This window comes from Mustela lutreola, chromosome 12 (genome assembly GCF_030435805.1).
Source record: "Mustela lutreola isolate mMusLut2 chromosome 12, mMusLut2.pri, whole genome shotgun sequence".
Classification (NCBI taxonomy): domain Eukaryota; kingdom Metazoa; phylum Chordata; class Mammalia; order Carnivora; family Mustelidae; genus Mustela; species Mustela lutreola.
The window spans coordinates 25,162,018-25,450,375 of NC_081301.1; the positions used below are offsets into that span (position 1 = coordinate 25,162,018).

General features: G+C 42.5%; 1 protein-coding gene and 1 long non-coding RNA gene across 10 annotated transcripts; one reads left to right on the plus strand and one right to left on the minus strand.

Moving 5' to 3' along the window:
* Positions 1-53,969: 53,969 nt before the first annotated feature.
* On the minus strand, positions 53,970-192,500 carry ZNF462 (zinc finger protein 462). 9 transcript variants are annotated; one of them, XR_009346628.1, is made up of 14 exons: positions 189,289-190,587; positions 136,645-136,894; positions 130,479-136,096; positions 129,493-129,657; positions 127,592-127,878; positions 124,270-124,388; positions 120,016-120,207; positions 88,429-88,696; positions 86,434-86,570; positions 77,080-77,303; positions 62,386-62,518; positions 58,049-58,172; positions 55,801-56,821; positions 53,970-54,727 (listed from the first exon to the last, which is right to left on the minus strand). XR_009346628.1 is itself a non-coding variant. In XM_059143326.1 (14 exons), the coding sequence occupies exons 3-14, from the start codon at positions 136,862-136,864 to the stop codon at positions 56,614-56,616; spliced, it is 7,695 nt and encodes a 2,564-aa protein (XP_058999309.1). In that variant the 5' UTR covers positions 136,865-136,894; positions 188,586-188,629; positions 189,289-190,593; the 3' UTR covers positions 53,970-56,613. The 9 variants fall into 9 exon arrangements, 7 of the variants coding, with proteins under 7 accessions (XP_058999309.1, XP_058999310.1, XP_058999311.1 ...); XM_059143326.1 differs by adding an exon at positions 188,586-188,629 and having other exon boundaries at positions 53,970-56,821; positions 189,289-190,593; XR_009346629.1 differs by lacking the exon at positions 53,970-54,727 and adding an exon at positions 57,504-57,649 and having other exon boundaries at positions 56,689-56,821; positions 189,289-191,253.
* LOC131813141 (uncharacterized) lies at positions 56,778-66,334 on the plus strand. The gene is made up of 4 exons (XR_009346630.1): positions 56,778-56,848; positions 61,384-63,052; positions 64,267-64,358; positions 66,211-66,334. It is a non-coding gene; the product is annotated as an uncharacterized LOC131813141 (long non-coding RNA).
* Positions 192,501-288,358: the final 95,858 nt, after the last annotated feature.

Here is a 288,358-nt window from a genome sequence, read left to right on the forward strand (position 1 = left end):
GGAGAGTGTGTTGTTAACCTTTAATGTGTTCTTACATACCCCTGAATTTAAGATGATCTAATCCCAAAAGCATTAACACTGAACTCTGAGCGATGTTGTTCTCTCTCCATGTCTCACTGATAGAGGAGGAAAAAGGCATGGATGCCAGTGCAGTTCACCAAGATAACATAAACAGACACACACACACAGACACATACACACACACATATACACACACACACACAGCACAGCATGGCTTGGAGAGACTTGGCAGAGGGAGATAGGTAACTTTTAGACCCGCTCAAAGAATATGCCAGTAGAAGTTCTAAGTGAAAATGCCCCTAGGAATTGGATCTTTGGTTTTAAGGTTGAGGAATGAAGTCTGTGTTGGTAACTTACATTTTGAACTCATCAGATTATATACAGTAGTTCCAGCTCTGGGATTATATTCGATGAACCAGGAAGATGGTATAAAGTGACCATCAAAAAGGGACTGAGGACAGAATATTGACAGCTAAGAACAGGCAAAGAGAAGATTCAGGATGTCCAAGAGCTTCCTGGAAGAGGGTATACCCCAGTCTTCTGGGCAGGCAGTATACTTTGTGAAGGGGTGTACACTCTCTCGGGCCAGGCAAGACTGCAGAAGCTCTAGATAGGACACTTGTGGGGAGAAATTCCACCAGCAGTCCTCTGACCAGTTCCAGCTAACTGCTCTGAAACCTTTCTTCCAACACAAACCTCTCCTGAACTTCAGATCTGTGTTTTCCAGCATCTCCTTAATGCCCAGAGGCCTCGTCCTTCCTTGAAAAATATTTAAAAAGTACAATACCAGGGGTCTGGGACTGATGACGCAAAGAAGTAAAGAAGAGGAAGTTGCCCAAAGGAAGATTTTAATACCCCCCTTTTTTTTTTAATTAAAGTACATTTGACATGTAGCATCCTTTGAAAAAAAATATTTAAAAGATAGAAAAGCTGTATTTAAAAAAAAGAAACATACTGGATATTCCTGGTATTGACTATCTCTAGCTCCTAAGGACTTGAGCTCTTGAAGTTGGGAATGTATTATTTCCGTGTCCCGGTGCTTAGAGTAACGTCTGGCACAGATGAGAGCTATAAACAAATGTTGTAGCATTGATTTGAATGCACTTTCAAATGGGACCAGTGAGACCTTCCCATGAGGGCTTACCACAAACATCCCCAAGGGGCTCTCGTCACCTTTGCTTAGGCAATAATTTCATCAGTCGAATGAGGGAATTGGGTCACATTCTGGGACAAGCAGCAGAAAACACTTCTCAGTTGCACCAGACTAGCTTACCTTCCTCTAGTGGCGACTTTATCACCAGACTATTATTTTACTTCTAATCACTGTATGTGTGTGTACACAAATGTATATGTGTGTGTATTACAACATTATAAATCACTGTATTATGTATGTTCTATATAATCAACACCTTGGGTTAAAGCAACTCAAGGATCATGCATTCGTAATCGATTCCGTGTTTAATAGCACCATCAGCAGGGAGGGGAATGGCAGGTTGTTGAATGGGTTCGGAGTTTTAGTTTTATAAAACGAAGAGTTCTGAATGTTGATGGTGGTGATGGCTGCACAGACACGCGAACGTTCCTAAATGCCCCTGAATTGGACAGTTAGGAATGGTGGAGAGGGTAAATTTGTATGTTATATATATTTTTCGCCACATTAAAGATACATTAAAGATAATAATGTAAAAAATGAAAATTCCATTTTTAAAAAAGGAATCGTCGTTTCCTCTTCAAAGGTTTTGGTTTTCGTGTCGTCTCTGGGCGGGAAAGTGGAGAGTGGGAGACTGAAGCTCATTCACAGGACCACGGACAATGATACATGTCATTCTCGGTGAATAGTAAGCTGTGCAAAGGGGCGAGGGGTTGGATGCTGTGGTGAGTTGAATTGTGTCCCCCCAAAAGTACGCTCGAGACCCCCAGGAATTGTGAATGTGAGCTTACTTGGAAGACGGGTTTGTGCAGATGTGGAAGATGGGTTTGCGCCGAAGTAATCAAGTTGAGATGGTTGGGTCCAATTTGGTGTGACAGGTGTGCTTATAAAAGAAAAGAGACACAGAGGCAGGAGACACGCCGGGAGAGCACCATGCCAGGGTCAAGGGTAGGACTGATGCAGTTATGAGCCAACGAACAGTAAGGATTGCTTGTAACCACCTGAAGTTAGAAAGACGAAAGGAAGGACTCCCCTCCAGCCTTCAGAGAGATTATGTAGACACCTTGATTTTGGACTTTTGGTCTCTGAACTGTGAGAGAACAAATTTCTATTGTTACAGGTCACCCAGTGCATAGTATTATTTACAGCAGCCATACAAACTATACAATTGCCAAGGAGAAGGGGATCCCTGCCAGCCCTCTCTGGATTACAAATGTATTGGCTTAGCTAGGGGGATGGGCAGCTGTAGGCAGTCTTTACTGGGCTTTCTTACCATGTGCTGGCCTCACAGTAGGGGGTGGGACGGTAGGGGTCTTGCTCTTATGACTCATAGTCTTTCTTTAATGGGTGACAGAAGACAGATTTAAGGGTCACCTATAAGTTAAAGAGAAGTTACAGTACCGGTGGAATGTTTCCTATTCGGGGAGACATACTCCTGCCATGTGGCTGAGATGCTCCTCTTAAGGAAAGAAGCAATCTGAAGCTGTGGAAAGAATGTAGTTTGGGAACCAGATGAATGAGACTTTGTTCCAGACTTTAGGAAGCCTATAGTCTTGAAAGGGTAAAATACAAGTAATTACATCTATTATAAGGCAAAATGTGTCATTGTCCATCTGAGAGATAGAAAACACTTGAGTGAATGTGTGATTATAGGTCTACAGGAAGATTTCCAGAAAAGGAGGGCACTGCAATGAATTTCTAGAGCATTGGCAGGGTGGGGGACAGAGAGGAAAGTTTAGTCTAGGGGAAGGGAGGAGACACAGGGAAGGAGGAACATCTAGGATCCATTCAGAGCCTCATGAAGTTTGAGGAGACCATTCATTCTGTGAAGACGAGAAGCGTCAAGGCCATGCTAAAATCCCAGGTTGGATTTTTCCAGGTGTTGGGGAGACTTCATGGGTATCTGAGCAGGAAGGCATTACGATAAGATCTGGGTTTAGGTAGGATATCATGATGGCTGTGTTTAGTATGACTTGGAAGAGGAACAGTGTGGAAGCAGAGAGAACAAATGGAAATGCATTGTTCAATCAATCGTATTTTCTAGAGTGGTAACTTGCCAATCATCCTTCTTGTCTTCGGAGATTTAATTACACGTGAAGTTCGGAATCCATAAAGAAAGTTCACAGAGCAAGAGTCTTCAGATACAGAGTTAAAACAAAGACACAAGTTCCTGCCAGCTGCTCCCCTTTACCCCTCTTCCTATCACCCTAAAGAAGAACAGATGTATTACTATTACGTTACAGTTAATGAATTGTAGGAGGCACAATTGTTCCAGGGGATTTAGTTAGGAGCCCCTGATTTGTACAGAGTTACTGTAGACTAATTGAGATGTATTGGCTGCATACCACCTCCAAGTCCACTCTGATAAGCCTTAGTCATTTATCTCCGAAAAGAGAGAGCAACCTTTTTATTTTTGCACCAGGACCAACTGAGGGGGGAAAAAAAGGTATGCACAGGTTTTCTGTCAGTCAGAATGAGAAAAAAAGTAGTTTTAATGATTCCTGTGGAGAAATGTATATTTTTAACCACTCAAGCTAGCTGCTTATTAAATAGAAAAATGCCAATGAAAAATTTGGCACTGCCTTCTAGTCACTAGGATGTTAATTTCTGTGCATATTGGAGAAATTGCAACAAGGAAGCAGCTTTTTAGTTTCTAACTTCATGCTTTAATTAGATCAAGGATGATATTGCTTATCATAAATTAACACACAAATTAGATCATATGTGTAACTAGGTGGGCCACATATATTCTTCAGACCAAGGATCGCTCACTACTGATTTAGGCAAAACTCTTTATTGGACAACTTGGAAAATGAGTCCTGGAGATGATTTGCTTGTGGTCATATGCCTACCAAATTACTGAATTCTACCAAAGATCATTCATTTGGGATCACATATATTTACGGTCTTGCTATTATTTGTCTGTCTGTTCAAAAAATACTTGTTGAGCACCTACTAAATACCAAGCACCTTTCAAGTGCCGGAAATACAATGGTAAAAAAGATAAAGTCCCTTTCTTATGTTGTAGTGAGAGAGAGAAAAACGAATCAGATAATAAATAATAAAAACAGTAGCCATTTGTAATAGAAATGCTATGAGAAATAGTCTGAAACAAAGTCAGTTCAGGTAAAGGTAGAGGCTGCTTTTTATTCTCTTATTAATTTTTTTAAAAGATTTTATTTATTTGACAGAGAGAGAGAGAGAGCGCGTGAGAGGGAACACAAGCAGGGGGAGTGGGAGAGGGAGAAGCAGACTTCCCGCTGAGCAGGGAGCCCGATGCGGGGCTCGATCCCACCACCCCCAGGGATCATGCCCTGGGCTGAAGGCAGATGCCTAACGACGGAGTCACCCAGGTGCCTCTAGAGGCAGCTTTCTAAAAAATTAGAATTTATGTTTAGAGCGGTGTTACGTTCACAGCAAAAGTGAGCAGAAAATACAAAGATTTTTCATACAGGTGCATGGCCACTATCCCTATCCCACACCAGGGTGGTGTATTTAATGGACCTATACTGACAATGTCATTCCCACTCAGAGTCCATGATTTGGACTGCAGTTCACTCTCTGTGATATACATTCTAGGATTTCAACAAATTTATAATGATATACTTTTTTTTTTTTAATCTCTAACACTTTCACTATAAAATAGATCCTCCTCTTGAGTTACCTGGGAAGGAGTTTGGGGTCAATACTCCGCCATTCATTTTCGAGAAAGCAGAACACCATTTCCAACTTTTCGACTCATTTTTAAGCTCACAGATCTGAGGGGTTGGGATGGCTACTTGTATGGATTTTGTGAGAACATAACCAGGACATTAGCTCTCTGTCCTCTTCTCTGAATTCCTCTATAGAATTCACACGCCCAGCAGCATGTGTGAGCAGTCCGCTCCTTGTGTAACGAACAAAGGGGGTTGGCACATACATGAAGCAGCATTCCGCCTGGAACCCCAAGTTCAGACATCTCCCCTGCCTTCGCTTCTCTTTCTATTGCCCACCTACAAGGGGTCCTTCTTTCCTCTCTTTTGGTATCAAGGGAAATGTAGCCACCCTCTACCTTCCCACAGTTTAGCTCCGCCCCAGATGCTCTCTCTAAAGTACCCCCCCCCCCACCGCCACCCCGCCCCGGTTCCGTGAAAGAGAAGGCTGGCCAGGTAGTGGAGCTGCCACCTTCTAAGGCGAGTCATGACTCTTCCCTGACACCGGAGCACGGCTTCTGGGCGCTTGCTCCCATATACATGGCTTTTGCCCATAGATTATAGAAATGCTCTGTGGAGAAGAATTTCTATGTCCTTCTCATTATTGGGTGATATGGGAGGGACAGCGAAGCACCTCATACACAATGAATGAAAACGTGCAAATGTGCCTAAGGAGTAGGAAGAATGGGCAGAGTCTCGGACTGTGCTTCTGTGTACGCTTCTAGGCTCGAAGTGGATTGTTTAATTAAAACCATCTGGCCCGTTCAGCGGTAGCTAGCACAAGGAAATACTACAAGGACTTGTTTTCTGATATTAAATATGACTTTTCAAACCCAAATGGTTCTTATTGTTAGGTCTAGAATCAGAGGACTGAATTAGCTTTAGAAGTAGAACTGTAAATAGAAGAAGCGTTCATGAACGAGCCCATCACCCTTCCTTGTAGATCGGCTTACACATCATGTATCTCTTCATGATGATGGAAAAATATAATGTATTTGGGTAAAATATTAGCCCAACACGATCAAGGGAATATGCCTGATATAAGTGTAATCTATACACATAGACATTTATATATGAAAAAACTTCTTTTTAGAACAGTTACATTTCTCCATCTCTCTTATTATTTCGAAGCCTATGGCTCTGATATTTTTTCTAAGATTTTTTCACCATGAGACCTTCAAAAAAATTTCCTGAAGGATCCCTTAGTAAATTAATACTGCTATATTAAGACTCTTAAATCCTTTAATAATTCTTTGGATAATTCCTAAATTACTCTAAGAACTGTATCCTTGGAAATAAATCCCAAGAACAAAATGAACATGGTTTTGTTGGAAGCACCCGCTAAAGAAAATAGGCATCTTAACATGCAGTAGAAAAGTGGCAAAAGCTTTTTAGACAACCATTAGCTATCCTCATGGAGGAATAGATTAAAATGTCTAAAAGAAACAGAAATGTTAAATGCTCTAATTTCCCATCGAGTATGTAATTTCTTTTTTGTTTTGTTTTATATCCAACCAGTTGGAACCTGCAAAATAATACAGCACAGATTTCTTTTTGTTGGTCCTATAATACTTCCCTCAGAACAATTATGCATGCGATTTGGGGACTGTCACCGCCAAACTGATGTCTTCCCTTGAGACCACGGGGAACAATTGCCCTTCCCCGTGGGGTGGCTCTAAAAGCTGAGTCTAAAAGCCAAGCCCGTTTGATGAATGGCAGTCGCTCCCCGGAGTGTGCCACCCTTTGTGGGTGAGGCAGGGAGGCTGCACAGTGGGGCCAGAATACTTTCTCCCAAACGGTCAACTGCAAATTGTCTGTGATTGCCGCAGAGCCCTTAACAACCAGAGAGCAGAAACCACGACCATTTTTTTAAATGAGCGGAAAACGTGTTTGGGGGTTTTTTGCATCCCCTAAGGGGCTTATTTTTTGTTTATTTTTAAATTGTCCCAGTCTGTTTCAATCCTTTTCTAGGCTTTTATGTCATTAACCGAACGAGGCACGGACATTTGATTGGCAAACAAGTAACACATAATATATTTTTATGTCCCGAGCCTCATGCGATATAACTCCAGATCCAGAACATGTCTGAAAAATAAATATTTCATTAATTTAATTATTCCCTACATAGCCATTTCCCCCCCTCCCTTCTCATTGCTCTCCCACCTCCCCCCTTTCTCTCTCTCTCATCTTCATTGGTTTCAAAACTTCTGGAAAATGGACCTATTGAGTGTGCTGTGTGGTGGACGAGGGTGGGGGGTGGGTGCGGGGAGGAGTGTGGGCTTTGGAGGCAGTGATTAAAATCCCTGCTTGGGTCCTGGCTAACGCTGTGCTTTTTGGACAAATTACTTAACCTCTCTGAGACTCAACTTCTTCTCTGTGGAATGGGGTTAGTAAAGCTCTAGGATACCTGGAAAGACTCTAGGATAGAGGTGAAATAGAGTGCTTCCAGGGTCTGGGTCGTGTAGCAGTAGGGGTATGAGAGCCACGAGCCAGGGGTTGACTCCCCAATGGACCCCTCACTATCTGCGTCAGATTCCTTCATTTCTCAGTGTCTCCCTTTTCTTATTATAAAGTAGGAACAAAAAGAGTACTTACCTTGTCTGATGGTTGGGAGGTGCCAATGATGTCATCCTACATGCTAAGACAATGCCTACCCCATACTAAGCACTCGACACAGGCTTGTGGTCATTGTAAAGCCACAGAACTGCCCTGCTCTCCATCTGCCTTCTCATCTTCAGGCTGTGTCAGAGGTGTGTCCACTCCCTCCATTCCAAACTCAGGGCCACTTGGGCGAACCTGGCCAGCTCCAAAGTTTAGCTTTTTTCCTATACCAGGAGTTAATGCAGCGGCCCTCAGAGTGAATGTGTGCCCTGTGGTGTGGCTGGAGGTGTCCTCAGGCAGTGACTAGATTTTTGTCTTGCAAGGTCTACAAACAGATTGGGTGTTGGCGACATTCATTCAGGGGGAAAAAACATTGCCAAGCTGGATGACAGCTACACTCCCAGAACGGCCCGTCCTGCCCTGGCCAGTCTGTGGGACCATGGTCAGTGCCTTCGTCAACCAGAGTTCTTGGTTCACGTTAGGATCCCAAACTAAGGCAACCAGGGGACCTAGTGCTGCTGCCGAGTCTGGGGTAATGCAGAAAGTGCAAAAGAGCTGACTACCAAGGGCCACTCCCTAACTCAGATGAGAGAGACTCAGACCCTTGCATGTTTTCAAAGCACAGGAGATGAGACCAGGGAGAGTCACGATGATGCCATGAAATATTGGATCGTTCAGAGATCTGGTTAGGAGAACTGCCCCCACAGAGCCCAACACAGTTGTATCTGCCAGTCAGAAGCCACAATCTCCACTTTGGGGGTTTTCTCAGACTTCTGTACTTCCTCTCGTTGACAGCTTTCTCCCAGCAAGTGGCATTCAGAATTTCCCTTCATTGGATGCGTTCTGGTTCAAACTCATACACCGAAAACAATCTCCCTCCTGTAATCAGGGTGACAGCGGACGGTGGGCTCAGCCTGACATAGTGGGCACAGTGATTATCATCACCCACATATTTCCTATATGTTGGCTTCTGGCTTCTACCAGCCAGTGGACACATAAGCAGGAGGATGTGCAGTCCAGTACAGGTTCCCTTTCTGAGTCACCCACTACACAGATTCCCCAAACTTATGATGGATTGCCCATCTTAAGGCCAGGAGTTCCAATTTGTGGGTTGGGGACCTGCTCTCTCATTTATAGAGGCCTTGGATAGCGAGAGTTGTAGACTTCTCTCTTCATTTTTACCCTACTATCCTGGAAATACAAGTGCTTTCAGGCCCTCAAAGCTGACCTCTGGGTATAAAATAAGGACTTAGCAGACTCTTGTGAAGGCAAAATTCCAATACCTGGTCACAGGTCTCCCTTCCCCAATTCTCAAAAGGGTTGAGAGATGGGTGACAGTGGTGTGCGTGGGATGTCTGGGTTATCTTTACCCCTGGAGCTTCCTTTTCCTCTTAGGATAGTACCCTAGTCTTAACCGGATAACCTCAAAATAGGTCACTAAGTGGTTTAGCAATCCAGAAATAATCCTTTACGAATGTCCTATAATACCTCTAGCTTCCAGAGCCCTGTGATTCTGAGAAAGACTTGCCAACTAAAAGTAACCTGTCAGACAAGGTCTTCTCCTTAAAGATGCACAGAAGGAATCTTGCTGCAGCACAAAATAAATAAATGCTCTGCAGGTCACCAAGCAGCCAAGGGTTGAGTGGGATAATCTGCTATAGTCAGAACATTTTACCCAGATTCCATTTAATTCAAATTCTTAATCACATTTCCCCACCAGGATACCCATTTAAAAGTTTGATATTAGATGTGAAAATAGGAGGGTCTGGGACTATAAGATCCTTAAGAGATCTAGCAACTTATTGTTATAGTTCATCTAAAATATTTGACCATCAGAATCTTGGATAGGTTATTCTGGGAAAATTATAGACACTTCTCATGATGGTTTTCTTAAGATAATATGAAATTTTTGAAGTTGGCCAATTTCAAGTTATTTAATACATATTGGCCACATTTCTAAAGTCCAATTCTGAACAGAACTCACAAAAGAGCTTTTGAGCTCTTCAGAGAACATTGGTCAAGCCTGACCTCTGTCCTTCCTTGGTGATGTAATCTGCAGAGGATCTTTGCAGAACACTAAGCAAGCCACTTTACCTGAATCAAATGAGGGGGGGAAGGGAGGGACTGAGGTGATAAAGACTCAGCATTTGAGTGACTAATTTGGTCTCCTTGTAGCCTGGAGCTAACAGATTGGATCTGACACCAGCACTAAAACACATTTCCTCTATAGGAAGTTGAGCATGAATGTAGAAGCAGAAAGACAATGGTAAAGTATGCTTACCAGACCTCAGCCAGTCAGTAGAGTCAGGTTCAAGGCTGCTTTCTTAGAGGGAAGTGTGTACAGAAAAGTTAATATAGGTGATACAAGTGGGTGTGGCCACCCTAGAGGCCTTTGTTAAGTTAATCATTCTGGGGGTGGCCTCACAGTGTCAAAACAGACATCCCAAAGCAGATACACATTTAACTCACAAATTGGTAATGTCCAGTAATTACCATCATCTGATTTAGCTGCTAAAACTGTGGTCATGTCTTAGACCGCCCCCCAAAGGCTTCTGACTCAGTTGCCTATCTTATCCATGGACATCACTATCTTAAGTTGGGCCAGACCCTGAAGAGGATGTCAACATCTTGCTTTCATTGTTTGAGAGTGATTTCATTAGATTTTAGCCTGTCTTTGTTTTGATGTCTGTAGACTGTGCTGGAACACAGACCTGGCCAAAGCTGTTTCCTCTCTGAGCCTGGCTTGGCTTGGCTCCTGAGTGATTTAAGACCTGTTTTGGAACTAAGTGTGGGAGTTAGGACTGATGTGAAGTCAAGGTCAGGTACATAACCATTGTCATGAAGAGATCCAGGCAGAACTGATCTGCAGATCCACAGGAAATGTTCTTCGTGGGCCTTGTCCCATAGGTAATGATCGAATTCATTCTCCTTGGGCAGAGGCAAGGGATCCCTTCCACATATTCTCCCAACCCAAGGCCCCGAGTCCATACAGGAAGATATAAGAGGTTATAGTCTTGGGACATCCTTCCAGGAATGCTTCATTGAGGAGAAGAGATGGTGTTGGGATCCATCTGAGATGCCTTGTGTTGGAGTCAGAAGGTGCTGACAGGGTTGGTGCAGTTTTGCCTGCCTAGATAAGGAGTTTTGGACATAGGGGCCCAGTCCTGTCACCTATCTTGGACCTCACCGAAGAGTCACCTCAGAGTTCCCCCGGGGTCCGCTGGAGCTGCCTCCCGGTTTGACTCTCCCTTCTCACTCACTTCCTTCCTGAGAAAACGTCTGAGCACAAACTGCTTTTCACAGTGTTTCCCAGGGACCTTGACCTTTAACTTCTTATGCTCTGGCTTCTTGTCCTCTAGGGACTATGATCAGACACTTCCGGGGGTTCCCCTCCCATCAGAAAGGCTCTGTGGAAGGCCTTGGCTCCTCCAGGATTCTTATAGAAATGCAAGTTGAGACCTTTTACTGTCGAGATGACCTCTGCAGTTCATCCCCCTGCACTTCACAATGGGAAACAAAGTTTCTTCTCCCAGGGAAACCACTCTAATGTCCCAAGTCGGAGAACGACTGGGCCAGTAACACCCCAAAATGACTCTAGAAAAACAAATCATACTTCCTAAAGCTTAACTCTCTATAAATCCACACACAGAAGGAGGGGGGGCTGGATAAGGCTTATTTTTCATAAGTCTTGCCCCAACTGAGTTTCACAATTTGATCATGCCTCAGCCAGAAGCTTAACTTCTGACGTCTTCAGATGTGCAGCGGAGAGGCCACAGCTTCCTTCTGTTGCTCAGGTTCAGCATACCACAAAGAGGCAGAGAAATATAATGAAAAGGAAAAGAGATAAATGATTAGTTATAATTCTGTGAATAGCTAGATAAATATTGACTAAGAGTGCCTAAGAAAAAGAAGCGTTCGGATCTGCCTGGAAAAATGAGCTTCCCTCCCTCCCTCCCCCTACTGCTCAGCAGCTCTGCCCGGAGAATCTGGCTCCGTTATTTCTCTCAGTGGGAGCTGCCATTTTAATGACTCAGCACAGCACTTTTCCAGCAGGAGACCCTGCCTCAGGTGGCTGATCAGGCCTGGGAGAATTGAGGTCTCATTTAAACTAAGTCACAAATTTCCCAACTTGTTTTAAAGGGAAATAGATTTGTAAAAATAACAATAATAATTATTTGACAGTGCTGTTACAGCTCCCAGATCGAAATTTAACCTTTAAAGTAGAATCCATCCTTTTCTTTCCCCCAGTGAAAGTCGCTTTCTACTTCTCTGTCGGGCCTTTCCAACCTGAGCTGAGACATTCGCCGGCTCCAATAAGCCTACTGTGAGTGAGGGAAAGACAGCAGAAGGGTTTGTTTCTCTGAGTTTGGGTCTTTTTAAAAATATCCATGGTTGGGCACCTGGGTGGCTCAGTCGGTTAAGCGTCTGCCTTCAGCTCAGGTCATGATCCCAGAGTCCGGGGATCGAGTCCCACTTCGGACTCCTTGCTCGGCAGGGAGCCTGCTTCTCCCTCTCTCAGCTTGTGCTCCCTTGTGCTTGCTTGTGCTCGCTCACGCTCTCTGTGGCCATCTTTGTCTCTCTCTCTTAAATAAATAAAATCTCTAAAAACTTAAATAAACAGGAGTGCCTGGGTGGCTCAGAGGGTTAAGTCTCTGCCTTCAATTCGGGTCATGCTCTCAGGGTCTTGGGATCGAGCCCCATGTCGGGCTCTCTGCTCGGCAGGGATCCTGCTTCCCCTTCTCTCTCTGCCTGCCTCTCTGCCTACTTGTGATCTTTCTCTGTGTCCAATGAATAAATAAAATCTTTTTTAAAAAATTAAGTAAACAGATAAATAAAATATTCATTATTGTTCACCTATTAGCCAATTATATACATTTTAAAAGTAATTTTATCTTTATAGTTTATGCCTTTACCAAAATGTTATATAACACAAACCTCTTCACTTGGGAGGAAGTGGCTGATACTTTTCTATGAAATTTTACGTAATTTGAAAAACTGCCCTTGGGAGCTTTTATTCCATTTTTAAATAAATTGGCGTAATTTATATATGGTGGATTGCACTGATCATCCCACCAGGTTCATGGCCTCCCTCAGCCCAAGGTTCACCTGGGGACCTGTATTCTGCTACTACCTCCAAGTCCCAACCAGCTCAGCCCTGGCCCATTGCCAGGCCATTCTCCCCTTGGAGCTCTGTGCTAGACCTCTGTAAGAGCCTCCACAACCTCACCCGAACCCAGACCCAGGGCAGCTGCCCTGCTCCACGGCCCTCTCAAGCGAAGGCTGCTCACCCTTTCACACCTTCCACCTCAGGACCATCAGTCGCATTAGGATACCCATACCTCCCTACTCACCTGTCCAGAACATCATCTGACTCTTTTCTTCTACATCTCCTTCTTTAAGGCAATCCCACTGCTCTTTGCCTAACCCCAGGGACATTAGTTACCAATCCCAGTGCCATTTCCCTTCTCACGTGGAGTGTTTTTATACTGACTCACAGACCTCTTCTCCTCCCACGTGTCCTTCATCTTCCTCAAAGGCTTAGAATATGCAAGGATGCACTCTTGAACCAGTTCCTTTATTGAGCCCTAAGTTTGTCCCACTGTCTTTGTGGCTGTGCTTCCTGTTTCTGCTTGAAACTATCAGCATGTGGCGTCTCCCCATTGCCTTGGGCTTCTAGGACTTCAGCCTTGTGTCCAACTCGCCAGCTCATAAGTTTCCTGCAAGCAGCTTCCGAGACCTGGGACTAACATCTCATCTTCCTTACATCTTCGCCGGTTACCACTGGTTTAACCCAGATCTTCAAGTGCTGCTGCTTTCCTTCCAACACCTCAACTGTGTACCCTTTGAGCCAGATCCTCATTAATGTTCCATATGGATCTTTGCAGATCCATATCAGGGCAACTGACTAGCTCTTCATCCAATCTCTTGACTCTTGCTCCTGCTGCTGGGGCAAAACTACAGCAACGAATTGCCTTTGTTGCGATTACCTGAGGGCTATGTGACTGCTTTCTAGTCCATGGATGTGAATGGCATGAGCTATACCCTTTCAAGGCCTGGCCTGCCATGGTCTCTAATCTCTAATCCTTCATGCTACTCCCCCTTTGTAAAGTGAATGTTGATACCCAGGATGACCTTGAAAGCCACCTGATGAAGATGGCAGAGCTATTCAAGGTGGCAACCTTGAATTTCTGAAGGAAACATGATCTTTCTGTCTTAGTCACTTCAAGGCTGCTATAACTAAATACCATAGGCTGGGTGGCTTAAATAACAGAAATCTTTTTCTCATGTTTCTGGAGGCTGGGAAGTCCAAGATCAAGGTGCTGGCCAATGTGATTCCTACTGAGAGCTCACCTCCTGGAGTGCAGATAGATTCCTTCTTGTAATGTCCTCACATGGTGGAGAATCAGGTCCTCTCTCTTGTGTCTCTTGTTGGGGCACTAATCCGGTTCTTGGGGTCTCTGCTCTCATGACCTTATCACCACAGGAAATCCCATCTCCTAATGCCTTGACACTGGGGACCTATTAGGTGATACCACCCCCACTCCCTGCCCCTTGACGTGCTCCTATCATGGCAGAAAAACACACACATTGACCGTGAATAAAAAATAAGCTTTTTACAAAGTCAGGCCTCTGAAATTTTAGATTCCATTTGTTGCAGCAGTTGGTTTCATTCTGATAGAAATATGAAGGAGAAGAAATTCTACAATAGATCCTGTTCAAACTGAGTAATCAGGGTCTTAAAACCGGGTCATGGTGAAAGGGGGAAAACTTTGGGCGAGCGCATAAAGAGAATTAAACTTCTCCCTTCATTGTGAATATTTATCTGTTTCATCCTTTTGAGTTTCTCTCCAGGACACACGAATAGGTTGGACGAAGAGCTGATCAGTTGCCCTGATATGGATCTAAGAGGTTTCATGTGGAACATGACGAGAAAATCTGGCTTAAAGGGCACACAGTTGAGCGTCTAGAGTTTCATGGGACTGGAGCTTCTCCTGTGTCTCTGTAATGCCAGGTAGGGATGAGGGAATGATCTAGAAAAAGGAGGCACACAGCAGGGAAAGAGAAGAGAAGAACATTACCTCACACAGCCCAGCCCTACCCTCCTCCACCCATCCTCTGCATGGTATGCGCCCATGAGGGACCTCTGGCATCAGTTAGCAGCTAGTCAGAAATTTGGAATTCTGGAAGCTGGCCCTCTTTCCTTCTGTCACAACTGGCAATCTGAATTAGGTGGGGACGAGGGACGTGAGCTGGGCTGGAGAGAAAGGGTCAGGACTGCAGCTGAGAGGAAGGCTCAGGAGCCCTGTTTGATGTGAGCCTGGCATTTGGCCTGGGGCGGGAAGGGGTGGGCTCCTTTCTGGTGAAAGAAGCCAGGTAGGACTGAGTGTCTGGATGTGAGTCCCCGAATTGGCAAGTTGGTATTTCTTTGTGCTTGCTGTGATGGCTGGTTCCAGCCTTGATGCTGTTGAGGGAAACGACTTAAGGAGCAAGTCTTTTTCCCACTTTGTTCTGTCTAGCATTCCTGTACTCTGGCATCTTTACTTAGAAACACTCTCTCACCAGATCTCACATTTCCCGAATAGGAGGTACAGCATGGCGCCTCAGGGAGATCAAAGTGCTTTATGGATATCATCTCATTAAACCCCCCAACACCCCCCCCCCCACAGGAGTCAAGTCATCCCCTACTCCCCCAACTTCCACCAACTCACTGTCTCTGCTTCACTCAGATTGTCCATAATAAATACTGTGAATTACTGCAAGTCATCTGGAAGGAAATGTAAGTGGATCCTCAACTTTTCCATCCATCTGAAAGGCATCATTTTCATGTGCGTACAGGAGATAATGGCTATTCTGACACCCATTTACCTGGAACACCAAGGTTTACCATAATTGGGAAGGATTCCCAGGTGCCGTAAACTCCCAATGGACAAAGAAGGCCCAGGATCCTTATTCTTTCTCTGAATGTCAGTATTTCATATCTTTCCACTACCATCACTATTCCAGCAACTACAAGGCATCAGGAAATATTTGTTGCTTTATAAATGACCAATTCTCTTTGTTTTTGTTTTTTTTTTAAAAGATTTTATTTATTTATTTGACAGACAGAGATCACAAGTAGGCAGAGACGCAGGCAGAGAGAGAGAGAGAAGGAAGCAGGCTCCCCACTGAGCAGAGAGCCCGATGCAGGGCTCAATCCCAGGACTCCAGGATCATGACCTGAGCTGAAGGCAAAGGCTTTAACCCACTGAGCCACCCAGGCACCCCTCTCTTTGGGTTTTTAAAGCTTTGAATAAACCATTCCCTCTCTCAGAATGCACTCCCCTTAGGCCCTCTGCTTTGTGATCTCCAGCTCATCCTTAAGAACCAGCTCAAATCTTACCTTTGCCACCAGCCCTTTGAATTCTCCAGGATGAGTTGCTCTTTCTCAGGACTTCTACTGTATCAACTAGAAGCACTCTTGTTTGTTCCAGACTCTAGCTACATGTTGTACACATGTATTTACCTTTCAATTCACATGACACCTCTGTGAAGTTGGTAATATTGTTGTAGCTAATTTAACTGATAAGGAAAAAAGAGGCCTGAAGAGGTGAATAACTCTCCTGATGTTATATGGTCATGAGGTGGTAGAGCCAGATTTCAAATCCAGGTCAGACCCAAAGCCCGTAATCTTTTACTCCATAGGCTACCTCCAGTTGATGGGTCACTTGGTGTCTCCACTAGGCTTGAGCTTCTTGAAGCAAGAGGTTATGAATTTTTATACCTATGTTCTAGTACCTAGCATAATGTATGACATATAATAGGTGGTCAGTAAATGTTAACAGAATAAATGAATTTTGAAAAGAATCAATGTACTGCTCTGCTGCTTCAGAGAAATGTCTGTTGTATTTTTAAAAATTTTAATTTTTTTATTAACATATAATGTATTATTAGCCCCAGGGGTACAGCTCTGTGAGTCACCAGGTTTGCACACTTCACAGCACTCACCATTGCACACACCTTCCCCAATGTCCATAACCCAACCACCCTCTCCCTACCTCCCTACTCCTGGCAACCCTCAATTTGTTTTGTAAGATTAAGAGTCTCTTATGGTTAGCCTCTCTCCTGATCCCATCTTGTTTCATTTTTTCCTCTATCTGCTGTATTTTTAAGTTTGGTGGAATATTGCCAGATTTCCTTCTGAGACCACATTGGGAAAAGGGATCCCTATGGGGAGAAAAGGATTGTTTCTCCAACTGAACAAATCTAGGGATTGTTAAAATCAGGCTATCCACTAGAACGCCTGGAAGCTCTTGAAGAACTCGTCTTCCATTGAACTCTCCCAGGAGGAAATGGAATATAAAGATAGTGTCCGAATTCATTCATTCACTCATTCATTCATTCAACAGATACTGAAAGAGCATGTCCTATGTGTCAGGCATTGTACTGAACTCTTGGGGGCACAATAGCCAGCACAAAGAGTCATGGTCCTTAAAGTGAACTTCTGTTGTTTGCCCTTGTTGTTTGCCATCTCTTCTTCTGCTAACAGAACCACTCTTTTCTCGTGGGAAAACATCTTTCCCACGCTCAGACTGCGTGTTTTAGGTTGGGCCTGTTCTCATGTTTTGGCTCCAAGTTTGGGCACATGATCTGTCGTTGTAGGACATGCTCTCTAGCCCCAGTGACTGGTTTACGGATGGCCCTCTGACAACATCGGGCTGATGAGAGCCGGCAATGGCACTTCTCCTGGAACTTGCACGAAAGTGGTACTTTCTTTTTTGTTGCTTAAATAGCAACCTGGGACTAACAGTGGAGAGTGAACTCAATACAAAGGAAGACAGAGCTGGGATTTTAAGGGAACAAGAGAGAGTGGACCAATGGCTTAATTCCATGCCTTAGGTATAACCACATCTAAAGGCAGTAGACATCTTGGATTTTCTATTCAGGTGCGCTAATATATTCCTCCTTTTTGCTTAAGCCATTTAAAGTTGGGTTTCTTCCACTTGTAATGAAATGTACTAAATAATAATGACATTGACTTCTGGAAGTGGCGTTTGACACATGATAACTTAAAATGTGGGACTGGCTGAATCACAGTGGGGTGTAGAGCACCAAGAACTCCTCTGTTCTTGTCTGAAAAGTCAGAAATCCCAGTCATGTCTTCCATGGCTGTTGGGATGAACTGTTGCATGTGCTATCTTGACACTCCAACTATGTTCTATTCTGGAGATAAAAAATACGATTATATTGGAGAAGATTGGCCACTTCTTATGGCCTTCAGTAATAGCCCATAAGGCTAACAAGGGCTGAGTGGAATGGAAACAGCCTTTCTGAGGGGAGTCCACATGGTCTCCGTCAGCTGTTCAGGTTGGCTGAGAGGAGTGCTGTGAGTAGGAATAGCTAAATTCTATATTCATGCTAACCTTGGCCTAAGTGAAGTGATGGGAGGTGAAAACACAGAGGAGGGGGAAAGATGGGAACCTGGAGGTAGCATGATGTGTCAACATTTCCTAATATCTTTACAGCATAAAAAAACCATCCTCTGGGATGTGGAGAGAAGCCAAAGGTATGTTAGTGTTACCCACCCCATGCACGCACCCCTGTCCCCAACTCAGTGCATTGTTAGTACAATAGACAGGACAGGAATTGCCTGCTGCTGAGGGACAGAAACCTTCAGACAGTGGTCTAAATTCAAGGACTCCTAATTCTGACTTTGGGTTTGACTGGATACAAAGCAACCAAGAGCTTCTTAAGGTTCTAGAAAGTTGTCATGCCTGAAAAACACAAAGTCTGACACATGATAATCTGAAACTAAGTGATCAACTCCAAGGGCCATCCCAGACCCATGAACACACTAAGAGAAAGTGAGCAGCCCTAAGCAGGGAAAGCTGCCCAATGTCCCCCTTAGTTATGGCCACAGTGTCAATAGATGAGAGAGTTTCTGCCAAAAGATAGAACCAGAGGAGTCTGGCCAAGGAACGTCCTCCATCACCAGGTAAAGACATCTTGGTTATCCCCCTGTCCTCTCTGTATTATCCCCACCCATTCATGCTATTGTGTACATGCTGTACGCTAGTGATTACATTATTTTGCTTCCCTTCTCCCTTTTTTCCCAAGGAGTTTTTAATTGTTACCTTTTTCTTTCTTTACCACTGTGTATCATATGTGTTGGGGGTAAAGAAATATGTTATTTAGTCCTGAGTGTCTAGACAAAGGAAATTTATTCTGAATCATGTGGAGGGCTTATAAAAGCACAAATGGCTAAGCCTCACCCCAGACTTTCTAATTCAGTTGGTCTGATTTTGCATTTCTAACAAGTCGTTGTGGATGCTAGTTGTTCCGTTTTGTTTTGAATTCCTCATGTAATTCTAATCTGCAGCTGGGATTGAGAGTCTCAATTGTAGACTTTCTAATCTAATAAGCATTTATTGAGCAGAAACTATGTGCCAAGCACCAAGCTAGGTCCGGGGCATGATTATGCATAGATATGTGAATTCATATGCATATGTGCTTGTATATATGACTAAAAGTTTCTGCTCTTGCAGCAGACATCACCTGATAGAGGAGAAGTCATGTACACTGATAAATTTCATACAAGGTAATGTCTGATCTGATAGAGGTAGCATGAAGCCCAAAGAAGGTGGGTGGCAAACTCACCGAGGAGCTCAGCTAGAACTTCTAAAGGAGTTTGAGGCTTGAAGAATGAGGGGAACTTCAGACCCAAAACAGCAACATGTGCAAAGGCACTGTGGCATACAGCAGATGGTATGACACTGCACCATCAGGAAATTATAAGAAGCTTGCTGTGGCTGAAGTATCAGTTATGGAATCTGAATCTGGAAAGCCATCCTGAGCTACTCTCTATCTCATGAGAAAAGCCTCAAGAATTTATTTTTTTTTTTAAAGATTTTATTTATTTACTTGAGAGAGAGACAGTGAGAGAGAGCATGAACGAGGAGAAGGTCAGAGAGAGAAGCAGACTCCCCATGGAGCTGGGAGCCCGATGCGGGACTCGATCCCGGGACTCCAGGATCATGACCTGAGGCGAAGGCAGTCGTCCAACCAACTGAGCCACCCAGGCGTCCCTAGAATTTAAATCACTTAAATATTGTTTGGTCAGCCAAGCCTTTGTGCCAGGGTTGGTGAGAATCTACCCTCATCTCAGTGCCTCCTGGAGAGTGGCCACGTGTGAGGAGAATCAGGTGCAAACAAAATGCTCTGGCAGAAGAAGAACCAGGGGCTCAAGTCCCCAGGGGCTCCCTGTATGCTCCCATGGACACATTCGGGCTGAGGGGGCTAGCTCGACTTTCCCCAGGAATAAACACCCTCTGTCTAGACCCTCCCATGCTAGAAGGCTTCCTCCTCAGCCTGTGGTTCGACAGACAGATGAGGCTGGCGGAGGCCGCCCTTGTCTTGCAGCCGGGAAGCTGACGTGCCAACACACAGCTGCTGACTTTCTTCCCCCTTCACGTTAAGCTGGAACATTGTGCACTTTTCTTCTCCAGCTCCTTCAAAGCAAGTCATTTTCCTCCTCTGGAAGGTTGCCCATTGTTCATTTGACATTAAAGATAGGTCTTCACTGTTTTCTCTTAAGGCGGCAATTGGTGAAGTTAAACTGTATTATGTGGACTTGTCAGAAGGATACAACATTATACAAAGGAATGATGTGAAACAAAAATTGCTCTCTTCAACCTTCCCAACCTCTCCCGCACACAGATTTCAAGACTGTTCTGCCCTCGTGTTTTCCCGGCATAGCCTGGAATTGGGGGTAATTGAAGGGAGCGATGGGGTTTGTGGTGCTCAGCCCACAGCCAGTGCTGCTTCCAAGAAGTCACGTGGTGCTGGGAATTGTTCGGTGGACAGGCAGGAGGATAAGGACTGGGCTGTGGCAGGCAAGGGGACGGGTGAGGAAGAGCCTTCTTACCTCGCTTCTCTTAGGAATATGGGTACTTCAGGCCCTCAGAGCTGTGGGATGGCTGATTAGTTAGGTTTTTTTTTTTTTTAAAGACTTTATTTATTTATTTGACAGACAGAGATCACAAGTAGGCAGAGATGCAGGCAGAGAGAGAGAGAGAGAGGCAAGCTCCCCACTGCACAGAGAGCCCGATGCGAGGCTCAATCCAGGACTCTGGGCTCCATCCCAGGACTCTGGGATCATGACCTGAGCCGGAAGGCAGAGGCTTTAACCCACTGAGCCACCCAGGCACCCCTGACTGATCAGTTTTAAAGAGCTAATGGTCTTCTCTCTGCCATGGTGAATTCAGAGCTCATTTCCTACAGACGTACTCAAGGTTACATGGCTAACTTACTCCTGGAATGTGGTCCTGTCTAAATTCTAAGCAGAGGCTCTATCACTCTGCCTCTTGAAATCATGGTTTCCTCAGTCGGGGACTCATTCATTCACTTGGGCTCTGGGCTCTGTCTGGTCTCTACTCTGTCACTGGCCAAACATGTGACCCTGGGCAAATGCTTTAACATTCCCACACCTCGGTTTCTTCGTCTGTAAAATGAAAATAAAAAATAGGTACTGTCTAGGGTTGTTGTGCAGGTTCAGTGATATGATGAACGGGCATAGGATCGCAGTCTTGTCCTCAAGGAACGGTGCGATTCTTATTTCTATCATTACTAGTCTGCAGACATTCATTAAGACCCTCTGGTCCCGTTCTGGGCCTTGGAGATTGGAAGGGGCAGCAGATAGGATGTTGCTGGTCTGGTGAGAGGGGCAGACCAACTGTGGTAACTCAGGGTTGGTGCTAAGCCAGCAGTCAGGGAGGACTTTTGGAGGAGGTGCCTCCTTAGGGAGATGGGCAGAATGAGCATAGAGTAGGATCTAGTTTTCCAGAAGGAATAGCCTCTGTAAAGAAATCAAAACATCCCAAAGCTTTCCCAGAACTGTGCACAGGCCCAAGTGCCTGAGCATAGATCCTGCTATTTGGTGGGGAGCTGTAGATGTGGCTGGAAAGGAAAGCCCTCAGGAAGTGCTTTGGTGGTGGTGGGGGGGGGGCGTCAAAGGCTCAGGTTTTACACTGGAGGTAAGGGAAATATTTAATGGTTTTCAATAAGGAAGTGGGACAGCCCGATTGATTGGCTTCTGGCTGGAGAGTGGGTTGGGTGGCTGCGAGCCTGGTTAGGGAGACACCGGAGTCATACACCAGGGCACTGAAGAGAGGAAGCGTGGGCTGGCGGCCATGTGGATGGAGACCTGGGGTGCTTCTGAGATATTTAGAAGCTACAACCTCTAGATCTTGGTAATAACAGGATATAGGAGGAGATGGGGATGTACCTCACCTCAAACACCAACAGTTTTCTGCCTTCAGTGACCTATGAATGATCCTTCACGGAGAGGAGGCATGGGGAGGAGCAGGCGAAGGTTGTGTATTCGCTTCCAGCCCTGTCAGGGGCCTGTGGCACAGCCAGGTGGACAGTCCCGACGCTCACGGGCCTTGGTGCGCTCGGAAAGCTCTGAGCAGGTGAGGTGCTTCAGCACCACGAAGGGGGTCCCTGCCACCATGGGGTGGATGAGGTCACCCTGGGCAAGGAAGATGACTAAAGAAGGCGGCTGAGCACAGAGTTCTGGGAACAGCAAGATGAAGGGATAGAAGGAGGTAGAGAAGTAAAAAAAAAAAAAAAAAATAAATAAAAATGCTACGAAGGGGAGGCCCAGAGTGGTGGGAGGAAAACCATGAGAGGAGGGATGTTCTAGAGAAAGTTTCACAAGGAGACATGGTCCCTGGTGCTGGCTGCCTTCGTGAGGCTCATAGAGGGGAGGCCCCCAGATTCACCAGGGGACACAGGCGAGGACAGCTCTGGTTGTGAGGACAGAAGTTGGGGATGGAAGATGGACACCGACCAGATCTCGAAGTTGGAGACCTTGGCAGCAGGCAGCAATTGGGAACGTCGTGTCTGGGGCGTGTGTCACAGACACAGCCTCACGGGGGGGGGGGGGGGGGGGCTTCCCACATCTGCGGAATCAGACTCTTGGGGGTGGAGCCTGAGAACCCCGTTTGTAAAATCTCCCTCGGCGATTCTGCAGTGAGAATCCTGAAGGGCTGGCGGTGTAGCGTGAATCCGGGGCTTAGCGTCAGGAGCCAGGGGTCTACCAGCAGCAGCCGCCGCGGGAGCAGGAAGCCAGATCTAAAGATCTGCTCTAGATCTATCGCCTGTTCTCTGTGTGGTGGGCCAGGGCCTCGGTGGCGTCCATGCCAGCCCTCTCCTCTGGGAGACAGAGAGAGCAACGACCACAGCAGGGTTATCATGAGGTCCTAGTGAGGAAACGTGCGTAAAATGTTTGGCTTATTAAAAGCACTCATGGTGGCTGTTATGAATGTTGCTGTAAGCCACATGACCTTGGGCAAATTTCACCCCCTTTCTGGACTCTCATTTCCTTCTCTGTGAAACAGGAGGGGTGTCTCACTCAGCAGGTACTGGGGGACCCATGTGGTCATGCATGTAGTTGGTGCTCAGTGAGTTTTAATTTTGTGTCAAGTTAGTGCAGCACCTTGGGCTCAGAGGTGGTCGCCAGTTAGAAGGTCATCTGCAGGGGCAGCTCAAGGCTTCTCTGCTTGGTCAGATACTTGAAGAGCGTGTGACCATGCGGAGTCCTGGGATTTCTGCCATTCGCCGCCTTCCCCTAAGCAGGGCTGGTGGTTCTGGTCACAGACTGTGGAAGCAGTGGTCGGGGCTGGGGAAATCTGTGGGCCTGTCATCAGCCGTCAGCCATCTCCGCCTGGGACTCTCCGAGCTGGCTGGGGCAGCTGCTACCCCTCCCAGGATACAGGGTAGAATCCAGAGAGCCTCAGGTTTTATAGGAGTCAGATAGCTGGGGACGGGGTCCTCTGCATGTCCTCAACCCTCAGGAAGTCGGGAGGAGAAGGCTGGCAGTTGAGACGTTCACAGCAGCAGAACTGGTTAAATGCCCAAGATCTGCCTCCTGGCTCCTGTCGAGCCAGGGGCTCAGAGCTGCTCCAGAAAGTGGACAGCTTTGGGACTCTCCCTCACCTGCCCTGTCTGGAAGAGACAGGGACGGGCAGAGGGAGGGACGGACCACAGAACGGCGCAGGGGCCTGCTTCCTGCCTTCTGCTTCTCTAGCGACTTCAGCACCCAGCGGCCACACCTTGCTACATTGTGTCGTTCTCTCTCTGGCTAGAGTCAGCAGTTGGGTCCCTTGGGGATCGGAGCCAGGGATGAGAAACTACAGCGGTGAGCTGTGTTTGCTCAGCGCTTTACAGGTTGTAGGGCTGGATCATTCGATCCTTACACCTGGACCTGCAGGAGGCTCAGCAGGGGGGACATCCCCACTCTACAGATGAGGAAGCCCCAGCTTTGGAAGTGGCAGTATCGTAGCCAATGAGGTTTATCCGAGGCGCAATTATTACTAATTGGAAGACCTGCCTCAGCCTGGGTGGCAGGGTCTGGATTTACACCTCAGGACAGCTAGCTCCGCTGTCGGTGCTCTTTCTGCAAACCGAGGACTTGCTGTAAAAAGGCAGCCCCAGGCCCTGCTGGCTCAGCTGGAGGAGTGCGCGACTCCGGACCTCGGGGTCGTGAATCCCAGCTCCACTCTGAGCGCAGAGGTAACTTAGATAAAACTAAAAAATAAAAGAGTAGATGCAGAGAGCTGCCTTCTTTTCAGATGTGGCCACCATCTCGCTCTGTGGCCCGACAAGGCTCTTAACTGCTCTGGGCTTGAGTCCACCACCCTGCCAAACACAGAGCTTGGATTAGAAAACCTGGAAGATTCCTTCCAACCGGCCTAGCCGGCAGCCTTAATGCTGGGGGCGCTCTGGGTCACGACATGTTCCTGGGGTAACTTCAGAAAGGCTAGTTAGAGCCCTGGACCCTAGCCTCCACCCAGAACCGCAAGAAATATACCTGGCCAGAGAGCCCTTTCCTCCTACCCCCAAAGCAAGCCACGATGTACCAAAGGAGTCTCACTTCAGGGAAATCCACAGATGTCACTGATCACCGGCAGGGGAGTGCGGTCCTTGCCAATTCCTTGTCTCTAGACCCAACCGCTCACCTAGGCACTACTCCCTGGGCCCTCTCGGGCCCTCCTGAACCCTTCCTCCATGGAGTACAGAAGGTTTCAGATTGAATGGGTCTCCCTTATCCCTCTGATTTGCTGGGGTCTAGGGGCAGAGGGGCTCTGTGCAAGTGGGAGCCCAGCAGGGGCTCAGCGCTGTTTGTGGGATGAATCAGAAACAGAATTATTTATCTTCTTGTGGCTTTTATGTTCACCAGGGGTCTGCTGAGTGGGGTTATCACTTCCCAGAGGGACCCATTCTTTTTCTCCTGGGCATCATTTTTTTCCCCCCTGGGAGACTGACTTTGCTTTCTGCAGTTAGCAATCATAGAAAACTCAAAAGACTTTGTTTTTTTAAAGAAGAAGAAGAAAAAAAAAAAAAAAGCAAAAAAACCCCTCTCCTCTCCTAGAGGTCATCTATGTCAGCCCCTTGGCTACGTAGAAAGACAGAGGGTTTCTAACTCTCTCTGCCCTCAGGGTGAGCACATCTGAATTTCCGAGGACCGAGTGATCTGGGCCCTGGTAAGCGGAACAAAGCCTGGCCATGCCTGAGCTCCGTTCTTTGGCCTAGACACCCCTCCTTTTAGTTTCTTCCAATTCTTTTGACCTTTTGGCTCAATATGCAGATGAAGGAGAGGGGCCCAAGGAACAAAGTCTCTCCAGCTGCCCCATGGATTACTCTGGAATTAGTCTGCTGCTGTCAATTTTATTTGGTGATCCCAGCTGGATCTCCAAATTATACCTGTAATTTGGTGCACTCCATGTATTACAGTCTGTCAGAGAAATCCTATAATTATTTTTTAAGTGACAAAGTTTTAAGGAATAGCTAAATAAATGTAGCTAAAATTAGAGCACTGTCTCTTTACAATGGAATGTGGCAGGAGGTAGAGGTATGATCAGTGGCTGGTAGAAGGAGAATTTTGTTACTATCCAAAAGGTGGCAGCAAAAATTACCTCAATTAACTTAACAAGAAGCCCGTCCTCCTCTGCCAGCCCGCCCAGGAGCCCTGGCACACACCTTTTTCCTTTTCTGCCAGAATTCTGTGCCTCCCTCACCAAGCTGTCCCCAGCTCCATCTGCTGCTCCCGTCTGAGGCTGATGCCCAGGCTCCAGCCGCGTCCTGCCTTCTCCCTGAGAGCCTCCAGCTCTGCGTTCCAGAAGCGTCAGGGTCAGGAGTTCACACCTCAAAGAAATCTCAGCACAGATCGTTGCTTAAGGGGGAGGCCAGAGAAATAAGGCCAGAGCCCATTTCTGCCCTGTACAGACTCCATGGACAACGAGAGAGATTGTCTACAAACCCAAAATGTAAGATCTCTGGAGAAACTTGATGTACACTTCAACAATCTATTCATCCAAGCTTTTTGAGAATCTAGTCCATGCCGGATGTTCGTGCCTGGCTGGGACGCAGAACAGATTAACGAAATATTTGTTGGCTCTTACTGTGGGCTCCATACTCTTCTAACTTCTGCTTTTACAGCAGGGAACAAAGCAGAGGGCCCTGTTACGGGTGGCCCCCATTCTAATGGGGGTGAGGCAATAAATGGGACAAATGGAGAAAATAGATGCTTGGTTAGACGATGGTAAGGGCTAAGGAGGAATACGTGGGGTAAGGGAGACAAGGAATGACAGAGAAGGATGCCGGAGTTTTACACAGCGCGGCCAGCTGGCCTCCCGGAGAAGGCCACTCTGAACAGGGGGGGGAGGGGAGGAAGGAGCCCTGATGCATATGGGGGGGGGCACATTCCAGGCGGAGGAGTGACAAGTGAAAAGGCCCTGAGGTCGGAAATGTTAAGAGGGCCATTGGAGACACGGCAGGAGTATATGGGTCCCTGTTTGAGGGGATGAAGAGATGTTAGAGAGGAGAGACGTGGTTCAGAAAATAGTTACTATTCACGTTCCCTGTCGTTGTTTAGAACGGGGATCCGCGAGCTACCTGTTTGTGTACAGCCTGTGAGTGGTTGTTATGTTTCTAAATGGTTGGCGGGAATATCCAAAGAAGACTATTTCATGACACATGAAACCTATATGAAATTCAAAGTCTAGAGTCCATAAATTAAGTTTAATTGGCACACAGCCATGTTCATTTGTTCATTTATTTATTGCCTGTGGCTGCTTTTGCATACAATGGCGGAGCTGCGTAGTTGTGACAGGGAATGTATGGACGGTAAAGCCTGAAATATCATCTACCTGGGCCTCTCCAGAAAACAGTCACCGACTCCTGGTCTCAGCGGTAGGGGAGAGTGGATGAACCCCGGCTGTGGGGTCAGGAGCTTCTGATTCCAGGCTTGCGGCCACCACTGGTGGTTGTGTGACTTTGGGAAAGTGGTCTATCCACCTGGAAACTTGATCCTCACTTTCAAGATGGAGACAGAAACACCACATTTTAGGATAGCAGTGGGAATTAAATGAAATAAAGGACATGAAGCCCATAGCAAGGGCACGATTTTCACAGGCATTCGAATGATTGTACGTAGCAGAGCGTGAAGGTAGGATAGAAGGTTGTTGTGTTTCGCCCCAAAGTCATATGCTGAAGACCTAACCCCAATGGCATGATATTTGTAGGTGGGGCCTGTGGGATTTAGAGTTAAATGAGGCATGAGGGGCCCCTGTGACGTGATTTGTGCCCTAATAACAAGAGACACCAGAGAGCTCGCTGGCTATCTCTCCCCTCCCACCATGTGAGGAGGCAGTGACGAGGCAAACCAGGAAGAGTCCTCACTGGAACCCCACCATGCCCACACTCTGAGTTTGGGCTTCCCAGCCTCCAGAACTGTGAGGAATAAGTATCTGTGGGATCTCTGGTAGTATTTTTTCTGGCAGCCCACGCTGACGAAGATGCCTGAGGAGAATCAAGCCGACATCTTGAGCATGGGTAGAATTTTCACAGGTGGGGAAGAGGGGAAAAGGCCCTCGTGGCGGAGGAGCAACATTTGTGAAAGCAGGAGTGTGAGGAGTTCATGGGGCATGCTTGTGAAACAGAGAACACTCCTGTCGCATGAGCACACACGACACAGTGATAGATGTGGGAGAAGAGATAGGACTCGGGGGAGCTGAGGCGGGGGAGACACATTTGTGAGGGGCCTTGTGTCCCACTCTCAGAGTAGGCTGATTTGTTATGTTTTGCCTACATGATTTGCAAAGTGTCCCCCTCTGCCTCCTCGAGGTCACCTTGGCACAGGGGGTGTGCAGCCGGCTCACGGGAATACCGCCCGCTTCCTCTTCACGACCACAGGTCCATGGGTAGGTCCCTGGCTCCCCGTCCATGGCGGGAAGCCTGCTAATCCAGAGGTTAATCCGAGATGAATGAGAAAGACGCAGCCCCAATATCAGGGTAGAGAGGGTTATGAGAAATACAGAATTTTTTTTAAAGGAAGGAGAGGAAGGAATGCTCAGTGTTGACAGAAGTATCATCTGGTATAACACGGTCTCTTCAGATTTGTGCTAAGGACGTCATAAAGTTTTGGAAGAGCTTGTGCATGATGGCTCTGCCTTCCTCAGCCCAAGGGGAAGAGGCTGTCACTATAGTCCATGGAAGAAAGTGTGGTAGCTTAGGCCAAGGACATGACTGTGAAAATGCAGGAGGACCCACTGAGAAAAATGGAGTCAAAGTAGTTCACAGGGCTTGGCGCTTGGACGCAGAGCCAAGGGGAAGGTGGCCGTGTAGACCAGGAGCAGACACCTGCTTGTGCTCCCATGTGGACGACGGCTCAGCTCCCTGTATGGGGAACTGGAGAGGAGACAGGCTTCGGAGGCAGCGGGGAGAGCAGGATGTAATCAGTAGTGCAGATATTGAGTAGATGGCACCTGCGGGGTAATCCAAGTGACGGGGGTCCAGTGTCTGGACGTATGTGCCTATCTCAGTGTGAAGTTTGGGAGAGACATGGGGACTGGAGCTGGGAATCTAGAAGTCATCGCTAAGTGAGTGGTGGCGGCCACTCCTCAGTGGCTGAGATCACGCAGAGAGGGACTCTGTTTGCCCACGGGTTGCTCCCCATCTGGTGGGACCCCCACCTGGCCTTAGGATGAAATCTCATGTTAATAGGCTGCCTTTTGGAAATAAACACACATGCACGCAAACAAACAAACAAACAAACAGCTTCGGTTTCTGATGACTCAAGTGGCATGTGTCTGGCCCTGATTGTGCAGACAGTTTGATAGGAAGTTGCCAACACAATGAACCATCTGAAGCCGCTAATGAAGCAATTACAGTATGTGGAATGAACAATCAATCAACTGTTAAACTCAGTGGTGAGAATTTTATAGAGATCAAGGCTAGATAACAGGCTCACTGCGGTTATTTCCAAGAGTAACTTGATCCCTTACTGGAGATAAGGTTTACAGAACAGGGGAACCTCTCCATTCCCTCCCACAACACACACCAAGAAAAAAGTTCCTGTAAAAAGATGACTCCTTCCCCTCACCCATCGACTCTCAAAAGTGTCCTGCAATCACCAAGAAAATTGTTTCCGTTTTGGGAAGTCGTGATTAATAAAGACGTTTTACCTTGTGGGTTCTCTATAATGCATAATAAATGTATTATTTACTGCAATACATGTTAGTATTGCACTCTTCCTGTTTGGTTCTTCTTCTTCTTCTTTTTTTTTTTTTTTTAAGATTTATTTATTTGACAGACAGAGATCACAAGTAGGCAGAGAGGTGGAAGCAGGCTCCTTGCTGAGCAGAGAGCCCGACAGGGGGCAGGATCCCAGGACCCTGAGATCAGGACCTGAGCTGAAAGCAGAGGCTTAACCCACTGAACCACCCAGGGGCCCCTTCCTGTTTGGGTCGCGAATGTAAACCGGCTGTGCTAACAGAGAGGCGGGTCCGTTCCACGACAAAGTCTGTAGTATCACTCTTCACATTCCTCATTTCGAACATGTCTTACCTCTAATCCTGTAAAATAGGTCTTATTGGGATTAATTTTTAAAAGAGATTTATTTATTTATTTGAGAGAGAAAGAGAGCACAAGTGGGGGCAGGAGTCCAGGGGGAGAGGGAAGGAATCTCAAGCAGACTACTCATCAAGTGTGGAGCCTGATGCGGGGCTTGATCTCATAACCCTGAGATCATGACCTGAGCCGAAGCCAAGAGTCACTTAACCGACTGAGCCACCGAGGCACCCCTGGGCTTAATTTTTAATGAAGAGAGGCTAGAAGTTTATAATCTGTCCTGTGTTGCAGAGCTGAGATGTTCCATGTCTGACCACCAAATGCTCTCCCTTCCCCACAGCCTGTCCCCTTTCCATCTGTCCGAACACCCCAAGTTACCTCCCCTCTGTTCAAGCCTATTCTCTTCACCATGGGTGTTAGAAGATGCTCGTTTGCATCATCACCATGGTCCTAGGCTTAGCGTTAAGTGCTTGTAGGACAGACTGAAGATGTTGAAGAGGACAGCCATAGCCTCTTCATTATTCTCCCCTCTGGAGTAAACACTTCTGAGTATCTTCAGCCTTGTCCCATGTGACATGGGGTCAGGGGGCAGCTGCTGCTGGCCATCCTCCTAACAGCCATCCCCGCTCCCTTTCCCAACTTCTTTGCCGGAAGCTCACCTCCCACTGCAGAAGCTACAAGGGCCAGAAACTCACGCCCCCAGCATTGTGCACCGAGAGTGGATTTTGGAGCTAGAGAATTGGGGAATTGGAGAGGCAGAGAGGTGTGTTGGATCGGAACACCTAGATTCCTATCCTGACTTCCCCAAGCTGCAGGCAAATTATTTAAACTCTCTTGGGCCTCAGTTTCTTCACGTCTAAAATGGGAATGACCATAATTATCACAAGAGTGTTCTGAAAACAGAATTGGATCAAGCATGTAAACACCCAGCATAGAGCTGGACAGAGAAGTTACATAATAAATGGATGGTATTATTTTTATCACTATTACTGAAGATGAGGCTGCTTCTGAAATAAATAAAACTTCACTGAGTTTTATTTACTTTATGCAGTGTAAGGCACGATAGTTCACACCCAGATTAGACAAGGGGTATTTAACATCCTGATTATGGAAGTGTAGGGTGCCCCCTCCCACCAAAAAGCAAACCGAAACAACTTAGCAGTGATGTCTGTGTGTGCGGATTCATTATTCATTGACTCTCCACCTGCGACTCTCAGGCAGACGCATTAGCCCAACCACAGGTGCCAGCCTTAGTCTCAGGAAAGGAATTCCCTTCATTTAGGAAAAACAATGAAATAAATTGCTAAGCCCTTCTTTCAAGAAGCTGACAGTCCCTGAAATCTAAGGATATGTGATTAAATGTGTATAAAAGGCACCAATTCCCAGGGCCAGTGTGATGGAGGATGGGCATGAAGGTTCTAGAATATTGCTCTAATGAAGTAGCAGAGTTGGGAGATTGTTAAGATGTGAGGAGTTGGGTGTTGTCTAAAGCAGAGGTTGTCAAACTCGTGCGTGTTCAGAATCATCCAGACCGTGCTGTGAAAATGCCATTGCATCTAGCGTCTCCGCAGTCGGGAGCCACCTTTGTTCTCTCATGGGGCTGCTGTGCCCTTCCCGTTTCTGGAGCCCCAGCACTCCAACAGGTGAGAAACTGAAGCTTAGGTGTGGATTGATCTGAGCACCTTATGCAATTCCTGTGTTTGTCGGGACTCGTTGAGTTGTCTATGCAGGAAATCAAAAGCAAACTACCTTAGACAAGAGAGGATTTATTGGCCGAAGTAGCTGAAAGGGATCTTTTAGCTTATAATGCCAACAGGGACCTCTCTCCCTCTTACATCCATCCGTACATACACACCTCTCTTTCTCTCTTATTCTCCCCCCGTATGTATACACACACACATATTTATTTATAGAGATATGTATGTTGAGATGCATATGCATATACACAAATATACACATCTATATATACATGCACATTTATATATATACACACACACAGAGTCCCATATATCAGTTCTTCTGTCCTCCAGGTATTTCTGATTATCCCCCCTTTTGGGAACAAGGATGACTTACATTTCCTGCACCCCTTGTGACAGGGTGCATTAAAATAGTTCCGACCAATGAGTTGTAAGTAGAAGGGACATGTGTCACTTCTGGGCTAGAACGTTTAATTAGCGGCCCATGACACCTCGTGATCTTTTTCCCTCTGCTATAGTGACCAGCAAAACCTGAATTAAAGGCTACTGAGTCCCATGTAAGGGAACTCGAACAGAGCTTTCAGCTGACCCACAGTGAACCAGTCGTATGCACAAGACATAAACCTTTGCTATTGGCTACTAAGATTTGGAAGTTGTTACCACAGCATAGTAGTAGCCAGACCTGCCTAACACAGAAGGCCTCCAGTAGCTCCATGTTTCTATGGCCAGCTACAGGGCATGGTCTCAGTAGAGAGCAGCCCTCTCTTTCTCAGTGCCCTTATAGCCAATCTCACAGGGACCCTTTTTCCAAAGAAATTTGTTTATTTAAATTCAATTTAATTAACATATACTGTATTATTGGTCTCAGAGGTAGAATGTAGTGATTCATCAGTTGTCTTTAACACCCAGTGCTCATCACTTCAAGTGCCTCCTTAATGTCCACCCAGTTACCCCATATCCCCGTCTCTTCCCCTCCAGCAGCCCTCAGTTTGTTTCTTAAAGTTAAGAGACTCTTTATGATTTTCCTCCCTCTCCCTTGACGTCTTATTTTTTCCTTCCCTTCCCCGTGTTCATCTGTTTTGTTTCTTAACATCCAAGACAGTGAATGTCCTGGCCTTAGAAACAAGGTCATATCTTCCTCAGTGACCACAGGACTCAACACAGTGCTTGGCCCTTTCATGGAGCTCAGCAGTAGTAGGGTGAATAAAATGAAAGAAAAGGGCTATTTAAGAAAAGACAGAGCAAGAATGAGAAAGTACATTTCATTTCTTCTGCCACTGGGAGATCAAACATCAAATAGTGTGGAGTATATTGACATAAAACCTTCCAGGACAGACCGAAAAATGTTTAATTCTTGTTCTCCCCAGAAAACCCTTTAACACATGCAACCCAACACCTGGGAACAAGAGACCTGCCACCGCATCATCCATCTGATTTCAAAATGGAAACCCCAGACAGATTCCCTCGCCCGCAATTATCCAGGTGAAGCACAGACAAGTTAATATCAACAGCTCATCTTGATGCCTACACTGTCCCCAGCATCCAGAGAAAGGTATTCTTCCCTTTAGTCCTCTGTGGCAGGACAGATGGCACTTACAACCCAGCCTAGCACCTGGGAAATGTTTTTCACGCTACCAATTAAGACGCGTTTCCTCTGCTGTGTCCGTCACTTGCACCTGTAGGACAACTGGTCGCCTCGCCAGGAGCATATTCCATCTGATCGCTCCCTTGTCCTCTGGGGTACTTGGCGACAGATTCAAAGTGTTGCAAAAGAAGAAAGTGAGTGTTGCTCCTGAGCTGGAGACTTCCTGGTACATGCATGGAGGCCCCAGCAAATTAAAAAAAAATGTTTTTTCATCCTATTGACAATTACTGTAAACCTACTATATAACCATAGACAGCAGAGGGATAATAAGAGATCAGTAAGACTCTACCCGTGGGGAACTCATAGTGTAGTGGGATGACAGATATAAACAACTCACTGTGGAAATGCTTCTGGTAGAGACACTTGGAGGGATGGAGGTCACACAGAGACCAAAGGACCACTGATTTTGAGGAAGGGCCAAAGTCAAGTATCAGAGAGGTCATTTGTGTCAGGCCATATTTATATAAATACTGACTCACATTTTTACGGCGCGGTTTGGTTTTCAAAGCATTTTCACATATTTATCTCATTTTATTTACCCACTACCTATAGGCAAAAAACTCCTCTTCTTCCCTATTACTGTGTAAGGGTTATGGCTCAGATAGTCTAAGAGATTTGCACAAAATGGCCCCCAAATGGAAAAGGAGAATTCAAAGCTAGGTTTTTTAATTCAGAGTTTATTTTGAACATGTTCTGAATTGAATAGGGCTCTTAGCTGCAAAAGTTAATAAAACAACAGCAAAACAATAAACCCTAAATAGTTCTGGCATGAGGGTTGGGCACTCTCTAGGCAGAAATATCATTGCCCAAGCGGTTCTAGCGCCGGCCTGGTGAAGGCACAGGTGCAGCTTTCCCTGGATATTCGGGGCCATGGCACGCACACCTGAAACCACCAACATGCCTTGTGATGCCTCTGGGACTGCTGTCCGATGCTTCTAGAAACTCAGTAGAGTTGTCCCGCCCATTGGCAGGTAGGTTCTCAATGATTCCTACTTCTTGGGTCCTTAACTTCCGGGGGAGTCTGAAGTTAGTGCACGGATGGACAGAGTCCCCATCGGGTCTCCTAAATGCAGGGACAGCCAGGAGGGAAGTGCTGTTTATTTTGAGTTTTGTGGGAATTGAACACAGCTTCACAAGTGTGGTAATTCTCAAGCATGAGAAAGAAGTTTAGAGGCCAACTTAGCAACGCTTTATATTTCCTTCACCGTCACCTGTCAGTAGTGCTGATTTCCCTACTTTAAAAACCCAGTTTATTCTGTGCACCTCAGTTTGTGACTCCCGAAGCCCCTTTGAACCCAGCATGAGCAAACAAGACCACTCCTCACCGTCTCCTACGTTGTGCCGCGTGACCGGGGCCCCAACACAATCACTCCAGAAACAAGAGCCAGTGCCTTTCACTTCTGGCCACTGATTGGGAGAGACGGAGCCAGCGTTCTCTCTAATTCATGAAATGAAACACGTGTCCCTCTGCTCTGCTGTGGAAAGGGGCAGCATGGGAAGCAACACAGGATTTCAGATCTGTAGTTCGTTTAGGTCTGTGATTCTCAAAGCACGGTCTCCTGCATAGCAGCCGCAGAAGTACCTAGGAACTTGTTAAATGTGGAAATACTTGGGACCCACCCCGGCACCACTGGCCCAGAAATTGTGGGGGTGGAGGACAGCCACTGACGTTTTACTAGGCCTTCCAAATGATTCTGTTAAAGCTTGAGGAACCCAGTTTTCGTCCCAGGAGCTGCTTCGGACAGAGGTACCAAGATTTTGTCCCTTCACGGACTCTACTACACTTCGGCAGTCCTCATTGGATCTGGATGGGAGATGAAGCCACTTCATTTAAAGCAGAGAACCCATTCGCCATCATCCTTTTAGGTAAGTCTGCTCTGAAAAAGTGAGCCTCAAGGAAACCTATAAGGATTGGCCACTTGAACAAAGTAATCATGACTCACCCTTGCACTAGTTCATATTATCTCATTCTGCCCTTGTGACAGCCCTGGGAGGGAAGTCATTCCCAGGATGAGGAAACACTTAGGAAATTTACTCGACTTACCCAAGGTCATCTGTCTAGAGTGGGATTGCTGGTGGCCTTTAAATGAGGCCACGGCTCTGGGCATGACTGGGGGGCAATCCAGGGAAAGTTCTCCCACCACTAACCCATAATTAGTAGATCACAAGCACCTCAACTGATCCTCTCTCTCTGCTGAAGAAACGTATCTCTTTGACTTGGTGAAATTCTCAAGAATTGTTCTTTTTGAGGAGCCTCTTTTTGTAAATACAATTTCATACAAATCTCCCATTAGCTCTTTAGCTTTGCAACAAAAATGATCCAGTGCCTGAGGGTGCAGGCTCAGCAGTCCGTCCTGGGAGAGAAAGGCACAGAGTAGGAACGGGGAACCAAACAGCTTCCAGACCCAGCTTGGTCCAAAAGGGAACCACTAACCTTCCTGAGTTGTTGTGAAATAAGAGGCTTTTTTCAGGCACTTACTCTTATCCCACTCTTTCTGATCCCACCCAGACTTTTGCTCCTTTCCTAACCCAACTTGGATCCCAGGGGGCAGTATTTCAACTGCATTCAACCCCCTCGTTCTTTCCCCACCCCCACCCCAGTCACGCACATGCGCACGCACGTGGCTCTTCTGAGATACCTTTAGGATTCTCTCACCTTTGCTCCTGCATCTGAACTGTTGACTGCTCCCAAATTAAAGTGCTTAGTGATGCTCGGGGTCATTTCAAATCCATACTTTCACCTGCAAGCGGGCTCTCAGCCCTCCCTGACTCCCCCTTCCCTTGTTGCCCACTACTCTAGTCCAACACTCTGTGCCTTCCCTCTGGCCTCCATCTCCTGAGACCACTCATTGTCAACAGACGTTCTTGCGTCCTGGGTCACAGAAAAGAATGGCCACAAACAGAAACTTCTTCAACTCCCTTTCTCTCTGCTTCCCAACGGCCCGGTCTTGACCCATTGTTAGGAATGGAATGTGGGTCTCCAAGATCCGTCTGTCAAACCCCTAATGCTGAGGATGGATATATTTAGAGACAGGGGTGATGGGGAGGTGATTAGATTAAGGGAGGTCACCAGGGTGGAGCACTGATCTAATAAGAGTGTGTCCTTATCAGAAGAGACCAGAGAGACTGCTTGCGTGTTCTGTCTCTCAGCACGCACTGAGGAACGGTCACGTGAGGACACAGACATCAGCCATCCACAAGCCAGGAAGAGAGCTCTCACCAGTCTTTACCCAGTGATTTCTCTCCCCTAGGTCAGAACTGCTTTGCAGGGCAGGGACTAGGGGGATTGGGGTTGCAGTGGAAGGTTGTTGGGTGAACCAGGAATTAGCACAGAGCGAGTAAGATGAATTGATTACTTAATGGCATTAGTTAAGGCGCCTGATAAATCCACTTCATAATTCTCAAGACTTGAGGAAGCTACCGCTTCCTTGCGGTTGACTAAAGCTGCACAGCAAAGTACCACAACAATTAGCTCATGATATCGATTCATTCAGTTCTTCAAAATGGACTGGGCTCTGCTGGGCAGTTTTTCTCTTGGTCTTACTGAAGGTCACACAGGTGGCTGTAGTTGCTGGTCAGCGGGGGTTTGACTGACTGAGCTGGGAGACTGGGATGACTCGACCTCCTCTTTCCGTAGGATCTCAGGACCCCTCCTTCCATGTGGCTTTTCCATAAGTCTCCCCAGCAGCGTTGCCAGACCCCTAGCCTGGGGGGCTCAGGGCTCCGCTGATAGATCTTCAGGCTTAAGTCCACGGCTGGCACCTAATCACTTCTGCTGGCTGTGAGTTACAGCATGTCACAGGACCAGCCCAGATTCAAGGGAAGGGGCGAACCAGAGTGCTTCATTGAGGGCCACCCTTCGATAACAGGATCCTACGAACATTTTACATCCATTGACTTACACAGCAGGTAAGGGCTTTCCAACAGGAATGTCCACAACTGCTTCTCAGACTCTTTCTCTGGATACTGTTGTCACGTTTCTAACTCCATCTTCCAAGCTCTCTGTCCTATCTATATTGTGTTGTAACAGAGCCCTACCCTTCGGAATGCTGTTGTCCCTTTCAGGTGACTTCGTATATCTTTTTTGGGAGAAAATTTATTTCCAAGTTTCTGGTAGAACATCTTTTAGCTTTGACTACTGACACCTGTGATGATAGAGCTCTCTGGCTGTGTCTGGCTTCTCCTTCCATATTTGGGTTTCAGAATCAGCACAGACTTGAGCTCCAGCTGTTTTCAGTGGTGTTTAGAGGACAACAGGTATTTGGCAACTACGCTAGGATAAGACTTTTGAGTTAACCCAAGCATTTTCCATATTCCACACACACAGACCTCCGCATTTCTACTAGACCCTGGGAACCCTCTCTCCTTGCATGCCGTAGCTAGGGCCCTCTAAATTCATTGCCTCAAGGAAGGGAGGCCACAGCCAAACAAAAGAGAACAAAGGCATCAGTTCTCAATCTTGAGTTTCAAAAGAGCCTTTTCAAAGTCCTGGCAAAGAAAACAGGTTAATAGAAAGGGTTTTTGAGTTTCAAAAGCTTGGCTTTTCTTGTGCCAAAAGCCATATGCTATGCTATTTACAATAGATTTGGGGAGAATGTGTGATATGTAAAAATATAGGAACTACAAAGAAATATATAAAATTTTAAAATACAAAAATATATTAAAATATTTTTGAAGGGCATGATCTAGTTCTGTAGAATCTGTAGAGATTCCAGGGGCTGAGCTGAGAAGTGGGGGGTGGTTCTTATGGGGAATCAGAGTTTCCGTGAGTGTTTCTGACAAGGGACCTTGAACATGGCTCAGCTTAGCAAACGTTACTATTTGGGTTCTCTGGTAGACTCTGAGATGAAGTTTGGGGTGCAAAATGCTGATTAGGAATTAGCACTGTGAGAAAGGAAGGGAAAGAAAGCAGGACTGCAGAGGGAGAAGTTAAACCGAGAGACAAGCCTTTGCTGGTAGGGAACTCCGGAGCAAATATTACTCACTAAGGGGATTCTGCTGGGTGAAATGGCCAGACCTTACACCCTCCACCTTACTCAGTCTTTGGTGCAAGCCGCTCTGAGAAGGCATGACCTTGTACCTGGTGGGAAGAGGAGCTGAGAGGAGCTGAGAGCTGGAGATGTCTTCATCTGGCTTCACTCCCTGCAGCTGGTCCTTCCATAAAGAAGATCAGGGCAGCTGTCGACCATGCTATTCCTCTCCCCCCTGAGCTTAACCCCAGGCCAGGAGACAATAGAACAGCCAGAGAGGTTTGGCAGAACAGCCCACGTTCCACCCAAGAGAAGCAGTGCAGTGGACTAGAAGTAAAGAGAAAATGGTTACAGGACGCATACTGTAGCTCCTTCTGTCTTGGCCTGGCCCCAGACTGCCGTGGGGGAATGTCTGAAAAGTTGCTGTGACCCCGAGAGACTCAGGCATGGACTTCTTGGGCCAAAGGACACGGGAGTTGATGGTGGTGAAGGGGACATTTCAGCTGATAAAAGTGGGATTCACCAAAGATCACAAAATGTAAAGATTTTTTTAGTAGATTCCAGCAAAGGCGAATGACCACTGTACCCAGTTCACCCTTCCCCCACCTTTTTTTTTTTCCTGTCTGGGGCTTTTCTATAAAGCCCCTCCCCAGCCCATGATCCCAACTGATTTAGATAAATCCCAGGTCATGAACAGAAGAAGGGGTTGGAGAAAATCCAAACCGGTGGCATCTAAACTTGAGGAGACAGAGAAAACCCCCAAGTGATTGAGCTTATCTAGAATTAAATAGATTTGAGTTTTGTGCCACTAGACAATGTGGGGGTTCCAGACAGATGCTAAGTTTGATTATGAGGGGAAATATTTTAAAAGTGAAATTTTTGATCCTCTTGTGCCATAGATTGTACCTATGTAGATAGGACATGATCAAAGAGCTAATCATGGCTTCTTCTCAGTAACAGAGAAATGTGAAGCAACGAAAAAAAATACCAAGCTTGCTCTTGGCCAAGGGTGGGGTCCATCTGGGGATGGACATGATCTTAAAATCCAGACCCTCAGACAGTGCAAGAGTGGCCAATACTGGGAGGTGATTTCTGTAAGTCTGCTTGGATAGCTATACATAGAGAATCAAGGCCTTAAATTATTTGGTTTTGCAATCCTGCTTTTTAGGTATCCGGCTTTAGAAAATAACCAGATACCATTCTGACTGCCATATAAGGAACAGAAAGCGGAGACACAAGTTAGGGCTCTGTTCACACCCTACCCCTTGTGCCAAATACTGACCTCTGGCACTTGGGTAATGGCAGTGCGGATAGAAGGTACGTGGGAGATTGGGGTGTCCTTTTACAATTAAGACTTTCTAGGGACGCCTGGGTGGCTCAGTTGGTTGGACGACTGCCTTCGGCTCAGGTCATGATCCCGGAGTCCTGGGATCGAGTCCCACATCAGGCTCCCAGCTCCATGGGGAGTCTGCTTCGCTCTCTGACCTTCTCCTCGCTCATGCTCTCTCTCACTGTCTCTCTCTCAAATAAATAAAATCTTAAAAAAAAAAAAAAAGACTTTCTGATGGGCCAACTGGATGTGAAGAGTAGGTTGTCGCCGAAGTGGGAGAACGAGGTTCTTGTCTCTTGAGTGGAAGAGTGAATCTTGTGAACAAAAGAGGGTGAGTCAAGCGATAGAGTTTGATTCCTCAGGGATACAGAAAGAGCTCTCTGGAGTGAGGGGTCCTGACAGGGTTGCCACTGAGGGCTTTTAGGGTCGGTCTTTCAGTGAAAGCTAACCAGGGCACTTAAATCCTTTAAACATCTCTATCGATATCACCATTGAGCAAGAATGAGTGATTTAACACCTTTAATGGCTTACTTGCTTTTTAGAGTGGGGTCATTGTTTTGCTGGTCACAAGCTGCTGTTAAAATAAGACCCTGCCTCGGACACCTAGAACAGGATGGTCTGGTTTGTTTCCTTATCTCTGGTTTCCTTCCACCTCTGCATTTTTGCAATTTTGTGAGCCTGATACTGCGGCCCTGTGCCTCTCTCCCTATCTCGCCCTACCTGTTTTTTCCTCAGTGAGATTTCTAGCTTTTGGCTGAAGCACCCAGGCAGAGAAGGGTGGCATTTACTGATACGGAGCAGGTGAGAGGTTTACTGTGAGGGGCACCTGGGTGGCTCAATCGGTTAAGCGTCAGCCTTCAGTTCCACCATGAACCTTCAGTTCCACCATGATCCTTCAGATCCACCATGATCCCAGGGTCGTGTGATCAAACCCCACATCAGGCTCCCAGATCTGTGCAGGGGCAGGGAAGGGGGGTCTGCCTCTCCCTCTGCCTTTCTCCCCTGCTCATGCTCTCTCTCTCAAATGAATTAATAAAATCTTTTAAAAAAATTAAAAAAAAATATAAAAGAGGTTTACCGTGGCCCATCTGAACTTCTGACGCTATGAAATATCCACAAGGCTCTGTCTCTCTGACATCTAGGCCTGGAGCTGGTTGGAGTGAATGGGGCGGGAAATATTAATTTGAGAATCATGAACATAAAGATGGCATTTAAAGCCATGGGACTAATGAGACCATTTGCTGAGTGAGTTACTGAATGGAAATAGAGTGAATCGAATGGATGAGAGGACCATAAGTATATGATTATTAGAGATTTTTATTTTCTTCTTTATTGTTTCTGCATTTTCAAAGGTACTTTCAATGAAAATATATTCCTTTTATAATGAGAAAACAGGTAAAGTCCTAATAAATCTGCTGCCACCACTCAGAAACACAGCCACCCAAACTTTCTTGCTGCTTTTCTCAGCAAAAGCATTTCATCTGCGTTGGGCCTTAAAAATATTAATGCGCTTATTTAATTGGGAATCGTAGAGACAGTGTTTGCATGAAAATCAGCATCCCCACCTCTTCTGCGGTGCAAATGAGCCACTCACCCTCCGGGCTCACCCATCTGCCTCTCGCCGCTGATTGAACCTGTGCCTAATTATGTGTTGCTCCTTGAGTTCTGGAGTATGTAATAGCAATGTTTATTTGCCAAGGTTGACAGTGATGACTAAGTCATTTTCCTCTTCTTGGTTTTTTTCTTTTTTTTTTTTTTTCCTTTTTTTAAGTGAAAGAGAGAGTAAAACCTATCATGCCACCAATGCAGTGCCTTGACGGGGTTGTCTGTGGTTAGGGAGAGCCAGGTAGGAGCTCAAGCATGGGCAGGGTATTTTTCAGAAGCCCTAGTGAGAAGTGGTTTCTGTAAGTCATCCTGGGTGACTTTCAGGCCGTGGTAAAAAGGCCTCTTGGCCTGAACATTTGTTCATTCAACTGACATTGAGTAACATAACATCCTTGCAAGGCTGCTGGCCCCTGCTCTGAACAATGACAGGGATAAATACGACCCCAGGTGGGATCTCAAGCAATGTTAACTCCAGTGATCAGTTTGGGTTCCACCTGTTAGGGGTCGTGAGGAGGGAAGTGTGGGGCATTATGGAAACACATAACCTGGGGAGTGTGGTTCAGGGTCAAGTCGACCCAGAAAGGATACATGATAACTAGCATTTGTCAAACTGCCAGGGACAGATCTTCATGCCTTCTATCGATTGACTCATTTATTCCTTCCCAAAACCTGTAAAGTAGGTACCATTATTCTCATTTAATGGGACTAAAAACCCTGAATCCCCAAGTGGTTAAACCTGAGCTGAGTACGCAACGACAAGAGGACTTAGTTTGGAGGTGGAGAGAGGAGTTCCCAGCAACTGGAGCCACATGTGGGAAGTCGAGGAGCTTCCATCCATAGAGCATGAGGAGGAGCTGGGAAACTGCATGGTGTTGGTTGTGACTGGCGTTGAGGGGCAGAGGCCTGGCTGACAGAGCTAGAGGGGTTTGAGAGGTATTAAGAAAGGAAGTGACAGAGTGGGATTTGCTTCCCATTCTGGGTGCCTCCTGTGGCCTGGTTGGAGGGAACCAGAGAGGATATGGTCACAGCAGTCTTAATAAATAAGGATAGCTAAGCTATAGCACTTGGGCTCAAGTGGCAGATGGATTCAAGGGGTACTGGGCTGTGGATGACTGGGCCTGGGGACTGAAGGTGAAGACCTGGTGTGAGGGGGGAGCCAGGGCCAGTGGACAGACTTCCTCTTGGGTGGCAGGTACCCCAGGGGAGGAGCACACCTTGTGTGCACAGATGGTGCCTGGGATTTTTTCTTTGAGGTGCCTTGAGCCCGGGTCTCTGGGGAACAGAGAGAACAATGCCCAGGGAAACCAAGAGAAGACAATGCATGTATGTATAGAGACCTGAACATGAGAACAACAGGCCAACCAACAGACTCTCCCCTTCCATGGTCTCTGAACTGCCATCTGAGTTTTCAGCATCCTCCTCAAAACTTGAGGGGAAGGAGCTCTTGAAAATCTTCTTAGAAGCAAGGGATGGTAAATAGAAATTAATTGGATAGCACTTGCTATTAGTGTTTTAATATGTGTTAAATGTCACTGACATTTTGTATCTTTTTTTACTCTATTTAGAAAAAGTTAAAAATCTATATTCATAAGACTTTTCATAGGTTTGTGGCTAATGTGGTTCCTTCTTCTCCCCAATTCTCTGGGAGGTCTTTATTTCTCTAAACCACAATTCTACTCTGGCAGTTTTCAGAAGCCCATTTTTTTAGTTAGGGGAAGCAGTGCTTTATTTATTTTTATTTTTCTTATTAACATATAATGTATTATTGGTTTCAGGGATACAGGTCTGTGACTCATCAGTCTTACACACTTCACAGCACTCATCATAGCACATACCCTCCCCAATGTCCATAACCCAGCCACCCCATCCTTCCTACCCCGCTCCCCTCCAGCAATCCTCAGTTTGTTTCCTGAGATGAAGAGTCTCATATGGTTTGTCTCCCTCTCTGGTTTCATCTTGTTTCATTTTCCCCTCTCTTCCCCTATGATCTTCTGTCTTGTTTCTCAAATTCCACATATCATTGAGATCATATAATAATTGTCTTTCTCTGATTGACTTATTTCACTTAGCATAATACCTCCTCTAGCTCCATCCATGTTATTGCAAATGGCAAGATTTCATTTTTGATGGCTACATAATATTCCATTGCATATATGTGTATGTATGTATGTGTATGGACACCTGGGCTCTTTCTGTAGTTTGGCTGTTTAGCTATTGTGAATATTGCTGCTATAAACATTGGGGTGCATGTGCCCCGTTGGATCACTGCGTTTGTATCTTTGGGGTAAATACCCAATCTCTGGGTCATAGAGTAGCTCTCTTTTCAACTTTTTTTTTTTTTTTTAAAGATTTTATGTATTTATTTGACAGAGAGAAATCACAAGTAGATGGAGAGGCAGGCAGAGAGAGAGAGGGAAGCAGGCTCCCTGCTGAGCAGAGAGCCCGATGCGGGACTCGATCCCAGGACCCTGAGATCGAAGGCAGTGGCTTAACCCACTGAGCCACCCAGGCACCCCTCTTTTCAACTTTTTGAGGAACCTTCATACTGTTTTTCCAGAGTGACTGAACCAGTCTGGATTCCCACCAACACTGTAGGAAGGTGCACCTTTCTCTGCATCCTCTCTAACATCTGTCGTTTCCTGACTTGTTAATTTTAGCCATTCTGACTGGTGTGAGGTGGTATTTCATTGTGGTTTTGAATTGTATATTCCTGATGCCGAATGACGTGGAGCACTTTTTCATGTGTCTGTTGGCCATTTGGATGTCTTCTTTGCAGAAACGTCTGTTTATGTCTTCTGCCCATTTCTTGATTGGATTATGTGTCTTTGAGTGTTGAGTTTATAGGTTCTTTATGGATTTTGGATACTAGCGAATATCTTCTCCCATTCTGTCAGTTGTCTTTTGGTTTTGTTACCGTTGCCTTTGCTGTGCAAAAGCTTTTGATCTTGATAAAGTACCGATAGTTCATTTTTGCCCTTGCTTCCCTTGCCTTTGGCGATGTTTCTAGGAAGAAGTTGCAGCAGCTGAGGTCGAAGAGGTTGTTATCTGTGTTCTTCTCAACAATTTTGATGGATTCCTGTCTCACATAAAAAAGTTGATGGTATTTTGATAGAGATTGCATTAAATGTGTTGATTGCTTTAGGTAGCACAGACATGTTCACAATATTTGTTCTTCCAATCCATGAGCATGGAACGTTTTTCCATTTCTTTGTGTCTTCCTCAATTTCTTTCTTGAGTATTCTCTGGTTTTCTGAGTACAGATTCTTTGCCTCTTTGGTTAATTTTATTCTCAGTATCTTATGGTTTTGGGTGCAGTTATAAATGGGATGGAGTCCTTAATTTTTCTTTCTTCTCTCTTGTTGGTGTATGGAAATGCAACTAGTATTGATTTTATATCCTGCCACTTTACTGAATTCTTGTGTGAGTTCTAGCAGTTTGGCAGAAGAGTTTTTTGGGCTAACACATAAAGTATTCTATCATCTGCAAAGAGTGGGGGTTTGACTTCCTTGCTGATTCAGATGCCTTTTATTTCTTTTTGTTGTCTGATTGCTGAAGTTAGGAGTGCTAGTACTATGTTGAATATCAGTGGTGGTAGTGGACATCCCTGCCATGTTCCTGACCTTAGGGGAAAGTCTCTGTTTTTCCCCATTAAGAATGATATTCACTGTGGGTTTTTCATAGATGGCTTTTATGATATTGAGGTATGTACCCTCTATCCCTACATTGTGATGAGTTTTGATGAATAAAAGATGCTGTACTTTGTCAAATGCTTTTTCAGCATCTGTTGAGAGTATCATTTGGTTCTTCTTCTTTCCTTTATTAATGTGTATCTCATTGATTGACTTGCGGATGTTGAACCAAATTTGCAGCCCAGGAAAAAAATCCCACTTGATTGTGGTGAATAATCCTTCTAATGTATTGTTGGATCCTACTGGCTAGCATTTTGATGAGAATTTTTGCATCCATGTTCATCAGGGATATTGGTCTTTAATTCTCCTTTTTGATGGGGTCTTTGTCTGGTTTGGGGATCAAGGTAATGCTGGCCTCATAAAATGAGTTTGGAAGTTTTCCTTCCATTTCTATTTTTTTTTTTTTGGAACAGTTTCAGGAGAATAGGTATTACTTCTTTAAATGTTTGGTAGAAATGCCCTGGGAAGCCATCTGGCCCTGGGTTCTTGTTCATTGGGAGATTTTTGATTACTGCTTCAATTTCCTTGCTGGTTATGGTACTATTCAGGTTTTCTATTTCTTCCTGGTTCAGTTTTGGTGAACTGAACCCAAAACTGGTTTAAACATCTCTAGGAATGCATCCATTTCTTCCAGATTGTATAATTTGTTGGCATGTATTTGCTCCTAATATGTTTTTATAATTGTTTGTGTTTCTTTGGTGTTGGTTGTGAGCTCTCCTCTTTCATTCATGATTTTATTAATTTGGGTTCTTTCTCTTTTCTTTTTGATAAGTCTGACTAGGGTTCTATCAATCTTATTAATTCTTTCAAAGAACTAGTTCCTACTTTTGTTGGTCTGTTCTACTGTTCTTTTGGTTTCTATTTCATTGATTTCTGCTCTGTTCTTTATTATTACTCTTCTCCTGCTGGGCTTATACTTCATTTGCTGTTATTACTCCAGTTCCTTTAGGTATAGGGTTATGTTGTATATTTGAGACCTTTGTTGTTTCTTGAGAAAGGCTTGTATTGCTATATACTTTCCTCGTAGGACTGCCTTTGCATCATCCCAAAGATTTTGAACAGTTGTGTTTTCATTTTTATTTGTTTCCATGAATTTTAAAATTCTTTAATTTCCTGGTTGACCCACCCATTTGTTCCTTAGTAAGATTCTCTTTAGTCTCCATGTATTTGAGTTCTTTCCAACTTTCCTCTTGTGATTGAGTTCCAGTTTCAAAGCATTGTGGTCTGAAAATATGCAGAGAATGATCCCAATCTTTTGGTACCAGTTGAGACCTGATTTGTGACCCAGGATGTGATCTATTCTGGAGAATGTTCCATGTGCACTAGAGAAAAATGAGTATTCTATTGCTTTGGGATGGAATGTTCTGAACATATCTGTGAAGTCCATCTGGTCCAGTGTGTCATTTAAAGCCCTTATTTCCCTGTTGATCTTTTACATAGATGATCTGTACATTTCAGTGAGGGTAGTGTAACATCCCCTACTATTATTGTATTATTGTCAGTGTGTTTCTTTGATTTTATTAACTGTTTTATATGATTGCCCTCTCTCATGTTAGGGTCATAAATATTTAAAACTGTTAGATCTCCTTGTTGGACAGACCCTTTATGAATGATATAGTGTCCTTCCTCATCTCTTATTATAGTCTTTGGTTTAAAATCTAATTTGTCTGATACAAGGATTGCCACCCCAGCTTTCTTTTGATGTCCATTAGCATGGTAAATTGTTTTCCACCTCCTTACTTTCAATCTGAAGGTGTCTTTGGGTCTAATATGAGTCTCTTCCAGACAGCATATCGATGGGTCTTGTTTTTTTATCCATTCTGATACCCTGTGTCTTTTGATTGGGGCATTTAGACCATTTACATTCAGGTAACTATAGAAAGATAGGAATTTAATGCCATTGTATTGTCTGTAAGGTGACTGTTACTGTATATTGTCTCTGTTCCTTTCTGTTCTGTTACTTTTAGGCTCTTTCTTTGTTTAGAGGATCCCTTTCAATACTTCTTGTAGGGCTGGTTTGGTGGCCACAAATTCTTTTAGTTTTTGTTTGTCCTGGAAGCTTTTTTTCTTCTCCTATTTTCAATGACAGCTTAGCTGGATATAGTATTCTTGGATGCATATTTTTCTCGTGTAGTGCCCTGAATATATCATGCCAGTACTTTCTGGCCTTCCAGGTCTCTGTGAATAGGTCTACTGACAATCTAATATTTCTACCTTTGTAGATTATAGACCTCTTATCCTGAGCTGCTTTCAGGATTTCTCCTTCGTCTCTGAGACTTGAAAGTTTTACTATTAGATGATGGGTATAGATCTATTTTTATTGATTTTTGAGGGGGATTCTCTGTGCCTCCTGGATTTTGACACCTGTTTCCTTCCCCAGGTTAGGGAAGTTTTTGTTTTTGTTTTTTAAAGATTTTATTTATGTTTTTTGACAGAGATCATTAAGTAGGCAGAGAGGCAGGCAGAGAGAGAGAGAGAGAGAGAGAGAGAGAGAGAAGCAGGCTCCCCCCAAAGAAGAGAGCCCGATATGGGAATCTATCCCAGGACCTTGAGATCATGATGTGAGCCGAAGGCAGAGGCTTTAACCCACTGAGCTACCCAGGTGCCCCTAGGGAAGTTTTCTGATATAATTTGCTCCAATATACTTTCTGTCCCTTTCTCTCTTTCTTCCTTTTCTGGGATCCCTATTATTCTAATATTATTTCACTTTATGGTATCACTTATCTCTCAAATTCTCTCCTCATGATCCAGTAGTTGTTTATCTGTCTTTTTCTCAGCTTCTTTTTTCTCCATCATTTGGTCTTCTATATCACTAATTCTCTCTTCTGCCTCATTTATCCTAGAAGAAGTGCCTCCATTTTTTTTTTTAATTGTACCTCATTAGTAGTCTTTTTTATTTCAATTTGGTTAGATTTTATTTCTCCAGAAAGGGAGTCTCTAGTATCTTTTATGCTTTTTTCAAGCCCAGCTAGTATCTTTATAATCACCATTCTGAACTCTAGTTCTGACATCTAATGTCTGTGCTGATTAGGTCCCTGGCAGTTGGTACTCCCTCTTGCTCTTTTTCTTTGGGGAGGGGTGAGTTTTTCCACTTTGTAATTTTGTCCAGAGAAGAATAGATGCACAAGAGAACAAAATGTTAAAAGGGTAACAACGACCCTAGAAAAATATATACTAAACAAATCAGAAGATACCCAAAACCAGGGAAAGGAAAGGAGGAAAAAAAAAAAAAAAGGCATATGATCAGGCTGGTGAATAGAACAGAGCCACACATACTAGATTTGGGGGTATGTTTTGGTCTTTTAGAAGAAACTGCCTCCCAAAATTTTAAAGAAGGAAAAACATATATATACAAGAATAAGAGTAGATACAATGAAGGGATGGAATATAGGTATGAAAATGAAACTTAAATAAGATTTTAAAAAAGGAATTGATAGGATAAGAAGTTGGTTGAAAAAAGAAGAAAGAAAACTTAAAAAAAAAAGGAGGGGAGAGAATGTGATCAGGTGGGTGAATAGAACAAAGCCATACACCAGATTTAGGGTATATTTAATTTGTTAGAAGAAACTGCATCCCAAAATTTTGAAGAAAGAAAAACTTATGTATACAAAAAATAAAGTCAAATACAATAAAAGGATAGAATATGACTGTAAAATGAAAATTAAAAAAATTTTTTACAAAGGAATTGATAGGAAGTTGATTGAAAAAGGAAAGAAGAAAAATAAAAAAAGAAATAGAAAAAGAAAAATAAATTTAAAAAATTAGCTTTGAAAGACTAAAGAATCATGGGGAAAAAAAGCTATGAATTCTATGTGCTGTATTGCCCTAGCACTGGAGTTTTGCAGTTCTCATTGATGTGTAAACTTGGTCTTGGGTGGATATTCTTGCTGATCTTCTAGGGGAGGTTGTGGTGATTCTCTGCAATCTCCACAATCACTGTTGCGGTGATTCTCAAATATCTTTGCTTGAGTCGGAATTGCACTCCCCTTGCCAGGGGCCAGGCTAAGTCATCTGCTCAGGTTTGCTCTTGGTAGCTTTTGTTCCCTGAAAGCTTTCCGTACAGTTTGGAGGATGGGAATGAATATGGTGGCCTCCCGATCTCCGGCCTGGAGAAACCAAGAGCTCAGGAACCCCCTCCTCAGTGTACCCTCAGAGAAAAGTGATCAATCACTCTTGTCTCTCTGGTCTCCGGCCATTCTCTGTGCTCACCCAGCTTGTGACCGAGCATTTCTCTCTAGCACACACCCCATTCAGTGCCTCCAAACCCAGCAGATTCCTGCAGCACACTCCCGTGGCACTCCTCTGGCGGGGAGGAAGGAGAGTATCTCCGAATCTGCCGCTTGCTTCTCAAAGAGCAGTGAGCCAGCTGTGTCACAGATCACGGTCTACGGCAACCCTGAGCTGAGAGCTCACTCCTCAGCTCTGTCTTTGCAGCTGGCTTCCCCACTCTGATGCTTGGGACTCTGCCGCACTCAAACACTTGAGTCAGATACCACACACCCAAGGGTCCTGAGACCACACTGTTCCAGCAAGGGTTTCACTCCCCTCCCCCCAACTTAGCCACTGGAGCAGACTTCTAAAAGTTCCAATTTTGTGCTCCACTGCTCTATCAGTTGCCAGGAACTGGCTGACAGAGGTTCCCTCCCTTCACAGTCTATCTTCCCAAATATGACCTCAGATTCTCTTCTCTGCACATCCTACCTTCCACAAAGTGGTCGTTTTTCTGTTCATAGAGTTGGTGCTATTCTTTTCTTCGATCTGTTGAGCTGGTGGGTGTTCAGAATGGTCTGATAACTATCTAGCTGAATTCCTGGGACCAGATGAAGTTTATATCTCCTACTCTTCTACCGTCTTGCTCTAGTCCCTGCCATTGCTTTATTTATGAACACCCCATTCCATAGGTAAGGAAAACAAGACTCAGAGGTGGTGAGTGATTTTCCCATGGTTCCAATTCTAGTCAATAGTGGAACCAGCATTCTAAGACCCCTCAGAGGTTTGTATTACCAGAGGTTTGTATTATCATCTGCCCTTACCACTTCCCTGAGAAGCAAGCTGGGTAGATTGTGGGACACAGGCTTGCAGAAGAATACTTTTGTTTTCAGAAAGCTTGAAAAGAATTGCATTTAAAAATAAAAAGACTCAGGCATATACCAAAGGCTTTGAGCGTGTAGACTGCCTTGACCCAGCTGACCTACTAGTAAAATTCAGAGGTCACCTTGGGCCACACCTCCTTTCAGAAATTGGCACCGATATTCTCCTGCCTCACACCTCAGTCAGGCCATAAATTCTTATTGAGCTCCTTTCCAATGGGCCAGCTGTGCTCAGAGGTGTAGGAATACCACAGGAAGTTGAAGAGAGCCCCTGCTCTCAAGAAGCAGTATTTCTCATCGTGTGGACCTCCTCCGCTCTAGACTCTGCCTCATCCCCTTGCATTTTTCACAGTACACACTGCTTGTCTTCACTGTATCAAGACACTGAGGCACAGAAAGGCTGAAAACTTGTCAAACCTTTCAAAGCAAATAAGAAAATGACCTGACACGCAAACCCGGCTCTGTTTGACCCCAGAGCCTGTACTGTGAGCTAAAGATCTTCTGTTATGACACATTCCATCTAAAGAAACCATACCCTTTACATTTTTGTAGGGCCCAGCAGGAGAAAAATCAGTAGCTCATAGATTCAGGGGCCAAATATGTCACATTCTTTCTCACCTATGTTCATCTGAAGCCACTTGAAGGAAAAGACTTCGTTGGCATCGGCAGACAGGGAAGCAAAGATTCCAGATCATTAAGGAGTTGATCACATGACAAGGATGATGGTGGCTCATATCAATTGGGCACAGAATATGAAAAATGAGCTGTGCTAAGTGCTAGTTGTATATGAAATTATTATACTATGTATGTGACTAATTCCAAGTTTCATGCCCTTCTTCCTGCCCCAGGATGCCTCTAACATTTTGACATCTGGGTTAACAGCAGCAAGCCCATGGGGGTAGTGTTCCCTCTCTGATGCAAATCTGAAAAGGCTGTGGGTGACCATTGACCCGGACCCACAGGGTTTAGATAAGGATTTCCTCTCTTTGCCCTTTGACAACCTCCCTCCTCTTCTGGCCTCAGTGCTATTGTTTTAGCAGCATCTCCCTGTCCGAAGTGCCCAGCAGCCTTCAGGTCGGTGCCCTCGTCAGGGACAGATGGACACAGAGAGGCAGGGCTTCCCAGCTGGACAGGCCACTGGCAGCCAGGGTCCTGGGGAGCCATGGATGGGCCCAGGCTTGCAGCCACAGTCATCCAAACAACCCCCTGGAGTAGGTTCTTTCAGCTTGGGGGAAAGGTCAGAATTTCAATCTTGTGTTTTCACACATCTTAAATGGATTTCAGAGCCACTGGCACTGCCCCGATCCTCTCTCTAAACAGTGTGGTTAAGCTGCTGTAGGACTGCTAGAGGCTGCATTCCTCCCGCATTGTGATGTGGTTTTTGGAAGTCATGCATGCAGTTAGCTAAACCAAACTAAGCTGTTTCATTAATGGGAGCAAACTCAAGAGAGAAACTGAATAGAAACAAGGCAAGTTTGCTTTCCACCGGTAATTCAAAAAGCCAGATAATTAAGTAGGCGGAGAAAGGAAGTATTCCTTCTGATTCCAAGAGCTCTGGCTCTCCCTGTCTGTCCATTTCCTTTCTTTATTAGGTGGTGATGGAGGTTGTGGTGTGTATGGGGGAAGCGGGGGTGGTGGTGAGGGAAGTCCTAGAGAAAGCTCTATTACCCCAGAGCTTCGGCGTATGCCATTTCTGTCCTATGGAGAATATAGTAACTGTTCTGCTTCCCTGTCCCCTCCACTCAGTTCTACGTGGCCCTCTGTAGAAGCTCCAAATCGCCATCTCTCTGCCAACTCATCCCCCACCTGCCACTTTGGATCCCGCCTCAAAGCCTGGGTTCACCAGCATGAACCCAGTCCCCACCTGCATCTTCCACCTGTGGATGCACACGGAGAGCGCGTTCCTTTCCTCCTCCTTCCCTCCCCCCAACCCCCTAGGAGGAAAGAGTCCCTCTCCATCTGCGAAGCCCATTCCTCTCCTATGGCCAGGATCCCCGGATGAGTCCGCTTGCCAGTTACCCTGCCTTCCCTCGGGATGATAAACGTGTCCAACTGTCTCCCATTCCAAGAAAACGTCTTTCCTCAACCCTGCCTCTGGAGCTACCCTCCTCCTCCTTGAGGCTTGCCTTCACCACTCTGCATCTTCACCCAGTCTACCCCCTTGTCACTGCCACACATCTCTGCCGCCATCACTGCCAGTTCTGGCTTCTGCTCCCCCTACCCCACACCCCTGTCAGGCACCATGGATGCCTCCTCTTCAGACCAAGCGGACCTCCCCATCCCTTTCCTCTTCACATCAGAGCAAGACAGCAGGGGGATGGCCAAAGTGACCTCTTGAGAGGGATTGCTGGTGTTGTGTTCTGATGTTTTTTCAGAGAGCCTAGAGTTTCAGACAAAGACATTTTTCATCTACCAAACTGCATATTTTTACTTAGATATTTAAAAAAGCAATCTCAGGCTCTGAAAGAAAATGTAACATCGATGCCAAATCAGATGAGAAGTAACACTTGGTATCAACAGGAATATATTTGAATTTAAAAAGGCTAGCTGCATCTGACAGCAATGTGTCTCAGCTACTTAAAGTCTGAGCAGGGGGTGGGGTGGGGAGGAGAAGTCTTCAATAAGTGTTTATTAAGGCAGGGGACAGGTGATAAGTAGGGTGACGGTGGTAGAGTCGAGTCCGGGAAGGCATCACATCAGAAGTTATATTGAGGTTAGGTCTTAAAGGGCAGGTAATTTCGGGTAATAAAGAGTTCACTGAAGGCAGAGGGAACGGCATGTGCAGAGCAGGGTGTTTGGAAAAGAACTGGCATTTTCACGGAATAATGAGCACAATACCTCAAAGCATCTCAGTGTCTGTGACCGAGTGCTGTCCCCTATCACACCCCTGGCCCTGAAATAGGGAGTTACAAGGGAAGAACATGCCCTATGGTAATGTTGGTTAAACCCAGGGCTAAAGACCCTCCAAATGTGTATGGGGAACCAATTTCTCATATGCTTTTACTAAATCAAAATGTGAGCTTTTAGACAGAGAAAAGGCGTTCATAGTCAAGGCCATCTTCCCCCAGGGTTACCAGTACCCACAGAGGTAGCTAGTGGTCTCGCAAGTCCCAGACCTCCTGTGCTGCTCATTTTTCCCACGTTGTCCCTCTGGCCTCATCATTCATGAGGTGTCAGGAGAAGGTGCCGTGTTGGTCATTTGTTGTTATGCAGTGACCACCACCAAATATTTGCTCAAAAATACCGGTTAAGGGCATAGGTGATGAGACCAGTATCTTGTGTTTTAAGAATAGAGGGTTTCTGTCCCCCACTACTGTTTAAAAAGGAAACATCTATTAAGTTCCTGGGGACACGGGTAGACAAGGCTAGAACAGATGTAGCCCTTGCAGCAAGACTAGAAGTGAGGTGTGCTACTTCCTGGGCGAGGCACAGAAGTAGATCACCCAAAGCTCTCAACAATAATCCCAGGATTCATGTGTTCAGATGGCAGTATCAGATGGAGGTGTACCTCTATGGTTCCAAGGAGTTGCCTTGCTGTAGCCGCTACCATGACTAACCTATCAGAAATTCCATTTCATTTCCACAAAACAAAGTGGGAATATGGATTAGACATCAACTCAGTAAAAACACTGTTCATTAAATATTTGATGGTGACCATAAGAGCTGTTTTGCAGGGGACAAGTTTTACATTGCTTTCTTTAGAAAAACATAGAAGAAACTTCCTAACTTTTAGTTTTAGAAAAGGTTGAGTATCTCTTGAGCATTTGGTAATAAATTTACTAGAAATGTGATTCTTGATCTTTCATTCCTTTGCCTGCCAGGAAGCTCTGAACCAAATACATGGCTTATGCATGGTCTCTTGGGATGCACTTTTGCCAGTTCTCTATGTTGCTACTCAATCCTCCTTTTTCCTTTAGGTTCTGACTTATCTATTTCCCATTTTGTTTTATACGCTTAAAAATTTTCCTCTGTGGAAGAGATAAAGGGGACAAAGAATGGGTGAGGAACACATTTTTAGAAGGTGCTCTGGACAAAAGATCAATGAACCTTTCCTCTAACCCTGGTGAAGACAGACATTATAAATCAGCTGAGTTTTACAATTGGTGCTGATTTTAATTTACTCTTCCTCTAGTTTTCATGACCTATTAATTTTTCCTTTGTTTTTATAACAGGGTAACTCAAAGAATATTTTAATCATAACAATTACCAGTGCAGGATGCACAGTAAGATAGTTTGTGGCAGTGGTTTTGTCTTGCTGTTGGCTTAAAATAATTCCCCATGGGTTCAGGGTCCGCAGACAACATTTAATCACTAGTATTTCCTCTTTCTAAACCTTCACACACCATTTTGATTTACATTTTTGATGCAGAACATTCCTCTATAAAAATCCAATTGGTGATACATATCTGAGCAGAAATGTTAACTTTTAAAATCCCAGCTCACACCTCACTTTAATAGGACCTTTGTTTTCCATACCTGTATAGGCTCAATGGCTTCAATTAGCTCTCCTGTACATGCAGTGAAGGCAACACTATGTTATTATTCCTACATTTCATATCTGTAAATGATCTACAACAGATGCACATAGACGCATGTGAAAAAAATTCTTTATTAATTTCTCACATTTCATTACAAAAATGTATGTTGCAAACAACTTGAATAACCTACTTGTGTTTTTGTTGTTTTTAAAACCCTTGGCTTCAAGAACTCAGAATCTCCCTCTCTCCTATCAAGTATCGGGAAACACTGATTATTGGAGTCAACAGGTTCTCATTTTGCTATTTATCTTCTTCTCTCAAGCTCTGAAAAAAAATGTCCTCTGTATAAATTAAACAAAAAAAAAAGTTGTAAATTCTATGTCATTACAGTCAACAGAATTATAATAATGCATCCAAAATGTGCGGCCACAAAATATCAGGTATATGTTTGAAAACAAAAAAAAAATGACATTCTAGCCCTGTTAAAAGGATAATGGTCCCATATTTTTATTAACAGGTTAGCAAAACAAAATCCAATGGATTACAATATTTACATGTTATTTGAAAAATAAAGTAGTGATAAAAGCATGTCACAATTATTTTCTTTTTTTCCTTTTTCTTTCCTTTTTTCCTTTTTTTCTTTCTTTTTTTTTTTTTTTGTTTGTTGTTGGTTTTTTTTTTTTTTTTTTTTTTTTTTTTTGTTTGTTTTTTTTTTTTTTTTTGGTAACCATTACAAACACCCAATCCAGGTATGGAACTGTTTAATACATTTGAAATGAGGCCAATTAAAAACAAATATGAACATAAAATGTTATCTTTGTCTAGATCACACTTTCCCCATTTTCTGGTTTCCACATGATGGCCCCCATCCCTAAAAAAAAAAAAAATTAAATTAAAACAAACACCCTACAAATAAAATTTCTTAACAGCAAGAAAATAAAAGAAGAACATGCTTTTCAAGTAAGCACTTATTCCACAAATGCAGTATCTTTCCATGGATTTTATTTGAAGCTGTGTGGGACACTGTCATCTCAGCAATTCCCTGTCCCTTTCTCCCCCCGCCCCCCCCCCCACAACCCTTCCAAGTAAAACAAAAACAAAAACAAAACAAAACATGAAAACCAAAGGACTCACACACACGCACAAGAGCACACACGCATCAAAGCACACACACACACAGGCTTCTCTATAACCTAGGCTTCAAAAAAAGTTCTTTTCTACTTTTTTGGAATGAAACCTTTTGTTCACAATCAGAACATATTATAAATGTAGACTTAGATTTAGTCTAAGCTGCTCCCTCCTGAAAAAGCTAATATGGGGAAACAGAGCAGCTGGCAGCTAGATTAAAAAAAAAAAAAAGTAGTTCTCCAGGCTCCATGTAGGATATAAGTATTTCTTGTCCACTCTCACCAAAGAGATGGGATTCTAGCACATCCCCTTGTCCCATAAAAATAAATGAAAAACCCTCCCCCAAACACAATGCAAACAAAAACTGAACACAGATTTCAAAATCACACACAAAAGCCAGCCCATTCTAACAAATTATTTGTGTGAGACGGATAATGTGTTAATTTGACGAGCAACAAAAGGGTGAAGAGGACTTCCTCATCTGGCCCACAAGCTGCATAGCTGTGCCAAAAAGTTTGGTTCTTTAGTTAAATTAAGGGAAAAAAAAAAAAAAGCTAACCTCTTTGTTATTTCCATGTTTTAAAATAAAAACATTCCTATTCACAAAAAAAACCTAAATCTCCCTTGCCCCCAAATTAAAACAATAACACGCACACAAAAAACAATTTATGTCAAAACTGAATTGTGCTGTGTTTGTAACACTCAAATTGATAGAAAATAAACATATGGCAAACAAAACTCCACAGTCACCGTAAAATTAGCTCACATGAATCTACCAAATTCTAAATTATAGTTGAACACTAATAAACAGCTTACCTGGAATAAAGGATGACAATTCACAAACAGTTATCTAATAATTAAAGTCTGTTTCTTTTTTTTGTTTTGTTTTTTACTAAAATAATTAAAAAAATCACAGTATTTTAAGAAATAAAACCCACGTGGGGATTTTAAGCACAATTTGTGTTCCTTTCTTTAAAACTCTCTTTTTTTTTCTCCATTCACCGTCTTGCCCAGCAGTTCTCTCTACATTTAACCACGACGACGACAGGTAGTACTGACAAATGCAGAGAATTCCCTTGGTTAAGTTTGAGGTACTAGGAAACAGGTGACTGTTTTATGCAAAGCAGTTTTTTGTTCTCTGTTTTTGATTTTTTTGTGTTTTTTTTGTTTGTTTTTTCCCAAAGCGGCTGCAGTTAGGTCTTGAAAAAGCTTAAGGTATTAAAACTAGAAAAACGCACCAAAAGATGTGCGTCAAAAAGTTGTTCCCCTAAGAGAAGTCTTTTACTGTCATGGAGCTTCTGTTTCCACATCCTGTCCAAGACCGCCACAGAGCACACCGTGCACACGGGAGGTGCTTCCATATTCCACAACAAATGACACTTCCATGATGGAGATCCGGAAGAATAGGTGTAGTGATGGAAAAGGAGCCACATATTCCAACCATTTAAATAACTTTAATTTACATACTCATTCACACAGGTACCAGTGCTTTGAAAATAGATTGTTCAGTCCTAAAAAGCAGCTTTGTTCTGTCTTCTTTTCTGTCCACCCCCCTTCTCAGCCCAAGCTGGCCCTCCCACTTTCTCATCACGGTTCAAGTACGGTTTGATTAAGAATTTCACCAAACGCTTATTCATTTTTGGCCTCTGTATTCTCCAGGAGAGATTTGTCAGCAGCTACTACACAAATGGCTACTGTTTCGCTCTTTAGGGAAAAGTCTATCCCGATTGCCTCGTCATCTTCCTTTTCCTCTATAGAGGGCATCTTAATACTGTCCTCCACACTCTCTTTCAGGTGGATTTCTTCTCTGCTCACCTGCTTGGTGTCATTCAACGCCCTGGAAAAACATTGATGGGAGAGACAGGTGAGTATGCATTTTTTTTTTTTCCAATTAAACCAAAAAAGTGTCCTTATTTCCCTGCTCCTAAAAAGACCTTGGGGTTTCCTTTGCATAAATGCCACGAATGTAGGACTAAATTGCCAGTGATTTATCTTTGCTACCTGTTATGCTTAGGACATGTCTTTCTGGCCTCTTATCAAAGATGTGAATCTACAAAAGTAGCCATTATTATACTATGTTTTAATTACACCATGTGTAATGTGGACACATTAACATGATTATTTTATGTTCCCTCATCTACTGGGTTGGTCACAGGTCACAAGTGGTAGTAGTGAGAACCGTTTTTGCTCAAGCTCATCGGTGGAACTCACAAGCTTGGAGACTGGCCATATTTAATAAGACTAAATAAAAAGAGGAACTCAGGTGAAGATTTAATGGACAGGTTCAGAAACAAATCACAGAAACAAAGAACAAAAACCTGAAGATGGAACCCATGGTTTGGGAAGTTTAGTTACCTTCTCTGAAGTTTAGATGCTTGGGGTTTCCGGGGCATTTTCTACTTGAGTACTAACTAACTCCTAGGTTCTCTCTTTGTCTCGTGGGCTAAGAGTGCCTTGTCTAGAGGACGATTTTATGTTCAGGGATCTTGCAAGTGTTTTATGGGTATGCTCCCACCTACCTGGGAGGCAGGCAGAAGCTGGCTCTGTCCCCGAGGCAGAGCACTGAAGGCACCAAGAGGTGCGAGGGCATGTTCAAGGCCACTCAGGGAATGAGTCATCACAGAGGCAGGAACAGAAGCCAGATCTTTTGACCCCGGTCCACGCTCTATCAGAGAATGTCATGCTAATGAAAGCTGAAGGGACACTGGCTGAAGAATAGCACTAAACTTCCACGCGAGGACTTGGGTGGGATTTGTCATTCATAAAGATGATTTTTTTCTCATTTGACTTGTGTCTGGGTGACCGTTTAAAAAAAAAAAAAAAATCAACAAAAAAGCACAAAACCTAGTTCCTGACAGCTGCCTCTCCTCCCATGCCCAGAAGTGTGACACAGATGGAAGGCTCTATGGATTGTGAGGGGAACAACAACCACCACCGCAAAAAACCAACCCCCGCCCCCCAAACCCCACAAACAACAACAACCACAACAAAACAAAAAGAACCTGCTCTCCCTGCCAATTCTCACTTCTCTGGGCAAGTGATGGCTTGGGATGGCTCAACTTACATGCCGTGTCTCAGCACATGCCTTTCCCACTCAGAGCCCTGTGAAAATGCCCGTCCGCAAAATTCACACGGAAAACGTTTCTCGGTGTTAATAGCAGCCCCATGGTCGGAAAATCTCATCAGATCTGTGAGGAGAAAGCAGAATTGTTACCTGTGTGCTTGCTGTGGGAGGGGGCAGAAGAGTTAAGTCCACATTCATTAGGACCTGCACTTGTAAAACCATCCGTGAAGGCCATTTCCAGATGCCTTACTCTTTTTCCTCCTGGCTTCTCACCTAGAGGTGTTTCTTGGCTAGTTCTCAAGAACCACCCCTGGTTCCCAGGCCCCCAGCCTCCCCATGCCTCCTCATGGCCCCAGCTGCTCCCATCACAAATAATCTGGGGTTTTCTGGCCCAAAGAACTCCCAATAGTGTCTCAGCAGGTTTGTCTGCTGCATCTCCCCCTTCAGGGACGCTCTGTCAGTGACTCCCAGGTTAGCGACTATCCATTTCCTATCCCACACAGGTTTATGTTTGCTCGCTAAAAAGAACACAGACACACTGGACCAGCTTCCGCGTAGCAGACTTCAGAGTTTCAGCTGGTTCCAAGTAAGGCCGGGGGGCTCACAGCTTGCGCTCACCTTTCACGGATGTCCTAATCCGTACCTCACAGGGTAGCTACGGGCCCTGAATGGGAGCTGAGAGCGAAGAACCTAGCGTGAACGGGAATCCTGGCCAACAGGGAGGCTGGTGTGTGAAAACATGTCCTGAGCTGGTGAGGGACCCTGGCCGGCTGCTGGCATCTTCCCCTGTCAGTGGTACTTGTGAATATGGGGGTATAGACATTTCTGGACAGGCCTGTTGTCAACATCAAACACTGACTGTCGTTTTGTTTTCTCCATGGCGCTGGGCACATGCTAGGGGACTGAAAAACAGTGGACCGGCCAGCTAATTTTTTACAGACCACTCCCCCTGGCAAACTCAAAGATGAGAGCTCATATGGCCTTTGTGTTCTCCTGAGTCCCAAGCCCTTATGTCTTTCATTATGCCACAGAGGGCCCACCTTCCCGAGGGGAATAAATGGCAGGACCGAGACAGGCCTGCAGCCACGCTGCAAAGTGAAGGCAGGGCAGGGGAAGGGAAATGTCCATCATCTCTCCATAGCAGATCGCTCTGTGCCTGTACGTACAAGACGGTACGGGGGGGGTGTGTCTCCTGGTTGAAATACTCCATCTAATAAGATCCTCAGGATGATGATAACAGGATAGGTGTCTCTGTGCTGCCTTAATCTTTAGCACAAAAAGCTATGTGAATGGGGCCAGTTTTAACAAAAGATGAAACATTTTCTCACAAATTAAGAAGATCACCACACAAGCCATTAAAAATAATTGCACAGACTATCTTCCTTGATTCTTTTCATTGGAAATGAGACAGCACCATCTGCTCTGCGCATTAATTCCTTAGCAGGGATTATCTTGGGCAAGAAATCAACAGAATGCCTTCCTGACTCCTCCCAACTGCATAATGAGAGGGGGTGGGGAGGATTCTGCTTGGGTTAATTTTGATTTCTTCATGCCTCGCTTCTTCTCTTTTAAATTCCCTCCGAGCTGCCTAGGCAGGACCTGTGGTGTGGCCGTGGTCAGTCTCCGGTTCCCGTGCTGGAGAGAGTGCAGGGAGTGGGGGGAGCTACAAGGACATGAGCCCCCCAAACTGAGTGTGCCTGATCAAAGTCTACACTGCCAATGAGGGGCATACTCCTGGCACATTTGCTCCTTTACCCTTAGGAAACATGAAACCAGTCATCTATTCTTTCCAATGGCTCATGCTGTTTCATCCTCAAAGGAGGAGGCCAGTCATTACCTGTCACACATCAAATAGCTCTCCATCACTCCCGAGAGCTGTGCTAAAGCCACCTCCCGCTCTACTCCTAGAAGACAGACCGTCTGGCAAAAACACCCCGAGGCTACTGTGTGCCATTTCTTCTTGTTGGCAAGGATATACCTAGATGGTGGAAAATTGATTCAAAGGAGATGAGACAAAGGAGGCTGTTCTTTCAAGAATCATGAGGGGGATGGGGGGTAGGCTTGGAAAGCCCATTAGCATCAGTAGAAGTTACTCACGTAAATCCCCTACCCTCAGAGAGGAATACATGCTCCGCCACCCCAAGACTTTTTCCCTATGAGGTTAGCGCTCACGAATGTGGATACTGCACTTTCCGATGAGAAGCAACCAGACACCATGAAATTCTTTCCAGTCAAAAACTGAACTGGTCTGATGCCCCAGTACCCGTGCGAAGGGCATAGGCAAGCAAGGGAATTTGCCTGGTGCCCCCCATCCCTAACGGCCATCTATTTTTCTAATTTACAATGCTTTCACTTAGGAGGAATCACAGAGGAGGGGAGGACTAAAAGGGGTTCTTGCCTCTGCCGCGCTTATAACCTCTAAAATCGTATGTGCTCAGCTTCAGAGATTAAAAAAAGCCATAGCATCCAACGAGGAATAATTTATTTCCTGGAGAGGAACAGCAGGGCACAGAGCATCATGAAGCAAAAGGAGCCTCTGTACCCTCTGTCAAAAGCATCCTCTTCCAGAGAACTCTGGTAACAGTGCACAGACGTTAAAGAATTCATCACTAAGAACATATTTGTAAAATGTTTAAAAAAAAGAGAGAGAAAAATAGGAACCATGCTTCCTCAGATCATAGCCATTTTCCTTGCAAGAAATGGATCATTATGGACTCTCCTAATAAAAGTTGTGACTTGACAAGGGCAGTCAACCTAGAATGGTAGGCTGTGTTCTCCGTCAGTTCCTTTTTCAGGCTGACCATAGGCACAGGGGCTTTGAAGAGCTGGCAGTCCCTGCTGTTGTCTTCGGTGGGTGGGAGTGGGGGTTGAGGGGCCTAACTGGCCCCTCACATGGCAAACCTGTGGTCTCCTGCTATGATGTCATGCTAGGAATGGAGTGGGAGTGGGGCAGGTCAGGAAAAAGGACCGGGAGAATCTCTGAGGGAAATGGCCACCAACCAGGCTTTCTTAAGCCTGCAGACAGAGCAAGGAGGAAAAACAAAGATACTCTGTAGAAGTGTACCTCAGAGTTGAGGCCCAAAGGGGGTTCACGGTTAGGTCTCCTGAGATGAAGAACATTCCACTGCCCAAGGGGTTGGGGACGTGGACTGGGGATGTAGTGCAGAGATCTTGCCTTTGGAGCCAAAAGACCCAAATTCAGTCTCCAAGTTATGATATATTTTTCCTTTCCTTTGAGTGCTTAAATGTTCTGGGTCTTTATTTCCCCATTTGTAAAATGCTAGTAATACCATATACATTGCAGGGTTTATCATTTATGTGGTGGTTACTTCCAGGAACTAGGCTGGTGTCTTGTACATGATCTCATCCAAGCCTTCCACAACTCTAAGCCAGATCCCAGCGGCCAACTGCAGAACCATTTACATTATAGAAGATGACAGAAAAAGGGTTCTATAAAACCCACCAACACTGGATCTGGCACGTAAGGAAGCTCGATGCTGGTAACTAACATCATTCTTCTTGTATCTATGCTTATTTTTCACATTTGTTAACCATGTGCTTTTGATGAATCCGCAATAACCAACCTAACAGATCCCAAACCCATATTCTGATATGCACTGTCCCAGGATTTCCACAATGTGCTATGCTGAACAATAGAACACCAACTCTCGACCATATAAATGTATATCTACAGCTAAATATACTTCTGGAAAACTTTATTTTGAAAGTAATTATAGACTCAGAGGAAACTGGAAAACTAGTAGAAAAATCCCACAAAACCTTTCCCTAAAAACACGTGGTTGAATGAAAACTGTTGGCCTCTTTCTCCCTCTTCACAGGGCAAAAAGAGCAGCAAGGGGTTAAGGAACCAGGCAGAGGGACTTCTAGAAAAGCCCAGAGCTCAAGTCTTTCGCAGGCTCTCCTGCCCCCCCAGCTTCAATTTTAGCCCCAGCAGCAGTAATATTACCTAAGTGCCCAACGGAAACTTCTTTCACATTCCCCCACAGCTTTACAGTGTCCTGTCTCACTGTCTGCCTGTCCTTACTGTGAAGATTCCCTAGACACCAATTTTCCTTATTAAAAACAAATCATCCCCATGTATTTTTTACAAACATATAGCTATAGTTAGAAAATGTCTGTTTTCCTTGGAGTTCCTATAGCTGGTAATAGTTTATGAAGATGGCCCCTGACATGTTTCTTAAGTCAGTCTGTTCTGCTACTTAACTAAGAAGGATCATTCCTTCTGCCTCTCCTCCAACAACCTTCTGCCTCCCTTCTGTCTCACCATGGACGTGCTACATGCCATCTGGGCCTCCAAGGGCAGGGCTGAGACTAACCTCTGTCATCAGCCTTGCTGCTCATTTCTTCTTCCTTGTCCTCGTCCTCACTGCTGGAGCTTTCCATCTTTTCCTTCATCTGTTCCAGCTGATCCAAGTTAACCCGTCCAACCAGCTCAAAATTACGGCTCACCTGAAAAAGGTCCAAATGAATAACAGAATCATGAGCCACAGACCGAAGAGGGCTCTCCCCGGGGGAGAGATTTTTCTACCACCACTTTCTCTTGACCGTGTTTTTGGAACCAGGACCAAACAACACCAGTGCCCAAGAAGCTCTTTTCTTCTCTTGGGCTGTTCCAAGGGTGGATCTGTCCTTTACCCTCTTGTTCCAACATTTTTAAAGGAACACTGGACCTTCCTCACCATATGCAGCAAAAAACACGAGCTCCAGCTGGCAGGAAATCAAAGTATCACAAAGCCTGGGGTACAGAGTAGGTGTCCAATAATGCTCTTTTTGAGTTGAATTCAAAGGTGTAACTTTTGTAAACTACCAAATTTCAAATACCTCTGGAGGCGAAGAGGCTCTGTGAGTATCCTGAAAACTATCACGAGAGTCAGAACCTTCTTCTACATGATCTTATCAGCCTGGAGGCTGTGGGGCCCCAGCTTAAGCCAGATGACTACTATTGGACTCCCAACTCCGTATATGGAAGACAACACCGTTACTGTGAGTATTACTGTTTTTGAAGCAGGCCATAACCTGTCGATTAAGGCTGGGATTACCTGAAAAAAAAAAAAAAAATCTAGAGTAACCCCTAAAAGCCCTCTAAGTGTTAACTATGGCTGATTTTTATTTATGTAAAACGTGGTTAGAATAATGTGGGAATCCACGCTTTCTTCCAAATAATGCCCAAGGGAAATCCACACTGGGAAAACTTTATAATGAGGCTATGTTTAGGGGTCTCACATTGGCAGTAGCACAAAATTCACCTTCTTGACTAATCTATTTTCAGAACCTCTCCAGTTGTGTGTATAGAATTATTAGGAATGACAGGTTAGCATGAACTCAAGCCTACACAATGTCTCCAGCCCACAGGCAACGGTGATGGGCTTATTCCTCTGTGGAAGGTGCTGTGCTCCCCCTGTTGGGGGTCAGGAAAGGGACCCACAAAGATGAAAGAGACCCAGTCCTGGCCTCCAGAGGCTCACAGTTTAGTTGAAGTGGGAAAGCAGGCATTATTAATCAGACTCAAAGGTAGATTTCCATAGCTGCTACAATACAGATAGAACATATTGAGGACATAGGAGAGGAAAGGGAGAATTTACAAGATAATCCCAAAATACCCTCTGGGACCAGACTGGAACAAAGATTTGCTGAGCACCACCAATTCCATATGCCTGGCAGATGGGAACATCCTCATCAACTGTGACAAATGGTAGTGAAAGAGACTCCGAGTACCAGGGCCAATAAGACAGTCCTGAGAAAAGACTTAATATTGCTCCAACAACATCCTGTAGAAGGTAGGCAGCATTGAAAAAGAGGACGAAAACTCAGAATAAAAGCTCTTTTAAAATGAGAGAAACAATGGATTGATCTAACTGTAATAATGCGGTTCATGAAATCAGGTAACACTGAACTCCGAGAATAAGTCAACGTGAGGACGGAGAGATGTTTTTGCAGTCCTCAATGCTAAGCACTCAGGGAAGGCAACATCTTATTTTGGTGATTTGCAAAATTAATTAAAATTAAAAATTTGTAGACGAAGGTGCCAACAAGGAGGAAGAGTCGAGTTCAGAATCTTTATTTCTCTTTCTCGTTCCTGTTCACAGGAACAGTCTTCAAAGAGCTTTTGCTTACAGCACCTTCCTATCTGGATTTTTCTACTACGCCTCACTCCTACAGACCCATATTGACTTTTCTTTGTTTTTATGACATAAAAGCAAAAAGAGAACAAGGAGCATGGATGGGCTTTGAAGTCTGACAGATCTGAGTTCAAGTTCAGAGTCTGTCATTATTAACCACATGACTGTGGGTAAGTTGCTCAACAGCCACCCTCCGTGTCCCCATTCGTTAAAAGGGTAGGTCAGCACACTACCCGAAACACAATAGTTCCCCAAAATGCAGTTTCCTTCTCCTTTCTGGGAATGTGGCCTTTTCCAATCTTGGCTTTTGGAAACGCTTAGAACAAGCATCGTAAATGCATATTTATGAAGTTATGTTTAGCCACAAACTCTACATTTTAACCAAATAGCATTTATGACAAATATTTGAATAAAAAAGTTTTCTGGGTTGCCAGTTTTTCAGGAAAACGAGGCAAGGTTCCAATTTACCTAACTTTGAAATATGTGTGAAGTAACACATCCTTAAGTGACCAGTACATAGAAGGGAGCCTTTTCTGACCTCTTCCCTCCACTTTCCATCTCTAGCCGGGGCGTCAGCAGGTGTGTGTAAGAGGTGTGAGTGGCGACCCCTGCCAGGAAATGAAAATAACCAAACCAAGAAAGGTCAAGAAGATCCTCAAACACCTTCTGTAATCCATATGTATTCATTGGTCCACTTACTTGTTCCTTCCTTCCTTCCTTCCTTCCTTCCGCAAGGATACCTCCACCCCCTCCCTGCCCGGGCCCCACGCAAGGTATAGAAGCCCCTGCTTCTCAACGAGCTCATGGTGACAGAAGGAGATCTGTCACAAAACCAAATGTTATTTTTTTCTTTTCCCCCTTCTGGGTTTTTCATTTTCCCATTACCATCATTCCTTCATTGGGAAACATCTTGGGTTCGGCACAATTTTAAAAGAATATATGGTATTTCCGCGATATGACGTTCATCCAGGGCTAACCCAGAATTTATCTGTCCTGGAGATTTCTAAAGGCTTTGTTAGGTAATTAAAAGATTTACTACACTAAAAACTAAAAATCTTGCCACTTAATTAGAAGATTTTAAAAGAAAAACTGTTTATAGTGCTGGGCTCTTACTAAACTTTAAATCCCCAATCAGCCATCCAGTATTAGTATTAATACAAAAGGAAGACTCCTTCTGCATTCATTCATTCATTCATTCATTCACTCATTCATCTATTTTAAAAGATTTACTTGGGGTGCTTGGGTGGCTCAGTGGGTTAATGCTTCTGCCTTCAGCTCAGGCCATGATCTCAGGGTCTTGGGATCGAGCCCTGCATTGGGCTCTCTGCTCAGCGGGGAGCCTGCTTCCCCTCTCTCTCTGCCTGCGTCTTGGCCTACTTGTGATCTCTGTCAAATAAATAAATAAAATCTTAAAAAAAAAAAAGAGATTTATTTATTTGAGAGACAGCAAGTGAGTGCAGGGGTGGAGGGAGAGGGAAAGAGAAACTTGAGCAGACTCCTCACTGAGCCCTCACATGGGGCCTGGTCCCACAACCCTGAGATCATGACCTGAGCTGAAACCAAGGGTCAGATGCTTAACTCATTAAGCTACCCCAGGGGCCCCCTCCTGCATTAAAAAATTTTTTTTGAACTATTATTTGGAATTTTAATTATTTCTCAAAGATAGTAGGACTTTATCATATTCATTTAAAAAAGTGATATTAAAAATTGTGATACGGTCAACACAGAATGTACACTAGTTTTGGGCATACCATTAGTGACTGGTCTCTACAGTAAGCTCTGCTCACCACCAGTGTGGCTATTGCTGAACACTATGCATTACTATTACGGTACCATTGACTGTAGTCCCCATCCTGTTCCCCCCATCCCTGCCACTGACTCATTTCCCCAACCAGGAGCCTCTCTCCCCCTCTCCCCTTCACCCACTGTGCCCATTCCCCACCACACTCCTCCCTGGCAAGCATCAGTTCTCTATATTTATCGGTCTATTTCTTTTTCTTTTTCTTTTTGCTTGTTTTTTAGATCCCACATATAAGTGAAATCATTTGGTGCTTGTCTTCTCGGTCGCACTTGTTTCACTTGGCATCCTACTCTCTAGGTACCCCCCTTGCCGCGCCGTGGAGCCACCATCTTACCTGGAATAAGGCAAGCTCCCCGCCCCCTCCCTCCTTGCTGCTTTCCCAGCATGCCTTCTTGCCCCTTCTTGCATTGATTCTCCAGTGTGATCTGAGAGTAAAAATAAATATGTAAATCTACTCATGTCAGTTTCTGCTTGCCCTGAGGACAGGGTAAAATCTGAATTTCTCACTGTAGTTAGAAATGGCCAACTCTCTTCTCACCCTGGCTCATCTTTTACAGCCCACTGCTGCCACCCTGAACTCATGGACGTTTCCAGGATACGCCGTGCTCTTAACTATGGGCCTTTCTCTGCACATGCCCCTTCTCTCTGCCTGCAATTCTGCGGTCTCGTTCACACAGTCACTCCTGTCTTCCAGCCCTGCTTCTGTGTCACTACACCAGGGGGACCTTCCCTAAACTCCTTGTAGGTAGATTATCCTTACTCTCCGCTTCCACATGCTCTCCCCTCCCCTTTTATAGTTCATCCCATTCGGGGGTTGATTGTTTATGGCCTGCCGCCCCCAGTGAGCTGCAAGCTCCATGAGGACAGACGGACACTCTACTTCTCATTCACAGCTGGTTGGCCATGTTTGTCAGAGCGGCTGCTGCGCTCACCTCTTGCCTACTACAGGCCTTCCTTCTAACGCAGTGTATCTTTCGTTCCTATACAGGTCACATAGAATAACTGGGGAGCAGAAAAAGCTTCAAGTCTGACTACTTACACATACGACTGTCAACAAGGTATTGTACTTCCGTAATCCCGCTCTCCATGCGTAGGGTATTTAATTGCTGAAATTGTATTAAAACACACAAGTGGGTATCCTGCCTTTTTTAATGCATGGCATGGTATAAATATTCTCTGTATGAATATCATTTTTAATCACTCCATATGTATCTTATTAAGTAAATAAGATTATAGTTTACCTGACTCCTCCCATGAGTTTACCTTTGGCTATCCCTGGCTTTTTAGTGTTAGAAACCAATAATAAATCTTACTGTATATAAATTATACAATTTCTTTCACGTTTAGCTTTAATTTTATAGGCTATATTGCCAGATGTGAAATTATAGGATCAAACGGACTTTTACTCAAGTTCCAACTGATGTCTGGGTTGGCTTCTACAGGGATCATAGCAGTGAGTTACTTTCTGAACCTGGAGATTGGAGGACACACTGAGGGAAAGTCCCTTCTTTCTCTGGAGGTACACAGAAATGTATTACCTTGTATCCCAAAAGGTCCACAATAGAGGGAGAAACAGCAAAGCTAAGAGTTTGAGATTTAGAATCTGGCTCCTCGGAGCCTTTGGAAGGCAGAAGTAACCGTATGTGTGTTTGAAGGTTGGACTGTTCAAATACAAAATCCCTTGGACTATAAAACTATAGAGAGCCTTATATCCCGTGGAAGTTACTTGTGATTGCCTGCAAATCCAAAGTCCCCTGTGAAGGCCACTAAGAATGTGGGAAAAAGTGCCAACAACCAGCAAGAAGCGTTCCCCGTTAACAATGGAGAGCCGACACTGTTAGCCCTTCTGAGCTCACGCTCGGTAGTCAAGCTCCACACCTGTGTGTGTCCTTTTGCGTCTTGGTTTGTAGCCATGCAGCAGAGTGAATGCATTTCCCTAGCAGATGAACGAATTTCCATACTTGAGGCTTATTCTATGGGAGAAGCATTCCATGATTTACAAATACTACCAAGTTGAACATGCATTTTCATACTACGGCGGCAAACCCAGTCTTACAGGAAAGACTGGTGTGAACTTGCTGGCTAACGAAAGCAGGAAACCGGACACCCCTGTCCTCACATTACTTAGCCGACGTTAAATGGGGGAGACTGTGATCAAGAAGAATCCCTCCATGTTTCCAGAGCTCTCCCCACTTCTCACTTAACATCTGTACCTTCAAAGGGACATGCTGTCAGGCTGAGCACATCACCTAATACTGCCTGTTCATGTTAAAAAAGAAAGGCCAGAGGGAACATTTTTTATTTGCAGAGAAAGTGACACCAGAGAATATGGAGAAACTGCCTTGTACATCAGAAATGCCCATCTCAGGCCCACGCCGAGGACGTGTAGCACTGCAAAGATTTTTAAAGGCCTTATGGCACGGGTGGGCACACTTTCTGCAGAGGGCCAGATAAGCAAGTATTCTGGGCTTTCGGACCGTCTAGTTTCTGTCACAGTGACTCACCTGCTGCTGCAGCTTGAAAACGGCCACAGACAGTATGGGAATGGATGAGCACGGCTGTGTTCCAAGACCACCGCATTGACGGACACTGGAGTTTGAAATTCATATAATTTCACATGTTATGGAATAGTACTCTTTTGATTTTCTTCAACCATTTAAAAAATGTCAAAACCCTTCTTAACTGGTGGGCCACAGAAAAACAGGCAGGGGCCCGGATTTGGTCCATGGACCAGGGTTTGCCAACCTCTAACTTACACTATCAGGTGGTCGACCCAGCGATCTCTGCCTCTCTTGGAAAGTCAGAATGGGAATGAAATCAGGGAAAGCAAAACATCATCTCTACGATTTCTTGGAGGAAGATGGTCCAAGGTGCAGGTAAAAATCTTGAATTCTCGGATCAGAGCCTTTTGATCAGAGCTCTCATAAAAGCTTTTAGAAGGGATATTCAGCTAAGTGTATTAAAGTTCTATGGGAGATAAGCCATGACACCATATATGCTGTGCTGCTGTCTTATTTTGCAGGTACCTTTATCAAGCATTTAACATGCTGGCTTGTGGTTCTTTATTTAAGTTTGTTTCCCCTCCTTGGTTATAAATTCTTCCAAGGTGGCAACTCTTTCCTATTTAGCTTTATATGCTCAGTATAGAGTATAAGATCGATCCTCTCACTGACACACAGTAATGCTGTTTGAATTTACTGGTAACATAAAAACCACGGGAGATCATAGAGTATAAAGAACTTCGTAATGTCGTACCCAGTGATAAAAATTAGCTTGCTAATAAGACTGAACATTTTCTAAAAGATTTTCAGTTCTTACCAAATATCTATTATGTGCTAAAAGTTAATCTAGTCGTTTTCACGTGGATCACTTAACCTTTATGGCTACTCAGAGAGGTAAGTGTTTCCTTTTATATTTGTAAATAAGGGAAGCAACACACAAGAAGCTAAGTGATAAAGCCAGAATTAGAACTCACATCTTCAGAGGACAAGGCTCCAGCTTTCCCCATTATTATGCAAATCATCTGCAGAAATGCAAAATTATGTACAAAATGTGTAAAAATTACCCACGGGATACCAACTGAACACAAGAAGGCAGCAGAAAAAAGTACTGTGACTATAATGTTCCAAAATTTGATGAATAGAGGAGTAGAATCTTTTGAAAATTTTTCTTCAAAATAAAAACCTTTCTAAGAACAGTAAGAGTAGAGGTTGGAAGAGTGCCCAGGAAGGTACAGAGCACAGGAGTCAAGGGGAATATCTACTTTCTTTTGTAATTACTAAGCCAGAAGCAGAAAACACGCTTCTGCTGACCTAACTTAGCAGAAACCCAGACAAAACCAAGTCATTTTGAGCATCTCAGGATAACTGCAGTCACCAGTACTCAAGAAAGCCCAGTGAAAGGCATCATTAAGAAAGTCAAAGAACCCTGTTGCTGGCCAACAGAGCTGTTGCGAATATCCTGAACTTGAAACCCAGAGGGCAACGTGTGGCTGGTGCTGTCAGTTCTTGCTTATATGAACAAACAGGATATTTAAAATATTTGATTTGAAAAGTGATTTTGTACACTGATTTATTTAGCAAACAGCTATCAGAAACTTTACTGTATGCAGGGTACCATGACTAGATTTTGGAAGAAAAGACAGATAAATAACACGGTTTCCATTTTAAGGACGTTGCATCCAATGGCAAGATGGAGACTCGTTAAGTGTAAGTTTTAGCAGGAGCCGTTCAGTTTGGAGAGTTTAGTGGATAATTTCAAAAGTTACAGGCAAAGACCATCTTCAAATGTCTACTTAAAAAATACCATGTAAGGTTCGACCAGGCACATCCCTCGGAAAAATGGTCAGAAAAATGCTCTTTCCACATTTACTTCTTATGTCCAAAATCCATGAAAGAAACGGGGGCTGTGGTCAACAAATCAAGAAACAAGACTACTATAACGAAAAGCGGAACTGATGTGATGTAATCTTCAGGAGAAACCTCCAGCTTGGATCAATCCTCAGTCGATCAAGATAAAGCTGCTGGCACTCAGTTTCAAAATTAAACGCAGTCCCAAAACATGTGGCCAAAGGTGTGTTTTATAATTTGGAATCAAAGGAAGTTTCTTTTGTTTTCTTTCTTCTCATTTCCTTTGCTGGACACAAATGTTCTATGGGACTCTTCTGCCACTGTGGATTTTACTAGTCCAGAAAACTGAACAATTTTATTGGCATAACTGAAATGTTGGTGATGCCTCCTGAGCTTAAGGTCGTGCTGCTTCCCCCAAACCGGCAAAGAGTAAGAGTAAGAGATCCGAGTTCCTTAGTTTGGCCGCCTGAGGCTCCATTTGTATAAAAAATTAAAAACATTTCAAAGTAAATTCAATTAGTGAATGTGTATTGCCTGAATAGACTATCCTTCTAAATTTAATATAGCGAACATGACAATTTTATGAGCAAACCAAGTTAGAGATAATATATTTTTATGTTCCTTAAACTAGCAAAGAGACTCCAGAACTATAAAGAACACTAACAAGGTACCGCATACACTTAAAAACTTTCTTTAAAAAAATGAGTTTTTTAACTGTGAGAAGGGGAAGGTTTTTTTTTTTTTTTTTCTTCTTCTTCATGACTTTAAGGTCCTTAAAACTGTTGTCCTCATCTCTCACCAGCATTACTAATAAACGGTGCTACTAACGGAGGGCTTCAGAGTGTGTGTGTGTGGGTAAGCGCGTTGGGTAAGCGCGTGTGAAGAGAGGGAGGGATTGAAGGCATAGAGCAGTCTGTCTCTAGAAGAGATAGTGAGATCGAAAAGAACAGAACTGAAGGATGAAAAATAAAATTTTAAATCGCTTGTACTATTTACTTTAGATTCCAAGAGACTGCAAGTGAGTCTTTGGTCACTGGTGCAAAGATTAAGGTCTAGGAAGACAAGATGTTGCGTCATGTTCACCATGAGGGCTGCTCTCATCCCTCTTGTACTGCACCCGGGCTTCTGAGGATAAACAGGGCAGCGTGCATCCAGCACAGGCAAGGATCTGGTTCTTGACTAGAAGCGGATATTTGACTTCAAGGATCCTTCCTGAAGGACCGGGATTCTGCCTAGTCAACTTGACAGAGACATTCCTGAGGTCTCCAGGCTTTGCAGGTAGAATTCAGTTCAGCTTTGGAGATCCAATTCTGTTCAATGACATCCTTTGATGAGAGACACATCCTACGGTCTTGTAGTTTCCTCTGCAGATTCTCTCCACCACACAAATCACCTCACGGTATTAGTGGAAGAAGAGGGTGAGCGATGCTCTCAAAACAGTCTTACTGGGTGGGGGTAGGGAAAAGTAAACTTTAATTTAGAACTAATGGCTAAGTCTATTGCACTTTATTTTTGGTGGTTTACACAATAGTCTGGATCTCCAGCATCTTGTAGATTGATCTGTTCCCAGGATCAAGTTCATTTAAAAAAAAAAAAAAAAGAAAGAAAAAAGCCTGCAGGAAATTAACATTTTTGAGGATCTACTATGTGGGTCAGGTCCTGGGAAACTTGAATCTTTTAGGTATGAGGTATAATTTACTCACCATAAAAGTCATCTGTTTTAAATAAATAGTTCAGTGAGTTTTAGTAAATGTATGCATTTGTGCAACCCTCACCACAATTTCATTTAAGAATTCTTCTCTTACTTTGAGAAGTTCCCTCATAACCTCTGCAATCCCTCTCCCAACCTCCAGCCCCACACAACCTCCAACTTGCTTTATCTCCACAGTTTTGTCTTTTCTAGAAATTTCATGTATAGGGAATCATATAATATGTGATCTTTCGTGTCTAGCTCCTGTCTGATTAACATGATCTTCTTGAGATTTATCCATGTTGCTCCATGTATCAGTAGGCTCATTTATTTGTATTTTTAAAAAGATTTTATTTATTTGAGAGAGAGAGAAAGTGAGAGAGAACATGAGAGGGGAGAAGGTCAGAGGGAGCTGGGAGCCTGATTGTGGGACTCAATCCCGGGAATTGGGGATCATGTGGTCCAACCAACTGAGCCACCCAGGAGTCCCTCATTTCTTTGTACTGATTAGTTTCCCATTTTATGGATATAGCACATTTTGTTTTTCCATCCAATTTATGTGGGAGCAGACTCACTGGATCAGACAGCAAGTGGATGTTTAACTTTTAAACAAATTGCCAAAATGCTCCCAAGTGAATATGCCATTTTACATTCCAACCAACACTGTATGAGATTTCCAGTTTCTCCACATCCTTGCCAACACTTCGGCACTATCTTCTTAATTTCAGCCGTTCTTGTGGGTGGATAGTGACATCTTACTGTTGTCTTATTTTGCGTTTTCCTAGATGAATCTTACCGAGCTCACGTGATCACTTGTCATTTGTGTATCCTCACAGGTAACTTGACTATTCACATTTTTTTCTCATGCTAAACTGAGTTTTTATCTTCTCACTATTGAGTTGTAGAAGTTCTTTGTATATTTTGGTTAAAAACCTTTGCTAGATAATTACTTTGCAAATATTTGCTTCCAATCTGTTGCTTGCCTTTTTGTTTTGTTAATAGTGTTTCTGAAGAGCAGAAATTTATGTTTGATGACATCTAATTTACTCATTTTTCTTCTTTTTAATGTCTGTAGCTTTTGTATTGTATCTAAGAAAATTTCTCTTAATCCAAGGAGATTTTCTACTCTTTTTCTGGAGTTTTATGGTTTTAGTTCATAGGCTGAAGTTTATGATCCATTTTGACATAATTTTTTTTGTTAGGAGTGAATTAAGGGTCAATGATCATTACTTTGTATGTGGGTATCCAACTGTTCAAGCACTATTTGTGGAAGAACTATCCTTCCCTTATTACCTTGGTACCCTTGGTTAAAAGAAAAAAGTCAACTGACCACATGGGGGCTGACTTCCGGACTTTTTCTTCTGCATCAGTGATCCACGCATCTATCCTTATGCTAATACCACATGCTCTGGTGTAAAATAGCTTTTGAAATAAGGAAGGGTGAAGTCCTCCAATTTTATTCTTTTTCTTTAGTGTTTAGGCTATTCTAGATCCTCTGCATTTACATGGTAGGATCAGTCTGTCAACGTCTATCAAAGAAAAGAGGTCTTGACAGAGATTCCATCAGATCTATAGATCAATTTGGGGAGAATTGCCAATATTGGGTCCTCTCATCCAGGAATACAGTATATGTTGCATTAACTGAGTTCTCTTATTTTTCCTCAAAAACATCTTGTAGGGGCGCCTGGGTGGCTCAGTGGGTTAAGCCACTGCCTTCAGCTCGGGTCATGATCTCAGGGTCCTGGGATCGAGTCCCGCATCGGGCTCTCTGCTCGGCGGGGAGCCTGCTTCCTCCTCTCTCTCTGCCTGCCTCTCTGCCTACTTGTGATCTCTGTCTGTCAAATAAATAAATAAAATCTTTAAAAAAAAAAAAAAACATCTTGTAATTTTCAGTGTATAGCCTTCACAGTTCCTATGTTAAATTTATTCTTAAATATTATATTCTTTTAGATGTTACCGTAAATGAAATTAATCAAATCTTACTTTCTGATTTCCATTTCTAGTATGTAGACATGGAATTGATTTTTGCATATTGCCCTTATGTCCTACAACTTTGCTATACTAATATCCTTGCAGCTTTAAAAAAAAAAATACAGATTACTTAGATTTTTCCATGTACAAAGTCACCTTGTCTGTGAATTGTCTGTGAATGCAAGTAGTCTCATTTCTTCCAATTCTTACACCTTTAATTTTTTGTTCTTGCCTTATGGTCCTTGACATTTTTAAAAAAGATTTTATTTATTTGAGAGACAGAGAGAAAGAGAGAGCAGGAGTAGGTAAAGCAAGAGAGTGAGAAGCAGGTTCCCCACTGAGCAGGGAACCAGACTTGGGGCTCCCTCCCAGGACCCTGAGATCAAGACCTGAACCTAAAGCAGATGCTTAACCAACTGAGCCACCCAGGCATTTTGGTCCTTGACTTTTATTTGGATGATTAGCAAATGTCACTTTAGCTCATTGTACAATGATACTCCTATCCCTTTCATAAATGCTGAAATCACCAATAAATTGAATTTTTTTTTTAATTGATGGTTTTTAACCAGTGTATGTCACTGCCTACCAGTCAGAACTTCCATTTCAGCAGCACTGTTATCCTTGTTTATAGTGTCTGGGGGCACTTGGGTGGCTCAGTCAGTTAAGCGTCTGCCTTTGGCTCAGGTCATGATCCCGGAGTCCTGGGATCAAGCCCTGCATCGGGCTCTCTGCTCAGCAGGAGCCTGCTTCCATCTCTCCCTCTGCCTCTCACCTCCCATTTGTTCTCTCTCTTTCTCGCTGTATTCTCTCTCTTTCACATAAATAAATACAATCTTTAAAAAAAAAAAGTGCTTGGATAGTTATTTAAAAAATTCGACATACATTTTATTCTCATCATTTAGAAATGGAGAAATAGAAAGCAGGAGAAAGCGCTGCCGTCAGTAATAAGCAGGAGTCTCGTAAACTTAACAACAATTGAGACAATGGTGAACATCATTAGGCACGCTGGAAGTGGCAATTCTTTAGCCTGTTACGTGCTCACTGAACTTAATAAGCTGGTCAGCCACGAGAAAGAGTAAAATTAAAGAACATAACATGGCATAGTGAAAATATAACATCAAAAGTATCCAAGATGCAAGGTATAATTAGTGATTTTTAAATATATTTTAGTTCTTTGGGAACTTAACTGCCTTTCTGATAGGTACCACAGATCAATTCTGAGGAACACCTTGGGTCTCATCAAAGTGTGGGATATACCAGGACTTCATTTAATCTTGCACAACTTCTGAGGAAGATAAAATGATTCCCATTTAGAAATCAGAAAATACAGAAATTTAAGTAACTTGCTAAAGTTGTACAGTCAGCAGTGGAGACAAGATTCAAAGTCAGGTCTGTTTGGTTCCAGAAGCTCTAAATTGGGCCCCTCTCGTCTGGCACTATCCACTGCCCTGATGGATACCCTGAAGCCCCAACCTTCCATGCCCGCTCAGGAAGTCCTCAGTTCCATGCAGGTATGGTTCTAACCTTCTCACCAGTGACTCACAGTAACTGTGTAACAACGGGAGAATTTATCTTCCTGGTTTGCGCTCTCCCAAAATACCAGCCCAAAGGCTTGAACACTATAATAAAAAGATCTGAGGTGGTTACATAAATAAGATCCATGTGCAAAAATGTAGAAAGCTTGGTTTGAAATGGATGGGCGATTACCCTTTGAGTTTGGGGGCAGAGATGCCCAGGAAGTTTGACTGAGAAAGGCTATGAAAGTTTTTCAGTGAGGTAAACTCAAGCTTTTCTTCTCTGCTTTCAGTTTTGGGCAGACACATTAGAAAATGAATGCATTCCTGAGCAGAAAAGTGCCTACAAAACCATTTCATTACGGAGGGGTGGTAAAGCACAGCCTTCTCTGTCCCACACCCTGCAGAAAAATTCTAACCCTTGGACATAGAGGATTCAGGCGCAAGTCTTGATAACTCGGGGTTTGCAAAGCCAGAAAAGAGGAGGACACGGAACAGAAAAAAGAAACTATTAAAAGCCCTTCTCATTGGGCCTTAAGTAAACACTCCCTCGCTATTTTGGATTTTGGGGTCAATTAGAAAACATTTCAATCAGCTTTTTTTTTTCAAGAAACAAATACAGATTGTAGCTCCTCTACACTCTGGGCAAGCCACAAAACCAGAAGCAAGCACCTCGGTTCCCCCATGTGCCAAATAAACCCTCTGAAGCCGCCCTGTAGGACCCTGCCTTCCGATCAGCACACCTTTGGAAGACAAGTTTTCTTCACAAACCCCTTATTTTAGGTCAGACTGATCTGTTTTTTATCAATCCTCCTCCCTCAGTAAAACACATCTTTTCCAATCCTTACAGTGTTTAGACATGAACAGCAAGGCTTTGGAAAATCTCAGTAGTTAGCAAAATAGTGGAAACGACCTACATGGTTGAGGGACAAGGTGGCTGGCCATCACATCAGGGGTCAGCACCTCCGTCCAGGTCCTCTGCCTGCTGCCTACTTCTGTAAACAAGGGATCGCTGGGACACAGCCGTGCCCGTTCATTTATGTCTTGTCTGTGGCTGCTTTCTTGCTACAAAAGGCAGAGTTGCATGCTTACCACTGAGGCCATCTGGCCTGCAAAGCCTAAAATATTGACTATCTGGTTCTTTATAGAGAAAGTTCGTCAATTCCTGTGACGATACATTTAAAAATAACATGGAAAAATACTCCTGTGAGGTTGTCAAGTAAAAAAAAAACAAAACTTTTTTTTAGAAGGATGACATAGTAGTTTACATGTGGTATCACCAGAATTAGGTAAAACAAGGGGAAATGGGCAGAGAAGAGATAAAAAGGGCCAAGCAGGTGGATTTGGTGGCAGCATCCGGGGTGACTTTCCTTATGCTCATCTCTGTGTTCCAGTTTCCTAACATGACCTCTCATTTCTTTCATCATAGAAAAAAGTCGGAAACGTGCCCGCAACCTTTAGTCCCAACTCGCCCCCAGCGGGTGTGACCACCTGGAGCTCAGTGTCCCGGCCAGGCCCGATCCCCACAGGGGTGCCGTGGGGTGAGGGCAGGAAGACGGCAGGTACCTTATGCTCATCCCGAAGGTGGCTGTCCAGTTCCTCCGTGTGCTTGGTCTCATAGTAGCAGAGCTGGCATTTGTAAGGTTTTAGTTCGTTGTGCTTTTCTATGTGTTGCTGGAGGCTCTCGTCACTGGAGCAGGTGAAGGTGCACTTATCACAGCGGAAAACTACTCCCTGCAAGTATTTGGACAGTTTGGAACGGCACACTTCGATGGGGACAACTCGCTCTTCTGTGGAAACAAATTGAATGGAAAGATGGAAGTTTTTACTGATGGTCCGCACGTGCTGTTTTTGGAATAAAGGAAGGAACTCAACCGGTTTTGCTACCTTTCGTGGGTGTCCATGAACTCATGTGCACACTGCCTCTCCCTCCGTTCCCCAAACAGCATCTTCTGGTCCAGGTAAGTGTTTGTAAGACCAAAGCCTCTTGGTGTACTCCATCCCCAGAGTGATCTTTATACCGAGGAGGGAGGCTGGGAGGTGCTTGCTAATTCCTGAATGCAGGTGGCTAACGGAGGGGATGAGACTGGCTGCCACGGTTTACCCAGCGCGATGACGACTGACAGCCCGCCTGAGCACCTCCTTAGTATGTGCTATTTGAGCTGGACCCAGAGATGCCCCTAAGCAGAGAGGGAACAGATGGTTCCTAAGCACCTGTGTGCTCCAATGGTGCACCTTTACTGGCAACTCTCTTAGGCTGGAGGTATTCCTGTTTTTACAAATCAGTAAAGCAACGGACAGGACTCTTAGTAACTTTCCAAAGATCACAGACGTTGTAATTCGCCCAGCTGTGATCTCCATCCCCGCCTGTCGAAAAGCAAACCGTTTACGGCCCACTGTTTCCAGTTCCACTCCTGTTTCCCCTTCTGAGATGCTCTCAAGAAGACCGTTGTCCTTCTCCTGAAACCAAGGGAATCTCTAATAACAAATTTTAAAAACAAAGGACCTGTAGGTTTTCATTCACTAAAACTCCAGCTCTAACTCAGAGAAGCTCACAAATGAAATGGCTGCGGGAAACATTCAGGGTGTGGGGGGGGGGCCCGCTGGGGGGGGGGTGAGGGAGATAGGGAGGATTTGTGCCTTTTCAGACAATCTGTAATCTGATTGTCACAAGGGAAAAAATAAAAGAGAGAGAGGATTTGGGTGCTTTGCCCATTAACATACCAAATGCTGTAGGGCTGGAAATGCGTGTGCTTGTTTATTTTGCACTCTCTCACCCTTGTGTTTAACTGCTCAAATTAAATTTCACACCAGTCTGCCCAGAGTATCGGTGCACGCGCCAGATATCCATAACTGGGATAAAATTAAAATCTGTGCTATTTATGCAAGGATCAAATATAGCGTGTGTTTTCATGCTGTGTCTGGATTTCAGAAGACTCTGGAAGTTTACAAATGGACGCACACAACATATACTTATATTATTTAGAAATAGCAATGTATTATTAAGTCAAGAAAGCGTGATTTATTCTCAGAGTCACTGAGTAGCAACATTTCCAGACATCAGTGCTTTGTGCACTGAGGCAGCTCTCTCTGAGAGCCCTCCCGTTGTGTTGGCCGGGGTTGGCCCTTGGGGAATCCTCCCCACCCAAAGCCACGCTGTGGGCTCAGCAACCACATTCTCACTGCATGCAGGGCAGTCCCTGCCTTGGAAGTCCTTGAATACGGCGATTAACTGGCTAGCAAAAAGCTGGCCAGAGGAAGCGTGGAAGGTGGTGTCTGCTACATATTCCCCAGAGCTCTAATGCATATGTTAGTTTCCCTATACAAAGAGTCAGTCGCTTATTTAGCAATATAAATATTTTTAAACCAAAGTAGAGCAGACAGCTAAGAAACACATGATTATAATGTAATCCACACATTTTCTTAGAATAGCAAATGTTTAACAGTCTTCTAACCATTCAGTTCTATGGTTCGGTGTAATCGGAGGAAAAAAGGCTTTGGCATAAGCCAGCCGGAGTCCTGAGAAAGCCCAGGCCATGACGTTCCACTCGTGGGGCCTGGGGCTTCTCAACAGTAGCTCTCCTGACATTCTGAGGCTCGAAAAGGCTATACTCCGGGGGCTGTACTCTGCCCTGCGGGATGTTCACAAGGGTCCCTGGACTCCACTGACCTGCCCTGGCACCCTTCTTCCCCAAGGGTGACAACCAAAAATGCCTCCGGACAAAGGCACCCTGACTCCAACTGATGACCACTACTCGACACCAAGTGTCAGCATTACCTCCAGCTGCTCTGGCTAAGACACGGGTGCAAGCCGGCGCCCAAGCACGAGATGGGTACAGGCTGAACCACTGGGATGGGCCCAATGCCTCAGGGGCTCACGGGCAGTGCTCCCACGGACTTTTCTGCCGCCTTGATGCTGCAACCCCCTTTGCTCTGTGTTGGCTCCCACTCTGGGTTGTGTCATTTCTGCTGCATGCACTCTGTCTCCAGCCCTGCCGACTGCCAGGGAGATGGACCACAGCTGGTCTAACAGCCCCTGTAATGATGCCTCCAGCACCTTGGAGACAGCCGTGCGGCCAAGCCTCCAGTCTTCACTTCTCCCCATAAAGAATCGCTTCTTTCAGACTGGGGTTTTACAGGCCTCCCTTTCAACTGCTCTACCACCTTAGTTTTCTTTGCAGTTTCCCATTTCACTATGTAGATCTAAGTGAATCTTAACAAAGTCATGAGCCCTCAAAATAGCCTGGAGTTTAAATAATAATGATTCATGGAAGTGACCATGGCGATTTACCAGGAGCTCACTCTGTTTCAAGCACTGTTAAGCATTCTACCCTCATGGTTAAATTTTTATTCTCGAAAGACTCTGCAAAGTCAGTTTTATTACCTTTAGTTTATTGGTGTGGAAGCTGAGGACTGGCCTGCTGCACGCCTTCCTCAAAGTCACGCCTCTGGTTCAGAACAAAGTTGTGACCTGGGAGCACAGGTCTCCTGGCTGACCTGTGCCAGCACCCTCCTCTCCTTCACCCCCGGAAAAGAACTCTCTTGGATCATTAGATCCGCATGCCGTTCACTGATGAGCCTCTGATTCCTAACCGATTAAGAGTTCAAGAGCTACAGACATATCTAAGGCAACCATTTCTAGTTGAACTTCTTTCGAGTATCTTCTGAATCAGGTAAGAGGCAGCTTCCTGCTTGCTTCCTCACTCTGAAACATCAGACTTCTCATTTCCAAATGAAGACACCCCAACATTCCAAGTCTCTGGGTTACGTGGACTTGTACTAAGATGTTCATTTTAGGGGGAAAAAAAGTTAATTTTTCTACCTGAAAACACGACTAACACGACCAAGATAAAAAACAAGACAGACTTGGAAAGGTGGGCAAATCACTGACAGTGCCTTCTGAATGAGGTTATTCATTACTGAGGCAAGTCAAGGACATAAAGTTAGAGACTGGAATGTTTCCAGGTATGGATGGAGCCCTGTCTTGGCTACAGAAGCCCAGGGCTCAAGGCTTTTTTTTTTCTATGAAGGCAGCGACAACTGTGGGTCTTTCTTGACTTCACACCTCTCAAAATTACCTTGGGTAAGAAACCAAGGCTTGAATCACACTCATTGTGACTCAGCTTCCAGAGCTGGCTGCAAAAATATTATGACTTCACCAGTTTGACTACAAGATAGATTGTGTCTCTCATCTCTTCCTACTCAAAGGCTGCTTGGTGCTGCAGCTGGACACGAAGCCCAGGAGGAATGCCCCACGGAAGCCTGTGGGAACCCAAGCGCAACAGAGCTTAGAAGGGTGTGTTGTCAAGCTCCCGTAGGGCTCAGTGGAAGAATCGGCTGAATTCCAACTACCAAGAGGGCGGAGGGTCACTTCTGCTCAAAACAGAGAAAAACCACATCACTGTGGAGTCCAGAGTCACCAAGTAAAAATTCTTCCTGAAAGGCAGACCACAGCACACTTGGGTTTCCTCCCCACAACGTGCCAAGTCTGAACGAAGCAGGGAGAGATCTGGAAGTCATTCACGCCAACAAACTCCGTATGCAAATGATCCTGCTCCGGGGGCTGAGACCCTCTTTGGGCCAAACCAAAGCCCCACCTATTACTCTAGGCCAAGTAAGTGACAAAAGCTGAGTACTAGAAAGCCATTAGGAAAAGAACAATAGTTCCTAAAAAAACAATGGAGTCCAAAACATGACCATAAATGGACACACACAAACGTAAGGACAACGGCTCCTGGTAAGAAGTTACTAATTCTGACGTTAGCCAGGCTACCACTGTCAAATCAGAGAAAGCCAGGAACCACACCTCTCATTCTAACTGGCAAAAGTATTTGGTGGGGATGGAAGGGAATGTGTAATTTCATGGAATAAAATGAAAGACTGGCAATATCACTGTAGCTTTTTTTTTTTTCTTAAGAAAAACGATACGGATCAAGTAAATTAAGGGAGATTAGTTTTGTTCCCAAAAGGCGCCCACCTGCAGGGTACAGTTAAATTCAGTATTTGCCCATATATGGGGTTACGGGCTGGGGAGCAGAAGCTTTAAATTAATATGCCAACTGGAGACCGGCATCGGGGATTACACAGCTCCAGAAATAGAAATAAAAATATCTGGCAAAACTGTAATTCAATCTGTACCCAATTTTCCAGGTGCACCAAAGGTGTGCAAGATACATCCAGGCAAAGCTGTCTGTGCACAAGGCAGCGTGATTCCAGTGATGGTGATAAACTCAGTGGAAATGTACTCATGAAAATATTCCCTATTCATGGTCTCTCTTCCCATTAAAGTTCAAGTTCCTTCAGCGCACAGACTGCCCGACTCTTCATGGCTGTATCCCTAGGGATTAAAACAATGCTAGCATTATAGTGAATGTTCAATAAATATTTGTTGCATTGAATGAAAACCCATCAAAAGCCCTACCTCCAACCTTTTCCCTTAAACAAAATTCTTAGGGCTTAATTTTTTCCTTTTCAAGCTGTCCAATCATGGCCAATCTCACCAAATGTTGATCAGAACTAAGTTCCTGAAAGAAATGGGTCTACCGATCCTTGGCTTCAATCTTTCCTAAACTGGTATTCATCAGGTACCCTGGCTTCCCATCTGCCTACTGAATAAAGTTCAAACTCCTACATTGGTATCCAAGCTCTACCTAAGTTGGCCAGAACACACTTTACCAGTCCTGTCCCCTATATTCCCTTCAGTCTCACTCAGAACACTCAAACACCACTATGTCAACACACCTTGCTCCCACGTACCTGAGTGGTCTAAATTTTTCCTTCCCACTCATGTAGTGGGTCCAATAGTGTCCCCCAGAAGCTTATGTGCACCTAGAACCTTGATATGAGACCTTATTAGGACATAAGGTCCTTACAGATGAATGTAACTAGTCAGGATGAGGTCACAGTAGTTTGGGTGAGGCCTAAATTCAATGAGTAGCATTCTTAGAAGAAGAGGAGAGGACATACAGAAGACATGCAAAGGGAAGATGGCCATGCATGGACAGAGGCAGAGGTCAGAATGACGCAGCTATAAGGCAACGATGGTGGAAGCCACCAGAAGTGGGGGAGGGCCACAGGAAGATTCTTGTCTAGAGCCTTCAGAGGGAGCCTGGCCCTGCTGTCACCTTGGTATCAGACTTCTAGGCCCAAGAGCAGTGACAGTACACTGTTGTTTTAAGCTACCTAGGAAACTAACATGCCCTGACTTCAAACTTCTTTGCCTTCTTAAACATTATCATAGCTCAGTTTGAAAGCCACCCCTCCACACCACCTTTCTCTACTCCCAACACAAATACACCTGCCACCATGAATCTCCTAGATACCCATCACTCACTACATCACGGAGACTTACGCACATGCTTCATCTCCTTGAGGGAGGGTCCTGGGTCTTATATACCTTATCTTGCCCAAGAAGCTAGCATAGTGCTGCACATAACAAGCAAGTAATGGGGGCACCTGGGTGGCTCAGTGGGTTAAGCCTCTGCCTTTGGCTCAGGTCATGATCCCAGGGTCCTGAGATCGAGCCCTGCATCCGGCTCTCTGCTCAGCGGGGAGCCTGCTTCCTCCTCCTCCTCCTCCTCTCTCTCTCTGCCTACTTGTGATCTCTGTCTGCCAAATAAATAAATAAATAAATAAAATCTTTAAAAACAAAACAAAACAAGCAAGTAATGAATGCTTGCTGAATGCATGGACACACAGTATGCTCTTTTGCCACAGCCCACATAAAACCATGATCATTTCTCACTCAAATTTCCCATGAATAAAATGAACTCCCCTCCCTTTCCTCCCTATTTAAATATATCATCCTATTGAGATAAAAAGCTAAGGCAAGTCTTCTTGCAAGCTGTATCTCAGTCCCAGACCAGCTCAGAAGTTGTTTTCCTTCCCTTTCATCCCAAGTATTTTAATGAACCCACGCCTCAGAAAGCCCTCTTACTGCAGGCCCTAGAGACCAAAGATGCTTACTCATCCCCAGAGCAAGGAGAGCCCAGGTGCAGGAAGAGCCACCTCTTGTTACTTTGATTTCAACCCCAACTTGAAATTGCAAGGCAGACACCTAGCCCTGTCTCCTGACTCGTCAGGACCAGCTTCCCACTAAGATGCCCTTTTGGATTGAGATGGACACCAAAGCCAGGCCGCGACACAGATGGCAGACACGGTTTTTCTGAGATTCTCAGCCATCTGTGGTCCCCTGGTCCTCAACTCTGACCTCCAGCCCCACAGGTGGTTCTGCTCTCAGGCCCAGCTGCCACAGCCACGAGAATGCTCAACAGGGTGACACAGCCACCCTCCCAGGGAAGAGACAGCGATGCCTGGTGGTTATACGCATGGGCTGTGGGGGCAGACAAGCCTGGGTTTGGATCCAGCTGGGTCACTTTTTAGTCATTTGGATCTTGGGTCACACTCAGTCTCTCTGAACCTTTTACCCTTGTGATCAGCGGATTAACAGTAATACCCACACCATATAGGGCTTTGTAAGAATTCTATAAAATGACATATTGGACCCACTTAGTACAGCACCTGTCTTCGTCAACACTCAGTGACAGTAATCTGTTGTTGTTAATGTTGTCATTATTACTGTTGATCCTCAAACGCCCCTTCGTTCTAGATCGTGCACTTTCCGACCCTGATAAGGATGATATTTATAGATTTAGATGGCTCTTTTAACATAAATGACCTCTACAAAGAAACAGCAGAGACCGTAAGGAACCACCGACGGGCAGTATGACGGAAAGGTCCCGGGCTCAGAGGCCCGGAGTTGACTCACTGCCCCGTGAGCCCTCGGGAGACCCTGCTTCAACCGGCCCCCTGTCACCGTCCCTGTGCGCCTTCCCAATGTGTCCGTGGTGGGGATCATACATGCTCCACTTCGGAGAAATTCCTCTCAGGTTTTGGTGTCTAGGATTCCTGACAATCTCCTGAACACAACTTCCAGAGTCCAGCCAACACCCCAAATCCAACAGATTCCGTTTTCTTCCCCGCCGCGGGAGGCTGGGCTCTCTTGAGCGGACCTGCAGACCGCGGCCGACAGGCGCACGACACCTCACAGCGCTCAATGGACCCCAAACTGTCACTGAGCACCCTCGTACTGCCAGGGGACTTGTGACTGGTCTCTCCTCAGTCTGCATTTACCCCAACTACCCATTTGTTTTAATCCTGTCATTTTGCACAAGTATCTTTAAGAGACCTTAAATCCTTTCCGAGATGGCCACGAGTAACCACACTGAATCCAAGAAAAAGCAGTGTCTCTCAGTTTCACATTTCATGCACGTGACGCATGAATACAGGTAATAATACTAGCCCTTACGATGCTGCTGGACAGGAGTGACTTTGTGTCAAGAGTAGCACTCCAAGGGCTTTTCTCAGCTTTAGCATTTACTCTCTGTGTCCCCCCACCACACACACACACACACACACACACACACGCACACACACAACCCTTTCTAGAAACCGCCGCTCATTAGCCACTGAAGCTTGGAGCCCACCAGGCAGCAACATGGGAAGCCAGGGGAATTGACCACAGAAATGAGGATTCATCATTTCTGTCTGCTCAGCAGGAACACTACTCATGGCCTCTCCGCACCACACGTGGGCTGGGGGACCAGAAGCCAGGTAACTGACGTGGCACCCTGGGTGGGACCACTCTGGCCAAGAATTCCTGCCTCCGTGTTCCGAGGCTGCTTCTCTCATCCTGCAAGTGGACATCCCAGCCAGCAGCGACCTCATGTCTCCTCAGAGTGGCCTAGGCAGGAAGGAAATCTGAGGGCGCTAAACGGAGCCTTCCACGGGGTGTGCAACAGAGATGGGCAAAACGTCACAAAATGCAATGGCCCAAGACAGTGGTGCTGGGGACATGCTGGACACTTTGAAAATGCTCCAAAAATATCCAGCATGTCAAGGTGTGTGACATCTCAGCAGGACAGCAGAAGACACACTCACAGCTTCTGAGGCCCACGTGGCAAGCATGGAAAAGCCTCTTAAGGTTAGAGGCCAAGGAACGAAGAGGGGGATGAGGAGGGAGGAAAGGCACGAACAAAAGATGTAAGATCCGTGGACGGAAACCGCCCAAGAGACTAGCAACCAGGATTCTGGTCATCTTTTTCCATCTACCTCTGGCTTGAATCCTCTTTGGACAAAGTAGTTTTTACATAAACATATTTTTCCTTCCAATGCAGAGGAAGCCTGTTGTTTAACAGTGTTGTAATTGGCCAAGAGTAAACTCAACTGAAAGGAAAACCAAAGAGGACTTGAAAGAACCATCCCTGTTTATCAACAGGAAGCCGCACGTCCAGAACACCCAGTATGTATCCACCACGGAACGCACCAGACCCTCGGCGCATCATTTTGTAGGCTTGACTGTCCTCTCTTCTTAACAGATCAGAGAGCAGGCCAGTACAGGAGGCTTTAAAACCAGAACTTAAATCCGAAGCCTCTGGGATTTCTAACATCAGACCACTTTTATTTTTAAGACTTTTTCCTCTCTCCATTCATCTCACGGGATACTCCACGCTCTGCTTTGGAAATCATCACTTCAGGCTCCCGCCAGCGAGTCGCCTGCAACCACACAGCTCCTCACATTTTGTAATGAATCCTCACCCGTCCGTTCTGTCTCCCATTCGCTCCTTCCTCAGCAAGGCGGTGAGGGCAGAGGAATCAGAATGTAAAAACCCCTCACGCTGGGAGGCCCAGAAGTGTTCACTGCCCAACCCATCACCTTTGCCTCCCTCCACGTGGAGCAGATCCTTGTGGCAGGAAGGGGTTTTTAATCATGGGCTGTCACTCTGGTCATCCAATATGATTTCCTACCTGGAGAGAAGGGGAGGAACCAGGGACCAGGGCAAAGCGGCCACCTCGAGAGGGGCGTCCCTGAAATGCCGCCCGCAGCCCACGTCCCAAGAAAACCACATTTAGGAAGATTACCTCGGTGCAGCACGATGTGGTCAATCATGTTGCGTTTGTATTTGGTGTGATAGAGGCAGAGAGGACAGCGGAGATCTTTGGGGCCCTCCTCGGGAACCGCCGAATGCCCAGCTTCCACGTGCATAGTAAAAGCAGATCTGAGAGAGAGGTGGGGGAGGGAGACAGGTGAGGAGTGTGACAAGGGATCGTGTCACTCCCACATCCCCTGGGGGCTACCTCACTAGGCTTCTGCATGTGACTCCCCCGGCTTGAGGGCCCAAACCAGAGTCATTCATCATGTTTCCAGACCACAAGCTCCTTGGTCACTCATCCACTACCTGGACCTTGTTGTGCAGGGCTAACTTCCTTTTTGAAAATTTCTGCCACTTGGCTGGGGTCAGGGCTTACTTTGGAAAGAAATGGACTTCCCCAAACACCTTATTCTAGAAGATGAGAAGCTGCCGATGAAAAGCAAAAAGCCAAAGTCCCTAAGAGAAAGAGGTTCTCACTGTGCGTGGGAGGACAGGAGTCACGTGGACTTCGCAGCTGCCTACGTGACTCCGCACAGGTCAGGGCCGACACGGCAAGTTGGCTGGGACGTCATGGCGGCTGAAGATCCGCTAAACTAAACTCAAAACGGGTGTACCAGCCTGAAGGCGGAAGGCTACTGCTGCCTTCCCCTCTATCCTTTTCAAAACTTCACCATTTACAAAGCCTTCGGTGTCTCATAAAAATGGATGAAACCATGCGTCTAAGGGGCAAGGTCCCCTTCTTATTAACTCAAGTGCTTCTCTCTGGGGAAACATGTACGCCTGTCAGTGGGCCCTTGTTATCTGAGTCTTTAGCCTTTTCTCAATTCTAAGGTCACATACATATTTATCTGAAAAACAACTGAATTAATAGTCAGAGCTGTAACACACTTCCCATCGAATCCCATCAACTAAGGTGTTGGTGGAAAAGAACCTTGTTCTTCCGATTGCTTTTTGTTGGCCATGAAGCCTGTCTTGAAGTACTAGAGTGGCCTATGGCTCAGGTACTAACTACAGTAGGAGGAGATAATAATAGCTTTACACCTGTAATACAGCCATCTAATATTATATTATTATAATGGCTGGCTATGATATTATAATGCTTATTAGTGTTTCCTTTGCGCCAGGCACTATTCTGAGCACTTTAGATGTATTGGTTCATTTATTCCTCCTACGAGTTGTATAAGTGAGGTAGTATTACTATCTTTATTTTGTAGATAAGGACCAGGAGACACAGAGAAGCTTAGGGACTTGTCCAAAGTCATACTGCCAGCCTGCAGCAAAGTTGGGGTTCAAACCCAGGCAGCCAGGCTCCACATTCTGCACTCATAACCACTAAACTAAGCAGTATTGCACAGAATGAGATTAGATCAGAAGCGTCCAGAGCACGTGACAGGAAGCACTCTGTTCCTTGAGCTCACTGATTCTATTATACACAGGGGCAAAGGTGGCTTTGGATTATCTGTTTCTGGATCGGAAACAATGTCTCTACAGTTGTTCAGTTCTAGTCTTCACAGCGCTGGAGTCTTGATTCTCTGGGTGTCTCTCAACAATATGATCTTAAGAGATAGGAATTTTCTGTAAGGGTAGCAGGGAAATCATAATTGCTGGATGTTCTCTCTTGGCTTTGATTTTGCTTTCAGAAACACAGATTTTCCCCCTAAAGACAAATCTAAAAAGGGGAGGATAGTCCTCCACAGGAAAAAACACACATAGCTTCATGCACTGGGCCCAAGAAATCCCTTACCACACTCTGACACTTCTTGGCTGCCCATTTGCTCTAACATTTAAACTTGTTTGTTCTGATATAGCAACTGCTTCATTCCCAAAACCCCTTCCACAAGCCCCAAAGCAGTCCTCTGGAACTAGCCTCCTTTTGTGAAGACTGGACCCAATCCCTCCCCAGAAGAATGGAGGGAAGTGTGTGGTAAGGGGCGGAGCAGGCGCAGCCACCTTGTTTCTCAAGGCCGTTCTTCACGCCACTTACTTAAAGCCTGTGTAAAAGGAGCAGTCTTTGCACTTGAAGAGCTTCTTCCCACCGTGCTTGTCCCTGTAATGGCGTCTGATGCTCTGGATGTAGCCAGAGGAGAATTCACAGAATTCGCAGTGCAGAACAGCCTCGGTTTTCTGCTCGGCACCCCCGGCGGCCCCGGAGAGAGGCACGGGGCTGACGCGGCTGTTGTTCCTCGCCAGCGCGGCGGACTGATAGTGGTTCAACTGCTGCTGAACATCTGGAGGTTCGGAATAGGAGGAGTCTGTGGACAGACGGGGAAGAGGACACCGGACACAGAGAACACAGTGGAGCTTTGACCCCTGAAAACCCCCGACATTAGTCTGCAGTGTTTTTTCTTTTCTTTCTTTTCTTTTCTTTTTTTTTTTTAAAAGACGATGACTACGATCCACCTTTCATCTTCATTTACATCCTACCACACAGATCTGGGGAAAGGCAGGTAGGAAGGAAGTGTCTCTTCTTCTCGTCTGACTTTGAGGGCTCACGGCATTTAAAAATAAAACTCTGAGGTGACAGGTTTCAAAGTGAAGGAAGAAAGTCAACTGTGGTCTAAAGGAAACAGCAGCGTGGTAACGGGCTGCCGCAGAGCACCCACCCGTCCCCATAGGTGAGATAAACAAACGCACAGCAAGTACACAGGCACCGTGGTGAGAAAGGAAAGTCGATGATGTCATATGTCCTCCTCTGCAGCCCAGAATTATTCAAGCCAACCCCCCCCCCCCCACCAAAAGGTCTTTAACGGAAATGCTCGAGCACATGGCACTCGCAAATATAAAAATGTTTTATGCCTTCACAGTCAAGTGATTTAAAATTTAAAATATAAAGATCTAATAGTGTTCTCCTGGAATGGATGTTTAAAGCTTAGTCAGCATTAAGATGGAGATTTATTCATAAATCCCATTAAAATGAAATTCCAAATAAGTTTCCCTGAAAGGTATTTTCAAGTTTGCAATCCGGAGGAAAAATGTCGGAAATGACAGCCATAAATCTTAACCCTGAGAAGCTCCAGTGGAGAAATGTGGTGGAGAAATCTGATCTAGATGGGAGGTGGGAAAAATCTCGGTTTCTTAAAAACTCAAAGAGAGGAGGGAAAGGTCTTGAACCTCTTCCCAACGTGCTGCTTTGAATGTTGAGGCTACGGCTTTCGACAACATTGTCCTGTATAACCTACAGCTGCCTATGAATGACATGAACGGAGTCCTAAATACCCCTCAGATGAATTTCAGTGTAACTTTCCTTGAAAAGAAAACAAAGGGCTCTTTTTAAAAAGCCTTTCAAAAAGCAAGGGGGGGAAGGGGTTAGAAACTGTACAAGCCTCCTCCTGATTTGACGGACACTTCATTTTCCAAAGCACGATTCCCCGAGGCAGGACACGGAGGAATTCTGTAAAACCCGTATTTGATGAAAACTAGTACCATCCATCCCGTTGGCCTCTTGGAGAAGAAAAACAAAAACCAGAGCAGCCTCCCTTATTGTGAGGCCGCCTCCTGTCTTCAAAATACTAAAATACCTTCCCTTCTTGTTCTCCTCCTCCCCCTCCTCAATTCGTATTCCTCAAGATGGAGAAAAAACCCCTTTGGAAATTGTAAACAAACCTGCCACACACACAAAAATAAAACAAAAGAAAACTTGAACAATACCTCTGAGCCTCCATGGGTTCATTACCAGGTGTAAACTGAAGACAAAGGAAGAAAGGAATGACACAACCGAATTCATTTTACTCAAGTCTTTTATCTTTGGTTTCTTTATTCCTCAACCCTAGCTGATGAACCCACTCAGGATCACAATAATGCAATTGTCAACTTCTCATTCTTCCTTTCAATAGCAGGTTTGTTTACCACCGCATGGATTGTTCAAGATGTTTTCTATTTAAGCTCTCAAGACTAGTTTCTGCTTAATGCAGGCACAAGGAAGCGCACGAGGAAGCGCAAGGTGTACTCCCCCTCTCTTGTTAACACAGGCCTGAGCCATGGGCTGGGCACTGCTCTGCCAGCCTCCCCCATGAGACCCCCATCCTCCTGTTTGCTCTTTGCTCTGCAGGATTGAAATTCTGGGACCAACAAGGCAAAAGCCAGGTCTTATTGCTTGTGAGCTCTCGGCCACCCACAAATCTACCCAGAAACCAAAATGAACGTCCCAAGGAATGGTCCGTTTTTCCAAAAGTAGCTGCCAACTCTCTCCAAGACTCGATACCCAACTCAGTGAGTCCTGAAGGCTAGCATGGAGGCTGGTGGTCACCTCAGACACAGGCCTCCGACAGTTTCGATTCCTTTATTATAGAAGCGTAAAGTCCATTGTTTCGACTCAAATCATAAGCCAGGTAAATTCATCTCCCTCTACCTTCCATCCACCCCAACTTCACACCTGCACTAATCTCTTAGGGAGACTCCCTCCAAGGGAAGGGAGTCTTCTTTGATTTAACACACTTGTCTTGTCTCTAGGGTCTATTGCATTTCATTCCATCCGTCTCAAAAAACGAATTCTAAATTTTAACTTCAGTATATATATGTTACACGAAACTTGAGGAAACAGAAATGCAAGAAGTGGTGAGGGAAAGCATTCCAAGAAAGGGAGGCTCAGCGCTCTTCCTTTGTAAATGGCAATGCAAAAGGAACAGCCGTGTGTACCATGTTATGGATTCCTTTTTATTTTTTTCTGGTTAAAATCAGATGGACAGGTTTATTTACAAAGATAGGCAAATCCCACCACTTATGGTACATTTGTAATAATGCCCAGGTTACAACTTTTTGGGTCTTCCTAGAGCTTTACTTTCCTCTCCGGTGCCAAGACACACTACGTCTCTCATTCTCTCTCACTTGGGAGTTTGTGAATAATGTACAATTTTAGCACTTTGGGCACTAAAGTGACAAAGACGTGAGCGTGTATGATTCTACCGATCTTAAAAAACCCCATTTGCTAAACGACATAACATTCCAACTTGTTCACGAGACACAGCCTGAGGAACAGGAAAAGGGTCGTTTTTGTGCCCAGGTTAGAAAGGCAAGCAGATTGTTAGTAGTGAAGGGACACGTCACAGAGGTTTAAAAATCATCATGAAGACTATTTTCTTCATTCTGAGCTTACAGAAAGTGAAAAAACCCTGTTTCTGCCAGCCAGGTTTGTGGTCACTGAGATATACAGCACCGGAAGCAGAGGGAGGGAATGCAGGGGGAAACTGAACCTGAGGTGGTCACTCAGATCACATCTTTTTCAGTTAGATGGCCAATAATCCTTACAGGGGAAACCAACAACAGAGACCAGGCTGGTCCCTACATTTCTAACCCAATCCTGACATATGCCTGCCATCTAAAAGCTTAATTCTCTCGTGACTTTATTTACATGCAAAGCTTTAGAAATTACATTATCAGGTACAGCTATAGTTGTAAGATGAATCTAAGTCATGGGTAGCTATCCATTTTGTCACCAGTCTATAAAAATATATTTTGTAAAATCAAGATCAAACTCGAATTTTAGCACGGATGGTCATGGTGCTTATGGATGTAGGTTTGTAATTTATTGAAAAGCCAGCAATTAATTCTCACAACTACAGTGTGCAGTTAGGTTCTCATCCCAATTTTACCCATGAGGTAGCTGAGGCAGTTGGTTACACGGCTAGTAAGAGGCAGAGGTTGGATTTCACCAAAGATTCATCAGACTCTAAAATCTGAGTCTTGCCCATCAGGTGTCTATACCCAATGGTGACCTGGGGTCCCGTTATACAAGTCAGAAGAATGAGAAAGAACATCTGAGTGGTCCATCAACAATAAATACATAGCAGAGAGCAGGGAGAAAAGGTGACAGAAAGATTGAAAGTCATGAAAATCATTTTAGAATAGATAGAAATGAAAACGGAACAGATAGGGGATAACAGTGAATGGGATGTGAATGGGCCTTTCAGAGCATGTGGGGGGAAAAAATAAAGCAAGGTACGTGGGAAAGAAAAAGAATATCCAAAATGTTAAGATGCTTTATAAAAACAAAAACACGGCATCACATAGGCGACAAGTCCACCAGCAGGCTGCGCAGGAGAACACAGCAGATACCCAGCATCAGAAACCTGCCGGCCCAAATGTTACACTTGCACAGATGCCTGATAACCTGCCCTAAAATAATGCTGCTCTGAAATTCCTCAGGTGGGATTTGGCTGGAAAAGAAAGGTACATGGCCCGGAGACGGGTGGCTGCTTTCCGGTGGCTCTTGGACAGGCTTTTGAACCAAGGAAAGGGCTGGGTTCCAGAGGAAACCTCCCAGCCCTCTCACTGAGTCATATTCCTGAAGAAGTGGAAGACCATCTTGTTCAAGTCTATCTCCCAGAATGCCACCAAACCCAGGGGACTATCACTTCAAGGGGCTTTTTTCTTTCTTCTCTTTTCTTGAAAAATTAGCCAGCAGAGAAACAATCGTAAGAAATTTGATTTGATAAAGATGAATGACAAATACGTGAACTCTGGCAGTACAAAAAGCATGACAGAATGAAGCATTCTGGAATATTCTGAGGCTACAAACATTTAGTTAACACCCTCTTAGTGCCAGCCTATGTGCGGGCTCTAGAGTCAAAGTCCAAGAAGACACCTTCTCAGAGCTGGGCTCTAGCAGGGGGGCGAGCAGAGCTGTTGTGACAACACAGGCCTTCTCCACGTCTGGCAAACTTAACCCTACTGATGGCAAGGAGAATAAATGAAGAGTGAGTACCAGGAGAATTTAGCTGTTGCAAGATTAAGGGAGACCCAAAGAAGAGTAAGAATCAGTTGGGCAGTAAATTGTGGGTGCTGCAGAGGAGAACCCCCTTATGTACTGAGTGATCCAAAAGGGAAGCTGTACAGGAAGATCGATTCTCAATTTTCTGCAGCTCCAGAGAGGATGTGAGTGAAGGTACAAAAGTGGCAGAAGGATCTTGGTGCCAGCAACCACACTTAATTCTATCAGAGCTAAACTTTCGTGCAGACTTGGGGAGGCAGGCTCTTTTGGTCAGCGTGAACCAAGTACCAGGAGAAAATTAAAAGACAAAGGATCTTAGGCAAGCACATGAGGGGTGCCCAAGGGGGACAAATACTTCAATTATATCCATTTGTTCAGCAAATACTTACCGAGCATCTACGTCAACAGAAGACTCAGTTCTGGGCACAGGATTTCCTGCCCTCAAGCAGCTCACTGTCTCAGATGGACATGTAAAGAACTCATTATGATAAATGCAGAGAAATAAACATCTTGATAGAGGCATCCACAAAGAGCTAAGTGGAGAAGAAGCAAAATCAGTATGTGGTGACTGACAGAATGTTGGAAGAAGAGAGACGGAGGAGAATGACAAAAGAAACTTTGAGTGCCCATTAATAACTAGTACTAGTCAGTGTGTTCATTAATGAAGTAACACTAGATATGAAGATGCTGGAATGTTTGATTCACCACACTTCCACCTTAAGTCTTAAATAGAAATGAAATAACTCCATTTATACCACAATGAGAAAAAGTCACTTAATTCCGACACGGAAAAGGAATGAAGATCAGAGGATGAGTCTGAATGGAAAAATATGTATGCCAGAGAGTAGGGTAGATCGCATAAGGGAGAATTTAAAATCTTCTAAAATAGCATAGAAAGTTCAAAATAATGCCTGAATTTTAATTTTCTTGAGAAACACAGGCGAGGTGGAATCTTTTGGGTTTTCCACAAAAAGTATCGTATCATCTGCAGAGAGTGAGAGTTTGACTTCTTTGCCAATTCAGATGCCTTTTATTCCTTTTTGTTGTCTGATTGCTAAGGCTAGGACTTCTAGTACTATGTTGAATAGCAGTGGGAGTCAATCCCATTTACAAATGCACCCAAAACCATAAGAAACCTAGGAATAAATTTATTGAAAGAGGCAAGGAAATCTGTATTCAGAAAACTATACAATACTTACAAAGAAACTGAGGAAGACACAAAGAAATAGAAAAACATTCCATGCTCATGGATTGGAAGAGTAAATATTGTGAAAACGTCTATGATACCTAAAGCAATCTACACATTTAATGCAATCCCTAACAAAATACCATCGACTTTTTTCACAGAAATGGAACAAATAATCCTAAAATTTGTATGGAACCACAAAAGACCCTGAAGACCCAGGGGAGTATTGAAAAAGAAAAAGCAAAGCCGGTGGCATCACCATTCTGGGCTTCAAGTCCTATTGCAAAGCTATAATCATCAAGACAGTATGGTACTGGCACAAAACAGACACATAGATCAATGGAACAGAACAGAGAGCCCAGAAATGGACCTTCAACTTTATGGCCAACTAATCTTTGACTAAGCAGGAAAGAATGTCCAATGGAAAAAAAGACAGTCTCTTCAACAAATGGTGTTGGGAGAATTGGACAGCCACAGTGGGTTAAAGCCTCTGCCTTCAGCTCAGGTCATGATCTCAGGGTCCTGGGATCGGGCCCCGCGTTGGGTGCTCTGCTCCGCAGGGAGCCTGCTTCCTCCTCTCTCTCTCTCTCTGCCTGCCCCTCTGCCTATCAAATAAATAAATAAAAAAAATCCTAAAGAAGAAAAAAAAAAAAGAAATGGGCAGAAGACATGAACAGACATTTCGGCAAAGATATCCAAATGGCCAAAAGACACATGAAAAAGTGCTCAACATCACTCGGCATCAGGGCATCAAAACCACAATGAGACAGATACCACCTTGCACCAGTCAGAATGGCTAAAATTTACAAGTGTGGAAATGAGAGATGTTGGCCAGGATGCTGAAAAAGGGGAACCCTCCTACACTGTTGGTGGGAATGTAAGTTGGTGCAGCCACTCTGGAAAACAGTACGGAGGTTCCTCAAAAGGTTGAAAATAGAGCTACCCTATAACCACCAATCATACTACTAAGTATTTACCCCAAAGATACAAATGTATTGATCCGAAGTGGCACCTGCACTCCAGTGTTTACAGCAGCAATGTCCGTAATAGCCCAACTATGGAAAGAGCCTAGATGTCCATCAACAGATGAATGGGTAAAGAAGATGTGGTATATACACACAATGGAATACTATGCAGCATATACACAATGGAATACTATGCAGCCATCAAAAATGTAATCTTGCCTTTTGTAACAATATGAATGGAACTAGAGGGTATTACACTAAGCAAAAGAAGTCAATTAGAGAAAGACAATTATCATATGATCTTGCTGATATGTGGAATTTGAGAAATAAGGCAGAGGATCATAGGGGGAGAGAGGAAAAAATGAAATGGGACAAAACCAGAGAGACAAACCATAAGAGACTCTTAATCTCAGGAAACAAACTGAGGGTTGCCAGAGGGGAGGAGGGTGGGAGGGTGATGGGCACTGGGGAGGGTATGTGCTGTGGTGAGTGCTGTGAATTGTGTAAGACTGATGAATCACAGACCTGTACCCCTGAAACAAATAATACATTCTATGTTAATAAAAATAAATAAAAAATAAAATTAGTTACCCCTTAAAAAACTAAACAAACAGGCAATTTAGCAACTCAAGTCTGGTAGTAGAAGGAACCAGAAATAGAATATTACCTGTGAATAACTGAACTGCAACTACTGTAAATATCCAAAGTATGGGACCTCCAAAATGCTGGAAATACAGCTCACTATTTTCAGTCAAGAAATCATAGAAAACTGGAGAAGGGGACACTAATAACACCAAGAGAGCAGTTAAAGATCTACTTTAGTTAATAGCTGGGAAACTTCTGGGATGCCATGCAACTTCTATCATGCAACTGCTCATAAATGTGGGCAAAGGACAAAGAGACTCTATGTGTTTTCACATCTGTGCTACGGACCCAGGTATCTGTGGGGACGAGAAAATCCTGCTGCCATGAGAAATTGAGCAAGCTCTGAGATGACGGAGTCTTCCTCTAATGTTGAAAAAAAATTGTCAGACTCTTTACACCTGAGGTGCTGAAGGCCGATCTCCTCTTTGCCCACACTTCTCCTTTTGCCCTTTTGTTCCTTTGCCCACGTGTCTGAACGTTAGTGAATGGCTCACCACTTCGTTCTAGTTTCAGCTGTCAGATTCTTCCTCCCAGCTGTCCTTGGCAGCAGCACCTGAGCCAAGTACACTGTCCCAGAGACCTGTGTCCCACTCAGCTCCAACCACTTCCCTCTCTAAGTCTTCCCTTCCCATTGTTCATTCAGGCCCTCATATCCTGCATGGGCAGCTGGAACAGTCTCCAATCTGGTCTTCCTTCCTCAGATATCTGTTCCACTCCAACCAGCAAGCACATCACAGACATGTTATCACTCACATGGTTATGACAGGATTATGCCACCGGGCCCAAGGGCGAGGTCTTGATTCCTGAGTGCGGAATGTAGAGCTCTTCAGTCTGGCCCCAGAGCAGGTGTTCAACCTCACTTCTAGCTCATTCTCAATTCCCAGTTGCACATTCTGCCTATTTCACCATTGGGAGTCCTTGACCACGGCCACCAAGCACTCTTCCTCCTCTTTTTGCCTGACAAATACCTACCCATCCTTCAAAGTGCCGCTGAAATGTTGTCTACACTGTGATGACTTTTCCCAACAATCCAGATAGGACATTGCTCTCCTCGGTGCTCTGTCAGCACAGACACACTGGGTTTCTCGCCCTGATCTCATTACACCTCACATTACACTCACACAGTCCCTTAAGCAACCTCCACCATCACATTTGGCCAGACCAATGCCTCTGACCCTAAAACACCTTGACCCAAGAAGACCGAACGCAGCAGTGTCTGGACTAGCGCTGGGGGTTACCCTCCAGCAGGCCCATCCATCTCTGCTTCCAACAGTTGAGCTGATGTTAACAACAACCCACTGGATTAGCTCCCAGACTTTTCTATACCTGTCCTATTTGCTACCGAGCTTGTCTGACGTCATTAATATGACCTAAAATGATGAAATATGGGCACAAGGTGTCATTTCTATGAAAGCTACATTGAATGCTTTGGAAAGACTTGATAAAGTCAAGTTGCTAAAAACAATTTTTTTTATGTCAAATTATGTTTTGGCAAGACCAACTATAAAAGATTAAGGACATAAAAATCTAGAAGGATTATGCTCTAAGACTGTTTCACGAATGTCTAAATTACCACTCCACTTAAAAGGAGCGGACTCTGGAAGTGACACATGATACAACGAGGATGCCTGTCTTTTATGCCATGGAGGAAATGGGGAACTTCAACTGAAGGACTCCAATACATACGCTTGGCCCTACATCTCAATAGTGGTGAATGAATCTATTTTGTAGATGAAAATAAGACGCTTAAGACATTTTAAAAAGGATTCCCTGCATTTAGTAACTTTCAAATATAACTGAGAAGGTGGGTATTGATCACATCAAAATAAGAGTTTCTACTACATCAGTCTATATATTTGTTCCCAGTTTTCGATTAATTTAGAGAATATTTATTGAGAGGCTTCTACGTGCCAGGCACCTCAAAGCACTTGGGATACATCAGTAAGAAAAAACAAGGATCCTTGTGGAGCTTACATTTTAGATCAGCAGGAATAGTACCTTACATACTTTTATAGCCACAGAAACTCACAGTCCTTTCATAAAGAAAGGTACTTATGAGAAAAGATATGTAGGAAAATGTTGCAGGATTGAATTTGTGTACAACTTTCTTAAATGTGGGCCTGTCTGCCTATCTGTCCATTTATCACCTATCATTTGAAGTTACGAATACACTGCCAGGATGATTCACAGACTCAAAAAGTTTACTTATTTAATAACTTTTCTTAGGTTCTATCTGAATCCCTTTGAAACTCAACTCCCTCTGTTCCTCAAGATACCTGTTGTTTATTTCACACTATTAACACAGAGCAGAACCTGGCCTCCAGAAGAATACCACCAAGTACAAATCATCAATGCAACTTTCCAAGCACTTCCTTTGAAGAGTCTTAAAAATGCTCTCTGTGGGCCACTCTAAAAGAAAATCGTATTAGAAACAAAGCTATGGAACACGAGACATTTCAACTCCTTCTGGATAGTGTCTAAAGGGGAACATAAATCCCCAGAGGCAGCCACACTATTTTATTTCCTTCTTTTGATTGTGCCTTGAAAATCTCCAGGCCAAGGACCCCGGCGCCTCCCCATCTTCCTTCACCAGCGAAGCTCTCTGGCCTGGATGCACGACATTATGCTACAATGGCCAGGGGGACAATGGGCGCTGGATGACTATATATAGGAATTCTGGGCTTGGTTGTCATGGAGGCAAATGGAAAAACAAACGCCTAATCCTGAAAATAAGGCTGAGGCCAAACTTGAAGGAAACACACTTTGAAAACTTCCTGTCATTCTGATGAGTAAAAACAAAACCTTGAAATATGATCAGGGAATAGATGAAGAAAAAAAAAAAAATTAGTCTTCAAAATGACAAAAACAGAGAAAAAAAAAAGGCCACCTTCTCTTTTTGAGAGATTGTGTCCCATCCTATTGAAGTTCATTGAAAGGGTCTCACGATGGCCTGATTTTTACATGAAGGTTCATGTTTTCTCTCTCTCTCTCTGTTGGAGGATCCAGGTAAGTCTGACCTAAATCTGCTAAGACTTGCAATTTGCCAGACCCTATATTTGGGGGACAAAACCATTTGTTTCATTGGGGTTTCCTGCGAATGGCCTCACCATCCACTCAGTCAACAAAATTAGAACGAATCCTCTATTCATTTCTTTCTTTTGCTCTACGGGGTTCAATGAGTGGAAAGCCCTGTTGGTTCTACCGTCTTCTGTGATCTACTCACTACTCCACGGCCATGGTTCGGGCTCTGTGGTTGCATGCGTTACCTTCCACTGCAAAATGTTCCTAACAGGTGTTCCATTTCCAAGTTTCTTCTCCTCCTAAGATTCCTTTCTCTTCTAAAAGCAAACATGACCATCACCGTGTCTGATAGGAAAAGATCCAAACTCTGCACTGTTGGGGCTCCCACCCTCCTGCACCTTCCCAGACTTATCCCCCCCAGAGCCATACTGCTCCCACACTGCTCCCCGCCAGCCACATGGAAGGCTCCTAACATTCGCTGTGTGCTTTTCTTCCACTGCATCATTCAGTCTTGCAATGCCTTTCTTCTACTTGTCAGCCTTCTCAGCTTCTACCACCTTTCAAAACCCAACTTAGTTCAAATATGCCATCACAATAAAGGTCTGCCTTGAACTTCCTCATTACAATTATTAAAATCCCTACTTGTGCTCATGGCAAGGCACTGAGATTAATTTATTTTACCTGTGCCAAACTAGGATCTCTTTGAAAAGAGGATATTCAACCCAACTTTTGTATCAACATGGATGGGACTAGAGATTATGCTGAGTGAAATAAGTCAAGCAGAGAGTGTCAATTATCATATGGTTTCACTTACTTGTGGAGCGTAAGGAATAGCATGGAGGACAATGGGAGGAGAGGAAAAACTGAGTTGGGGGTCTCTTTTGATTATCTGGAGAATGGCTTCTGGAATATTTGAGAGTTTGGATGGCATGAAATTCACCATCCATGGCCATCCTAAGAAGCCAAAGGCATCACTTCTGCTTTTGACCCTTATCAACTATGAAGTCTAAACTTTGAAACGGATGGCATCAGGCTACCTGGGAGTACTTCCGTTGATTCCATATGCAACTCTCTCCTCTTCTTTGTACACAGTGGGTATCCAGTGGGAGGTGCAGAGGTTTGTAAAATGCACAGGTGTAACCAGCAGCACGTCTTTTAACGCACCGTGACTTCCCTACAGTCAACTTCTATGGCCATGAAAACGGAGCCCGCTGCAATCCATGAGAAGGCATTCATGGGTTCCCTGCCCACATTTATCACTACGTTTTCACCATACAGTTTTACCAATTTTTCTCAATCGGGAACACGCTCTCATCCCAGGTATTTAGCATACAGAGGAGGCACTTTGCATAGAGACAGCTGGAGGTTTGGCAAAGTGGAGATGAGAGGACCTCCGGTTCCCCAGCCAGTCCATGGAGAAACAGGAAGAGAACCTGGGGCCTCCTGTGTGCCCCAGTTTCAAAAATATGTTCCTTTTCTGCCACAGTCATTAGCAAACATCCTAGGTGTTCCTTCTGCACTAAACGTTATTTGTAACTCAAAGTGTGTATTCTTAAAAAGTCTTCGTGAAGCAGGCGGGAAACTTGTTGGGAAACGAATAAATGTATGGTAAAGGAGCCTTTTTCTAATTCTTTTTTTTTTGAGGTGGGGGAGGAAACTCTGGGTGGCATCTGCCATTGTTAATTGAGAAGCTCTTACAATACCAAATGCAAAATTCACCTGTGACTCTTTTGAATTGTGTGATGAGGAAGTAATGTTTCCTGCTGCTCGTTTAGATCCTATAGATGTCTTTACCACACTGAAAATCCAACGCAAAACTTGGAGTACAAAAGCCTCTTTATATCAGTGACTTGGCCTCCACCGCAGAAAGCTTGCTTCAACTTCACATGGAATGGAGAGCTCACGGGCTGTGGGCAAGGCCACTGAGCTTCCTCCTCAAGACCTGACTGGAGGGAAGATGCCTACTGACTTCAAGGAGTTGGTCACAATGGATGGCTTGCTATGAACAGTGCAGTCAGCCCGGGCAGGGAACAATTGTAGCGATTTCTTCAAAGATTAGATAATCAGGAGAAAAGAACACATCTGAGTATAAGCATATATATTTAGATCCGTGTAGAGCTCTAAGTGATGATATGGAAATCAGGTGAGAAAGGCAATGGTTTATCAAGAATAGAACAAGCAGCCACACTTCAAAGCATAGAGTTTTTTTCTAAAACTGTCGCCCAGCAGCAGGAGTCTCCTAACCAACAAACCCAGTGGGTTTCTTACCGTTTTTCCTTTTCTTTTTCCCTATTCCCATGCCGTGGAAGAAAATCCTGGCTTTGGGTGAAGCTACATTTTTTTAATCATCCTTAAAGCAGTAGGTTCCTCCCTTCAGATAGACAGCTCTTCTGCCTGCTCTAAACTCGCCTGCTCGGTGGGGCTGGGCTCAGGTGTCGGGCAGGAGCCTTCAAGAAGGCAAAGGGACAGGTGGTGAGATCCAGGGTCACCTTCTACTGTCTCCACCAGCTCTCTGGCTAGCATCTGTGTCAAGGGCTTCTTACAAGGCCTCTTGCTGATCTTCACCATGGGAAAAGCAAGGGAGTAACTGGAAAAGAGGCAACCTCTCATCTACCCAGAGGTGCATCGAGGTCTCGTGGGAATCCTGCGGAGACAAGTAGTTAGGCAGACCTCTGCTTCCTCACATGTAAAACAGAGACCGTGACCCTGGCAAACATCCCGGTGTGTGCGGTGCCACGCAGAGGAGGCCGGCGTGGGAAGCATAGCAACTGGTGCACAAAGCAGTACTTTAAGGGCTCTGTTCCACAGCTATTAAAGTCGGCATCCCATAATCTTGAACTGAATTATAAATCGCCTTCTAGTGGGTATGGAGGGTCTCTATCCCTGCAAGAATTGGTCTCCTAGGCGGGACTGCAGGATGGAGCGGTGCGGGTGTCTCTCCACTGATCTAAACAGATGTAGCAAACATTCGTCCCGGCTCCAGGTATGTGGCAGGAGCTCAGCAGCTAGCTTGTGACTGACTGATTCTGGGCAGAGCCAAGGGCACTGCTACGGCTGGCAACGACCCACCAGCTTATCTGGAAGGTGGAGATGGCTGCAGTGGGGAGGGGAGCAATCGCGGGGCTTGGATTCGGCTCAAAGGCAGGGCTTGACCTGAATAACACCACAGACTCCATGATTCGCCCCATTTTGTCAGATCACAATGCACACAGCATGGTCACAAATCACCTTGCTGCAAAAAGAGTTGTCAGAGCGAATTTCATTTCCAAACTTTAGACACTTTTCTGGCAAGCCTTCTGGGGTTGACTTCCTTTCAATTTTTTTTTTTTTTTCCAAGCTCACCTCAAGCTTTGAGCAAGGTCCTTCGGTACCTGATTTATAGGTGTGGCAATCAGCTTCATGATCACTGATGGTCTCTCCAACTATCCCAGCCGACGCCACAGCCCCTGGCCTGCCCTCCCTGTCCATTGTTCCCCTCTTCACAGAGCTTCTTGCCACCTGATCTATCATAGATTATCTGGTTTTCCCTACTAGCTGTGAGGGAGTTTGTCTCAAATTTCTCAGCTTGTATGGATTTTGGGGATTTAATTTCATGACTAATGAGGGCATCTAAGCTTGCTTGGGAACCTGTGGCTTGGCTGAGCCTGGAGTGTTTGGCCAGTACTCAAAAGGAGGAAACCTAAGGGCTGGTGCCAGGAAGCAGGCCTACCATCAATGGGTCTATACGTCTCAGCCTTTCGAGTGCCGTGGCCAGTGTATGGCACCATGAACACCGACACTTCTAGATTCAGGCACTCTAATCACTTGTTTGAGTGCCCACAGCATGCAAGGTCATCTGCCATACTCTGGGGACCCAAACATAAAATGATGGCCTTTGCCTTCAAGAAGCCAATGGTCTTGGTGCAAAGAGAGAGCGGAACAAAATAGATCAGTGCTGGGTCACTAAACAGAGCTCAAGGACCTAGAAGGAGCACACGGGAGGCCTCTCAGCCAGAGAGGAAGGTTTCTGGAGGAAACAAGACTCAAGTTTTCAAGGAGGAGTCGGAATTAGCCAAGTGGATGGAGTAACGAGGAGGAAGGTGAACCCAAGCAGAGGAGGGTGTTCCGAGAAGGGAGAGCAGGGCCTGCAGCGTGAGAGAGTGGGCGCCCGGGAAGGCAGGGTTCTTGGCGTGGCTGGGCATAGTACAAAGTCAGAACAAGGCACGAGGAATGACCCCACAGGGAAACGTGGGGCCCAGAAAACAACTTTCATGCTGAGCTTGCAATTTATTCTGAAGGCAAAGGAGGTGGCCCCTGGAGGGTTTTAAGCAGGAAGGAGGTGAGATAGAGGCTTCATATTTTTACCTTTTCTGTGTCTCTAAATTGCACCTATAGTCCTTGACCAATGACTTTGGACAGAGAAGGTGCCTTGGGGAAAATGCCTTCCCACTGTGGGAAAAACCAACTGATGGCACGTTTGTTTTTAACCTAAGGTAGATCAGCGGCAGCCTGTGAGTCCACAGACTTCATTCTGGTAAGTAGAAAACAACTTACTGTATCTTTTCTGCTCTGGATTTTACTAGCAGGTTGCGAGTGCTCATCTGAAATTCAGTTCCTACTATTTCTACACGTACATCTGGAGTAGATTATGGCCCTGCTGATGGGAAGGAAGGACAGAAACCCAACAGGCTACCTTGCTGGCAACCTACCAGCCCTTCATGTGGAAAAAAGTAACAAGGAGGCATGGGACACTGAGTGGTACGTCCACATTCTGGCAAAGACAAGAAACGAATTGGTGTCAGCCAAAACCCTGTGGTCTGTGTTCCCAACACAGGGCCTCTGCAACATCCAAAATGTTTCTAGATCTGTATTTTACTCCTCAGTTTTAATAGCCATGTGTCAAGCCAAGGACACAATACACATTTTCTTGCATTCATTTAGACTCAATGGTCAGAATATTATTTTGTAAAGCGACCCAATATTCTTCTGGACTTGTTAACTTTATATAAATGGTTTGTTTATTCATAACAAATAGAACTACTATATGTTGGGTCTTTGATGGATACAAGGATCATCAAATCTCTTATTTCAAGAGCTTTTGGGTTGTTAGGGGAGATTACAACAGCACATACTGCAAAAGAGTGAGCCCCCAAAGAAAAGAGCAAATGCTCAAGGGCATTTCGATTTGTTGTTACCAGAATGGCTGGAACACAACTGGGGCTTTACAGTGAGAAAAAATTTAAATCTAGGTTTGCTGCTTTTAACTATTTAATAGCTATTCTAGGATACAACTTTCATTTCACATCTATGGGACACCTAATCTCAGAAGAAAGTAACCCTATGCCAGATGTTTAGAATACAAAGACGAGCAGGAAAAAAACCTGGTCTCTAATGACCTCTTTTTCTGGTAATATTACAGAGCTGGCAGAATGGACCACACATGTCCCCAGGGGAGGCAGGCCATAGCACCAGAGGATTTCAGAGAAGACATCATGAGAAGCATCATGAAAGTGAAGGAATTTGCACATAGCTCTGAAGGACAAGTAGGGTGTGGACATGTGGGAATGGAAGCCAGGAGGGCAGCTGGGGAGGGGCATGGAGAATGCTGAGGGTAGGAATTTTTTAAAACAGGCTATGTAGAGTGGTTAAAGACTTCGGAGTAGGAGAATAATGCCACTCAACCGTGCATGGCGTGGATGAAGGGAAGAGTTGGCAGGTGGAGGGGGTGTGGGAATGGCTCCTGGGTAAGAGAATGTGTGGGAAGGAGGGGAAGGTGAGGGAAGGAGAGATTGTGAGAGGACATCAGGAGACAGGAGACAACAGGACTTTGTGGGCAGCCAAGCAGCTGACGGACTGTGGCCCAGGACCTGAAGACACAGTAGACGAGTTCGGCTGGCTACCATGAGTGCTGGTCGACAGCCAAGAAGGTAAGGCGTTCCCTTTCAGAACCTCTGAGGTGAAGGATGCATGAGATCCCCAGAGAGAGAAGGTGAGAAGCAGACAGAAAAGAAGGTCTGGAGCTGAACCCGAAAGGTGAGGGCTGGAGGCTGAGATTCTGGCAGCATCATTTAAACAATGAGTTGATTCCATGTGTTTGTGAAGGGGGACCTCTGAGGACCAGACCAAGAGGACCGGCCCAAGGTCTGTGTGTGGGCAGCGGGAGCAAGGGCAGTGACGGGAGAGTAAAGACAAGGTACTACCATGAGGGCAGAGGAGAGCCTGAAAGAGACAGCAGGTCCCCAACGATAGGAGGAGAATTCCCCTGGGAGGAAAGTCAGCAGTTTTAAATGCCACGGCCAAAAAAAGAAGGGTGAGGCAGGAGCAGCGGCCATGGACTTGTTTGTCTGGAGTCGTCGTCAACCCTTGTGCAAGCCATTCCATTATTGTGCTGGGGGCCAGAGTCACACTGCCTGGGATGCCAGACAGGGAGAGGGAGGAGAAGGAGGTGGTGGCAGGTGTGAACAAGGAAGGACTGACTCCTTCCCAGAGAAAATGTCACTGGAGTTAGCAGAGAAGAGGATTCTTCGTGAGAGTGGTTTCAACGAGAGGCTGAAGGCAGAACGTGGATTCCAGCCATTTAAGAAAAGAAGAAGTGGCGAGGGAGTGTAAGTTGGGCATACTGGTTCTTTCAAGATCTGGGGGCTAAGACAACTGCAGAATCAAAATGCTAAAGGTCATACCCAAGAATGGTTTCAATATTTAAAACACAGAGCCCTTTCCTGGGGCTCCAAGAGCTCCCCTATTTCAGACTTTCCAAGGGAAACATAATACATCTAAGAACTGAGGTTTAGGAAAATGGAGTGACATACGGGACAGGGCTTTGGAGGCAGGTGGACATGCATCCTAATCCCAAATCTGCCAGAAGTGACTCTGACTGTTCTTAAGACTTTTTTCCCTTCTGCAAACGGGAGGAAGCTAGTTATGGAAGTTCCTGTCTCGTGGGATTGCTGGGTGCATGAAATGAAATGAGATGACATTTGTAAAGTACTCACTCAATAGACATTCAGTAAATAATAGTTACCATTAATTAATGATATGTATTGATTAGGACCAGTAATAAGAATACTACTGATGTCTGACACGGCACTTATCAGTGCGTTTCACCAGCCTGTGAGGGTATCCACTGCTAAGGACTTTGTTGTATGGGTGGTTTCAATTAAGCTCCAAAGTTTAAATAAAATTAGATCACCAGGGCTCCACATTAAACACCATGTTCCAAACACTGAATTATTTTAGACTCCCAAGAAACAGCTCATGATGTGAAGAGATTTCTTTCAGCTTCTAAGGAAAAACATGAATTTTTTTTCCTGTTTTACTAAATAAATCAAACCCTCATCCATCTCTGCATGACAACTGACTATAAATTGACAAGAAATTTGCTTCTTCTATGATAATACTTTTATACTAATATTCCTACAGTAACTTAGAAAATGATAGCATTTCTATATGTTATCTCAGTTGATCCTTGAAATAATCTCACGAAGGAGGCATTATCATTATTTTACGAACAAGAAACGGAGGTTCAGAGAAGGTAAATGGTTTACCATAACACGCTCAGGAGAGAGGGAGGTGGACAGGACCTCTGTCGAAGGCTGCACAGGTGGGAGTCTCATGGGCTCTTGAGTGGATGGATTCCTTGATACAGGCCTACAGCATCTCTCAAGCCAGACCTCAAACTCAAAGGCCCAAGATTTCCCATGCAGACTGTTCAAAAGGATCTACACGGAGAACTGCTTTCCTGAGAGATATTTTGCCCCTCATCGTCCCAAGCTCCAGGTGCTTTGCTCAGTTAAAATGAACCCAGCGATACAAAGAAGAGTCACACTCAAAGTCAGAACCTAGCAGGCCTCCAAAATTCCACTGAAAATAAATGGTTACAAGCTGGGGAATGGGTTCCCTGGGACATGTGGATGCTTCCCTTGAGGGTGAGCGCCTGAGGGGAGCCACGGCCACCAGAATGCCCAGCGGACTTGGGACAGGCTCAAGGTGCCACCGAATGTCACTGACCTGTTGGTATCAGTACCCCTCACGCCCCTTCCAGACACTGGAAGCCCAGAGCTGCTCCTTTGCTCAGGGGAGGGGAGGGTCTGTGGCTCTGGGCACTTCTCAACTTTAATGTATTGAGCATGATGACTGGTATGCAAACCACCCATTCACTTAGTAGATTAGTTAACAAAACTTCTTTCTCACACCTATTTTTCTTTTCTTTCTTTTCTTTTCTTTTCTTTTTTTTTTTTTTTTTTGCTTTCTCTCAGTTTAGAAAATGGCTAATAAATAAATACATAAATAAATCAAATTTTAAGCCTGCCCTTGACTTGCCCAGAACCACCACTCCTCCGTCCTCTAGTTTTCAAACTCTTTGCTGCTCTGACAACACATGACTAGTGAACATCTATGTTCTCAACGTTCTTCCTGAGGCATAACCTGATTTAGATAATACCCCAGAAAATTAGAAGAGGAAGAAACATAGTAAAAAGGATCATAAAGCTTTTTGTTAAGCTACAGGGCTGGAGAGGCAAATACAAATAAAGCCATTGAAAAAAATAAAGAGGAAAAAAATAAATCTATCTTTCCCATAGAATTAAATTTTTTAAAGAGTGATGTTTTCCAGTCTTTCACAATGTAGGTAACATAGGCAAGACACTTAAGTACACTGTAGCTGTGTGAGCAAAAACAGTCTTATTATTGACATAACAACCTATAGGACTTACCACTTTCAGTGTGTTAGTTGGGAATTTTACTTACAATTCACTGCCTTTCAAAGGAAACATAAGCAAAAAATGAACTTTTGGGACTTCAAGATCAAAAGCTTCTGCACAAGAAAAAAAACGGTCAACAAAACAAAGAGGCAACCCGTGGAATGGGAGAAGATATTTGCAAATGACACAAGATCATAAAGAATTTCTTAAACTCAATACTCAAAAAACAGACAATCACGTCAAAAAATGGGCTGATATATAAGATCTATAAAGAACTCCTCAAACTCAACACTCAAAAACCAGATAATCACATCAAAAAAATGGGCAGAAGACATGAACAGAGACTTCTCCAAAGAAGACATACAAATGGCTAACAGACACATGAAAAAATGTTCATCATCCTTAGCCATCAGGGAGATTCAAATCAAAACCACATTGAGATACCACCCTACACCAGTTAGAATGGCCAAAATCAACAAGACAGAAAACAAGTATTGGAGAGGAAGTGGAGAAAGGGAAACCCTCTTACACTGTTGGTGGGAATGCAAGTTGGTGCAGCCACTTGGGAAAACAGTGTGGAGATTCCTTAAGAAATTAAAAATAGAGCTACCCTATGACCCTGCAATTGCACTATTGGGTATTTACCCCAAAGATACAGATGTAGTGAAAAGAAGGGCCATCTATACCCCAATGTTCATAGCAGCAATGGCCACAGTTGCCAAACTGTGGAAAGAGACAAGATGCCCTTCAACAGACCAATGGATAAAGAAGATATGGTCCATATATACAATGGAATATTACTTGGCCATTAGAATCAATGAATTCCCAACTTTTGTATCAACATGGATGTGATTAGAGGAGATTATGCTGAATGAAATAAGTCAAGCAGAGAAAGTCAATTATCATATGGTTTCACTTACTTGTGGAGTATAAGGCATAACATGGAGGACATTAGGAGAAGGAAAGGAAAAGTGAATTGGGGGAAATTGGAGGGGGAGATGAAGCATGAGAGACTGTGGACTCTGAGAAACAAAACTGAGGGTTTTGGAGGGGAGGAAGTGGGGGATTGGGTGAGCCATGTGGTGGGGTACTCCATGCACATATTGCATGGAGTACTGGGTGTGGTACATAAACAATGAATCTCAGGACACTGAAAAAAATAAAATTAAATAAAAATAAATAAATAAAAATAGACTTTAAAAATGGGGAAAAAACCCCAACAATTTACTGTCTTTGATTTAGTTATCACGATGGAGGTCTTTTCTAACAGACACCTTGGTGGCATTATTCTTGCACACAAAGTACAAGTGGATTTCCTCATCTTCTCCTGTCTGTATTCCTAATTAAAAACTTACCCACGGGCAAAATTTTTAAAAATAACTGTAAAACAGAGTACCAGTGAAATCACAACGCACAAGTACAATCCTTTGCGATTGCCATGGCTGCTAACCACAGAGTGGCTCCCGCCATTGATTCACTGTCAGCTCTGGGGCAGGCAAGACAGACTGCAGCTCCCAGCAACATCCAACAGTGCTGGGGACTCCACTCCCGGTGCTCACTGGAGAGAAACTTGGTGTACTGGCAGGGAAACTGGCATTATAAAGGGAGAAATCACAATAAGCTCAACTCTATTCTTTAAAGTAAGTCAGATTTGTGGTTAACAAAGACAACCTTGAAAACAGATCGGCAATGCTTGGGATTGGAGCCCGGACGACTGACTAAAATCAGAGAACATGGAGTGAGAGTTCTTTGGGGTTGGGGCCTGGGAAGTTAGAGACACAGGATGCTGAGGAAAGCCCCTCTGAAATGGGTAGGTAGAGAGGTCATAGAGAATCTATTTTTTTTTTTTTTAAGATTAAATTTTTTAAGATTAAAAAAAAAAAAAAAGATTTTACTTATTTATTTGAGTGAGGGAGAGGGCAAAAGCAGGGGAAGAGGCAGAAGGAGAGGGAGAAGCAGGCTCCCAGCTGAGCAAGGGGCCTGACAGAGGGCTCCATCCCAGGACCCTGGCATCATGACCTGAGCCGAAGGCAGACGCTTAACCAACCGAGCCACCCAGGCGGCCTGATCATAGAATTTGGAGCTTGGGATGCTGGAGATGAAGCAGTTAGGGTGAATTCAGGCACAGGAGAATGGTGGTTGGAGCACAGTTAGGAAGGAGGTTAAGCATCTCAACCTGAAGAGACCAATTCACTGAGTCTCGTATACTGGAGTTCTAGAGCATGATGGTCATGGTTGGAATAAAAAGGAAAGCTGTGAATCTGGCACCGAGTTCACTGAGAAAAGTGAAAGAACATTCCAGAACATCAGGAGGAGGAAATCAGCAGACAGCAGGTATTTGAGAAGGACCATTAAATGAAGGAAGCAGAAATATTCTCAAGAGGTAGCAGCGAGTAAGGCATGTGCTCCCTCTTCTTGGCCACTTGGAGGAAAGAGATGAGTCACTTTGGTTATAGAGAGTTGAAAGGGATATGGTGTTGTCACTGGGGAGAAGGCCAAAGTTAGTTAACTGGAGAAGACAGGTGTGACCAAGGAAATGTGCAACAGGATAGGATGGTACATCATGGTATTCATGCAGCCCCAATCCACTGGCTTTTCCCAAACATTACGCAGCACAGCTGAGCTCACAGTCACCGAAAGTCCCAGGCTTTTCCACATATAAACTACTGTTCTGTCAATTCTCCTTGTGTATGGTTCACTTTGTTGCCCTAATTCAAATCAACAAATATTTATTGAATGGCCTGCCAAGCACTAGGGATCTGATACAGTCCTTGACCTCAGAGAGCACACAGTTTAGCTAGGGAGACAGATATGATAAGAAATGATTTTAAGAAAATTTGGCAAGTCTAGTACTGGCAGAAAGTATGAAGGTCAGAAGCCACCCGGCATATTTTATATTTATCACCTAGCAAAATCTCCTTACAGCTCATACTCAGAACAGTCTAGACAGTCTGTAATCTTGATTTTGTCATTTAACTTATGGACAATTTGCCAATATTTCAAATGTATTAAGCCTCAAGCAGCAGGAAAAAAACTTAAATTTTTTAGGCAATAAGTGAGCCCTAAAATTAACACAATTAATGGATTTTTGATTGGTAAAAGCTCAAAGGCCTTATCTAATTCTGAGAATGCCATCCTAAACACGTATCTCCCTCACACTCACACACATATAAATGAAGCCTTTAAATGCCCGATATTTATTATATGAAGGGGAATCATTCTTATTTTTTTTAAACAAGAACCCTCAAATTTTAAAATACAGTATGAGTCAAGTAATGAATCTATCAAGTGAGAGCAAAAACATGAAAAAAAAATACTTTATATATTATGGTCCCAGTTTCGTAAAGAAAAAAAAATCAAACAGAACCTATAGAACAAACATCTAGATGACTCTACAGCAGATTGTTAATAGAGATTATTTCAGTTACTAAAACAAGAAGGCTGGCCTTAAGGATGACTCCTACATTTTAGGTTATGTACCGCCATAAAGCTGTTCTTTAATTATGAGTAGGTATTACCTTTGTAATAAAAAAGAATAAGATATGTGGGCATCTTAAAAGGGGCTAACTACCTCTCATGACTATTCTTTTTTTTTTTTTTTTTTTTTTTTTTAAGATTTTATTTATTTGACAAACAGAGATCACAAGTAGGCAGAGAGACAGGTGTTGGGGGTGGGGGGAAGCAGGCTGCCTGCTGAGCAGAGAGCCCAATGCAGGGCTCAATCCCAGGACCCTGAGATCATGACCTGAGCCAAAGGCAGAGGCTTTAACCCACTGAGCCACCCAGGTGCCCCTCTCAGGACTATTCTTAATGCAAGTTCATTCTCAAAGACTATAGATGCTAGTTTATTAGTTCAAAAGTACCCTCCTGCTTCCAAAACAGATAGAGCTCTTGCCGCTATTCAACCTGCATCTCTAAAATCTAAAGCCTTCCTGGTAACCAAGTACCACTGCAGTCTGGTTCTACCTCTGCTCAACTCACCAACTGTCTTCTCACTAATGTACGCCTTCCGCGGTAGCTAGGTTGGTCACGTATGTCCCAGGATTCCTCCTGTATATTTGCTCACTTCTGATACTCCTTCCACCCTGAATGGGCTTCCACCTATGCAAAACTCACTCATGCTTCGAGAACCAGCCTGAGCCCCACCTCCACCAAGAAGCCTTCCATGACTCTTCAATTTCTTCTCTTCTCCAAGGCTATAACTATTAAAAACCAAATGCACAATTTCTCACTTCACTCTATTCTGTTCTAACAACACTGTCTATCGATTAATCTAAGGTCTAAATATCAATCAATAATAAAAACTTGGCCCAAGTTTCCTTTGGAAAATTCCAGCATCCCCAAACATGGAAGAGGAGGTTGTCCCTTAGCCACTCCGGATCATGTATGGATGTACATTTCTGCTGTAAGAATGCCACAAGACGACACAAAGGTTAAGGGCACAAGGTTTGGATTCAGACAAGCTCCACCACACACATAGGTTTTGTGACTCTTAGACTCATCAGGCCACTCTTTGGGGTATTCGTCTCCTCTCTAGAAAAATGAGACCAATAATTTGTACCCCTGATTCATCAGACATGCTAAACCAGATGATAAACTTATGGCAATCAGCAGAATGTAAAAAATAAAAACAATGATAGTCTTATTGCTTAGGAATTAAAAAAGAGACAGAATCCTGTATAGCAAAACTAGAATGGATGACTTTCAAACTGGTCAAGGAGGAAAAAATAGCTAGCAAGGCTAAAAAGCCAAGGACTAGATTAAGGGTTCTTTAGAAGGCCCTACTGCTCAACTGGCTCTCACTGCTGCTTTGGTGGAGGGCTCACGGTACATTAAAATTAAAGATGACATAAGAAGGGTGGCTTGCATGAATCATCTAAGAATATTCTGTGTCCCTGAGGAAGCTGAAGAACCTAGCCCTGGAATGACTGCTCCGTGTACTGGTAAATAAAACCTTAGCTGGGCTCTGTACTCGCAGCCAAACACCTCCTTTGGGTCCAGCTGATGGCTCTGAAACTGCTTGCAAAGTAAAGAGCCCCTGTGGCAAAAATTCATCCCTTCCTGGGCGCAGACTGCAAAGGAGTGAATCCAACAAGATGCAAACAGACCCTACTACTTGAACTTCTTGTGTCCATTTTTATTTAACTATCACAACCAAGACTTTTCCATAGGATGTTATTTCGGAGGATGAATGAGTTAACAGGGAAATGTGTATACTATTTGGACATGACCTCCTGGTCTGTATCATCAAAACTCATATAATTTATTTCTAAAAATAAATAATAGTTGTTTCCAAAATATTATTTCTAGCATCTTCTTCCCATCTCTGCACCTTCAAACAAAAATCTTTTTCACATACTTCTTGCTTAGGACAAACCCTCTGCTGAATCCAGCAAGACTTTTCCAGGATCTCCACCTCTGAATCAGGGCTCACTCAAGTTGGTCCCCCTAAATACAATGTTCTGCCTGCATAAAACCCTCTGGAGCAGAACAACATTTGAAAGCAAGGAGAGGACCTACAGAATCATGTGTGTCAAGAAAAGGATTTTATCTCGGATATAACTGGGCTAAAATACCTAGCTCCAGTTCCAGAGCAACAAAAGCTGATGAGGACAATCCAGGAAAATTCTTTCTTCCTGAAAAGAACGGAGATGAGTCGTTTTAGTTGATTCGACCAGTAACCGAATATATTTTCTGCCAAAGAATAAAACAGATTCCTTCTTTCTTTCAGTTACTTTCCACACCATAGATTCCAGGAGACTTAAGGTAACATCTCCATCCACCAAAAGATGCCAAAATCAGACGTGGAGTTAGGAAGCAAACTCCAGTGTTGCTAGGAACTAGCTCTGGGTGAGTTCGGCAGTATATGCTTAGATTTCGGATGAACAAATGTTTTTCTTGGCATGAGAAGGGGGAGATGGGTTAGTTGACTAAGTTCCCAGGACACGGAAGGCTTACACTTGAAATGTTTTTCAATCCTTGGCACATGAAACTGTGGCTAATTCACAAAGTCACAGAAATCTCAGGCAGGTGGATTCTTTGGGAAGGGTCTGTCACGTGACACAACTTCGGGGTGGTGGTGATTATGGGGGTTTCGTGTTTGCCATGGTTGCCAAGTTCTAACAGCTTAATGACTGAAGACCGCTGGGCATACGACGGGAGATCCAGAATCACTGTATCATGGCCTCGCTGGTGTCGCAAACCTCTGAATCTTTCTGGTAGAAATGCCATTCTTTGTAATAAGCATTAAAATAAACTCTAGATCACATTTTCATGTAGAAGTTCTGAGGTCAAAAAGGGAAGGTTAGTCTTCTCTGGTCAGATAATTTCTGTGACCAGCAGAACCTATTAAAAATTACGGTCAAGCCATTAAAATGATGCCTTGTATCCCGTGTGTTAGAAACGATGGAAATCTTTGTACTTCACAATTATTCACTCTAGAGTCTCCACTTCATTATTGTCATTTTTAAAGAAACCACCTCTTCTTTTCTTCACCCCAAGAGAAATCTGATTGCAATTGGAACCTGTGTGGAGGTCTGATACCCTAGCAACTAATTGGATCCTCTTAAAGGTTGAATTTTATGTTTGACCTATTTAGAAATCTGAAAAGCTTCTCTTTGAAAAGCAGGCATCTCAGATCTTAATTTTTAAGTGTCAAGTATTGCTGCAGTCAAGGTTAAATGAGTTGATAGCTTGGCGCTAGACTCAACATAATTCTTAGAGAAGATGTTCTTTTAAGCTTAAATGTAATTCATGTGCTAATTTTTAAAAAATTCTATCCAATGCCCTACATTTCATATATGAAATAAAGAATATATTTAGGTCAAGTTACATTGCAAGTGGCATCTAGGAATAGTCTGTGTTAAATATAAAGCTTGATGATGACATTTGTTAAAGACGGGATTAATTTCATGGGTATGGCTGTAATCCCCGCCTTCTACCCCACCCATTACCTAAGGCAGAGGTCAGTGACACACTGCCCATAAGCCAAATCTGGCCTTCCCTGTTTTTGTACATAAAGTTTTATTGGAACACATCTGTGTCCATTTATCTACACAGTGCTTATGGCTACTTTCACACTACAGTGGCACAGTTGAATAGCTGTAACAGAGATGGTATGGGTCACAAAGCTGGAAATATTTTCGATCTGGCCCTTTCCAGGAAAAGTTGGCCAATCCCTGATTTGTGTAGAAATGGACCAGTATCAGTCTCATAAAAGAGTCTCTTCTAGTGAATATATTATGTTAAAATCCTGGTGGGTAAAATTCTGAGGAAGAATAGAAAATGTTATCAATCCATGAGTTCCGTTGGTCAGTTTCATCCTATAGCTTCTTTGAATTTGGATTTCATCGCCACCGAACACTAGTGAGAGATGGAGAACAAGCTCGCCCACTCTGGGGTCCATGATTGTATATATTTGGCTCTGTAAACAGGTGACCACTTGAGTATTGCGACTCCTCTCCACCTCTGCTACACTGTCTCCTCCTGAGGGTTGGAAAGGCTTCTGCTCTGTTTCAACCTGTGGTTTCCCACCCTACAGAAGATCTTGTTTTGCACAGAACAAGGGCAATGTTTAAAACACTTCGTCAAGGTAGATCTCTTCTTCTTGCAGAATGTATCAGAAAATTTCTGTTAAAGCAGTCCATGAGATTTCAACTTTAGAACGTTTGCCTTTTGAACTTGACTCTTAAATGGAAATGAAAGAAATGTGCCCTCCTAAATTTGCTTCTGTAGAGTTAGTTAGACATAAGAGACTCAATACAGTTAACTGGATTGAAAACTGTGATGTCTCCAAGAAATCCTTGGTCATTCAAAAGAAGTTAGTATTTAATATGTACCTACAGCTAACTGCTTCCATCAGAAAGTTATGGGACAGAACCAGCAGCATATCCACAAGTACAAAGAGAGCCCTGAGAAGATCACAAATAGAAGAGTTACCAGAGTAGAAGGTTGGGCCAGTAAAAGTCAGTCTTCAGAGACAGTGAAAGTCAGAGGCTCACAGAGAGAAGCAGACAGGGAGGAAATCCTTCCAAGCTTCCAGGAGAGCCTATTCAAAGGCACTGGGAGTGGAAACGCAGAAGTTAGATGCTGGGGGGTGGAGAGGGGTAGCAAGCACAGAGATAGTAGCACGCATCGGTATTATATGCTAGCAAGGCCACTCTGGAATGGGGAATGTGTGACCCAATGGTAAACTCAGCACGTAACGCCCAAGGCTTTGCTATGACAAGTGCCTACAGTTCTTTAGTGAGAGGTATCTGGCTAAAAATGTGCTTATCAAGCATTATTCTAGAGTTTAGAATAGGAAAGCCAACTGAAAAATTCTAACAGAAAAAAACAATCACAAAGCTCCTTACAACATTTTTCTTCTGATTGCTACCAGTGAAGACTTCTCCACTGGGTGGATCGTACCAAGACCTACACCATAAAGAGAGAAAGCTGTCAGGCGTTCTCCCTAGCTTATCATTAGGGCATAGACGAAACAACTATGTCATCCTCATTCACCTTATTTATTTTGTCCCTGTTCTTAGTGTCTCGTTTTTGCTTTAAACGCAGCATAGTAGCTAATTCCTAAAGCAGGCAATTCCATGCAGCATGACTGGGTAGACAGAAAAACAAAAATAATCCATTCTTTGGGGGACATTCAAGGGAGGAAAATAATGAAATGTCACCACTGGCCTGACTTTGTATGAAGGATATAGCTCAATTTCCAATGACGTGGCCACCGCCCGTGCACCATGCAGCTTCTAGACCTCACCACATCTCTTAACTCAACTAGGCTATTCTAGCTTCTTTGTTATGTTACAGAGGTGTGTGTCCATGTATTTTTCTGTCCTGAAAGCAGAGACTGGGGAAGAAAGTGTGATAAAACCCAGTCCTACATTTTCTATGGCAGGAGAAGGAACCCAGTAAACACAAACACAGCAGAGCACTTCCTTTTGTTGACAACCCTACGATCTCCCCTTAATGCATTGTTTAGAATAGCAATTACGTGTCATTTCCCATTATCCTACACACAAAACCACCGCCACACAGCCGTTGCTCTTTCTTCCAAAAAACCGATCATGGAGAATTTAGAAAGGATTCGCGTGCTGGTGAGACACGTCAAGACGGACAGCCCGGAGCCCAAGAGGTCTGTTTATATACAGAACAGGTGTGTGGCCGGGCAGCTGGGGCGAAATCGCCCCTCCACCTTCTCCCTTCTGCCTTCCCGCTCCCCTCCCTCCCTTGCAGCGGTTCCCTCTGGGCTGGGAGGGAAAGCAGCTTTGGAAGAACCTTCTTTTTCATCCCATTTCCTCCTGCCAGAGAAGACTGGCTCGCTTTCAAGACTGCAAGCATTTGACCACGGCACACAGCAGTGAGCATGTCAACCAGTTTTATTCCCATCCCTTGCTAGGGAATCGCAAAGCCAAGGACACACTGGTGATTTCCCTGGTTTTATAGCTCTCTAACTCCCCCCAGGCCTGCAACACATTTTTGGTGCTAGTGTTCACAGTGTCCTGGCATCTGCAGTGTGGGAAACCCGAACTGAGAGCCAACAGCCCCAGAGCTTCTCCCTATTAAAATGTGCAATTGGATTTCACATGCGTGTTTCAAACACCATTCAAGGCATGATTTACAGGCTACTGTCTAGCCCCACAGCTGTTTTTTCATCCCCCAGACTTAGTCGTTTCTAGGAATCCACCATTAGCTCCCTAGCGAATAGTCCTCCCAATTTCAACCTCTTCAGTCATTCCTGGGCATCCAAAGCTACACAAGATCTATGGGAAGGACTCGAGAAAATGTTGATTAAACAAAAAAACTATGATTCTTTCCACGGAATTATTCACTCATGAGAACATGTTTACCTGTTTACCTACCTTCTAATGAAGCTTTTTGTCCCCCCATCAAATTAAACCAATCACTGCTGACCCATTGATAAAGGTTATTTATATACATTAAAACCAGCGCAAGTCCAATGACCTCTGTGTGGGCCTCACTAGTTGCCACCCAGGGCTGAGTCCTTTCGATAGAAGGGAAAAGAAAACACTTCTACATATTGCAAATTATCTTCCTGTAGCTGACTAAAGACAAACCCTCTGTGTTCCACAGAGAGTCAACATCCTACTATCGTGTTTCCACGACCACCCACCCCAAGGTCCCAACGTCGTCTCACTTTCAAGACTCTGAAATCACTCCTGAAAAGCTTAGAACTCAGGCTTAAGGTTATGTTTGGTTCAAACCCAGGCTGACAGTATCTTCTCAATATTTGGTTTTAAGCTGTCAGAGGACCAGGATGGTACTGTGTTTGTATAGGATTCTTCTGGACAGAGCACTGTCCTTGGCAGAGTATGGACACAGGTGGAATGAGTGGTCCAGAGGAGTCCCCTGCCCTGTGACTGAGGCCCACCGTTCATGGGAGGAGAGCAAAGGAAAAAGAAAAAAAGGTCTGACATGGGGAGAAATGTCCCAGGAAGAGCCCTTGCTGGAAATGGCGTGCGGATGCATCGATTTCACCCAAATGGCTCTGCAGGTGTAGCTTCCCATTTCAGAAGAAAGCAATTAATTAAAAATCATATGAATAAAGATGTTATAATCCACATCAAATGACATTTTGCCTTTTGCTGCTCTATACCCATCTTTTCCAATGAACAGCATCTCAAGGTGCAAAGAGAACACCCTGTCCCCTTCTGCATAGGCTCCCTGCCCCATCCCTTCCTCCCGGCTCCGAGACTCGAAGTCTTCCCAGAAAACAACAAAGCACACCTGGCTTCCTCCCACACTTTGAACTACTACACAACAGTCGAGGAGATCCACTTTGTTACAAGCCACAGTCAAAATAACAAGTCTTTCTTGTTGAGTCAAAGTCCTTTAGGACAAGAATACCGGTAAGTAAGGAGCTCTTGTGTTTTACATAGTGTTTGACCGCTGGAAAGGCAAGGCCACCAAGTTCCCTAACTCAGTAAAGGCAGCTTTAGCCTCGGGACTCGTCTTCCCTTCTCCTCCCACAGCTGTCTCTTTGCAGACCTCATGAAGGAAGATTACTCATTTACTCTTTGGATAATCTGATAATCAGGCCATGTTGACATGCTGAGCTGTCAAATCTTCAGGTTACCTGAAGAGGCTCTCTTTTTAAACCCTTACATTAAAAATAACCCCCAATTCATACTTGTTATCAATGGCCCCCAAGGCCAAAACTGCAAAGGAGGAGAATCGCAGCAGTAAAATGACCATTTATTTATTTAATACCCATTATGTGTCAGACGTTGTGTAGGGCATTTAACACGGGTGCCTTTTCTCTTTACTCTCTCCAGATAGCTGGTGGAGATAGTATCGTCATCCAAGCCTACATGAGTGTGGAAGCCACGACTGCCCGGGAAAATACAACTGGCATCGAGAGAAGTCAGACTCAAAGCCAATCCTCTGTTGCCAAGAGCCCATGAAGTTTCCTTCCAGTCCACTAAGCTCCTCCTGAGAACAGAACAGTAGACCTCAGGAACAGTGTGTTCCCAGGCTGGGAAGAACTTGAGCTGGTAGGAGATGTCTGGTGACTGTAAGGGCAGAAAAGGGAGCAGCTCTGGGATTTTCCAGACCCCTGAGAATCTGTACGCTTCCTTCTGTCCTAAGCACCTGATTTCCGCAATCCCCAGAGGCAAGCTGAGCAGTTAAAACACTTCTGCTTCTTGGCGTGGTCAAAACAATAAGCTGTCCTTTGGCTCACTATGTCACACCTGCCACTTCCGCACAACTGGGGGACACTGCCAGCGAGGAGACCCCTCCATGGCTCTCTGCATTTCTGAAGCTCCAAATCTCAGCAGTTAAACCCTCTTCTCAGCTGCCGCTTCCTCGTCAACCTTTGGCTACCAGAAATCATGACATGACCCCTACATTGCAACAGGATCAGAGAGACTTGCCCCCCACCCCCCTTCCATCTCCTCCTCTGAATTCTGTGTGGCGTAGTATGCCCCCGCCAGACTCTTCATGCCATATGTTTTTTTGTTTTTCAGGCTTTTTTTTTTTTTTTTTTTTTTTAGAACAACACAGACTATAAATAACTAAGTAAACAAAGAAATAAACCTGCCTGGTACCCTATCTACGTTCCTGCTCACAACCACACGGGAGACTCCAACACTAGTCCATGCACACGGAGTCCTCTTTCCATGAGCGACGCCCACATGATCATGTCCAGAGAGACATTTCGGCCGCAGCACCAGACAGTCCCCAAGGGCTCCTCACCCTCCCACTCCAATGTCTATAGCGTTTCACCTTTCCACATTTCTTCCTTCACTTGAACCGTCATGGTTTTGTATTAGATTTCCCTCTGGGAAGAATGACTGGCAATGACCCCGCTCCACCCTGGGTGGTGAGCTGGCACTCGCAAGCCCCTCATTACCATTAGAGTCTTCTACTTCTTCGGCCGGGGTAGCTTTCTGGGAGGAGTGGTGCGCGTGGGAGGAGAGCAGACTGACAATTCGTGGCCTGGGGAGGGTCAGGGCTTTTCCGTGGACCTTGAGGGAGTGTTCCTTCAACTGGCTGATTGTCATGGTGGAAAATGAGCACCAAGAACACTTGTAGGCATGTTCACCTGGAAGAAGATGGCGGTAAGGGGCAGAACGGGAAAGGAGGGAAGGGGGTAAGGTGGGGTGGAAAACAAAATGGCATAGTTAATTCACACAAGAGATGAAGTACAGTTAATTCACGCAAGAGATGCGACTTCTCAAGTTTCAGGGTCTAAGAAGCCTCGCAGGCCAGCTACCCACCCCTTCCCACAACCACAGTGCTCCTCTGGGACTGAAACTCTTCCATGAGCTCCAGAATCAGGTGACCCGGTCCCTTTTCATTTCATGCTCTACTTACAGGGACAAACCCATGCATGGATTCTCCAACAGGGAGTGAAACTGAATGTCTACGATCCCTCCTTCAGAAACGGTTCGTCTCTCATTCTCTCCCTCTCTCTCTCTCCACTAGAAATGACGTCGGCTTTCATTCAAGGATGCTTTTTATCATCTGCACAATATAATATGCTTAATTCTTATTTCAAGGACCTATCAGTGGCTTTCCAAGCACAGGGTAACTAAGTGCAAACTCTATTGTGCTATTTTCATTCTCTGCGTCTTTGCTGACTAGTCACCTCCTTGATTCCACACATTCTAGTTTGTTTTTTCTGGACCAGTTCACAAACCTCAGCATAAAACTCCATGCCCCTATCTAATCAATAATGCAGAGAAATGGGTAAAAGTAAGTCATTTTTTTTTTTAAACTAAGAGATAGTTGTATATGTATAAGCATGTGTGTATCTCCAATATTCTTTGATAAACAGGACATTTCCTACTTTTATTTTAATTATTTTTATACCATGCAAACACAGTGACCAAATGAGAGTATGGTTCACCTTTGCTCAAAGTCAGCTTTTAAATTAAGTGCATTTTAAAAAGCCAAGCTGTGAAATGGACATGCTTATGTTGTGGGAAAAACACTGGTTTGATCGACTCAGAAAGCAATTTTGCTTTTCCTAACAAAAGGATGTGAATCCTCATGCTTGCAGCTCAGTATCTGCACCGCTCCAACCTGATACTAAAAAAATATCCTTTAACATACAGGGTTTCCAGTCATAAGGAAATGATTAAATAAACAAGTACCAGCTTCTTGATGAATGATAATTCATTAAAATAAATTCTTAAATAATATAAAAAAAAAAACAGAAAATAAAATAGTGATCTTCAGAAAAACAAATAGAAAGGCACGATATATTTTTGACTCACTTATAATCACAAGTGTTAAAAATAATTATAGAGGCCATGGTTGAAAGGAAGTGTTATCAAACGTGAACAACAGTGGTCTTTAGAGAATAAGATTATGGGGTGACTGACTCTTATTTCTTCTTTCATTTCCAAATTTCCCCTAACGAGCAGGGTTTTTTTGTTTTTTGTTTTTTTTTAAATTTCTTTTTAAGGCGAAATTTTAAAACCAGAGGTGGGGAAAGAGAAGGAAATAGAGGGGAAAAAAAGAGCAGAAAGGCCCTTCAGCAAGGAAAGTTTCGTGGGCCAAACTGTGAGGGTCGGGACCTCTGGACAGAGCCGCGGAGCAGGAATGAGAAGGTAAACCTCTGTGCTTGCTCTGACCCAGCTGAGATGGGTTGTTCCCCCCCAACCTTGAAAATGACTCAATGTCTTCATATGCCAGGTGAGCGCAGGAACCCAGACTCTGCACTCAGCCTCCGCGTTGCCACTGATGACTCCCAGAGCACGTACTTCCAAGAAAGCCTTGAAGAGAACCTTGAGTGACGCAACACACTACAGCCCAAGATGGAAGAGAAGTTCAAAGTCAGACGACCCGGGCCAGAACCTCAGTCAGTCCCCAGCTATTACCTAGGAGTCTAGATAATGCCTGGCTGTCAACAGTGGTAACTATTACTATAATAAATATGGATATATAGAATATAATTTCCCATATAACATAGAAATACACATGTCAATATATATAATCATTGTAAAGAATACCATGGCCCTTCTTACTCCATTTTTAAATTTTTTAATGCAAGTCTGGCTGCATGAAGCTGGTTAGGTAGTGGCAAGTAGCACAACATGAGAGAGAATTCAAATCCAGATTATTTGATTTGTCTATGTGACTTTTACCCTTTAAAATAAAATAATCCACCTAGCATGGACAAGATGACACAAGTGTTTTGGAAAACGCACTGGCTTGTTGCAAGCCAAGCTGCTCTCAAGTGGCTGAACGCCACGCCACAGACACCAAGGTTCCCAGGTGTGCAGAGAAACAAATTCTAGCATTCCCCCTCTCTTTATGGATGCTTCCTTCTCGCCAACCAGTGAGCACAGAAGGACCGTGTGCGTGGTCACCTCACTGCCCTGGAGTCTCCAGGCAGCCTCTGGTACTTTCTTAAAGTCCTTCGCACAGGGCCAGATCATTTACCCAACTCCTCTTGCTAACAGCGCTTTGGCCAAGGTGGAGATCTGTGAGAAAGACTCCCCAGGATGCTGTCCCAGCTAAAGAATTTACAATATGCACACATGCCACAAAAGAGCGGTCTGAACCCTGAAGCCTCTTACTCCATAGCTTCAGTAGACTTTTCCCCAAAGTATAAAAATATGAACAGAAGTCTAGAACCAGTCTCCCCATCCCATCCGTGCCCAGTGGGGCTAGGAACAGCTGGATGGCTTCAGGAGTTTTATTCCATGAGGCCAGTTCGACAGGACCCAACACCAGGAAAGCTGGTCAAAACCTCGGAGAGGGACCCTGACTAAGGGTGTATGTGTATGTGTATGTGCAGTATGTAAGGGTGTATGTGCAGTCTGGCTTCCGGGTGTGGCTGAGACCACCACGGAGAGGCCCCTAGACCCCTCTCCAGCACCTTCCCTGCACCACACCTCTTTCCTCTCCTGGCTGAGCTCTCCTGTGCCACCAGCAGGCATCTTCCATCAGATGCAAAAAAAAGAGAGGCCATCAGCTTCTTGTCATTGATAAGGACACAGGCTGTTCTTCTGAAGTTGAATTCTTAGTGAATGGGTTATACAGCCTTGAACAGGTCACTTAATTTTTATATCCTCCTCTGATGCTGAGGGGGACACCACCACCTACCCTTTAGGACTGCCATGAGGATTAATGAGTGGGATGGATAGAACATGCCTAGTGCAAGCCTGGCGGGTGAGGGACTGTTCCTGACAGAAGCATGAGGAGATGGAACAAAAGAGTAACAGAGACCAGCACAGCTTCTGGACACTCAGGACCTATTTCTTATCTCTTGTAAGGAAATGTATTTAAGGGTATCTCATGAGACATCTTGCATGTCTTAGGGACTCTGTCCCTTTGAACTTCCTCAAGATTATACTTTCATTTTAGTTGGGAATTATCTTCAGTAGATGCTAACAGTTCATGCATTTCCATTAGAAAGGCCAGGTAGGAGCACCTGCGTGGCTCAGTCAGTTAAACCTTCGGCTAGGGTCATGATCCCAGGGTACTGGGTTCAAGCCCTGCATCGGGCTCCCTGCTCAGCAGGGGAGTCTGTTTCTCCCTCTCTCTTTGCCCCTTCCCCCTGCTCATGCTCTCTGTCTGTCTCTCTCTCAATTAAATAAATAAAATCATAAAAAAAAAAAAAAAAAAAAGGCTAGGTAATTTAGAAATTCCTATAAGAAACCAACCAACCAAACAAAAACCAGGGGTGCCTGGGTGGCTCAGTTGTTAAGCATCTGCCTTCAGCTCAGGTCATGATCCCAGGGTCCTGGGATCAAGTCCTGCGTTGGGCTCCCCGCTCAGCAGAAAGCCTGCTTCTGCCTCTCCCACTCTCCTTGCTTGTGTTCCCTCTCTTGCTGTGTCTCTTTCTGGCAAATACATAAATAAAATCTTTAAACAACAATAACAACAACAACAACAGTAACAAAGCCTGTTAGTAGCACATCTCAACTATGACTTGGGTGACATGGGCTTGGTCACCCTTGGCTTATTTTGGCTTCAGGTTATTCTATAATTTTTCTTTATGTTTCTTCATTAGATTAAAATAGAAATAAATAACCAACCAAGTCAAGAATAACTTCTTCTCATGTGCGGGATAAGGGACTTCGACTTTCCCTCAGGGAAGACCATAGGATTTCAAAACCAGAGGACTCCTGCATCAGGAAGGCCAACTCACCAGCGTGAGCCTTGAGTATATGTGTTTTCAGCCGGCTGTTATAGGAGGACTTGAAGGAGCAGAGTTTGCACCGGAATGGTTTATGGTGTCCGTGGTGGGTTTGCATATGGCGATCCAAGCTTGATGGAGAAGAAAAATAGAGAGAGAAACAGGACAGGATTAACAATTATATACATTTTTCTCCCTGCCCTTTTCCAGCAATCCCACTTCTAAGCTGCTCAAAGTCATTTTGCTCAACAATGGTGCTTACCCAAACCAAAAACAACAATGACAAAAATGACAAGAGTGGTCATGCCTACTTGAAAGGGAGGGGCTCAAGGAAAGAAGATATCAAGAGCCTTTTTGGATTGAGATACAGGGCAGTGCGAACATTTTCCCTTCCCGGGAAGCATGTATAATCGGAAGAGGGCATTCAAAGAGAAAAGATGAAATACCAGGGAATGCAAGTTTTCTGCCAAGGTGGTGAGGAATGCCTATCAACTAGTTCCTTAACTTATTCAAAAAAAAAAAAAAAAAGAATTAGAGAAATTTTGCATTTAGAAAGGGCTTTCTTTTTAAATCTCAACTCTGCATTCACGGTGAACACTCAGGGAAGGGAAGTTCCAAGGTAGCTGAGCTCCTTGCAATGGGCTGTCACGTCTCCAACATCTTTGTAAATATGGAGGCAACTGGAAGGTAGGTTTCAAAGAAGTCTTGTGATCCAAAGGCCACTTATCCCTTCTGATAAACACTACCATGTTTGCTGTACCTCAGTCTTCCAGAGCAACTTATAAAGAAGTTATTAAATTATGGTGAACCCCCGGTATTTCATAATAATTACTAGTCTAAAAAATAATAAATCCCCCAAACAAGGTGTGGGAAGGTGTTTTAATTTGTATCGGTACCCCAGAGAACTAGATTCCATTCTAAATGACTCATCTGGGAATGGTGTTGCTTACCATTTAAACAAACAATGTTCTGAGCGCCAAAGCTGCGCTTTCAATCACTTCCTGACATCTCCCTCTGGGTGTCCTTCAGCTTTCTTAAACTCAACCAGCCCTTAAACAAAACCATCAGTAACCCCCACCACCCCCACCACCTCCAAACAGCCACTCTTTCTCCTTTCCTTGCTTCTACAAAGGACACCACCATTCTCAGTCAACCAGACGGAACACCTGGGTGTCATCTGTCCTCTACTTTGTCTCTCATCCCTCATCCCCTATATTATAGTCAATTTTTCCAAATCATTAAGATCCTACTTCTTTCAACCATTCCCAAAGTTCCATTCTAACTTCTTGGATTACCTACTATTACTGCCTCCTAATTGGTTCCTCCCAACTTTTTTTTTTGGTCAACTCAAGAGCATGAGCTATGGAGTGAGACCGCCTGGGTTCAAATCCCAGCTATTGCTTATAAACCGAATGGCCTGGGCAAGTTACATAAACCTCCTCACCTTTCTAATCCACAAAATGGAGACACAGTGGGACCGTACCTCACAGGGCTGACTTAAGAATAAAATGAGATAATACTTGAAGGCGCTTAGCGTACTGCCTGACACATAGTAGGTCTTAATAAATGTCAGCAATTATGATGACTCTACTCATTTCAGAATCTTCCTTTTGCTGGTAATGTAAATTAAAGAGTCTTAATTCTGCATTCAAAGACTCCAGATATGGTCTCTACTCAAGTCTTACTCTATCCTCCCCTATTCTTTTACATACACCTTAAAGATTAGTCAGACTAGACTACCAGCCGGGCACCCACCAGCCTCATGCTCCATTCCACGGGCTTATGCTCTCATTCCTTCCACCATGTTGTACGCCCATTCCAAACTTTACAAGTCCTGTCTTAGACTTTTTTTTTTTTTTTAAGATTTTATTTATTTATTTGACAGACAGAAATCACAAGTAGGCAGAGAAGCAGGCAGAGAGAGGGGGGGAAGCAGATCCCTGCTGAGCAGGGAGTCTGATGCAGGGCTCTACCCCAGGACCCTGGGATCATGACCTGAGTGGAAGGCAGAGGCTTAACTCACTGAGCCACCCAGGCGCCCCCTGTCTTCCGACTTTAAGACCTGACTCAAATGCTCCCTACTCCATAAAACCTTCTCAATTCTTCCACAGTAGGTGTCACATTACCCTTCTCTGAAATTTCATAGCATTTTACTGATACATTTTTGAAAGATATGTGCCTTATTTTGCCTCATTTGTGTGCTTGCTTTATTTATAAGTCCCCTAGCCCCTAAACTCCCTTAGCTCCCTGACCATGGCCTCTTCATCTTTATATGCCCCTCAAATCCCATAAGTCCCCAGCACACTGCCTAGCACAGAGGGTATCCATTTATTCAGTAGGGATCTGCCGAGCCTCTACTGGGTGTCAGAAAGCAGGACAGATGCTGGGGAATACATACTTCTTAAACTGATGAAAACTACACAAGTTTTACGTCAGTGCACAGATCTGACAACAAAGATGAGACATTAGGCTCTGTAGAATTCAGGATCTGTAACCCATCCTACCCTCTGCACAAGCATTGCCTCCTTTCGGCTTTCAACAACTATCCAGCACTTTATCTTTTTAAGAAGCAACCAACCCAACATTTACTTTCAATCATCCTAAAGATAAACAGCATGTTAGTCTTCCAATCGGTCACCTCCATCCAAGATGGTGGCACACATTACTCATCGCGTATCCCTCTCAGACAGTTCAGAAAAGGCAATAAAAGGTGGTTTCTTTTCGGAACCATCCCCCTTCCCATCACCCCCAAATGCCAGTCACAATACTCCAAATCCATGACTCCAAAGCTGTGATGGGCCTCAGGCAGCTCCTCTGCCTCAACCTCCCTTTACTTCAAAAGCACCTGTTGGCATCAGGAACCTCCTTACTTTTCAAGGTCTTTTTAAGAAACATCTCAAGCAATGGTTCTTTGGTCACAACAGGGAATGAATAGTCCTAATTTTACCTCCACAGACCCTCAATTTCCTAAATGGAACTTTACATCCTCAAATGATGACGAGGTTCTGGATGAATGTTTGACGTCTAACACCAGTAAATTCCCCTACTTTCTAGTCTTTTGTAAATCAGAGCAAGGCCTCCAAAATAGCCACTTGTGAAAAAGACCTGTATTTGCCACGTCTAATGTTAAGTAATCTGGGGCTCTTAGCCCCATTTGACAGATGGGGTGACTAAGGCTCAAGGTAACCTAAGGAGCAAGTGAAAGCCCTCAGTGGGGCTCGTGGACGCCTCCACCCACCCCCCACCTCACTACCCCCAACCCCAGCTCCAGCTCAGCTGCCTCCCGCTAGGACACCTCCCTCCTCCCCACCTGGGGGCACGCAACAGCACTTACTTGTGCCTGAAAGCAGAAACAAAGGAGCAATACTGGCAGCTGTACTTGTCCTCGCGGGTAAACATGGCCAGGGCCAGATGGCTCCTCTCATGAGAACGCAGCCCCTGCATGGACATCAGGACTCTGTCACATTGACTACAATGGTATCCCCCCGGCCGGGTTTCATCCTCCAACATTCCATCAAGCAAGCAGTGTTCACCATCCACCCGGTCCACCAGGGTGCCACTGGCATCTTTGGCGACTTCCAATCCATCCAGGAACAAGTGGGAAGGGTCTTCGGCCTCCTGCTAAGAGAACCACACACACACACATGCCCCACCAACAAAATAAATATCCATCATCATCGTCTTCAGCACTCCTCCGCTCCCTTCATTCTCCCAAAGTCATCAGCATCTCCAGGTCAAGCTTCCTCCCCTGCCTCTCCAGCTCCCCCTAGAGGGAGGGCAAACCCGCCTGCCATGCAGCGGTGGTGATGTGAAGGCAACATGTCCCGGCACAGGCTGCCACTGCCTGAGAGAGAGAGGCTCTCCCACTGTGAAGACCATTCACTCACTTTGCTCCCATCTTAGAAAGAAAATTCCAACTGCCATCCCACCTGAACTCACACAAAGCAGGGTTAGGGTTATGGCTCAGAGAAAAGAAAGGAAGGAAGAGGAAAACACAGCAGAGAGGTTTGGGCATCTAGGAGCCAGCGTGGGCCATCCTCGGGAAATGAAGGAAAGGGAAGGACCCTGCCTTTTGCCACCCATGCTCCTCCCCACCCTGCGTACGGTGACTTAACCCACTGAATGGGAGGCTGCTGTATGATCGACTGAAAAACTTAAGGAGGAGCCTGAGTTTAAGACCCGTCTTTGGAGGTGACTCCTTGGGTTATACATGAAGAACTGCTCTGTCTCCCTCGAGTGACTCCAGGAAACAAGCCTGAGACACACTGTGGAGGCACGGAAGAGGCTGACTGCCGTGCCCCCAGGGGCCACTGTTCTGCTGGGAGCCAGAGGGGCTTCTGTCTTCAGCGAAGGAAAGCAGAGACTTTATGTCCATGTTATATGGGCAAAAACAGGACACCAGATGGAGAAAGGCCAATAACGAAAACATATTTACATATCTAGAGAGAAATAGCCAAGCCCCGAACTAATTAACTTCTCTGCTCAAAAATCAGTGCTTAGCTATATCCTGGAAGGCAGGTCCCCGAAACTGTGGCTACTCTCAGGATTATGACGTCCAAAACAGGCAGCGTAATTGAAGTTGGGGCAGGGAGGGAAGACACTGGTCAGCGACATATGGGTAAAAAGAGGATAAAGGAGCCAAATTAGGGCAAGGGGTTCTTGGGGCCTACTGTGACTTGAAGGCCCATAGTTTTAGATTTCATGTGTCTCACGCTCCTCAGAGGACCCAGGGTAAGAAGTAAAAGATTCTCCTGGGCTCTCTAAACCGTCAGCAGGATGAGAACAGTAAGAAGTAAGGCAGTGGGAGGAGCAGAAGATGATGGGAACAGGACCCACTTGATTCCTCTCAAGAGCTCGGGCAACTTGGAAGAGCGTAACACCTAACGGCACTACATGCAGAACAGAAGGGCGACCCAAAGCCTCCTGTCCGGAGAGGCCCGGATCTTCCGTTTCCACCAAACTATCCGCGTGGAAGGGAACCAGATCGAAACGCGACCGGGTGGAGACACGAAAGATGAAGAGGGTCCAACCTGCAAAAAAATCAAAACAAGCCAGACCGATCCAAGCGCAGCTCAGGAATGCCCACATCCTGGGACGCCCTTTCCTGAGCTGCTTTGCGCAACTGTGGGGTGGGGGGTGGGGGGGGAGCACAGTTGGGGGTGGGGGTTAATCAGTGACTCGAGCGGCTCCCACACCTGACCGCTCATCCACACCTCCCCCCTCCCTGACTCTCACCTTCACTGCGGCGGACACGGCGGGGACGCTGCCATACTGGACGTGCTTCCGCAGGTGGTTGCAGATGGCTCGGAGCGTCGGGTGCACTTCCACACAGAATTTACACTTGTAGCCCACCACCTTCCTCTCCTTGATCTTTGGCACCTCTTCTAAGTGACCAAAAGGCTGGTAAAATACAGTGGTAGCCATCAGTACTCCGAGCCCTCCCTCGCACGCCGGCGTTTACGCTTGTCGCTTACTAGCGGACTTTATTTCAAAGTGGATTAGCAGGTTAGAAACCAAGGGAGAGATACGGCCGTGTGTTTACAGAACGAGGTCGTCAGAGCCGTGGCGCGCTGCCTGCCACGCCAAAGTCTCCGGAACCCACACATGTTACGACTTGTGAGGAGAGCAGAGTTCTGTGGAGAAGCGTCATGGTCACGGCCACCGTGTCGGGTGGTTTTCAAAGCAGTGTCAACCACGCAGGTGAAACGTTGCAAAGCTACGCCATTAGTGAACGTCTTGACCAGGGAAAAGAACCAACCCAAAAAAAAAAAAAAAAAAAAAAAAAATCCCCCAAACCGAAAACCAACCAATCAGACAAATCTACTCCTGGAGATGGCAGGTTCCTGTAGCAGACACTGCGGACCAGCACCACGGCTGACACCAAGAGACGGCCCACAGCTGCCTTAGAAAGAGAGCGAGCGGCGTCGTGTAACGGGGCCTCACGTAAGGCTACTTGGCGGAAGGAGATACAGAGAAACCACCCCGGCCCTCCCCCACGGGAGCCTTGGGAGAGTGGGAGGGAGGGGAGCGGGGCCGTGGAGAAGGGCGAGCCTAGGATGGGGGGCTAATCAAGCTCGAAACGTTTAATTGACTTATGGAGCTCTCTGGCAAAGCTAAGTCACTAGGAAGCCTGTAGCAGTTTGGCTGGCAACGAAGAAGTGCGTGTGGGCACCAGTGATGAGAGGCCTCCTGGGGGAAGGGAAATCAAAACATAGCCTTACCCTCTCTTGTTTGAAATCTGCAAAAGCACCATCTGCATATTTCTGCTTGCTCAAAAGCTGTTTCCTCCTCTCCTGACGTTTGGCACGCTTCTGGAATTCCTCATTGTGAACGTTCAAGTGTGAGGTCAGCTCCGCTGTGCTTTGCAGTTTGCTATCACAGTGCTTACACTGGTAGGCGGGGCTCTGCAGGCGGGGGCCGCCGCCCAGGATGACGAAGTCCCTCTTGAGGTCCCGGCTGTGGTGGTCGGTGTAGTGCATGCACAGCAGCTCGGCCGTGCTGAAGGACAGCTTGAAGCACCTGACGCAGCGGAACGGGAGCCACTCGGTCTCCGCAGCTTCGCTTCCCTCCACCTCGGCCTTCTCAAAGCTGCCTCTCTCCTCCTCTTCCATCAGCACCGGCTTCTCATGCTCGTCCGCGTAGACGGCCGTGAAGTAGCCACCCAGCTTGCTGGCGTGCTGCTTCTTCGGGAACACCCCCGGGTGGCGCTTCATGTAGTGGGACACGATGCCCTTCTTGCTGAAGGACTGGAAGGAGCACAGCGAGCACTTTTTCTTCTCCACGGCCCGCCGCAGCTCCTCGCTGAGTTGCGGGGAGTCGTCCTTGGGCGGGGACGGGATGATCACCTTGTTGGGCTTGTCGCTGATGGTCCGGGAGGCGGCCAGGCAGTGGGTGTAGTAGGCGTCGATGTCGTGGCGCTTCTGGTAGTGGGCCGCCAGCCCCTTGCGGATGGGGTTGGTGTAGGCGCATAGGGCGCACTTGAAGAGGTTGTTCTTGCCCTCCGGCTGGGCGCGGACGTTGTTGTGCTTGATGCGGTAGTGCCTGGCGATGCCCTTCCTCGTGGAGCAGAAGTACTTGCAGAGCTGACACCGGAACACAGTGTGGGAGACCAGGTGCGAGGCGGAGAAGTGCGACGTGGACATGGGCTCCTCTCCCATGTCCTCCTCGGCAGCGGATACCTGGGAGGGGCTCACTTCTGTGGTCATCTCGGGCTCCAGGGAGACCGGCAGCTTCGGGGGCGACGGAGAAAAGACGTCGAATTCGGGCTGATTGTGGTACTTCTCGTAGTGGATCTTGAGCTTCTCCAGGGTGCCGTGCGTGTAGGGACACAGTTTGCAACGGTAGGCGCCGTAGCCTTGCTTGAAGATTCTGCTCGTCTCCTCCACGTCGTTCTGCGCTATGTCCGCGGACTGCTCCACATCGTGCACGAAGTCCTCGGCGGTCACCTTGATGGCCGGGTGGCGCTTCTGGTAGTGTGTCAGGACGCCATGGATGCGGGTGTTGATGTAGGGGCAGTGTCTGCATTTGTAGACAGCGCCGGGGTTGATGTCGATGTCCTGGGCAAAGTCGGCTGCCTTCACCTTCATGCCGGGGTGCTTCTTCCCGTAGTGGGTGAGCAGGCCATGCAGGTTGTTGTACTCAGACTGGCAAACTGTGCACTGGTACGGGGTGGACGAGATGGCCGGGTTGGCGGAGGCCAGCTGGATGCTCTTCTCTGGGGAGAGCCTCGCATCATCTGGGCACTCTGCATCCTGCTCGGGGAGTGGAGTGGGCAAGCTGTTCTCGCAATTCACGGGACCCACCAGCTCTTCGGCGGAGGGGGGTAGGGGATTCTCGATGGCATCTTTCTCCTTGATGATATCCAGCAGCACCGATTCATCACCATTCATGGCCCAGGGATGGAATGCCTGGTAGTGATTGGTGATGTCCCAGATGGACATGGCCTCAAAGACACAGTCTCTGCATCGGTAGGTTTTGGCTTCCGTGGGCAGCGCGAGGGAGGGAGGGGACGGGTCTGGCCCAGCCCAGAGTTTGGTAGCCATGTAAGTGTAGTCAACATAATGCTCTGGATGCCTCCTCTGGTAATGCAGGAGCAGACCATTGGGCTCTGTGTGTGAATAGATACACCACTCGCAGTGGTAGCCAGCTTCTATCAAGCCATCAAGGAACGCCCACCGCATGATGGACGTGACTGTGGCCTTCAAGGCAGGGTGATCTTTCTTGATATGCTTCCTCAGTGCATAGAAGTAGGGGGAGGTATACGAGCACTGCCTACACTTGAGCGCTCGAAGTTTCGCTTTGTCCCGCTCCGCGCTGGAGGGGGCCATGAGCACACAGCTGGCAGGCTTCTTCTGGTTCCGGTCACAGAGGCTTCGGATGGTGGCCGTGTGCTGCCGGATCACATCTGCATTGGCCTTGAAGTCTCGGTGCTTCTTCTGATAGTGAATGAGGACACCCTTGACCGTCCGGTTCCCGTAATCACAGTGCTGGCAAAAGAACATCTCGTTCTCCACAGGAGGGCCATCTCGCTCAGAGCTGCTGCGGTTCAGCTGTTGCATGGGGGCGGGTGGCCGAGGGGAGCCTTGAGGCCCCTCAGACCCCCTCATCATTGCAGCTGTGGGAGGAGCCTGTCTGATATATTTGGCAGTGACCTTTATTTCTGGGTGTCTTTTCTGGTAGTGGACAAGCACTCCCACAACTGACCGATTGCTGTACGAACAGTGTTTGCAGTAGTAAAGCTCAGTACTGAGGTCTGGTGGCGGGGGTTGTGGGGGGGGTGGGGAACCCATGTTGGACATTTTGGGAGACATTGGAGCACCCACCTCAAATGATAATTGAGAAAGGGCAGAGCCCCTGTCCACAGACACCATTCGCATGGTTTTCTGGATCCTAAAGTAGGAAGCCTTTTCTTCCGGGTGTTTCTTCTGATAATGAACCAAGACAGAATGCATGTTGGGGCTTGCAAACGAGCAAACGTCACAATCGTAAACAACAACAGTGTTAACTGAGGGGTCCTTCTGATTTTCACATTCTGGAGTATAGGTCTTTGAAGGAGTGTTTTTATTAAATGTAGCCGGCAGACCGCCACCGCGAGCCACGGGAGTGGAAGTTGCCATGCTTTTGGGGGCTGAATTCAGAATCTCCCTCAGCGTCTGGGATTCCGTATTCAGCCCTTCCTGCTGCTCCACGACGTAGCTGGAAAATATCATCGCGTTGTTGATCTTGACCGTGGGATGCATTCTTTGGTAATGTGGCATCAGGCTTCGGACGTTCGGGCTCGTGTAGGAACAAAATCGACAGCGGTAGATCAGGTCCGAATGGTCGAAGTTGAGTACATTCATGGCTTCTGGGTGGTGTTCACCGTAATGCTGCTGCAGGTCTTCAAAGTTGGTGTAGTCAATGTAGCATTCCAGGCACCTGTACACGGCACTGTGGTCGTTGGGGTCCAAGATGTACCGAAAGCTGAACTTGATATAAGGGTGCATCCGTTGGTAGTGGGTGCTGACGCTCCGGGCCGATTTGTTGTTAAAGTCACAGTGTTTGCAATAATAAAGCCGTCCAGAGTCACCAAAGTCTGTGTTCTCGTTATTGTGCTCTGTCCCATAGATGGGAGTCTGGGTGTTCAGCAGAGCAGTACTGGAAACCTGGTGGTCTTTCATGTTCGCCGAGGAGCCATAGTAATCCTCTTCGTCTTCGGAAAGGGTGAGCTCAATTTCCGCCCCATTGGTGGCATTGTAGTCATGGGCGACGCTTCTGAAGCTGGGCTCCTTTTGGGGCTCGCCGGCGTCTCTCGCCCAGATCTGCTGGGCCGAGAAGGATGTGGACACCTCCATGACCGGCTCTGTGGGCTCTTCCTCCCTGTCCAACTCAACCTCTATCTCCACTTCATTGTCTTCCTCTTCCTCCTCGTCGTCCTCCACGTTGATCACCGCGTCCTCCTGCTGCTTTGTCTGGTTGATTTTGCTCTGGAGGTTGCTTGCGATCTCGTCGATCCTCGTTCTCTTCTTCACGGGCGACAGATCGAGGGGAAAGTCGTTGGCGAGCTTCCTAGAGGCCTTAGCTACAAAATTGTTCTTGGAGGACAACCCAAGAATTGAGGTCTGACTTTTCTTCACAGTGTTGCTGGAAGAGGGGTGGCTGTCTGTCTCGCTCTCCAACGGCAGGCTTGAGGGCTGCCCCTCGAATTTTGGCAAGTTGTCGCAGAACGAGTGCTTGTGCTGCTGATGGACCCGTAGCCCTTTCAGAGTCGTGGTGGAGTAATTACACATGGTGCATTTGTAAGGGTGCAGGGGTGGGCCTGGCACGGGCGGCTGGGGCGGCTGCACCGGCGGGGGCTGGGGCTGCGGCTGGGCTGGCACCTGGTGGGGCGGCTGTAGCTGCGGTGGCTGCGGCTGGGACGGCGGTGGGGGTGGCGGTGGCGGCGGGGGCGGCGGCTGTTGCTGCTGCAGGGGATCCAACAGGACCCCCGGCTTTCTGCCATTGATGCTCGAGCTCTCATAAGACACAACACCTTCGTTCAGGGAAGCAGAAAGGCTCTCGCTCTGGGAATTCACAGCATCCCAATCTGACGTTGTACCCGTGTGACACTGCTTGTGAGCCCCAAGCTTCAACGAGCTCTTGCAAGTAAACGGACATTCGTCACATTTGTAGACAGCGGTCTTTCCGGACAAATGGATGTTTTCTATGTGACGGGAGATGCTACGTCGATGCATAGTGAGGAAGGGACAGAAGGGGCACTGGAACCTATTCATGAACCTTCTAAACGGAATCCCCTTGGTCTCCAGCAACTTGTTGCCGTCCGAGCCCATCAGCTGCTCTGCAGATATGCCTGACGTCTGGTGATCCATGGCATTCAAGCCGTTCTCGCTATCTAGCTCGTTCAACTCTTCATCAGAACTGGAGTCATTCAGCATGCTGTTGGTTTCCAGGTCAGCAGAGGAATTGGTCATGTCAGCCATGCCATAACGCGATCTCTCCGCCAAGTTAACGAGGCCAGAGTTGTGAGGGGACTTCGGCTTCATCTGAGGGTAGGACACGGATGGAAACTTGGAAGCGGACGAAGAATTGGGTCTCATGATGGAGTTACTGATGGAGCCCCGGAAGTTGGAGACGTTGGCGCTGGGCATCTCCCGGCTTGCAGCATTCATGGACAGATAGGTGGAGTTGGAAGTGGGGCTGGGGGCGCTTTTGTTCTGCACATCGGGGAGGTTAGTCCCTTCTTGCTGCTGGCGGAGGCTGGAAAGGATCTTGACCATGCTGCGATGCTTCTTCATCATGTGGTCACACCAGCGCTCCCGGCGGGGGGTCTGGTAGCTGCACCACTCACAGCAAAAGTTGCCTCGAGACTTGGTCAAAGGCTTGACCATGGACTCTAAGATGCTGCGCTCCACGACCTCTGCTGGCAGTTCCTTGCAGGGGTCCTGCAGGGACACGGGTGGGACCACAGGGTCTGGTATTGGAGCAGGGGCAGGGAGGGGAGCAGTGGTCTCCTTCAAATTGTTTTTGTGATACATCTTCTGGTGCTTAATTATTCTCGCCCTCCTCGGTGACTTATATGTGCAAAACTGGCAAGAGAAGACCTTTCCAAATCCCTCATGCATCATGATATTATAATTTAAGGATCCTGGAACAGGGGGGCCCGCCGAACTCCCTTCAGCTTGAGCTCCGTGGACCTTCCTTGTGTGTTCGATGAGGAGATTTTTTGACCTGAAGTAGCGTACGCAGAACTTGCATTGAAAAAACTTGTTTGTTGGTTTGGGATTAGGGGCAATATGCTGACCGTAATATCCTGGACTGTGGCCATAGTAGCTTCCGATCCCCAATGCAGTTGCATTTTGACCTAAAAAGAAAGCATGAGGTAAGTGAGAACAGAAAAGCAAACAAAAGAGAATTAAGAAATTTCATCATGCAAATCAATTTTTCTTTTCAACTGTTCTTCATTAATAAACATCACATTCGAAAGTCCTAATAACATCTCCAGATGAGGCCCTGAAGAGTATTAATGAAGCATTAATGAACACACACATAGCGCTTCTCACAGATGAAAACGCAGCGTTCAGCTTTAGAGACGATACTCACCTCATCCCCACTAACGTGCCCTAGGGCTATAAAAAGATGCATTTCCCACACTGCGACATTCATCCCAGAATTCTGCAAGGTACTATCCTGTTCTCCAAATTGAAAGGAAACTAAGAGACATAAAGGAAGCTGAAAGGACAATAACATAGGACACTCAAGTAGAGAAACGTGACGCCCTAATTGCAAAGACGGCTCGCAGAGAGCAAGAACTCTGAAGAAGCCACATGTGCCAAAACCCATGGCTACAGGCTAAAACTAGAGGGGCGCCATGAAACAGATCAGATACGCCCAGAATCAGCAAAGATTTACCTGATAAATCCTCTGCGATCGCAAATTCGTCCTTTATCGAAGAATACTCCACCTCTGTCTGATTACTGGCATTCATGGACCCGGATCGTGGCTCATTAGCATTGTCTTCAGCAACATCAGTTGGCTGCAGAAATGCTGTGTGGACATCCTGGATGTGTGCCTTGAGATCTTCGTAGGATGGGGCTCGGAAGTCACAGCCATCACACTGTAGCACCTCCATGATCTGGGCCTACCTTCTCACATTAGGAACCTGTGACAGAATTCAGAATACAGTGTCTGAAGAACTGTACTAGCTGAATATCCCAAGTCGATGGGGCTACAAGTCCATTAACAGAAACATTTCTAGTATCAGCAGATCTTTCACTGAACTTTGCCAGTTGGAATGTCCACCAAAGAAATGCAACCAGACATAACAGGGATAGCGTCCTTGAGATCCAAATATCAAAAAAGTGTAGGGGGGGGCCCAGATAAACATTTTCCACTTTGATATAAATACGTCTTCAAATGCCATTGGTCAAGGAAACCCTTAACAGTCAAGAGTTTTAGTAGTTTCTGAATTTCTTGACTGATTTCAAATTTCTTGTCAAGTCAATATTGACTTTGATTCTGGCTTGGACCCCTTTTTTTGGGAACTAGAACCTTCTCAGAAGTAAAGAGGATGTCTGTACAGAAAAAAGGACAAATTTCAATCTTCATTAGCTGTTCTAATATTAGAACATTGATGTTTCATCCCCAAATGGTGAAACAGTATTGAATTTTGGGTGGTGGTAGAGAGAGCTTTTATTCTACCTTTTGTTATTCTAATACCTTAACTGATACTGGGGTATGCCTCTTTCCCCCTTTCCCCAGTTTAGTTGTGTGTGCGCATGCACATGTGTGTATGCGTTTCATAATCTAAATGGTTATTTTGCTGTCTACTATCTACCAATTACAACCTAACAGCTTCTCCAACTAACTAGGTCATAAATTGTTTTTTCACATGAGATTCTCCATCCACCAACTTCAGATGACAATCCAGTTTCTAGTTTAGAGTTGTACCTTGAAGCCTCGGTTTATATCAAGGTAACAAACAGTTTTGAAGAGGGGCTTCTAAGCTGAAACTCCTTTCCTATGTCTCTCCTTGACAAATGTGCAGTGTGTACTTGCCCACAAAAAGCTGCAAACCTGGGGCAGAATAAAGCAAAACTTGCCCAGCTACCTTCACTCTGTCTTCGCTGGGTGACAGAGAGACACAGATAGCTTCCCACTAACTCAACAGAGAGGCTCACCATTAAGCAATTAAAAATGTATTAGAAGGTGTAGTCTGTCCCATCGTAATACATATCTTGAGCTGAGATACCCGGTTATTATCTTAATCAGTGAGTTACTTCATGGAGCTCACGGCAAACTCTACTGAGTCACTGCAATCTAGAACCCCAGATGTCCAAGAACTAAAGCCTTCGCCAGATATTCCTAGACTTCTACTGTACTGCAACTTTCGTTACTTTTAGGGCAAAAGGTAAATTGTTTCTGCAGGAGGAACAAAGTCCAGCGATGTGTCAAATGTAGAGAAAGGAGCCATTGCGGGCGGATTTTCTATGAAAGAATGCTCCTGCTGATAGCCTGCTAAAATAACTTCTGGCAAGTCCAGCTCTGGACAGACTGAGCTTGCAGAGTGAGACACAGATATTTACCTCCTCTTCTTTCACCCAGCAATCTATCCTTTTTCAATAAACACTGAACGGTGCACCAGAGTCTTTTCAGCTAAGTCTCAACATTCGAGATACACAAGCTTTTATGCCTAAGCGCCAACCCAAATTGTGTGGAAGAGGTTGCTATCAGCTCTGGATCAAATTACAGCCGTCACTGAGGCCCCACCCCACTTCTCCTTTCGCACAGTCCATTAGACCTGAAAACAAATTTTTCCATGGTGCAGACGACTCCTGCATTTAGAACACTTCACAGAAAAAAGCAGACCATCCAGTGTGCACTCCCCATCCCCCAAGCCTAGCCCTTTCATCTCAGCCAAACAAGCCACAGCTCTGCTGAATGTGTTTATCACACTTTCAAGAGATATGAGCTCCTGCGTCACCGAAGCTCTAAGACTCACTAAGCTGCCCTAGTCCTCTGAGCTTCAGGAGCGGCCATTTTAGCTCAGAGCTTCTCTTCCGTGCACAACATGGCTTCTCTGGGATTCTGCTAGGCTGACAATCAGAAATGAGCAGTAGAAGAACAGGCTGGGCTCCTCCTATGCTCTTCTGCTCCCAACAAAGAATGAACTGTTTGCACTGCTTTCGGAAAAGCAGCACCTTTCTCCTCCTCAAATGTCATTCACCAAGATCTCCGAAGGTTCTTTTATCCCATGATTGATAAGCTTGTTCGTTAGTCCCAGCAGAGCTGACTGGTGATGGCAGGACGATCCTGGACCAGACTCTGTTCTACAGCAGGATTTGGGGGTGGGCTGGGGGGGACCTCCAGAATGCCTTGGCTTCTTGGGAGTCGTCCTTCCACACACAGAAGACATACCATCCGACTCTGCTTGCCAGATTCCAAAGTCTAATGACCTTTGTTAATCACCAGCCAGTCTGTCTGCATCAGCAGACCCTGCCAACAGACACACCCTTCAACACAAAGGCTGTAGCTATTCCTTTTAAAAGAGGTTCTCTGAAAGCTCCATTGTGTAGCCCGAGAGGAAAACAAAATCTCTTCCCTTCAAAACTTCAAGCCTTTAGAAATAACGCAACAAAAGGCTTTCTGCTGTGTGTCTTTTGGAAATTTTGAGCCCGGTTTGCACAACATCAACAAAAATGATGGTTCTGCACAAGGAAAGCAGGGCACCTTCAGCACTAAGTCATCCACCCAGACATGAAATTCATCTCGCTGTGCGGTTCTCTAATATCTTGGTGTCTTCGGAAGCTGTTATCAAGGATTCTAACTTCACTGGATGCAAACACAAACCAACAGTCTCCTTGTTCTGCTACAAAGGAGATTAAAGGGTCATGAGATCAGGGGGGAAAAAAAAACCCACTGATTTGGAAAAAGAAGAGATGATGAAAGTGATTTCCTAATGGGTTCTAGCTTTAATGTTGTTGCAGTCTCTACCTCAAAAATAGCTCAGAGCCTTAGAAGAGGTTAATCTCCAGGCTGCTGAGAACCAGCGTCAGGTACAGCTGAACGGCCTTCAATTTGATGTCTGCACCAAGCCCCGAGAGGAGGATGGAGCCTCCTTTGAAAGCCATTTTGCCTTTGTGTACACATTTGTCCTGAAGACGCTGACAGAAGAAGAAAACGGAAATTTCCAGCATGGCCTAAACAATCAAAGAAACAGAAACCCGATGTGTTTATGAGACTGAGGATGCACACACGTGCACGGAGTGAGAGCAGGAGGAGAAGAAAGGAATGGGGGAGGACGGGAGACAAAGAAAGCCGGACCCGAGGAGGACCCATCCATCAACCAGAGTATGTTTTCACAGCAGATGGTAATCCTCTGAGAAACCCACAACCAGGAAAAAGAGGAGAAACGCGCTCTGCTGCTTCTCGGACTGCTTCATCCGCCCAGAAAGAGCAGCAACCCTCAAAGACTCAGCTAGACACTGACGTGCTCCAAAATGATGATTTAAAGCTAAAAGCCTTGACCTCCTATCTACTTTACTTCATTTAAAAATACTGTCATAATGAGATTAGCAATACCCCTCTCCCCACCACTGACCCAATCAGCAAAATCAAAAGCAGAAGAGGAAGCTTCAAACTAACTAAAAAGAAATGCTATTTCAGAAGGTCATGGGCTAAGTCTACAAATCAAACAAGCACCCCCATCTCCTACTCCCACCCCCCACCCCGGGCAGTATTCCCAGGCCCCTCAAGGTCAAATAGGCATCAAGGACTGGACTCTAAACACCACCCACGAAGGGACCTGCTCTGTGAGTATGGATTCTTCTCTAATACTCCAACGCCGAACGTGATCAGTCCTCCTGACACACATGAAACCCCCAGAGCATTCGAATTATTCACTGCTCTTCAGTATCATTTATTCCCCATTGCTGGTGTGTTCCATTTCCATTTCTAGCTTGGGGATTTCCAAAGGTGGGGGTCTGGATGAGAAATCCTAACTCCAATTCTCCACATCTGACACACTCTTGAAGACATAGTTAAAGAGAACCCAGAGAGATCTCATTCAAGATCAGGAATGTACACGTGTGAATGGGGAAAGGGGGATGATGGGCACAGGCTGCTCCCTCGTCTACACCAGCTGCACCCCCACGTTTCTGTGACCAGGATCCCCGGGAGCCATCATGGCTCGGTGAAGGTGAAAGAAGGCGATCCACAGCTTCACGCCCCGTTCTTCTTCCACTCATGGCCCAGATGTACCTGGAGAGGGGGAGGCACTCTGGATGGTTCACGGTGTTCTTACCACCAGGCCACCATCAGCCCTCTCGCCCAGGGCAGCTTGGCGAACGCTGTTCCCCAGACTTGTATAAACATGGTCTTCAAGTCAAAGTCCCAACGGTCTCCAGGAAGTGCCCGAATTAAAACACACAGACCTTGCCTGGATCGAACCTGTTCTCGGCCTGAAGGCCGCAGACCAGAAATAAAGTGGTGAGGCGCCACGGCCACAGGGATTCAGCAGCAACTAATTATAACCTTCAAAGCCTTGGAGAAATAGAACCAGAAACACCATAAGGTGCTTTTCCTCTGTCCACTCTAGAAACCTAGTTTCATTTATCAGGCACTGAGCTCCCCAGTTCTCCTGAATCACAATTCTAAGAAAAGGTTTTAGTTAGCACCTGTTGTTTGTGCTTTTCTTACTTTCCAGTGAATGGAAAAACCAATTATCCAAGGACTGGCAGTGGAATGCATCAACTCTGGAATAGTTCAGCTAGAAAAACAGAAGCATCAGGAACCTGAAGATCAGCCTACAAATATATTTGGAGATTGGAAACAGCTGACAGGATGAGGTCAAAGAGCTGGGGGAGGGGGGTGTTAGGTGGTTAACATTTCTAATGGTAAGCCCTGGCACTGCCATGGTTTGTTTGGGAGGAAGGATTTCCATGCTGAGGATGAAAAATGGGGGGAAACCACTAACTCATCCACTGGTGGACATGAGCTGCTACTCTGACAACAAGGGGTGTTCTGTATCAGTACTTATCACTTGCCCTTGTCACGGTCAAAACAGGACTTCTAGTAACTTAAAAATCATTTAAAGCATCTTTCCAAGCCCGACTGCACGGAGAAGAAACTGAGGTGAAACTTCCTTACAACACCAGTAGAAGGATCAAGGTGACAGGCAAATGCAAACAAAGACTTTTCTCTCTCTCTCTGCATATGCAATAATTAATTGGACTGATTTGCTTTGACCTCAGATATGAGCATGTGCACTCCAAATTGGACAGGGACTCTATCAGAGCACAATCAGCCCCTTCCAAGTAAGTACCCATGATTTATGTATTCCTCCCATGTTTAGTTAAAAACAAAACAAAACAACAACAACAAAAAAAAACTCACACAAAACAACCTAGTAATAAAATAAGCCAGCAAAATAGACCAACAAAGAACTCTTGACAACAAGCTACCTCCATCGATCCGGCTCCACTACAGATCCCGGCTTGCCATGTGGTGTCTTCAAATGTCCTATCAAATGTTTATACCGTTTGCTACATGATCTAAGCAGTTCTGTGTACTCTTGGCAATTCACCACACTAATGAAAGGTTTAACATATCAGGGAGGATAAATAATTAAGGAATTCAGAAGGGAGACACAGCTGTTCTTCAAAACCAAATTTTCAGAAGAGAAAGGATTAATTTGCAATCACATATGTAACCCCCAATATGAGACTGAATTTAAATACTGAGCAGAGAAATACCAGGAGACCCCCAAGTCCTGCCAATGCACGTTGCCTCTGTTCTATGTGGTCAGACTGTGGACCATCTGTGGACCTTGCACGGCAGCACAAGTCTGGAGCAGGCAAGCTGCCGATAAAGAACCCACTCGCTTTCTGGCCAGCGATGGTCCTTTTCAGGTTATATCTTGTTTTAGCTTTGTTCTGCATCAAGTTTTCAAGGGTTACAGGGCACGTTGAGTACTATTTCATAACAGGTGCCTTTGGGATCATCATTAAAATGAGATGAGCATCCAGGGATGTAATCTAAGTGACTAAAAAAACGGTCAGATATGTAAATAAGGAGCAATTCTGGCTGAGTGACCTGTTATGAAAGCAGGTAGTGAGTGTCTAACACAGAAAGAGATAGTACATACCTTCTGGAGAATTCATGCATTCCTTTGCAATGATATAAGGCTAATTGAGGCCAACAGGCCAATCGGCAGCCTGCCAGCTCTCCTGTCCTTAGAAAAGGAAGCGTGTGATTTGAACAAGGAGATAAAAGAGGAGAGAAGGGACTAGAAAAGAAAGGGAGGAAGCAGGGTAGTATCTCAGCAGCTTTAGACTTCATTGTCTGGAAAGGGGAACCTGCAGTTCGCCAGATAAGTCTAATTCTGAGAAGTGTCCTGACAATATTCTCCTTGAGAAACAAAACAAACCAAGAGGCCTCGTTTCAGTAAAATGCTCAAAACGCAACTGTGACACATGAGATCCCAGCTCATCTACTTCTTTCAAATGACGGAAAGCCACTCTTGGTGCTGAATGAATTCTCTGAAATGTCATGGGCCCATCAGGAAGTTCCTTGGAAACTTTTGAGGCCATTCTCGCCCTAGCACTGAGAACAAGAGATAACTGATTTCTCTCCTGGAGGGCCAATCCGCACCCAAACAGCAGAGACAGAAAATCACGGTGTTCCTTTAGAAACTCTTCAGAATGCTGGCTGGGTTTCTACAGACACTTTTCATGCTACAAGAACTCTCATTATAAAAATTGTAAAATTAAAGGGAAGTTGCAGTGATGCTGCTGGGTCTTCATTACAGAACTGATTGAGACGCAGAGTAAGCAGAAGTTGAGGTGAAACTCATCCTTCCCACCATGAAAGACCAACCCGGGCACCAAGTGGTACCTCCTCAGTGGGTCTGAAAGCCTGACCGGCCCCTGGCATTGGTCATGTAGGTCTTCCTGGCCGTTAACAGCTCCCGGCGCTGGCCTGGCCAACCACACAAAGTCTAAATTCCACAGTTTCAGTGAATGGATCCAGAAACCATTTTAACAATTTACCTTCTTCTCTATTACCACTCCGAGAAAAACGCAACAAAACAAAACAAAAAATGATATATGGCTGTTGCCTTGTGGAGAGGATAAGGAAGTTTTGCTAGAGGAACTCTTTTATTTAAGGGAAAAGCCCACGAAAATCCCAATCTAATCTGTCAGACACTTGCACGTTGCCTTTTGTACATGGTTCGCTCAGAAGTTCAGATAAGTCACTTTCTTTAGACCAGAATCATTCCAAGTTTGCCTGTATCAGTGGCACACAAGGGCCGGATTCAAATGCTGCAATGACCTCTCCAGCCTCATTCTTACATCTGACGAAACTGACCACACAAGCCTGGCACCTCAGTCTATCTTTCTCTAAACCCTGGTTCCTGATCTAACTACCCCATCAGGACGAAAGCCCTTAGCAGACTCCTTTCTAGAAAGCTAAACAATGGCTGGGCTTGTGTGGATCATGAACACTTTGAGATCCTTTTGCTCCAGGAGACTGTGGGCTGTCTTTTGTTTGTTTGTTTTTCTTTTCTCCTCTGCCCTCCACCTATAGCAGAAATGATCAGAGGCTGTCCTTCCTCCTCATTAAATTAACCAACTGGCCCATTCCTATCCATTGGTTGTTCTGACAAATTAACAGAATCTTATAATAGGAAAAACACATTATGTGTTTATGTATTAGAACTGACAAATACCCAAGAATTAGGAATTAAAAAAAAAAAAAAAATGACAGGCAAGGAATTTCTTTTCTCTTGCAATCTCCAATCTACTTTCAGCAAGTAAATTTACTCCTAAAAATCATTGCACCCCAAGAACTTCAAAGCAGAAATTAAGACATTCGTTTGCCAACCCAAGATTAGAATTTATCACCATGTGAAAACACTAGAATGCTCCAGTACTCCGCCAAGCCCCCCATTCTGTAAACCCCTAATGGTAAGTCTCATTTTTGCCCAATTTAGTTTTCTTCAGCTTATTCACTGTTACGTTGATAGGAAGGAAGATAATGATACAGAGATGCCATGCCTATCCAGCAAGTAAAAGAATGTTTCTAGCAGGTGTGACGACTCTGCCCATCACCTTCACCTTGACCAAGTCTTTCAAAGCCTTTATTGGGTCATTTTGCAAAATGAAAAAATTAGATTATGATATTCAACCTTTTTAGAAAAAAAAGGAATGTTTTACAAGTTTTCCTTTTCATTTCTAAAAGACTTTTTTTTTTTCTGGCTTAATTTACTCCTTTCCTTTTATTATTATTCAGAGACAAATAAATGTGTAGTTTTATATGGCTGACACCTCATCAGTGAAGTCTGGGCTCAAAGGTTCTAACCTCTAAGAGGCATTCCCTGACAACTCCTCCTAACACTTTCCCACCCCCTTGACCCTCATGAAATCGAGCCCCCTCTCCACAACCCTGACCACACTCGCTTTCTCTCTACCACTTTCCACTGCTTTATTTCCTTCACTGTTGATAAGATGCCCGTTTGCAGTCTGTCTTCCTCTAAAACATAAGCACCCTGAGAGCAAGTCCATGCCTGTCTACTCACACTGGTATCTTCAGCACTGGGGACAGTCACACAGTGGGTTCAGCAAATGTGTTGAATGAACGAATGAATGAGTCAAAGCCTCTGAAGATTCCAATCAAAGATGAAAAGAGTGGTCATGAGATTGGATTCTTCTACTAAAACTATGGTTAGTACAGAGCAGTGGTGGTCCCAACCAGGAGGACTTCTGCCTACCTGCCCTTCCCAGCTGCACCACCACTACCACCACCAAAAAAACCTCAGGCTAGGGATATTTGGGAGTTTCTGAAGACATCTTTTTGGTTGAAAGACATCATAACCAGAGACTACGGTGCTACTGGCATCTAATGGGTAGAGGCCGAAGATGTGGCTGAATATTCCACAAAGCACCAGGCTGTCCCCCCCAACAAAGAATGATCTGGTCCAAAATGTCAATGGCACAGAGGTTGGAAACCTTTTCACAAGTAGTCTATCTGGGGGTTATTTTCAGTCTCTAGATAACCCACTTGCCTTATAGTCCTTGCATTGGGGTCCTGGCAAGGGGAATCTCTGAATTAGATAATTAGCACTTTTCTTCCAGCTCAAAGATTTTATGATTCTATGATTCTAAATGACCTTAGTAGTCTTCAGATTACAGATCACAAGTTTTTAGTTTTATTTTTCTGATTTGGGTATTTTATTAAAAAATTTTCAAGAAAAAAGTGTAAGATTAGGGTGAGTAATTTTCTTTAGTGATAAGGCCATTGCATTGTCGATGATCCCACGGGCTTTGAGGGTAAGGGGTCAATATCATTAAAAATGGTCAGGTTCTACACTTAACATGTGGCCTCCAACTAAAATTTTTGTGGTAAACAAGATGCGCATGTTCTCCTCTTCAATATGTAAAATTATCTTCTTTCTTTCAAAGTGATGGGGCCTCAGGGTACTCAAAATCACTCTTAAGAGGACAAGTCATGTATTCCTTTTGGTTCTCAGACCCCCAGGGCCCAGCACAGGTCTGGTCCTGATGAGAACTGTTGTATGCATGAATGTACACATGTCTCCTTTCCAGAACACGTGCCAGGGCTACTAACAGAAAGCTAAACATTTAGGGCCCTAAGCAATTCCAGAGAACCTCCGATGACCAGAAAAACAAAACTGAGTGCTATACAACACTCCTCCCCATTCCAGCTAACGAAACTCAAGAAGCCACATCATAATGATTAGCTAACTGCTGGAGTACCAGGAATTCTAAGTCTTCACTTGTCCTTGTATTTGAAGTAAGTGACCACCTTCCTCCTTTTCCTCATCATCCACAGGGAAGGTCCTCTGACTGCAAAATTCCACCCGTATATTTATAACACCGTTAAGCTTCCCTGAGCTGAAGTGACACTTGGCCTCATCACCTGGGGCTATTTCTTGAGACTATTTCCCTGTCTTCCCTCCACAAAAACCTTTTAATTCTTGTTTGCAAGGATTCTAGAAAGCCTGAGGAAAAATTCTCCCCTATAGATCAAAACCATACAAACATTTTGGCGGGGTGGGGTGGGAGGAGTATAACAAAATTCGGTAGGAGCAGAACTTTCTCTCCTCTGTGTCCCTGAAAAATACTGAAACAATATATTACTCATGCCTTCCTTAAGTCCAATGGAAGTATTCACTTAAAAGTTAATTACCTATCATTTCATAATCTCCAATACAGAGGAGATCTTAAAGACCATATAGAGCAACCCGGTCCAGTGTCTTCACCTTTCAGGTAGGGAAACTGAGGCCTCACAAAAAATACCTGCCTGGGGCTTCTAGCACAAAAAGTCTCTGAACTCGGGGGGGGGGGGGGGATCTTTTCAATTCCATAATTTGAGAAAGGAAATCAGCAGTAAAGACACTCTGTAAATGTTATCCAGCTCATTAATAGCTATTCACACTTAAAGTCCATGCCCCATATATCCTCAGTAACAAGAGCCTGGGAGGCCGACTCCAGAATCACCTCCTGTGTTTCCTCCGCTCTGAATTCTACACTCAGGAGAGTCACTGAAAAGGTGCAAAATCTATCGTCTGCAGTTTGACTGTTCAAAGACCTTCTTAGGCATGCAAACAGTGTGTTCCTACTTTGGAAACACATTCCGGAAGACTGAAAGTTGCTGACAAAGGTATACACAGAAGAACAAGAGCTATAACACTGAATTATCTTTCTTCAGAATCCAACCTCATGGAATTGGAACAAGGTTATGTAGTAGCTTTATGCCTGCCAAATCTACCCCATGAGAAACATCGTCTTGTTTCTTATGGAAAATGTGTGCTGCCAACAAAGTCACGGAAGAGGCTGGCTGAATGAGTCTTAGGGGTATCTGGAAATATCAGGGTCAGTTCTTTTAAAATGGGAAGGAGAAGAGCAGTCAGTTGGACAAATGCCTGGCAAGGAAGCAAGTCTTCTCGTGGCCCATCGAGTATGTGGCCCGGACCAATTAACTCCAGAACATTGCTGATACCAGGTTTTACTTCAAATTATACATTATGTTCTGAAACCAATCACAACCTGGACTGTTTTACCTCATGTACATATATTCTATTTACCTATATTCTTAGTAGACATCTATACTTATGTATTGGATATAAAAAAGTTAATGCATCAGAAAGGCTAGAATCACCTTTTACTTTTTAAATATCGGACGATGATCTCATGGGCTTTGAGGGCAAGGGGTCAATATCATTAATGATATTACCCATGAAATATCCTCCGATATTTTTATTTTTATTTATGTATTTTTATTTATTTATTTATTTTAAATATCCTCCGATATTTAAAAAGTTAAAGGGTTTCTTACAAAGAGTGCCTTATCGTAACCAAAGAGACCATAAGGGTCTCTTATAAAGGGTCCCTTATGGTAACCAAGAGAATGGTTTAGAAATCAAGAAGATGGTAAGATCTCTACAGTTTGTTGATGTTTTCCTCCCTATAGAATTCTTTAACCTACATTTTGAAGGTCCATGTAATCCCCATCACTTAGGACAATGATTCTCAAAGTGGGAGGGAGGGTTCCTGGACCAGCAGCCTCAGCATCATCCAAGAATTTGTTAAAAATTAGTTAGTTCTCATGTTCCTCTCCAGACTTAATGTGTCCAAAAGGGCCCAGCAACCTGTAGTTTAACAAGACCTGAGGGTGATTCTGCTACCCACTCAGGTCTTAAGATTAAGCCCAAATCCTCCTCCCTATGAAACAGTCCCGTGAAACTAGTGCTACAATGGTAAATCCCCTTCTCCAATGTGTGGGGAACCTTACTTCTAAATGCTGTTCATTGAATGACTACAATAATAGCTATGCAGTCCTCAAAGAGCCTAAGAGAGACCAATGTTCGCAAATATTTTACTTCTTATTTAGAAATTAATGAGAAAACACTAAGTTGCAGAATCCAGCATCAGAAGCTATGAAGAGCACATTCATAAAAGGCAGAGTTCCTGTCTTTGAAACAGTGAATATTGTGGACAATACAATGCTAATATTGATATTCATCTCCTTTAAAAACTTCAGAACGGTTCATGACATGGTGTCCTGGAAATTTGTAAAGTGGGATGTGGCAATCCACAAAGGAAAGAATTAGAGTATTTTATCCAGAAATTAATAAGAACTGGATAAATCCTCAAAACCCGAGATTCTAAAAAACAAACAAAACAAAACAAAAACGAGATTCTTCTATGAAAGGAGGCTTTTGTGATCGACAAAATCTTATTAGAAAACACCTCCAAACTTGGAGTGGTTATTTGATCATCACACCAAAACTAGAGTCCAGAGCTAAATCTGTGGTAAGAATCAACATCTGAAAACATAAATGTGTCTGGAAATCCCTCAAAGGAAGGATATGTGCTTTAAGCTAACCAAAGGACTCCCCCCCAAAATGGTGGCTAATTGTCTCAAACTGCAAACAAAGGCTTGGCTGAAGGCAAAGAAGGAGGTCAACATAAACAAAGGGGAAAAGAAGTGTGGCTACACCAAAGCAACAGACCAATGGGGCCCTCAAATCAAAAGCAGGACTCAGAATCACGGAGTTCAGAGATAAAATTCATCAACTGTGTCTTGCCCAGGAACCTGACCATGGGACCACGATAGACTGCTCCAAGGGCACAGAAGTTAAAGACACCCAATAAGACCCAAACTCGGGCTCTGAAAGCAGAGCTGAGCAGGACTCAAGGAGAAAATTTAAAGAGATATTATTACCCTTACTAGTTGAGGGTCAAGAGCAGGTTCTGATAGTTATGTCCCAACCACAGATAAATTAGAAAAAAAATGAACTCAGGTTAAAAAAAAAGAAGCGACAGAAGTGGTATGGAAAAAACCAATGAATAATCTATTTTGAAAGAATAGAACAGCAGAAGAAAATTACATACAACAATTAACAAAGATACTATGAAAGAAGAGATCAAAGATAAAATGATAAGACATCACAATGAGATGAAAGGGGACCTGGCAGGTGAAGAAAGAAACTGAAAACAAAAATAGTATCATTGCAGAACCAATAAATATATTAAAGTAATAAGAGACAAAATCCACAAACCAAAAACAAAGTTGATGATGTGGAAAACAGTTTTCAAAAAACTGTACAAATACAGAGGAAAAGGACAAGCAGATGAAAAGAGGTAGAGAAGATGACAGATAAGAAGGTTTGAAAACAGATCCAACATACAGATAAAAGGTATTCTAGAAGTAGACAGCAAAACAAAACAGAGCAAAACAAAATAGCTCAAATCTGTGATGGGAAATAATTTTGTTGAAATCAAAAAATACCTGATGTGCTGAGAAAATGTAACAAAGAGAATCATCAAATTTAGACACCTTGGTAAAGTTACAGAATTTCAAGAATAAACACTGAATGCCATAAAATCGAGATATTTTAAAATTAGTCAATTGTAGAGGGTGAAATTCGGGACTTTTTCCACAGGAACGCTCAGTGACAGAAAGCAGTGAACGGATGTCTACAGAGGCTTGAGAAAGAGACAGGAGCATCTCTACTATTCAATTCCCAACTTTGGAATTATTCAATTCCTAACTTTGCAGTCATGTATAAAAGTAATAAGAAAGCATTTTCCAATCAGCAGAGTCAATGGTTGCTGCACTTACTAATAATTCTCCTTCAATATCTACTCAATGATGGAAGATATCCAACCAAGAGAAGATTCAAAATCAAGATCTCAAGAATATGGAATGTAAGAGGTAAACAGAAGATGTGAGCACTGAATCCCTTCTTCTAGAACTAAGACTGAATAGTTCATAATAATTGCAAAACAAGATTATAAGCCCTTCAACATAATAATTATAATAACAATAAATTATCCCATAGAATAACAATAAAATCGCAGACTTGGGAAAAATCCCTCCGCATAATAACAGAAACAAAGAGGGAGGCATTAGAGGATAAAGGTAAGTGGGAGAAAATCCTCAACTTTCATAGTAGAACATTAAAAAAAAAAACTTGATATTGCTTCCTTCTGAAGTTAATAAATCCCCAAATAAAGGTATAAAGCACATTAAAGTAAAAAAATTAATTAGTATAAAAATAAAAACAGACAATGTAGCTTCTAATTTTTTTTTAACCAATACAGACCACATACTAAAAGGACAAAGGACATGCACAGAAATATACTAGTAATGAAATTAATTAGAATCAAGTATATATGTTATATCAATAGAGGTGATCTGGATAAAATCCTCCCGTGGAAAATATCCCCAGAGTAGATGCAAAGACAAACTCTAACTCCATTTGGTCTATAAAAGACACACATAGTAAAAAGACAAAAAAGTCTGAAAGTAGTAATAATATAAAAGATAAATCAAGGAAAGAAAAAGTAGAGAATATGATTAATATTATTCAAAGTTAAACTCACAAAGTTACCTTTAAGTTTTAAAGAAAATTAAGGATAAAAAGCAGAAAACTTTCACAATATACAGGAAAATAAATTGTAATTATAAAAGTTGAAAGAATCCTTAATGTAAAAAAGTAAATCCACAATGAAGATTTATCATGAATATTTATGTCCCCCTAATATCACCAAATAAAAGAAAAAAAAGGCAACAAATAAAAGAAGTAATAGACACAAGCACTTAGTAGATTAAATGAGGAAAGCCAACTAAGAAAAGAATTAATAGTCAGAATTCAGTTAGGGATACATTTCAAATTCTATATCCTAGATATAGAAAATACATTTTCATTTCAAAGAATTGTGGGACATTACAAAGATTTTTAAATGCCCATGGAGGTTTATAGGAGTCTATCATGTCAGAATTAGGAGATAATAAATTACAAATAGAAAAAAGGTCCATCACTTTTACTTATAATATAATAAAATGGGGGGGGGGGTGACAAAAAATTCCAAACAATTGGAAAATTCTTTTTAACATTTTCCTCAACAATTTCTGGATTAATCAGAAATGAAAATTCAGCTACATACTGTTACTTTTAAAATGTTATGTATATAAAATATGGAATTTGGGAAAAGCTGTACTTAGAGGAAATTTCATAGCTCTATAATTGCTAAATCAAGAAATAATACTTCTTATAAAAATCAAGAAATAATACTGAATAAAGAAATAATACTAAATGAATTGAGCATCCATCACAAGTAAAAAGAAAAAAGAAGAAAAATGGAAGAAAGGATTTAATTAGGATAAACATAGAAAATCGGGGCAACCCCCCCCATAAATAAATAAATAAATAACACTGACCTAGTAAGAGAAAAGGTATGCATGGGGGGAGGAGGGGCCACAAATACAGAGAATTAAGGATAAGAAGCAGAAAATATTAAAAAATGTAAATGAAAAAATAAACTATATTTAGAAATCACTACACACAACTCACGATAATATTTATTAAACATATTTATAAACCTAAAAGTAATGGATGATTGTCTAGAAATGTGCATTACCAAAATTAATCCAAGAAGAAACCTTACCAATGGAAGACTAGGAAAGAGACAAAGCCAACCCAATCACCTGAGAGCCTTCAAAGAATAGGTAAATCAGATATTTTTGAAATTGGTCCTAAATCTAAAGCACTAAGAGTTTCATCAATGTATTTCCAAAGCTAGTGTAACACAGATAGCAAAGCTTACCTCAAAACGATAACCATAATGTTAACAAAAGCAACCGACATACTTGTAAATATTGAGGCAAGAATTCAAATAAAATCCAAGTGGACATTAAAGGAATATTGCTCCATGATCAAGTGGGATGCACTGCAGGAAGGCAGTGTTTCAATACCAGAAAATCTATACTCCACTACATTAAACAATCAAAGAAGGAAAAATAATTTAATCAATACAGAACAGGCTAGACGGCATGTGATGAAATTCAGGACCCTTTTCTAATAAAAATGGTTTAGTAAGATAATATATGGATACGTACACACACAACTGGATACAATGGATACAACTCAGCATCATGTTAATGATAAGACATTAAAAGAATTCAAGTTAAAAACCAGACAAGGATTATAATTACTTAGCATTGTTGTGAAAATGCTAGCCAATGCATTCATACAAGGAAATACAGGGGCACTTGGGTGGCTCAGATGGTTAACCTTCTGCCTTCAGCTCAGGTACGATTAGGTCTGGGGATGGAGCCCCAAGTCGGGCTCTCTGCTCTGTGGGGCATCTGCTTCTCCCTCTCCCTCCGCCTTTCACCCCGCCCCCCACCTGGGCTCATACTCATTCGCTCTCAAATGAATAAATAAAATCTTTCAATTAAAAAAAAATAAAGTAAAATAAATAACACTTGAAAACGATGAGAGAGTTTCCAAAATTCATACATAAGGGGAATGACCCAGTTGTGTGCACAGGTGAACAACACTGTCATTTGCTACTTAATAATTTAGAACTTTTTCAACTTTAAGACTTTATTACTTGAAACATTTAAAACACTCATCAAATGTAAAGCACTGGAGTGATCTGGCAAGATATTGGTGTTCAATGCTTTATTACAGCTCACCTTACTAAGAACGTTAACTCTTCTGCAAACCCTGGCATTCCTTTTTCTACCCTGTTTGGAAATCTTTAATGACTCCTTAAATTAATAATCTCAGATGAGCCATATGCAGTGACTTAGGCATTTCAGTCTTGAGGTCAGGAAGATAATTCTTAATTGATTATATCCATATATAATCAATTTTCAAGAAACAAATTGCTCTACCCATGCACTGACAAATCTTTTAGTTCTGTGAGAAGAAAAGCTACACTGAGCTCGTTAAAGGAACTTAAGCAGGTGGAAGGAAGACTGTGAAAATGAACTCCTAAATCAAAGTCTGAAGCCCAACTCATTGTCTTTTCCCCATAACCACTCGGAAAAAAATCTCAACCTTGGGTCGGTCTGAATCAATGTATTCTCCCAACTTCTCTTTGACCTCAGATTGGCGTCCTGGCAAATTCTTGGTTATAATTCTACCCTGCAGTCTGGTATTTACCCGTCTTCCATTCTTTGTTGTGTCTAGTTGAGAAGTTTCCATCTTCTGACTGCTTTTCCCTTCCTTATCCCAAGGGGCACCCTTCCTTTGCCTCTTCTCTTGCCACAAGTAGAAGACATGCTCCCACTGCCCCTGATCTCAGGTTGACTCCTCAACTTGGTTTCCTGATCCAGTCCTCTCCTGTTTCAACCAAGAGCTCACCTGATCTGCATTTTCCATTTCTCTCTACTAGCCAAATCACACCCATCTGAAAACTCTCTCTCATTCAAGAGGAAAACCTGCTCGCTCTCTCTCTCACACACACACACACACACACACACACACACACATATCCACACAAGCATATCCAACCGACCCACGTTCCTGGCCCAGCTTCTTCCTAGGGAAACAATACAGGTCCAGTCCACGATGCCTGGGGTTGAATCTCAATTCCATGATTTATGAGCTTTGTGAATCCTTGACCAGTTATTTAAACTCTCCAAACCTGTACCTCTTCATCCATATAAAGAAATCCACATCTCACAGGCTTGTTGTCTGGAATAATAGCACAAAGCATTTGGCATAGTTTCCAACATACATGAAGGCTTAATTATAACTGCCATTACAACCATCAACTCCCCCTTTTCACAAACTGCTTTCCTGCTCCTTCCTTCTTCAGCCCTCTACATCTAGTACGTCTGAGTAGCATTCTGCTAAAACAAATTCCAAATGGTCAAGGGCAGCCTTCCTAGGGCCCGTGAAAGGATACTATGACTCCTTACCTAACTGAAGCATTACTTCCACACCATTCTCCACCAGAACCCGCACACTCCTGTAAGGAGCTCTCTCCCCTGGGCACCTCGGACTCTCTCCACCTTGACCCCCTTCCCCCAGTACCCTTTTGTCTCAATTCAGCCCAGGTTTTCTCAATCTTGGTACATGGACATTTAGGGCCAAATTATTGATTGTTTTAGGGTGTGGGCAGGGAGCAGAGGGCAGGGTGGACTATCCCGGGCACTGCAAAATGTTTGCCAGCATCCTGGCCTCTCCCCGCCAGGCACGTCTCCCTCCTCTGGCCCCAACCTCCCCAGTAGCGAAACCAACAGTGTTTTCCGCTGGTCTGAAAAATCACCCCCAGCTAAGAATCACTTTCTCTAGAAAGCCCTGCCTGGACCCCCACAGCTGGGTTGAGACTCTCCCTAGACATCCCTAAATCTCCCAAGCATTTTTCATATAGTATTAGGTAGTATGTGCTATACCATAATTTTCATAGAACACTAGGTAGTTATGCTTAACTGTCTGTACCCCATGGTGTACTTTGAGTTCCTTGAAAGCTATGACTCTGTGTGGTTCAATCCCAGGCTTGGCCCATGGTTGAAACCTACATACTCTTCCTTCCTTGACTTGGAAACAAACTTATTATGAGACATACTTTAATAAAGATTTGCACAGGGGGGCGGGGAACCCATGCATACTAATATAAACTTTAATTGTAACATGCATACCTTTTGAGAAATTAGAAAGGTGGAGAAGGATGTGTCTTAGTACCTAGGAATAAGGAATCAAGCCAGACTGGTGGGCTGTGTGCATTTGTGTGTAAATGTGTGGAGGGGGAGGCTGACAGAGGAGCTGGGGATCAGAAACAGAGAAAGACTTTAGCCTCCGTCCCATGTGGCCCTGATCAAGGGGCCTTGTGGCTGGAGGCCATCCTCAGGGAGATCAGCAGTACCCTTCTGGTCACCTCTTTCCCTCACTATTCTCGGGCACAAGGCATCCCCTTCCTAATCTCAATGCTGTCCTTGTCTTAAGACTTCCCCAGCTGATCTGGATTTTTTTTAACATAATGATATGTTTCTACCTCTAGCCTCCCTGTGCACATTACCATGCTCCCTATACTGTTCCTGCCTCTGGCAATGAAATTTCAGACCAAGTAGAGTGTCCTTACAAAATACCACTTGCACTCATAAAACACGACTGCATTCCAGAAGACTGGTGTATTTGCGGGGATGAGAAATGTCAGGTCTGAAAAGAACTAACTGGTCTCCAAACAACTGATTTCTTTAGAATTAACTAAAAAAAAAAAAAAAAAAAAAAAAAAAAAAGGAAAAGAAGAAGTCTTTAAAGACCCACATATGAAAGCACAATGAGGTCACTGATGGCCAAGGTTCAGCACCTGACAGGCAACGCTCTCCTCACCAAAGGTTAAGAACCCCAGGCATCCAGCATTTTGCCTGCCTGTACTTCTCCTTAAGGAATTCTTAGGAAGTATTCTTAACATTTCAGATAAATGAAAAAGTAAGTTGCAAAACAGAATGTAATAGTCTATTGCTATTCAAATGACAATGGCAATAACAACGTGCTAGTATATACATATAGGAAAAGAGAGGATATATGCCCCAAACCCTTAAAAGACGTTTTCTCTGGGGGTGGGGTTACAAAGAACTTTCACTTTCTCTGAATTCCAACTTCCATAATGTTTGTATATATTTTGGTTATTACGAGCTGGAAATTGTTAAGGTTTAAGTGTTTTCAGAAGAAATAAGTAAACAAGCTCAACAGTCTCCCTTAAAAAAAGTCCCCCAGATCCAACACGTCGGCCCACATTTAGGGAACGTGTGGGTGTGTGATCACTCCGGTGTTAAAATACTTAATATGTGTCCACACAATAATGTGGGCATGTGAACAAAAGGCATACAGCCAAGGCTGACCACAGAACACTAACTGCCGATTAGCAAACAGACCAAATGTCATAAACTTCAGACAGGAGCAGATGTGTTCTACAGAATTTGAAAAAGCAAAGTTAGGCGGGAACACCTAACTGACCACAAACTTTAATCAATAGTGGAACCGGGACTGACTAACAATCCCACCTAATGTTGAGTTTTCTTCCAAGACTCCGTATGGAGGGCAACGCTTCTGCCCTGAATCTACCCCCAAACAGATAGGAACATCTTAAGTGTCCCTCCACGAAATATTAGAAGCAATATAATCCATCACCTCCTGGAGAGAAGTGGGTCACCAGTCATGACCATCTCATCCCACGACTCAGATAAGGTGGGAAATCTGAGACTCCATGAGGTAAGGTTTGGCTTAGAAGTATCTTGTCATTGCCAAGGGCCATTTCATCACACATCTAGACTAGTGAAGAGGGAATCATTGACCTGGTGTTCTCTGCCCTCATTTAAAACAAAAATCATTTTCAGCTGAGCCAAAAAACACGTTTTTATTGATCAGCAACCATGTGGCCATTTACTGAACATCTCAATGCCTACTAAGTAGCTGGTATGGTTCTAGACATAAGAGAAAAACAAGAAACATGGGGACATCGTAGGGAACGACAAAAGACTGGGAAAAGGCATGTTTTTTCTAGCAGAAGTTAAAAAGTAGACATGACTAACATTAAAAAAAAAATTAGAAAATGAAGAATTCTAAACACTCTATAATGAAGCATGGATTGTTATGGTCCAGGTACAGTTACGGTACAGGTTCCAAATATGAAGATGGCTAGAACAACCAGGAAAGCAAAGGACACAGTGAGTCTGTGGGTTTGATAATAAACGTTCTTAAAAGCTGTTCTGGTCAGCAGAACAAGCACAAGCTTTAGCAAGGAAATACAATAGGACCTCACCCTGGTCGTCAGGATCCAGCTTGATGGCCTACCCCTTGACCTTAGGCATGAGACAGCACTGATTCCTCACCTGTATAATGGGACTAAAAATATCCATCTCCTAGAGATTAAAAATAAGGGGCTAAAAATATCCATCTCCTAGGGATTAATTAGATAACATCTAGAGGGTCTCAAATGTCAGATCCTTCCCCTCTACCTTCATTGGGACAGCAACGGGGAACTCTTATCATCCTTCAGCAGAGGAATGTGATATAATGAAAGCTGTGTCCTCTCAAGATTATTTTGGCAGCACTCTGAAGGACTCCTGAGGCTGGGAGGGGCACCCAGGAGCGTGGGGTGAGACAGAAGCTGCTTATAAAGCAGCTGCTGAGATGGTCCAGGGATGGGAGAAAGCGGGTAAGCGGGTCTGGGCTAGAAGGATGCACGGGGTGGGAGGGTGGGGGGGTGCAACCTAAACATTTAGAAGGGAGAAAGGACAGCAGCTTACTCTCTTTCTGTGAACTCTATCTAATAACCAGTTCACTGCTTTCTGACCCACCTAGAGTAAATTAAACAATGAGATGTGGTCCGAACCCAGTATTTTTTTTTTTTTAAACATCAGGAACAGTTCTTCAGTGACAGATGAAAAAATTACATTCTTAACTGTAATTTAAAAAGGACAGTGCAAGTGAAAGCATAGAATGTCACCCAAGAACTTTAAGAAGCAAAAGACTCCTTAGGTTGGAATACTTTAACCAGATGGTACTCAGAGATAGAGCATCAACCCATGATAATAGCCTTCTTAGATATTTTCTATTTAACTAGACAGCAAGGAAATTACCTAGACCAGAAAGAAATATCCTGCAAGCCATGTATGTCAGTTAAATATTTCTAGTGGCCAGAAATAGCTATAATTCATGTCAATAACATATTCTATGTAGCCTAATATATCCCAAATTATTCTTTCACATGTAATCAATACAAACACATGTTAATGAGATATTTTACACACTCTTTTTTTTTTTTTTTAAATCTACACAGTCTCAAATTTCAATATATTTTAGACTTAGAGCAAGCTCTCCATTCGGACCAGGCATTCTTCAACCGTCCAATAAGTCACCTGTGACACAGAGCTACTGTGGCGGATGGACAGATTTAGACAACCGTCAGGTACTTCTAGTACTTGAACAAAGTCCTTTATTCAATGGAGTCTGCATTGGAACTCACCTTGAGGTAGTCACTTACTGCAGCTGAACATCTGGAATGAGAGATTAAAAATGCTAATCTAGTCACATCTGCTCCCTGGCTTACAGCCCCGCAATGTCTTTACATTTTCTTTAAGATAAAGATGAACCAGTTAAGAGATCCCTTCCATTCATTCAGCAAGGAAGGTGACACATCAAGCCTTGTGGATTATTGAAATAATATCTCGGCCAGCTTATCTCTGTAATAACAGAGATGCAAAGGACTTCCGCAAATCAGATTTCTTTACCTATACTGTTAAACCGGTCGTTTGCATAACTCACCCACCCCAGAGATGATCCAGCTGAAGAACACCTTGGGCCAACAAGGGCTATTTTGAACCTGGCACACGGCCTGCGTAGCCATATCCTGCATAGCGGTGAAGAGCACAGGCTTGGAGCCCCCTTGCCTGAGTGTGAATCCAGGTTTCAAAATGGTAGTACTATTTCACAGGATTACAGTAAGGGTTAAATGAGGTGCTACATAAAAATTACTTGGGCACATAGTCTGTTGACAATAATTTTTAGCCATTACTTGCATGGACATCTCTACTCCTCCAGCAATGCCAGTATCCTGTTTCTCAACAACCTGAGAGGTCCGTAGGCAGCTGGAAAGATCACAGCTGACCTGGGCTCACATCCCTGCACGGACACCTAACTGATGAGACCACGTGCAAGTTCCTTAACCTGTCTGAGCCTCTGTTTCCTCATACTCAGAATAAGAACTACAATAAAATGGGACCCACGGCACAATAATACAGTTAAGATGCGACAATAAACATGGTAGTAATTCGGTCCTTAGCACATAGAGTGTCTGTCCCCTCTCGAGGACCATGAGTATTTCCCCTTCCCCTTCTCAAGCAGAGCCTATTGCTTTGAACAGATTCCTTTGGGGATGAGCTGAAGCACATGCTTTCTGAGTGAAGTTAAGGCGAAGGGAAACTACTGTGACAGAACTGTTTCCTGTTTCGGGGACATTTACTCTCTTATCACATCTTCACAGTGTCCTCACCCATGTCCAATCTATTCTACATAAGCCACAGCAAGTCATCTCGGCCACTGGCCCTGAGGAGGACTACGGAGAGCACGGTGACTTCCTTCCATAATGATACATCCTCACGAGGTTAAAGGATGTCTCCTGAATATCCCCAACTTCCTTTAAAAACCTACAAAGCATTTGTCATTCGTGGGTGAGTCATCCATGGTGTACTGGAAAGGGCTGGTCAGAAGACAAGATTTGGGACTTTGTCCTGGCTTTCAACCAGCCGTAGCTTTGGGGAAGTCACTTGACCTCTGTGGGTCACAGAGAGCACATCTGCTTCATGGAGTTGTTGTGGAGAACACATTTACATTACCTAGACGGAAAGCCCTTGGTCTCATTTATGAAGAGCTTTGCAAATCAACATAAGGCAGGGATTTACCCAAACCTGACTTCCACACTTTTGTGTCTTGGTAGTGTATTTTGGGAATTTGCTCTGAGATGCAGAAGAGGGCTCCTGTTTTATGTTGTTACGTGTGTTATCTCCCACCTTCTTCCCCAGTTCCAAAGTGAGGAACTGGAGATCCAGACCTCTGACTCTGAGTGCAGGAATAGGATGGGGCAGAGGAGAAGCCTGAGGCCAGGGTGACTCATGACTGTGGAACTCATTAACCGGTGGAATGCTCTCTGTATTTCCCTTCCTTGTCAAGTCTCTGGGTTAGCAAGGTACAGATGACAGACGGAAGAAATAGGCATATTTCTGTACAGACCAAATGTTATCTATATATGCATACATACCGTGCCTACGTGTATGCATGTGTGTGCCTCCAGGTATGAAAGCAAAGATCTGAGCAAATTATTCCTCTATTGGGTTGTATAAAACTGGAAACATTTATGTTTTTAAGAAAAGGTGTATTTTAGAAAGAATGGCATCTCTTCCAGTTGTCTTTTTCTCCACTGCCTTGGAGTCTGGCAAATTAAACCTCATAAATCTTTTGATATGATTAAAATTTTTAATAAAAAATGTTAAGTGGAAAGAAAGAGCACTCCTTGGATAAACTATTAAAATTCTCAAACATTATAACACTCCAAAGTTGTGGTACTACTGGTGCGGACACGGGGACATGCTGGTTGCAGAAGCTGAATGATGCCAAAATTTAAAAATTTTTTTTAATATGATCAAAGACCTAAAGCAAATAAAGCCTGTATTAGATGTTTATGTACACAGCTTCCTAATCTTTTGACCAAGTTGCACTTTTGTTAAATGGATGCCAGGATTATTCTAGAACAATAGGAAAGAACCTCAAAGGGGACGTTCCAAGTACCTTGTACTTGGATTTTTCTCACACAGCTGTAGTTATTACAACTCTATTAAACCAGCTGCTAATAATTTTCAAATGGTCCATTAGTTCTACCAATGACCTTGGGCCACCACCAATTCAGACCTCATCTTCATGTCTTAATCAACAGCCTCAAATGGAATCCCCTCTTTCAATACAGAAATGCATTTTAAAGAAAGATTGTTGATCACGAAGCTTCTTTGTCTTTAGGGAATTTGTATAATGTGGAATTTAACCTACAAACCCCAATCTTCCTAAAAGGAAAATGATTCCTCTGAGATTTCCTTCTCTAAAGCAAGGTGAAAACTAAACTTTTTCTTTTTACTAATTTTTTTCTTTGCTTAACAGAACAGAATGCATGGATGGGTCTCTCAGGGCTCTGGAAACATCTCCTGAATATGCCTGATCAACAATGGGAACTCACCCACAGCAAAAAATGCCAGGAAAATATATCTTAAGCTACTTCAGATAAATCTAAGAAAACGTCACCTTCTCTATAACCAAGGGTGTGGAAAGGAAAAGAACTTACAAAAGTGATTTCATTTTCAGATGTGACTTATTAATGGGACCGAAGATGATTCTGGGGGAAATCAACACCATGAAAACCAGAGTGCCAAGACGAAAAGGAATGTCCTTTTCTTAGGCTTGGAACCGAAAATATTTTTCTCTCTCGTGACCATCTTAACTTCAAAAGCAGAAGCAAGGAATGTCAATCCGTATGGAGCTTCGCTGGCTGCTTACCATATTTCCATTCTTTCCACAGAGAAGGGGAAAGGCAGCCCATTGTGTGTCTCCGCCAACAGAGATGAGAAAAAAAATATCACTTGTTTTTAAACTTTCAGAGGACACAGATAACTCAGGGAGAATGAAAACACAGAGATGAATACAGATTTTGGAACTAAATGTTAGATTTTGAAAATCAAGAAAGTTGGAGACTTCAAGAAATGTCAGAACTTCCAGTAACAAAAAGCATGGGTTTCATACTTTGTGTGCTAGGGAAATGCATTTTTTTTTTCCTCTCTTGGTTATTTCTGCAATACTTTTGTTCCAGGAAGAACTTTTCTTTATTACTGTAAATATAACAAACAATCTCCCATTTCCTAGAAATTGGTCATCTCCTTTTCCAGCCTATGTATTCTCTGTTCCACCTTTGACTTTTTACCAATTCTCATCAAATTAGCTAAAAATCTTGGTTTCCTGTACTAGCCACATTCTTTGTCAAAAGGAAAAAAGAAAAAAAAAAGCTTGCCTTATTCTTTACTCAATAAGAAGGGGACAGAGGAAACCATCAGATATTAAGAATGCTATTTAGTCTTCAAGAATAAAGGTGAGAAAGTGGCTTGGGGCATCTCTTTGTTCACTATGGCTGGCAAGTTTCCAGGCAGAAGTATTCAGTAATCTCCTGATAATTGGACAATACAGTCTATTATGCCCTCCCTGCAATGCAATATTGTTTGTTTCATGCCGTAGCATGATGCAAGGGACATGAACTTCGGTGTAGAGGACAAAGGCAGGGAACGACCTCTGGAATTCCATATCAAAGCATATGCTCTCTGACCTGGACACATCTGGCTAACATGGGACATGCACCCACACTAGGAAGGTAATCCTAAATGTCAGCCTCAAAAGATGTCTCATCACAAATGGCATTGTGCCCAACTGCATAATTCAACAAATGTATAGCCACGCCACGGGCACGAATAAAGAACTGCCAAAGGTAGATAAGCCAGGACATGGCCAAGTGGTTTCACGTGCTCCCTCTTTATAAGCTCCACGGACTCTACGAGTGGATGAAAGAAATGTCCTAAAGATGTTTTGGGAAAGTCTTCCAAACCAAGAGCCTAGAAGATCAGCAATGTTCCTGGAAACAGTGCCTTTGGGTGCTACTGGGCTAATGACTGGAATTTCTGAGGTACATACGTGGAAGTAATGGGGGAACATGGGCTGATCACAGATTTGAAGAGTGAGGCCACCCACAGTCGAGTCAAAGCCAGGAAAGCCATTACGTTCTCACATCCTAAGAGCTAAATGCCATCACCAGATTTCATAAATGCCTAGGCAGGATGTCATCCACTGATACACAGGTTGACAAGCGCAGAAAAAGCCAACTCTGCAAAACCTGTAAGCATCTTTGGAAGGACAGCAGATGTCATCTGAGATCAGTGTGGAATCTGGTCTGGAGCCTAATGCACTCAAATAAATGGTCAAGCCCATTAGTTGTTCTGGTTATACATAGACATCAGGGTCAGTCTCAGCTTTTTAAGGGAGTGATCCTGCATCCAGATCCCCTGAGTACCCCAACATGTCCAAAAGAATGGGTGACAAGAGAGACATCCAAACAGCTTTATTTGGGGAAGCTGATCTCTGGCAATGAGAGAGCACAGAACGCAAAAGAACTGTGTTACAATGCATCTGTGACGTATGTCCGTACCTTATGCCTGCCAGCTACTGGGGATATGAATACTAGATTATGAGCTTCTAGAAGGTAGTGAGGGCTGGGTCTTTCCTTTCCGTACCCCTCAATCTTTAACAAAGCCTGACAAGTAGCCAAAGGCTCAATAGAAGTTGGAATGAATGATTAAATGAATGCACAGAAGTGAGACAGAGGTAAGCCGGGTGTCCAGTCTCCAAAACCAGGGAAACAGGCTGTCATTTTTTCAACTAACCAAGAAGAGTCTGAGCAGAGAAAGGCTGTGCAAACACCGATGGCAGCAGCGGCAAATCAAAGAGCAGGGCAGGGGGACACACAGCCTGACAAAGAGAGTTCGCCGGCCCTGTTCCCTTTTAACCAGACTCCCCCATACCTATCCCACATGCCATCACTGCCATTACTTTCAAATCCAAGACAGCAGCAGTGACAGCAACAACCGGAGCTCGTTAGCGATCACAACAGGGGAGCAAAGAGACAGGAAAGTTTTACAAGATAAATGGAGAGGCAGCAATTTCTGAGGCCTCTCTTTTAAAAGGGGTGGGGATGGAGGGTGTGTACACAGGGAGTGGAAGTAGGAACTTGCACCTAGGTGCCCCATTAGGCCAATATTTTGCAAAACCAGGTGTGTGCAATTTGCTTATTAAAGTTCTCACCCTGGGGCAACTGACAAGACTCATCAGTCCTGGAAGACATGTGCTATGACCCCAAGGCAAGTTAAAGCACATCCGGAATATTTTAAGCAAGAAAGAGAATCTTTTTGTTAAAGTGAAAGGGGATCATTTTGCTAAAACAACTGACTGGGAGGAAAAGGAATTAAGAATGGTTTGTTCCCAGGTTTGTGTAGAACTGATACCATTATCTTCCAAAACAAAAGGCTCAAGGTTAGATGGAGGTTCCCCAAGGAGCGAGGGAAATGTTTTTATTGATGATTCTGTGGGTGGTGGCTCTTGTGAAGTGATCCAGCAGAGGCAACGGCTCCAAGGTGGGCCACCTCGCCTACTGGGTAGGAGGCCCATGGGTCGACACCCTTTTGAGCACCAAGATCCCTTCGAAATCTACATCACTTTTCTTCCGTATGGGCTACTGTGGTCGGGAGAGAGGGTAGATACGAAGTGGCCAATGGGAACCACGGGCAGTGGCACTGCGCATGCTCAAAAGTCGCTGTCTGCGGCTGAAGATGCAAGAAAGATAAGAAGACCTTCAATTCTGTTTTCCAGACCAGCCAAGAGGGGCAAACAGCTGCACTGGCATGGGAAATTGCCAGAGTCTTTTCTGTATGTTACCAATGGCATTCATCTCATATGAGCCATGGACAGATTGTTCTACCTGTGAAACACATCTCCCTCCCCACCAAACACTGATCCTCTCCAGGGCAAAGTGTTATTAGTTCATACATACGGTAAGCAGGAGGCAGTTCTGGCAGTAGGTGCTCCAAATCCCGGACATTAACAAAATCACAGTGACAGAACCATCCTCGTGTGCCTAGTACCACGCCGGACAATCTCAAGTTCACAGCGCCCTTCAGATGGCTCGGCACCTTTACACCCCTTATGCGTCCTCACACCAGCTTATCTTTGGAAGCAGAGAAGGGTTCCAAAATTATACCTTAAAGCGTATGAGCGTTCAGTGATGAGAAATGATAAGAAATTTATGACCAAAGCTTTTCCTTACATCATGTAAGGATAATCCAAAATGTCCTCTTCTAACCAGTTTCATCCTTTTAACTTTATGAAATCTATGGATTCTAGAGATCATGCCCTCTGTGAACTTTGTGATGAAAATTCATTTTTCTCATTAAAATAAAGAAAAGAGAGAAAGTATTAAAACAACAACAACACACAGGCACACCATGGGTTTGGCTTTGTTCCTCAAAACCCAGATGGGTTTTGTGCTCCTTAACAACTTATTTACCTGGGTTGAGCAAGTCCCTTAAATGTTCTTGGATTCCATTTCTCTGGCTATAAAATCAGATTAAATAAATAATCTCCAAGGTTCCTTCTAGTTTCAAAAATCACCTGTGCTGTAGCAGGTAGGAAACCTCCCAGGAAATATCTTGGAGCAGTGACTGTCACGATCAGGGTTCTAGCTCGGCTCCCTTCTACAGCCTGACTGCATTCATTAACTGTCAAGTTAATGAATTCTTTGAACCATCCACCCAAGGAAAGGATTTAGCAGATGGTCTAGGAGGTCCCACAAAGCATGTAGGCAATAAAGGCAAACTGTGGACAGCATGCAGAGCGGGCAAGAAGGTGGTAGTGGAACAGAGAGAGGAGCGACCCCTCACCAGTATCGAGGTGAGACCGTATGAACAATGCAGAAAGAGCTCTTGGGCTAGTTGATAAAAATCACCACCAACACCCAATCATTGGTTCTAACTGCTACCTAACAACTTAGTGACCTTGGATAAGTCACCTGGCTAAGCTGTTCTGCCTGAGAGTTGCCTCCTGACTGAATATCCTCTTCTTGGAAATATTTGGAAATAGGAAGACGTCATGAACACCAAGTGAGAAGGTGTTTTGGTGGAGCGTGAATCTATGATTTCAAAATACATAATTGTAAGGGACAAGAAGTATGGGGAAGTGCCACCGCCTATCATTTACCCTCTCCCGCCTACTGCAGCCCTCCCTGCTTGATCTCCACGCTCCTCTTCAACAAGCCTCGACAAGGCAGAGAATCCTCAAAGCGGAGCTCCGGGCAGTCTTCACCAATCAATCAAAACGGGCACAAGAAATACAAGCTCCTTGCCAACACTGTTCTAGTGGAGTAAGCATAGATGGCCAAGGCAGGAAACTGAAATTGCATTTCCCTAACTAACTTCTTAACGTTGTGGACTCTGACAAATCACTTTAGCCTTTCCAGAGATGCAAAATGAAGGGGCTGGGCAGGATGATTGAACAGATCCATCCCGGCTCGGGAATTCAGGTCTTTGAATAGAACCAGTAATCTTACGTCCAGGACAGATGGCAGTAGTCCTTTTGGACCCTCTCTTCTGGAGGGGGTTGTGTATGTGCATTTTGCTTTTTGGTGATTTTTTTTTTTTTTTTTTTTGAGTTGACGCTGCTGTGTACCCATGGATCAAGATTTAGAAAGTGCTCGCAGACTATGTCTGGCTCTTCAAGGCGGCACCCCAGCATTTTATTTATAAAACTGGGATTCAGTATCATTGCCAACATGCAGTGGCTTGAATCTTGAGGGCTGGATACCCTTGAGTCATTATCAACTTTTGAAATAGGCAGCACATTCACTCAGAGGAACAGAAAGACATTTTAAGCTTTAAAATAATTTTGGATTTATGTAGACACACTGGAGTCAGGAAAAGACAGAGAAAGTTTAAAGAGTGGTCTGGTGAGGTAGCAAGTTCAACGACCTGCCTACCACCCCACCCCCATTTTCCTTTTGTACTAAGTCAATCATGTTCAGTGAGTCCTTCCGTAGCTACCTCCTCTCCCAGAAGGCCAACAAACCAGCTTCGTGGGTATGGGTTACCTCCTAATTATTACTTAATAAAAATGCAATCTGTTCATCTGCTTTTTTATTCCAAATAGGCTTCACACAATTTCTAGGCCACGTTGGGCACACTCTACCTTCTCTTGGGGAAAACAAAAACCTCCATCTATCTAGATGAGGAAACATCCAAAGAGCAAATCATTAGGAAAACTCATGACTCCCTGACATCCTCCCCTTCTCTTCAAGTGGTTCATGAGAGGGTAGGGGGAAGGGGCGGAGGGAGAAACTGGCAACACTTGTGAATCAGAGCACCAAGCAACAGATGTCCACCAACTCAACCTAAGTCCCATGTGCAGGACCGCTAATTCAAGTCGTCCTTGTTCTAAAGTTTCCATGTGAGCTCTCTACCAACTGTCCACAGGCTGACTCTAATGCCGACTTCTGCTGGGGCAGCTGGGGTGGGGCAGGATCACTTGCCTCTGTGATCTGAGTCACTTATTCAACATCTCAGGGTTAACCAAATCACATGTTCAGCTGCTTGCTTAAAGCCTTGGAGGCACTTCAACCTCTTAACTTGGGTAAGCATTAGAAGCCTAGCAGGTAGTGTCCAACTCCTCAAAATAACTTTGAAAAGACAATCTTCCATTCTTGGAGCTTCTAAGCATGCCAAGGGCATGACTACAAGTTCCTAGGCCCTGATCACTGTTTTCTGTTACCAAGAGATTACTATCAAGAAGAGAAGTTTCCTTGACTCTCTTCTTTCTACCCAATTGCTCCTTCTCTTCTACTCTCCCCAAACAACATTCTTCTCACTCCTTACAAAACCTTTCAAGCTCGAAGGCGGGGAGGGAGAAAGAACAGAGAGCCTTAGCGATATCTATTCTGTACCACCCTCTTGAATGTGGTGCAGGGGTTTGTTTGTTTGTTTGTTTGTGTGTTTGTTTTTTGGTGATAGTAGCAGGGACAGTTGTTTTAGGGGACAGAAAACACCTAAAGAAATAATTGCCCTGCATTTTCTCAGGAAGCCAAAGCGTCTGGTCTGTCAAATTTTAAACAGGGTCATTTTCCTTTTTGTTGGGATGAATGCAGAAAGCATCCTTAAAAAGGTTATGTTGACCACACACATTGCTTTGAAGCAGAATCTTCTTCTTTCCAAGTCACTTCTTATCTCCTGGGGGCATTGTTTACTTAGCTGGTTCAGTCATTCATTCGTCCACTAACTGTGCCTTGAAGATCAAGTCACTATCAGGCACACTAGTAGACCCCAAATCAGGGTGATCCTGACGTCAAGGCCATCCTGATTCATAAATGGGTTATTGAACTGTGGCTCAGTACCAGAGCCAATAGCTTCAACCCAGGCCGGATGGGCAGCTTTATGGAGCAAGTCCACAGTCAACATGTGCATCTCTTTACTGTTAATAGGAGGGGAATTTAAAAAAAAACAAAAAAAAAACAAAAAACCCAGCAGGAACAGCAGTGACTGGGGTGAATCAGTAGCAATTTCTTTGTATGCACAAACCAACATAAGATAACCTTCTTGTTTCAGCCAGAGGTATGACTATGAAAAAATGCCATCCAATTTAACTGATGGAACGACAGATACTCTGCTAACACTGTCTCCATGGCAGGAGGGAGAGGACAGGGCAACGGAGGGTGGTGACGATGGTGGAGCAGAGTAAGTGGCATGCCATTAAGATGACATTTCCCAAACCCAAATCACTTTAGTATATGGTCCCTGTAAGGTGCCCTGGAGGTACTGACTTCCTGGGGAGGAAAAGACGAAAGCCTCTTCCATAGCTCAAATTATAAGCAGCTACAAATATCAAGTTCTGACAGCATCTCTTTTCCTTTTCCTACTTCCTGCATATGAGACATTAAAGCACAGTGGCTGCTTCCTCCTCCCTTGCCTGCCTAATGATACTGAATTCCCAAGACCAGTGGTTCCTAAATCAGGCTTCTAAGAATACACATTCTAGGGTCCCACCCTAGACCTGCTGAATCCCTCTCCTGTGGTGGGACCTAAAAATCTATTTTTAATAACCTCCTTTTTGTTTCCAAGTTCTCACAATGATACTGAACATCAGCCTGGTTAGGAATCATCATCCCCTACAATTAGGGGGATTTTTATTAAAAAGAAAAAAAAAAGAATTTAAAAGGAACTGTCCACCCTGTCCCACCCCCACACACTTGTGGTTCCTCAAATGTTTTCTTTCTGTGCAGTGAAGAGAACACCTTCCTCTACCACCACCCAAATATCCAGCAATCAGCAGACTAGACCCACAGATTCTTCACATTCTGAAGCTGTTAAAACAAACACCGTGTGTCTGGTGCAACGTTTGCTCAGCAGCCCCCATGACTGTGTGGACTCTCCTATCCATCTACATGAACAGCCAAGGCTGCCCATTCCAGGTAGAATGACAAGTCAGTCAAAGAAGCCTCGGTCTTCGACTCTGGACTCTATCCAAACTTCAGACAAAAAGATTTACTAATCCCTTGTTGGCAATACAAAAATAATAATACCAAAACAAAATCACCTGCCATTAGCCCAATTTTATCTAAGCTTTCCTTGCAGCAGTGATTTTACTCAGGGTACTTCAACACCTAACTGGGTCTAACAGGCGCGAGGAGCTCACAATGCAGGCTACCTAGGTACCAGGTACACTGGGAAAAGGCGACTCCTTGCAGTGCCCTAGGATGAAACAGGAGGACTCCAGTAAGAATTAGTAAACAGGACCGAGAAGAGAAAAAGTCTTTTCATTTTCCACCCGTACACTCTTCTGCCCTCACTGGGCCAGCATTAACATGGTCTCTGCTTCAGAAAGGCTTTGACTTTCCTGCTATTATCCTAGTCTTGCTTTAACACATACTTTATATTAGAATGCGTTCCAGGAAGCATATGGCAATAGAACTAGGTCAACCATTAACCAAATAACAGGAAACTGCTCTGCAGCGCACACCCTTCAAAAGCTTGCTTAATGAGCTGGCTCTTCAGAATATGTCCTTCAGTGAGGTTGGAATTAACAGGATCCGTGGGTTTCTTTAATACTGCAAGGTCACCTCATACCTAGAAGGTTTCTGCACATACTAGACTTTCAATGGTCTAAATCATTCCGCTGAAATGTTCAAGAACTAAAGTCAAAGGTTGGAGAAGCATGTTTTCTGAACCTGCTTGACCATCTTCAAAGAGCATGACTACTGTCCCAGTTCTATTGCCTCATTCTTTCAATTATGTTAAATTGACAGGAAATGCTCCATACTCATCTTTTCTTTCTCTAACATTTTTTTCCTATATTCCTTGAGGCTTCCATGCCACCCATTTACCCCATGAAAGACCTGCCACAATCCATATAGACTTATTAGGTCAAATAAAGTCTTGGAAAAAGATTTTTTTTTTTCCCATATAAAACTACGAATGAGATTCCTCCAGAACTACTGACCTTAATCTGTTGAGTATTCCTGAGTTTGACTTTTTCCTCTCCATGCGTCAGACTCAGTTCCACAAAATCGAATTTTACAGTGCCCCAAGGGGTCATTCACAATCAAACTAGTAAACCGTCATCCTCAACTTAGTATCCTTTCCCAAACCACCAATACCCAAACTCCCCTTGGCTTCTTTATCCTAGATGGCAATCTAGTTGTTCTTACTTCCAGAATGTATTTAATATGGATAGCAGAGTTGGGAGGTTTCCCTTGATTAAGAACTTACATCAACTCTCATTTTTAAATTAAAATGTCAGGGCCAAATCTCCATTTACTCAAGCTGAATGCTTTATACTAGTGATATCTAGAGTAGCAATCTTTGTTTAGAAGAAACTAAGAGATACGGTTCTGTCTTTTAAAAATCTAGGTGTATTTAAGGAACAGATACTTAAAAAAGCAAAGTGTTGGATTTGGTTTACTGACCCAATACTTACTTATTAATGCAGTACCTCTACCCCAGGCACTGTGCAAGGCACCAGTTATACAGATGAGAAGGAGAGAGCCTAAGCCTGCCTTTCTGTAGCTTCTAGTCAAGTTCTGTTCCGTAACTGATCTTGAGAAACTACTGGTTGGCCTTCCAAGTTGACTTGGCTAAATTTTAACTTTTTCCCTGAAAACAGTCAACAAGACTTCATGGAACACCAACATAAGAAATGGCACACTGGGCTAGAGGTCAGAGAAAAGAGGCTGTGAGGGTCATTGATTTATCTGTTGAGTTCTGGTCACCCAACTATCTCCCATCTGTGCTATTTTTGAGAAATATCAGATTTTTCTTTTAAAGAGGTTAGTTGTGCAACCATAATCAAAACAACAACAACAAAACAAAAATAGAACCTCATCTGAGGAATATAATAAATAATCTACTATAGAATGTTCAAGATAGTGCCAACAGAGGTTAAGGTACTTTTTTTCCTCCTTTACCAGATTTTAGAGTAATGTTTCATGAAGAAGCACAGTGGCTTTTAAAAGTCACCACACAGGGGTATCTGAATGTAGAGTCAGTTGGGAGGCTGACACTTGGTTCCAGCTCGGGTCATGATCTCAGGGTCCGGGGATCGAGCCCCACATCAGGCTCTGTGATCAGGGGAGAGTCAACTTGGGATTCTCTCTCTTTCTGCCCCTCCCCCCGTCTCTGTCTCTCTCAAATAAATAAGTAAATAAATAAATCTTTTTATTTAAAAAGTAAATAAATAAATCAAAGTTACCATATAATAAAACATATTTTCTCCAGCCTGTAAGGCCAAGATGTTAAATGAAAGCATCAGTCCCACGCCCCCTTATGGGGATTTCATGTGGGCTCAAGTGTATTCTGACTCCTAATCAGATGGTCACTGTCAGCAGTGCTCTGCCTATAATAAGTGTTTTACGAAAACTTAAGGATGGGAGAAAAAGAAATTAGTATTTTTATGTGCTAATACATCAGGCTCCACACCAGAGACTTACATTCACAATCTCATTTATTCCCCATGTGAAGCTTACAAGGCAGATTTCTTTTTTCCCCAGATAAGAAAGTTGAAGATCAAAGATGAAATCATTCACTCAGGGTCATGCAGCTCCTCATTGGCTCTGAGGTCTCGGTTCTTTCTACTATACACCATGGCCCTCACTGCCAAGGTCTTCACAGACCTCCCAATGCTGATAGCAAATAGCTCCCCTTCCATGTGGTCTCTGCACTTGAGTCAAGTGCCCCTTCCTAGTATGAGAGCACACTGCTCCCAGCACAATCTCTGGGACCCTTGAAAGATGGTCCAGTGTTTCTCAGAGTGCCCAAACACTGATGAGGGAACAAGGTCAGGCCAGTCTCTGAGATACAAAGCAAGATGAACTCAGCGGGTCCTCTTGCCAATTGCCCTCACCCTTACTCATCTGCTGGAGCGTGCCAAGGCCTGCCTGGAATGACGCAGAAAAGGGTCACCATGGGTGATCCTATACCCCCCTTCTAATTGCTACAAAACAAAAGCGCAGGACTGAGACAGCCGGCCTCCTTGAAAACCCACCAAGGCTGTTTCATAGGAATCAAAACTCTAACAGAAACTATTTGCATCCATCAACCTCAGAGCTAAACCCAGGAGTAGAAGAAGAAAGCAGGTCTAAAGGTAAAAGGACTAGGAGTCCGTGGACCCAATCTGCCTTGGAGGTCCAACTCCTTACAGTGCCCGCTGGTTGTTCCTTTTTTAACTCACACGGGAGCCAAAATGTTTTATTTGCCCTCTGCGAGGTTCTGACTACAAACATGTTTCAATTGAGAGATACAGATGAAGATCGCAGTGATCAAAGGCCCAACTGCAAGCCATTGATAAAACCACGGTCTACTTCAGCAGCCCCACAGAACCATCCCCAGAAAGGCAGGGCTACTGAGAGGCAGAGTTACTTAACATAAACAAACAGCAAGTCCCCACTTGGGTGAGGAGATGCGGCTAATTTTAGATGACTGTTCCCTATCTGAAGAAATGGAGCCTGGACTTCTCGCAGGTTGAGTGCGGCCCTCATGCCAACGTCTAACCGACTCCACCTCAAAATTTCCTCAACGATGAAAAACGGGCGGTCGGGAAGCTGAAAGAAGGAATTCATTCCTGCGCTGTGAGGTCTCCACAGACAAAAGTGTCCAGTCTGCTCCAGCCCCAGGCTGCCGAGGCACTACCATCGGTTGATGTTGAGAAGATTCCAACATTTAGGGACATCGGATGACCATCGGGCCGCCCTGTGCTGCATCTGCCGATCAGCGTCTGAGCGAAGTGTTCGTTCTGGAGAGGCTGTGGAAATCCCTCCAGAGCAGGCAGAACTGGAGAGGGCTCTTGGTTATGAAGCGCAGCTCCGCCGATCCCATTCCTAGGAAGGCTCTGGAACACTCCATGCCTTGAATGCGTACGGAATGTTGCCTCCCAGATTAGAAACGAGTTGGATACTATGTTCTACTGATACACGAATCTACTTTTCTGAGACTCGGTGAGTTGCTCGCTCTCGCTCTCTCTCTCTCTCTCTCTCTCACCTCTCTGTCTCTCACTCTCTCCCTTGAAGGCAGCTGTGACGTCCACTGAATGTCCAGCCAAGTGTACTTGTGAACATCCTCCTGTCTCATGCCAGTGAGAGGACCCGGTTCCAGACCGGTGGCTTGATGTCCTTGCTCATCAGCTTTCAGGTTGAACTGGGGAAAAACAGTCTATCCTTCAAACTGTAGAAGCTTTCTTTCCAGGGGAACTAGACGGTCCTGATGGCTCTCTCCAGTTACCCGGCAATTATGTAATTGCTAAGCTCCTGCAGAATCTCTGGGACCATTCTGCGGGCTTCCACGGACTCCAGCTGCAGCCCAGTGTTCTGGGATGATTGCAGCCTTTGAACGGACGTGAACGGACGGCCGGTCTCAAATCCGAGCACAAAGGGCTGGACAATGGGATTCCATCTCCAGCACAAAGATGCTCCTGCCTAACGAGGCCCTTTCTCCTCCTCCCAGGCTGTGCAGCTAACTCTTGCCTTCGCCCGCCCTCCATGTGTGTGGAATGTGGTTCACTCTGTTTATGCTGACAGGTTCCAAAAGAGGCAGAAAATCAGCTGAAGTTTTGCCATGGGCCCTGCACAAGGTAATCATTTAACACATAATGTGAAAGCTCCAGAAGAGGACAAGATGCAAGGGGGTGGGAAGCATCTCTCCAGGCTTCCTGCACTGGCATGAAATGAGTGCTTCCCTTCCTTCTGCCAGCTCCAATCCTTCATGTTGACATTACACATCCTGTACTGGAGATCCACCCCCATGCTGCCGCTTGCCCAGCTGAATTATCTCCTGCGTCACAGCGGTGCTAACGGAGCTGCTGGCTCGGCAGACCTGAAAAAGCACCGTTTCAACGCTTCCCGCATTCAGCAACTGGACACGGGACCAGGGCGTCGGTGCTGCCTCGTGGGCCCTCCCGGCAGCCGCGCAGGACTCGACCTAACCTTCTGCTAACCAGATGGTCTGCTGGCCTCTTGGGACCCAACCATTAAACTTTACTTTATTAAATTCTATCAAAATGTGGGGACAGTTTACAGCAGCGTGTCTGGTTCCTCTCCAACAGGGTTGCTAAGATGAAAATGACCTAAAAATATCTGGAAACTCTACTTCACACCAACAGAGAACAAGATATTTTGGAGTAAATATTTAAATGATCTGCCAGATTACGTACCCCAGCAGCACTGACTACACGGTTAGCAAATGATATTGTAAACATATACACACAAAGACTCAGAAATGCAGGCATCTAAACAAGAATCCATTTCCCACTGGCTAAAGCCACAGTTCACCAGCCCTTGACTCCAACCTATTTAAATGTGGGGAAGGACACCATCTCCATCATAATCATTTCAATTACCAAAACAAAGAGCTGAACACCACCGAGAGAGGGAAGGTCTCACAACCCCCTGGGTTCAACCACCCAGGGGGAGAAGGCACATGCCAAGGGTACTCAAAAGGTGCTCAATAAATGTTTGATGGCCAGAGAGATGGACCTGCACACGTTTCTGAAATACAAGAGCATCCATAAAACACGCTGTAGGATAGTGAAGACTCTACATTCTTTCCAACTCTACATCATCCCACAACTGCTAACTAGGCGTGCAAAGCCAGGCGGAGGACAAATGGCAAGAGCAAGCCATCTGCACGAGAGGCACTGGATGGCTACTAACTGCAAATGAACTGCAGAGGTGGCCGTCTTTTGGGTACCTGGAAGGGTGCTGGGCGCTTTACATACATTATGCCTCTTAGCCGTGTTGTCACAGACAGAATTCCATGTTAAAGATAAGCTGGAGGCTCCCAGCCAATTAAGAGCCTGACCCAAGTTAAACCAATCATTATTCTACTACTTGCTAGCCACGGAAAAGTACCGATCTTGTAACTTGTAAAGAACCCAACACGTATGACCGTGGCATTCCCCAATACACCCCTGACCAAAAAAATCTCCAGGAAGTTGGAGAAATCTTCCCCCTCCCAGCTTTTCAGGCATCCTAAGTCCTGGTTTCAGCTCCTCCTGTTTCTCCCCATACGTCTTATTTTACTGAGGGTATGCCCCACGATTAGAACCAGCTACACGGTCACCTCCTTAGTCTTGGGGTCTCCCCTGGGCGACCCAAATCTCTCACTTGAGATCAGCCTAGAGATCCGAACACAGCAAAATAAATGCATAGTCTCTTCTCTCCTAGAGAATCTCTGGACACAATTTTAAAGCGGCAACTGTAAATTCTTTATAATTAAAAAAAAAAAAAAAAGTACATTGACATCCTTGTCTCTCTGGAAGTTCTTGAAATGTAAAAATTTCCAAAGAAGATAAATAAATAAATCATCAAGGGTAACTACTTTTAAAGGGGGAAAAGTCCCTATACTGTTTTACCGAAGAACCACTCAGAGGTTCTTCATTTCTGCCCTGGCCACCACCAACCACCACGCTGTCACCATGGAGGCCATCAATAAATGTTCTTCTAACTTGGAGCAAACAAGGTTAGGTAAGTCTCATTAGGCTACCTACCCTTCTACACTCTGAAATACCATCTACCCTTATGGCACTCTAAAATTAGCCTCCTTAACCCTGAGATCTCAAAGCATCTGATATTACAGCATATTAAGAAGACCAAGTAGACATGGGCTTTCAAAATAAACACATGCACAGAGAAGACCAAAGCAATTCTAGGCAAGGCCACCAGCCTGTTCTCGAACTAGCTCAGAGCTATTCACATGAGTGGGGCTGCAAGAGAGGCATCCGTAGCTCAATTTTCATCGCAATGAACTCTGTGTTCTCGAAAAGACAAATCATGTTTTTGCCAGAATGATGCCAAGCTATAGGACAGTAATAGCATCTTGCTTCCAAAATGCTCAAGAAGTTCTTGATTAAAAATTGTCCCCCCACAACATTCCAGGGAATAGATCTCTACAAGGTTGAGAGAGGTGAGGCTTTGTCACCATGAAAATACACCACTCCGAGAGGCCAAGGGGTCATCTTCAGGTAGCTTACGAATCCCTCCTGAGCACCCACACACGAATGCGGAGCACGGCGGGGCCCACAGTCGGGCAGAGCAGAGGTTTACAATCTGGGAAATCTCCCTCTGACCACGCAACAGCGGTGGGGACCATTCATCAATTAGGGCAGACATGGCACAAACTTAATCAGGCGGGACTCAAAACACGGAGTTTAAGACCAAGGACAAAACAATTCACATCTGGCAAAGCCCTGGGAGACCTCTACCCCAGTTTCTCTATCAGTGAGGAAGGAGGAAATGATCATTTTTCAAGTGCCCATTATGAACCAGGACCCCTATACCCATAACTCGTAGTCCTTATGTCAGTTCTACAGATTCAATTATCATCTCCCTTTTATTGGGTAGGAAATCACGGGAACAGAGAGGTTAAGTGACTTACTCAAGGTCACACAGCGAGGAAGGGAAAGAGACAAATTTCATCCCGTGCTCATGCAGTCCCATGGAGTTTGCTCTATATACTATACACCACTCTCTTAATGAAGACTCCTCCACAGAGAACTGCATTTCTGCAAAATTTGCGTTCCTGATGTTTCAGCAAAAAATAAGCACCTTCTCCCAGAGATAATATACACATACATGTTTACATATTTAGATATATGTACATATGTATATGTACATGTACACACACACACCTATATATAGTAACCAAATTCCTAGTTGTTCACAGTTCAACGGCACTGAAGTTTAGCCCGTGTGCAAATTTTAAGTCCATTATTTTTTCATATAACTGAATGTCAGAAAGGGAAAGCTGCCAAGTGACAATCTGGCCCCAGTAATTCACGGTGTCACACTGACATACCCACTTCTGATACAGGTTGTTGTTTGCATTTCCTAGAAATCCCTGCCTTCACTGGGGCGATAAACAGTAAACAATGTCCACAGCAACGACAGATTCTTTTTCTACCAGAATACCCTACTGGCAAATGTCATGAATTTGGGGGATAAAAGGGTGTGGTTAATATAAAGTTAAAAATTCTCCCTCTGTTCTCAGACCCTAATGATCACATTGATAAGACAGTACCTCAAACACAGATGGACACTTTTTCACTTCAGGACTATGCCTTATAAAAGAAAGGCTCTGTTCAAATGAATCACATTAAATCTACTGAACAGATCTCAAGGGCTGGAAAAAAAAAATCTAGCCCAATTTGGATTTTTATGTTTCAGGATTCCTATTTGCTGATTTATTAATGCTTTGCTTTTTCTTTTACTCATATTTGACTCTTAAAAACTTCAGTATTTTTCTGTAGCCATCACCACTAGTGACACAATATGTACATGGTCACAGACAAAATAATGTTACCACTGATTTTTCTGCTAAAAATCCTAAAAGATGATGAGAAGGTGGCAAGTAGGGGGGAAAGGAACAGAGAAGAACACCCTGGGAACACTGGAAATTCACTCTTCAGTAGCTGCTTCAAATAAGATCGCTAACACTTACCTGTGCTGGGGTCAATTTTGATAATTGTAGTTGACGTCTAGAAACGGGGTTATGAATATAATTATCATGAAGCAGCAATTGGGCAATCACAACCTAATTAAGCCCACTGACTAGATTATCTTGTTTTTTCCCCTAATAATCACATAACATTTAACACTTGCTAATTTCAGGACCTATGGGTGATGTTCCTTCATTATTAACAAGCTACAGCCACTGGTCAGAGAAAGAATGGTTGAGGTACTCAAAACACTTGAGACGACCAAGGAGTTGGGAGGAATGTCAGGGACAGCTGACATCTGTTCTTTAAAACCACGTCACTTCTCAGTCCCCCAGCCCCCAAAATTACTAATCAGAGGCAAAACCACAGGAGAAGATGGAATGCATGATTGAGAACTTCCACTCAAGTGGAAGGAAGGATACAATTCTGCTTTCCTGAATGCATACCATTTTATGTGATCTCCACAATGTGCGTTTTCACATTACAGTGGAATCTGCCTTTGAAGAGGCTCTTTTCTTTTGTTTTCAGGATAATGGGAGATTCCACCACCAGGCCTAAATACCTAAGACGTTCTACAGTTACCTCCTTGGACATGCTCCAAGGGTCCGTCCCTCTGCCACCCTGCCTCTCACGTGGCTTGTATTCTCAAATTCAAAGTCCTAGTCCCAACTGGATGTCACTGCTCCCACAAAGATATGTTGGCTCAATTCACCTGCACTTTCTGCAAAGCTCCTGAGGGTAACTTGGGTAGCTGTCTCCTAATGGAGGAACAATAGGGAACCACGTTAAGAACGGGTCTTTATGAGACCAGCTGGTTTGAGGGAGTATCATAGAAGGCTGAGGGCTACTGATTAGGGTCCCAGTAGATGCTACCTAAGGCTTTTAAATCAGAAATTCCACCTGGAGAACCACACGCTTTGGTATATCTCAGTGTTATTCTCTTCCACTATGTATTATTTTTTCTGACCTTTTTTCCCCTCCAGTGAAGGGCCTTTATCTAAGAAAAAAATGGTTTTGATTAAGTTTGGTAGATGATAGGGATGGCAGGCTTAAAAAAAAAAAAAAATGGGTGGCCCCGCGGCTTCCTCAGGACACTTTACAGACAGGGACACATGCTTATCCTCCTACACAGATTCTGGCTGGGAACAGATCACCTGAACAGATCCATAGCAAAGTTAAGATTTTATAAAACCACGACTGGTTGTTTTGAGGTTAAAGAGTCTGCTCAGCAATTAATGCCCCAACTGCCTGTCTTACAGTAAAGCTACTGTCCTGGGTATCTTCAGGATATTTGGACCTGCTCCATCTCCCTTAGCACAGCTTGTTACTCTATTAAGGGCATTTGTGGTCATCCATGAACAGCAGCTCCCTTACTGTACTGTGATGTTTCAGGGAGAGGCAAATAAAATCCAAACATTCATCATGTCTCTGTGATCTAAATAGAGCACAGGGTGATCACTAAAAGGCGTGGGGGACATTAGCACCCATGCTTTGAAGAGTATCTGTGCTATTTTCCAAAAGTGACCATTAGTGGAACTACTTTTCAAATACGGCCATGTGGCTTTTGGAAACACGTCTCGTGCTTACAGTAAACCAGAGCCAATAGGGGACACTGAGACTTTCAACAGGAGCCCCAAGGGAAAAAAAAAAAAAGTAAGACACCTTCTTTACTTTAAAAAAAGAAAGAAAGAAAAAAGTCACACAGTGTATCTTTCTGCTGTAACAGGTAGGTGTTCCTTTTTAAATATCCGCATGTAAAACTACAATTCTGAGCTTTGCACAGTACAATTTAAAAATATTTATTCTCTAAATTTCCTCATACATGGTCTCTTGCTGTTTTTCACCATCTCCTCTATAACTCAGAAGAACAAAAACAGAGTACTCTTTAGTTAAACACATTTTGTCAAGCTATTACAATAAGTTATATCTCTCATATCAACTAATATATTACAATTAATTTTCCATTATGCTCAAATTTCCCTTCTAGAACACCAGGATATACTACTGGCGTAAGCAACTGCAAGAGATAAACCATCACGATTATAAGCTATTAGCATACTAATTAATAACAGAGGCCAGCTCCCACCAGCTGAGGGCCAGGAGTACCCCGTGTGTGAATCCTGGATCCCCATTTGCCATCTCCACAACCTTGGGTAAATGACTTTACCTCCCCAAACCTCAGTCTTCTCTACCATAAGAACAGTCCCGGGTTCAAATTAAACGTTAAGCAAATGCTCCCTAGCATTAGTAATAACTCTGAGTCTCTCCAGGAGGAGAAAGAGCATTTTGTGGAAGGTCTGTGGGATATGCCTATTATAGAAGAGTTAGCAGCATTTTTTTTTAATGAAGCCAGTATCAGAAGGGATCATATTTAGTTGACAGCAGAAGGGGGAGAAGTCCTGGCAGCTGAACTCTGACATTTAGCTCAAAATGGTCTCTTCCATGTGGCAACCCTCCCCAGGTATCAATACTCGGGACCAATTACCAGAAGACCATACAAGAAACCATTAAAGAGGAAAAGTTTCTGGGTGAGAAGTACTTGGTATTGAAATCCTTACGTACTTTCTAGCTGGCATCCATTTCTGGGCATCTTCGGGCTATAGCCCGAAGGTCCCCTAGACCAGGCCCCATCTGGGTTGAGTGACTGATACGCAATTACTGACTAATTGGTCACAACACAGAGGGATGACATGACTAGGGATTAGAATGGCTAACCATTTTGGGCCACAAAGGCCTTATTTTGGCTTTTTAGATGCCAGGATCGGATTGACAGACCAGCCTGTGACTCCTGCCTCCAGTGACTGGCTTAATCCCAAAGCGGACTCCAGGTAGCCGCCACGGTCCACTCCTTTCCCCTAGGAGAGAAGCGTGTCTTTGTTCTTCCTTCATTCCTTCTAACACCCGCAGCCTAGGTAGAGAAGCTCTACGGAGAAGTGGAGAGAGGACTATCAAGCTGCCGCCCATTAATAATGCAGCGATTTTCTGCTGTGCTAGATTCTTTACTTCGCTCATTGTCCAGACCTAGGCCTACTTAACCAGTTCCTTCAAGTATCCCTCTGTCCTCTATCAGAAAAGCCAGTCTGTAACTGGCCTGAAGTCACATAAATGGTCTTCCAAGCTCAGGTTTTTTTTTTTTTTTTCCCCTTACAGGGTAGCATTGACCAAAGACTGTGGGTCTGAGCACTGGTCTTCATTTCTCACGTGCAATAGGTTCCAAATTACCAGGGCTTTTCTCACTTACTTTATTGCTTTCTTAAAAGCACCGCCTTTCTTCTTCCTGTTGGCTCTTCCGAGTGGATAGACCTCTTCCACTTGGGACTCGCCCATCACTCCCCTGCCTCTCTTCGCTTTTCCGTCTCTCATCCCAGCCGGCTCTCCTTCCCAGCAAATTTCCACCATATAATTATGGCAATGCTTTAGCCAACTTTTCTGTTAGCTTAACAACCTCTGTCTATTTCCTACTTGTGCTGATGCTACTGTTTGCTTTTCTGCCCGGCTAATCCGTGTATCCTTTCAAGGCCTAACTTCCCCTACCATGATAGCAGCTGGAGTTCTAATTCACAGGTGCCTTCCAAAGCTTTTCATTAGCAATAGAAACGAGAGGGTTTAGAAACCCATTTCTTAATCTGCAGGTGAGTACTGGCACCTTCGTGCAGCAAACATCTTTCAAGTATCCCACATTGTGCTACCGCACAATTATTTTCTGAGTGATAAGGACAATGTTATAGGCACATTTGTAGTGTCAAAAGGGAGACTGTTCCTTCAGAGGAATCAGCTCTGCCCCCCCCCCCCCCCCCCGCTTCTGGCATTTCCCAGCTCAAGAGACAAGCAAGTACTCAACTGACATGAGCAAAACTGAATATGGCAACTCTACCTTCTTAAATCTGAACAGGGAAGAGGGAAACTCCAAAATTTGAAGGCCTTAGCTCCTGTTCTGGTTCAACTGGCCAGATGAGGGCTTAGGGAGCGAGACTAGCCTTCCCCAGCTGGGCTCTGTGGCAGATAAGCCTCTCCACAAATCCTAGGCTTAATTACTTCTGACACAGTTGTCTCGCCTGGGCCTCCAGCTCCTTTTGTGCTCCAACCAATCTGAATCCAAAGGTGTAAGTCTTTGCTTACTCATCTTGGACAAATGCTTAATTTCCTACAAAGTGATCCTTAAAACATTTGAATCAGGATCTACTGGTCCCTACTAGAACTTTCCCCATCTTTCCTGGCGTGGTCTTTGTTAAAAGTCTACTCAAAAGCCTGGCAAATCCTTCTCTGAATCAAGCTGTCTTCATCTTCAAGGATTTATTTTTTGAACAAATAAGTACCTACCAACCTTCCCTTCGTCCCCAAGAGCAGGCTGTGTTCTCTGAATGAAGTTGGGGCTAAGGTGTGGACAGGCACAGCAGAAGTATTTTATTAATATCCAGAAGCAACATGCAGGCAACTGAACAAGCAAACACATGAAAGCAAGGAAATCAATATCAAAATACCCATGACCTGGCACAAAAAGAAATCTTCCCTCCAAGAATAACTCTTGAAAAAAATGTCTCCAGCTAGGAATTAGGCAAGAACGCTTTGAAGATACCACGTAATCTGCTCAACCAGGATTAAAAGACAATGCATTTGTAGGTGACCATACTCACACCCTTTCTACCCTGCCTCTTGTCTTTCCGAGACCTGAAAAAACCAACCTGGAGTAGAAGCCACATATCCAAAGGCTAAAAAGTTTATGTATTATGCTTCAACCGATAAGGGCAGGAGCCCTTAGAAAGTAGACAAATTTAATGATATTTCTAAACAGAAAATGGAAATCCAAAGCACTTCAATTGACTTTCTATTTATCTGTGTGTGCAGTTCTCCAGAGACAAAGTTCAAGGGGACAAAAGATTCAGAAGAGCTTCCTAGTAAACTGCAAATACAATCTGAATTCATAAAAATCCATTTCCCCTCACTTAGAAACTTCTCTCCCCAGGTCTTCTAAATCCAGGTTCAATTTGGGATTATTCAATTTGGGATTATCTTTTCTCCAATGCCCCCACCCCCCAACCCCAACTTTTTTTTTCTTCCTTCAGTACTGGCATGCAAACCATGCTGTTTTAACTTCTTTCCTGTTCTCCCAGTTCTTCTGGAACATTTTATTTTCGACAGTCAACTCATTTGGAGGAGTGCCACACTGAGGTTCAACTGTTTATAGCGTTAACTGTGTTTCTGCCAGAAGTCCACATCCAGCACTACCTTCTCCAGGCTGCCTCCTGGATTAAGAATTTATGCTTTAGTTTGGAAGAAGCTTAGAAAATGTGGAAACTTCCAAACACCACTCTTCTTTTTATACAAAATGACTTTCACTTGTCCAAGAGGAATCAGAAATGGAACCCACTGCACCCTTCCCAAAGTACTGTCTCTCTAGCTCTCTCTGGTTAAATGTTTCCCATGTTGTTAAAAATTCACTTCAAGGATGACTTCATGACTTCATTGGGGAAAGGTAAATAACTAGCCATTGGTCTGCAAGAGAGAATGGGGCTCCAAGAAGATGGCACATTTTTGGATGAGTCTGGAATACTGGAAAATCACCAGCAATTGTTTTCGAATGGATTTCTATCCCTTGGCCATTCATCAGTATTACAAAATGGCATCTCTGAGAGAAGCCAATTTAAATCCATACCATGTTGCAAAACAGATCCTCTGAGTCCAATTGTGGGCACTTACTTTGGTAAGTTGCAAGAGACCCAGACAAACCTCCAAAGAAGGGCATCTGAAAAGGACTCCCAAGCCCTCCCTGAATGACAAACTATACAAGAGATTAGGCCAATCGAAAGAAAAGCACAGTCTCAAACCCACTAGCTACAACTTGACTGAAAGTCCCATGAACAAAATTGGCCTCTAGAGGGTATCACTTCTGTGAATGAAACCATGCTCAGCCCCAACATGGTAAATTCAACTAACAAAAACCAATACTCCTGCCCCACTGGTGTTTGATTACAGAGTTTCTCAGAGAGGCTTGGACTCTGGAGAGGAGAGCTGGTGTTTCACAAACCGCTACAATCAGAGGCACTGGGGTGGTGGAAAGGGCACTGGGTTGGGAGTCAGCCGACCTGAGTGCTAGGCCTGGCTTCGTTACAACTGAACCTTCTGACCTTGGGCAAGTCACTGCCTGTCTCCTTGCCAGTTTCCTCTTCAATAAAACGCCGGGGGAAGGGGAGATCTGAAGTAGATGATCTCTCCAAGGCATAAAACGACTAGCTTCCCAATCACAAGTTCTCGGAGTCACCATTTACAGTATACACATTAGTCAACTTTTTAGTGATTTTTATATTCATTTCTACTTAAGGAAGTAACATCTTTGTCCCTCACCCCAAAACTTCAGCTTAATCTGGGTGCTCCCTGGAGTTCTTCAATATTACAATAAATGCCTCTTTTCTTTTCCTTTCTTATTTTTTTTAAGCAACCTTCCCCAAACTAAGGCTTGTGCTATTAAAAGAGCTCAGAACTTCCCATTTCCTTGCTAGGGCTAAAATTAAACTGTCCATTCCTTAGGGCCCAACATAACATCTGCCAGATGTCTTGGCATATCACACAAGAGGAATTTTCTTCTAGCATTATCTACTCTCCTCTGTTTTCTCATAATCAATTAATAGGTCACCAACACCCAGCTAATGTTTCTCTCAAAGCCACTAACTTCATAACTATGTGAACCTCAAAAGGTAATTAATTGTCCAGCCCCTATCTCCCCCAACACACAGAGGCTGACTCCCCACCCCCCGCAAGTTTGCTGGATTGTAATGATAGACCCTAGAAATATTTTCCTACACTTCTTTTGAATTTCCTTCATTTCCACATACCAATCAGCCAATCATATATTCATGCCCTATCCTTTGCAATCTGAGTTCATTATTTATATATTTCTTAATTTGTGAGTGTGGCATTGCGCAATAGCACCCCTGTTCTCCAGTTTTCAACTTGAAACATTCAATACAGCTTTGTCAATGCTCTGTCCCATGAGGCCGTGAGCACTAAGTCTGATAAAGGCATACAGCACAAAGATGATGAGTAAGGTTACCTTAACTAAGAACTTGCAACGCAAGTTCTCAAGACACAAGAACTCAAGACAGACTAGACCCTATTAAAGTAAATCACACAGAAAGCGGAACTCTTCCCGAGACAATTTTACCATTCTTTTCTTTCAGGAAAACTGACCACAAATGCTCTAAAGTCCATTAGTGGAGTTGGATTTCTTTTCTCCTACTATCTTCCAGAAGACTCATTAGAAAGAAAGAATATACACACAGACACACACGTGTGTGTATACATGTGTGTACATATATATCTTTTTCTTTCTATCTTAAAAGTTGTTTCCAATTCCAAGGAGTATGGAAAAAAAAAAAAAAAACCAAGTCCTCAGGGAATGTAGTCAATAAATTAGATGGACATAAATCTCATATGAGAAATAGGGGATACAAAGATCTAACAAGAATCTTTTCTATGGCAACATGCCTCATAGCTCACATATATTTCTCTAGAATGATTTCTCTTTGTGATATATTAGAGCTAAGGAAAAAATTTGCATAACGAGCCTCATCAACCTGATGTCTTGAAAACAAAACAAAATCTCTGAGCCTTGACATCAAATGAAAATGTTCAATTTGACTGACACTCTTTGTATTTCGCTCATAGCACACTATCCAAAATACATGTCCCATTTCTAATGTGTACATTTGGAAAAATGCAAGAATCCCCATCTTTAACATTAAGTGCTTCCCATGTGGATGAAGGGCATGAGAGATGAACATCTCTTAGGTAACCAGTTAGAACATATTCTCAAACTCCAAAATGCCTCTTAGGTAACTAATTTTTTCCTTCTAGGAAAGCTCAACTCTAAGACTGTCTATAAAGACACCAAAACATTTGGTCACAAAGTAAAATATGTGGTGAGTCAAACACTGGACCAGCAACCAGTTTTGTCAGATTTTTTTTTTCCCACTGAAATAAGTAATTAACCAGTTGTCCTGGTATCAACAACAACAACAAAGATATCATGGAAGTTTGCTTCAAGATCAACCTAGAATGTATTTGTGTTTACATACATAAATATGGCTAATTAGATGCAAAATTATCTGGTAATTACTTTCCCAAATAACTCTTTTTATTCCATTGCATCTGAACTTCCGAGTTTGAACAAGTAACATCCACACATGCATTAGCAAATCTTATAAGTATTAACACTGACAACATTCCACTTCCGAGCAAAAGTAATGGTATCAAAAGATAACATTCAAAACTGAATAATAAAAGGTCTGATTCCAAGAAGTAAGATTTTTCAAGTGCTCTTGGAAAAGCCCAGGTTTTTAATAAAGAAGCAGAGATCTAAAGAGAAGTATTTTTAAATGAGCACACACATCAGCTGAAAATCTTGAAAACCATACATCTTCGTCTGCAAAAATAGGGTTTTACTTCATTGACCATGGACAATTATCAGCTAAAGAACCATGTATTTCTCCTTGCCTTTCACACTCCTCAGAAGAACAATAACCCTCAATTAATGACACAACAGTTTGGTTTGAAAAATGTGATGTTGTCATATACAGCCTTGTGCATTTACTGAATGACACTGCTACCAGCTACTCAACAGAATATAATTACATCTGGAATCTAAAACCACTTCAATATGCATAATAATATTGTAGACATAGGAATCTTACACACACACACACACACACACACACACACACACGCACATCTAACACATAATGAGAAAGCAGAGCAAGAAAAAAGCTGGTATAAGTCGCTCATCAATGTGTCCCTTATTTCTGTTGAAGCTGGTACCTTTCTATGTCTCTCCTTAGTTGAAAACAAGGTCCAGTCAGCCTCCTTACAATATATTAATTGGTTCTGAATCTCCTCCAAGTTTTCATTCCACTGTGGAGGCTTCCTCACCTATCTTATCAGTAGTCCTCCTAAAATACTTCCAACATCTTCCCTCACCCTCAAGATGGCTACCTTACCTAATGGTAAAGCAACATCTTCATGGTTGGCTTTTATAAATTCCTCAAGCATTTCAGGATTTTGTTCTTTACTTGGATCAATTACATACATTCTCTAGAACTAATCTGTGAAGAACTCCAATCAATGTGTGTGGACTGGGGTAGTACTGGGTCCTTCCTTCAAGTCATCCTCACAAAATGTCTTCCTCAGGACTACTAAATTCTTCCCAATTAAAAAGGTGAAGATACCTGGACATAAGGTTTTCTCCACAGACATAATCTTTTAAAAATTTGTTTCCATAGTGACATTGTTAAGAAGACATCTGATATTTCTGAAGACTTACAGTACTTGAGAACACAGAGAAAAAGAGCAGAATGAAAGGGAAGGGGGAAAACAAAGGAACTAAAAGAAGGCCTTATACACAAATGGAACAACCTGAAGAGAAATGTGGACTCTGGAGAAACTGGGGTCAGTCAGTCTTAGGGTTCCTCTGAGAGCTTGCAGGATTTGTTGTTGTTGTTGTTCTTATCCCTTTTTGCAGAAATCAGCCCAAACCAGACAATAAAGTCTTGCCATGCATCAAATCATGATGAAAACCAAGCCCCAGAACTCCATAATCTCAGCTTTAGGGCCACCACCATCTTCACAATGAGGAAATAACAATTCCTGGTGACTTTTCAGGAGACCTGGAGGAGCTTAAAAGTTGGGTGAAGACCTCGGTGGAAAACGTTTAAGGTTTTTGCCTTGCCTTTCCTGAAGGAGGTCAAAACCCTTCAGGTCCACTCAAAAGAAGAAAAAAAATTTCAAAAGTTTACTTTAAAATGGAAACAAATGCCTCACTAACTTATGAAAGCACTCCTTTGGTGGGAGAAAAATCTGAGCAGCCCTTACAACTCTCTCCTTTCCTTGCATAATGAATAGATGGTGAGGAACCACCACAAGATTTCACCCTGGAAAAGAAGAAGGAGTAGGCAGGCAAACCTCCTCCAGCCATCACCAACAGAGCTTCAAAATGGAGACATCCATAATTTTATAAACACTTCTCATCTCAGCTTTGTCTCCTGGAAACCCGCTCTCCTCCATTTTCTGGTGGAGTTACAACATGACACGGCTTACCTGACTCAGTTCCCAGCTCCCAACCAAACTAGTCACTTCCTCCAAAAACCTGCAAGCCACCTCCAGAAACAAAACCAAAGCAAACCAAACCACCAACACAGACACTCAGACACAACCCCCGGGGAGCTCTGGGAGAAAAGCCCCAACTGGTTGGTCTTTTCCCATCCCAGACGCGTGCTGAAAAATAAAACTTTTTTTTTCCCCCTTTGGGTAGAGGAGGAATATAAAAAGGAACTCCAGGCATCCTCCCTCCCTCTCTGTAGGTTAGAAGCTACAATGAAAAGAAAATGAGGGTTCCTTCAGGAATGGTGAAAAGCCTGGAGAATGAACGTGAGAAGGAGCTTTGTGTTTTGGAGTCTGGACTGGAACCAAAGCAGACAGCTTGCAAATGGAGGACAGGGAGATAAAGAAAGGGAAAGAGAGGGGCTGCTCCAATGGGGGGCGGCTGCGGCTTCCCCTCGTGCCTGGAAGGAGGGCAGACCCCTGGGAACTGCACCAGGAGTGAGGCGACCCCCAGGCCCCTGCCTTCTTTTCTCCCTTGCTCAGAGAGCCAAGCGTGTGTAATGGCTTCTCCTCTCCAGAAACCGTTGTCCTCCTCCACCAGACGCTTCTGAACCCCCAGCCTGGAGACAGCTCCTCAGCAGCTCCTGAACCTGCGCCCCCCCCCCACCCCCACGCGGCCCGTGCCCCCCGCTCCTCGCCTCTCTCCTCACCAGCAGCACCAGCAGCACCAGCAGCGGCAGCAGCCACCCCCACCCCCCACCCCCCCGACACATCCCGACCCCGCATCCCAACTTCGGGGAGAGAGAGGGAGAGAGAGAGAGAGAGAGAGAGAGCCAAATACCTGAGGAAGAGGGGGGTGCCAATCCGCACGGCTTTGCCATCGGGCTGGGGACAGGCAGACAGAGAGGGGGAAAGGAAGGAGAGGGACAGAGAAAGAAAGAGGTCAACCCGCTCAGGTCGGGGCGGCTCGGAGCGCTCCCTCCTCTGCCCCTCGCTCGCTCCCTCTGGCTCTCGGCTCAGGTCCCCTCGCCTCCCGCCCTCCGCCCCCCTCTCGGTCCCTACTCCTATCCCCACACTCGGAGCATCCGTCCTAGGGCTCCAGCTCTCTCCTCACTCATCTTTCATTTTCTCTTCTCTCCATAGAACTACACGAAATTAATTAAGCCACAGCGCTCCGCTCCCCCCAGAAGGAGCAGCCAGCAGGAAAAGCACAGCCACCTCCACTGCCACCACCACCACCTTCTCCTCCTCCTCTTCCTCCCTCGCTTCTCCTCCTCCTCTTCCTCCTCCCCCTCCTGCTCTCCCTCCTCCTCCTCCTCCTCCTCCTCCTCCTCCTCCTCCTCCTCCTCCTCCTCCTCCTCCTCTTCTCTCTCGCTTCTTCTCCTCTCCCAACAGCCAGTCCATGCAGGGGACTTCCTCTCCTCCCCGCTCCACCAACCCTCCTTGGCCGAATGAATGAGCGCGTTTGTGCCTCCACCGCCCCGCGCTCTCCTCCCCGGAGCACTCGGACCACCCCGAGGTGGCTGTTAATTGCAGTAACTTACAGAAGAAGCGTCCCGGCGCCGGGAGGTGTTTCGGGTTCTCCAGCCCCACCGCCTCCTTATCCTCTTTCTCTTTCTCCTCTTCCTGCTCGGGTTATTGTTGTGGAAGTTGTTTGGGAGTCTCATGTGCTTCTGCCGGGTCTCAGCAATGGAGGATCGCCATCTTCCCTGCCTTCCTCGGCTCCTCAGACTCGCTGCAGCTGCAGATGACCTGAGATATCCGTCTCTCTCTCTCTCCCTCTCCCTCTCTCTCCCTCCCTCCCTCTCCCTCTCACTCTCTCTCTCTTTCCCCTCTCTCTCTCCTCTTCTCTCTCCTCTCCTCCCTCTCCCTCGCGCGCTCTCTCTCTCTCTCCCTCCCTCTGTGTCTCTCTCTGAATAATGAGCAACCAGAGGGAGAGAGAAAGCAAGACAGAAAGAGAGAAGGAAGACAATCTTCTCCTGCCACACAAAACGCCGGAGCACCAGGGGGTGCGCGAAGCCTTTCTAATAACAACAACAACGTGCAGGAGACAGGAAGAAAAAAGAAAGAAAGAAAGAAATGAGAAAAGGGCTGGGGGAAAAAAAAGGGAGAATTATCCAAGAGCTGGAGAAGAGCAGAAGGAGAAGCTGGAGGAGATGCTGAGGCTGCGGCTGCTGTCCCCCCTCCCCCCCCCCCGCTGAACCCCAGAAGGAGGCAAGGTGGTTGCAAAGTTAAGGCTGGGACATTGTCTTTGTCACTCAGAGCAACACAGAGCCAGGCCAGTGAGATGCAAGAGGAGGAGGTGGCGGCGGCGGAGGAGGAGGTGGTGGTGGTGGAGGAGGAGGAGGAAGAGGAGGAAGAGGAGGAGAAGGAGGCAAAGGAGGAGGAGAAGGGGAAGAGGGAGATGAGATGAATAAAGACCTGCGGAGAAGGCGGTGCGAGGAGCGCGGCGGCCGGGCTGAGGCGTGCGCGCTCGCGTCCCGGAGGCGCCCGGCCGCCCTGGCCGGCAGAGGAAGCCCCCAGTGAGGACCCTGCCCGGCCGCTCATAGCTCTCCCAACATCAGCCCAGCCCGAGGCGCCGAGCCCCGGCCCCAGAGAGTCCCTCACACGCATCCATCTAGAGGCCAATCTTTGCAAAGAACATACATGGGGAACTAGAGGTTGCAAGTCTAAACCCAGATCAACCACGTGGGGCTTTTTAATCCCTTTCCAGCTTGCGGTGTGAGTATCTCCAGTGAAAAGCTCAAATTGTCCATTACTGGCACGTATTTTGAAGTCTTCTCCCCCGAAATAAAGGCTCATTGTGCATTTTATTTCTTTTCTGATATGGAAAGGGGGAATGGGGGATGGAAGGAACCCATCATTCTGAGCTTCGGAACCACCACTTTATTTTCCTAACTTGTGAAATGTTTTGACGGCGCACCAAAAGGAAAAAAAAAATCTACTTAAATAACTTTACACCCTCCAGCCCCGCGTTGTTTGCACTTTCTGGCTGATCATCTAAAGGCTCGGAAAGTAACAATCAGCGCTTCTAATGATAAGGTGTCATGGTGTTGAAGACAAGAGAACCAAGATGAGGCTTTCACACCTTGAATTTTATTTAGTGTAATTTTCCCCCAAATCGTTCTGAACTATCTCTTTTGCAAAGGAATGGGTTCCCCCTCACCCCTCACCAGGTCGAACGTCTCCTAAGGCTTTAATTTGATTTGGGAGGGGTGCCTACACTATAAAAAAAAAAAAAAAAATCAATACAGCAAGTCAGGAGCAATTGAAGTTCAAGGGCACGGGCTGGTTGTACCATTTCTATTTCTCGCATCCTCGAGTTGGACATCACCAGCAACGGGAGAGAGAAACACACAGCGCGCGGGGCAGAGACCTTAATTAAAGTTTCTTTTGTCCGCGTCTGAATTGGGGGATTTTGGATTCCTTTGCATTGGGGAGCGCGCATCCGGTGGAGAAGGCGCGGTGGTGAAGATCCTGGGCCAGATTGTCCTCTTTAATACTCCTCCTCCGCCACCCGCGCCCCCCCTCCCCGCCGCCACACACACCCCAAACAACAGTCCGGGAAGATATACCCATAAACCCATACAATAAAGGGGAGGAGGAGACGCGCGCGGAGTTGGTTCCCATCGGATAGCGGGCTTTCATAAACAGATCCGACTCCTCATTTTCCAAGATTTTTCCCAATCGTTTATTCCGGGGCAGAATGTCTCACCCAGAGGCACGATTTCACCCCCTCGCAGTCAACACTTCCTGCCCTTTTCTCCTCCCACTCACACTGAAAAGCCTGGGAGCCCTAAAAGGGTGTTGATGGCGGGGGTGATAAATAAATAAATAAATGACACTCTACGCGTGCGGTGGAAGAGAAAGGGGGGGGGGGAGGCGAGGAGAGGGAAGAGAAAAAGTAGGGAGAGGAGAACAAGGAGGAGAAAGCACAGAGGCGAAAGGGAGACGGGAGTCAAAGAAAGAGAAGAGAAAGAAGAAAGGAGAGAGGACGGTAAGGCTGCTCAGAACTGAAATGCCCCTGGCTTTGTGCAGAACTGGCAGGACTCTCCCTTCCAGGTGCCCGGAGGGACCCGGGGAAGTCCTTCTGCCCCGAGCTCCTCCCCCGGGACCCCAGGGGTGTCTGAGCGCCGGCTGCCGCTCCCCCCACAAATTCCTCGTGGCAACGAGAGGAAGCGCGCCAGGTCTCCGCCGTCCCTTCAGTGCCCCAGCTGATAATTTACCTCTTTGTCTTTAATAAAATGCTGACTTTCTCTGTCAAGCCCTGCACCGGGAAAATAACAATCGTATTTCAGGTTGAAAGCCCCTATTACCGCTGGGTTTTGGAGGCTGTGATAAAAATCTTCCTCGACGTGAAGGTACCTTCTGGGTTGGCTGGGGTCGGAAGTCCTAAGATGGGGGCCGCCCTTCCCCGGGGGCAGGGTCGCACGGAACCAGGCGGTGGGGAGGGAAAAGGAAGCGCCGAGGTCAGAGGAAACCCAAGGCTCCTGGGGCACCAAAGGGCTGCCCGCAGTCGGGGAATGAGCCCTGGGGAGGAGCCTTTTGCGAGAATGCGAGCGCGCCCCAACACGCCTCGGACCTCATAAACCCACTTGGCAAAGACCCGGGAAGCGGCTGGCCGACCGACTGCGGTGAACTCGAGAAATTAACCTGCGCTACAATTAAACGGGCTGCCGCCCTTTCAGACTCACCTCCAGCGACCGAGACAGAGAGCTCCCGAACCGGCCGCGGGGGGACCTGGCTCCTCCCTCCCGTCCCAGGAGAAGAGGACAAAAAGGGGAGATGGACTTGGAGATGGCCCCGCCCTTCAAACGCTCCAATCCTTGGAAACTAAACCTCCTCTCCAAGCCTCCACGTCTAGAAGGGACAAAGGCAGCGAGGAGCTCCACAGACCGATGGGTGGCTTTCGGGCTTCTCATGTGGGTGCACTGGGGGAAAGGTACAATGGCTAAGTTTCCATTCCAAATACAGGACAGTCTTTAGAAGACCATCTTCTGGTTTAGCAGCGAATTGACTTCCCCAAGCCGAGAAGCGAACTATTGCAGAACTCCCGCAAAGCCCTGCTTTTTGAATGTGGAAAGGCTACATTTTCAATGAATGATGCCATACACAATTTCGTCGACTTCTTTGAGGTCACAACTGCCTTAACTCTCCAACTAAAACAACAGAAGATACTCAACACGGTTGGGGATTAGGCTTTTTGTTTGCTTGTTTTTATTGGGGGCAGTTTTCATTCAAATGATAGTAAAGCAAGTGGATAGATAAAAGCTAGGTCAGTCAAGGAAAGCGCTGCGGCTGAAGGTTTTAGTGAAAACCTCGATAAAGTTGGCACTTAAGCAACTGTAATTATGCTTTGCGATTAGCGGACAATTAAGATAACAGGAGAAAGTTCGCACCTCCTGCTAGGTCATTCCTTAAGAAAATTCACAAGGATAACACAAGCCTACCTGGTAGGATATCTTCTCCACCAGGAAGGTTAATTTCTAAATTTTTCGCATTAAAAGTGGAAAAGCTTAGTTTTTGTACACAGCCAACAACGTAAGGGAAGTCTTATGGGGACATGTTGACTGCATAAAATTTGCCTTTTGTTCCTGTATCCCATGCCATTATGTCCTGGAGTCATATGGGATTTCAAGACTTTATTATAATGTTCATGAGGAAATATGAACGTGTTGGAAGTCTGGACTTTCTTCTCCCTTATCATGGGTGACTGGCATGCAGGCTCCTCATAAAGGGAAATTATGGCTCATCAAAAGAGTGACTTTATGAGCATTAACAGAATAATAAATCTTGCAATTTTAGTTCAAGAAACAGTGGAGTCCTACAATCAGAGTGACCCATGCAAATATGATCTACTTAGGTGCCCACCTCTAGAAAGATTGGGGTAGCCTATAAATTATTTTGGCTTTTTAAAGGTTTAGGAAAGAAAGGCACCCAGATCTCTCAAAGAAGTGTTTCCTGGGAGGAAAAGGGCCTCTGTCACCTGCAGGAAGGAATCATGGAAATAAGAGCTGGTCCAGAGGCCACATTAAAAAGACAGAATTTCAACTGAAACAAGAGCTATTCACTCCTGTTCGTGTTCTGTCATTGTTACAATATTTACATTATATCATATAAAAAAAGAAAAGTCCTCCTTACAAAAACTATTTAAAAAAAAAAGCCAACCCAAAATTCCAGTTTATAACCCCACTTTCTAAATTCCAGCTGGAAAACTGTTCATGCTGATGATTTTAGCAAAACAAAGAGCAAATGAATTGAGTATGGCTTTTTCAGAAGTCTCAATTATTCCATCTTTAAACATTTGACCATATTGTGACAGACCTCTTGAACTTGGTGGTATTTTCCCGCCTATGCAAAACTTCTTTTTAGCACAGTTCAATGTAGTCTTTTACTATTTGAGTTTCTGATTTTCAAAGGGTTATTCTAAATCCTCAAGATCTTCTACTGTCGTTGGAAATTACTCAGTCTTTAAAAAGGTTTTTTTTTTTTAAATTTCAAATTCAGTAATTATGGATCCACCAAATATCTACAAAGTTAAGTCACTAACACTTTCCTTCCGAGCCCTTACAGAAAAATCAATATATTCTCATAAACCCATATCCAAATATGTATAACTAGTTGACTAGTGTCCATGCCTAGGGAGGAGTGACGAAAAGAAGACAAAGGTGGATAATTTGTGATTCTGAACAGCTCTCAAAGGAAGGGAAATTGCATGACTTATATTAAATTTACTTCATATGAATCTTTGTATATATATACCTTTGGATACCAGAGAGTATAGTTCAATAGCAATGTTCTAAAATTCAAAAAAAAAAAAAAAAAAAAAAGTCTTTCTCCCTTAGTACAAGTTAAATTTACAGTTCTATCAAACTAGTTACCATAATATGGAACATTCATATGTAATATCATTCAATCATTGAATATCTATTTAGCAGCCACAATGTGCCACACTTAGAGCTGAATATTAGGGATGCAAAGAGGAATAGGAGACAATAGGTTAGAGTCTCAACGCATGATCTACTTGTTGACCCACTAGCTTTAAAATCACATTACTTGGTTATAGAACTTTACTTTGTTTTTTGGGTTTTTTTACTTTCTCAAAAGCAATACAGGAATTTAGCCAATTTGGGGACTATAATTAACTTGAACGTAACTTGCTCCTATTATGAAGTTATTGAGAAGTGGTATTTTGTTAAAGTAAAATTTTGGGGCTTCATTTTAAAGTCAATATCCTACTTAACTCATATTTATACATGAATTTCTTAATAGAAGAGATCTTTTTAGGAAAGAGCAACCTGAGCTTAACTATGATTAGATTAATCAAAATTCAGAAGAAAAAGACTCAGCTGAGAGATTGCCCATTTGTTGAAGCATCCTTCTCTAGCAGAAAGACCAGTATTTCCAGATTCCTGCTACTTGCTCTGGAAACTAAAGCTTAGAGATGGGACCTGACTTGGTCAGGACCACAGAGCTGGTCAGAGGCAGTCAACTCTAGAAGTTTTGCCTCTATGGCATTTTCCTGAAGTTACTGTTCTCAGATCACTTCAAGATTGTTTTGTTTACATGTTATTTACTGAACATATATTATTTTAAAATCAACTTTAAAAATAAATTAGCTTTATCAAAAGCAATAATACCCATTATATCACAGGTCTGGTGGGCTATTTTATATATACATTTTCAATATGTATCAAAATAAATATATTATTAAAATTAATTGGATTAAAGCACAGTCTGATAGTATACGTGCCAAACTATATGTTTGGTAAGGGGTTAGAGAAATGGAAAAGAAAATGTTGTTTGAGCTATTTTTGTGTGTACAAACATGAATCATTTTTACACTTTAAAAAGTAAATAACAATAAAAATAATAATAATAATGTGGTCTAGCAGTGACTACTATACCCCCAAATTAAGCCCTCCCATTATAGATTCCTAGTAGGAATTAAAACTTGACACAAGTCTTTTTAGCACAATTAACAATATATATTTAAAGTTTTAAAATTGTCACACCTTTTGTCCCCCATTCCTCCCCTAAGAATCTATCCTAAGGGACCAATCAGAAATGGAGAAAAAACGTATACAAAAAAATGGCACAGGTAAAGTGAGTAATTGAAAATAACCTGTGATTAAGAAAGAGAAGAGAAATGGTAAATAAATAAGAATATATCCCCCCTATGATGTAGTAGGCAGCTTAAAATTGTTAGTAAGATTTTGTAATTAAATGGAAAAATGGCCTCCTGCTAGGTAAAAGACCTGGATACAAAATTATGATCACTGATTATTTCTTATAACACACACACACACACACACACAAATCACCTTGAAAGGAAATATACCAATGTGTCAATAGTAAATTGACCTCTCATAAAAAATTTAGAAAATGTGGAACTTATATATAATCTATATGTTATATAATTATATATAAACCATATATACCTATGTGTCTATACATACACACACACACATATATACTGATATGGAGTTGACTGCTTTGTTTGAACTGAATTGTTGATTACCTGTTTAAGTATTTTAAAACCTTTTTAAAAAATATTTTATTTATTTATTTGACAGACAGAAATCACAAGTAGGCAGAGTCAGGCGGCGGCAGGGGAGGAGGGGAGGGTCCCTGCTGAGCAGAGAGCCCAATGCAGGGCTCAATCCCAGGACCCTGAAATCATGACCTAAGCGGAAGGTAGAGGCTTAACCCACTGAGCTACCCAGGTGCCCCTTAAAAACATTTTAAAGTTAAATGATAGAATCTTCTTTTATGTGTCTTGTTATTATAAATGAGGTTCAAAGAGCTAATTAATATTGTTAATAAATTAGTGGTACAGTAACTGTTTTCAGGAAAATAGTCTAATTTGCTTTTCACAGGGTCAATAAGAAGATCTGAGTGGGCATTTTGAGTATATTTTATATATGAGGAAATTTAAGACCAAAAAGATTAAACGATTTAACCTAAGGTTTTCCAAAGCTAATGGTGTAAAGAAAACTAAAATCCAGGTCTCATAACTTCTTATTCTTGTATTTTGAAAACTAGAATTCTACTATACTCTCAAAATATTATCAAATATTATTAAAATAAAGTTACAAATGGCTAGTATGAAATTCAACTTCATCAGTTATGAACATGAAAGCTATGGCACTCAACTACATGTTGACAGAAATATATAGTGCATTGAGTGTGTATTTACATTTGCCAGTTGTTAAGATAATTCCCAGTTGTGGAGGATATGGAAAAACAGACCCTTTGGTTCTCTGTTGGTGGGACTATGACAAGTTTCAATCTTTCTGGATATATTTAAAGTCTTTAACCCAGAAACTTAACTTTTAGAAACTGACCTAAGTACTCATGACTATTATCAAAAATTTATGTACAAGGAGGTTCACTGTGGCATTAATACCCAACAAGTGATTGGTTAAAAAAAATCATGTTCTTCTTTGTAAAAAAAAAAAAAAAAGAAGAAGAAAGAAAAAAATATATACGCATATATATATATATATATATATAGCTATCAAATTCTGTAATAAATATTAAATGACATTGAAATATTTACATGATTTTTTTGATAAGAGAAAAACAGATTTCAAAACAGTATATATAGCATTATTCCACATGTGTTTGTGAGTATGTGTGTTTATGTGTGTATTGAGCATTGAAAACAGATTAGAAAAGTATAATGAAAGTGTTAATGGTTTTTTCCAGGTGATGTAATTTTTCTAGGTGATGTAATTATGGGTATATATTTTCTCACTGTGGCTTCTCAGATTTTTTTTTTTTTAAGAGAGCGGGGAGGGAAGGGCGAAGAGAAAAGGGAGAATGGGAGAATCTTTTTTTTTTTTTTAATTCCGTTAGCCAACATATAGTACATCATTAGTTTCAGATGTAGAGTTCAGTTATTCATCAGTTGTCTGTAACATCCAGGGTTCATCACATCAGCGCCCTCCTAATGCCCATCGCCCTGCTATCCTCATCCCCCCCACCCACTTCCCCTCCAGCAACCCTCAGTTAAGGGTCTTTCATGGTTTGTCTCCCTGCGTGAGGGAGAATTTTAAGCAGGCTCCACATCCAGCACAGGACCCGACGTGGGGCTCAATCCCATGACCCTGAGATCAGGACCTGAGCTAAATTCAAGAGTCAGAACCTTAACTGACTGAGCCACCCCAGAGCCCTAACTTCTCAGATTTTTAAACATTTCTACAATGAATGTATCTTTTTTGGAGTTAGAACGAAAAAAACTGTAGAACTTGCAAGTAAATTTTGCCAGCACAGAATTTCTCTTATGTCATAATCACTGACTGAACCAAATGTTTGTCTAATGTGTAAAAGAAATTTAATTGTAAGTTTTCATTAATCATTATTTTAAAACATACACATCTTGAAGTCCTTGCATATATTCATTTGATTTCCTAAACAGCCTTTACTCAAGAGTTCAATGTTCAGATTTTGGATACTAACTGCCAGCATCAAACTGACTTGACTTTTTATCCACTAACCACTAACCCTGGACTGACCCCTTGTAGATTTCGTGTTAATTGTCCTTTCACCATAATGTAGAATCTATACATACTCTCTCCTATCTACTAGGGCGAGGTTTGATTTCCCTGCAAGCTGCTAAGATCAATGTTTCATAAAAGTTGAGTATTGGCTGCATGTTTTTTTAAGTATCTAAAACGCAGAACAAGTTTACTCTTTAGTATCCTTCTAATGTTTATCCTGAAAATTTGCTCATTTCAAGGAGCATGTTTTAAGTAAGTATTTATTGATTTAATGTTCAGAAGAAAGACAAAACCAAATCCAGCAATGTACTTCTACTCACTAGTTTCCAGCTCCTGCTCTTACTAATGATGACCTTGGACTCCATGCATCAGTTTCTATATCTGTAAAAGAAGAACAATTAAATATTTATAAGATTGCTATGAAGCTTTTTTTTTTAATGCAGATAAAGAACATGGGGGTTTTCAAGTGTAAACTAATATGATCCAAGTCTATAAAGCTTCACTGTGAGATGGCATAGATGAAGGAAAAGCTCCAAAGTCAAAAGACAGGTCTTTAGTCTAGAAATTCAAAACCAAAATAGGCACCCCTGTCAAAAATTAATCCATTACTATTTAAACAAAATTTAAAAATCAACAATTACTAATGAAAAACCCAAACAAATTAATTGTATCTAAATTCTCCTATTACTACTTACTTTCTGCTTGCTTGTTCCATTTGTTTTTTGCTAGAACTCAGCTACCAGACTGAGTTATTGCCAGAGGTTTTCTAAAAATGGAACAGAAAGTCTTAAAATCAAGAGTATTTTGTTTATTGAGATATCAAATGAAGAAATAGTTGTATACGTTCAGAAAAATTCATACAGTGTGGGAATTGTTATAATAAATACAAATAAATAAACTACAGCAAAGGGGGAACCTTATTTTCTTTCATTTTCCTGTAAATTGTATAGAGATCACTACTATTCTCTGGCTTAGCTTCTGGATCAGCAATGTTCTGTTGGAGCACAGTTTGAAAAGCACTATCTATTCCAGATGAGAAAATGGTCTCATGAAAAAATGCTCAAGATCACATACCAAAGTTACTGAAGATCCACACCTACTCAATTTCTTTTCATGGCAATTTCAACTACATGCAATTTGCCTATCCTAGCAAAAGAGATTTTTTTTTTGAACTGGTATTGAACCTCAGTTTTCTCCTTTTCTTGGTTCCTTCTCTCCCTCTCTCTCTTTCCCTTCCTTCATAAGTTTTCCCAGAAATGAGATTTTACACTTTACATAACCAACAATAATTAACAGCTTCGTCAACCAATAAATAATTTTTACACTTTCTCTAAATTATTGTGATAACTTTCAGTCCATTTCATCTTTTTTGTAAACTCAGAGGATTAGCAGAGCAGTTAATTAAGTTGTCCATATATCAACATGTTTTCTTCCTTGAGAATGTTTAGGGGTTTTCTCCACTTTTTCCTTCTCATCATTCAATCTAGAAGGGTTTTTATAGGCTTAGACTCAGGGGACAAAAAAAAAAAAAGACCAGGAGGCATAAGGCTTTCACATGGAAAATTGTAATTCTGCTTTCATTTAATTTAAAGATATAAATGGAGAATCAGTGCTGTTCAGCATATCAGGGATCATAGAAAAGTTGATTCTTCTGGTCCTTTTGCATTGCTTCTCTGCATCTACATCATGCAACATTCACAAAGGACTTATTTCTGTTATTGAAAAAGGAGATTTGCCAGTGCCCTCTCATCTGACTTATGACAGAGGACTGAATTTGAAATCAGTAGAGACTTTTCTTTTTTTCTTATTCTTTTTTTTTTTTTTTTTTTTTTTTTTAAGAAATGGAGAGAAAGAGAGAGGGGTTGAGGTAGGGAGAGGGAGGGAATCCCAAGAGAAATCGCACAAACCTGAGATCATGACCTGAGCTGAAACTGTCGGACACTTACTGAGTGAGCCACCCAGGTGCCCCAGTTGAGGCTTTTTAAGTGTCATAAACGTGGAATTGTAGTATCAGTTTGGTAACTGAGTTAATTCTGTGGATACTAAAACTGGAAGATAAAGCATATGACATGGAAAAAGGAAAGCAATAGTGATTGTTATTACAGTTTCATTTAACTATAAACCTGAATGTAGCCAGGCTCTACTAGGTGCTCCTGTCCCATTCACTGAGTAGATTGCAAAATCCAAGACCTATCCAGCTGTCACCTCCTCAATTTAGAAACCTAAGCCCTCCTCAGGCAAAGGGATATGGTGTTTGTAAGAGAAGATGCACAGATTTTGTCTGGAGGCTGGGAAAAGCCCTAACACACCAGATCAGTGATGGGAATCTCTGATATCTGTAAGTGACCCTCATAAAGCATTTATCACATACATTTTTTTTTAAGATTTTATTTATTTGACAGAGAGAGAGAGAGAGATCACAAGTAGGCAGAGAGAGAGGAGGAAGCGGGCTCCCTGCAAGGAGCCCGATACAGGGCTCGATCCCAGGACCCCGATATCATGACCTGAGCTGAAGACAGAGGCTTAACCCACTGAGCCACCCAGGTGGCCCTATCACATACATTTTTAAAAATATATTCCTCACAATTTATGACATGAGGATTATTTCTTCTGTTTTCTATTTGGAGAAATCAGGGCTCAAAGTTCAGTGACTTGCTCAAGATCATTCAATGAGCCCTGAGACTTGAACTTAAGACTTCTGATTTCAGATAGCACCTTCTTTCCTAATTGTCAAGTGTTAAATTACCAATATAACATAGTAATATATTTTTTGCATCATGTCTATAAATATACCTTCATATATTTATATTTCCTGATTATAAAATAGGTATTGTAGCAAACTTAGCAAATACAGAAAAGTTAAACAAAAGAAAAAATAATACGTAGTCTAAAAATACAGAGAGAACTGCTGTTAACTCTTTCCTCTGTATTTTTTCCCCTTTTTGATTCGATAGTTGATATCCTTTGCTTGTTTTTTATTGGTAGGATTGTATGTCTGTGGTTATTTATTTATTTATTTTAAAGATTTCATTTATTTATTTGACAGAGAGATCATAAGTAGGCAGAGAGGCTGGCAGAGAGAGACAGGGAAGCAGGCTCCCCACTAAGCAGAAAGCCCAATGCAGGGCTTAATCCCAGGACCCTGAGATCATGACTTGAGCCAGGACCCTGAGATCATGACCTGAGCCGAAGCCAGAGGCCCAACCCACTGAGCCATCCAGATGCCTCTATATGTTTGTGTTTTTACAATAATTTGTGATGTCACTTTATAGAATAAGGATATTAACCCCTTATATTATAGAAAAAATATTTTTCTTAGTTTTTACTTTTAACTTTGAAAATACAGCTTTTTCAACATACTGAGATTAAAATATTTGTATTCAAATTTATCACTCATTTTCTTTGGCCTTCCGCCATTGGTATAAAATTAGAAAAGACTTCAAAATCCCTAATGGGACAACTACTTATGTACATGGGTGTTTTTCCCCTACGAATATCAAGAGTTTTAGTTTCACATTTAATTGTACAACCTCTGTATAATTTATTTTAATATGTGGTTTGAGGTAGGGATCAAACAATTCCCAAATAATTAACCAATTGTCATAGTATTGTTAAAAACATCCTTTCTTTACCCACTTAATTGAAAGATTACCTTCATTACAGCAAATGTGTCTGTTTTATTCTTGGTCCTAATTTTCTCTTTTATTATCAGATTTATTCCTTTAAACTGGAAAAGATCACAATATTGCTTAGGTTTTATTAAATATTTGAGCAGCATTTCTCTCTCCATATATGTAAGTAGTAATTTAGACATATATGTGTAAATTTATATTATATGTAATAATTTATATGTATATATATAAATGTACATAAATGCAATGTTTATATGCATATTTGTATGTATAAGTGTAAAACATATGTACATATTTATACATATATGTGTGAATTTATATGTAATTTAACTTAGTTCCAATTCCTTCAGTAGGTACACAGGTTATTGTTTCATCTATGACTTCTTTATAATTTTACAAAACATAGATAATGTAGATACATTATTGGGTTACCAGTCCATTCAAAACTTTACATCAGTTTATTTTCTTTTTTTGTTTGGTTTTTATTTTCTTTTGTTTTTTGGGGGTTTTTTTGGCTCTTTTCTTAAAATAGATTCAGATCTGAGTCTAATATCTTAAATGACTACTCACTGTTTTAATTCAGTGAAAGAAAATAAAAGATTTAAATAAACAAGAGGATTTGACAATAGAAAACACAAACACAACCTCAGAAATAAAAATAAGAAGTCAGAAATCAAACTGTAGAGTTAATATATTTGTGTCAACTTTCAGAGTAAGTGTTAATGGATAAAGGTTCTCTATTGGGATATGAAGAATCTCATGCTATTAAAGCAAATTAATAACCATAAACTTTATTCAGGTTGAGTAAATGGGTTGTACAATTCCTCTACATCCTGTTTGCTATCTGAGGGTTGGAAAATCTGTCAGTTTCCAGAAGGAGATGTGTTAAACAACACGATGGTCTAAGAAACAAAAATGCAAACAGCTATTTAAATAGGTTGCAAGTAAAAGTAAATGATCAGGAGTTTTTGGAAATCAAAGGAAGTAACCAGAAATCAGAGAAGTGTTATCAGAAACAAATTAGGAGAAAATATAGTAATATCGGACAAAATAAAATTCAAGATTAAAATACTAAAATGAAAAAGGAAACATTTTAATTGGTAAAAGGAGTAATTCATCATTTTTGTACCTAATAATATAGTTTCTAAATATGTGAGGTATAATTTGTTATATCTACAAGGAGAAGTTTACAAAACTATAATGATAATTGTAGATTTTTGACAGGCCTCACCAAAAAATGACAAATTAAGTGGCCCTCAAATACAAAAGGATATGGAGGAATTGAATAACACATTCATTAAACTTGACTGTAGATGTATGTGTAGAACTGCGTGCCTGATATTCTTTTTCAATACCCATGGAGCAGTTACTAAAAATGACCAGTCATTCAGCCACAAAAATAAAAACTCTATAATATCAATAAGATTGAAAGCAAAATACAGATCAGAGTACACAAAAACTATAAATAAACTGAACAGAAACACACACACAAACTATTTACTGAAAAACTTTAAAATACCTTTCATAATATCTTTGGTTAAAAAAAATCAAGCTGAAACTACAGACTATTCAAATAGAACAACACTGAGAATACTATATATGAAAACTTATGTGATGTGACCCAGTTTTAGCCAAATAAAAGTTAATATCTTCAAGTGTATTAATTAGAAGCAGAACATATTTAAAATACACAAACACTTTGAATTGAAGGAGTTACAAATCCTTTACCAATTTTTTTTTTAAGTAGAATGTATTGCGTGTTAAAAGCAGAACTCTATAAAAATTAAGAAGTAAGTTTTATCAATTAAACTCTCAACAGAAAAGTCAGATAAGTCTGATAAAAGAACATAAATATATAACATTAAGATAAGGAAAGAAACATAACTACAGAGGAGATTAAAAAGTTATGAGACTATTATATCAATAAAATTGAATTTCTTAGGTGAAAAGGATAATTTTCCAAAAATCCATATAATAATGAAAATTGACTCAAGAGAAAGGAGAAAAGAAAAATAAACCAATTACCACAGAAAAACAGAAAGCATAGTTAAATCCCCAACTCCCACTGCAGAGGCACTAAGTAAACTATTATGCCTTATAGAGATGATAATTTTTGTTTGTAAAATATATGTATGTACTTTTTAATTTATCTTTAACTTCTTTTTATTATAAAGTAATAGACATTCATGGAAAAAATTTAAAGAATACCAAAAGTTCTAGACATCAAAGTATAAGTCCTGTGCTGTTTAAAGATTTTGTACTCATTTTTTGGTCTTATTATTACTCTATAACCCCACAATCCAAACAAGCAAACCAAATACAGAAATGAAAGCTTATATCAATATTACTTGTAAATATAAATGCAAAACTTCTGAACAACGTATTTCTTTTTTTTTTTTTTTTTTTTTTTTTTTAAAGATTTTATTTATTTATTTGACAGAGAGAAATCACAAGTAGATAGAGAGGCAGGCAGAGAGAGAGAGAGAGAAGCAGGCTCCCCGCTGAGCAGAGAGCCCGATGCGGGACTCGATCCCAGGACCCTGAGATCATGACCTGAGCCGAAGGCAGCGGCTTAACCCACTGAGCCACCCAGGCGCCCAGAACAACGTATTTCATATAAAAATCCAACAGTGCATCAAAGAAGTAATTCACCATGACTAAATAAGGTTATCCCAGAAAAGCAAGGATGCTCAAAACCAGGAAATCTATTGAGGTAGCTCATTACATTAACAGAACACAGTAGAATTACCATGTGATCATCTTGACAGATGCCAAAACAAGTTGTTAATAAAATTTAATATCCATTTCTGATTACAAACAAAACAAAATAAAACAAAATTGAATTTTCAGTAATTCACAACTAGAAGAGTACTTTTTTCATTATCAGGATATCTACCAGGAAATTACAGCAAAACTTACTACTACTGAAATATTAAAAGCATTCTCATTAAGATCAGGAATTAAAAAAGAAAATACCTGTTATTCACTGATACAATTCAACATTTGACTGAGGTCTTGGCCTTTGAGATAAGAAATTTTAAGAGTAAATATGAGATAGATTGAGACCAAACCATCATCATTTGTGAATGCAAATTAGAAACTCTCAAACAATCTTCTTAAAAATGAATAGAACTCAGAGTTCAAGAAAGGAACTGAGGGGGCACCTGGGTGGCTCAGTGGGTTAAAGCCTCTGCCTTCGGCTCGGGTCATGGTCCCAGGGTCCTGGGATCGAGCCCCACATCGGGCTTTCTGCTCAACAGGGAGCCTGCTTGCTCCTCTCTCTCTGCCTGTCTCCTCTGCTTACTTGTAATCTCTGTCTGTCAAATAAATAAAAATCTTAAAAAAAAAAAAAAGGAACTGAGAACAAGGGAAATATACAAAAATCTATTCATTTTCCCATATGCCAATAATATCTAAATAGGTTTGGATGCATTCAGTTTCAGTTAGAGAATGTTGAGTTAAGGTTTAAATCCTATTTCCTGAAAAGGGAATCCGTTCATTGGTATGTTCAGTGGCTCAGTAACGTTTTCAGGGACCAAGACACTATCTTTCTGCTACATCATCTCAACACACTGCTTTATTTTTGTTTTCACGTGGCCATATTATGGTTTATCCCAAACAGGTGTTGCACCTGCTCATCAGCATCGAAAGTTAGAGGAAAGAATGGGGGCAGGAGCAAAGGGGGTTTTACTTGTATTGAGGAGTAAGTATTATCAGACTTTCTCTCTTCACGCATTCTTTAATACTAGATAACATGGCCAGCGTTGATGGCGAAAGTGTTAGAGAAAATGAGCGTGTGGTAAAAGCGCAATCATTTAGATTAACTGTGGCTGGCTTAGACCTTATCATGATTCATCCTCTGGGAATGGGCATATAGCAGACCCCAAATGAAATTAGGACCCCAAATAAAATTAGCAAGAAAGGAGTTATCAGAAGCTACTCGGTAGATGACGCACAGGGTATGTCACTGTACCATTTAGAAAATACAATGGGGATGGAAGATCCCAATCACCCAGATGACAATTTTTAAAAACATCTATAATGTAGCTAAAATAAATAAACAATGAAATGTGCAAAACCCATGTGATGATATTTTAAAATCTTACTGAAAGAAACTAAGACTTATGACATGAAAATGGAGAGATCCATTGCATTTTTACATGAAAAACTTTAATATTGTTGACTCCCTTTAAAGAGTTTTATTTTTATTTATTTGACAGAGAGAGAGAGAGATATCAAATAGGCAGAGAGGTAGGCAGAGATGGGGGGGGGGAGGAGGCTCCCTACTGAGCAGAGAGTCCGATGTGGGGCTCGATCCCAGGACCCTGAGACCATGACCTGAGCCAAATGAAGGCAGAGGCTTAACCCACTGAACCACGCAGGGGCCCTGTTGATTCCCTTTATAATGATCTACAAATCCATAGTAGTCCCAACCAAAATGGCCTTTTTTCTCACCTTGATAACTGATTCTAAAGCTTACCTATAAGAGGAAATTATCATTTTCAAAAATAAGACTAGTAGGAAGCCTAATGCCTCATCATATATCATAAAATTTATTATACAGATACAGTGACAAGAGTTGAATACAAATTGAATACAGGATGGAACACAATAAAAAATACAAAATCCAAAACCAGCCTATGTACATGTGAGGGTTAGTATATAATAAATATAGTATTTCAGATCAGTTGGAAATAATCAATTATTTCAGATTTAATTTTGGAAACATGTTTCTACTTGGGAAGAAATAGTTATATTCCCTTCTCACACGATGTACAAAAATAAATTCCAGATGGATTAAAATTATAAACATGAAAAAACAAAAAACTGTAACATACTGGGACTCATGGGGAAATATTTTTACAATCCTGGGTGTGAAAAGATTTTCGAAAATGTCATAGATTGTCCAGTTAATTTACATAATAAATTTCATTGGTGAATAAATTTAAAAGACAAATGACAGACCTGCAGAAGATAAGACAGACCTGCAGAAGATATTTTCAACATATATGACAAAAATAAATATTATCTGCAGAGTTCCAATGATTCAATAAGAAAAAAACAATCTAGGGACACCTGGGTGGCTCAGTCAGTGCAGCTGCCTGCTCAGTGGAGAGTCTGCTTCTCCTTCTGCCCCTTCCCCCTGCTTATGCCCTCTCTCATTCACGTTTTCTCTCTCAAATAAAGAAATAAAATCCTTAAAAAGAAAAGATAATCCATGTTTTAAAAATGGACATAGAGTATCATCAAACAATCCACAGAAGGCATACAAAATAGGCAAAATGCATATGAAAAAGGTATTACATCTCAAATAATCATGGAAATGAAACTTATAATAATTTCATTCATCAGATTGTCAAATATCTTTTCAACTTGTGCTATCCAGTGTTGACAGGGACATACACGTACTGAGTTTGTGGAAATGCAAATCTGTACAGTGGGTTGGTAGACAATGGAGTGATAACTAAAAGAATTTAAAATATTCATAGCTTTCTGACACAAAAATCTCTATTTCTAAGAATTTATCCTATAGGAATATTTGCATATGTGAACAAAGTTGTTTGCTGTAGTTTTGTTTCCTTTTGAAAATGAAAAATTATCCAATTTTTTAAAATTTAAATTCAATTAGCCAAGGTATAGCACATCATCAATTTCTGATATAATGTTCAATGATTAATTAGTTCCCAGTTCTCCTCATATCACGTGTCCTCTTTAACTCCTGCAACCCAGTTACCCAGTCCCCCCGCCACCTCCCTTTTCACAACCCTAAGTTTGTTTCCTGGAGTCGAAAGTCTCATATGGTTTGTGTAGCATTGTTTTTAATCAAAGAAAATCTGAAGCTACTTAAATACCCAACAATAGTGGAATTATTTTATAAATTATAGCATATAAGTTTACACTATTACAAATTTTTATGTTTTCATTACAATTGAGATAGACCTATTTGCATCATTACATTAAAAATTGTTGTATTTATTTTTTAAATGCTACCTTCTTAATATTAAATATTATAGTATTAATGCTATGTTTATATATCATATATGCATGTAAATGCATAGAACAATACTTAAAAGGGTGCTTTTACACATCATTTCTTATGGATCAGAGCATATTAATGCAGGGATTGGCAGGCTTGGGCAAAAAGCTATAAAAGAGCTTTAATACTTCAGTCTGTGTATTGCTAAATTTAAAATTTTCAAAAAAAGCTTGTAGCATGTGTTTTTGCAATTAAAAATGTCTTAAAAGGGACATCTTAGTATTTGACTGAGACAGACTAAATCTCAAATCTAGGTATATATCCCCTAATCATTGTATGACTTGAATGACTTTTAAGTTCTCAGAGACTCAATTTCCTTATCTACAAATTAGGTTAAATAATACTTACTTCATAGATGGGTTAACAAATCACATGAGATTATGTAGGAAAACACCTGGCCCATAGAAGGTGCTCAGAATGTTCATTTTTTAAATGGCTAAGGTTAGAGATAAATAAATTGCAGTCTTTTTCATTTGCTTTTCTTATTTAGGCTTGAAGGAAGCATGTTGGATCAAGTGGATATTTTCAAGCATTTGGACTTGAAATTTTCATGAAAAGATGGCAAATCTACATTTTGAGATGAATTAAATATTCAACTGTTTATCATTCATTTATTTATAAAGTGAGTATGGTACTATTTACTATAGGGCAGTGTGCTGTGCGCTTGGAGGTATACAGATTAAAAGAGCCATTCCTGGGGTGCCTGGGTGGCTCAGTGGGTTAAGCCGCTGCCTTCAGCTCAGGTCATGATCTCGGGGTCCTGGGATGGAGTCCCGCGTCGGGCTCTCTGCTCAGCGGGGAGCCTGCTTCCCTCTCTCTCTCTCTCTCTCTGCCTGCCTCTCCATCTACTTGTGATTTCTGTCAAATAAATAAATAAAATCTTTAAAAAAAAAATAGAGCCATTCCTTCCTATTGAAGAGCTTGAAGTTAGCCTTAATTTAATGTTTCCAGTTTAGTGAGATAAATCCAATTCTAGAGACATTTATAAATGCTAAGGATATAGAAAAGAATACTGCTGAGAAATTGCAGAATCAGAGAATGTTTGAATTGAGTAAGACCAAGAGATCATTTATTCAACTTCCCATCCAATGTAAGAATTCCTTTCATAATATTCTTGGAAGACTAAGACAGTTTCTGCCAGAGTAATAATGATTTATTGAATGTTTACTACTGTCCCAGATACTATCCTAACTCTTCATAAACATTGTCTTGGTTTAAACATCAAAACAAAACTGAAAGCTAGTTAGCACCATATGTAATTTACAGACAGAAACTGAGACCCAGAGAGGTTAAGTAATTTGGCTGAGGTCACACAGCTAATTCACAGCTAATTCAAATTGAAATTTGAACCCAAGTCAGCCTTATCCCAGAAACTGTGTTCTTAATCTGAGCCACTACACCCTATTGTTTTTACAGCTGGGATATTTCCAGCGATATGAAAACAAATATATTAAAAATCTGTTGTTCTACTTCTTATACAGTTTTTCTCTATATAATGCTCGAATTGGTCTTTTTCTTTCTTTCTTTTTAAAGATATTATTTATTTGAGAGAGAGTGTGAGAGAGCTAACAAGTAGGTGGCAGGAGGGGCAAAAAGAGAGGGAGAAATAGACCCCCCAAGGAACAGGCAGCTCTATGTGAGGCTTGGTCCCAGGACCCGGGACTCATGCCTGAGCCAAAGGCAGTCATTCAACGGACTGAGCCATCCGGGGGGGCCCTGTGGAATCTGTCTTCTAATAACAACAGTTCCTTATTTCAGTGAGTATCAAACAACACCTGTAGTTAATTGGACTTGCCAAGGATATTAAAATCTTTCGGACATGGTTTCTATCCTCAAACAGCTTATTATCTTGCTTTTTCTGTTTGGAAAATCATGAAATGCCTGTTCTCTTTTATAAGCACACCTTCCAAAAGTTGGTAAACAAATCCATCCCCCAACCCATCTAAGTAAATACTACTCAACTTCTGACTGAATTTGTTGTTATCCCACACTAAAAATCCTTGGTTCCTTCACCTGTTGCTGGATTTCCAGAGGCTCTCCATCTCAATTCTCTCTCTCCAAATGTGTATTTGATCCTGTCCTTGAAAGATGGGGTATTGAACACAAACAGTATACTGCTGATGGTAGTACAGAGGGAGTTTAACAGACTTTCATTTGAGTATTGACTTCAATTAATATTTGCAACAATGGTTCTACCTTTTGATAACAATCATGTTATGTAGTTATATTAGGTCAACTTAATACCACTCAGTTCCCTCACATTTTTATTTTAACAAATATTCACCTACCCATCCAGGCCTTGGTTTTTTCCTTCACTTTGAACTTGTGAAATAGAAGTTTTAATCTTTTACATTTAATTCTTACATCAAGATTTTATTTATTATCTTTGTTAATACAATCTTTTAAGCAATAACTGGTCTACCATTTCAGACTGCCAAATTGTTTTTCAGTCTTGATATTGTTTTCCATTTTATTAGGTATTTCACCCAGCTTTATGGAATCCCCAATCCTCAAAGCCCAATGTTTTTGTGATCTCTTTGAAGATTCAAGGCAAAGGAGGGAGTTTTGAATTATGTTACTAATGACCTCTTCCAAGTTGGAGTAGATTCATTAATCAATCCTTCTTTGTTATCATTGTTCAATCAATCTTCCTTTGTTATCATTGTTCAAGCAGAGATGAATTCACTTAGCTAAGTTAGCATCTGTTATATTATATTATGAGAAGCAGAAAACATGTTCTTGAAATTAGGATACGTTACATGCATGGTATTTTCCTGTACTTGTTAATTTGGTCTGATTTATTCTTATTGAACCCATACTGGATCCAATAATCACTGTATTCTTTCCTAAATGCTTTCAAATAATTTATCTCAACCACCTACTACTACCTCTTTCTTTTTTATTTCTCTTCAAGTTATACAAAGGATTCAGGTCAACTTATTTTTAAAAATTCAGTAAAAAGAGGAAAATAGTTAAAGAAATGGGAGCAAGAGTAAAAATGATTAGAAAGGGAATTGCAGTAATTTAACAGTAATGCATGGCACAGACTTCTCCCTACTCGTGTGTTTGGGGCAGGCCGGAACAGGTGAGACACAGTATTAGTGATGAGGCACTCAGAAGACAACAGCAAGGTTTTGGCTGTTTATGTTTGGTTTTAAACATTTAAGAGAGCCATTACATCTGTGGATTTACCTGCAACCCTTCAACAGGGCAGTGGGATAATATCAAATCCCGATTGGATAAGAGCAGTTCTAGAACGGCCAAAGCAATGCTATCTGTGTGGGCATGTTTTTCTCTGGTCTGACCTCATCCAGGACAACCCAGAGAACCAGAGGGTAGGAAATATTGCTTGTGCTTCAGGCAATTCTCTATTAATGGCATTGCTTGCAACCATGTTTTTTATTTGTTTGGAATAGCTGGGCTCTCTAGTGAGAACTTTGTTTAGATCATCTGTGTCGCCGGTTAAAGGCATATCTATGTGAATAAGTTCTCTATAGAAAGTTAAGAAACTATACTAAGAAGTGGTTTATCATCTATTTAATTAAGGCCCATTGGTTATCAAAGTTAGAAGTATAGCTTCTTGAGATAATGACAGTAGCTCACTGATGAACTTAGGAATAATTTCATTTTAATGAGATATTTACATAGACTTGCATATTATTAAAACATAGAAATATTAATATTTATTTCAGCCAGATGAAATCTTCTTGGTACTAGGTGGATTTAAATAATAAATTTTAAAATAAAAAGAATTTGCTATTGATAATATTTATATTTCTATTTCAATAATTTTCTTTTTGTTTTTTCTGTCCTGTTTTCAGTTTCAGCAGAAACCAAAAAAATTTCCAGAAATTTCTGGATGCAAACAAGGGAGCAGAGTGTTATCCTTTCTAATATTTATTGAGCCATATTTTATTATTCTTAAGACATGTTAAATATTGTTAAAAAATAATCTCTCACCTAGTGTATATTTTCTCCCACTTTAGCAAGTGCTTAAGAATAGTACCACTTGGGGCACCCAGGTGGCTCAGTCTTGGGCATCTGACTCTTGATTTCAGCTCAGGTCTTGGTCTGAGGGTTGTGAGATAGAGCCTTGCCTAGGCATCCATGCTGAGCATGGATCCTGCTTAAGAGTCTCACTCTCTCCATCCCTCTAAAAATAAATAAATAAATAAAATTTAAAAAAATAAAAATTTAAAAAGAAAGAAGAATACCACTTGGTCATCTGCCCAAATAGCTTATAGTTGAACAAGAAACAGAGTCCAACCTACTCTGTTCACTACCTACCTAGTTCACTACCAAGTGTGTGAACAGCGCTACCATGATCAGTTATGCACTGTCCTCCATAGCAGATGTCCATATTTATGCAGCCTACCTCTGGGTTCACATATAGCAGTGATGAAGATTCCTTGGCTTGCAGACTGCTTCCCACTTCAAGTACCCATGCTTCTCTGTTTCTCTGCCTAGAGACCTTTGCTAGCACTGAAAAACATGCACAAGGTAACCTGGGACATGCTAAATATTTACTTCCCCGGGTGGGAAACTCTCAACCAATGAGTCTGTGAATATCTCCCCCAGCACGACCCACCTGACAATGCTGAAGCCATATCCTTCATGCTTCCTCAGAGGGTCGCTGTGAAACTGAGCCAGTTGCCCATAGCAATAGCATGCTTATTAATACACCCTCTTTCTGTCTCCCTCAAATCCTTGTCTCAAAAAAACCACAAAGTAAGATATCCTCTTTCACCACCTCTATTGAAATTTCATTGGACTTGATTTCAAGTAAGCAGCTCCCTAGAGGGAGAGGGGGAGCCCTATCTGTAGCTCAGGTGAGGTAACAATGGAGTGGAAGGAAGATGGTGTTATGGAAAAAACATGGAAGTGGGAACCAGAACATCTAGCCTATGACCTCTAATCAAATCTCAGTCCCCATCAAACTCAATGTTTTGCTTTGTATTTGAATATACTATTTGGTTGTTCTCTGATTCTCTTGATTCTCCTCCAATCTCACAACCACACACTCTGTCTTCTTTGCTGGGCACTCATCAACTTCCCATCACGGTCTCTTAGAGAGAGCTAAGCTCAGTTCCCACACTCCTTCCTTTGGTTGTCTAAACCCAATACACATGCAGTGAACAATGAAAGAACCCAGCTATAAATCAGGAGAGGCTGGCCTACAAGATCTCTCATCTCCCTTTCACTCAAATATCACATGACTTTAGTTGACTATGAAAGTATAAAAGACATGCTATAACTTGTTCATCAGAGGAAAGCTTTTCACTATCTTTATTAATCTCCAAAAACCGCCTTTCTCACATTTCTCCATTCATTGGGGGAATATCTCTTAGAATGCAGAAGCTGATATGTACTCATCATCTTATATCTTCCCCATCTATCTTAATTAATTACTGTTTCATTTCTAATCTGAGAAATTATTTACAAAACGATAACATATCTACCTAAAGCTTATAGACCTGTCGTTGTTCTTTTCAGTCTTTGCTTTAAGCTGAAATCCAGGTTTTTTCAAATTTATCAAAACGTGAAAACCTGCCAGGAAATCTGCCAGGATGAAGACTGGATTTTATTCTTTCATAAATCCCCCTTCAATCCCAAGTGCAACTGGTGATTGACTATACAACTTCATTTTTTTAGGACCTTCCTTTTCTTAGTATGATTTTGACCTAGTCATTTCTTTTGTAAATTCTTGCCCTTTTTTTTTGGTAGTTCCGAAGTGTTTTATGATTATTTGCTAGACTGAACTGAGATCTTATTGGTTCTTATTTTCTAAATATCCCATGATTCATTTCATACTTAAAATGCAGAAAATAACAAATACTAAAAATATGTTAGAAACAAAGAACTCTGAATAATGATAAGGCATGTGTTGGACCTTTTGTGAAAATTATGGTTCCCTGTTTTTTTGAGGACCTCAATGTCTCTTCATTCCTGGGGTGATTTTGGTGTAAATTGTCACATGTGGAGACTTCCGGGAAGGTTTTGAAAATCTTCGTGGATTTTCAACAGGATAGAAGTGGCCAGGGTAAGTGGAGGAGAGAATAGTGTCAGTGGCAGGGAGGGAAAGGGAAATTAGATTCAATCACTGATATGTAAATACCTATTAAGTGCTTGTTCTGTGCCAGGCAATGTGTTAGACAGGGGAAATACAACCGTAAGCAAATCCAGACAGTATCACCGACCTTCTAGAAGGTTATATTCTAGGAGGGCAAAGCAGGAGAGGCTGGAGTCAGAAGAAATATGGCTCCACATGAGAAGTGTTAAATTGCAGCCATGAGATGTTAAGGAGGACAGTTGCTCCGGCTGGGCCTCACCCAAAAGCACCAGGCCAAGGGGTGCCTGAACACCAGCCAGAGCTCCGGCTGCTGAGTTTCCTGCAGGCATTAGGAAGAGTGACAAATTTTTGTCATTTTTCAGAAAGGTGGGTTAACAGGGGCCCTGAAGAAAGGGTCCAGGAGAACTTAACAGTCATTGGGGAGGTTTCATGGAGGGAAAAGTAACCAGTGAAGTCAGATCTGAAGAAAAGATTCAAAAAAAGAATCAAGAGGGCTGGGGGTGACCGTGGGCGGGGAGGGCAGTGAGAAGCCCATTTACTGCTCAGGGAGCAGCTTGCGGAAAGAGGATGTGCATCGTGTCTCAGAGAAGCGGAAGCAAGGATGCTGGACGGGACCGAGAAAGATGGAAAAGGTCAGAGCGGTATTTATGGGCTAAGCAGGTCAACTTGATCCCATGGGGTTGTGTTAAGGATTGAGTATTTAAAAGTGGCAAGTGTCTGCACACTTGTTGGGGAGGGGGGCAGGGCAGTACAGAAAAATGAAGGAGGCTATTGCCATGATGAGCAAGGGATGATGATAGCAGAGTCTGGGGCATGGTGAGATCTATAAAAATGTTTAATAAAAACATGTTAAAAGAGTGACAAACATACCGTTTATTGGAAATGTTGTAGAAGGAAAGACGGTATAGAGTGTGAAGCATGAAATTTAGAACCCTTAAGACCCAAGGCATACAGAGCAACACATTTTAGTTGTTTTGTTTTTGATAATGAAGGCTCTTCGTTAAAATGAATTATATTAATTTTTATATAAAGAATCTGGAGTTATAAATTGGTTCTATGCTAGTCTCAAATGTGCCCTGAACTTGGTTCCTTAAAATAGTTGACATCGGACTTACCCCCTATCCTTTCCCTTCTTTGCATATATGTGAAATTCTGTATGAGCTCCTCGATGCAATATAGCTGTTTCAATGGAATATTAATAATCTAATTTACTTTAGCAATCTAATATTGTTGAATATTTAATTGTTTTCAAACTTTGTTAGTTTCTTAGGATAAATTCCTAGAGAGATAATTTCTGGGTTATAGAATATATGTATGTATATATACATATACATATATATATACATATATATATATTTCTAAGGCTTTTGACACACAGTGCTAAATTTTCTATTAAGTGTTGGTATTTTACATTCTCATTAGCAGTACAGGAATGCTGGTTTCTCCATACTTGTACCAACATTAGATGTTTTTATTAAGAAATTAAGATTTGCTGATCTTGTACATAAAACAGAATCTTATTATTATTTTGATTTTGTCTATTACAATACATAGGGTGTTTTTTTTTTTCGAAATTAGTAGCCATTTGTATTTCTTGGCAAAATTTTTATTGTGTCATATCTTTTACTTATTGATTTGCAAGGATTCTTTACATATTGCTGTGTAAAGAATATACTTTTTATTCTTTTATTTTTTTTAGAATATGCTTTTTAAATAGGTTAAATCATTCTATCATTTCAGCATGTATTAGTGTTTTGCTCACTTTTAAGTTCATGAGGAAATTTTATTGTTATAAAACCTTAGAAAATGATTAGTAAAGATAAATAAAGTCAGGTTGCATTTTTGAAAGTGTAAGCATGAGTGAAAATGATAGACTTTGGGTATTCACATTATCTCTGCTTATTCTACTATGCTGTGGTATATTTGAGGGCATAGATTTTACAAGTAGTATTTTATAAATAATAATTATTATATTTGTAATAATGGCCAGAAGCTAGGGGTGTGCTAGTGAATGTTTAACAACTGAGTCTCCTTGTAGAATTGACTGCTTTCTGTATTATAAATACTCCTATCATGGCTGATTTCAGGATACCAAGTTGCATGACAGAGTCTTAAAAACTGGTATGAAAGCAGTACAGGATTCTAAAGAACCATCTGGATCATTAGTGGTTAAATGCTGTAGCACATAGTTTTATTGTTAGATATATTCCCAAATTTTTGAACATTAATAAATAGAGAATATTTGATTAATCAGAAAACCACATTCTCCAAATACGTCAGTCAGATGAAATTTACTTGTGATTTTCCCATTTAAATGAACGCATTATGGGAAATTCTAGGATCTTTAAATTAACTAGGAAATAATGAAGTATTTTAATCCCAAGTTATTTTCTAACATACAAATAAGACCCATGGTGGAGGTGGGGGTAGAATCATAAAACTTATATTGATTCATCTAGAAAATAAGAGGTCAGGGACTGTATTAATAATCATCTTCAAATGGCTGAGTGATGACGATTAAATGGGAATAAAACCACCACCACCACCACCACCACCACCACCACCACTACACACACACACACACACACACTCTCTCTCTCTCTCTCTCTTCCCTATTTCTATAAAGTTAGGAACAAGGGAAAATAGACAGTAACAGAGGAGGGATTTAGCTTGAAGTAAGAAGACTCACCTGGTTGCAAAAATTATCAAGAATGACTTAGTTTTGTGTTGTCCATTTTCTATATATCTGCTGAAATAATATAATTCTGTTTGAGATCATTTTGTTGTGATTTTATAGGAGATCTAATAAATTTCAGACATGGAATCCACTACTTTTTCTTTTCAGTACACAGAAGGAGAATGTATTAAGCAAAACCAGCTTAGAATATTGAGCAACATGGAGTTCTTGAAATCCAAAAGTTGAGAGTGACACTGAGCATAGGAATGACCGCCCTTGTAAGGGGGAGAGCTCAGTGATTCAGGGAGGAAAGCCTCAAGATGGGGGGATAGTGACTGGAAAATTCATTTGGTTGCTTAAAAGATCAGCTTAACTCTGGCTCAAGATTCACATTTCCCACTTGTGTCTTGTCTTCAAAAATAAAAAAGAGGAAACCACCAATGAGAACATGTGGTGCTATAAATCATCCTGACCGTTGTTAGAAAAATGAGTAAGGGTTCTAAACAGTTTCAAAAGGTCCTGACTAGCCCTTTTCACTCACCTTGAGAAGAACCATAAAAGTAAGAAAACAAAAGGAATTCTTTTTCTTTCTGTACACCAGTCATCAGCAGTGTTCTCTTTGGGCTCCTGGCATCTGGGCCCAGTTGCTGGGTTACAGGCAAATATAATCCAAACAAACACTAAAAGGTACTCTTTTGGCTCTTAACATGTTGGAAAGGTCTTCTGCCTTCCATCCTCTGTGCTAGCCAATTCTCAACGCAAAAGTGACTTTCCCACTTGTTGTCCTTTCCTTTTCTTCCTGCAGGACAACTCCTGATTATAAACTTGTCCTGGAGAAGAAGCCCTTAATTATGAGGCCATTAGACCTTTAGACCTTTCCCCCAACTTCCTGTTGAACAGCACCAGGAATTCCACCCGTTTCCAGCACCATCACCCTTCCCTGTCCTCTGAGAACTGGCAGGGTGTAGAGGCTCTCCCATACTAGCATTATTAACCCTCTGCTCCCCACATTGTCCAGTTACCAGGGAGAGACTGTCAAGGAAACAAATGGTATTTTCCACCCAGGACTCTAGTGCCAGATTCAGTGATGGACTTCCTGCTTCTCAGCACTTGTGATGTGTTATACTATATTTGAACTTGGACAGGAAAGCTACAAGCACGTTTAGAACTTTGGGAAATAAGATCTATGGCAAAAGTCAATCCATTAGCCAGTTTGTCCAGAGTATTTTATTAAGGTCTATGGGGTGCCAGGCACTTTAATAGAGTCAGGGCATTCTAGCATGCTCTGCAGAGGTTAAAGGCACTAGGATGATTTGTCCTGGAGAAGAGAAGAGTGAGAAGAAGCTGTTATAAATCCCACAATACTTAAAAGAAGCGTTATTCCAGAGAGTGGCAACCAATTGTACTTCAACTCCGTTAAGGCTAGAACATGAGGAAATACATTCAAAACGTGGGCATTTTGTTTATTTTTAAGGGAGAAATTCTCAAGAGTATATAGTTCTAAAGACATAGAAGGGTCTTTCTGGAAAGATAGCCATATTTCCTTTCTAAAAATCTTGACCAAAAGGGCTTACCTCCTCTCTGCCTGAAATGATATGGTTTTGCATGTGTTATTATGAGTCGTATGTCTTTACCCGAGGAAAAGAGCTGGACTAACTTCTGATATAGGAAACCTCTAACCATGACTGATCTTTGAAAAGCAAATATTCACCATATTTCTGGAAAGGTCAGAGTTAAGTGTCCTTTTTCTGGTGTTTTGCAAAATCTGAGCCAAAGAAGAGAAGGTATTTTTTCCAGGGTCACCCAGAATACGAGTGTTCGAACTAAACATGTATTTTGCAGGGGTATATTGTATTTTATTAAAAGTTTGCAACCTGCAGAAAGAATTTTACCCTCATTACAAAAAAAAAAAAGACATCTTTCCAAAGTGAATGTACAGTGTTTTTTTTTTTCCCCTTCGTTGTTTTTCATCATCATAGCTACTATTCATTGAGCTTCTGTTACATCAGGCAATCGACTTGGGTTTTATATACATTTTTCTCTTTTCATCCTTACACACATTATGTAAGATGAGTACTGTGGCTTTAATTTATTAGGTGATGGAACTGAGGCTTAGATAAATTCTGCTACGACTGGTCCAGTTGCAGTCACCAATCCAGAAGGTGGGAGAAACAGAATTAAAATACTGGCCTCTCTGAATGTTGAAGTTCTTTTTCCACTACTTTATCTACCCAGGAAAATATGACTCAGTCATTTTTTTTTTTTTAAAGACTTTATTTATTTATTTATTTGACAGACAGAGATCACAAGTAGGCAGAGAGGCAGGCAGAGAAAGAGGAAGGGAAGCAGGCTCCCTCCCGAGCAGGGAGAGAGCCCAATGCAGGGCTCGATCCCAGGACCCTGGGATCATGACCTGAGCTGAAGGCAGAGGCTTTACCACTTAGCCACCCAGGTGCCCCAAGACTCAGTCATTTTAGATCAAGAGGATTAAACTAATTGTTAATAAAAATATAATTCATATATACGAACTTGACGAAATTGCTGAAACATGTATGATTTATGTCAACATGCTTCAAAAATGGTTGAAAACCCTTTTCTGCCTAAGAAAATACAACAGAGTGTTGGAAGCAGGAAACATTTAAATTCCCTTACCATCCTTCTCTATCTGAAATGATTTTCCTGAGTGATTGTAAAGCCCTAAGATTGATTTCATTGGGGCTGTATTTCATAACATAACTAGCATCAAATTATGGAAATGTTTTCTAATGGCCTGGATTTTATGTTCAACAATTTTATTCTATTTTACAACCTGAGTCAGGCATGTCTTTTCCTCCTGGCTTCTGGAATATTCCAAAGTCCTTTTAAAGATGACTCTTCTACTTGGGCCTCTTCAGCTGGCATTTCCCCCTCTCTTCTCATGATCAAATTTACAGGCTCACTGTTTAATAAGAGGAGGCTTCAGGGGGGAAACATGCAGTGGTTAAAAAAAATAAGTGCCAGAACTCAATGTGATTTCAGGCAATCCTCTTAAACTCGTTGTGTCTAAGCTTTTCATCTACAAACTGGAAGTAATGACCCCTGCATCTCTCAGTTGTGAGGTTTGTTGTGAGAAGATAGGCGAAGAAGTAAACAAGAAAACTGGGTCCAACATATGTGCTGCTGTTGAGATTTGACATGTGAAGTGGGATACACCTTAGCTCACTCTGAATCCAGATGTTTGTAATAATAGATGGACTTATTATTTGGTTTGACTGCCCTTGATAGTCTGCCTTCTTCCATAGGAAACAGGAACACTTCAATGGAGAAGAATACAGTACCTCTGTCCCTTTGCTTTGAATTTTCTCTGATACGGACCTCCACCCAAATACAACTCATTATTTTCTTCGTAAAACTCGTTCCTCTTCCCACATTTCTCTCTGATGTCAGAAGACACTCAGCTTCCATCTCAATCTCTCAAATCGGAAATCCAGGAGCTGTTCCCTGCCAACCCCCGCCCCCCACCCCACCTCTCTCTTGCTCTCTTTGTCATTCTTCCCTTCCCCAATCCAACTTGTCTTCAAATCCAGCAGATTCTAACACAGATATGTTTACTGGATGTATCCACCACTTGCATCCTACAACGGCTGTCCTGGGTAAGACCTGGATCATTTCTTACTAGGACTAGGGAATTCTTTTCTGTCAGGATAGGTGGAAACACATCTTCCATCTACATTCACTATGAACTTATGTCCAAAGGAAAGTTGTACCAAGAGCGGCCCACCGATTTACCATATTTTCCTGTTGGCTTGGGCTTCTGTTCCAAATGCCTGTATTGGGAATTAGGTTGGATGACATGCCAGCTTACAGGATTGCTTATATCTGGGCTAGCTGCTCATCTGCTTCAGGTTGCTTTTTTTTTTTTCTGGGCTAACCTTTGTTTTCTGTTGGCTTTCTGTGGGTGGAGTAGGTTGGCAGAAGTGACGACAAGAAGTCTTAGACTTCTTATCTAACTGGCTGTATAGGAAGTGATTTACAGGAAGGAGAAGCATTTCCAGGAAGAAAGGAAGGCCAAGGGAGCAAGCTATCCCAAAATAATTCTCATCACAAGTTCAAGAGCTATTTCTCCCTTGCTCTTCCCCCCAAAATCTTCAGCTCCTAGTATAATGGCCCAGCTCTGGGTTCTTGATCTTGACCCATTATTGAAGCTTGGTCCACTCCTCAGGAATGCAGCTGGGGAGAGGATAGGGAGACTTGGACTTATCCCAGAGTAGTGCTGTCACATATAAATCTTGAAATTATTTTTGTGGGTTGTGACCAGTATTAAAAAAAAAATGTAGTGCTATTGAGTGTAAAGGAATAGAACACAACAGAAAAAAAATATTAGAATAGATTTCATAAGGTAAGGGTATCACTTTTTCATGTAACCTTTGTTTCAGTCATAGGTAGGATAATTGTGTGTGCATATAACTGTGTTGGGTCATAGTATAAAACATATTTCTTACTGTGTGGGTCAGAGTCTAAAAAAGTTTTGAAGCTACTGTTAGGTTAGACCATATAGACAACAGTCTGTCTCTGCTTCTGATTTTCCCCCTTTGATCCATCCTCCATCCCCCAAACTGCTATTTAAATAGTCTTCCTACAAACCAGTGTGATCACACAATCACCCTTTTTAAGAATCTCTACTACATAGGACCCATTCATTAGTGTGATGGTCAAGGTCTTCAGCACCTGCTTCCAACCACTTTTTCAGTCTCATTTACTGTTACATTCCTCCTTATTGGTCTACTCTATCTTTTCCAAAAGTGTCTCTCATATTTGTCTTTTGTCTTTACTTGTATTGTTCTTTGGCCTAGAATGTCATTTCACTACTCTACTTGCCTATTCAACTCATTAAAAAATTGTTTTAAAATAATACTTATCTGATTAAAACTTCAGGATATGAGAGACGTTACTAAGTATAAAATAAACTCACATAACCCCATAATCCAAAAATAGTATTATATCTTTATATGTATCTTCTACTGTTTATGTCAAAGCACATGCAGATATCTTATGTATAAAAACACATGTATTTAGAACACTTCTTTTTCACTTAATATACAGGGAAAGTTTCCAATGTCATTAAATATTCTTCTAAAATATAGGTAATGGATCATTACATTTTAGATATTCTCAAACATTTAAAAGTTTCAAATATTTTATTTTTATAAATTATGCCTCGATGTATGTCTTTATGTGTCTCTCTTTGAACAGAATATTAGATTTGGATTTATTGGGTGAAATTATATTAACATTTTAAGGGCCTTGATAAACTTTGCTTGATTCCTCATAAAAACGTGCCAATACGGATATTATCATTTACAAAATGCTTGCCAGTCTGATAGATGAAAAATAGTTTTGAATTATTTTCATGTGCATTTTTGGGTATTAAGATTAATCTCTTTTTTTCATGTTTATGGTCATTTATATTACATTTTAGAGGAAATTGCTTGCCGATGGCCATCATCCATTTTTTAATTAGGTTGCTTTTCTGTGTGTTTTTTTTAAATTATTATAAGTCCTGCTTATTCTTCAAAGTTCAATTTAAGACACAATTTCTCCATGAAACTTCCTTCTAGTTTCTTAGTCTGAATTTTTGTTTTGTTAGAGACTTATTTGTACCTCCTCTTAGTGATCAGTTTACTCTGCCATGTTGGTTGCTCTCTTCTCCCACTTAATGACAAGATTCTGGGAAGAAAAAACCTTCTCTAATTTTTTAAAAATCTCTCTCCAGTAAAAGGTCCAGATTGCATATTCAGTATATCGTTGGCATTCTTTGTCAAGCTAGAGAGCCGAGCCTTCCTTCCTCAATCTGAAATTTGATAGGTTATTCTTCCTGGATGCTTTTAGAACATTCTATCTGAGGCTGCGCTCACATATATTTAGGAAGATTCAATAAGCACAGAATGCATTTTTCTTGGGGTGCTGAGAAGAGGGAGAGAGCACTGCCCTTTCTGAAGTCTGTTTGGCTCTGCTTCCTAGTTCCATTTAAGAGAATTCCACCAGCATGAGAGGTTTTGCTCTCGGGGTGATGTGAAGCTTCTCTTTTCCTCAACTGTGGCATTCTGCCTTGTTGCACGTACAGGCCACTTGAGATCATTGAGATGACTTTTGTAAATTGATCAGAAGTTTGAATCCTAATACGTAGTTGCTGGATTGAACCTCAGAGATCATCCAGTCTCACATCTTAGACCCTCTGCCGGCTTCTCCTCCAGAGACTTCTCCTACTGGATGGAGGTGGCACCGACCTCTCAAAAAAGAACAAAACTCAGCCCCAGCATCAGGGGACAATTCTCTCTTTGCACACTGCGTCCTGAAGGACTGTCCTCTGGGCACCTTTCCTGGAGAGGAGCATCCATTTGACCCATCATTTGGCCAGGGCCAGTAGAAGGCGCCCCTCGAGAGGGTTCCCTAGCTTAGCTCCCCTGCCTGCCTGGTTGATGGTGTTTTCTGGGAGTGGCCACCACACACCTGTGTCTTCTGTCTGCTTGTGGCTCTTGCAGTGGCTTCCTTTGAACATGTTCTCTGAAGGACTCTGATTTTTTTTTTAATATAATTTTTTATTTTTTATAAACATATATTTTTATCCCCAGTGGTACAGGTCTGTGAATCACCAGGTTTACACACTTCACAGCACTCACCAAAGCACATACCCTCAGAAGGACTCTGATTTTTAATTTGCCTCTTAAATGCCACACTTACTCAGAGCTTTGCAGACACTGTACCATTATTTCTTCCAACTGTTCCCATTTTACATTGGAGGAATTGAGGCCCATGGGTAGTTAAAGTAGTAAGGTCGGGCAACTGGTGAAGTCAGTAGAGCGAGCCCTTGAGCCCATGTTTGCCTCACGCAGACTCATGTTACTTTCACTACACCAGGTTTCAATTCAAAGAAGAGCGATTTGGATTACTGAAACCATATGTGCATCTCTGAGAGGCTCTCTTGCTTTTCATAATGCAAACCTTAAATTTTGGGGGTGGCAGGGAGAAGATTTGTTTTCAGATACATTTATTTCAAAACTTAATTGTAGGTATTTTGTATGACATCTGAGTAAGTGTTTATAGAGGGGTGGTACAAAAAAACGTAAAAAATAGTAGGTGATCCAAACGATTTATCAAATGAAAGAGAATTATAAGCTTATTCTAATCAAGAATATGTTTAATTTAATGAGGAATTGAGACCCAGGACCCACAACATCAGGAGGTGCTCTGCGGAGCAGTTGTAACCACAGACCTTGGAGGGAATCAGAACTGGATTGAAATCCTAGTTTTGCCAAACACTTCATCTCTCTCGCGAGTCCCTAAATTTACTCATCTGTAAAGATAGGTAATAATACCTATCTCTTAGGCACTTAATGAGATAATGATTCATTCCTTCATCTATTCATTCCTTTGACAAAAGTAGTTTTTGAATATTTACAATTTGCATGACACTGGAGATGAAGTCACGAACAAGACACATACAAGGTTCCTGCCCTAAGAGCTTTGACAGTCTGGTGGTTAAATGTAAAGTGTTTGTCATGGTGTCAAGTACATGCTCAGCACTAATAAGTGGTAGATGTTACTATTATAATAATATTATTATTATCATTATTATTACAAGCGTGCATTTTTACAACTTCTTGTAATTTTGACGTATCTTACATTTGATAATAGGTGCGAGAGCTAGTTAACGTTTTCCTGTATTGGCATTTCTAATTAAAGGATAGTGTCGTAAGGTAACAAGCAATTATTGTTAACAAAGGAAGTACTGTATAATCAGAGCCCTGCTTCAAGAATGTAGGATTTCTTCTCTGCTCCTTACTTGACTGTTATTCTGTCTCTAGCCACATGAAACACTCAGAACAGTGTCTGGCGCAATGAATAACTATTAGTCGAAAAAAGAATGTACGAATGAATGAAGGTTGCACAAACTCTAAACACAGCATCTGGCTGCTGCCTGTAGAAGAGGAGGCTGGCTGGTTATAAATTGTACAATGATAGTCCCCTGGTAAAAAAAAATGCACCAAGACTTTTTTTTTGTAAACTCAAGCACCTTGGGGGAAAATTCAAAATGGGAGACTCTAAGCAAGAAAGTTATTTTTAATGTCACTAGACTACCTTAGAAGAAGAGAAAGGGAAAAGAGTCTGCATATGCAATAATCATCTCCTGCAAATTAAGGATTCTAATCTGAGGCAATTAAATGCTGAAATGGTTATTCGGGCATTTTTCCCATGCACATTTATTTCACAATGAACTGTTACCTGTAACAGTTCAACTTAGTATTTTATAATAATTTACTACCTTTTGAGATTCATCTAGAATTTAATGCCTTATTCAATGGAAATAACTTTTACATGCACTTAGAACATATAGTTTCAAGTGTTTAGTAATGGAAAGAACATGTGGCATAGAACTTTGAAAGGGTTTCTGCCATATCAGATTCACATCCATAAAGATAAATTTGTTTATGTGGGTCAGATTCCATTTCAACAAATACCTGTGTGCAAAAGATTAGAAAAAAAAAAGCCCCAAGTAATAATCTGTTCATTTGACATCATAAACTATGTTCATTTAATATTATATTTATCTACCTCATAATATATCATAAAAAGTAGTATAACAAAAAATACTTTTATTGAATTCGAGATCATGGAATTTGACCCATACATTATTTAACTATGATTTAACTGGCATAATTTCTAGACCATCTGGAGAAATCTTCTGTTCTTAATAACCTTTGCAAGAGCACTGGTAGTTATTTGGTTTAGATATTTTTACGTTGTAATTCAAACTCATTACCACCATAAGGAAATTAATGTGATCAGTATGAGCATATTTTTACCTTTAAAGACATAATCATAATAATTTTAATAGGTAGGCCAAGTAATGTAGATAATGAAGTCTGAAGGAAGTTATAGCTTTCTCTCCCCGCCAGCCTCTTTCCCCCAACACACACTATCATTTTTGATAAACATTGCAACTTACAAGTATAATACTCATTTACTGAAATATTCAGGGAATTAATATTTGACCCATAAATTCCAAACTACATCAGCTACTGGTTTTTTTCCCCCTTCCCTTTCTAAAAGAAATATGCTTTCATTCTCTATGTATTGAATGTAAATCAGAGAACCAATGCATCAGGGATGAACATTACCTTTCAAAATCTATCTATACACAAATGCTCGTGTATCTTGAGCCATAATTGTATGCATGTGTGCACGATGATTGCACATAGTGTGTAGAAAATGTTGTTATGGTGGGTGAGCACTTAAGAAAACAGAAATCAGTCAGCACTAGTTTAAGCCAGACATGGTGTGGGTAGGCAATATAAAAGCCTCTTTCTGCAGACCTCCTAAGTTGGCTGTAGCATCCCAATTCTGAGCTAAAACCTTCATTGCTATTCTAGTCAGAGAATTCAAAGATGGAAAACACCTATTAGGTTACTTAGTTTATCCCCCTAGGGCCGGCATGGAAGATTACTCTGATAGCATATTTTATTCCTCCTTCTACTTCTTCTGTATTCGGTCCACCTTCATTCCAAAATATCTGTGCTGACAGACTTTTCACTTTGTTTCCTTGGGTAAATATATTCTCCTGGATTTCCTCACATTTCTTTAACATTTAGATACATTTTCTAGTTTGCAAATATGTTGTGTGCTGGTCATCAGATCTACTTACATTAATACCATGCAATGATTTGCATGGTATTAATCATCTGCTCATGGATTATAGCCTCCAAAGCAATGTGGGGGCAATAACAACAAGATCTTTGATGCTTTTTCTGCTTCTATGTATATATGTATTTATGTATGCACTCACTGGCCACCAATTTCTTTCTCAGATTGCTCATCAACCAAGGCTGAAGAAAAGACAAGCAGGTCATCTGAGTTATGTAAAACTCCGCATGCTGAATGAGCCACAAAATAGGATTGCTCCAAATCTGATTATTGGAGCAAATAGGGTATGCAAGGGGACCTTGATTCAGTTCTGCTGAAGATATCTGTACCTTGAGAGCATATCTAAGTCACTGGTCCTCCTTGAGCCCAGGAATCCCAATTGGATGCACCAGAGGGGAGGAGCTCAAGATGGATTGGGAATTTTTCTGAACACTTCACAGTTTTAAACTCACTCGATCCTTCTCGCAGCTTTTGGAATGGGTTCTAAATAACCAATTTTACTGAGGAAATTGAGAGGCAGGTGCACTTGGTCTCTTTCATAGGACTGGTCGGGCATGGAGCGAGGTAGGACTCTAGCCATCTGGTTTCAGAGCTCATGCCTGTTACCGCCATACTGATGAGAGTGTGAAGACAGTGAGTGAGCATGTCCTTTGGAGCCAGATGCTCTCTGTATTAAGTACTGACTCTATCACAACTTTTATGACTTTGTACAAGCGAGTTGTCCTCATTGTCTTAGTTCCTTTATCTGGAGAGTGGGGTTAACAATAGCCTTCTTTTAAAATGAGGATTAAATAAGAAAAGGCATGTCCAGCCCTTGGTACAGTTTCTGGCAGATGACTGCCATGAAACAAAGGTTTGTTTCCTTCATTGAAGATCTCCCTAATGCCATGGAGGAAGGCTGGCCATCTTACCTTCTTCTCAGTCATTCATCTACCATTCTAAAAATAATTTTTTTTCTAAGCGATTGGCCTTTGTTCTCTACATGAAGGCATAAATCTGTATTTATGAGGGTTAGAGATTTTGTGGTATGAAGAAATGTTCTTGTGGAGTAAGCTGACACAAAGTCTAACCAATGCTTTCATTTTATGTCATGTTTAGTTGGTAGACATTGTATGGAGATAGCCCCCAACTTAAAAATAGATCGTTTGTTGAAATTTGGAATTGGAGGCATGTTTTTTCATAAAAATTGTGTTACATATTATAAATGATAGTTAGGCCATTAGGTTTGTTCATACAATCTTTTTTAACCCATAAGATGTCTAAGCCATAATAGCAGCTGGTAGCAAAACAGTAGTTGATTTGCTCATCATACCTAAATTCTCCTTCTAGTTTACCCTATTCCACTCAAAGCCCTGAAAGAGCCAGAACTGGGTTCTACAAATTCTACTGGACTCTTGTAATTAGGGAAATTTTAGAGAACTTCTAAATCTACCCATTGGCTAGTGGAGAAATTTTAGAGAAATGATAAACCCATGAGCTGGCCATTGGTCAATTCAGTGCTCTCCTTAGAATTTGAAATGGGTCACAAAAGCTACAGCCGAACTGTGTTGCAACCTGAGAGACTACAGTCATGGAGTTAAGCTACAGCCATGTTTTGTTTGGGGCAAGAATACAGGTATAATGCAAGAGGAGAATGAAGGTGACGCTCAGCAAGAAAGAAACCATGTGGCTCAGAGAGTCAGATGGACCGATTAGGTGCATGATGACTTTCTAGATCATGTGAGGCTTCATTGTTATATTCTACAGTTGGGTCTCATAGGATCCTCCTGTATTATTTCAACAAACCCTTCGCTACTTAAACCAGTTTGAATGGGTTTCTGTTATAAACAACAAAATGATTCCTGACAAAGCTAAATTTCTATTTCAGAGCCCTTCTGAATTCATCTTTTGCCTATCTGGATGGCCTGCTAGGTATGGCTGGGTAAGGTTTCCGATCTCTGGATCTGGTCATCTACAGGGAGGGCCCTGAGTTGGGAGAGGAGAGCAAATGGCAGCCCTGGTATTGACATTTAGTCTTTTTTTATTAACTCTCAGTCCAGAAAGCATTACTGTCATCGCCTTAGGGTCTTCCCTTCCAGACACAATCCATTGCTCTACTGGTTTACATTGTTCCTATCTTAAATGCCCTTTTGTTCCCCTCTACTTATACAAAGTTTATTCCACCTTCATTGTAACACAAGATGAGTCATGGAAGGTTAAAGCGTTTTATGGCAGGAAGAGGACAAAGCCATCTAGTTCAAAGGCTCAAAGAGGTTGCCCAAGATCAGTCAACTGGAAAATAGTGCTGCCAGGACTTGAACTTAGGTTCTGACTTCAGTATGTTTTCCACTAGACAACTCTGCCTATAGCCCACAAGGTCTTATCTTCTTCTTGTATATCAGAGTGGCCTCCTCACCATGTAGTATTTAATTACGCATTCCCTTGACTTACATACTTGGCTCCTGTGCTATATTCTTGTTTATCTTAATAGGCTGCAAGCCTGTGGAAAGCAGAAAGAGTAAACCTCCTTTTAATTTGTAGGTCCTCCTAGCATGTCACACAAGCTTGACATATAAGCGATCAATACATTTCTGCATATTGCTAAAATGATTGAACATATCATGTAGGGATGAAGAACATCAGAGGTTTTCAAAGATGACATCTACAAAAGATGAACATTCCCAAAACAGACAAATTCCATGAAAATAGTTTGATTTTATAACCTACTGATGAGGGAGTTTTTGCTGTGAAATGTAGAGATTTGATCCTTTACTCCTTATGAATGGGAGCCAGATCCTGAGGCTAGATGCTTCATTAACGGCAGTTAGGTGATGCTTAGTGGTGGCACAAAGATGAGGCATAGGGAGCAGTCATTTCCATTCAAGTTTGACCGGAGGTATGGTATTACCAGATGAGATGAGATGATTTATGAATTAATCAGATAGATGAGATGATAGATAGACCAGAAGATGAGACCAGATGGTTGAGATGATGTATGAATTAACTTGTTTATTTCAAGTTGTGATCATGTCCTTTCCAGATCATCATATTGGATTGTCTTTTTCTAAGATTTTATATGTCATAGGAAACATGAATGAGAGGACAAGTTAGCCTTCTCTCTTTTCAGATCCCAAGAATGTCCTCCTGGTTTCTGACTTCCCTACTAACTGCTTTCTTAGTGCTGAAAAACAATTTCATGTTCCTACATTTCATTATTCACTGTTGTATCTTAACATATTCTGACCATATGTTTTTTGGCAAAATGGACATAACATTCAGATTGCATCACGGGGACTAGCAAGTAGTAGTTATGCCTTTTGGGTCTTAGACTCATGAAATGAGTCCATCCTTACTAGGACCATAAAACTGTGACACCTTACTGGGTCATGTCTCAACGTGATATCCTTTCACTTTGGTATATCCAGCTGGGTTTGAGAGAGACCAGCAACTTAAATATGCTCTCAATGTCCAAATATCTTCAGTTGAACTGGTTCAAGATCTCCTTGCTATACTCTATTTGCTCCAATAGTGAGGCATAGAGAAATCCTAGAAATCCCATTTTGTGGTTTGTGTAGTATGAATAGTTTTACATAATTCACATTGTCTGCTTGTCTTCTCTTCCACCTTTGTGAATGGGCAATCTAAGAAAAAAATTGGTGGCCCACAAGATATATACATGCATACAAAGGTGGAAACAGAAAATGAATCAAAATATTAAAAGATGATTGAATTAAGCTGAGTTTGTCTCTCTCAAATTTTATAAAACGTTATTTTAAAATCAAGAAATGGATACTCATATATTAAAATAAGGACCAATTCTGAAACTTAGAAAAATTCCACTGTTTATATTTTAAATGCACTCACAATGTTCCTAATTTTTGCTTTGAAACTAGAAAGTACAATTTTGGAGAATACAGACCAGAAAGAATTAAATTCCTTGATTTACTGAGTAATTGTCCTATGTTCCTTGGCCTCAGTGTAAATATGCACATGAAGGGGGGATGCTGTTGCTCTGATAGAAAGAACATTTTACTTAAGGTAAATATTTGTTGTGTGATTATCAACAAGACATCCATCCTTTCTGAAATTTGGTTTCCTCATCAATATAGTGCAGATAATAAAGAGTCATTGTAAATACCAATCTAGATAATATATCCAAATTTCTTTTAAAGTGTAAGGTGTTGGGGCACCTGGGTGGCTCCGTTAGTTTGGCACTTACCTTCAGCTCAGATCATGATCTCAGGGTCCTGGGATTGAGTCCTATGTTAGGCTCCCTACTCAGCAGTGTGTCTACATTTTCCTCTTCCTCCCACTGTGCCCCTAATCCTGTTCATACTCTCTCTCTCTCAAATAAATATAATCTTTTAAAAAAATGTTATCACAAAAAAGGTAACCTCGAGCAGATTCTGTACTGACCGTGGAATGTGAGAGTGGGCTTGATCCTAGTCTTGGTCCCTTGGTCCCTGAGATCACGACCTCCTGAGATCACATTCCGAGCTGAAACCAAGAGTCAGACACTTAACCAACTATACTACCCAGGCGCTCCCTGAGGTAGGTGCTTTCAGTTAAGATTTGGTTGAAGGAAACCTGGGCTACTCCATCTCTTCCACTCACCAGCTTGGTCACCTTGTGCAAACTACCCTCTCTCGTGAGTCACTGTTGTCTCTTTTGCAAAATGAAGATGATCTGATTACCAAGGAGATAATAGTTTAGAAAGGCTTCCTAAACAGTTTGGCTTTCTGAAAATACTAGTTATTTTCCCTCCACTGCATAGCTTTTTAGTGTAACATATAAACATGATGGTCAGATGGGCATAGCCTACTCAAGGGGAAGGTGCAAAACAAGCAATGCAAATAACTTGATTTGAGAGCAGCTTCCTACGTTCAAAGAAAAAAGAAAGCATGTTTTTTTTTTTTTTTGTTCTCCTTCTGCAGGAACTTCCCCACCCTCAACATTTTTAATGACCTCAGTAGAGTCTCCCGGTATTCAGAAAATGTCTCTAATAGAACATGAACAAGGTGGATTGATTTGTTGGGTGTAAGTTTGATCATATATTGTCTATGGAGAAAGTTCTCCATCTCACCAATGAGAAGGAAAGTCATCTACTTTTCTATGGATTGATGGATAAAGTGCTACAAACATCTACCCATTTGGTAAATTGATGAAACACACTTAAGGATGAGTGTCATTTCCTACAGTGGTCTTTTCTGGGGTTCAAGACTGAACCAGTCAGAGCTATCTTTCAAATAATGAGAGCTATCATTCCTTCAAAAGTAGCATCACACAAAGTGGCTTTTAGGGATATTCCTTGGCCTAATCTAAAACCGAAACAGATACTGCACATGGCTTTATTTAGGATCCTGGAAGTTGAACATGGAAGGAGTTCTTAGTTCAACATTCATCCAGATTGTAGAAACTGGTTGATATTTCCTGACAAGACCTCTTGCCAGTCTAACCTCTCCTAGCTAAGCTATTTTAACTCTGGTCTTAGGCTGATATATCTCCTAGCAACACATCTCCTAAATAAAAACAGATTTCCCAGATGGTCTTATTCTCTCTTTCCTTCCATTGACCAATGTTGTTACCCATTCTCATCACTTTCTCAATTTTAGTCATTATCTCTTTTATTCTCCTCCTTTAAGCACCTTATTTTATTGTTTTCTCTTCATCAGTCTATGGTGAAGATCTAGGTTAGCACTGCAGTTAGGAGCCATTAGCCACGTGTGCTTAGCTTAATTTACATTAACTAGAATTCATGGGGAAAAAAATCAGCCTCTCTTCAGTTGTACTAGCCATATTTCAACTGCTTAATACCTAGTGGCCACCATATTGATTGGACAATGCAGAAACAGAAGGTTTCCATTATCACTGGAAGTTCTGCAGACCATGCTGATCTAGGCATTCAGTTTTGCTGCTTCCTTGAGGGCTTCCCCCACCACTTTCAGCTGACTTCTACCTATTTTTACCTTTATTCCTATAAAAAGTCAAAGATACTTGTTTGAAACAACAGAAGTGTCTTGATAAATTGTTACCTGGAGCACATGTTCTTTCCTTTGGGCATGGCCATTTCAGAATTTCTGTAATATTTTCAGCAGATAATAAATTGAGGAACAGAGAATCATGGTAGTCTTTAAGAATTTTGTCTCAAAGATGGAATTTCATATAAGCTGTGAAGACCTGTATCTTCTTATCCTCTGAGGCAGCCATCAACACAGTTCAACAGTAATCACTAAGTGGAGACTCAGACATCAAAAGAAGACAGTCACTTACTCCATATCTGTTAGGATGACATTTATCAAAAAACCAAAATGTAAGAAATATTGGTGAGACTGTGGAGAAAAGGGAACCCTTGTACAACACAGTTTGTGAAAAAGTAAACTGGTACAGTCACTATAGAAAACAGTATGGGGGGATTCCTCAAAAAACTGAAAATAGAACAATCATATGCTCCAGCAATCCCCTGTCTGAATATATATCAAAGGAATTGAAATCAGGATCTCAAAGACACATCTGCTCTTCTGTGTTCACTTCCATGTGCAGCACTATTCACAGTAGATAAGATATGGGAGCAACCTAAAGGTTCAACGATGGATGAATGAATTTTAAAAATGTTATGTCCATCTGTCTATCTATCTATCTATCCACAATGGAATATTTTCAGCCTTAAAGGAGGAGGAACCCCTGTCATTTTCAATTACATGGATGAACCTATGGGTTATAATGCTAAGTGAAACAAGCAAGACAGAGGAGAACAAATACTACATGATACTAATACATGATAATAAAAAAATCATCAAATCATAGAAGCAGAGAGTGAAATATGGTTGTCAAGGGCTAGGGCGGATGAGGAGTTATGAGTCAATATGAAGGAATAAAGTTTGGGTTATATAATATCAGTAAGTCCTAGAGATCTACTGTACACAGTAGCATTAACAATTCTGTATTGTATACTAAAATTTGTTAGAAGAATAGATCTTATGTTAAGTGTTCTTTTCACAAAGTCATAATAATAAGGAGGAGAAAGAGGAGGAGGAGGAGGAAGAGAAGAGGGGAAGGGGGAAGACAAGAGAAGAAGAAGGCAAGAGGAAGCATAGAGATGATGGGTAGGTTTATGGCATAGATTGTGGTGCTGGATTTATGGGTGTGTACTTATGTCCAAACTTATCAAGTTATATGCATTATGCACAACTCTTTGTCTGTAAAAAAAATTAAAAATAAAAAAAGAGGTTGATCTCAGTAGTTGTCTATACAGTATGGCTCAGACCTAACATTCAAATTTTATTTCTCTAACTTTTTGATTTTCAGCCCCTGCCAGCTCTGATCCTGACTTATTCCTTAAATTGATTCTTGCTCTTTGCTTTTTGTCAACCGTTTGATTAGAGTTGTCATGTTTTTCACTAGATGCAGATCCTGATCTCACCCGGTTCTCTGTTTTGTTTCCAGGCTAATCTTGCTAAGCTTGATGACTCATTTGCATTGTTGCCAATATACAATCTCTTCCTGCACCCACATTGTACTTTGTCCATCAGAATCTGAAGGCACATTTGGAGGTTGGGGACACTGTCTATTCCTCCATTCATAAGCATGAGTTTTCCCTTCTTCCATTTGCCTTGAACTCAGCTTAGAGATATGAAAAAGAATAAGAATTTTTTTATCTTCCAGGAGTTTATAAACTTTATAAACTTCCAGGAGTTTATAAGAGACAATTAAGAAATAAGACCAGATGGGGCATCTGGGTGGCTCAGTCTGTTAAAGCGTCTGCCCTTGGCTCAGGTCATGATCCCAGGGTCCTGAGATCAAGCCCCGCATCCCATCGGGCTCCCTGCTCAGTGGGGTGCCTGCTTTTCCCCCTCCCTCTGCTGATCCCCTTCTTGTGCTCTCATTCAAATAAATAAATAAAATCTTAAAAAAAAAAAAAAAAAGAAAGAAAGAAAGAGGACCAGATGATTTGTAAAGAGATCAGTATGTGGTGTAGACACAAGAACTGTTAGAATTAAGAGAAAGGTTTGGATTATTTCATTAAAGAGGTAGAACCTGGCTGTGTGGGAAAGTTTGGGCAAAATTTGGACAAGCCAAAGGAGGGCATCACAGTTGGTGAGCTGTGGCAGATGATGTGGGGGCAAGAATCACTTAGGATGGGCTTTTCCTCCACATTACTTGTTTTCCTTCTTCATTTTTCTATTGACAGTCATGTCCAGATTTGGGCCCTGGGTGTCACCATCCTTCACTGTGGTGTTTTTTTCATATGTGGTTTTGCTTGGCTGCCTATGGTTGTAACTATCACATGGAGCTTAGGATTCATTGACTTTTTTTACTTTTATTTTTTGACCATATATTAAGACATTTTAGGTATTTCACTGGGGATAACAGTCAGTTATTCTCAGAGCTGAATTTAAGTTTGTGGCTAACTTTATCCATACCTTTCACAATGATGAAAAAAAGAAAAATTGCTTCCGTCTCCCACCGCCCACGGGCTTTGAGGTCTTAATTATTGGAAACATTTCCATTGAGCTCATACATTTCATGAACTATCCTTGGGTATAGCTAGGTATCAAGAGTTTATAAACCCTATTTTTCAGATGAAAAATCTGAATTTCCACACGGGAAATGATGAGCTCAGGATGTAAGCTCCTCTAGGGGTTGGAACTGTTCTTTTTCTTTGTCTCCCCAGTGCCCATTGTTGTTCCTGGAACATATCAGGTTCTCACTAAATGTTTTCTGGGTGAATATTTAATGGATGTCTCAGGAAAACAACAACAATAATGCAGGGAGTGAGCAGAGCTAGCTGAGCTGAGTGTGCAGAACTTTATCCTTTCACAAAGATTTCAAGTTCTACTTATTTAGAAGTGTTAGATATTTAGGATTACGTTCTCTCTGAAGTTTTGTATGACACCCACCCCTGCTGTTAGGTACTTATTCATTGGGATTTCATAGCACTTTTATTTTTGAAAATACCAGCCACATTATATTTTGTGATCTCATTCATGTGTCTGGCCTTTCCTCGAGCTGTTGAAGTATTTCAGGAAATCGTTTTCTGTTCATTTTTTTATGTCCAGCACTCGGCCCAGGACCTGACACATAGTAGGCACTAAATGATCACGTAGTTAATAAATGACCATATGATCGTATGTCATAGTATAGGCTGTTGGAATGCCATACAGATCCCCTCACATACCATCCCCTAGCTCCTGTATGTTTTGCTCCTAACAGCTCATACCTTCTCGAGAGGACTTCCCTTAGGCCACTGGACATTCTTTATCGAAATCTTCAAAGAGCCAAAAGTGCTTGGAGTTTACATTCCTCTGGGGTATCCTGGAGCTAGTGGTTTACTGGTTCTGAAGTATGAAATTCTAGCTCCCTTGCCTCAAAGTGGAAAAAACTCTGTGGCATTATTTATCCTCCAGAGCTCCCCCGAGGTTCAGACAGAGTCTGGACTTCACCTGAACTTAGACTGTGCTTGGCTTCTTTCCCTTTGCCGTCCTGATTTCCCCACCCTTCGAGCACTGAGAACCCTTCTTCAATAATCCCTGTGCCAGAACCCTTATCTCAGGTTTTGCTTTTATGAAACCCAAACTAAAACCTATGCTGATTCTGGATTTGGGGATTTGGACCTTCAAGTTTCTTTGCAATTTATGCTGAAATAATAAAGAATGTTTCAAACACCCAGGTAACTTCAAGAAGGCTTCGAGATGGAGCTTCTTTAGTGAGTTTCCAATCCATTTTCATTTTTATTTTTTTTTATTTCTTAAAAAAAATTTATTTATTTATCTGACAGACAGAGATCACAAGTGGGCAGAGAGAGAGGGGAAGCAGGTTCCCCGCTGAGCAGAGAGCCTGATGCGGGGCTTGATCCCAGGACCCTGAGATCATGACCTGAGCCGAAAGCAGAGGCTTAAACCACTGAGCTACCCAGGTGCCCCTCCACTCCATTTTTATGATGTAAAGTCCCTCTTACAGGGAAGAATTTTTATTGATAAATATATTGGTAGAGAGGACTGGCTTTCTTCCTAACAGAAGTACAGGAAGGCGGCACTGATGTTAAAGAGGACCACTCATATATCAGAACTGAGAAGATGGGACCCTGATGTATGAGTCACAGAGAAAACACAGCTGGAATGAAGCAAGACATTCCAGCATATTCAGGAATGTCACTAATTCATTTCTGAATACTTGGAAAATGTTGTCGACTATGTAACCCATACCTCTCTGTTTTCTATTTCCCATCTCACCTCTTACTTTCCCCATTTCTACAGCTCTCCAGATCTGTTTCTCTCACTGCCCCAAAAATAGCTGGTCAAGTTTTCCTCCATTTTCTGGGGACCGCAGCTGCAGTAGGACCCAAGGTGCCAATGGAAAGAGCAATGGCTAAAAATGTGGCTTCCTTAATTGTTGTGTATATTTTCCAAGAGGAGTAGATCACTGGCATTTTGAAGAGATCATAAATATACCGTTAATGAAACTGTGAGCCATCACTTTAGCCTCCAGATTAGTGTCAGGAGTTGACACTATTCCTAGAGGAGGGGAAAGCACTAAAATAAAATTACTCGAGTCCAAATATCTCCACTGCACACTGCACAGGCGTTGGATGAATGACATTTGGGTAAACACGTGCATCAATATCTTTTAAGTGCCAACTGTCCCTTCTTAAACCCTTGGGCTGGTGACAACTTGACATACGGAAGACATAGTTCTGCATAGGCTATTTAACCAAGGAAAGATGATTGTCAGTTTCCTCCAGTGTTCTTTTGCTAATAGTCTATAAACACGGATGTCCCTATTAGGTGCTGCTCCTTTTCTTTATTTGAAATCACCATTCAATTACTCTTCCCCAAATACTGTAGAACGGCTGCAGACCTCGCTGAATGTAAGCTTGTCCCCTCTCCCTTGAGCTTTCCTCTGCTTAGCTGCTCGTCCTTTGGCTCAGAGTATATAATCAGCCCTGATCTCCTGCTGAGCACCGTCAGGAAAATGGCAGCTCTCACTGAGAGACAGCAGAGCCATTCACAGTCATGGAGCTATTGAAACATTGACAGAAATGACAGACATTTCCAAAGCTGTGCGAAGCATTAATTTTAATGTATGCTGTGTGTCCTTACTTAGTAAATATTTATTTGACTGTGAAAGATAGGAGAGGTAATCACTGCTTTCCTTCAAATACAGTTCCCGTATGAGCTCCAGCCCCCTTCTCTTGAGGCAGCTCAGGACTCAGTTGTGGAATTTCAAAACAAAACATGTGTGTTGGGGAGGGGTGTGTGTGTGTGTGTGTGTGTGTGTGTGTGTGTGTGTAGATGCAAGAGGCTAGGTGTCTATTCTGGACTCAAACTTTAACAGTCTTCTGTGTTCTGTCCAAAATGTTCCCTTCAGTCACATGGTTGGGTCAGCAACCAACAAGAATTTTGCTTTAGCTGGAGAATAATTTCTAGGAAGTCTGGATTGCCAATGAGATCTTATCTGAAGATGTGTAAACCTATGTGACACTCTCTTCCACTCCACTCTCCCTGCCTGAGTCTCCTATTATAGTCTTCTCAGTTAACCTCTGTACTCAGTGGTGGTTCAATCTATTCAGCATATTCAGAGGGTCTGTCTGGGGCCACCATCTCTTCAGATGTATGGCAGAGCATTTTGCTCTTTAAACTAGGTAGATGGAGAAGACAGAAGGTAGTCGATACGGTCACAGCAGTAATCACTGAACACCAGCAAAGGTGCAGTTATTTTCACATGTACCCCCTTAGTTAATCCAAACAAGCATTTCACAGAGCAGAAAACTGAGACATAAAGAGGACAGACTACTTTTTCCAATGCCACATCATAGCAGAATGGGGATTTAGACTTGGGGTTTCCAAATCCAAGGTCTGGTGCTCTGTCTACAACATTGCAACAAAGTGCATTACATACGTAACAGCATTTTATAAACCTGAAATCTTTATGAAAATGTTAGTTACTGCTATTGTGGATGGTTAGAAAAATGTGCTTGTTAATTTTGTCTGGCTGGTCAACCATCCAGGGCTTTTCTAATGAGGCAATGAACCCAACAGGGGTGAGGGGATGAGCTGCCAAGCCTTTCACATCAACTTTGTGTGCACTAATTAAACATCATGCCTGGATAAATGGCCCAGGATGACAAAGTCCACAGCTTCTCACAGATGGTTCCAGGAAGTCGCATGGTTGGCTGGAGAGGATTTGGTCATGAATAAGATGCAACCTCAAATCTCCACTGACTATGAGCAGGTACATTAATCTTTCTTCGTATCAGTAGCAAGCTGTGGGTTGAATGTCAGGTGGGCTCCAGAAATCAATTTCCCTTTGGTGAGTGTCTGCTAAATATGAGCTTATTTCATTATTATATACAAGGAGAATGCCATATACTGGGCCATGAGAGTGAGCTCTAAAATATTAATTCATTATAAGTGGTTTTTCTTTTTCCTTTGAACCTATGTTATTTATCTTGGCAAGTTCCTTTAAATATCCTTTGACATTTAAAAAACTGATTTATTTGCTAAGTTTGCTAAGTTCTCTATATTCTGCTTAACTCTTCTGGAATCCCTTCTCCCCCCAGTTTTATACTGGGACAGGTAATATACATTGTCAAATTCCCTAGGGAATAGATAGATTTGAATTATGCATGATAATGGTCATGCATACTATGTTACAATATTAAAGAAACTCTAGGGTCTCAGAGGCAGCTAGCTCTCACACTAACCTTTACTAAATTGGGTATGTTCTACCTTTTCTGTTTCAAGTTCTGTAAGTGTAGAAAAGCCAACTTTTTTTTTTTTTTTTTTAATTTCACTTCAACAGTGAAGCTGATTACAGCTTTTTTATGTTGTGGTAAAGGTATGTTCAATAGCAGAGTACCTAAAAAAATCACAATCAGGGGCACCTGGGTGGCTCAGTGGGTTAAGCCGCTGCCTTCAGCTCAGGTCATGGTCTCAGGGTCCGGGGATCGAGCCCCACATCAGGCTCTTTGCTCAGCAGGGAGCTTGACTCCCCCCACCCCCCACTCTCTGCCTGCTTCTCTGCCTACCTGTGATCTTTCTCTGTCAAATAAATAAATAAAATCTTTAAAAAAAAAAATCACAATCAGAAAGACAACTACTTCCTAAAAGTCTTGAATTTTTAGTCTTCCAAATAGGAATCTATCTGTTGATAGTTAATATGAAGATGGGTCGTCTACACTCTCCAACTAATGAATATGACCCAAGATCTGTGGTCTCAATAGTTCTATCTCACTAACTCATTTCAGCAAAGACTCAACACCTGGCATAAGCAGACCATGATCTCATTTAGATCTCAAACTCTTACTCAAATCCAGTATTGGGTGTTTATTTATTTGGCACCATTCTGAGTGTTTTCACTCATATTATCTTGTTAATGCTTTAAAAAAAAAAAAAAAAGCAAGGGTTTTCTACAAAGAGAGATACTGACAAATAGAGATACTAACCCCCTAGGAAATTTAATTGATTTGCTTGAGATGGGAGCTAGGATATGAACCCAGGGATTCTAAATTTCCATTCTACATTCTTTCATTGGTGATTTTGTATAACTGGCTACTGCTGTTGATGAGACATGTTATACTGAGCAACGAGGAAACAGCTAAGCCATTCTGGTTAATCTTGTCCATCAGTCAGCTTGTGGGCATCCTTGGTAGTCTCTAGCTTCTTCTTTGCCCAACATTTAGCTTGAGGGTGATGAAGCATGATGGTTCCTAATAAAGCTCTTGTGCATAAATTCTCCACACTCAACCAAGGTAAATGGTGAACTATTTTAAAAAATGGTAGTGTTTTAGGCATTCATTTTTTCAAATAACTGGCCTAGGGCTGATGTTTAAGGTGGAACCAGGCTCATCAAAAGCCCTTTAGAAATAACTACAATCAAAATTTCTTGTCCTGGAAGAGTCATACAAGGTCATTATAGATCTGAGACACAATTAAGAGTTTAGACATATCTATAGAGAAGAATGACCCCCAAAGCTTTGAGAGGAAGGCAAATGGTAAAAAGGGGTAAAAGACCTTTGCTTTCTGTCATAAAAAGATGGGTTTCTTGGTCAATGTGTATGCAGTTACTTTCTGAGGATGAGCTAATTATTGCCTTGTAAAAAATGAGCAATTTAGTTCTCTAACATTTTGTGGCTGAGCCAAGTTGAGGCAAATCACTATTCGTAGTGAGAGGCCATGGTTTCTGTCCACCATCATGAAGCGACAAAGTCCAAGAAGCATGTATCTTTTGATTAATTCAATGCCATAGGACACTTCCTCTGTATTAGAAAGTGAGGCGCCTTAACTATGGTTGCAATTTGTGAAATAAAATGTGGTGAAAGTTGAATAGCTCTAGGATGACTGAAAGACCTTATTTTTGGAGACCATGTGACATGGATTATGCTTCACTTCATTTCAGAAGAGTGAATACCCGAGAAAGTAACGCAATAGACTAAGAAGATAGCATGTTGAACTCCTCTTCCTGGAATCATTCCCAGAGCTTTCACTGCTCGTTATTCTCTGATGACTCCCAAATTTATTTCTTTGCTCAGAGCTTTGCAATGAACTCCAGACCCAATTTTCAACTGCCTGTTCAACAGTTCCACTAACATGTCTGGCATACACATACTACTTATCTGACCAACAAAATCTACTGTGCCTCTGTTTTCTTGTCTTTCTTAATTCTAGCTAGAGTCATTCTAGACTTCCTTCTCTCTTGTTCCTTACATTTGATCAATCATTGTGTTATGCTAATCCTACCTTAGAAATATCCCTCAAATCCAATTCTTCTACTTTATTTCCCACTCATTACCACCTCCCTGGATTTTTCTTGCCAGGATTATTGCAAACATTTCCCACTACATCCCTGCCTCCTATGCTCCTGACATATTTTTCTGCCAGAACTTCTTTCCTACAAAAACAAACAAACAAAAAAACCATAATGTTTTTTCCCTCCTTAAAGATGTCCATTGTCTCCTCCTTGCCAGAAGGATAAAGTTCAGACTCGTTCATACAGTTTATGAAGTCTTTCACAATCTGGACCCAGCTTATCTTTCCAATCTCATCATTTGCCACTCCCCTCAACCACACACTCTACACAATCACCAAACTGAACTGTCTTGTTCCCTTAACATAGGATATGTTTTCTTCATCCTGTTTGTTTGCATAAGCTTTTCTCTTGGCTTAGAAACCTGCCTCTAGTTTTTCCCAGAGAGCTCCCAGTCTTCTTTAAAAAGAGCACAGTGACTGATACCAGGCAAATTTATTGATCATTTAGTTTGTTTCAGGCACTATGCTAAGTACTTTTCATGTATCATCTCAATGAGTTAAAAAAAATCCCACTTACTATTCACATGTTAAAGAGGAAGAAATTTAGATGTAGAGAGCTTGGGTAATTGTCAGATTTACATATGATATCCAGGATGAGGGACTCCAGAGTTCCTATTGAAATCTCTACAGCATAGTGCTTAGAAAATTAAGTGAATGAGTATATGAAAGAATGAACTAATAGTACTATGAAGACTGTGAGTTTTCTTTTGAAGAAACTCTGGCATGAATGATATATTCTTTACCTTGAGAGTAGTAGCTACCAGCTTTTTCTTTTCTTTTTCACTGAGAATTGTAAATTTATTACCACTGAAGTTCTTCTCTGAAGCTTCTGTGATTACCACCATGACCCATCCCAGGCAAGTTATTAAGAACTTTCACTGTGTACCCATAAATTTATGCTTGCACTTCTGTTGCTGCATTGAACTATCAATATTGGCTCAAGTGTCTGTCTCTCTCTCATGAGACAATGAGCTCCTAGAGAATCAAGAATATGTCTTGCTCCTCTATTAGCTGCTGCAGTACCCCACATGAAATTTGGTACAGAGTAGGCATATGGCATGTGTTTCTGGAATAAATGAATGAATGTATCAATACTCCAAAAAGGCTTGGCCTCCTTACTTTAGTCTAACAGTAGATGTTATAACTACTATGATGAATAGATATTTTTGCTCATATATCCACTCAATGAGTGGATGTGAATTGGAAGCTATGATTCTGGAGTTCCCATGTCTCTCCAAGTTGTCTTGTGTCTCTTCTAGTGGGAGCATCTTCTTATGCTGATTCTATGTCGAGTTTTTTTTTTTTTAATAAGATTTTATTTATTTATTTGACAGAGATCACAAGTAGACAGAGAGGCAAAGAGAAGGGGAAGCAGGCTCCCTGCTGAGCAGAGAGTCTGATATGGAGCTTAATCCCAGGACCCTGGGATCATGACCAGAGCCAAAGGCTGAGGCTTTAACCCACTGAGCCACCCAGGTGCTCTAAGTCAAGAGTTTAAAACATAGTTTGTGTATTTATTATTATTATTTTTTTACACAATATGCCGTCTCCAGCCCACGGAATGGGAGAAGATATTTGCAAATGACAGTACAGACAAAGGGCTGATATCCAAGATCTATAAAGAACTCCTCAAACTCAACACTCAAAAAACAGATAATCACGTCAAAAAATGGGCAGGAGACATGAACAGACACTTCTCCAAAGAAGACATACAAATGGCTGATAGACATGAAAAAATGTTCATCATCGTTAGCTATCAGGCAGATTCAATTCAAAACCACACTGAGCTACGAACTTATACCAGTTAGAACGGCCAAAATCAACAAGACAGTAAACAACAAGTGTTGAGGGAGGATGTGGAGAAAGGGGAACCCTCTTACACTATTGGTGGGAATGCAAGTTGGTGCAGCCACTTGGGAAAACAGTGTGGAGATTCCTTAGGAAATTAAAAATAGAGCTTCCCTATGACCCTGCAATTGCACTACTGGGAATTTACCCCAAGGATACAGATGTAGTGAAAAGAAGGGCCATCTGTACCCCAGTGTTCAATAGTAGCAATGGCCACTGTCCCCACACTGTGGAAAGAACCAAGATGCCCTTCAACAGATGAATGGATAAAGAAGATATGGTCCACATATACAATGGAGTATTATGCGTCCTTCAGAAAGGATGAATACCCAACGTTTATATCAACATGGACGGGACTGGAAGAGACTATGCTGAGTGAAATAAGTCAAGCAGAGAGAGTCAATTATCATATGGTCTCACTTACTTATGGAGCATAAGAAATAACACAGAGGACATTGGGAGAAGGAAAGGAAAACTGAACTGGGGGAAATCAGAGGGGAAGATGAACCATGAGAGACTGTGGACTCTGAGAAACAAACTGAGGGTTTTGGAGGGGAGGAGGGTGGGGGGTTGGGTGAGCCCAGTGGTGGGTATTAAGGAGGGCATGTATTGCATGGAGCACTGGGTGTGATGCATAAACAATGGATCTTGGAACACTGAAAAAATAAAATAAAGTTTAAATAAAAAAACAACAACAACACACCAATATGGCCTCTCAACACATGCTAATGATTTTCTCTGGTGCTCAACTAAAGCATTAGTGATCCATTCTAATCCTAGAGGAAAAACTATGTGTTTGTTTGTTTTGGCTCTAGAATTGTTGAGGATTATATTACATACAACCTTGTGAATAATTTAAGGGATTTTGAGAGCATTTTTTTTTTCTTGCTATATTGAATTTTCACCTTAAACTAACACTAGAAACTAATCTTCAAACAAGATGTGACTCTACTCCTGTTGAGTGGTGGTTAGAGTATTGATGTAAGAGCATCAGAAGATGATACTGAAGTTCCAACTTGACTTCTAGATTTTTCCCTTCTGATTGATTTATTGATTTTTAAAGATATTATTTATTTATTTGAGAGAGAGAGAGTGAGAGAGAGAGTGCACACATGAGCAAGGGGGAGGGGCAGAAGGAAAGAGAGAAGCAGGGTCCCCATGGAGCAAGGAGCCCAATGTGGGACTCCATCCAGGACCCTGGGATCATGACCTGAGCTGAAGGCAGAGGCTTAACCAACTGAGCCACCCGGCATTTATAATTTATCAAAATGACATATGGCAACCAAAAGTTGTTTCATGAGTTCATCTTCCCTTGCCTGTGTGATTGGTGTGCTATCTCTGTTGTATAGACTGATGTTAGCTGCCTAGGCTAACCTAAAACTACTGAGCTAAATGCTAGTAACCAGGCAGGGCTGGCAGGGCCAAGGAAGTGTGGGTAGTTTAGATAGGATAGCAAAGCCCATACTAGGAGGAAGAGCAAAAGTGGGAATGATAGGTGGGAGCAATGGCCAGGATTTAAGCCTATTGTTAAAGTCATAGTCTGAGTGTTAATGATAGGATGAGAGAGGTGGAAGTTGATAAGAGCATATCAGCATATAAAATATATGAGCTTTGCGGAAGGCCCCATTGGTTCAGAGTGGTTTCCTCGGAACACAGTTATATAACTTCAATAGAGTCACATTGAGACCTGCCAGATGACACATGAAACAACCTGATAAGAACAACTCACTGCCACCACCCCCATCCCAAAACGCTATAAATTTAACTCCAGAAAACTAGAAAATAATGTGAGAATTTACTATTTTTTCTTGAAGGTCTACTTTAGGAGTTTACATACTATATCATTCAGCAAAATATATATTAAATACTACTCTTTTTCTTTACTCATACATCTGTTCAAAGACATGAAAAAAATCCCCTCCTTTTTTTCCCATTTATGGAAACAAAAAGATGACCTGATTCTCTGTCAACCTCTGATCCTTTATGTCTGTTCCCCTCCTTCTTCCTCTTTCAGTCAAGATAATGCTCCTCTTTTCCTTTTCTGGGAATACTCCTTTTATTCCACGGCCCAGAGAAGGATTCTAGTGAATAAAGTCCTCCATCTCCCTGCAGATATCTGCAGCAGCGTTCCTTCTTGAACACTCACTGAAGCCCTAACTTCATCTCTTTTAAGGAATATTTCTCCAAAGCGATCCCAATACTGGAACATTTTATGGGGAAAAGACTTTCCAAAGAGATGGTATGTAACCTGAAATGGCCTTTCACAAGTAATAGTTGTTGCATCATCAAAGATCAGCTGTTGACCAACTTGGACAAAGCTAGGCTTTGCAATGTTCCCACACCAGCAAGAACATCCAGAACCAGACAGTCCAAAGATACTACATATGGGTGCTGCTCAAAAATTTTTGGTTACAGAGGCATTCTCTTCAGTGCTCAATTATTAGGCAATTGTGAAGTGAAGGGCATGTCTTAATGGCAGTGCTGGTTTGAGGACACTGATCATCTGTTGAAAAGTCTTCAATTGTTTTCTTTGGAGCCCAAGATGATTTCTAGCATGAGAATGAACTGGTGCTATGGCTAAATGCAGAATGGATGACACAAGCTCAAACAGTTTTTCAGAGACTACTTTGGGAGATTTCTATCAATTTGTTGAAATTGGAATATTCAAAGGAAACGATGGTACGAGTGAGAAATACATAGAAAAATAATTTGACTACAAGTTATTTGAACACAAATATCTACTAAGAATCCTAAAATGATCAGTAATTCTGTTTCTGAGTGTTTGTCCAATGAAATAAGGCTAATATTAAAAAATCTTTATGCATAAAGGTACTGGTTGCAAAGTTTTTCATAATAAAGATCAATTGGTAAAAGCTGAAAGGACTATCCTGTTGAGAAAAATACTATATAAATCATAATAACTATGCTCAGTAGATAATTAAGTAGCCATTAACCTGCTACTGGTTATGCCCAAGTTATAACATGTAATATAAGATGTAGGTTGAAAAGTAAGATCTAAAGTTATATATCCTTTTGTAATATATACAAATATCAAATCATTATGTTGTATGCCTGAAACTAATATAATGTTGTATGTCAATTATACCTCAGTAAAAAACAAACAAAAGTTATATATCCAGTATGATAACAACTTTGTAGAAGACATAAGAAGATATATTTAAAACTATGGATTTTCCCCCATCCTCTTTCTACTTTTTAATATTTAATATCTTTTCTTTAAAGATCATGCATTTCTGAAAAAAGTAATAATAAAAAAGTTGGTAAAATATTTAGAAACAATTCCAGATGGAATGGTGACCTTGGACACTGAAGCCTATTGCTATAAACTAAATTTTTTTCTTTTTTGTTTTTTTGGTTTCACTCCCCCTGTAATGACACCTTGCAACGCAATTTCCAGCATCGTCAGCTGTGAGATTGTTGTAATCTCAAGGAATGCATGCTGGTCTTAACAACCATGGCAACAGACTTTGAAAAAAGTTAAATGGAATGTGTCTGATTAAGGATCTACCACAACTCCGTTCAATTTCAATCTTACTCTCCTAGTTGACGATGGAGCTCTGCTGCTAATTCTAAGGCAGGTGCACTGCAGCACAATAGCAAAAGAATTGCTACTTATTCTCTGTATGGCCTCTTGTAGTCACTTATTTCCTTGGACCTCAGTTTCCCTCTTTTTAAAACAAGGAAAGTAAAGCCTACAGCAGAGAGATGATGACTAGAACCAATGAGGCAATTAATATGCAGAAAAGCATCATGCAAACATTGAGGAAATAGTTTAGTATGTAGGGAAATGCATCTGGCTTGGTGTTGAGCAAACCTGACTTTTCCTGGCTTAGCCAGTTACTGTGTCCTAAGCCTTCAGAAGATGACTCAGCAGTCTTGATCCTAACTTGTTTAATTTCTAAAATGGGGATAATGGCACTCACCTTGCAAAGTTATTATGAGGGTTGGAAATAATGTTTGTTAAGAAATGCTTGATAGGAAGCTTTTAGAATCAGTAACCACTATTTTTAAGTATTTATCAAAAGCAACTTGACCTATATATTCCCTGAATATGCTCCAACCATTGGCATTCACTGTATTTGAATAAACAAGAACTCTTTGATGACAGGTTATGGGCACTGCTAACTATGTTCCTGGATTCCAGTCTAATGGATTCTGAAGAGTATGCTTGGCTAATATTATACTTCCTTTTGGAGAACTTGTACTTCATATTGCTAAACTTGGGAGTAGAGATTTAATGGGAGTCTCTGAAGCTTAGTTGGGTTTGCCATATCTGAAATTAACTACAGAGATTCTGGTACAGGTACTTTTCATGATCAGGTAAGTTAGCTATTTAAAGATTTTTGTCTGTGCATTGTAGAAAGCACTTCTTATGGAAGCTATGTCCTTGATTTCTGAGACACTTAATCATGCAGCCTTGATGATGTAGAGATTTTTTTCCCCCTGGGGTCATAGAAATGACCATACTATTTCAATTCAGTGAGACCTTACAGAAGTTGGTTCATTGTGATCTTTTCAAACAGGATGATCTTAAAATACGTACATTAATGAATTCCCAAATCCACAGTCTCAAGGCAAAAGGGTTACCTCTGGGATGTCAACAGCTATGTCCTCAGCAGGATGTTCATTTTATTTGTAAAATGTCAGTCTCTAAACAATGACTAACAGTTAGAAAAAAAGTGCTGCTTTAATAATTTGATCATTTGATTTCATATCCTTGCCTTAGGTAAAAAAGCAGAAGCTGGGCGCCTGGGTGGCTCAGTGGGTTAAGCCGCTGCCTTCGGCTCAGGTCATGATCTCAGGGTCCTGGGATCGAGTCCCGCATCGGGCTCTCTGCTCGGCAGGGAGCCTGCTTCCCTCTCTCTCTCTGCCTGCCTCTCCATCTACTTGTGATTTCTCTCTGTCAAATAAATAAATAAATAAATCTTTAAAAAAAAAAAAAAAAAAGCAGAAGCTATGAGAATGCTTACCATCTGGAAGTTCTCTATCTGGTTGGTTGAGGATTGAATGAAAACATCCTCACATATACGTCCTGTGAAGAAAGATGATTGACAAGGACTCCTCAGTGTAGTCCAGAGTAATCATTCAATCACAAAATGTACTACATTTCAGGGTGATGCCAGGATACGTTTGTTTGCTGGGACAATCTTAAAGTGGATTTGCAGTGCATCTTATTCAGTTTTCTCCATTGTAATAAGAATGCATCTCGTTATTCAAAGTGGTGGGATTGAAGCCATAGAAAGAAGCTCTGATCATAATTCCAACATGCAAATCCATTAAATTTGAAAACTATAGACTGCGTAATTGCACCCCTCTCTATGACATATGCAGACAGGATCCCTAAACAGCAACAGAAGTAGAAAATCATAGGCATTTCCTGTAGGGCGTTTCCTTCCTATCTAGAATGTACCAGAACAATCCACGAATTCTGCATGCTATGTTGGCTTCAGAACAGGGATTTTTGTCCAACTAGAAGCAAATGTTCTATTTTGAAATTTGGATGGAAAGTTATTGGTATAAAAGTGTATGTGAAGGAAGAATGACATCAACCTCCTCGATGAGTAATGTGGTACTCTTCCCATGTTTTTCAGGTGTCAGAGACCACAACAGCTGTTGAGCTTTCTTCTGAACACTATGAAATGAAGTTTCCCTTCTTTCCATTATGCACATTAGGAACAACTCTACCATCAGGAACACTGATGACACAATTATAGCAACAACAAACATTTATTGGAAAAATTAATTAGTGCCGATAGTGCCTGACACATACTAAGTTCTCAGTAAATGTTATCCATTATTGTTATAGTTACGATTATTATATTGTCACCAATGTTCCTGCTGTAGACTTGTTCCTGTGAAATGGTGTTATAAATATCCCAATTTTACAGGCAAGGAAACTGAGGTACTAAAAGGTTAAATAACTTGCCCAAGGAAGAACACACAGATCACAGGTAGCAAGGCAGAAAGGTGAACTCATGTGGAATGGCTCCAAAGCCTGAGTTCCTGTCTTTATGAGTACTTGTTCATGTAAGAACAAACAAGTAAAGAAAAACTAAGAGTGCAGACTGTTTCCCACTTTTCCTGTTAATATTTATTTACAGCTTATCGTTTTGTTGCCAGCGAGTGGAGATTTGAGTAAAAACTCAACACTGAACAAAACATTAGGCATTAACATTTTTCTCAACAATTCGAAAAAAGGCCAGATTTTAGATGCACAACCTATCAGTCCAACTCAAGATAAATTACTGTTTTGTGGGATCATGATTTGAACTACTGGGGTATAATTATAAAGAGTCTTGGATTTGAGGCAAAAACAATTGGGTTTGATACATCTTTTACTTTTTTATCGCTATATGACTTTAGGTATAGGGGTCCAGAAGGAGGTTGAGAATGGGATGAAATGTCAGTAGCACATACCAAGATGTCTCCTGCTGTCTTGTTTTGACTTCCACTCTAGTCCCTGCCTGGATCAAACTTTTCCATCTTGCACATCTGCACATTTCCTTAGCCTCTTCCTGTCCCCATTTCCTCCCATCAGACTCCTTCAGCTTCTCACCGAATTCCTGGTACCTTCACAAACGCTACTATACAGATACCAACCTGGGCGGTTTTCAAGAGGTTTCCTGTATAATTATCATGGATCTACAACTTCAAGGTAAACATCTTGAAGTCAGGGGCTGGATTCTTTTTTATCTCTTACTTTGCATGACACAGGTCTCAAGACTCGTCAGATAGGGGTGGAGAGTACTGACCGAGAGAACTGAATAGGCATTTCCTTAAGACAGATTCTTACATTTGTATCTGAAAGGACTATACATAACATCAAGAAGACAAAAAGGAAACATTTTAAAAAGTTTGTAGAACAGAAAAAGTCCTTTTAAAAATAACCACAATCAACTGTTAAAGAGGGTACTTTTGTTAAAGGAAAGGCAGAGAGTCTTGCTGAGGACTATGCAAATTGGGAAGTAAGAAGTATGGAGAATGGACTTGTTCTGAATGGTAGGGGGAGTGGAGTTTGGAGTTTCAGGGGAAATCCAGGAGGAGGGGAGGAGGAGCTAGAGGAAAAAAACAGAGCCAGGAGTTGTGGGAATTTATGTATCATGGGGAGCATAGATCACAAAAGGAGCTCCCTTAGAGATGGGGTGGCTTGAAAGGCCTTTTAAAGACTAGAAATGTCTAATATGAGATTTTTAGTTGTTTGATCTAAGATATGCCGGCAAATCCCCTTTACCCAATGCTGTGTGTGTGCGTGTGTGTGTGTGCGTGTGTGTTTGTGTTTGTGTGTGTGTGTGTGTGTGTAATGAGTTTTCATTTGGTTTGGTTTGGCTTTTTTTAGAAATTGGCACAAAGGCTCAGTTTCGCCTCTAGTACCCCATTTTGTAAATGTGGAATAAGGAATCAGGATTCCAGAAATTAGACAAAGGTTTGGGCTCAAAAGTCCTCTTAAAATTTGCAAAATTCTTGGAGGGTGACTTGATTTTCACAAAGCACTGAAATGGGATTCAAGTCAAGTGTCTAGATCTTGAGGGTTAAGTCTCAGATATATCTGGGTTACTCGCCATAGAAATAGTGGAAAAGGTCATGAGGTACAGCAAAAGGAAGGCCAGACTTGGAAAAAGAAAGAGGATTTGGTTTGTTTTTTGACTCTGCAACTTAATGTTTGGAGACTCAGTTTCATCATTTATAAAATATACCTACCTACCTAGTGGTCTGAAAAATGAGGATAAAATACACAGTGTTTACTATGGTACATACATGGTACATACTTGATATATGAATAGTCGGTCATACTTTAAAATAGAGTTGATTCAACTCTTGAATCTGGTAAAGTTATTAATTAACAAGGGTAGATTAAGCCTAGTAACAAACAATCCCTAATGTTTAGTGGTTTATCACAACAGGGTTTGTTTCTTCCTTGGTATACACATCACAAAGTAGCTGGATATCCACTTTGTCTCGTCTCCATTCTGGAATCAGGCTGATGAAGCCGCTATTATCATTGGTCATCATGAGAGAAAGTCTAGAATGAATGCTTCAAGGAAATGTAACATTCCCCTATGCTTGGAAAACAGAGAGCAGGAATTATGTGACAAATAGCACCAAGGCTAACAGAACATTTTTCTTTATTGTTTCTCCAGTCTCTTCATGAAGGCTGATGCATGGGACTGCTGGACAGAATGAGGGCTAGCAAGTTTCTTTAGAGTGCTGTGCCCTCTCATGATCAATTGCCCTCTGGTTCAAGGCAGAAGATTGCTTTCAATATACCATAATGATTTTGAAACAATAGATTTTTCAACATTATTTAATTGACTCAAACATTTTGAAAGTGTAAGTCTGGGGATTTCCTGATGCAAGCTATGATGTGTTCAATTTAATGGCATTTGAAGCTAATTTTTTTGTCTTCACAGGAGGTAAAGATACTTTACATTTCAAGTCAAATTTGAATAACTATTGTAAAATCAAATCATCAAAATGTTGAATATAAAGTATCTCAGTACTTTTATATTTCTTTATGATATTTTTACAGGATAAAATATATATCTGCATATGTATATGTATGTCTATACACCCTGAGAAGAGAAGCACTTACAGAGATAAATTTTATTTATGGTTCTCCGATTGTGCCACTGAAATTCGGTATGTGGTAACTCACAGAGTTGGGTTTGTGAAATGGTCATAGAAATACAGAGACAGATCTCTGGCCAATCTGTATTCTTTACACTTTTCCCCACCTGCCTGAAATTCTCATTAGCCATGCTGATTTTTCCCCTTTTCCCCCAAACACTATAAACCTCTATGCATATAGAGGCACAGACCAACCTCATTTTCTCTACCTAGAAGATATTTGCTCCTTAATTACTTAGCTCAAATTTCATGTCTTCTGTGAAGCTGCCTATATTTTCTCAAAGAGACCAAACTGCTCCCTCAGTAATTCTAAAGCACTTTGACAATGATTCTTTTATAGCACTTAGCACATTGCATTGTAATGGTCTGTCTCTTTCCCCTACTCATTACTATATCACTAGCACCAAGCATAATTCCTGGTGCATAGTGGATGTTACAGGAATAAATGAAAGACATGAAGCCAGGGCACAAAACTTGATCTTCTAATCATGACTGCAGATCAAGCTCCATTTTTCACACTGCTTATGACTGGTTAAGCAGCAGAGATGTCTTGCTTAAGATAAAGATTAAGATTCTCATAGTAATATAAGTTCCTTACTAGAGCATGTGTGTTCTGAGGACAAGGATCTTCTGACTGACTTACTACTCTATTGTCGATGCCTAGAATAGTATCTGATCTGTAATAGGGAGGGAACAACAACAAAGAAACCAGAAACAAACCTTTATTGAAGAAATAAGTAAAATACCATTTGAAGCCATTTTAGCCATTATTATCACCAGGCATTTTAAAAAATTATCGTTTTTCCCCATCATGCCAGGCAGAGGGAATAGGACACTGGGCAAATACAATGAAATGTTAGGGGAAAAGAGGAAAGGTTTGGAGCATGTGGTCATCCATGATGGGCAGGTCTGTTTGTGGCAATAATGAGGAGCTCTATGATCATCATGGCTTAACTTATACTTAGTGTCAAAAAAAAAAAAAAAAAAAACAACAATGTGACTTTGAATCATAGGCTACTTGCTTTGTCACAATACATGTGGCTATCATTCAAACTCTTGGGGATCCCAGTGTCTGAATTATAATGTTTTTTCTTTATCAGAATCATGTAAGTGAAACTGTCATCTCTCTTAAGAAACACAGATTAGAAGCTCCAAATTTGGCAACACAGGGTGAAGCCCAGGATGGGGACAACTGGCAGAATGTGGCTGCCATAATTCTAGCCTTCTTAGGATTTCCTTTTCCCTGTAGATTTCTCTGCTACCATGACCCAACCTGTTCCCTTAAGGATATATTGGCCAGAGTATACACATACACATTAATTCACTACAGTGGTATAAATGAAGTAGATAAAGATATTTTTCTTCCTTTGGACATTTTGGGCTCATGTCTTGGCTTTTTGACTATGCCAAATTTCTTCTCTAAGCCTCAGTTTTTTCAGATGTAAAGTGGGGAAAATACTAGTGTTACGGACTGAATTGTGTCCCACCAAAATTAGTATGTTGAAGACTTAACTCTGACTATACTTGGAGACAGGGCATTTAGGGATGAAATTAAGGTTAAATGAGGTTATAAGTATGAGGTCTTGAACTGATAGGATTGGTGCCCTTATAAAAAGAGGAAGAGACTTGAAACCATAAAACTCCTATAAGAGAACATAAGCAGTAATTTCTTTAACATCAGTCTTAGAGATATTTTTCTAGATACATCTCCTAAGGCAAGGGAAACAAAAGCAAAAATAAACTATTGGTACAACACCAAAACAAAAAGCTTTTGCACAGCAAAAGAAACTATCAACAAAATAGAAAGGCAACCTACGGAATGGGAGAACATATTTGCAAATGATATATCCAATAAAGGTTTAATATCCAAAATATATAAAGAATTCATACAACTTGACATCAAAAGAAAATAATAATCCCATTTTAAACATGGGCAGGGGACCTGAAGAGATATTTTTCTAAAGAAAACATATAGATGGCCAACAGGTACATAAAAAGATGCTCAACATCACTAATCATCTGGAACTGCAAATCAACACCACAATGAGATATCACTTTACATCTGTCAGAGTGTCTAGAATAGAAAAGAATAACAAGAGTCGGTGAGGATGTGGAGAAAAAGGAACCCTCGTGCACTGTTGGTGGGAATGTAAACTGGTGCAGCCACAATGGAAAATAGTATGGAGGTTTCTCAAAAAATTAAAAATAGAAATACCATATGATTCAATAATTCTATTTCTATTTCTATTACTATTTATCCAAAGAAGTAAAAACATAAATTTGAAAGGATATGTGCACCTCTGTTTATTACAACACTATTTATAATAGACAAGATATGGAAGCAAACCAAATGTCCATCGATACATGAATGGATAAGGAAGATGTGATACATACACACACACACACACACACACACACACACAGTGGAATATTACTCAGCTATACAAAAGAATGAGATCTTGCCATTTGTGACAACATGGAGCTAGAGGGTATTATATTAAATGAGATAATCCAGACAGAGAAAGACAAACGCTGTATGATTTTACTCATATGTGGAATCTAATAAACAAGACAAATGAATAAACACACAAGAAGCAAAATCAGATCTATAAATACTAAGAACAAATTGATGGTTGCCAAAGGGGAGAGAAGATGGGGGGATGGGAAGAGTAGGTGAAGGGGTGTGGGAGATACAGGCTTCCAGTTATGAAATGAATTAAGTCATGTCAATAAAAGGTACAGCATAAGGAATATAGTCAATGATATTATGATAGCACTGTATGGTGACAGATGGTGGCTACCTTTATGGTGAGCATATCATAATATAGAGAGACGTCAGATCTCTTTGTTGTACCTGAAACTAATGTAAGATTGCATGTCAACTGTAATCAAGTTAAAAAATACATAGATACATACTACCTTTGAGGAAAAATAATAAGAAAGAGGAAGACACACCAGACTCTCTCTTTCTCCACATAAGCAAAGGGGAAAGGCCATAGTCATGAGGTAAAATGGGAAGGGAGCCACCTATGAGCCGGAAAGGACAACCTTCACCAAACCAAATTTGCCTGCACCTTGACCATGGACTTTTAGCCTCCAGAATGATGAGAAAATAAATGTCTATTATTTAATCCAGCCAGTCTGCAGTGTTTTGTTATGACAGCTGGAGGAGACTAATACCGATGGTGTCTGATAGCTTTTGCAGGGAGGTGGGGAGGACTCAAGGCATGTCACTTGTATTTGCTGTGCTGGTGGCAACCAGCTGAGAAGACGATGGTTCTCAGATACGACTTGACTGGAGGTTCAGGGATAAGCAGAGGAACTGGACACGTACAAATAGGTACCTCATCTACAGGACATTGTTTGCTCATCTCTAGGTTGGGGCTTCTTCTGATTCTTCCATGATCTGAAGTCCTGTTATCCCCACTTTTCAGGTATGCCCATAAGCAGGTCTCAACTCCATGGTATCCAGAAGTGAGAAAACTGTCCTCTTCTCCTGTGTCTTATGAAGTGTCTTCTTCATAGCGTCCATTTTTCTGTTTCTGTTTGCTTTTTCCAGGGATGATGGACTGGTGGTGATGTGGGGTGGGGTCTCACCTACTGAATGGCAGGCTTTTCCAGCCATTTTAAGACCTTATCCTATGGCTCTTACCAGACAAAGACATTGAAATAAGCCCAAGAGTCATAGAAGGAATATCTAGATATAGATATATACATAGATATCTATGTATATATGGCATGTGGGGTAGGGATGTCTTTTTACCTCCTTCCTTTCTTCCTTCCTTTCTTCCTTTTTAGGCTACACAAAGAAAAGACACCTCTTTCATTTTTTAAAAAACAGCTTTATTGAGATGTAATCAATATACTATACAATTCACCTATCCAAAGGGTACCACTCAATGTTCACAGATATGTGCAGCCATCACCAAGCTCTTGCATTTTTAATGTTTTTTGTTTGTTTGTTTGTTTAATCAGAGTCTGGGTTCTCTATTCTTACACAGCGTGATGCGTAGGACATCAATACACCAGCCTGGGGAATTTCACCAACCTGAGGCCAGTGCATTTGGATAGTTCTTTGTCCAGTCAAAGGAGGAGACTTCTTGGTGGCTGCTTTAATTTCTCTGGTCCTGGCTGTGAGCTCCCACAAGAACAAACACATCGCCATGAGGACAAGTAACTGTTGGTCAAATGCTGCTTAAGCAAAGTCAAAGACTTTATTCAGAGGCATCAGGCTCTCCCCTTCCTTACTTATCACGGTACACGCAGCCAGAGATTCAGGGTTCCCTGAGAAAGCTATCTAGTCTTGGTTCTTTCTGTGAATTCTTCTGTGTGACAAATCCTCCGTCTTCAGCCCTGAAGGAAGGGCTTAATAGACGCTCCTTGTGTTTGCGTCTGGGACCAACCCAGCTCTCATTTTAGTAACCAGTTCCAGAGAAGAAACACTTGTAAAGAACTAGCAAAAGCCAAAACACAGCGCAGCCTAAAGATACCCCAAATTTACATTACTGCACAAAACAGGATAGAATATTTTTTAGGTCACACGAAACAGTTTTGCTTCTTAAACAAGTAACTTCGAAGCATCTCCATTTTAGATGCTGGCTAATGAAAACCACTATTCCAAAGCGGGTTTCCAAGAACAGTGCCCAAGTACTTGCATTTACATTTGCATAACCAAATCAGTTTTACAGGCCGCTCTTCTAGAAGAAAGGGAAAATACTGAAGGAATATTCAAGCACTCACCTCTCACAAGACAGGCCACGGCTTAACAAGCTGACATGGCAGGTTCTTCCAATGATGCCCATTCTCACCAAGGCTTCACAGCCTTAGTGCCTGGTCTCAGTTGGGACCACGTTCAAGGTTCCTGGTACTGCCCCTCATCCTGGCGGTGCCAGCAAGATGAGGCTGCCCACATCAGGAGCACAAGGAGGCCACTTGAGAGGTTCTGCAGCTCTTATTTCCCTTTATTTCACATTCTGAATTTTGTTCCAAAAACCAGCAATAGATTAACCCCAGGAAAATAACCCACAAAGTCAGATTCAGCTAACATTTCCTGGCTTCTACGTGCCAGGTGCTCTCACATGCTTTTTCTGAGGAAATCTTTACAACAAACCCATGTGGTAGGACCAATATTACTTCATATTGTTTTAAGAACTGAGGCCATAGAGAGATTAGGTCATTCATACACTGACCAGGTAACAACATTCTGGGTCAAAGCTAAACCTGACTACGGCAGGTTCCACGTGATCTTCTCTTTTCTAGAAAAGTGAGAGTTTACCAGGACCATGCTACAAACAGGAGATTAGCAGTGTAGCAGGTGAATACACAGCATATCAGCAGTCAATACATGTTAAATGAGTAAATGAATGAATGAATGAATGAAAAATCCCTGGAAAGCTAAATTCTTAGTCCAGTAAGTTTCTAGTTTGTCTCTTTGATACCTGGTTATCATGGAAGATTGGATTTCATTCTAATTTTCAAAGGCATTTGTCAAGGTTCCTTTATCCCCCACCAGAGTTTTTGGCCACCCAAGGAAGTAAGTAGTCCTATTTCCCTGCTGTTTGCCCTCATAGGGACGAGGTATTTGGTGGTCGGGAACATTTGTGTGGAAATTATGATGGTGCTACTTGTAAGCTGGGTGATTTGGGGAAAAAAATCACCTTTCGGAGGTTTATTTTATTGCTGACATGGTGCGAGTGATAACATCTACCTGATATGGTCCTAATGAGGCTTAATTTCCCAAAAACAGAGTTGAAAGCCCAGCACAGTCCTGTATGGTCCAGCAATATTGGGCCCCTTGTAAAGTTGCACCTGGTTTTACATGGAATGCATAGCACCAAGTGTGTACTTCTATTTAAGAAAGCCACTGACAGCAGTAGTTCATTCATTACCAGGGTCAAAGATGAGCTGTACAGAGATGGTCGCTTGTCCCCTCTTCTAGTACTTGTTAGGGGAGACATCTATAGGCCTTGGTTTTGGTGAGAAGTTTTGTTTTTGTTGTTGATGCTGTTTTTTCAATGTTATGACACAACCACAAGACCTGTATTATCCATTTCCAGGTGGGACACAATGGACTGGCCCTCCTTGCAGTGGAAAAGCTCCATGAGGCACTCTCTGACATGGCTCCGGTGACTTGGGCCTTCCACAGCTCCCGCCCTCTGATTACCTCCTATAAGGCTGCAGTGGCTTCTCCCCTGACACCACTCTCTCATGTGCTACATCAGACACTTCCTTCCTCACATTGTCTCCTTGCACCCATGACCGCAGGGACTCCACTTTTTCACTATGTGCCCAACACTCAGAACAGGGTCTGGAACACTGGAAGAACTTAAGACACAAGTATTATGAAGGTAAGAGAATATTCTTGTCACTGTTATTAGCATCATTGACATTATGATAATGAAAGTGTTTCCTGGGGAGACTGCATCATCTCTACCTCTTTCGTTCACCCCAGACTCGGTCACTCTTGTTTACCTAACCAACACTGACCCTCTGAAGACCATGACCTAGTCCTATTTCTCCACAGCCTCCCTTTCACTAGTTCTTATCAGGAGTTGGCTTTACAACCCAGTGAATTGCCAGGTGACTTGGTACTCTCTGTTGCAAACAGAGTGTAGGGGTGCACTGAGAAAGATGAGGCTCAGAGTTTTAGGCAGTAATTCATGCTTTTTTATTTAATACACATTGGCAAAGTGTTCCATGTGTGTCAGGATCAAATGGAGCAGATGTGAACGAGAGGGTCCCCGGTGGGCCAGCCAGTCGGGTTCATGGTCAGTCTCAACAGGGAGCATGGGAACAGAACAGCGGGGGTGAGATCAAGGGTCTCAAAGAGTATGGAGGAAACATCCCCACTAGCCCATGTCCCAGCCTGTTTGTTAGAAATGGGCTGTAACCTCTGGTTACAGGGGTGACTCATCCATGCTGCGGAAACAAACAGGCGAAACCAACAGTCGCATGTGATGGATTTTTCATAAGACAACGTTGGAGGTATACCACTGGGCTGTGTGTGTGTGGGGTGGTTATCCAAGGTTTCTTTAAGTGTCAGAAACAGAAGGAGCCAAATTCCTTTCTTTCTCTTTTCCTTTCTCTTTCTCTTTCTCTTTTCTTTCTTTCCTTCCTTCCTTCCCCTCTTCCTTTTTTTATTTTTTGGTCCTGGTCAAGGGGCCCTTTACAACCCACATTGCACTCAGAGATCCAACCTACCTTTTGTACACTCTGATTGGGAATGGGGCTGCCTCACCAAATCTGACAGTGGTCTTCACACAACCTGCGGCAGAACACATGCTCTGTCCAGAACGACGAAGTCATATGAGTGTCTTCACAGGCCAGGGAGTGAAATTCTAATCCTGATTATAGTGCCAAGGCCTAAAAATAATCCCATCCCAGAGCACAGTGTATCACTGAGGTCTGGTCAGCTGGGAAGCCACCCCAACTTTCCCTCAATCTCCAGTGCTTCTCATATGCCTCCTTTGTTTCAACTCACTGATTTATGCTTCATGGAGGTAAGACGAGATGCTGAAATCCTCAGTTTCTAAACTGGAGAAATTCCTCAACAAACTACTCACCCTCCTTCATGTAAGGACAATACAGACTCTTGGAAAACGTTAACTTTGAGAATTACTAACCAGGTTTTGATGTCATGTCTCTGAGGAGCTTGGGTTTAGATTGTACCTAATCATATTTCAGAGGCTGTTTGGGGCTGAGAGATTGAAGGGAATAGCCAGAAGTTTCCTTAAACATGTTAGGCCCTACATATGGTTCTAACTATAATCATGTTTTCAAGGGCCTATGAGATAGAGTTCTCCAAGAATGCTTCTTATGTCCGTGTTAGAAATTGGCTGTGGCTAGCTTGGCTTGAGGACATACTCAATACTTTGGAAGTTTTCCTCCAAAATCGCTTTGGTTCTCCTCCCTGCTCTTTCTGGCTTTCTGTTCCAGCCCAGGATTTTGAGCTGGATGTGCATTCATTAGAGGGAGGTGTCTTGATTCCTTATCTCTGCTCATGACAAGTGAGGGAAGGACACATTGTGTTACGAAGCGCTTACCTGTTACCAGGTTTATAAACAATCCCAAACATGGCAACTCTTTGTCCCTGGAGGCCTCAGCCCTGCCTAGTGCAGGTCCTGAAGCTTGCAGGCTCGGTCCCACCCATTCACGGAGCCAGCCCTGCACAGGCTTGGCCCTTAATCAGGGGTTCCTCCCCTGCCAGGAGGTGAAGTCTAATACAAATCTTCCTGCTGTCATCATCATCTTCATTTCCAGGGGGCCCTGCCCAGGTACCTGCAGGTCCATGTGTTAGCTCAGAAGCCTACCTGCCTTAACATCTTGAGCGTGTTCCATTTATGCTTAAAATGGGAATTGGGTCCCTTGAATCCAACCCATTGGCTGGAACACTTGTCCCCGTAAATCAGCATGGTCCAGTAGAAAGATCACGTGAGCCGTGCATGCAGGCCACACACGTCATTTTAAATTTTCTTCTAGCCACACCGAGAAAGGTAAAAACCAAACCAGACCAAACGAAACCCTCCCCCAAAAGGTGAAATTAATTTAATAATATATTTTATTTAAGCCAGTATAACCAAAGTGTTATCATGTCAACACATAGGCAATATAAGATAGAGTATCAATGAGCTATTCTATGATTTTTTCCCCCACATTAACTCTTTCAAATCCACTGTGGATTTTATACGTAGAGTACTTCTTGACATGGACCGGCCACATTTCACATGTTCAATAGCCACATGTGGTTGGTGGCTACCATAGTGGGCAATGTAGACTCTCACCCCAAATTGTTTAATTTGAACATTGTTACAAGGGCTGTAAGAAGAACCCAGGGTTGGGGAGCTGCTATTCTCTGTGATATTACTTCGGATGGGAGGTCACTGTCTACCAGCAAGACTGTCTTCTCCTGGAGACTGAATCAGGCTGCAATGAGTGTTAATTATAGTTTATCCTGGGCCAGCCCGTGTGCTACAAGTTTTATAAGCATTATCTCATTGTAGCCTCAGAATAATCTGGATGTTCTTTTATTACCTCTGGGGCATAAGAGGTTATGACAATTGCCTCAGGTCACAGAGTTGCTAAGCGGGGGTTGTCCGCATCCAAAACCAGTTCTGCCTCTCTCTGGAGTTCGAGCCCTTACCTGCTGTGCTAAACCCCCATCCCTCTTGCCCCTTGGCCAGCAGGACTTGGATGGCTGCCTTCTGTCTCAGAAACGGTCCTGCAGGCTGGTCAGCTCCTCTCCCAGTTTTGTCTGTTCCTCATTCTTGTGTTTACTCATCTTTCTCTATTGACTCAGCACAGACACCCCAGCAGGCTCTGCAGCTAAGTCTGACAGGTTGTGGTGGTAACAAGCCTCTACAGCGTGAGGTCCTCAGAAAAACTGATCTATGAGGCAAACCATGTGAAATATTTCTCTCTTCTCTGTTTGGAAAAGCTGGAGAGCTCTGAGTTTCTGGCAGACTTGCAGCTAATGAACACAAGAATATGGAATTAGAAAACACACCCAAAGCTGGTTGCTTGGCTAATGGAGACATATTGCACGTCTCAGGAGCTTGTCTCGGGTCTCTGGGGACCAGGAGCCTCTTGTGTTAAACAGCTGGTTTAGCACAGTGTCTGCCCTGTGAGCGGGTGCAATGGAAAGCTCTTATGAAGAATCCTTGGGGACTGGAAGAATGTTTGCTAAGAGATGGATTTTTCTTGGTGCAAACATTCCAGCCAATCTGGTTTTCTCCTGGGAGGAAAGAAGGGTTGGGTAGAGGTGCATGGAAGAGGCAGAAGATGATGAGTGGGCTCATGGACCTTTCTTAACCTCTGTGGGCATTCAATGTGACAGGACATTCAGCTGTGTCCTACAGCATTTCCTCCTTGCCATGGGAGTAAAATACAATCTCTGTTCTGAGCTAGCTCACCGAGACCTGGGGAAGCAGAAGCAGTCTAGGACTGTACTGAGGTCCTACCTGCAGAAAGTGTGTGCATTGACAATGCATGACCTTTGGGGCCAGACTGGCAAGGAGCTGTATGTTCTTGGATGAGTCACTTAACTTTGAGTCACAGTTTTTCCACTTCTAAAATCAGGATTCAACTTTAGGGGAATTGCTAGTTCTGTAAAAGTGACTAGCATATTCCTGGTTCATAGAAGACACTCAGTGTATGCTAGTTCCATTTTTCTGAGAGAGACAGCAGCCATCCAAGTCCTTCTGTCCAAGGGGCTGGAGGGAAAGTGTTGAGGAGAAGAGACTAGGTTGTCACCATACAAGTGAACTTTCGGTTTGGGCATTCATCAGCTCATTGGCTTCCTGGATTCTGATCTTTCCTTGATTCTCTTGACTGAGTCTGAATAAAGTTCCAATCCATGACTCTCACAGGCCCCTATACTTCCTTATCTGGCACTTGTTGAGTCTCTGACCAAGTGTGGGCATCCTGGATTGAATAATGTCCCCTCAAAATTCATGTCCACTAGGATCCTTGAAATTTGACTTTATTTGGAAATAGGGTCTTGAAAATGTAATCAGTTAAGGTCATACTGGATTAGCATGGGCCCTAAATCCCATGACTGGTGTCCTTATACGAAAGCCATATGAAGATAGGAAAAAGAAGATGATGTGAAGATACCCAGGAAAGATGTCGGAGGAAGGTGTTGAATTGGTACAGTGACAAGGAATACCAGAGATTACTGACAGCTACCAGAAGGTAGGAAATGCCAAATCCCATACAAAGGCCTTGGAATTTACAGGGAAGGATGCCCCGCACTTCACCGATGGTGTCTGCTATTCAAAACTCTCCCCTGGACCAGCCCTCTGTAGGTTCATATTTGAACTCCTGGGAAAGATGGAGCTGCAAATAAGCATAAATACAACTTCACTACAGTTATCCTAATGCTCCTGCTTTTTTTTTTCTTTTAAGATTTTATTTACTTATTTATTTGAGAGAGAGAGAGAGAGCAGTGGGAAGAGTGGAAGGAGAGGGATAAGCAGATTCCATGCTAAGTGCAGAGCCCAACGTGGGGCTCAATCCCATGGCCCTGAGATCATGACCTGAACTGAAATCAAGAATCAGATGCTTAACCTACTGAACCACCTAGGCTCATAGTGTTGTCATAATACTTCTAATTATAATGGAATTTGTAAGAACTTTTCTCCACTTCTGCACAAAGATAGATGACTTAGACACATTAAAGACTTATGGACACAAAGTGCTGCTTTGGCAACTTCAGAACTATAGCACATTAGTTGCATTTTTGATGGGTCCATGGGAGGTGTTTCAATGGTGTGCCTTAGGAACAGTGTTAGTACCTTCTCACAGCTCTGAAGGTGAGGGAATTAAGGAAGCACTTTGGACCAGGAGGGAAGATGAGGTCTGTGGTGGGAGCAGATAGAATAAGGGAATGAGCACATGTGAGAGAGAACTCTGGGGACACCTGGGAATCAATGGGCAAAATTCGAGGGTAATGTCAGAGTCCACTAAGTATGAGGAGAACTAGTAGAGTCAGACCTACTGAAATATTGTTTTAATGAGAATCCATTTCTATCCCCTATGCTGGTTTGTCCTGGGGATACAATGGCTACATTGATAATAAGAACTAGACAATCTCCTTGAGCCTGAATTTATCTGCAATACGGAATGGCATGAAGGAAAGGATACACATGAGAAGGAAGTTTTGAGTGCAAGGTTTGAAAGAAGAGAGACAACATTGGGCTTAACCATCAGTAGGTCCATATGGACCAGGTTTGCCCTGCATAGAGAGGCCTATTTTTCTCATTTGTGCATAGGACTCAGCAGGGTCTGAATGCATTATAGACTAAAGAACTTCTGGTACTTCAGAAGACAAGAGCTTTGGGTGTCATCCCAGCGTGTCAGCACCCTGGAATGGCCATTATTCATTCAGAGAATAACAGGAGAGTATCGGAAAGACCTGATGTTCAGTGGACATATGACCAGCTCTGGAGTTTTCCCCTTTCTCACCCATTCTTCAGCCTGACTCAGTCAAATCAAGACTCCCTATACTGTGGTCCATGAAATGTCATGAAATTTGGACAAATCTCCTCCTTGAGGAGGAATTGAAGTAGATGGGGCGGGCGGGGGGGGAGATCATTTCAAACTCTCTCACCTAGAGTTAACAGGTGAGATGGTTTTATTCTCATAGATCAGGAGTGGATTTAAGAGACAATTCTCTAACAAAAAGAATAACTATGGATCAATCCTAAAACTAACTAATGTCACCACTTTGGATAGATAAATCAATTTTAAACTCATTTTTAGCAAATAATCCTATATAACAAGTGACATAAATAGTGTACATTTTGTAGTTTCTTTCTCTTGGTGAGTGCACTAGGAAGTTGAGTTGTTTCAAAGTCTTTATAGATACCATAGATATGTATGTATGTGTATGTGTATATGTATACATGAATCATGGGAACATTATACTTACTTTGAATTTTCCCTTATCCTTAGGTCTCATTATTTTCATGCTTCTCCTCTTGCCTTTGCTAATTTGTTTTTAATCAAATTGATTGTGATGTGATGAAGTTGGTCTACATTGGAGGACAGAGATTCTACTTGCTGTTGACGTTATTTTAATAACATTGCTGGGGATAGTGCTCATTCTATCATATAGTTTCTTCTTTATGAAGATTAGTGAGTAAAAGTTCTCCCTGGTTTCAGCAGCAAGGATATATGAGATTCTTTTTTGGGAAAATATATGATTTGATCTTATTCTGTGGACACTGCGAATCTCCTAAGTTATCAATCTTACTTCCTTTTTAGCATTGGTTGCTAGGAAGCTCAGAGACAAACTTTGTTTCATTTCTGTTTGGATATATAGGATTTGCTGGCTTGAATTCAATGAACTCCTCTTAACCCTTGAATCTTCGATTCTTATTCCTTCTCCTATGTACTTCTCAAATGATTTTTTAAAAATTCAGTTTATCTGGCAATGCTATATTCATCATTATGAGTTCCCATAAGGACCTTTTAGGAATCAGGCAGAATTGTAAATAAACATATATTACAATTTTGTACTTTAACCTTTGGAAGGACCAAAAGGTAAGGATTTAGAATCAGTGGACTTGGTACCGCTCACCTCATTTCTTTAATTCTCTATTTCCTTGTCTATCACAGAGCTCACAGTAACTTCTATCTCTGCAGACTCTTGTGAAATCCCAATGAGACAACGGAAGCAAAAATGCTTTGTAATATTATTTGTAGTAGTAAAAACAGGAGATGGATCCTCTTTTCTTTTAAAAATTATGTGCATGATACCCATAGTTTGAACATAAAATAGTAGGCTTATAAAGATAGAACATAAAATAGAAGGCTTATAAAAGATAGGACAATTCCTTTCCCCCACCCTTTCTGGCTGCTGAGAATGACCTTCACTCTCATGGCAGATGTGGCAAAGATGATGTTATTTCTTAAATGCTTAATGATCCTCTACTCTGCTCTTATTTAAAACTGAGCCATTATCTGGAAGCTCTCTCTCTCTCTTTCTGTGTGTGTGTGTGTGTGTGTTGAGACCGTATTATGAACTGGTGGGCTTCAGTCTAGAGAGATCAAGAACAGGACAGCCTTACCATTGGTGAGACCCTGGAATGTGTGTGCAAGGATTTTTTTCCTCTCTAGAACTGTTTAGTTTTTTCCAGAAAGAGATCTTCAAAATCCTGTGGGGGTTAGAGTAGGTCAACTTATTTGTAAATGGCCAGGTTCCATCTTGCACTGGCCCTTACTTTCCACTGGGGAGAAGTCTGGGGTCTCTCTGAAATAAACCTCTGTTCTATCACTGTGGAGGGTGAAGACGGGGTGATTTTCCAGCTGCCCAGAGTGAAGGGGTGGGGTCCCATTCCTCTTCAGACAGACTTCCAGCTAAACCCTCTTTTATTTTTAGATTTCAACCTCCTCCCTTAAGTTCTAAGCTTCCTTCTCTTTCCCTCCAGGGTTCCTGCTGGGGAAATTGCCCACTAACTTCTTATGATTTTTTCATCTAACTGTAGGCACTGAGATTGTAACTCACTTTGCTCTGCTAAATTCTGAAATCTGTTGAATTCTTACCTTCTAAAGTCTTTTTTTCCCCTGTTCTCCTTGTCCTTGGATGTCTTTTATCCATTCCTTTACTACCATTTCAGTGAGAGGTAGAGTAAAATAAATCCAGCATATTTAACTGCAAGTGCTTTTTGAATTTCCTTATGAATATATCACTATTTAAAAAATTATAATAAACTTTATTGAGGTATAATTTACATATAATAAAATGTACACATTTTAAGTGTACAGCATGATGACTTTTGACAAAGGAATATAGTCTTGTAACTACCACAGTCAAGAATCTACTTTTGGGGGTGCCTGGGTGGCTCAGTGGGTTGAGCTGCTGCCTTCGGCTCAGGTCATGATCTCAGGGTCCTGGGATCGAGTCCCACATCGGGCTCTCTGCTCAGCAGGGAGCCTGCTTCCTCCTCTCTCTCTGCCTGCCTCTCTGCCTACTTGTGATCTCTCTCTCTGTCAAATAAATAAATAAAATCTTTAAAAAAAAAAAAAGAACCTTCTTTTGTTGAAGGAAATCCTGACATTTGCAACAACATGGATGAAACTTGAGGGCATTCTTCTAAGTGAAATAAGTCAGAGAAAGATGAATACTGTGTGATATTATTTTTATGTGGAATCTAAATGAAAAAAAAAAACAACCACTCAATTTCATAGAAGCAGAGTAGACGGGTGGTTTCTGGGGGCAGGCAGATGGAGCAAATGACTGAAAGGGGTCAAAAGATACAAACTTCCAGTTATAAGATAATAAGTTCTGGGGATCTAAAGCATGGCATGACTTACCATTAACTGTTTTATATCTGAAAGATACTAAGTAAGTAGATGTTGGAAATTCTCCCCACACACACAAAAAATGGTCAGTATGTGAGTGATGGATGTGTTAACTTACCTGACTGTGATAATCAGTTTGTGGTATATACATATATCAAATCATCACATTATATACATAAAACTTACACAATGTTATATGTCAACTATACCTCAATAACGCTGGGGGTGGGGTGGGGAAGGATATATTCTTGTTATCCTAGAAAGTTCTTTCTTGCCCTTTACAGTCAAACCTCCCACTCCCTCACCCCTCGTCCCAGACAACCACTGGTCTGCTTTTTGTCACTATAGATGATAAATGTATTGTTTTTGTTTAAGAAATCAAAGAGGAGTTATGTGGTTGTGAGGTGGTGAAGAATTTTTAAAAACTTTGTCTTTGTATTAAAAAAAATGAGTACATTTGGGGCACCTGGGTGGCTCAGTGGGTTAAAGCCTCTGCCTTCGGCTCAGGTCATGATCCCAGGGTCCTGGGATCGAGACCCGCATTGGGCTCTCTGCTCAGCAGGGAGCCTGCCTCCTCCTCTCTATCTCTCTGCCTGCCTCTCTGCCTACTTGTGATCTCTGTCTGAAAATAAATTAAAAAAAAAAACTTGAAATAAATAAAAAAAAATGAGTACATTTATAGAAACATAAAATGCAAATTAAATTTAACAAAAGTACTTTGCAAACTGTAATGTGCTTTCTAATTATTACTTAAAATTTTTCTTTGTTGATCAGCTCACACATCACTGGAAACTGATTGGCGGTGAGGAATTTTGTTAGTGGAGGGTGGTCAAAGGCCAGACCAGAGAGAAGGGACTGAGAGGGACAACAGCATCAGCTAGACTCACAAGTAAAATTTTGCCATGTGTTTCCTTTTGGAGAAAGAGTAACTGGAGAAAAATTTTATAGAACTGTGTGAGAACAGCTAGTTCAATGTCCACGCACTCTCTCATATTTGGAGCAGAAAAGAAGGATTGTGATCTCAAGGAATATGTCAGGTAGGATCAACAAGGTAACTTGTTCAATAGTATTTCTCCCATTTGATAACAACATGAATCTAAGTGATCCAATTTTTAATAGCAACAGACATAAGAAACAATACAGATCTGAATCAGGAAAACTTAAAGTAAGAGCCGATCTTATGGATATGAATAAGACTAAGATATTGACATGTCTCTAAGGTCAGGAGGGATTTTTCAAGTCTTGAATATCAGTGTTTTTTTTTTTTTTTCAAGATTTATTTACTTATTTTAGAGAGAGAGAGAGCATGCACGTGCACGTGTGGGAGTCAGGGGAGGGGCAGAGGGAGAAGCAGACTCTCTGAAGAGCACAGAGCCCAACATGGGGCTCCATCCCACGACCCTAAGACCATGACCTGAGCCAAAAATCAAGAGTAAGACAGTGAACCAACTGAGCTACTCAGGCGCCCTGAATATCCATGTTTTAAAAGGGCAGACAAGTGTACATTATTAGGATCAAAGTAATTAATAGGTAGTTGGAATTATATGACCTATAAAAGTTTCTTTTTCTTTTAAATTCCAATAAAACACCTTGAACTTTAAAAAAATGAAATCAAGTCTTCTTTTTTTAAAGTTTCAACCTTGGTAGCATACATGTTCTTGACTGTTAACATGTATTCTTAATGGACAAGAAGTATGAAAGAGTCTGAGTGGAAAGAAATAATGCTATCACTCTGAAAACTAAATCTAGTTTAACAAAAATTGATAACCATATTCAGGTTGCTGTGGGAAAATGGAACAATTAAAATTCACTTTACTCATGAGGCCATACCCTGAGGCTTTTTTTTTCCTTTTTTTTTTTTTAGGTTGAAAGAAAAATGTAACTGGCTATTTAATATTTCAATTTATGGAAAGTATGTCATAACTGGGAATTTTGATAACTCTGGACATTAATAAGGAGACAAACCAGTTGTAGTAGCAGGGGTGTTACTGTAAACACTAGGACATGGGGCAGAGGAATATCTATGTTCATTTAGAATGATCTCTTTGGAGTTAATGATCCAGTTTGTGCTGTAATCCTATTCTACAAATCTGAGTGTTTTTCATGCTCTTTTCTCTTTCCTAACCCTTGACCAAGAGAAATAAACATTGGTTGAACAGTCAGAGACCTATGACAAATGACATACATAATAGTCTAACGCCTCTGAAAGGCAGGTTTTTGCATGACATAAACAGTTCCTTTAGTTGCCAAACAAGTGTCAATCTGACCATGGAAAGAAAAAAGAGACAAGAAGCAAGAGGAGACCAACCCAGATTCAGTCCTGAAATGTTAAGATTTCAGGTGGTTTTTTGATTGCCTGTTTTATTTTTTAAAATTTTTTAGATTTTATTTATTTATTTGACAGAGATCACAAGCAGGCAGAGAAGCAGGTAGAGAGAGAGGAAGGGAAGCCGACTCCCTGCTGAGCAGAGAGCCCCATGTGGGGCTCGATCTCAGAACCCTGGGATCATGACCTGAGCTGAAGCCAGAGGCTTTAACCCACTGAGCCACCCAGGTGCCCCTGATTGCCCATTTTGGAAAGACATTACTCTAAAGGGACTCAAGGAGCAAAATCACAATTAATTGGCAGATTAATGGTTTTCTGATTAGCTGAGTTTCTACTTAGTCCCATCTTATCAAGGTAAAAATTGAAACAGAGCCAAAGTTTGTTGAGTAAGGGACTTGGGATATTTTTTGTAGAGTCTGGGGGTCAGGGAGCTGAGTTAAATGCACACTGGCCTGGGCCTCATGGAATGGAGTGATTGTTCTCAAAGCCATTACCATCTTTATCACCACCTCCACCAATGATAGGTTTTTGTTGTGAGTTTCTTCTTTTACTTGGAGAGCCTGGGGGAGGGGGTTGGATAATAATAAGTGAGGAGTTGGGTTCATTCTGTTCAAGCTACTTGATGTTTAACTGTGTTTGTAAATGCTCTATAACTCTAAGTCCTATTTCAGTTTGAAGTGAAGTGAAGTGAAGATAAGAATAGCACTGGGAGCTTCGGGAAGCTGGGAATTCTAGTGTCTCCTGAGTCAATAACAAGCTCACTGTGTGATCTTGGGGAAGTCTTCTCATCTTGGTTTCCATTTTTCTGTGGTAAAATAATGCATGACATCAAACTGGACATTTTAGCCCTTGTTAAGTGTACAGTTCAGGGCAACAGTTACACCATCATGCCATCATCGCCTCTATCGATCCATCTCCACAACGTTTTCATCATCCCCAACTGAAAGTCTATACCATAAACAATGACTCTCCATTCCTGTCTACCCTCCGCCCCCCACACTCCCCACAACCACTATTCTACTTTCTGTCTCCATGAATTTGATTTCTCTAGGTGCCTCACCAACATGATATCAGACTGTATTTATCGTTTTGGGTCTGGATGATTTCCCTCAGCATAACGTCTTCAAGGTTCCCAACTATGATGTAGCGTGTGTCAGAATTATGTAAGGGCCTATTTAGCCAGAGCGATTCCATCTGGTTAAACAATGACCTTGTTGTTTATACAGTAAAACTTAAACTGTCTCTGCCCCACCCTTCCCCCAGGGGACTTACTTAAAATAAGTCCTGGAAACTAGTCCCAGGTAACAAAGCCCAAATACAAGGGTGGGTCAGGCCAGGTGGAGGTATTCAACCAGTGGGGGTGCATACTGTCTCCCTAGCTACCAAGGAGTATGGGCCCCACCCTTTGCGTGCCTTTTGGGCGCCAATTCTGACCAAGGTGATAGGCTAGTTCAAATATCTACTATAGGGTAAATTGTAATTCAATTGGCCACTTAAGTGTGACCTAGCAGGACTGTACAGCTTTTTCTGTGTTACAATCTCATTTGGCCACCTGTGCACGGCCAGGCCTAACCACATGGCCTTTGCCCTTAAAAGCTAGTCTCTGTAAGGCAGAGAGAGGTCACCTCTTTGCAAGAGACGGCCCTGGCCGGTCAGTTTGATTCTCGATGCTTGGCGCGAAATAAAGCTTTGCTTGACCTTCGCTTTGTATCAGTCTCACTCCTTTGGCCATGGACCCAACAATTACATTCCATTTTAGGCCTGAATCATCTTCCATTGGATGCATATCACGTTTTTTGTATTCATTCATCTGTCGATGAGATATTTGCGTTCTTTCCACCTTTGACTATTGTGAGTATTGCTGCTATGAACAAGAGTGTGCAAATATTTGTTTGAGTCTCTGCCTCCCGTTCTTTTAGGTATATATAAGTGGAATTGCTGGATCATAGGATAATTCTATGTTGAATTTTTGAGTAAGTTCCACTTTGTTTTTACCAGTGGCTGTACCATTCTGCATTCCCACCAGCAATGAATGAGAATCCAATTTCTTCACAGCCTCACCAACCCTTCTCATTTTCTTTTGTTGTTGTTTTGATAACTGCCATAGTAATGACTGTGACAAGGTATCTCATTGTGGTTTTGATTTGCATTTCCCAGATGATAGTGATATTGAGCATCTTTTCATATGCTTATTGGCCACCTATATACCTTTTGTGAAGTTACGTCTATTCAAATCTCTGCCTATTTTAAAATCAGGCTATTTTTATTTATTTTTGTTGAGTTGTGGGAGCTTTTTTTTTTTTTTTTTTTAAATACATATTGGGTATCAGTCTCTCATTAGGAATAGGACTGGCAAATATCTTCTCCCGTTCTGTGAGCTGGCTTCTCACTCTTTTGACTGTGCCCTTTGATGCACAAAGTCGTAAATTTTGAGGGAGTCCATTTTGTCTGTTTCTTTGTTGCCTGTGCTTTTGGTGTCAGAGCCAAGAAGTCATTGGTAAGTTCAATGTTGTAAAGATTTTTTTTCTCCTATGTTTCCTTCTAGGAGTTTTATGACTTTAGTTCTTAGATTTAGGCCTCTGATACATTTTGGGTTAATTTTTGTTTATGGTGTAAAGTAAGGTTCCAACCGCATTCTTCTGTGAATGTCCAGTTTTCCCAGTACTAATTGGTGAAAAATCTGTCCCTTCCCCCTTGAAAGGTCTTGGCATTCTTCTCAGAAATCATTTAACCATATGTTTGAAAGTTTACTTGTGGACTCTCTATTCTATTCTGTTAGTTGATATGTCTATTTTATGCCAGTAGCACACTGTTTTTTTATTATTGTAGTTTTGTAGTAAGTTTTGAAATCAGGGAGCATTAATCCTCTAACTTTATTCTTTTCCAATTCTGTTCTGACTTGAAATTCCATATAAATTTTAGGAAGGGTTTCTCCACTTCTGCAAAAACATCATCGAGAATTTGACAGGGATAGCATTCAATGTGCAGATCACTTTGAATAATATCAACACTTTAACAATGTTAAGTTTCAGTCCATATACACAAATGTGTTCCCATTTTTTTGTGCCTTTTAATTTCTTTAGCAATGTTTTGCAGTTTTCAATTTACAAGTTTTTCAGTTCCTTGGTTACATTTTTTAAAAGCATTTTACCCTTTTTGCACTATTATAAATAGAATTGTTTTCATAATTTTGTTTTGTGTTGTTCATTGTCAGTGTATAGAAAGCAACTGATTTTTGTATGTTAATTCTATATCCCACAACTTTGCTAAACTTACTAGCTCCAACAGTCTGTGCGTGTGTGCATGTGTGTGTGTGTGTGTATGTGTAATCTTTAGGGTTTCCTATAATAGGATCATGTTGTCTGCAAACAGATAATTTTACTTTTTCCCTTTTATACTTGGATGACTTTTATTTCTTTTTCTTATCTAACACTCTGGCTAGAACTTCCAATACTATTTCGAATAGAGTGGAAAAAGCAGACATTGGTGCCTACTTCGTGGTCTTAGAGGAAACACTTTCAGTCTTTCACCATTGAGCATAAAGTTAGCCATGGGTTTCCCATATATGGCCTTTATTATGTTGAGATAGTTGCCTTACAGGCTCAAATTTTTGAGTTTTTATTGGTTTCAATTTTTTTATCTGTAAAAATAGGTGGTTGAATAAGGTAACTTATTCAACCTGGTGACCTTTGACACATGACTTAAACTCTTTAAGTCTTGGTGTTTTGTTTTTTTTTTTTACTCCATGTGGTTATTGAGTAGAATTTTAAAAATGACATATGTTGATTGCCTAGAACACACTAGTGGGTTTAGTAAATGTTAGTTACTTTTCCATTCCATCTTGTCTCTCACAAGAATTCATTTAACATCTACCTCTGTCAGTCTCTGGGGCAGTTTCTGGGAATATAGAGTTAACCAAGACATAGCACTTGTTTCCAATATGCTTACACTAATGGTTTATGGGTCTCTGTGACTTTATCCAGATATAATAATCTTTTACATTAATTTTATTCAGTAAATACTTTAGAATGTCTACTATAGTCCAGACTACACTGCTAGGCACAAAGCTAGGTGCTGAACAGCCAATGATGACACTCTAACCTCCAACAAACACACAAAAAACAGACAGGGTCTTCACCTCCATGAGCCAACAACCTACTGGAGTAGATAGAGAATAAGTATACCAGTAAATATATAACTTTGAATTATGCAAGGAGAGCCCAACCAGAGAAAATGATATGTATAAGGTCCAAAGTGGGAATGGACATAATTTGTTAGAGGCACTGAGAGAAGGTCAATGAGGACAGAACATTCTAAGTTAAGGGAAGGTGGTTCAAAATGGTGGTGGTGAAAGGAGGGGCTAGTGGGAGAAGTCTGGATTTAACTCTAAGTTCAATGGGAAACTGGGGAAGGTTTTCCAGTAGGGCATATGACATAATTGGATTCATATTTCAGGAGGCATACCTTGGTTCTTGGACGGAGGATAGGATTAGAGAGGTGAAGAGTAAAAGAAGAGAGTTCAGATGGGAGGACCTTGAGTTAGTTCAGGGGAGAGACCAGCGGCTTGGTCCAAGTATTTGGTCCCCAAGTAGTTTGGGGATTGGATTCCTGGTTTCTGGTTTGAGCAACTGAAGAGATGATGATCCACTGAGCTCTCATCTTATAAATAAATGTTTAAGTCAGATGGACACACCTGTGGTAATTGTTACTTGAAAATCTACCTCTTATCTCTTTGATTAGTTGTAGCCCAGCACTGAATTTGTTCTTAGAAGTGTCATAAAACTCCCTTTCTGTGAATCACTCAAGCTTCCTAAGATGTTTCAATCACAACCCAAAGTTCATTCAACAATTATCTACCAGTATTGTTCTAGGTACATGGCATATGGGAGAGGAGGAGAAAGCCCCAAATCTCTATTCACATCGACTTTATGTTCTAGAAACATGTGGCAAAAATTTTTGTTACATGTGAGTTTCCCTAGGGCACTGAACAGATTTCAAATATTAACACTTCAGTTTCTGTTGCTTTTCTTTCTTTTTTCCCCTTCTTTATTTCTTTTTCTTTTCTTTTGATTTAAGAAAATGACAGTTAGTAACTACTTGTACTTAGGAACCAGACCAACTTGGGCTCATATTTAAGTGCAATCATTTACCAGCTGTGTGGCCCTAATCAAGTCACGTTATGTCTCTGAGCCTCAGTTTCCTTTTTTAATTTACGGGGATAATAAAGAAAAAAAATCTGACTTTCAGGAATTTGTGAGGATTTAACTTATGTCTAGAGGAGGGCTTATGAAATTGCAGGTGCTCAGTAAATGTTAACTATTATCAATATTACTATTATTATTACTGATTGATTTGTTTTTGACATTCTGGGTTACATCTCTACAGAGAAAGCATAGCCCACGTCCAAATTTTGAGATCACCGAGGGCAGCCAGGCTGTTGTAAAAAGAGCTTGACCTGGGGTTAATCCAGGCTGTGACACTTCTTTCTTTCTTTTTTTAAAAGACATTGTTTTTCTTTTATTATATTTTATTTATTTATTTGACAGACAGAGCTCACAAGTAGGCAGAGAGAGAGAGGAGGAAGCAGGCTCCCCGCTGAGCAGAAAGCCCAATGCAGGGCTCAATCCCAGGACCCTGAGATCATGACCTGAGCTGAAGACAGAGGCTTAACCCACTGAGCCATCCAGGAGCCCCCATTTCTCATCCTTATGACCTTAGGAACACATTGCTTCATAACACTCAGCTATAGTTTGCTCATTTGAAAACTGGGGACAGTAGTATATGACTCATAGTATTTCTGTAAGGATCAAAGAAAAAAGTGTGATGGCAGTGTCTAGCATAGTGCTCTAATCATTACCATAGGTAGTAAGAGCAGGGACTCTTCAGCTGTACTTTCTGGGTTTAAAGCTTGACCCTCCTGCCCCGTACTTACTAGATGGTGAAATTGCACAAGTTACTTAACCCATGTGCCTCAGTTTTCTCATCTGTAAAAAGGAGATTATAGTAGTATCTACCATGTAGTGTTGCTTGAGGTTTAAGTGATTGAAGGTAGGTAAAGTGCTCAGTCCCGGCATACACAGGCACTACAGGATGGCTACTGTCATTAGCATTGTAACTACCATAGTCATCTTGGCTGTCCTTTGTCAGAAAGTCTATAGACTACCTTATAAAACCATTTATAATCACTTCCCCTCTGCCCATAAGTGAATGAGGCCTTAAGAAAAGAGAGGAAGAGCCCCCACCCATGGCCTGAAATTCCCCTACTTGGGGTGCTTTCCCCACCTCCTGCTTGCAGTGACACCACCTGGAGGGAACCCTGCCCCCCCTTCCCCCCATGCCATAGCTCCAGCAACAGACCCGCTGGAGATCCGAGCAGATCCGAGCAGATGTTTCTGCTTTTCAGACCCAGGCATTTCCTCTCTTCTAGGAGCACATGCCAGCACAGTCAATATCTGGAAACCTGCTGCTTCACAGTAGGGCTGAGGACTAAACTGGTACTTTACTAGAAAATGGTAATAAAGCAATTTGAATTGCTTTTCATCCTCCTTGCTCTTAACGGCTTTTAGGTTCATATGAGACCAATCAATTAATCCTGCTTCAGAGCTACAGGAATGGGGTGTTTTCCAGCCTCTGAAGAGGAGATGGGCCCATCACAGAGATTTTCCAGCGTTATCCTGAGGACCACCCTGAGCCTGATGTCTGGGGGAGTGATGGGCAGACGTGCCCACTTGGGGGGTGTGCCATACTCCTGCCACCTGGCCAGCTGCCCAGGTTCTAGTGGGTTGCCTCTGTCCCAAAGACAAATCAGCTCTGCACGTTCCCCTCCTCACACATTCACCTACCTCCTTCAATCCCAGGTGTCTTTCTGGGAGAGTTTGTAAGAGATGATGATCCGCCTGGATGAAAACTGATGTGCCAATAAAAAGAGGACCTGCCTTTTCTTTCCTGGCCACATGTGAGGTAGTTCGTTTGAAAGCTTCCTCCCTCACCTTCAGGAAGTACTTACCCATCTCAGCGTCCCCAGGGTCGTGGTCAGCACACAGTGGTTCTCAGAGAGTCATGGATGAAGGGAGTTAAGACACAAATGGAATGGAAACTTGGAAAGGGTGGAGGTGAGGGTGGGATTTTTCCCTCCTTCTCTTCATGACCAAGTATTGAATGTTATTCTTTAAGGAATTAATTTCTTTAAAAAAAAAAAAAGTTAGGACCAAAAGATGAATGATTAATCCATAAATGGAAAGTAACAGATTGAAAGTGATCAATGCAGGTAGACTGACTCATTGGCTCCCCTGCAGACAAATTGGTGACGGGACAAAATAGATGTTTTTCCTGAGTTGTGAGTCCCGAGATGGGGGATTTCTCCATCTCAGCACAGATTTTTGCCAGAAGTTGTCTCAAGACCTCAAGTACAACTTGTTTAGACATTTTCCAGTTGTAATTTTTTTCTAGGCTGTTAAAAATATTGACTTTGACAGCTTTAAAATGATGGCCTCAAAATTGGAATAATTTACATTCTGGAATTAAGATAATTCAGGCATTTCTGCTGGCAACGGCAGAGTGTAGGAACCAGTTATATAAATCCCAGATTTGAGGGAGACTGAGCCATTAACATAGATTGGCCTGCTGTGGGTATTCAGAGCAGTCACCTTCCCATGTAAATGGATCTTTATGTCTCTCCCAGGCAGGCCCAAATTCTGAGCTATTTTTGGAGCTCCTTTCAGATCAGGTGATGTGGAAGAGGGTGGGTGAAGGCCACAGACTCAGGCCCCACTTCTGTTGCTGGCCTCTTGGTGTTCTGTAAGAGACACGGAAGGCCTGGGGAAAAATTCTAGCCACTGTCTGGCTGTTGTGTGTTTACTCTAGGTGTTCTCCCCTTTAAATCCTGGGTCTCAGTCCCAAGGAGTCAACATAGAAAGGCATTCAGACCAGCTCAGTGGCCCTGGCCCTGGCCCAATGCTGTCTGCCAGATTCCAAGCACACCTGCTAAACAGATTCCTTTCTCCCAGCATTCTGCTGACATTTTCAGCTGGAATCAAAGTCACTCTCTTGGTCCATTGCATTCCTCTGACTGCTAACTGGATCATTTGTCTAGCCCATTCCTCAGGAAAGGCTCCTTGGTTGTAGCTGGAAACACCTAAATCAAAAGAAAACTGGATCCAAACCCGAAGGCTATGGCTGAGAAAGGATTGAGTGGTAATCATTTCTGTAGGGAAAAATGAAAGCAAGAGACTCCCATTTGGAGTTTTCCTCCTCCTTGGTAGTGGACACATGCACACTGGCCGTATTTAGTCCTCTTGAATTGATCTGAGGTATCATCCACATTCGACATATGAAAAAATTCAGAATTTGCCCAGAGACATCTGACTGGTGACTGGGTCAGATGAACCCCAAATCTGTGGTTGGGATAGTTCACCTATCACCTCTAGCAAAGGCATAGGTGACTGAGTCAATCACATCCATGGACCTTGGCAGGTAGAAGAGATACTAGAGGTGACAAGGACCTCTCTCAAATCTATGGGATGTGGGTGGGTTGACAGCATCACTGGAATTTTACAATTGGAAGGGATATTAAAAGCCATCTAATCCAACTCTTTATATAACAATCAAGGCCTGAAACCCTTAAGAATATGGCAAGTAGTTCTTAACTGAGGATGATTTTGACCTTCAGCATTTGTCTCGATATTTTGAGACATCTTTAAGTGTCAAAGCCTAGATGGAGGTACCAATAAGGTAGTAGAGTCTAAGAAACTTGCTAACCATCGTACAATGCTCAGGACAACCACTCCTTCTCTGCACAACAAAAAATTGTCTGGCTTAACATGTCAGTAGTGCCAAGACTGAGAAACCTCGATGTATGCAAAGACAAAATGATACAAACATAGGTAATGTGTTTCTATCTATAACAGCCTTCAGAAAAAAGAGAGAAAAAAAGTTATAGTCAGAAAAAAGAGGCCCGGAATGGGAAAGTCACTTACCCTTAACTGTACAGCAAAATTTTGGTAAAGTTGGATCTATGCCCTATTTGATATTGATGCATGAGATATCTGTATAATGAACAATGAAAAATTGTTTATAAATGCAATGCCTTTACAGAAAAATGTACAAAAAATATTGACAGTCACATAAATAAGACTAGGCCTGGTGATAATACGCATTCTGCATTTGTAGTTATAAAGAATATGAGAAGAAGATACTTCCCAGGTATAATTCCTTTTAGACTAGCTCAAACTTTCATAGCTGGTAAGTGGCAGAGCTTAAAATTGAACCCGTCTTTTCGAACTCTTAAATCAAAGGCCTTTGGATTGATTAGCCTGGACCCTGGTTAGTCCATGACTGAAGAGGCATGAAAAAGAAAAGAAAGTTTATCTTTGTATGTGAGAACTGTAAGATGTTCGAGCACCTTCTATTGTGTTACGCTCAGCTACATTCCATAGACCTTTGGAGACCACTGCTATGAGGGATGCTGTATTTACCCTTGCGGGCACTTCTTTTGGGTGTATAAATCACCCAAAAATTTGTGGAAGATAATTAAGCACTATGTATGAAGAGCCACCCTTTGATATAGGATTTTACTCATTGGAATCTCTCCTAAGAAAACAATCAGAGCTGCAGGTAGATTTATGTGCAAAGATATTATGCTAATAATAATGGCTGGGATTTATTGAGCTCATACCATATGCCAGACTGTGTGTTGAGTGCTTTACATGTATCGTCTTATTTACTCCTCATAACAACACTATGAGGTGAGTATTATTCTCATTTCCATTACCCACAGGAAGCTAAGCTTAGGAGAGCCTCAGTAATTTGGTCAAGGTTACCAGGCTACTATGTGATAAAGGGGATTCAAAGCAGGGCAGCCTGATTCATAGAGTTTCTCCTCCTCCTCCTCCTCCTTCTTCTTCTTTAAAGATTTTACTTATTTATTTGACAGACAGAGATCACAAGTAGGCAGAGAGGCAGGCAGAAGGAGACAGAGGGAAGCATGCTCCCTGCTGAGCAGAGAGCCAGATGCTGGCTCGATCCCAGGACCCTAAGATTTCTACTCGAGTAGAAGGCAGAGACTCAACCCACTGAGCCACCCAGGTGCCTGAGTTTCTTCATTTTAATGACTACATGAAACTGACTGATAGCAGTACATCATACCTCTCTTGGGAAAAAATTGGAAGGAACCTGGATGTCTAACATTAGTGCCCTTGGTTAGGTGAATTAGGACCTGTTTCCCTCTGTTGGTGTCTTAACCTGAAATAACCTTGACTGTACCTTCCTTGGGTAACAAAGACATCAGATGTAGATGTGCTCAGAGGCTTTGCAGATAATTCATGCGTGGGCATTAATATCATTTAGAGCTTAACTCTGGTCACAGGAAGGAGAACCAGAGCAGACTGGAGATCAGACAGACCTGGGTTTGAATTCTGGTTTGGGCACATTCTAAAAGTTCAGCCTCTGATGAGCCACCTTTCCTCCACCAAACCTCACATTAGAATTGGGAAGTCACACCTACGTCTTGGGGTGGCTGTGTGGAATTCTCGACTTGCAGAAGCTGTTGGCCACATAACACTCAAGGGTGTACGGAGTTAGGTGGCTGGAACTAGGCAGAGGTGGAGCCCCCTACTGGTTAGGAACAAGGCCTGAAGTCCCCTGAGGGAAGCAGATTCCTGGCTGTGCTCCGGGATGAGGAAGTAAGGGAAAACCACCTGAGAACCTTGCATTCTTGTGGCAAAGTCCTGTGAGCAGCTTTAGAACAATGTAAATAGGATAATTGGCTGTGGGGATTTGCCCAAGCAGGAAAAACAGACTGAGAAACTCGGAGACTTGAAAGAGAGGGCTCTTTCTTTGGGGGAAGCCCTGACTGGTCTATAGGATCTAGTGTGGCTATGCATTTGTGGGGGAGATGTCTGGAGAGGCTTGTGTAATCAGGGAACAGCCCCTGACAGCTGCCTCAGTCTCACACCAGACCTGCTGGTTCCCAGCTCCTGAGAATGGATCTTGGGATGCTACTGTAGTGACTGTGCTCCCGCATTTCCTGGTCAGCCCCAGAATAATCGCAGCTTCAGAGGTGACTCAGTTTGGGAAAGGCTGGGGGTGGTGGACCCTTATCACAGGGGTTTGACTCACAGAGCGTGAGAGCTGGAGGAAGTCTTGGAGATAAATCATCGTGGCCACCTCCTCCATTTGGGACACAAGAGAGGCTTAATTGCGGAAAGGAATTATCTACTGTCAGCCAGCTATGAAGAGACAGTGTCAGAATACCATCTCAGTGGATCCTGACCCAGAGTCCAGAAGAGCTAGCCTCTTCATGTTGTTTATGTGTAATCGTGAAGGGCCCATTTAGTAAATTATCTTTACTTAAATTGTCTTAAGAATTTAAGGAGTTTATAGACTTCCGTGCACTCAAAATGTGTATGGGAACACAAGTATACATCCATCGTGTCAACAAGTGCTGGCAATTCTAATCAGAAATGTCTCTTGAGGCAGTACCGAAGGCTAGGGACCTAATCAATACAGACATTGGTAATATGTCAGATCTAGAGTTCAGAATGACAATTCTCAAGGTTCTAGCCGGGTTTGAAAAAGGCATGGAAGATATTAGAGAAACCCTCTCGAGATATATAAAAGCCCTTTCTGGAGAAATAAAAGAACTAAAATCTAACCAAATTGAAATCAAAAAAGCTATTAATGAGGTGCAATAAAAAATGGAGGCTCTCACTGCTAGGATAAATGAGGCAGAAGAAAGAATTAGTGATATAGAAGACCAAATGACAGAGAATAAAGAAGCTGAGCAAAAGAGGGACAAACAGCTACTGGACCACGAGGGGAGAATTCGAGAGATAAGTGACACCATAAGACGAAACAACATTAGAATAATTGGGATTCCAGAAGAAGAAGAAAGAGACAGAGGAGCAGAAGGTATACTAGAGAGAATTATTGGGGAGAATTTCCCCAATATGGCAAAGGGAACGAGCATCAAAATTCAGGAGGTTCAGAGAATGCCCCTCAAAATCAATAAGAATAGGCGCACACCCCATCACCTAATAGTAAAATTTACAAGTCTCAGTGACAAAGAGAAAATCCTGAAAGCAGCCCGGGAAAAGAAGTCTATAACATACAATGGTAAAAATATTAGATTGGCAGCTGACTTATCCACAGAGACCTGGCAGGCCAGAAAGAGCTGGCATGATATTTTCAGAGCACTAAACGAGAAAAACATGCAGCCCAGAATACTATATCCAGCTAGGCTATCATTGAAAATAGAAGGAGAGATTAAAAGCTTCCAGGACAAACAACAACTGAAAGAATTTGCAAACACCAAACCAGCTCTACAGGAAATCTTGAAAGGGATCCTTTAAGCAAAGAGAGAGCCTACAAGTGGTAGATCAGAAAGGAACAGAGTCACCTTACAGGCAATACAATGGCCCTAAATTCATATCTCTCAATAGTTACCCTGAATGTTAATGGGCTTAATGCCCCTGTCAAAAGACACAGGGTATCAGAATGGATCAAAAAACAAAACCCATCTATATGTTGCCTCCAAGAAACTCATTTTAAGCCCGAAGACACCTCCAGATTTAAAGTGAGGGGGTGGAAAAGAATTTACCATGCTAATGGACATCAGAAGAAAGCAGGGGTGGCAATCCTTATATCAGATCAATTAGATTTTAAGCCAAAGACTATAATAAGAGATGAGGAAGGACACTATATCATACTCAAAGGGTGTGTCCAACAAGAAGATTTAACAATTTTAAATATCTATGCCCCCAACGTGGGAGCAGCCAACTATATAAACCAATTAATAACAAAATCAAAGAAACACATCAACAATAATACAATAATAGTAGGGGACTTTAACACTCCCCTCACTGAAATGGACAGATCATCCAAGCAAAAGATCAGCAAGGAAATAAAGGCCTTAAACGACACACTGGACCAGATGGACATCACAGATATATTCAGAACATTTCATCCCAAAGCAACAGAATACACATTCTTCTCTAGTGCACATGGAACATTCTCCAGAATAGATCATATCCTCGGTCCTAAATCAGGACTCAACTGGTATCAAAAGATTGGGATCATTCCCTGCATATTTTCAGACCACAATGCTCTAAAGCTGGAACTCAACCACAAAAGGAAGTTTGAAAAGAACCCAAATACATGGAGACTAAACAGCATCCTTCTAAAGAATGAATGGGTCAACCGGGAAATTAAAAAAGAATTGAAAAAAATCATGGAAACAAATGATAATGAAAATACAACGGTTCAAAATCTGTGGGACACAACAAAGGCAGTCCTGAGAGGAAAATATATAGCGGTACAAGCCTTTCTCAAGAAACAAGAAAGGTCTCAGATACACAACCTAACCCTACACCTAAAGGAGCTGGAGAAAGAACAAGAAAGAAACCCTAAGCCTAGCAGGAGAAGAGAAATCATAAAGATCAGAGCAGAAATCAATGAAATAGAAACAAAAAAAAAATAGAGCAAATCAACGAAAGTAGGAGCTGGTTCTTTGAAAGAATTAATAAAATTGATAAACCCCTGGCCCGACTTATCAAAAAGAAAAGAGAAAGGACCCAAATAAATAAAATCATGAATGAAAGAGGAGAGATCACAACTAACACCAAAGAAATACAAACTATTATAAGAACATACTATGAGCAACTCTACGGCAATAAATTTGACAATCTGGAAGAAATGGATGCATTCCTAGAAACATATAAACTACCACAACTGAACCAGGAAGATATAGAAAGCCTGAACAGACCCATAACCAGTAAGGAGATTGAAACAGTCATTAAAAATCTCCAAACAAACAAAAGCCCAGGGCCAGACGGCTTCCCGGGGGAATTCTACCAAACATTTAAAGAAGAACTAATTCCTATTCTCCTGAAACTGTTCCAAAAAATAGAAATGGAAGGAAAACTTCCAAACTCATTTTATGAGGCCAGCATCACCTTGATCCCAAAACCAGACAAGGATCCCACCAAAAAAGAGAGCTATAGACCAATATCCTTGATGAACACAGATGCGAAAATACTCAACAAAATACTAGCCAATAGGATTCAACAGTACATTAAAAAGATTATTCACCACGACCAAGTGGGATTTATTCCAGGGCTGCAAGGTTGGTTCAACATCCGCAAATCAGTCAATGTGATACAACACATCAATAAAAGAAAGAATAAGAACCATATGATACTCTCAATAGATGCTGAAAAAGCATTTGACAAAGTACAGCATCCCTTCCTGATCAAAACTCTTCAAAGTGTAGGGATAGAGGGCACATACCTCAATATCATCAAAGCCATCTATGAAAAACCCACCGCAAATATCATTCTCAATGGAGAAAAACTGAAAGCTTTTCCGCTAAGGTCAGGAACACGGTAGGGATGTCCATTATCACCACTGCTATTCAACATCGTACTAGAGGTCCTAGCCTCAGCAATCAGACAACAAAAGGAAATTAAAGGCATCCAAATCGGCAAAGAAGAAGTCAAATTATCACTCTTCGCAGATGATATGATACTATATGTGGAAAACCCAAAAGACTCCACTCCAAAACTGCTAGAATTTATACAGGAATTCAGTAAGGTGTCAGGATATAAAATCAATGCACAGAAATCAGTTGCATTTCTCTACACCAACAGCAAGACAGAAGAAACGGAAATTAAGGAGTCAATCCCATTTACAATTGCACCCAAAACCATAAGATACCTAGGAATAAATCTAACCAAAGAGACACAGTATCTATACTCAGAAAACTATAAAGTACTCATGAAAGAAATTGAGGAAGACACAAAGAAATGGAAAAATGTTCCATGCTCCTGGATTGGAAGAATAAATATTGTGAAAATGTCTATGCTACCTAAAGCAATCTATACATTTAATGCAATTCCTATCAAAGTACCATCCATCTTTTTCAAAGAAATGGAACAAATAATTCTAAAATTTATATGGAAGCAGAAAAGACCTCGAATAGCCAAAGGGATATTGAAAAAGAAAGCCAACGTTGGTGGCATCACAATTCCGGACTTCAAGCTCTATTACAAAGCTGTCATCATCAAGACAGCATGGTACTGGCACAAAAACAGACCCATAGATCAATGGAACAGAATAGAGAGCCCAGAAATAGACCCTCAACTCTATGGTCAACTAATCTTTGACAAAGCAGGAAAGAATGTCCAATGGAAAAAAGACAGCCTCTTCAGTAAATGGTGCTGGGAAAATTGGACAGCCACATGCAGAAAAATGAAATTGGACCATTTCCTTACACCACACACAAAAATAGACTCAAAATGGTTGAAGGACCTCAATGTGCGAAAGGAATCCATCAAAATCCTTGAGGAGACCACAGGCAGCAACCTCTTCGACCTCAGCCGCAGCAACATCTTCCTAGGAACAACGCCAAAGGCAAGGGAAGCAAGGGCAAAAATGAACTATTGGGATTTCATCAAGATCAAAAGCTTTTGCACAGCAAAGGAAACAGTTAACAAAATCAAAAGACAACTGACAGAATGGGAGAAGATATTTGCAAACGACATATCAGATAAAGGACTAGTGTCCAGAATCTATAAAGAACTTAGCAAACTCAACACCCAAAGAACAAATAATCCAATCAAGAAATGGGCAGAGGACATGAACAGACATTTCTGCAAAGAAGACATCCAGATGGCCAACAGACACATGAAAAAGTGCTCCATATCACTCAGCATCAGGGAAATACAAATCAAAACCACAATGCAATATCACCTCACACCAGTCAGAATGGCTAAAATAAACAAGTCAGGAAATGACAGATGCTGGCGAGGATGCGGAGAAAGGGGAACCCTCCTAAACTGTTGGTGGTAATGCAAGCTGGTGCAGCCACTCTGGAAAACAGCATGGAGGTTCCTCAAAATGTTGAAAATAGAACTGCCCTATAACCCAGCAATTGCACTATTGGGTATTTACCCTAAAGATACAAACGTAGTGATCCAAAGGGGCACGTGCACCCGAATGTTTATAGCAGCAATGTCCACAATAGCCAAACTATGGAAAGAACCTAGATGTCCATCAACAGATGAATGGATCAAGAAGATGTGGTATATATACACAATGGAATATTATGCAGCCATCAAAAGAAATGAAATCTTGCCATTTGCGACAACATGGATGGAACTAGAGCGTATCATGCTTAGCGAAATAAGTCAAGCAGAGAAAGACAACTGTCATATGATCTCCCTGATATGAGGAAGTGGTGATGCAACATGGGGGCTTAAGTGGGTAGGAGAAGAATCAATGAAACAAGATTGGATTGGGAGGGAGACAAACCATAAGTGACTCTTAATCTCACAAAACAAACTGAGGGTTCCTGGGGAAGGGGGTTTGGGAGAAGGGGGTGGGATTATGGACATTGGGGAGGGTATGTGCTTTGGTGAGTGCTGTGAAGTATGTAAACCTGGTGATTCACAGACCTGTACCCCTGGGGATAAAAATATATGTTTATAAAAAATAAAAAATTATATTTTTTAAAAAAAAAAAGAAAGAAATGTCTCTTGAGTCCATTTCCATACGTCTAGTTCAGATCTCTTGTTTGGATCTTTGTAAATACCTAACATGTTGTCCTACCGTCTGTAACCTCTTCTCTCCTTAGACCTATTATCAACCCTGCCACCGGAATAATTTTTTCAGGAATCTTTCCATGATCCCATTGCTTACTGGGCAATCTCAAACATCGTTGGAACACACATTCAAGGCCTTTTATAATCTGAGCCTGACCTCCCTTGCCAGACTCCTGTTTAACACTTCTGCCCACCCATGCATGGTACACTCCAGTCACACAGGACAATTCACAGTAGCTGCTTTGTGCCTCCTGCCATTTCCCCACAGCGTCCCCTTTGTCTAGAAGGCCTATCTTTTGTGCCCCAGCCCAGAAAACTTTTGCTCATCCTTTAAGCACAACTCAAATATCACCTTCTTTATGAAGTCCTTCTTCATACCTCTTCAGGCAAAACCCAACACTCTCGCTGCTCTGTTCCTCCAGTGCCCTACACAGACTTGATTATAGTTCTCAGATGGGTTAGTTGTTTGCCTGACTCTGAGAGGAGGCTATGAGTAGGCCTTTTCACAGCAGGGACTATGTCTATCTCATCTACTCCCAAGTTCTAGCAGAGGGCCGAACACAGAATAAGTATTGAATAGTGTTTTCTGATTTAATGAATAAATTATTGAATTAACATAAATAAAATTATTTATTGCTGTCTGTTGTCCTGTTAAGCAAAATATCTAAATAGATGTTCACCAAACCTGGAGGGTATATCTGAGATGGTCTGATATAATTATAGCCTATGTAGGACAGAGAAATTTGCATGGATAGGGAAAACATCAGTTATCTTAAATATAGGCCCGCACAAAAATCCCAAGAGAAGATGCTTTGAAATGCAGGTGTGGAATAGAAATGTAGCTGCTTCTCATGTGGGCAACTCTGCATTGCATACTCAGTGTGACTAGTGGTGCACATGTTTATTAGATAAGGAAGAAGTGATGATTTTCAAATGCAGTACCAGAGAAGCTCATGAGAATGTAATAAAGTGCGTAAGTGAGGCTGAGGAATGCCAAAGTGCTGGTAACATGATGTGCTCTGGGCAGTCAGTAAGGGAGAGCTTGTCCTTTACCAAGGCCAGCTTCTTGAAAGAGACACACCTCCAGACGGACTCCCTTCCACCATCACCACCAAACATGGATCAGTTGTTTAATCCCTCGTGCTTTAGATGTAATCATCTAGCTTACATGTGTTGGAACATACCTCCTGTGTTTTGAGCTTTTATGTTTTAAGACAGTAAATTTTGGGGGTTCTTGAAGTTCTTAAGTCAGACTACATTCAGAGAGGAAATGAAAGCTAGAAAATTTCAACCAGCATTTTCTTAGAGCTTAACTGGGACCCTCAACTGATTTAATTGATAACAGTCCTTCAAGTCCTTATCCTCATCACCCACTAATACTTTATATTTGCCATAAAAGATATGGGAATGGGTTGAGAAGACACAGATGAGAAATTACTTCACTAAATTTTTAAAAAAACTATGATGTATTTTTAGGGGTTGATATCCCTTACTAAAAAGGTATGGCTTAATCGTTATTTTTATTTGTCTATTTAGTCCTGTTTTTCATTTGCATGGTAGGTGAAAGTAGTTTGTGTTGAACTTCCTGGTAGTAACAGAGCACATGTGTGAAATGCCATTACATTTGTCATCTTCCTGTATCTTTGTAACAACCTGCGATGGAGGATTTATGAGACCCATTTTACAGATGAGCAATGTGAAGTGCAGAGAGGTTAAGTAGCTTTCCAAAAGAATTAAGGGGACACAGATGAGACTTAATCTTAGACTTTGTGACTTCCATTATAATGCTCTTGGATGGCTCATAGCTTGGGGATTTCCATTCTGTCTCAACCACCTCTACTAAGCAATATGATCTGATGGTGTGGGTAGCTGTGGGGAATGGGAAAAATAAGAAAGAAGGAAACCTAACAGAACCTCTAAGAAAGATGCTTGTACTCTATTTGGCTAATTTCCATCTCAGAAAGAGCCCTAGATGGGAAATAAAGGAAGAGAATGTATTATATTATGAAACTAATGGTTCAATCTTTAATAAATTGAATGACTGCACTATAAATAATATATAACATATCAAGCCAAAAATGCTTGTTCTGTAGACCTGTTTATTCAGCTGCTAAGACATATATCCTGGTTTGCTTTCTCTTTTTCCCATTAAAAACTGTATTTCATTGAAAAAATGCAACATCTTTTTGACATAAATTCTGATGTAATTTTTCAGAAATGTGAAACTTGATGAAAACACAGAGCCTCTCCACAAAGGCTTGCAAGCCAGCTGGTTAATATTTATCTCAAAGAACAAAGGAGGATGTAAAGTGAAACTATGTGTATTTGGAGTAGGGTGGAGTCAGGAGGTGTGGATTCTAGTTCTCTGTTCCGCTAACTAGTTGTGTTACCTTTGGGTAAGTTACTACTAACCCTCCCTGATCCAGACTTACCTTCTTCGAAAACTGTGTGATTTTGACTAGAGGATCATAGAATTCCTTTCTTGATCTCTGGTGCAAACATACAGCCACCCCTGAGGGCTGGAGAGGTCTTCAGAATTCATATTTTATAACATTTTGTCCCAAATGAGCACCAAATGCCCCTTGTGCTACTAAGAGCTGTTTCTGGTGTTCTCCGTAAAAGACCACAAAGGAAAGAGATTCTGCAACTTGCCTTCATAACTCAGTCCACTGTTTAGCAACCCCTCCCGTTTACTGGAGTTCTTCTTTTACATTGAATGTTGTAGAATGCTTTAAAGAACACACACACACACACACACACACACACACACACACACTCCTGACTGCAGAGGACTATTCAGATGCAACAGGTGCAATGAGTTATAGATCTTACAAAGGGTACAAAGAAGCACCCAGTCAGCAGGAACAGCGGTTGCCAAGAATTTAATTCATCAGTACAAATCCAAATTTACAAAGAACTAATCCCACATAATGGATAAAGGACAAAAAAGAAGGATTAATGGGGGAAAAGGGAGTTTCTGAAAATTCACATCTCAAGTCCACTAAACTCCTC

What these genes read in the sequence shown, in the direction of transcription:
- ZNF462 (XM_059143327.1), bottom strand. Translation starts at nt 136,864, where the DNA reads ATGGAGGTGCTACAGTGTGATGGCTGTGACTTCCGAGCCCCATCCTAC. An exon ending in CAGATTTCAAACAAGAGAGG is followed by an intron (nt 129,658 to 130,478) that starts GTAAGGCTATGT and finishes GTATTTTACCAG; the next exon opens with CCTTTTGGTCACTTAGAAGA. An exon ending in ACCTTCGGGATGAGCATAAG is followed by an intron (nt 62,519 to 77,079) that starts GTACCTGCCGTC and finishes GACCTTTTTCAG; the next exon opens with GTGAGCCGTAATTTTGAGCT.